General features: G+C 47.7%; 3 protein-coding genes and 1 long non-coding RNA gene across 8 annotated transcripts; 2 read left to right on the forward strand and 2 right to left on the reverse strand.

Moving 5' to 3' along the window:
* Positions 1 to 22,763: 22,763 nt before the first annotated feature.
* Positions 22,764 to 32,984, reverse strand: LOC135908322 (uncharacterized). Its single transcript, XM_065440083.1, has 4 exons — positions 32,777 to 32,984; positions 28,508 to 28,739; positions 24,360 to 24,445; positions 22,764 to 23,186 (listed from the first exon to the last, which is right to left on the reverse strand). The coding sequence occupies exons 1-4, from the start codon at positions 32,956 to 32,958 to the stop codon at positions 22,874 to 22,876; spliced, it is 813 nt and encodes a 270-aa protein (XP_065296155.1). The 5' UTR covers positions 32,959 to 32,984; the 3' UTR covers positions 22,764 to 22,873.
* A 14,075-nt stretch (positions 32,985 to 47,059) lies between these two features.
* Positions 47,060 to 176,695, reverse strand: LOC135908321 (uncharacterized). 5 transcript variants are annotated; one of them, XM_065440078.1, is made up of 13 exons: positions 176,548 to 176,694; positions 172,064 to 172,081; positions 168,958 to 169,023; positions 162,563 to 162,584; positions 161,049 to 161,146; positions 145,147 to 145,506; positions 119,888 to 120,110; positions 117,000 to 117,156; positions 96,450 to 96,562; positions 95,788 to 95,920; positions 83,251 to 83,454; positions 62,148 to 62,270; positions 47,060 to 47,346 (listed from the first exon to the last, which is right to left on the reverse strand). In XM_065440078.1, exons 1-13 carry the CDS (start codon positions 176,549 to 176,551, stop codon positions 47,110 to 47,112), a joined length of 1,758 nt encoding a protein of 585 aa, XP_065296150.1. In that variant the 5' UTR covers positions 176,552 to 176,694; the 3' UTR covers positions 47,060 to 47,109. The 5 variants fall into 5 exon arrangements, with proteins under 5 accessions (XP_065296150.1, XP_065296151.1, XP_065296153.1 ...); XM_065440079.2 differs by lacking the exon at positions 172,064 to 172,081; XM_065440081.2 differs by lacking the exon at positions 162,563 to 162,584 and having other exon boundaries at positions 176,548 to 176,692.
* Positions 123,164 to 127,403, forward strand: LOC135908306 (uncharacterized). The gene has a single exon (XM_065440059.2). It carries the CDS (start codon positions 123,862 to 123,864, stop codon positions 125,758 to 125,760), a length of 1,899 nt encoding a protein of 632 aa, XP_065296131.1. The 5' UTR covers positions 123,164 to 123,861; the 3' UTR covers positions 125,761 to 127,403.
* A 14,536-nt stretch (positions 176,696 to 191,231) lies between the features above and the next one.
* LOC135908305 (uncharacterized) lies at positions 191,232 to 192,350 on the forward strand. Its single transcript, XR_010566280.2, has 3 exons — positions 191,232 to 191,251; positions 191,756 to 191,903; positions 192,006 to 192,350. It is a non-coding gene; the product is annotated as an uncharacterized lncRNA (long non-coding RNA).
* Positions 192,351 to 216,368: the final 24,018 nt, after the last annotated feature.

The following is a 216,368-nucleotide window of genomic DNA, read 5'->3' on the forward strand; positions in this document are numbered from 1 at the left end:
GACGGACGAGACCCGGATGCAGGTAAGTGCTCGCCTGTGTGGCCAAATAGTAGTTATCATGCGCTGCTCACCATATATTTAACTATGCTTTTTACAAGGCCTGGAACTAGTGTGTACCGATGGACTTCATACAGTGGACTACGGATAAACAAAGCTCAGTTAAACAGAAATGGCGGCGAAACGGAATAATGGTGTCAACTATAGCTGGCCTGAAAAAGTTCGATAAATGCTTCAAATGGTGATGCACTCCATCGGACAGTGACACGGAAGGTAATGCGAATTAAAGATGTCAAAGTTGCAAGGTATTGACATCATGAGGAATTCACTGGGCAAGCAATGATCCCTGATGACAAGAGCGCTGTGAGGTAGGTATATAGGATTTTGCATCAACACTTAATGTGATTTCAGACACCTTGCCAAAGGCAGCGCTTGGTAGGCCAGTAGGTTTCCTTATACCTAACTTTACCTTACTGGTGGCGAAAGATTCTGAAGATAACAATTCGACTCGCAGTTATGCTAACAATTCCTCTTTCGAAAATATGAGCCCCTCCTTGCTGCACCGGGTTACGGACGTTTAGCGCTCCCGTGGAAAGTCCGGTGTTGTCCCTCTTGACAATGCGAAGTTTAAGTTTTCTATTACGATGTCGAATACCGCAATTGAATCTGTACATGAGAAGGTGTAGGTTCGTACCATCGAACCTTTGTGCGTCACGTGGGTATGCAGAATCACCTTGTCATTTCCTCCTCTATTGTTTATAATTTAAACTTTGAACAACCCCCATCACGTATGGGCCTTCCATTCTAAGTGATTATTATGTCATCTTTTGGAGCAACTACCCTTCGTCGAGCCCGAAAGGAAGTTTGTCTGATTAAGCATGAGTAATTCATTGCTACAGGGAGACTCTTTCACTGAACACCTTTTTCGTCATCACCAACGTTAGATCGCATTTTGCCGTAATCTAGCAAAATCGTCAAAAATTGGTACGATCACTTATAAATAATTTATTTTCGTTCTTATTTAAATATATATGTAGTATCGACCACTAGGTTAAGAAGAAGCTAGCATAATATCAAAGTGTTTTGTAATACTATGTTTCCATTGCGAACAACTGCCGTTCCGCTCTCGTGTGTATGTGCCAGTATTGTTGTTGGTTCCTATAATGTGTGTGGCTTATACCCAAAATGGGGGATCGATGTTGAGGGCGACAACAGCAAGAATCACGGTACCACTTATTCTTCGTTAACTCCTTCAGGAACAACCGACTTCTCATAATGCCCAAATTGTTACCTATTCTGAGGAGAAATGTGAAAATATTGAGGGTTAATTTCGTGGCGAAGGATGTGATTGTATTGACGAAGAAACCGAGAATATTGACACGTGTACTTATCTTTATCGCGCAACCACGTTTCGCCGCTTAACAACTGTAATCGCAGAGCGAGGGACGCGCCTGCATGTATCCGACGTTTCTGGAAAGTTATCGACGCTTCTATCCGCGTGTCTGTTGTCGCCGAACCTTGTGTTATCAGATTTCATCGCGTGACACGAATGGTGTAGAACTTTGTGGAAGACACGCGGGTCCCATCAGTTAATCTGGAACATTCGACGACTGATCTATAAAAGCCGACGCGCTTGACCCGCTGATCAGATTTTCGACGATCGCCGAGCGTGTTCGCCGCTTTCGTTGTGCTATAAGTGTGGCCTGTTTTGTGGGCAGAGGTTCGCCCAATAAAAGCTAGTTTTGTATTCCCCCGTACTGCTTCTTTCTTCACCGTCACTACCACGTGACATCTGGTGGAGGTGCTTGTGCGTTCATGTACCGAACCCCCCCGCAAAGCCGCGATCCAAGCCCAAAGCCCGAGGACAAAACTAACATCGCCGAAGACCAGCGTGCTAGCCGCAGACTGCAAGGACTGCCCCCAGAGCACGGACTTCTACCTGAGTCGACAAAGAAGATCGTGGTCAAAACAACCCCAATGGCTGCCCCAGCGTCCCCCGTTATCCTACAACAACCTCGGGACCCACCGACCTTCCATGGAGCAGCGACTGAAGACCCAGAATCCTGGTTGCAGACCTACGAACGAATCGCGACTTTTAACAACTGGGACTCCGACGACAAGCTGCGGCATGTATACTTTGCCTTAGAAGATGCCGCCAGAACGTGGTTTGAGAACCGGGAGTCGACCTTGACGACATGGGACCTCTTCCGTACCGGCTTTCTGCGCACCTTTACGAGCGTCGTGCGCAAGGGAAGGGCCGAAGCCATGCTGGACGCCCGAGTGCAGCTACCTAACGAGAACGTCGCCATCTTCACGGAAGAAATGAAACGTCTGTTCCGCCATGCCGACCCGGATATGCCTGAGGAGAAGAAAGTCCGCCTTCTCATGCGTGGTGTGAAGGAAGAACTTTTCGGCGCAATGATACGAAGCCCACCGAAGACCGTAGAAGAGTTCCTTCGCGAGGCCACCAGCATCGAGAATACACTCGAAATGCGGAACCGGCAATTCAACCGCCGTACAAGCTCTACCCACTACGCCGGAGTTCAGTCACTCGCCGCCGACGACCTACGCGAGACTATCCGAGCTGTCGTGCGGGAGGAGCTACAAAAGCTGTTCCCATCATCACAGCCTCAAGTGGCTTCGATTGCCGACGCCGTGCGTGAGGAGCTCCAACAACAACTTGAAGTAGCCCCTGAATCGCCGCAGCGTGAGCCGCAAGCGATGACCTACGCCGCCGTCGCACGCCGTCAAGGACCCCCTCCGCGACCGCGCCAGGGCCCTGTCACGCCACAGTTTCGTCGTCCGCCGCCGCCGCCGCCAGCACGACCACCCGTCGCCCAGCGCACCTACGCGAGGAAGACGGACATCTGGCGTGCTCCTGACCACCGCCCGCTCTGCTACCACTGCGGAGAAGCGGGTCACGTCTACCGACGATGTCCGTACCGGGAGATGGGACTGCGAGGTTTCGCCGTCAACGCGCCGCGTCCACAGCTTGGCGAGCGCCCACGTGACATCGCCGATTACCTCGCCGCTACTCAGTGGAGCCCTCGACGGCCGTCCCGTTCGCCATCACCAGGCCGCTACCTGTCGCCGCAGCGCCGACCATACACTGGCCCAGCCCGGGGCCGGTCAGCGAGCCCATACCCGGAAAAACTAAAAGCAGCAACCGATGGAGGTGCGGTTGCTGTTCGTCGAACTGACGAAGATCCTCCGCCGCCGACGAAGACGACGAAGAAACCATCTCGACGACCTAATGACGACACGCCGCCGTCCCGACGAAGTCTGGAAGCCAAAACTACACCGACGAAAGACGACTTGACGACGCGACGTTCCAACTTCATTTCAACACGACGCAGCCGTGATCCAACGCCATGGCCTAACTGCAATGCCAGACAAAGAACAACCGACCTCGACGTGCTTCTCGACGGCCACGCAGTCACTGCCTTAGTCGACACAGGGGCCGATTACTCCGTAATGAGTGGACACATCGCCGCCCAGTTGAAGAAAGTGAAGACCGCATGGGAAGGCTCTCAGATTCGCACCGCTGGAGGACACCTCATCACGCCGACTGGGATCTGCACGGCAAGAATAACCATTCATGACCGGACTTACCCTGCCACCTTCGTTATCCTCCAACAGTGTTCACGAGACGTCATTCTCGGTATGGACTTCCTGGACCAACACGGCGCAATCATCAACCTCAAGTCGAAGTCAGTAACGCTGTCGGAAGATAAAGCAATGCCGCCGGAGAGCCCTCGTAGTCACCACGCCTTGAGTGTGCTTGAAGATCAAGTGAGCATCCCGCCTCGCTGCAGCATTGTTATTTCGTTCAGCACCGAAACACCCGCTGACGTAGAAGGCGTCATCGAAGGCGACCAACGTCTACTGCTAGACCGTGAAATTTGCGTCGCAAGAGGGATCGCTCGACTGCATGGAGGGAAAACTGAAGTGTTGCTGACAAACTTCAGCCAGGAGTTCAAGCACATCAACAAGGGCACGACGATCGCGTACATCGAGGAAATTCTGGAAACAAGTAATGCGTTTGTCCTATCGGATTCCGCCGCATCTACCCCGACGACGATGGTTCCCGAACCAGACTACGACATTAATCCAAATCTCCCGATGATTAAGCAACAGCAGCTGAGAAGTCTGCTCCGACGATACAAAGGCTGCTTTTCGACGTCATCGAGGATTCGACAAACACCAGTCGCCAAGCATCGCATAATCACCGAGGAATGCGCTCGACCACTCCGTCAGAGCCCTTACCGAGTTTCGGCGCGAGAACGTGAAGCTATAAGAGAACAAGTCGACGAAATGCTGCGCGACGACATCATCCAGCCATCGAAAAGCCCGTGGGCATCCCCTGTTGTTCTGGTAAAGAAAAAGGACGGAACCCTACGTTTCTGCGTCGATTATCGGCGTCTGAACAAGATCACGAAGAAGAACGTATACCCCCTCCCACGGATAGACGACGCATTGGATCGGCTCTGCAACGCTAAATACTTCTCGTCCATGGATCTCAAGTCTGGCTATTGGCAAATAGAAGTCGACGAAATAGATCGCGAAAAGACCGCCTTCATCACCCCAGACGGCCTCTACGAGTTCAAGGTTATGCCATTCGGACTGTGCTCGGCGCCTGCAACGTTCCAGCGCGTGATGGACACGGTTTTAGCAGGATTGAAGTGGCAGACCTGTCTCGTATACTTGGATGACGTCGTCGTCTTCGCCGAAAATTTCGACGTTCACCTTAGGCGGCTGGCAACAGTACTAGAGGCCATCAGGACATCAGGACTTACTCTGAAGCCGGAAAAGTGCCGCTTCGCTTACGAGGAGCTTCTATTTTTAGGCCACGTCATCAGCAAATCTGGAGTCCGCCCAGACCCGCAGAAGACAGCTGCCATAGCAAAGTTCCCACAGCCCATCGACAAGAAGGCAGTGCGTAGATTTCTTGGCATGTGCGCCTACTACAGGCGATTTGTCAAGAACTTTTCACGCATCGCTGAGCCGCTGACGCAGCTAACTAAATGTGACGTCGAGTTCAAGTGGGAAACGCCGCAGACCGAGGCATTTCAAGAACTCAAACGACGCATGCAGTCGCCGCCCGTACTTGCGCACTTCGACGAGAACGCCGATACCGAAATCCACACTGACGCCAGTAGCCTAGGCCTCGGCGCCGTCCTGGTCCAGAGAAAAGATGGACATGAACACGTGATAGCTTACGCTAGCCGGTCGTTGTCAAAAGCGGAAGGCAATTATTCTACAACCGAAAAGGAATGCCTCGCCATCGTTTGGGCTACAGCGAAATTTCGCCCTTACCTATATGGCAGGCCATTCAAAGTCGTCAGCGACCATCACGCCTTGTGCTGGCTAGCGAATTTAAAGGATCCCTCAGGACAGCTAGCACGGTGGAGCCTCAGACTACAAGAATACGACATCACTGTAACATACAAGTCCGGACGAAAACACTCAGACGCCGATTGCCTATCATGCGCCCCCATTGACCCGCCGCCGCAAGATGACGAGGATGACGACGCCTTCCTTGGTATAATAAGCGCGGAAGACTTCGCCGAACAACAACGAGCGGACCCGGAACTTAAAGGCCTCGTCGATTATTTGGAAGGGCACACCGACGTTGTCCCCAGGGCATTTAAGCGCGGATTATCTTCCTTCACGCTTCAAGACAGTCTACTCGTGAAGAAGAACTTCTCACCAGTCCGCGCCAATTACCTTCTTGTTGTCCCGTCAGGACTTCGTCCAGAAGTATTGCACGCCCTACATGACGATCCGACCGCTGGACACCTCGGTTTTTCCCGGACACTATCGAGGATTCAAGAAAAGTATTATTGGCGGCGCCTGACCGCCGACGTCGCCCGTTATGTCAGAACATGCCGGGACTGTCAGCGACGCAAGACACCGCCGACAAGGCCAGCCGCATTACTACAGCCAATCGAGCCTCCTTGCCGACCATTCCAGCAGATCGGGATGGACTTGCTGGGACCCTTTCCGACGTCAACAACCGGAAATAAGTGGATCGTCGTGGCGACAGACTACCTCACCCGCTTCGCTGAAACTAAAGCACTGCCGAAAGGTAGCGCAGCCGAAGTGGCGAAATTCTTTGTCGAAAACATCCTGCTTCGACATGGCGCCCCAGAAGTCCTCATCACCGACAGAGGAACGGCCTTTACAGCGGAGCTTACCCAAGCCATTCTGAAATACAGTCATACAAGGCACAGGAGGACCACGGCCTACCATCCGCAGACGAATGGCCTTACGGAGTGGCTGAATAAGACCCTCGCCGACATGCTAGCGATGTACGTCGACGTCGAACACAAGACCTGGGATGCCGTCCTGCCGTACGTAACATTCGCTTACAACACGGCGGTGCAAGAAACAACACAGATCACGCCGTTTAAGCTGGTTTACGGCAGGAACCCGACGACGATGCTCGACGCCATGCTGCCCCACATCACTGACGAAGAGAATGTTGACGTCGCTAGCTATCTCCAGCGCGCCGAAGAAGCCCGACAGCTCGCCCGCCTACGGATCAAGACACAGCAGCGTACCGACAGCCGACACTACAACCTCCGAAGACGCTTCGTCGAGTACCAGCCCGGCGACCGTGTTTGGGTATGGACCCCGATACGCCGGCGAGGACTCAGTGAGAAGCTGCTGCGACGCTATTTCGGACCCTACAAGGTCATCCAACGTATTGGCGCACTAGACTATGAGGTCGTGCCAGACGGCATTTCGCACTCACAGCGGCGCCGCGCACGATCTGAAGTGGTCCACGTGGTGCGCCTTAAACCATTTTACGGACGCTGATGAACTTCCTTACTTTGTTGTTTTCTTTGCTACGAGTGCTTTTCTTCGTTACTTTCGTTTGTTTGCAGCATCGGGTCGATGCTTTTTAAGAGGGGGGTAATGACACGTGTACTTATCTTTATCGCGCAACCACGTTTCGCCGCTTAACAACTGTAATCGCAGAGCGAGGGACGCGCCTGCATGTATCCGACGTTTCTGGAAAGTTATCGACGCTTCTATCCGCGTGTCTGTTGTCGCCGAACCTTGTGTTATCAGATTTCATCGCGTGACACGAATGGTGTAGAACTTTGTGGAAGACACGCGGGTCCCATCAGTTAATCTGGAACATTCGACGACTGATCTATAAAAACCGACGCGCTTGAGCCGCTGATCAGATTTTCGACGATCGCCGAGCGTGTTCGCCGCTTTCGTTGTGCTATAAGTGTAGCCTGTTTTGTGGGCACAGGTTCGCCCAATAAAAGCTAGTTTTGTATTCCCCCGTACTGCTTTCTTCACCGTCACTACCACGTGACAATATTGTTCCAGTGCAAGTTATTGTTTCCGACCAGACCGTAAGAGATGCGGTTGAAAGCCTGCATGGAATGTTTGTGAATGCAAGAATTACGCTGAACTATTCGAAACCTTCCCGCATGAACACGAACTTCAAAAAAAATTTTGTGCCCTTCCACTTTGCGAAGAAGGATAACCAGCGAAGCTGTTTAGCGCACGACACAGAGGTGGCCGAGAATATTGAAGAAAGGTACGAACATGTTTATTGTCCTAATATGTGGTCATCGTGGCGATATAGGTAAGCACAGGGGCGTAGCCAGAGGGAGGGGGGGAGATGCTTATGGGGCTTCAGCACCCCCCCCCCCCCCCCCCGGGTTTTTTTCGTGCTCTCATGCGCCGCCGATCTAAACAATCGACTTTGTCTAGAATGTCCTTTTCATGCTCGAAAAGACATTTCAGCGCGAAGATTGCGAAATGGGATTGGATTTCGCGGCAGCCCCCATGCACAGAGAGTCCCATATTGTAACACAAGCAGCCCCATTCGAGCACAGTTGCAAAGGCGCTTTGATGGCGAGCGGGCTCATCGCGGCATCTCGCGGAGGTCGCGGATTTTATGGAGCGTATGGATTTCAATTCTGAAACTTTAGGGGTATAACGTTATCATAAACTTTTGATGCGAAAGGTACATTGACATTTCCAAAGCCGTGCTTTAAATTTTCAATATCGGAACATTGTGGGGCCTAATGTTGTTATAAACATTTGAAGCCAAAGGTGCATTGACGTTTCTAAAGTCGTACATTGGACCATACAACGAGACAAGCCAAATCAAAACACTATCAGATAAGTTGACAAAGCACGCAGCGAGGTCCGATGAGACGAAGCGTTGTGGTGGTTCGTTTGTGCCGTCATGTCACAGAAAAGAATAGCGACATTTTCTTTCACCTGCGCCAAAGCATCCATGTCAAGACACTAATGCCAGGAAAGGTAACTACCTTCTTATTATTTTTCTACTTTTACTTTTATTCGCGAGGACACATTGAACCTCTTCAGTTTTTTTGTTCTCGCTACCCGCGGGCTGTCACAGCCTCCCAGAGCGCATGCGCTTTTCTCCGGATACCCCGACCACCTCGCGGCGCACTTCGGTGCACGTTCGTTTTTCTTTGGCCGAGTGTATTTCGCACCTAGCAGAGTTTTGAACGCTTTCTCGCTAGCAGACGAAAAAAAGAACATGTTCCTATGGGTGGGCAGCGCAACCCGGACGAAGGACGAGAGGAAGTACACAACACGAGCGCAGATTAACAACTGGTTTATTATTTCAAGCAATGGAGTATAATATACAGAGAATGTAAACACGTGTAAAATGACGTTTACAAGGGTGTTAGCCTATCTTGCCATTCAAAAAATCAGCTTCTTTATCTTGTAGAGTGATAGAAGGCTGGCTGACGCATGCGCCTGAGTTCACATGCATGAAGTAGGCCTCTACAATCTCGCGGTTAATTTGATGCATATTTTTATACAGTATTTCTGTTTGTTCAAACATGGGTTTGCATGAGCAAACTCTACAATGCGCGGCCAGATTAGAACCTGTTTCATTCCTTATAGCATCTTGGTACTCCCTAAGACTGATGTTAAGGCAGCGTACCGTCTGCCCAAAGTACATTTTGCCGCACGAAAGTGGGATGACGTAGACCACTCCCGCCGAGCATGCCACAAGCTGCCCCGAGTGTTTGACGCGGCATGTGGCTTTGGACGCCTGTTTAAGTCTGTTGACAAGATTGCAAATCTTGTTTAAGGAGTTCTTTGCTGAAAAGATTACTTGAACACCATATTTCAGAAACAATGCATGGTCGCTCTTCGCCATCAATGCGGCGACTCTATATGGATTGCAACGCGTTCGCTTGAGCGCAACCTCCCCGCAAAATTTTGTCTCGCCGGTGTAGGATACTGACCAGTATGCGTATGGTTCTCTGTGGACCAAGTGTCAAGTTTTCTTCGATATTCTTTCGGTAGCCATATTTGGTGCTCAAATTAGGCATTCCATCGTGGCTTACATGCTTCCCTTGCCTTTTTTTTTCATTTCCGTGCCCCCGGCCCCACAAAAGAAAAAAAAAGACATTTTTGCGGCGCAGGAAATTGTCGCATGGTGAAAGTTCGACTTAGTTACTTCTTCTTTTGCGAAAGGTAATAGGCCGCGGGATGCGTCAGTTGCCAGATACTCTTATTATATTGTTGCAATAGCAATTATATGGACACTGCAGAGGCATTCCTGCTGTCGCCGTCGCCCTCATGTTCTGTATAAAGTCCAAGGGCTATAACACGGTGACGCGCGCCGCAAGCTGTATGTGCGAGTGGAAGCGTAACGGGAAGGGGGGGGGAGGGGGGGGAGGGTGTGGCCTGGGATTTGCCTTGTTTGACGCATAATGTTCAGTGACTTTTTCTTAGATAAGTAGATTTATTGGATAGTTATACGTATATTTAAATATATTGTTCAGAAGTTTTGTGTATAGGTGCAGTGAACTTTGTTTCCAGTGACTCTTTTTTTGCGCTTTATCAAGCCGTATCTTCACATTTATATACTTCGTTGTGTCTTCGCATTTCTAATGTACGAGGGCGAGTCAAATTAAAGTGAGCCAACCCATCCCGCGCAATGTTGGTTCGGTTCATTATCTGTGACGCATGCGCGTAGCACACAGGCATCTCTCATTCACAAAAGTGACACGCAGGGGTGAGGATAAATGTTCTTTAATGCTCTCATACACTGCGTTGAACATGGTTGTGTGACAGAATGGACCCACCAGGATTTCAACAGAGTGTTGTCGTGAGGTTTTTGACAGTTGACCGTTTTTCAAAAAAAGAAATTATTCGCCGTATGGCTACCGTGTACGTTGAACACTCTATTTTATTGACCACTGAGAAGAGTGGTGGTTTCAACAGTTTCGCTGGCCATCCATTTTCGCAAGGCCGGGATGACGACTCATGTTTTTTTGTTGCGTCTAGCGTTGTTGCTGCGCAGATTATAGACTATTTTCTTTGACTTTTTCGCCCGTTATCGCGGCCGCCGATGCAAAACCACAAGCTCTAGCGCAACAAAGTGACATGGCGCGTTCGTAGCCAAATGCCAACCATACAGCTCTTTGAGGCGCACCCGAGAGCTTTGGGGAGCAAGTCCTCCTCGTCACCCGCCTCTATCAGCCCCTGAATCGGCTGAAGGAGAGCGCTCCGGCACCGCTACAAATGTTCTTGTTGACGGTTGGATGTCGTAAGGAATGGCTCAATTGTATAACGTGAGAGCGCGACCCATGACTGACTCTTCTTCATCTCTACACATTATCATCACTTGTACAAATTCCTCATCTGTAATTATCGTCATCAGCCGCGCAGCTTGTTGTTCTACGTCGTAACTCGAGCTCGGCTGGATTAAACGGTTCCTTATAAGTGGTGGAAGGTGCTTTTCGTTCCCCGCGACCTCTCGCCCTTGTCACTGGAGCGCGGCTTGGTTGGCCGCATACGGCCTATTGCCATTCTTGCTCAAGACAATCCGAGCACGTCCGTTACCACCACCCCAGCACAGCCTTCGCCATCCGTCGTGGCCATCCACAACCGCCACCCTGACCCACCAGTCTTCGCTTGTCTGCGGGAACATGATGTCGACGAATGGCTCTAAAACTACAACCTGGCAAGCGACTTCAGTAAGGGGGATAACTCACAGAAATTGTACAATGCCCCCTTCTACCTCACCGATGTCGCGAAAACCTCGTTTTCTAACCATTGGCCTGATCTCCCAGACTGGGAAATATTCACGCAGCATCTTCGTCAGATCTTCGGCGCTTCAGCTGTCCGCACTGAGGTCGCGAAGAAGAAGCTCGGTGTGCGCGTCCAGTTCCCCGGCGAATCGTACACATCCTACATTGAGGATTTGCTAGCTTTGTGCAAATGTGTCAGCGCCACCGTGTCCCAGACCGACCGCATGCGGCATATTAATAAAGGCATAAACACCGTTGCCTTTAGCGGACTCGCCACACAAAATCCTTCCACCATCCAAGGTGTAATAGCCACTTGCTAGCGCCTAGAGGAACTTCAATCTCTACGGCTATGCACGCATAGCACAGACCTTCGTTTGGCTTCAGCTGTAGAATTGCGCACCATCATACGTGATGTCGTTTGGGAGGAACTTCACGGGCGGTGCTCTTACTGTGCGCCAGAACCTGGCGTCGCCCCTTCTCCGACCGGCTTATACGCGAGTTAATCAAGCAAGAGATAGCCTCTGCGTCGCCTCTAACATGGTCCGACGGCCCCTGCTCTCGACAGGCGCAACATACGCCGACGTCGTGGCGCTCCCTCCGGTCACCACGGCCCCTCTACAAACAGACCACTATGTCCCTGTGGCTTCATTGTCGCCACCAGCGCATGTACAGCCTCACCACTCCACTCCGCCTCCTGCTCGACCAATTTGCTATTACTGTGGCTACCGCGGGCATATCTCCCGGTTCTGTCGATGGCGTCAACATGATGAGCAAGGTGCTTATACATTCGAAGAGCGAACAGACGTCTGTTTAGCAACGGGCTACCACAGAACCTCCTACCGCTCTTCATTTCACCGATCCTCCTCTCCTCTGTATATCCTACCAACCCGCCTCTGAATTCTCGAGAATCTCCGTCGTCGTTCCGTATCACCTCTCCGATCTGCTTCTCATGTCCCGAGCGCTCACTCGGAAAACTCTCCGGTGCAGTTTTAGGAGGGGAAACTGCATCCACCGGACAGCCTACAATTCCTCCAGAGACGCCGTCGAACTTGTTGTCAGCGGTTGCGGAAGGTGTGCTCGTCGAAGCGCTCATTGACACAGGTGCCGCCATTTCGATTATTTGGGCAGACTTTTGTTCCCGCATCCAGATAAGGATGATGCCTTATTGTGGCCCGTCTCTTCGCGGAGCGACCAACGCCGTTCTTCGTCCCAACGCAGAATGTACAGTTCGAGTATTCATTGACGGAATACGTCATCACATTGTTTTTGCTGTGTTTCCCGAGTGTTCCCACGAAGTGATTTTCGGATAGGATTTCTTGTCTTTGGCGTCCACTGCCATCTCTTGTCGTGAGCGACTCGTACACCTGAATGCCCCCGGTTACTTTGTTCCTGATACTGAGGAACGCATGCGCCTCGTCACCTCCTCCGATGATGTTCGTTGGCCAACAAGAGAAGGAATTATGTGTCGATTCCAGTGACATTCGGGACGGCGACGTTCCCATTCTTCCCTACGGTCATACGCTATCTAGAGGAACTCTTATTACTCCTCGCCTTTTCGCTTCTCTCATTGCTTTGTATTCCTCACCGCATTAAACCAAACTACCTAACCTCGACTGCAACCCCGTGGATCAAATGTCATTTGCACTGTTCATCATCATCATCATCAGCCTGGTTACGCCCACTGCAGGGCAAAGGCCTCTCCCATATTTCTCCAACAACCCCGGTCATGTACTAACTGTGGCCCCGCCGTCCCTGCAAACTTCTTAATCTCATCCGCCCACCTAACTTTCTGCCGCCCCCTGCTACGCTTCCCTTCTCTTGAAATCCAGTCCGTAACCCTTAATGAACATCGGTTATCTTCCCTCCTCATTACATGCCCTGCCCATGCCCATTTCTTTTTCTTGATTTCAGCTAAGATGTCATTAACTCGCGTTTGTTCCCTCACCCAATCTGCTCTTTTCTTATCCCTTAACGTTACTACTATCATTCTTCTTTCCATAGCTCGTTACGTCGTCCTCAATTTGAGTAGAACTCTTTTCGTAAGCCTCCAGGTTTCTGCCCCGTAGGTGAGTACTGGTAAGACACAGCTATTATATACTTTTCTCTTGAATGATAATGGCAACCTGCTGTTCATGATCTGAAAATGCCTGCCAAACGCACCCCAGCCCATTCTTATTCTCCTAATTATTTCCGTCTCATGATCCGGATCCGCTGTCACTACCTGCCCCAAGTAGGTGTATTTCCCTTACGACTTCCAGTGCCTCGCTGCCTATTGTAAATTGCTGTTCTCTTCCGAGACTGTTAAACATTACTTTAGTTTTCTGCAGATTAATTTTTAGACCCACTCTTCTGCTTTGCCTCTCCAGGTCAGTGAGCATGCATTGCAATTGGTCCCCTGAGTTACTAAGCAAGGCAATATCATCAGCGAATCGCAAGTTACTACGGTACTCTCCATTAACTTTTATCCCCAATTCTTCCCAATCCAGGTCTCTGAATACCTCCTGTAAACATGCGGTGAATAGCATTGGAGAGATCGTATCTCCCTGCCTGACGCCTTTCTTTATTGGGATTTTGTTGCTTGCTTTATGGAGGACTACGGTGGCTGTGGAGCCGCTATAGATATCTTTCAGTATTTTTACATACGGGTCGTCTACACCCTGATTCCGTAATGCCTCCATGACTGCTGAGGTTTCGACAGAATCAAACGCTTTCTCGTAATCAATGAAAGCTATATGTAAGGGTTGGTTATATTCCGTACATTTCTCTATCACCTGATTGATAGTGTGAATATGATCTATTGTTGAGTAGCCTTTACGGAATCCTGCCTGGTCCTTTGCTTGACAGAAGTCTAAGGTGTTCCTGATTCTATTTGCGATTACCTTAGTAAATAGTTTGTAGGCAACGGACAGTAAGCTGATCGGTCTATAATTTTTCAAGTCTTTGGCGCCTCCTTTCTTATGAATTAGGATTATGTTAGCGTTCTTCCAAGATTCCGGTACGCTCGAGGTCATGAGGCATTGCGTATACAGGGTGGCCAGTTTCTCTAGAACAATCTGTCCACCATCCTTCAACAAATCTGCTGTTACCTGATCCTCCCCAGCTGCCTTCCCCCTTTGCATATCTCCCAAGGCTTTCTTTACTTCTTCCGGCGTTACCTTTGGGATTTCGAATTCCTCTAGACTATTTTCCTTTCCATTATCGTCGTGGGTGCCACTGGTACTGCATAAATCTCTATAGAACTGCTCAGCCACTTGAACTATCTCATCCATATTAGTAATGATATTGCCGGCTTTGTCTCTTAACGCATACATCTGATTCTTGCCGATTCCTAGTTTCTTCTTCACTGTTTTTAGGCTTCCTCCGTTCCTGAGAGCATGTTCAATTCTATCCATATTATACTTCCTTATGTCAGCTGTCTTACGCTTGTTGATTAACTTCGAAAGTTCTGCCAGTTCTATTCTAGCTGTAGGGTTAGAGGCTTTCATACATTGGCGTTTCTTGATCAGATCTTTCATCTCCTGCGATAGTTTGCTGGTATCCTGCCTAATGGAGTTACCACCGACTTCCATTGCACACTCCTTAATGATGCTCACAAGATTGTCGTTCATTGTTCAACAATGAACGACTGTTCATGCACAGCCTAATGCAGTTCTTGCCCTTTGGACTGTACTACCAGAGTCAATGTCGTCGCTACTCTCTGCCTCTTCCACGCCGCTCACGGCAACCATAAGCCCTGACTTGACCCCTGCCCAGAGTCACGATGTGCTCGCACCATTAGAAAAACACCGTTCCTTGTTCGGCATCAATTCTCCAGCCCTCGGTATGACAGCTGCTGCGACTAACCGCATGCACACTGACGGCTCCCGCATTGTTCACCGGCGACCATATCGCGTGTCTCATGAGGAGCGCGAAATCATTGAGGAAAGTGTATTGGACATGCTTCGACGGAATACAATACGACCTTCCTCGAGCCCCTGGTCCTCTCCAGTTGTTCTAGTGCAGAAGAAAGACGGTTCAGTGCGTTTTTGTGTTGATTACCGTACCCTGAACAAAATCACGCGCAAGGATATTTACCCTTTGCCACGGATCGACGACGCACAAGGTTCTTTACAGGGTACCGATTTTTTTTCTAGTCTTGATGTTAGATCCTGCTACTGGCAAATACCTGTCAGAGTGCGACAAGGAGAAAACTGTTTTTGCCACCCCATATGGGCTATACGAGTTTAATGTGATGCCCTTTGGGCGCTGCAGTGCACCTGCCACCTTCGAACGCGTGATACATAATGTCCTGCACGGTTTAAAATGGAAGACCTGTCTTTGCTATCTCGATGACATCGCAGTGTTTTGGGATCAACCGCGTTCCCAAAACGCAGCTTCTTCAACAAGTGCTAACCTACTTCGCAAACGCTGGCCTACAGCTCAACACGAAAAAATATATCTTCGCAGGAAAGACTGCCAAAGTTCTGGGGCACTTAGTCAGGAAAAGTGCCATTCGACCGGACCCTGAGAAACTTTCCACCATCTTTGAGTTTCCTCATCCTCTGCGCCCAAAAGACCCGTGCAGTTTTCTCGGACTGGCATCATGCTTGCGGCGCCTCATACGCAACTTCGATGCGCTGGCGTCTCCGCTTCATCAACTTCCCTCAAATAACGCGCCCTTCGTTTGGTCCGCCGATTGTAAAAGTGCCTTTAAAAAAAAAACTTACAGTGCGCAAAACAAACAGGGACGAAGAAAAGGAGCAAAACAAAGGACTGGGTAGCGCTGTTCCGCTGCATTCTATCACAAGTTTTATGTGCGCTATGGGCGTGTTCTGTTGACTAGATCGCGCAGATCTGTGGGTATTTAAGCAGGTGGCTCTTCAAAAATAAAACCAGTTGTTAGGAAGCGCACGTCCTTGTGTTGCTTCTGTTCTTCGTCCCTGCTTGTTTTGCTCACTATAAATTTTAAGAAAATGAATCTGTTCCAACTAGGCCGACTCGAATTTATGCCTTTTTTTGTCGCTCAAGCAGGCCCTGACGTCCGACCCGGTACTGTGCCACTTTGACCAAAGTGCAGCTACTATCATTCACACTGACGCCAGCAATCATGGTCGCCGTGCCGTTCTCCTGCAACATGACACCACCTTGCGTGAACGAGTCGTTGCTTACGCCAGTCGGACGTTGACTGCTGCTGAGAAAAATTACACCATCACCGAACAAGAGTGCCTTGCTGTTGTTTGGGCAGTGCAAAAGTTTCGGCCATACCTCCACGGCCCTCACTTTACAGTCGTCACCTACTGTAACGCACTGTGCTGGCTACGGTCACTAAAGAAGCTATCGGGTCGCCTTGGTCGCTGGTTGATCTGTTTACAGGAGTAGGATATCGATGTTAGGTACAGGTCTGGCAAGGGTCAACAAAACGCAGATACTCTATCTCGTAGCCCTTGTGGGGATGCGCGACTCTCACGCGTCCCCTGATATGTTGTTTTTCCACACGGCTCGCGTGGCTTGGCGCCCGCGGCGGTCGGAGTGGTTGAGGCGCAGTACGAGAGATGGCACGAGTGTTGCGCTGCTAACGCCGCCGACAGGCGGGGTTACTTGGGCGCCGAGACAAAGCACTTCCTCTTTGGTTCGGGACAGAAAGCAGTGCGGACGTGCCGTGCCGCGCGTGCGCCGATCCATGCTTCTGCGAGACCGTCTCGCGTGGTCGCCTTCGAACGCGCCACCGTTCGCGTGACCATACGCGCGAACGACCAGGTGTTGGGATCCAGCATGGGGCGAACATATTCGCTCGCTATCCGGTCGCGGTGAGTCGGACTTCCTAGATTTGTCGCGCGCCCATCGGTATGCTTTGTGGATAGGAACTCGGCTAGCAGGCATTGATCTATGAAAGGTGCAATAAATGCCCTTGTGATTGTTTGCGCTATTGTGTTGTCGTTCCTTTGTCCCAAGAGCATGGGTGTGGGAATCCCACACCCTTTGCGGAGCAATACTGACTCAGTATCGCCTAATCGTAAAGATGTACAGCCCGAGCCCACTTCTTCACCTCTGTCCGTCTCAACGCTCGATTGGCTGAAACGTAATCACCAATCTGTCCTTGTTTCCCACCAACGTGCCGACTCATACTGCCAAACTATTCTCGACCGCATGCAACGCTCTGCTTCACCTCCGAACGTCCGACTGCGTCGACAACCTGAACAATTCAAGCTTCACGATGGCGCTTTGCATCGCTATATTGATCACGTCGATGGCAACAAATGGGTACCCATCACATCACGTTCTCTGCAACGTGAGGTGCTTGAAGCGTTTCATGATAAACCGACGGCAGGCCACCTGGGACACCACAATACGTACGACAGAATAGGAAGTCGGTGCTCTTGGCCTGGCCTCTCTTCTGCCGTAGCCAGGTACGCCGCATCTTTCGCTATTTTTCAACGCCACAAACGACCTACGACTCCTCCCTCTGGTCGTTTGCAACCTCTTCCTTGTCCCGCTTCGCATTTCGAGGGTCGTCGGAATTGACTTGTACGGTCCTCTTCCCAAGAACCCCAATGGCAATCGCTGGATTGTTACGGCCGTATACCATACGACACGCTACACCGAGACAGCCTATCTACAGTCTGGGAGTGCCACTGAAGTCGCCGATTTCTTTCTACACAGTATCCTCTTACGTCACGGAGCTTCGCGCGTTCTCCTCAGCGACCGGGGCAAAGCCTTCCTCTCGTCTCTTCTTACCGAAGTTATGCGCGTCTCAAACACCATTCACAAGACCACTTCGAGTTACCACACGCAGGCCAACGACTTGGCAGAGCGCTATCATCGTACTCTATCGGATATGATTGCAATGTACATCAGCCCCAAACACATTGTGACATTTGCATACAATGCGGCTGTACAACACACCACCGGCTTTTCTACATTTTTCCTCGTCTATGGCCGCTCACCTGGTGGACGTCTCTTTCCTTACGGCTCCCGTGTCCTCAGCAACGCCTTTCACAGAACAATTTTGGCTCACCTCGAAGGCTGCCGTCATCGAACCGGCATTAACTGCGACATCTTTTAAGATGTGCGGAAGCATCGTACAACTCGACTCACCGTGTTCTCATATACTTCCCTGGTGGCGAAGTTTTTCTATGGACTCCTGTGTGCGTTCCCGGTTTATGCGAAAAATTCTCCAGTCGTTTTATTGGACCCTACACGGTCGTTGAGCAGACATCTCAAGTTAATTACCACATCTCACCTCATGGAATTTCTTCGTACCACCATTGCCGTGGTCCAGAAATTGTGCATGTATCTCGCTTAAAACCGTAAACTCGGCGCGTTTCATCATATGCCGCGCCACCAGACGGTCGCTTGCACTGCGGGAGGGAATTAGTACGAGCGCGATCCATGATTGACTGCTTCATCTCTACACATCATCACCACTTGTACAAATTCCTCATCTGTAATTATCATCAGCCGCACAGCTTGTTCTTTTTTTATTGAAATGAAAATAAAAGAAAGAGACGTAGTCACCTTATACTGGCTGTGCAAAGGGGGTCGGCAGGCTGAAAAGCCCCGTTGCCATCGCGTGGCTCATACCCAGTTCGTTCACTGGCTGCGCCCTAGCTGCTGTTGCCGCGTTGGCAGTCCGAAGGGACAGTCCAGAAAGCGGCGTCATCACCTTTTCTATCTTGCGGCAAATACGGGCATCTATCGCTGAAAGTGCAGCGCCGGTGCCGACAAGTGCTAGCGTCAATGTTCCTTCTATTGCGATTTCAATACCGTTTTTCGGGAAAATGTGAGGCCTTATAAATTTCGCAGACACCGCAGTTCTCGCCTCCTGAACTGCGATTTTTAGTTTTCCTGGCGCAGAGGGCTCCGCCAATGGTGCATGGGGGAAATGGAGTGGTGGCGAGGAGAAGGTGAACGGCGACCGGAGAATGCGGTGTCGACGGCAGGAGATTCAAAGGTCTCCGAATAGTTGCGTAGTTGCGGCGTTGTTGAAAACGTGCCGCATATGGACGCACATTGCTGAGGACGTTCGGTGTAAGGAGGCGACAGTGACGTGCTACGTGACCAGCACGGCCACAGTAAAAACAAATCGGACGAATGTCTTCCGTGCGCCAATGATCTTGAGGTCTTGCGTACTGCACCAGTGGCCGGACTGGAGCGGATACGGCAGGGCGCAAAGGCGGCCGAAGGGGACCGTAGGTCCGTGGTGCAGGCCTCGAAGCGACTTCGGCATCCGTCAAGGGAGCGGCAACCGGAGCCTGCTTGAGAGAAGGTGGAATGTGGTCGGCTACCTGCTCCTTGATGACAGATTGGGGAGCGGGCGCCAACGAAGAATTCGACTGGCCGCTTGTAAGGGGAATCAGAGAAAGCTGACGAGCCACCTCTTCACGAACGAACTCCTTGATTTGTAGCAGCAGCGACGTGTTGTCCGGGGAAACAGCCAAGGTCGACATTGAAGTCGCCTGAGGAGGAGATTGGCGGGTGGCTATGCGTTGTTTGCGGAGTTCGTCGAAGCAGAGACTGACGAGTTCAGAGTCTGTCGACGGATTTTTCGCCAACAGCATCTGGAAGGGGTCATCTTCAATGCCTTTTAAGATATGGCGGATCTTCTCGGCATCAGCCATTTTGACGTCAACGCGGTTGCAGAGGTCGACAACATCTTCTATATAACTGGTAAATGTCTCCCCTCACTGTTGCGCACGACTGCGCAAACGTTGCTCGGCGCGAAGCTTGCGAACGGCGGGGCGCCCGAATACCTCCGTCACGTTAGTTTTGAAGGCTGCCCACGTTGTGAGATCACGTTCGTGGTTGCGGTGCCACACGCTGGCGACACCGCTCAAATAAAACGATACGTAATTCAGTTTTTTGGTGTCGTCCCAGTGGCTGTGGATGCTCACCCGGTCGTAGTCAGCGAGCCAGTCGTCTACGTCATGGTCTTCGGTAGCGCTGAAGATGGGTGGGTCGCGTTGACGCAACAGGCCGGGGAGGACCACGGCAGTCACCGGGGCAGCGGGTTGTGGTTGCGGTGGTCTTTCTTCCGGCATAATGAAGACAGGCTGTAGTGTTCGGTTGCGAAGTTCCTGAATTCCTTTTGTACCCAGCACTTCCACCTATTGTAAATGGGTTTATTCGGGTCGTAGAGAAGCAGCGACCAACGCGGCAACAGCAGCTAGGGCGCAGCCAGTGAACGAACTGGGTATGAGCCATGCGATGGCAACGGGGCTGTTGTTGTTGTTGTTGTTGTCCCTAGTGGCCGTGGCACATACCCACAGTGGGGGATTGGCCAAGAATCGGGCGGTTTAATTAGGTGCCTAAAGATAATAATGATAACAAGGGAGTTAACAATTTGGGCGTGCGAGTTTAAAAGTAAACGTATTGTGTTTGGAGAAAAAAGGAAATAATCAGATGAAAACCGGGTATAAGATAATAATAATAATAACAATAATAATCAATAAAAGATAAGAAATAAAAAAGAAGCTATGGTTGGGAGGGAGAACGATCAACCTAACATGGAAATCGATTGGTTTCAATGAGGTAATTTTGGATCGCCAAGCAAACATTTCTGTTGCTGAACCCAAGAATGGAGGCTCCAAAAGACAGGATCACAGGCACTGATAAAGTTAGACCAATACAGCGAAGCGGGATTTTGAGTAGTCGTTTTCTTATAATAGAAAAACGTCTGCAAGACAACAAGAAATGGTCGATTGTCTCCGCTTCGCCACAGAATGAGCATAAAGGTGAGGGGACCAGACCAGACCTGTGGAGGTAGAAGTTCAATGCAGGTATACGGCAGCGCAGCTTCGTGATGGACACTTCAATTTTCCGTGTTCGGCAAAAATCTCTGTTCCAAGGGTGCAGGAGATGTCCGTAATCCGCAGAGTTAGTAATTGCGGAGCCTGATACTGATTGTATAATGATACTCCTGCGAAATCTAGCTGCAGTAACATAAGCAGTCAAAGGGCAGCAAGGAAGAATCGGGCCACTTATCGATGCCTTGGCTAGAGAGTCTGCAATTTCATTAATGATTAGTCCTTTATGGCCAGGCACCCAAATCAAACGCACGCTTCTCAAGTAACCAGGTACCAATGATTGAAATGTCCTCATCACGCGAGAATCACTAGAAGCAGTAAGAGATGAGCACAATGATAAAGAATTAGTGACTATCACGGCTGACGTAATTGATGGTCCTAATTTGCGTAATGCCAGCACCACGGCCATGAATTCGGCTAAAAAAATTGGTATGAAATCTGGCAGCCGAAAAGAAAATGTCCAATCGAGAATCGGGGAAAAAATTAGCCTGCCGATCTTCTTCGTCAAAGCTGGATTAAACGGTTCCTTATCAAAGTTATACCTAAGTGTACTTACTGAAAGAGCTACTGGTCCCCAGGCTCGTCATTTCTTGAAGAAGGTGAATAAGCGTCTACAGGCGTTCAGTCACTTAATTCCACCCCGACATTGTTTGCTTAGTGGCTATGTGTTGGGCTGCTAAGCACGAGCTCGCGGGATCGAATCCCGGCCACGGCGGCCGCATTTGGATGGGGGTGAAATGCGAAAACACCCGTGACCCAGATTTAGGTACACGTTAAAGAACCCCAGGTGGTCCAAACTTCCCGAGTCCCCCACTACGGCGTGCCTCATATTCAGAAAGGGGTTTTGGCACATAGAACACCATACTTATTTACTTGATTCCATCGATTTATTCGCATAGCTATTTGAGACGACCGTCACGTGGGTTACGTCTCACAAGACGAACGAAAGCAGACAACCTGCGCGAAAGCTTGCATTCCGCCACCGACCTAATTTCTCATTCCCGAGCACTACAAGCGGTAGCGTCGTAGTTTTCTTTACATCGAGGCTGCTCCATCTTATAGATTGGCCCAGATCCACCAGTAATTCCCTCTTAGTACTCGTGGATGACGCTACCAAGGCACTGTGTAATTTCTTAGCGCTTTCTGGATCAGACATTGTCGTAACGAAACAGGCTGAAGCGTTTTTTCGCACGAGTAAAAACTGTCACCTTGCTGTCTCCACCATGGTATCAGCATCGTCATTGTCGGCGTGTTGCTCTTGTCTACTTACAACTGTTATTTTTACACAGTTACATCAAACCATCTGACAACTCCTTGGAGAAGTCGAAGTGATGCTTGGACCTCAACCTGCAAAGCGCTTCTCATAGCATCGATTCCTATAGTGCGTATTATTTGGGATCCGTTTTAGACATTTGTTTCATTTGATATCAGGAAGCGTGTAATTAAAATATTAAATAATGGACGCGTCAAAGGCTGGCAGAGCATTAGAGGTGTAAAAATTTTGAAGACGCTTAAGCTTCGCCTTTAATAGGTGAACGCGAGAGCTTTCAAAGATCCTTGACTGCTTCACACGCTTCCCGGCAGCTGCGCCTTATGTAACCGTAATAAACGCCGGACGTGGGACGCCGACGCAGAATTTTCTGCGACAAGGGGCCCTTAACGCTTTCGTGTTAAAAGCTTGGTTACGGTGAGGTAGGCGGGTTCGATACAGCGGCGATAATTACAGGTACAGGAAAGTGCATTGCACTCCCATAACTGTTTGCGAAAAGATAGAACTACATAGTAAAGCAATGGAGCGTCTAAAGACAAGCGATGCCCATCGAACCAGAGTTTGTGCTGCATCTTGTGCTGCAGAACTGCGCTGCAGTCTTGTGCTGCATTGAATGGGCATCGTATGGGAGCAATGAATATATCCGTAACCAGGCCCAGAAAACATGTTGAAAATTAATTCTTACGAAATATTCGGGTCGTATTCACTCTTGTGCAGAACGTACCCTCAGCCTGCGAAGGAATGAGGCCGGGATACACAAAGCGGACGCTCTATGGAACTACCAAAATTGTCGCCGTGTCCCAGCTGACCGATTCAGTCTGTTCTACCACCACTCCGTGACTGTGGCTGATTGTGGTGTTCTCAGTGCCTGTCGTGCCGACCGTTATAGCACTAGGCATTGTGACACTGGTCGTTGTTGCCGATGTAGCCGTCACCTCCACGTCATCGCTGATAACTGTGGTTGGGCTGGTGGCGTTCGTGTCAGTAAACCTGGCACGCCTGCGGTTCGACACGAGCATACCGATGACGATGACCAGCATGAGACAGATGATCACCGCGCTCCCAATGATCGGAAGGATGACCCTGTGGTAGGGGCGGGCAAAGAAGAATCGATTATGTTGAGCTGAATCGCGTCGGGTGGGCTCTTAAGCTCAACTGCGGCAGAAGAGGAGCGAACAACAAGCACTACGTTATTCTAGGTGTTTTCTGCCGTCCAAGCGACTGAGAGTTTCGAATTCTGTTTAAAAGGGGGCTAGTAACACTTTTTTTACGTGGTGGGGGAAGCTTATCAGTGCTTAGGCAATCTGTTATGAACGTCTGAGCCGTGCATGTAGCAAATTTTACAACTGCACTCAATACAACAGCCACTATTTTTAATCCGACCCGCATTCTATAGGGACTTCACGTTCTTTTCGGCGCCATATTTCTTAAACCGTTTCACGCCAACTTGGGACACCTGGTATGTTCCACTGAGTACCTTCTCAAATAGACAATTTTGGAATAGGCAATTTGGGCAATTGAGAATGTGCAACAGGGCAGGCGGCGCTAGGTGTCTGACCGAATAGACTACTTTGGCCGCTGGGTATGTGCAACAGAGCATGTGACACTTCTTAAACGTGAACATTCTTCGTAATTCCTCTAGAAAGGGCTTGTGCCATTGGTTTCGCGTCTCAATAGGCAAGCAGGACGAGAGGTAAGAAGTGAGGAAGTTGGCAATATAGGAAATTACAGTATCAGCTAGAGAGCAGTTAAAAATTCGGCGTCAAATGTTGCTGAGTTTGCAGAAGAGTGAACAGGATGGGCCAAAAGATTGCATTGAGCAGTTTAACTATGAGGAGTGAGGAAGATGTGTGTAAAAGGAAAGTGAAATCAGCTGCACCGAAGTGAAGACTTTGGCAATGCGGTCCGTCGCTGCTCTGCGTCGACACTAATTGCAATAACGTGCTGGGTTCCGCCGGAGTTTTTTGAACTTCAGTAATAATTAACGATATCATGTTCGGTCACTACATCCAGGTCTCGAAGAATCAACGACCGCACCGTTACTCATGCCCTTAAGATCGGGGGCCACGTCGGAATGCCGGCGCACATAATCTAGAGACACAGATTTAAAAAAAAAAACCGGTGCCATCGTAGCCGGAGCACAACGGCAGAGCTCACGAAGCCCGCTTTGAACATAGTAACGAAAGAGGTAGTTGCAAGAACGCGACAAAGGCGCATAAGCGCCGATGTGACCCAAAAAAGGTGAGGCCGCCTTACCTCTTCGGTCCCCTCAGTTCGGTCGTGGCAAGGGTGTTGTCGAACCCAAGTGCCGAGACATCTCGTGCCGGTGGGTACGTGGCGAGCTGGCCATAGTGCGAAGAGTAACAGAGTTTATTTCACCCATTCACTCGAAACTGCTAGAAGACGTGAAATTAAATTATTAATTAAATTAAAACCAAGCCTAACTGAGATGAAAATTAATTATATGAGCTATTCCCTTCTGAAGTTCCTTCTACTTCCTTTTAAATAACAATGCTGAAGTTCCGGTTGAAAGTTTTTCAGCACTTTTGAAATTTTATGTTCATGCAACATTCATTTCATATTGAGGATGAGCTGTTTGTGCAGAATAATGGTATATGTAGAGCATCATGTGTGGCGCCTGTGTGAAGCAACACTTCCCTTGCAAGCATTGACCACCAAATGGAAACCGCTTTTTTAAAGCACAAGGTTTTACAGGTGTTTAGGTATGTCGATGACTTTTTTATTGTTTTGGAGAAGGAACAGGAGATCGCGCACACTGAGTGTGTTACGGGCGTTTTAGACACTTCTTAAAGTACATGTACAAAGACTCAAGCTTACCCATGAGCTTCCTAATATTGACAAGCGGCATTTTTAGATCTTCAACTCCCGCTTCCTGAAACCCATGTGTGTTGGATGTACAGCCTCCGCGCACAGAAAGAATTCTTCCCATTTCATTAAGTTCATTGAAACACAGTCAGCAGAGCGATTGCCAGTACAGGCTTGCAGTAGACGTACGGTCCTGTTGGAGCGCATACGGCAGACATACTCAGATCCTTCCTGGAAGCTTACCATTATAACTAAAACGACAAGTGTACAATGGATGTATTCTACCGGTGCTAACATATGGGGAAGAAACTTCGCGACTTACAATGAAGCTCGAAAAGAAGTTAAGAACCGGAGAAAGAGCGTTGGAACGAAGAATGATAGGCGTAGAGTTAAGAGACAGGAAGAGAGCGGTGTGGATCAGAGAGCAAACGGACATATCTGATATTCTGATCAACATTAAGAGAAATGGAGCTGAGCAGGTCATGTGCTGCGTTGGTTAAATAACCGGTGGACCGCTGGGGTTTCAAAATGGGTGCCAAGAGAAGGGAAACGCAGTCGAGGACGGCAAAAGACTAGGTGGGGTGATGAAATTAAGAAACTCGCAGGCGCAAGTTGGAATCGGTTGGCGAAACACAGGGGTAATTGGAGATCGCAGGGAGAGGGCTTCGTCCTGCAGTGAAATTTAAATTGTCTGATGATGATGATGATGATGATGATGATGATGACGACGACGACGACGACGACGAGGTCCTGTTCCCACGTCATTCAGGAAAGCTTCGATTTGCAAATTTCTAGGCTTCTATCGGTGGGCTTCTCAACTTGTTTGTTATCTTCAATCGGCGAAGCCTTGTTGAAGAAATTTCTGCGTGAGCAAAACAATGCTTGAGAAGAAAGCAAAAAGAAAAGGAAAACGCGCTCCTGTTGTCGTTCCGGAAGCACACAGAGTGGCTCACTCGTTAAAAGATGGCGCTTCCAGGTATGATGTCCCAGTAGTGTTTTCAGTTTCCCGAAAAGTTTCACGCATTTGTGCTCGCCTCCCATCTGTACAAAGTGCCGAGTGTGTTCAGAAGCACGCAAAGTGCTTTTTTTAATGTTCAGCCGGGGTCGTTTATGAGATTTCTTTAAGCTTCGGCAGGGCATACATCGGCAAAACTCGCCGTTGTATGAATGATCGCTTGTGAGAGCACGCATTATCAATCAGAAATGGGACAGGCTCCCATTTGCAGTATCATCGCACGGTGTGCACGTGTGAAGGTTTGCTGGTAAACACATTTGTACTACGGAAAACCAGATATACGGTGGCGCGGGAAGTAACAGAGGCCATATATTAAAGAAAGTTTGGAGACTGGTATGTCCGCGTTCCGTCGTTGTTTCTTTACGGGAATGTGTACAGTTTTCTTGCGGAGAGGATGTCATTAATTTTGGTATTATTGTCACACCAACTCATTTGCTCTTGTTCTTGTTCTTGTGCGCATGCCTGAGAGTATATGAAAGGAAGTACCGAGAAAAATGAAAATCAGTTGCAGGTGTGCGCCTGTCCATGACTGTTCTTTGTCCTTGTGTTATTTCGCGCGTAAAACCATTTCTAGCCATGTACCAACTAGCCCGCCAGGAGACGCTGCTAAGTTCTTGTAAGAACACGGGGAATATAATTTTTGATTTTCCTGTAAACAATTATAGTAGCAGTGCAATATAAGCCAAATATTTGCTAAGGTGCTCACGTATGCTTCCTGCACACCTCGAATGCGCAATGCATTCGCAATGCAGATACCAGCAGATACTGCTGGTATCTCTAGTGAACCAAACTTCTTTTTGTAATCCATGACAGTCATACAATGCGGTTGTCCGTACTTCACAGATTTCTCAATTACGTGGTGGATAACGTGGATCCGGTCCACTGTTGAATACCGCTTTCGGAAACCAGCGTGTTCGCATGGTTTATTGAAATCAAGTGTTGCCGAAATTTTACTAAAAATTACATTGGTGAATATTTTGTGCACACCGACAACAAGGCAATGTGCCTGCCATTATTCAACCTTTTCGCGTCTCCATTGTTGTGGGTGAGCATCATGTTGGACTTCTTGCAACTCTCGGGTACATTTGACGTCACGTGGCATTGCAAATAAAGGGTCGCAAGCTTTTCGAATTGTATATCTACTCTGTCTTAGTTAAATTGATTGTTATGCCCTCTTCTCGTGCCGCTCTTCTCCGCAACATGTTTTGCAAAACCCTTCTCAACTTATCGGCCGTCACACGCGGAGCTTCTCTATCCTGTTCGTCACTACTTTCATTGAAGGTTACCTGTCCTGTCTGGGGACTGAGCAGTTCACTGCAGAATTCCTCTGCTTCCTTTTCTGTTTAGTCGAAATAGCTGATGGCATTGTTTAGCTTAGCTTTCACTGCATACATCTCGCTCTTTTCTGTATTAAGTTTTATTCTTACTTCCCCAGATCTTACGGTCTCCACACTCTTTCCAGATGTTATATTTTGGAATATTATTTGTTCTTTTGTCAGCTTTAACACTTCAAGCAGTTCTATCCCTACTCTGAAGTTAGATACTTTACTGTTTCGCGTTTATTAGGTCCTTATTTACTCGCGGGGATTGCCTACTTGTTTCATTGGTGCCTTATTTCCAACTTCAATCGCGACCTCTGATATTAGATTAGTTCAAGTCTAATAATTTTTCTGTTATGTCCATCTTCGTGTACCAAGCCTCATTTGTTTTAAACCTTCCACTTCCTTATTTCACATTTGTTCCTCTTACAAAGAAAGGGGGAAGATGTTCGGATAGGAACAAAAAGCTACAAAAGTGACATAGTTAAACGCGTAAATACCACTGAACTTCAATCCATTCGTATAAACAACATATTCTCGAGCGCTAGGTTGAATTCCTCTGCTTGCACCCTGCTACGTATACATTGGGTGATTTTCTTTCTTGTCTAATTTTGCTCTTTCTTTTGTCAAACTTAGAGAAACCGCTTGCCCACTAACTTTTGTTCACTGCATCGTACTCCACGTAACACGTCGCCCTCTGGCAAAACGCTGCGGTCGGCACACGATATAATATATAATTTTTTTTCTTTTTTCCCCGTCAGGGATTTTCCAGATTCACCTCCCATTATTGCGCTTCGGAAAAAAAAGTAATAATTATATGCAAGCGATTCCTTTTCGTGAATTCTGCCAACTTGTCTGCTCTGCTATTTTTTGTCGGTTCCATAGTTGACCACTGCCTGATACCTAGCATGTCTTTCTGCATTTTTGCATTGAAATTACCCATGACTGCAGTATGCTCCGTTTCTCTTATCTCATTGGAAAATGAACGGCCTTATACAGAAGTTATAACTCTGCATTGCCATGGCAGGACTTTGGGACGTAGAGTAGTAGAATCTGTGATTGATATCTTATATTTAGCTTTATTACGATGGCTGCGACCATTACCATAATGCTGTAAAAGTTTCGCCATGAGTGGCAGGAAAATCGATTCCGTCACTGAAAACAAGCAACCTGGCGAGGCGAAAAGCACATTTTGTGCGATAGCGAAGATATCTCGCACGGTGATTTCTCAAGACGATTCTTACGTCTGCAGGTTTAGGTGCTTCAGGAGCACCAGGAGGGGGCGCAGCCGGAAGCGCATCCGGGGTAGTAGCCAACTTTCCAGCGGAAGGCACAGGCGGTTGGGAAAGCTCCAACGGGCTGTCGATGGGAGACAACGGTGGTGGCACTGAGGTTCCGCCGCCGTTCTTGGCCTTCGGCTGTCGCTTTGGTTTCTTGCTCCTGGCCGACGGCGACTCAGCACCGCCCTCAGGAGTCCTGCGCGGGTGCACCGCATTAAGCGTGGTTCATGTGGACACGCCAAAGCCGCGTTTTATAAGACTGCAATTATATGCGCCGTCCAGAAGAATTCCTGTGGTCGTCATCGCGGTTGGCGTCGGCGTCACCGTCACCGTGAGGTTCCAGATAACGTTCAAGTTCGATAAGATCGCGGTCGCGCGCCGCATGCTGCAGGTACGAGGGAAAGTCCGAAAGTGAGGCGAGAAGGACGGTGGCGTGATGCGCACCGTCTTCTCGCGCGCACAATGTAGAGGAGGGGAGGGGTGAAAACGAGTAGAATGCGAGCAGTCATCTCGTGCGAACGAAAGCGGGAGCGGACAAGTGACTGCGTGCTGAGGGGATCAGTAGGGTTAACACACGAATGAGGTTAGCACACGTCTCCGTTTCTAGTGCGCTCGCGGGTGAGAACGGCCTTACGCGCTGTATCTTTAAGGTAATAAGCGGAATGTGCAAAGTTCAGGTGAACTGAGGCGGCTCATGACTTCCTATGCGTTGTGTTCTCATGGCCTATTTCGCGTTGAAACGAGAGACTGCGCCAAGAGTAATTCGCTCGCCGCTGCTCCCGCTCTGCTTCACGCCAGCGTTGTGACAGCGACCGGGCGTGGTCCCCGAGCAAGATCGGCTCATGTCTTTCTGTGCATCCGTGACACCAGTCTTGTTAATTTAATGAGTAAACTAATGCAAGAGTAGAGAACTCAGGGCTGGGCTAGTTGGTAACACGACATGCCCCTAAAGCTCTTGTGGTGACTGGATATTCTGTGTCCCTTTGTTTGCGCTCTTTCGCAATGAAATAAGCTAAATGCCAGCTGCGATTTGTGCGGCCGATAGAACTAAGAAACCTTGCATCGTGTGTTTGTCTGTTCCCTCGTTATCGTTACAAGTGTTTCGTATTTCGGGCAATACTGCAACTTGCAGGTATATTTGTGTTGTTTTCAGTCGCCTGAGTCAATAATGAGCACAGTGGTTGTATAGAAATGCGTGATTAAGTGTTTTGATAAGTTCCTGATCAGTACATAAAATATCACAATGTCTCACTGCATAAAACAAATAAAGACGCAAGCAGCCTCCACTACGGCTGCACCTGTGTCTCTACGAAAGAAGACGAAAGCTCTGGTAATCGGTGCCGCACCTCTCTTTTGGAATGAATGAGTGCATGAATGAATGAATGCTTTATTTTCTTGGTGACGCCTAATGCCGGTGTGGGTCCCCTTTGCTCACGGGACCGCTTGGTTGCGTGCTGTGGTTTCCTGGGGGCAGCATGGGCATCAATGGCATGTGTGGGGTCCATGTAGCGGGCTTGTCCTTCCTTGCGATGGGGTACTATATGTTGCTTCATGTAACCGATCAATCTTGTCTTGTCATCCTGTGTTAAGAGTGCTGTCACGGTCTCTTATCCTCAACCTCCGTTTACATACGCCTAAGACGAAATGCTGGTTTAGCACTCCCTGGCATGTAGAGCATCGTGGAGGCGGTATTCCTTGGTAGAGGGTCATTCAAGCTGGGGTTCTAGGGGGCCAATTTGTGGCTGCCACAGTAGGACTTGTTCTTTCTTGGTAGGCTGTGCGTGTGGCTTAGCGCAAACTGCCAAGCTGTGCTAGGTCTTTTAGTCTGATGGGATTTGGCGTGGTCAAATTATTTAGAGAAGATTGACAACTTTAATGTGGCTAGTGATCTACTGATAGGTAGTGTCTATATATGTTAAATTAAATTGTAGGGTTTTACGTGCCAAAACCACTTTCTGATTACTAGGCATGCCGTAGTAGTGGACTCCGGAAATTTAGACCACCTGGGGTTGTTTAACGTGCACCTAAGTACACCGGTGTTTTCGCATTTCGCCTCCATCGAGATGCGGCCGACATGGCCGGGATTCGATCCCGCGACCTCGTGCTCAGCAGCCCGCTACATGTATGATATATAGATTTCACGTTTTATACGATGATTATCATGAAGAGAGACGTCTACCCAGTGATGAAAGTTGGCGACAAAGATGTTTATGGGAGAGTGGCACATACCGAGTGACGCTAGAATATCAGCTTGGGCTTGTTGGTTTTCCATCCTCGTGTTAGCAGCGCCAAACGTGGACGGGACACGAGACGAGGGGACGACACCACAACGCTTGTGGTGTCGTCTTGTCACCACGTGTCCCGCCAACGTTTTGCGCTGTTGACACCAGGATACCCAGTGACGCCAACCCAGTCCAACGTTTGGAGCATCGGGGCAATGCTATTTAGGAGGGGGACTTGACACGTGTACTCATCTATCCTTTTAACAGGGACCGTATTTCAGCCGCTAACTTAATGTTATCGCTCAGCGCAAGACGCGCCTGCATGATTTGGAACTTAGCGGAGTGTTCTCGTTGATTGTTTCTGTTGTGTATGTTCTTGCCGAACTTTGTCTAATCAGATTCCATGCGCGACACAAATGGTGTAGTACTTTCTGGAAGGCGCACGGGCACCAACGATTACGCTTGAACGTTCGACGATTGATGCGTAAAAACCGACGCGCTTGCACCGCCGATCCCACCGATTGCCGCCGACTGTGCTCGCCGCTATCGTTGTGCTTTCAGTGCAGCCTGTCTTTCTGGGCACAGGCTCGTCCAATAAATACTTTCGTGAGCCTAAGTTTTACAGCAAAGTTGTACGCCTCTACCTCCCAATGTATTTGGTTTGTCCAGGGACAAAAATAACTTTTTTCGCTAGCCGATCCCGGAGATAGTGCAATACCGGGCCGACCCGTAAAGGAGGTGAAGCAGACTTCAAGAAATCCGTTCCTAATGAAATAATATTCACGAACAGTAAATGCAGCACATAAATCAAGATTTCTGTGTATTTTTTATGTTTGTGCGTCAACAATAAGAACGGGGTGAGCATAGGCCGATCCTGGTCTCACTGCAATGAAGCATGCTTCAAGCACTTCACCAATAATAATAATAATAATAATAATAATAATAATAATAATAATAATAATAATAATAATAATAATAATAATAATAATAATAATAATTGAAGTAGATCAATCGAGATGCATTGTTTGAAATCGGAGGGTATACTGTAATTGTTTGTGAAGAGCCCATGGACTCACGAGCAGGAGGCATTCCCATATACGCAAAGGATAAAATGTTTGCACTGTCATAAATCCTTGACTTGCTAGAGGACCATGCCACAGACTGTGGTGATGTATCTGCCGTACAAATAAAACAGAACTGTGATATTCACTGTGTATTTATATCCAGGCACACCCAAGTGTGATATCTAGAAGTTCATGACAACTAACTTTGAATATTTAGCCGTGATGACACAACTCCTGTTATAATCGTTGGGGACTTCAATGTGGACATTTTAAAGCCAGAAAAAAAATTTTTCACTGATTTGCGCTAGAACAGCTTCGTTTGAAGTGCCACACAAATCCAAGTCACTCAACTACCCAACAAAGGTTGTGTATATAAATTTAATTTTGGCCTAGGCTCTGTCTAAGGTTGTAAACGAAGCAATCACTGTATATCGCAGCAATCGCAACGCTATCGTCACTACCATTACCAAATGATAAAAATAAATACATGTACCCTCGCATACCCCTGTGCAACGTGATACGATTTCCTTGGTCATCCACCTTCACAGAGTGGAATGGCTCCTCAGTTTTCTTGTTATTTTGTTCTTCATCATCCCTACAACGAGACAATATTGATTCAGCGCTAACGCATTACCGTCGACAGTCCTTGTGTGACAGGCTTTCCCGCGATGTTTTCTTTTTCAGTTTCGGTAACGAGGCATGTTCTTGCCAGCATTTCCCGTGTACTCTTATCTAAACTTAAAACTTACACGGAGGCAGCGTGTACTATGTCTACACAATCTTGAACTTGACTTTTTGCAGGTTCGAAATTTTGTTGCCGTTGGTATTTAAGAAGGCACTTTTCCAACTCCAACGGTTACCGCTGGACTCGAGCGCTCAATAAAACGACTACAGGAGCGAGTCCCTAACAGCTGTTGCTGTAAACAAAACCAAGGGTGGCGTCTCACTTGCTGTCTCTGCGGTTTGCGTCGAGGGACTTGGCGCGCTTCTTGGTGCGTTTCTTGTTCGCCTTCTCGTAGTCGGGTGACGCGGCTTGCCCCGCATCCGCGGGGCCACTAACCACAACCTGCGCTGATGTTTCGACGCGGCTTTGCTCCGAAGCTTGTTCCTTGCCGCCTTGATTCTGCATGGGGTTGTCTTAGGGCAGTACTCTTCTTCTTCTACTTCTTCCTTCAAAATCGTGGCACATACCCACGAGGGTGGGGGATTACCCATGGTTCTCAATGAAAACATAATATGACCTTCTTGAATCATGTTAACTGATTGATCTGTGCTATATATATTTATTAATAGTGATTTGAAATTATTCTTCAGTTGTTTTCATTTCTTGAATAGTGGTCATGCCATTTTTGACGAAGATGCTATATTATGAAAATAACGCGATTCAGCGTTAATATTGAGGAAAAGCTGTTTAACATAGGAGTCTCGATGTAGCAATGACGTAGTTATACACAATTTGACACACTTCCTTTCGGGCTCGACGACGGGTGCTTGCCCCAAAATATTGCTACGGAACAGTGTTTACAATGACGAAGAGGCGAGCAGTGAGAAGACGACGACGACGATTAGAGGCTAGCGCGGGCTATTGCCTCTTGGCCAAATGTGGCGTATTCCCTTGTAACTATACTTGTACATAGCTTTTCGTCTGCGTTTTTCTACGTAACATATCTGGTGGAGGTGGACGTTCCCTGTACTTCGTCACGGAGCTTCGCAGTGGACGGTACGCCGAGCCTTCCTTCACGGCTCCCGGCGACGACAACTCAACCCCGCCGGCTCCGACACCTGCTGCCACTTCGACGACCTGCATCACTCTCCCCGCTCCCCGTGATCCTGGCGTATTCTCGGGCAAAGATGTGGAAGACGTTGATGACTGGATCAACCTGTACGAACACGTCAGCCGCAATAACCGGTAGGACCCTACTATCATGCTCGCCAACGTAGTCTTTTACCTCGGTGGCACACCTCGAGTTTGGTTTCGGACGCACGAAGATGAGCTCACCAGTTGGGATTCACTTAAGCAAAAGCTCCGACACTTGTTGGGCAACCCATACGGTCACCAACTTGCCGCGCGGAAGGCATTATCCGGCCGCGTGCAGACGTCAACGGTCTCCTACGTCCGGCTGCCTTCGACTCCAGCCCCTCCACCGCACCTGCAGTCACGGTTTCTGTGATCCCTGCAGTTGCCCGCCAGGAATTCGCAAACATTGGCCTTCACACCATCTGCTCGGCCCATCACCCTGATAACCACCCGGCTTCATCGATTCCGCCCCTTCCCGCATCTTATTACCCACCACGTTTCCGCAACCCATCTGAGTCGCGCACTGCTGACGACAAGCCCTTTGTTTTCACTGCCGTCGAATCGGGCAGATTTCTCGGCACTGTCGCAGTCGCATTAATATCGGCGATGCCCCTCCTATTCATCGCCGCTCGTATCGAGTGTCACCGGCTGAGGGTCAAGTTATTCACGCATAAGTTCGCGAAATGCTTGCCAAGAACATTATTAAACCGTCATGTAGTCCATGGGCATCACCTGTTCTACTGGTAAAAAAGAAGGATGGCTCATGGTGCTTTTGCGGGGATTATCGGCGGTTTAACAGGGTTACCAAAAAGGACGTGTATCCTCTACCTCGGATTGATGACGCCCTTGACTGCCTCCACGGTGCTCGCTACTTCTCTATTGACCTTCGCTCCGGCTACTGGCAGATTGCCGTGGAAGATCTCGACCGTGAGAACAATAATAATAATAATAATAATAATAATAATAATAATAATAATAATAATAATAATAATAATAATAATAATAATAATAATAATAATAATAATAATAATAATAATAATAATACTTTATTCCACAAAGTCACAAAAAGCAGCTTACATAACAGGACTGCCAAAGCCACACAGGGCTTGAGCGGCGGTGCCTGGCAGGCAGCGGAACAAGCAATTATTCAATTGACATGTACTTTTCACATTTAAAGTAGTATATGAGAAAAAAATAAAAAACAAAAAAAAAAACTAATGATTCCCTGAGGCGACTAGTCAATTTGCCTGAGTGCCTTTTTTAACTTGTATTTTGTTCGAGCGCGCAAGTCGGTTTTAGACAATTTGTTAAAAAATACGGGAACATAGTAGTCTCGCATTCTCCTGCCATATCTTGTACAACGCCTGGGTACGAGGTAAAGATTCTTAGGCCGCAAACAACGTGAGGGAACGTACTTCACCCTGAAATTACTTTCCCAGAAGTGTTTTAGCACAACAGTTTCCAGCAGTAGTTGATTAAAGTCTGGCATAAATAAGGTTTTGAAAACGTCACTTTTCTCATGAAGATTTAAATCATAGCTGGTGTTCTTTAGTATAGAACGGAGAATAGAGTTGACCCTAGTTTGCCAACGAATTGCACAATGACCATAAACAGTTATGCCGTACCTTAATACACTATAACACAACGCATGTACCACAACTTTTCGAACAGAGAGGGGCATATAATATCTCAAACTGTAAAGCACACAAGATACCGCACGAAGTCGTTTGCATACATAATCTAAGTGGGAGTTCCAGGAAAGATCACTGTCAAAGTACAAACCGAGGTATTTTACAGAAGTCACATAATCTAAAGGTTTACACAGACACGGAGAACACATTGAATTGTGTAGTACAAATGGGTAATCAATGTCTATTTTTTTCAGAGGATTGTGAAAACAAATCAGTTTTGTCTTTGATGTATTAATATTGATTAAGTTAGCACAAAACCAGTCCATAGCCTTAGTATCCATTGCTTGTAAGGAAGTAATAGCATGCCTAAAGTTTGTTGATTGAGCTATAATGACAGTATCATCTGCATACTGATACAATCCTACAGGTACCATATCAGCAAGGTCATTCACATAAATATTATATAACAGTGGACTGAGTATAGACCCCTGGGGGACACCAGATTTTATTACAAGGAAATCACTTTTAGCCAGCCCTAGTGAAACCTGCTGGCGCCTGTGATGCAGATAGTTTTCCAGAAGCGTCAGGAATGTGCCACAAAATCCTAATATTGAAAGCTTGGTTAATAGAATACCGTGACTCACGCTATCGAAAGCTTTGCTGACGTCAAGGAGGACGGCACATACGACCTGATTACGTTCGAAAGACAAGTTCAACACGTCAGAGAGATCTTCAAGGAGCGATTGGGTACCTTTTCCAGGGATGAAACCATACTGGGAAGAGGATAAAATCCCGTGTTTATCCAAGAAACTTGTCATTGTTAGTAATAAATGTTTTTCCGATACTTGAGATAAGCAGGGCAACACAGAAATTGGGCGATAGTTTTCTGTTCTATTATGTGCTCCTCCCTTATAAAGTGGTATTACTACAGCAGTTTTCATATTTAATGGGACTGTACCACTGGAAATGATATTGTTAAAAAGCGACAGCAACATATCCTTGATGACACCAAAGATGGCACGCAGGTCACTTACGTGAATTCCATCTATACCTAGTGATTTATTACACTTTAGGCTAAAGATAAGTGACCTAACTTCGTCTTCGGCTAGTAAAGGCAAGTGAGTGGACTCCAACGTACTAATATGCAAAGTACACGACGGTGGAAGCGGTGATGCATTACCCGACACTCGAGAGAATGAAGTATTAAAATCATTAGCGAGAGTACGGTCATTAGTTCCAAAAGAAGCGAAATCACATTCGCGATTTCGGTGCTTATTAGCACCTCTAAGGTTATTAATTAAGGACCATGTTTTTCTGGTGTCTATCCGAGCGGATTTAAATTCATTCCGTAAATGCATTCGCTTGGCGCGACGAATCATTGCATTTGCCCTATTTCTGGCTTCTTTGAATTTTGACCGCATCGCTTCAGAGGCGGGGTAACGTTTAGTTTGCGCCCAGAGAAGGTCCTTTTCATTTAATGCAGCCAGAATTTCTAAAGTCATCCATTTATTTTCCTTGTTACGCTGTTTGACGAGTACGATGCGTGTGGCCGCCTTCTTAAGCCGGTGTAATACCTCAACGAGCCTGTCGTAGATATCGGCTGGTGCAACACTTTTTAAAAACGCGTCCCAGGCATAGTTTGATACTAGAGTAGAAGGTTTTTGAATCACAGATGGAAACTTCTTTCTTAATGGAGGCCACTGAGGAGACAGATAAGCTAGATTGCCGAGTCAACGAGCAACAAACAAAGTAATGATCGGAAAGTTTTCTTTCCACAACCGCAGATTGCAAGATCAAAGCTGGAGCACGAATGTTTATGTGGTCAATGTAGAAAGCGGTAAGCCGGCCAGATAGGTCTTCTTCACGCGTTGCTTTTTGAACGGTAGTCTGCAGTCCCCATTTCGACAACGTATCAAGATAATCTGCGACCAAGCCAACTGCAGGGCGTAATATATCGATATTGATGTCGCCTATCAGGCAAACGCAATCTTCGTGTGACTGAGTCGAGAGTGTGTGATCGAGTTCGGCTAAGAACAATCGACCGTTGAAACAAGGAGGCCGATAAATAGCGAACAGAACCAATGACAAAGTAGGCGTATTTACTCGGAGGGCAATAACTTCAGCGTGGTGAAAGCTAAAACTTAGCTTTGTTACGATCAAGGTATCTCTAACAAATACTGCAACTCCCCCAACCCGTTGTATTTGGCGCGTATAGGAATGCAACCTGTAACCAGGTAACGTGCAATGCTTCAGGCTGTCTGCTGTGACATTCATTTCTGTTATTACAAAGACATCATAGTCGGAACGAGTAGATGCCGTGACTGCACAAAATTCGTCCCAGTGTTTTCGAACGCTGCGAATGTTAACATGTGAGGCACGAAAAGCATCACCTTTGCAAGTATTGAAAAACTTTGAAACTTCTACAAAATTATTGCAAGTCAGAGTGCCAGTGTCTGCCATCTTAGCTTATCTTATCCAGGTCCGACTCCTTCTCTACACAGATGAGGGATGCGCCCTCACATTTCTTGGCGAAAATCTTGCCATTCCTTGTCCAAATGAACTTGAAGCTCTTTTCCCTCCCTTTCAGACGAGCCAGTCTGAACAGATCCTTGTTGTGGCGCGTCAAATTTTCATTGAAATAAAGCCGCGGCAAAGACCCTGCTTGAACCAAGCCCGAGAGACCCCTTCTTGCTCTAAGCCATTCGTCTTTTGTTGCAACATCGCAAGTCTGGACCAGTATGGGCGGAATGGAATCCGTTCTACTGGGCAGGCGATGTATAGTAGTGATCATATTAGGTGTAAAGTCTGTTATACTTAAATGCTGGGCCAACTCACCCATAAACGACCTCAAATTCCCATTAGGCGTGAGCGGTAGCCCATGCAATTCAAAATTGCACTTCCTACTATATTGTTCTAGATCATTTACTTCGCTTCTTAGTTTGTCCAGCAAGTCAGCCTGAGTGACAGCAGTTGGACAAAGATGCCACTTGAGATGGGTCATGTCCGCTTGGTTAGCTTCCATGGTGGAAATTACGGTATCATACTTATTAGACAAAAATTGAATTGAAGACTGAATTTCACTGACTTTTTCAGCCATCTCTTCCCCCGTAGCTTTAAACGTAAGCAGTTCTTCTACCTTAGTAGCAAGTGCCGTAACTGTTGTCGTCAGTTGATCTAGTTTAGCATTTACTGCAGAAAAATTATTGGCGAATGAAACGCCATCACGGTTTGAGCCTGTGTCTGGCTGACTGTTTTCGACACGTTTGCAAGAGGGACAGTGGGGATTTACCAATTCAGTTTGCCAAGAAAAAGCCTGGCTCACCCGTCTACCATTTGTGCTGGAAACGGTTTACCGCGAATAATAAGCAGTGTATGTTCGACCCGGTTACCGAGTGTGGGAAAGAACACGTGCCATCGCCATCATACAGCGATGCAGTAGATGGTGCAGAGTACAGGTATCTGCCACAGCACTCACTAGCCAGTTGACTAACCCAACACTAACTGCCGGCTATAAAAAAGGCAGGGTCAGCGCATGCAACCTGACGAATACGCCATTTATGTTCATCAAAAATGGAGGCATTTGCAATAAACGTGCGTCTTTAGGATCTGACATCAACACACATGAACCTCATATTGCAGCCTTGACCGCAACATGGCTTGGACCGGAAATCAAAGACCACTAATTATTTGCAACGTCGTGCGAATTTTCAGTTTAACGCCGGGACCGCGATGTACCCCGAGGTGACGGCATGCCCTAGATGACCTCTAAAGTTGTGCTTTACGAATATTTTGCCACAATTTACTGGCTACAAATAAGGATGGGTCTCTGTTATCTGCGATCTCGAGATTGTATGGGTTGTCGTAGAGCTAGCTTACCGGAAAAGAATCATGATCATTTGTAATCGCTCTCCTGAGTTCAAACCTTTGTGGACGATCTGTCCGGCAGTGTTCCATCTTGTTATAACACGTTAATGTTTTATCAGGCAATTTTTAACATGCTATCATCGTGTCGACAGATGACCCCACCCCCAACTCTGTACACTAAATCTTACTTGGCAAAAAATTTTTTATAACTATGCAGCGTCTTTTCACTGAGCCAAATGTCGACAGAACCAACCAGAGTGACCCCATTAATTTCTACTTCACTTGACTTTATTACATCGAAGCTGTTAGCCTTTAGTTGGACGGGATTTTTCATGCGCTCGTTGTGTGCTCACTCGCGTTCCTGTATATGCTCCCGCAGGGGTTAGAGTTGCGCATAGGTCCGGCATTATGTTCCAGCTATGCTGTGAAGCCACTCCTCGCGCGAGCAGGAGGCAAATGCCGTGCAATGTTCCATTTGCTTTTTTGTCTGCTGGTCTCGAGCTACATGTGGCCATTGCTCGTAAGTGCTGAGCAAGATGGCACTTTTCAATGTAGGCTATGCTGGAACCATTAGTGTATACGGAGGGGAGCAGTGTTCCAACCCCCAGAAATTTTTAAATCGTGTGTGCATATACATACACACGCACATACACAAACACACGCACGAACGTGCGTATACGGAGTAGGACCCCCCTCGATCTCCCAAGATAAAATCCTGACTACGCCCGTGGCTGAACAGCTCGAAAGTTTGCCAGCAAACACGCAGCACTTCGCAACAAAAAGTGGTGGAACGCTTTTCAGCATGCATATGAAGTTTTCTCGCCGAGGCCGGAAGGCAAGAAATGCTTTGAAGAATGTTTAAAAAAAACTTCACACCCGTAACGTGGACAATTATGTGAATTTGGCTCCCGAAACCAGTGGAATAATGATCGTCCCCAAGCGAACTATCGTAGCTGCAGTTATGTCAGTGACCATTAAGAGAGCGTCGTTTATCCCTCAGTGTCGTTCACAGCAGCTGCAGGCTTTCGATATATGCGGTGCATACACGTACATTTAAACGCATTTCAAATGGTGACATGCGCACATCTTATGCAAAGTTTATTTCTACTATTCATTCATACCGCAGAGGAAACAGCTGCTTCGTAGCAGCAAATCAGCAAGTGGAAAAAGATTCAAGGTGCAGGAGCTTCTAGGTCAAATTTATTTCGTACAAGGGAATGATTCACCAATGGATGCTGGAAGCAGGGCAAGAGTGCTGGTTCTTGGAGCCTTGGGAGGCAGAATTCAAAGCAACTGGAAAGGCAACAAGCCATTAGGAGTAACAAAAGCTTATTTATATTGCACTATATACTCACCAAAATGGTAAACTTCCAAAGTAATTATTCACACATTACAGACTGCAATATGAGAACAGATTTTCCTTGATCTCTTCATACTACTCAAATAAATTTACTGCAACACAGCGGCTATTAAACATACAGGCCGAATTTTACATTCCTCATGTCGGCTAAGGCCGATCTAACCAGCAAGATATTGTTGGTGGTAAATATTGAAGCCATCACAGCTGTCTCATAAGTGGGAGCTGGCGAGGTTCTCGCTTACTATACAAAACTGAACCCAGGCACATCAGTCAACATTACGCGAAAATTTCAACGCCGACAAAAAATAACATAAGAAAAATAGAGGAGAGAAAAACCAAGGCGCAATGGGCAAATAGTATCTGCTAGCATTTATTCTGTTTTGAACACGCTGTTCTAGACCCGCATAGTCAGAACAACCATGCAACAAACACAGCGAATTGGGCGTATTGGTAGGTTAACATTCTTGGCGTACATGTGCAGCGCGACACAGACGTGTCGTTCATTCTTTGTCCCGCGCCTGTGTCGTGCTGCCCACATATGCCAAAAATAGTGCAAGTGAACAACCTGTCATGCCACGCGTACGCATGTCGGCATGGGTGTTACTCGAGATAAATGTTGATTTATTGCAAACAAGGCGAACGCACCTCGGATATCCTTCCCTTTCGGAGCCGGCCGCCCTCGTCCCATGCGCAGTAGCCATACCAGTCGCCGGCGCACATCTATTCTTCCGCACGGCACCTCGTAGAAAGCTTTGCCACCTTTCGTGAGGTTTGTGCAGTTTGGTGCACTGCACCCCGTCATAGTCGAATACAAGTGTTAATGTGATGTGTTGCGCATTACTTCACCAAGGTCCTTGACTTAATGTCATCGAGTACTGTACCTGGCACCCACAGCCGACGAATGCAACGCACGCTCGACGATCCGCTGACTGCAATGTCGATGGCACTGACTGAAACGACGACTCGGTGTCGTGCGCGTAAAGTTGGCTTCGCACTGACGCCGGTTCAGCATTTGAAGTCATTTTGCACCAAGTGATTGCGCTCGGCGAATAGCGATGCGAGCGGCGTCGGAAAAATGAACAACTATGCTCCCTGCGGGAGCATATACAGGAACACTGCTCACTCAGAAACAGTACTGCCACCTAGAAAAATAACCCCGTGCCTTCTACAATGCTGCACGTCGTCTGTTTTTTAGCTTCATTACAAGGGACAAAACAGAGAGAGAGCAGCTCTGCATGGCTTTTGCGCTGGCTTACATGTACACGGCACATTTACTACTCGTTTTCCGAGTTTAAAATGAATCAGTTGCTATTCAGCAAGTAGTAGTAGTAGTAGTAGTAGCAAACGACTTTATTGGAGTCCTGAGGAGCTAGGCGGGTACCTGCTAGGTAGGTCCCTACCCATCCGTTGGCTAGTCCCATGTCGGAACAGAGAGGCCATGCCTCTCTGCTCGTTCACGGGCCATCTGGACAGCCAGGAGCTGGACGTCTTGTTTCGGGTCTGTGATGGCCTTCGTCCAGTCTTCTTCTCGTTTAAAATCCTGTAAAACAGGGCACTGCCAGAGCATGTGAATTAATGAGCTAAATTCAGTGCCACAATCTGGGCAGAGCGCATCAATGTCCGGGTCGAGCATGTTCAGAAAGCCCCTAGAGGAGTAGGACCCCGTCTGGAGCATGCGGAGTGTGCTAGCTTGTGGGCGGTTGAGCTTATGATGGGGGAAAGGAAAATTCTGCCTATTCCCTTTGTAACGAGGTGTGATTTCATGAAAAGTACTTCAAAAAACTATGTATTTATCGAAACCATTACAAAGCTGGCGCGATCGAGACAGGAAGACGATCGAGACAGGAAATGTACAATAAATGTTTCATTCATTGTTTTAAATAAATACTCCTGGTTTTAGGTAGCATAAGATTTGTATCTTTTAGTTTAGTGTCTTCACAAACTTATTTTCAAGAATGGGATAGGTTTTCGTTCATTCTCTTCTTTTCTTTCTTTTTGTTCAGCGACACGGTGCATGAACACACTCGCCGCTAATAGTAGGCGCCAGAGTTTGACAAACTTTCCTCGCCGTAACTTCACTTTGGAGCAAAACAAAACACCATGAAACAAAGACGCAGGATGAGTGTAGCGGTGTGTCGCCGCACGATCCTGTTTTCAGACGAAGCGTAGCGCAGCGTCAGCGATGCTCCTTGCAATCTTTCGTCGCCGGATCACGGCTGAGAATGAATGCGTGCGGTACGAATGGTGCATCATAAGCTCGCAATATATATTTCCGACCTGGTAGACCATCACAAGCAGTTCGGGAATTCATTATGGTGAGGGGCAGACGCACACGACTGACGCGACTCGGCCCGGTTTGAAGCGCGGGCGGCCATCTTCTCCATCGACGGGGTCGCCGGCTGTCCGGCTCGTGACGTCAGTCTAGAGTGCGCGCCCATTGGTGGAGGCTCGTGTGCATCCGCCTTAGAGGAGTACACGCGCCCTTTTTTCTAAAGTTGCACCCGACCATAGTTAACGCGTGCATGGGTTCCAGAGTGTTGGAGGAGCGGCGTCAGAGGACGTTGCATTGCCGATGCCTGGCGACATGCTTTCTCCAACGTAGTCAGTTTTCTTCCTCCATGACAAAACTTGATTGGTGTTAGAAATAAAGTACTGATATTTCTCAATATATTGGTGCATTTTGTTAGCCAGTTATATTGTGTGATCCCAAATGGTATCGGCTGAATGAGAGTAACACTTTATCCCCGGCCTGCTGACACTTTGGCTGCAGTGGGGCCTGAGGTTTGTACTCTTCTTCCAGCATGCATCTCAAAGCGAAGATACAAAATACAATCAAATGGTAGTTTATTGCCGAAAAATACTCCTAACATACTGACAAGAATATTTGGACCAATATTTCAGACAAGTCCTTTATGTCTCGTTTAGGCGAGCATGTAGACTGTCTCGATGAAATATTCCCCTCCCCTCTTGATATACCAGTCATTTGGACCCTTCAAGTATTTGGGGCTGATTACGGGAATAACAAGGCACCAACGTCATCTTAGCCTCCACGTGCCGCATGTTACCGCATCTGTTAAAAGCCGCATCTGTTACCCTCTTATGCGGCGTGTAATCGACGCCGATAGCGTTTCGACCGCGTGCATGGCGTAGAAGCACGTTACATGTGGGAACGCCTAGCCGCAATGCTGGAGTACCCGCACAGTGAGCAGCTCTGTCGGTGTTGTCACGTGCAAGCTATTTGAGGAGCGCTTTCCTGCCCCATCCATGCAGGCTGGGAGACGTCTTCAGGTGCGCCGCTGTAAACGTAAAGCATGTACTCATTTATGGGTCGCATATCCAAATGGCAATAAGGAGGGCATATAAAAATATATCTTGATCCTTTATGCCGACCAATCATAGCGTTAGCATGCGAAAAGTGCCAACAAGAGCCCAGCTTAGCTGTGTCGGTCTACAGCCACAGCCTCATCATGCAATCATTTAGTTGATTATGCGAATAAATACACTGATTTTAGTGTGGATAAAAGCAAAGGAAAAATCCAACCAAAATTTATTTTAAAACCCAACGTTTCGGAGCCGGCTCCTCCTTCAGTGGTGAGATGGTGTGAGACATAGCAGTGCTCATATGCGTTTTAGCGCTTTGACAGGCGCACGGACACAGGCGCCCACGTTCAAATAACGTTGGCCAAACCCCAAATTTCAAGTTGGACAAACCCAGATTTCAAGTGGGCCCACTTGCAAATTCCATGTTGGCCCACATCCAAATTTCTATTTGGCCAACTCCCAAATTTCAAGTTGGCCCACTTGCAAATTCCATGTCGGCGCAACACCCTAATGTCATGTTGGCCTATAATTTGGTGTCACGTTGGTCCTTTGCATACTTAGAGTTGGCCCACCTTGAAATTTAGGTTGGCCCACCCCCAGGTGTGAAGCTCGCCCACCGCCAAGTTTAAAGTGGCCCACCCCCATATCTAAGTTGGCCTTCCCCTAAATATAAGTTGGCCCATATCCAAATTTCCAGTTAGCCCACTTGCAAATTTCATGTTGGCTCAAATCAGTTGACCAACCCCAAAATTTCAAGTTGGCTCATCCCCCAGATTTTTATTTAGCCCACTTGCAAACTTCAAGTTGGCCTACCCCAAAATTTAAGTTGACCCACCTGCAAATTTCAAGTTGGCCCACGCATAAATTTAGGTTAGACCACATCGCAATTTCAAATTTGTCTACCTCTGAATTTAAAGTTGGCACAGCGCCAAATTTCAGGTGGACCACCCCAAAATTTCAAGTTGGCCCATCTCCAAACTTTAAGTTGGTGCACTCCCAAATTTCAATGGGCCCACCCCTGCTACAACCTTCCCCATGTATTTTCTATTGACCCCTATGTATTCCTGTGTCTGTTCTCTCTTATCAATTTGGTTTCTTTGTTGTTGATTTTTGTTTAAATTGTCCCTTATTGCTTATAAAGTTGCTAACCATCTACAATTACACTATTATAACGATTAAATGCCTTAACTTCGCAAATTACGCATTCTTGTGCAGATACAAGACACTTTTCGCGTGACAGAATCGGAGTACTCGCCCAAGGATGCTCACACCCTAAAATGCTTACGCATTGAAAGCTCACAGCATTCTGCTATACCGCTGCGTTATCTGCTTAGGTGGTGAAGGTGATTCTTGTGTTCACGAATTCTTGCCGGGAAGACTTTAATCTCTCCAATATACGGCGTGGGGGATTCGGTGAAGCTAATGTGGTACATAATGTCCTGCGCCTTTTAGAGAACGAGGCCAATATCTCCCGAATGTTTACCCTTTTTCTAGTTTGTGAAGGCAGCGCATTGGCGTTCGGCTGTCCTTGAAAAAGCACTCGTATGACGTCGTTCCCACAAATCAGGCAGTCGCGTCATCATCCGTGACAACTTGCCGTTTTCCGGAGCCCTGTGTCTGTGGCTCCATACGTTCAAACATGATCAGAAGAGTCACAAACAGACAAAGGGGATTGAAGGAGGACGATGCACTGACGCTCATCCAGGCCTTCGTGACGTCGTGCATCGTTTACGCGGAGCCGTACCTCAAGCTACTCAGCAAAGACAGGGACCAGTTGAACGTCATTATACGGAAGGCAACCAAGATGGCGCTGGGCATGCCGAAACATTCTTCGACCGACAAGCTTCTTGGCATGGCCAAGCACAACGTCGTCGAAGAGTTATAAAAAAAGAGTTAATAGAAGCTCATCTGTCTAATCGAACAGTTCGACTCAGTCAAACATCGGCAGGACGTCGCGTTCTTGCCAAGTTAGGCTGACAGGAGGCAGAGCGGAAAGAAACGGGGCCGTTACCCAGGTTGTGGGCGCATAAAATCCACAGTAAGCCACTTACTAGAAACATGAGGTCGGGTCGTAACGACGGCCACAGAGCGGCTCGTACAGCGGCCTTGACGGAGACTTTGGGTCAAATAGTAGCAGATGAAGAGGGGGTCACTCTCTTCGCAGACGCTTCGTTAGCCAAGTTTTCATCGAAAGCCACGCTGGCAGTTACGACGCGGGATGTTCTCGTAACCTGCGCCTCCATCAAGACGTCTTTTCCCAAGGTGGCAGGAGAGGCCGCGATAGCGATAGCACTCGCGCAGCCCAAGGTGGGAATAATTGTCACCGACTCGCAAAAGGCGTATAACAACTACAGAAAGGGGTGGGTGTCTGTTGCGGCACTAGATATTTTCAAAAGTAAACACGATGTATCTGAAAGGAAAGTTGAGTTAATATGGGCACCGGCTCACTCTGGGCTGGAGGGCAACGAACTTGCTCACCAGTTCGCCCGAGAGATGGAACACCGGGTTGAGGAAGGTGAGCCACAGTCCATATTTAGTTACAGAGACATTACGAACCATTATAAGACGGAGAGGCGCCGTTACCCCGATCCTCACAAATCGCTTAGCAGAGAACAGCAAGCGATCTACAGGCAAATACAGGCAGGATCCTTCCCGCACCCTTACCTTCAAAACAAGATGTACCCGGAAAGGTACGAGAAGGATTGTAATTTCTGCAAAACCCAGTTAGGCACGCCCCAACACGTCATTGGAGTCTGCGATTTCATCAAGGCAATCCGCCCACCTCTTACCTGCCCCACTACCCTACCACATTCCTCATCCACCCTTACCGAGCGATGGGAGACCTTGCTAACCAGCACTGCCCTGGAAGACCAGCTCGTCCTAATCTCCAAGGGCCAGGCGGCTAGGGAAGCATATGGGTCCCGTGAAGAGGGAACCACTTCCATCGACGGCGTCTAAGGTGATGTCGAGCTCGGCTCAATAAAGTTGCCTCTCTCTCTCTCTCTCTCTCTCTCTCTCTCCATACGTTACATTGGCTCATGGCTCTCTAGTGTTGGTGTTCGTGAGCTCCGTCATCAGTAAAGGATAGCAGTTCTCATGCGGCAATTCATTTCCCCTGTACTGTCCCGCCCGGAAACGAACACCATCATCTCGACTGACGTCAGCATATCCACAGCCGAGTAAACTTTTTAACCCAGTAGCGACGTTGTACCGGCCATACCAGACGTGATGAAACAACGATATATTCGTATGTGGCTGTGGCACTGCCTGCAGCGTTTATTGTTCGACAGTGCGGCGGCCCCGCAACTAGGTGCTCAGCAGCATGGCGCTGGTGCTAGCAACATCGTCGCTGGCCGTTTGCTCCGACGGCTGCCGGATGGCGGCGCAGTCGTCGTCGCTGAAGTTTTCGTCCACCAGCCGCCTGAGGGCGCGAAGCTCGCTGAAGTCGCCCTCACCGCACTCGCCACGGCCATCGGCGTACTCGAGATTGAAGGCGGCGAGGGCGTAGTTCACCGAGCCGACTCGCGCCTTCTGCAAGCACAGCTGTCGAAAAGAATGAGAGAGTGAAGAACTACTTCCTTAGTCCCTGCGTACCCAATCGGGTTCCTTGCTTTTATTTCCCTTCAAAAAAGAAGTCAGAAGCGATTGTGTGGCATATTCTTCGCAGATATGAAGGCAGATAAATGCGGAACTCCGTCGAAGTGGTTTAATCCCATTGTTGCCGACAATTTCTTTCGAAAATTTCCGCCTGTTTGGTTTGTACAGTTCTGTCGTCACAGAAAACGATAAGCACGCCTTAAGTGTATTTTGAATGTAGCGAGTTGACACGCATATTCAGGATACAGCAAAAAAACGCCAACATACCACACGTTGCTACACCTTCGTGTCTCTATTAGTATCATAAGAACAGTTCTTACGGTGACGATTAAGAGGTGACTGCCATTTTCAGCATCTAACCGGAATAGTCAAGCAAAATGTGGGGTCTTCTTATTCGTGACTCAACAGTTGGTAGCAAGAATCTACTTGAACATAAGTACCTATACCTGACCTGCCTTGAGGTATAGGCAGCATAGAGCGATGAACAAAAGTAAACTCTTCTGAAACGTTTTATGCGCATTTCAATATTTCTACATATTTTCCAAATAATTCTTACAAAATCTATGTGAATTCCGTATAACCTGCATTTAATTTCACTAAGAATTGTACGATAAAAAATATCGAACTGTTGGACTGCGTACGGACTGCATCAGGAGGGAAACATGGCGAAGTGGTGCGCAAAGAGTAAAAAAGAAACGAAAAACAAAGGCAGGAAGAGAGGAAAGACGAAAATGCGGGCGTGGCGGGTGTAAAAAGGTCGCTTAGTATTTACAACCTACCAGTACTCTGTACAGAAATGAAGCAAGACAAAATACATTTGGCGTGCAACGAAATACAAAATTGTGCGACTTCTCAGAATATCACGCCATTTCCCGCAAAGCTGTTACCTTAGTACAGCGTCATTTAAATATTCAATTGCCTGTAATCAAACCACCCAATTTTGAAATGTTACCAGCATATCAGGTACCCGTTTGAGACAGTGTCCACAGACAACAGTTTCGAAGTTTCGAGCCCTTCCTTAAGGTTATCTTAGGAAAGGCCGTACTTCTCGCACACGAATTTATACTCGCGTGCACATCTGCCATAATTTTATTATTTATTTATTTATTTATTTATTTATTTATTTATTTATTGATACTGCGGTCCTGTTACCAGGACCTTAGCAGGGTGGATACAAAGTGAAAAACATCCAAGTAAATATACAGCGATACATAACATAGGTCACTCGCGATGTACAAATGCAAGCAGTTACTGAATAACACAGTAAATCACTCGCTACATAAACATAGGTGCGATTCAAATAATGGCAATGAGCATTGAGTTACAACATCATTAGTAAGATTATTCCATTCAACAATAGTTCTGGGGAAAAAGGAAAATTTGAAGCAATTCTTTTTAGTAATTAACGGTGTTATTGTCTGTGAGTGTCGATGACGTGTAGCATAACCAGTAGAGAAAGTGATAAATCGTGATGTATCAATGTTGTAGTGCCCCTTTATGAGCTGAAATAAAAACTTTAAACGGCATGTTTGGTTCCTTTGTGTTACAGGTGGCAATCCACTTCTCCTGAGAAGCTCCGTAACTGAAGTGCGACCATACGAATTATATATGAATCGTACTGCCCTTTTTTGAACTTTTTCTAGTTTAGTAATGTTTCTTTTAGTAAAGGGATCCCATATGACAATTGCGTATTCCAACATTGGTCGAATGATGGCATTGTAAGAAAGAAATCGCACAGGAGGCGTAGCGAATTTTAGAGAGCGTCTTAGGAAAAATAGTTTTCGAAGGCAGTTTGCCGTGACACTGTCAACATGTTTGTTCCACGAGAGAGTGTTAGTAATCCAGAGGCCAAGGTATTTATATGCGGTTACTTCAGAAAGCATGATGTTTTCGGTATTGTAGTTGTACAATAAAGGCTTGTTTTTTAACGATATTCTCATAAAGACAGTTTTATCGAAGTTAATTTCCATTTGCCAGTCATTGCACCATGTTACTATGCTTTTAAAGGCATCATTCAGTCTAATTTGATCGTCAACAGAGGAAATTTTTTCGTACAGAACACAGTCATCAGCGTACAGCCTAATACCCACAGAAATGTGATCCACAATGTCATTTATGCAAAGTAAAAACAGAAGCGGACCAAGAACTGATCCTTGGGGGACGCCGGAATCAACGGGCACCTTATCTGAACTGGCTGAATTTAGTGTTACAAACTGACGTCGGTTAGTCAAATAACTCTTTATCCAGGCGAGTAGTTTGTTATTTTGCAGAATGTAGCTTAGCTTATGCAACAATTTGTTATGCGAGACTTTATCAAACGCCTTACGGAAATCCATGAAGATTACGTCTGTTTGTTTACCCTCGTTTATGGCTGCTGCAAAGTCATGAATGATTTCTGCAAGTTGAGTATTAGTTGAAAATCCTCGCCTAAAGCCGTGCTGCATGCAGGTAAGTAGCTTATGTTCTTCAATAAAAGCAGTTATATGTTTGTGAATAATATGCTCTAATATTTTACAAGCTGTCGAGGTTAGCGAAATTGGACGGTAATTCTGAATGAGTGTTTTGTCACCAGATTTGTGCAAAGGCACGATTCTGGCATCCCGCCAATCATCAGGTACTGCAGCTTCGTTTAAAGACCTAGTGTACAGAACATGTAAGTATTTTGCACACCACTCAGCATAACGTTTCAAGAAAGCATTTGGAATATTGTCCGGTCCAGGAGATTTTTTTACCTCAAGGTTCAACAGCAGGTTTAAAATGCCATGTTCACTTATTACAACATCAGGAATAGGAGGTACGGACACTTCAAAAGGCGGAAGACGGCCGTCATCTTGCGTAAATATGTCTCTGAAATTTTTATTGAATGCCATCGAAGCCCCTGCGTCATCCTGCACGCAGCCACCATAAACTACACGTCCGTCGTTAGAGCGAGACTTCGGGCTCACCAATCTCCAAAATTTTTCAGGTGACCTTTTGATAATGGATGGCAGTGTTATATCGAAATAGTTTTTCTTATCATGCGCAATCTTGTTCTTCACCTCCTCCGATATCTGTTCGACCATTAGTTTCAAGTCAGACCTGTTTGTCGTTCTCGCCCTCTTCTTTAGGCGTTTGAATTTTCGCTGCAGCTGCAGCGTTACTCGACTTATCCATGGATTTCGAAAGTTATGTTTTTTAGCTATCCTTGGCACGAAACGCTGAATGCATTCGTGAATTACCCCCTTGAAGAAAAGCCACAAATCATTTACCGAACAAGTGCTTTCACAAATTCACCCCTTGCCCTTTTTTTTTACGGCAAACAGATCTTTGAGGTTATTATACCCATTCTGGTAGAGCTAGCTATACCCTACGCCTTTCGTGAAAAACGCTTATAACGCTTTGGAAAGGTTCAAAAGTGGGTTACAAGAGGCGTAATTATTTCTCTGAACACTGCCTCCATATTACCCGTAACTTTCCCCTATTTGCCCCAAAATATAAGAAGGCACCGCGGTCACCTTGTATAACGCATGAAAAGGCTGATGATACGAATGTTTAGTAATTATTTGCAAAGCTCATGCTCAAGCCAGGGACGTTAGTTTTTCCACGTGTTACATTTACAGTTGACGCTATTCGCACAAAACGCGAGCTCCGTGTTACACAGAATTCTCTAGGGTCACTGTAAAACATAGCGGATAACCGTTGTATAACACATTCAAGCGCATTTTTTTTTGCACAGGAAGTAGTTCATGCACTTACATTTAACGACGCATACACATTCGGTGTAATGTTGCCCCCCCTTTCCAGCAACATTGATCTGAGTGGCTTTTATTGGTACAACAAGACACTGAGCCGTTCCTAAAACACACCACGCAACGAAGCACTCAAAGAAGTAAAATAGTACAAAGGCTGTAGTGAATGCGCAAATGGTGGACTTTTTCCGAACATCGCCAGTAACGTTTTCCATATTTTCCCCACATATAAAGAAGATATTTCGTTTAATTGGGCAATACTACTGTGCACCTTACTAAATGTCGTGTCTTTCTTTTTCGAGGACGGTTGTCTTAGCGCATAGTAAAAAAAAAAAAACTAGCACAAAATTTATAAATATGAATGCAACACTACGCCTTGCAGGATTCCACACTGCACGAACGAAAACTACGTTCATTTATTATTTCCAACCACCCTAATTAAGACACAAACGTAAAATTTTTCTGCGAATGAACAGTGCTTAAGAATGAAATACACGAGTGCTGTGTTAACTTGAGCGGGTTATAATAAATTTTTCGAAGGCTGTTCTGTCGCAAATTATGTACCGACCAGTCCAAGTTAGCAAACTGTTACCGACACTCCGACACGACAACAATGAATGCCATGTCTGCATGGTCGTGCTTGCAGAGTTTGCAGCTCGTGTCTGGGTATTGTCTGGAATTTACTCTATTTATTCAATGGATATGCGCCGCTCTTTAATGAAGCTCTCGCCAACTTGGATCAATGAGTGCGGCCACGCAAGGGAACAATTCATATGTTCAATTCCAATGGCGGAGTCGGAGCAAGTTTTTTTGCTCGTGTCGGAGCAAGTCGGAGTGTCGGAGTTAGCAAACTTTCACCTCAATTTTTTTTCTGAACACGACCTCGGTTTGCAATAAATGAGTCAAGCGCAGTTATTCTATAGCACTAGAAAGCATTGCGCATAACAGCAATATATTGCTTTCGAGCACTTCAGAAAGAATCCTTTTCGCAGTGCCCTAAATGCCCGACGCGTTTGAAGTTGGGCCCCACTCATCAGGCATAAAACGCGCCAGGTCGAAATTGAGGGAGGTTGCGTTTTTAATGAGCAGACATTATTTAGGTACTTCACGCACTTTCCGAGGACTATGTCTCTTGGTAACTGTGTTTCTATGTAACCGTTTTCCCGCCTACCTGGGTCATTGGGCAGGAATTGTGGCGCTCTGGAACGACGAAATCAAGACGTTATTTTTCTCCGATGCTAGCGAGATTTGAGCCCACGTCACAAGGACAGCAACGCGACCCACTAGCAGGCTGCGCCACAAATGAACTGGCTATGTGCCGATTCTCAATGAGCGCCTTTCACGTGAATGTTTTAGGGAGCAGCGCCACGAATTCCTAGGGACGGACGGAAAAACTTTATTGAGAGAAGCACTTGCGAGGTTGCCAGCCCGGGCTCATGCCACACGGGTATTATGTGCCGTGAGGCAGAGCCTTTCCGCCGCTGCCCGGGCCCACTGGATTGCCCATAGTTGGTCGTGTAGTTAGTCAGAGTGCTTAGCCATCGCTCCTCGAGAAGGTCCGGTTCTATGTTGTCCTCTACGTATATTGATCTGATCTCTGTGCATTTCCACAAGATGAATGCCATGTCTGCATGGTCGTGCTTGCAGAGTTTGCAGCTCGTGTCTGGGTATTGTTTGGAATTTACTCTATTTATTCAGTGGATATGCGCCGCTCTTTAATGAAGCTCTCGTCAACTTGGATCAATGAGTGCGGCCACGCAAGGGAACAATTCATATGTTAAATTCCAATGGCGGAGTCGGAGCAAGTTTTTTTGCTCGTGTCGGAGCAAGTTTGTTCCAATGACAGAGTGAGGGCGGGAGTAAGGCGTTCCAATGAGAGTCGTAGTGGATTCAGAGCGGGAGTCACTCCGCGGAGTAGAAAAAAATGCTCCGCCGAAATCGGCGGAGTGCACTGGAACTCTGCACGACGTATTTCCTTTACCACGTTTGTCTGCTGGGAGGCGCCACCGGTCACGACTCGCAAGGAAGCAAAAGCTGCTGCACGCTTGACGAGATATCCATTCTGCACTTTAAAAAGAACAACAGGTGAACGGCACTGAAGAGACAAGTGACTGGCGCGGCGGTGCTGGGAGCGAACAGCGGAAAGAAATGACAACGCGCAAGGCATCATGGGTAACTCAGCGATAGAATTTCGGCTGCCGCCACGGAGGAAGGAAACTAAGGAGAGGCCCTGACGTCACTTTTTGTCAAGCTAATGTGAAGCCGGAAGTTGGCGTTGCTCATGGCGTTGCTCCGGCTATCGGGCTAGCTCTCCTCTCTTGTGTACATTTCTCGCGAAACCACAGCGCGCTGCGCGCAACCGTGCTGCTCGGACCCGCGCGCTCCGCAGCAATACTAAGCAATCGTTAACACGTCAGCATGATTCCCCGAAAAAGGGCAAAATTTCCCGCGGATATTTCTTCGTCCGTAGCCATTGTCGTGGCGCGGTACATTGCGTACAGCGTTGCATGAGCGCTCATTTCACTAATTTTAGTTCCTCCTGGTCCCACCTGGCCACAGCAACATCCAGGAGAGCACGGTCCAGATAACGCAGCGCAACAAAACACGAAGACCAACGCAAACCTGCCCGCACGGCGCCTTTGCCACGGTACGAAACCTACAGAGCAACACGTGTGAGCGCACAGAACCAAAACAAAGCCACCATTGTGGCCCCAAAGGCGTGGCCGCTATGGCAAAGAAATGAAAAATCAGCAAAAAAGAGGAGAACGTACTACGTCACTTCCTCCACACTTTTCTCCTAGCGCGCAGAGGGGGTAGGGCCTCTCCTCACTTTCCTTTCTCCTTGGCTTCCGCCTTGCTCTGACGGCGCAGGTTGTGTTCCACTTGCGGATTTGAAGGCGTTGCTCTACGCCAGAGTCGAGTGCTCGCTGGCGGAGTCCGTTGGCTGCTCCGACTCCGCCATTGGAATTCAACGTCAGTGTACGCATGCAGCGGCCGAGACGCTTCTCGTCTCTGACGTCACGTCGGATTTTGCGGCAGTGCCAAAGATGGCGCGAGAGAGCAACCCAGCATAAAGTCCCTTGATAATTTGAAAGCAGCGACACTCTTTGAACTCTGCCGCCACCGCGCAACCTCCTCGGCTCCTCCTCACCCCTTGCGCGTTCCCTCGCGGCGACCAGTTTTGCCCCCGTTTTTCTGCACGACGATTGGTCTCCCTGCTGTTGCCCTTGGAAAGGCGCGGATCTTGGAGAGAGAGAGAGATAAAACTTTATTGTGTCCTTGATGGGGTTAAGGGGTGGCGGGGGTCGGGAGACTAACCCCCAATCCCCCCTTGGAGTTTTGGAGTTTTGCTTGTGTTTTTCTTACTCGTTCGCGCCATTTTCCTCCAGAGCACGGCTGGCTCGGTGCTTTAGCTCGGCGTAGCGAACGTTGTGCGCAGTGTTTCTGGTCTATGTGCTAGCGCTATGCCAGGCTGTTGCGCATATAACTGCAGCAAGAAGCCTGAAGATGGTTATGCCGTTTTTATGATACCACAACGAAAGCGTTACGGCTTGCGCAGGAAGCAGTGGCTGCATGACATTGGCCGAAGCAACTTTGTTCCGACAAAGAACAGCGTTTTTTGCGAGCTGAGGAGTCTTTCTTATAGCTCGTAGCAAAGCATCCCGTAATGCTGCATTTTTTGTCATTCTTCCGGCCTGCTCACCACCGTTTTTGTTGCGGTTGTCCTCATTATGCTTAATATTTTGGGATGGCTCCATCACTTCACACGTCGCTAACTGTTGCTATTCAGTCGGAAGCGCAGTATTATTGATTCTGCTTTGCGCCCTGAAAAAATTAGTGGCAAGTATCCCCGTAGTATTGTAGGTGATGAGCGTTAACTAGTCAAAATTGAGCTTTTCTCTAAGTTTTAAGGCGAAAGCCTTTAGACCTTATGTTTCAAGGTCGCGTTGTAAACTGGAAATATCATGTGACCCAAGGAAGGCCAGAGGGTACCCAAAGCATGTCCACCCCTATATAAGAGAATGACTACCCAAGTTAATTAATGAATCATTAGTGGTAGACATAAGGTGTATTAGGGAGGATTAAGGTTGATTAGAGTGTATTAAAGAAGATTAAGGTGAATTAGAGTGCATTACGAAGGATTAAGATGCATGAATAAAGATTAAGGTGCGAGGAGCAGTATTAAGGCGGATTATGGTGGATTAAGGTGAAGTGTTGATGAAAGGGCATTAAGACCGATTGGGGTGGATTAGGGTGCATGAACAAGAATCCAATCACTAATCAATCATTACTTTGGTAATCATTAATCATCTCTTATACGTGGCTGCACATGCTTTGGTTCGCTTCCCGACTTCGTTCGGTCAGGTTTCATTTTCTGTAGCTCACAACGGGACATTGAAACAGAGGTCTAAGGCTTTCGCTTAATAAGCCACACACAAAGGGATGTGTCACAAGCAATACTAGACCAGACGCACGAAGTAAAGCATCTGATCATGAGGTAGAAAAATTGTCTGGAGTATAGAACTCGCCTGAAAGCTCCCTTTAAATCAGTATACTCCGTTCATACGGCTTTAAGAAAAAACCGACCTCCTCATAAACGTTGCCTCCAGCATTATCAATGCTGTTATTAGGATTTCTCAAAATTTTCAACCCCACTGGGGCGCGCAACTGGCCCAAAATAACACACCTCCATAGAATCCTGCGGCCCGTCCGCGGGAGCCCAGGAGGAATAGCGTGCCGTGCGCAGCCGGCGGGCGAGGAGAATCGAGGAGGAAAGCGCCGTGCGGAGGAGAGTGTCACTACTTTCAAATTATCAAGGGGCTTTAACCCAGTAGCCACAAGACGCGTTTCTCTGCGTTCGCATACGCTGGCGCGCCATGCATTTCGGAGGCAACGTGCAGGCGTCGTGGCAGCGGTGCTTGATGGCGCGGAGAGTTCTTAAGAACGCGCGAAAAAGAAGTCGCGCTGCAGTATGCGCCTCATAATGAATTCGCTTCATCGGTGGCAGTACATCGCGTCGCTACATTGATTCAATGCTAACGCATTACCGTTGACAGTCAATTCATAAGAAGCCAGCAAACACTGACAGCAAGGACAACATGAAAGAAATTACTTGTGCTTAATAAATGAAATAAAGAAACGATAAATTAATGGAAATGAAAGTGGATGAAAAAACAACTTCCCGCAGGTGGGGAACGATCCCACAACCTTCGCATCTCTTAGTCATGAGTGGGTGGCTGCTGGCTAACATTCCCAGGGTTCTACTAGGAATCATAAACACCCAAGAAAGGGGATGGGGAAACGGCGCCGCGATAGCTAAATTGGTAGAGCATCGCAGGCGAAAGGCGAAGGTTGTGGGATCGTTCCCCATCTGCGGCATGTTGCTTTTTCATCCACTTTCATTTCCATTATTTATCGTTTCTTTATTTCATTTATTAAGCACAAGTAATTTCCTCTATATGTTGTCCTTGGAGTCAATGTTTGTTGGCTCTTTATGATATGAGTAATAAAAATAATACTCCTCGGTTAACCCCCTTTCTTCTCGTTCGTTAACATAGTGAGATGGGTTCTGTCACAATTTTTTTTCTTTTGCATGGCATTCACCAAACTTCCTACGTGGTCCGTAATATAGGTTACTAACGCTCTGGAACGCTTCAATAAGCCTTTCTCTGCAAAGCCTGTGATTACCTCATAAAGCCGAAACTCTGATCATATTTGACGCATTGCAAGTACGTCACGCAGACATCAACAAGATGACTCGTTTGGCTAGTTTTTTTTTTTTTTCTGGCACCGACTTGGTTGGCTCGTCGAGGTGACCGTGAGGACTAGCTACGCATCTTGTATGAAGCAAGACAGAGAAATTGAGTGCTCATAAATTAAATTTACGGTTTCTAATTACCCTCCACATCTTAAAACATTTGGTGCACAGGACCCAAAAATGACATTTACTTTCTTTATATATAAATTTACTATTGCTATGGGTTCTTCTTCGGCAGCGGGGAAACTCCGTAAGCGTTTTACATAACGCATCCAAAGAGGGAGAAAACGGCGGTTCAGCCTTTTTCATTTAGCACTTAATTAACCAAGATACTTTAAAAATTGCCTGCACATTGTCAGGCAGTAGTGACGGTGAAGAAGGCAGCAAAACTGTGATTATGGAAACTAGCGTTTTATTGGGCGAACTTGTGCCCTCAGAAGCAGGCTACACTCAAAAGAACAGCGATAGCGGCGAACACACTCGGCGATCGTCGAAAATCTGATCAGCGGGTCAAGCGCGTCGACTTTTATAGATCAGTCGTCGAATGTTCCAGAGTAACCGCTGGGACCCGCGTGCCTTCCACAAAGTTCTACGCGATTCGCGTCGCGCATGCATGCAATCAGATTACACAAGGTTCGGCGACAACAGACAACGGATAGAAGCATCGATAATATAGAAACCTCCGATACATGTAGACGCATAACATTTCTTAGACGGTAAAAGCGCTCACCCGCAAAAGATAAACGAGTTCACGTGTCAATATAACCGTCAGGATGCTCCCCATCTTTTTAAATATAGTTACGTGAAAGCACAGTAAAGAAACTATTTACATGGCGTGCTTACAAGGGTAGCAAGCACTGGCCAGTATGGAAGCTAGTCATGATCAAGCGAAATACTTCGTCATCATCATATCAGCAGTGGCAGCTTATACGTACGCACTGGTAAATGTCAACATCATCGTCTTCTAGGAGCACGTACCATGACCTCCGGCACCACTTAGGACCAACAGCAGAGGCAGGGTGGCAACCCTTGAGTCTCGAAACGTGGACGTCACTTGCCAACGGAACGGAAGATGCAATGGAACTGGCTCACCCTATCTCATACGTGACGTCAGTCACTAGTCGAAGTACGCGATATGGTCCCGTGTAACGAATACGGAGCTTTGTAGATAGGTCGACGCACCGGGAGGGAGACCAAAGTAGCACGAGGGCACCCGGAGCAAAACGTTCGTCGCGATGTCGGTGGTCGTAAAGGTGCTTAGTCTTTAGCTGGATTAAGTCTACTGCGGGCTATCTGTCACGCGTAATAAGCCCGGGCAATGGCGACGCGTGCATATTCGCTAGTGGAAGTTGCAGGGGCAGAAAGAAATCTGTCCAACGGTAAAGTTGGTTCGCGTCCGAATAACAGTAAGACCAAGGCAGACAGTGGTTGGGGTGTCGTGAAACGCACGAAGTACTGTGGCGCACAGACGTGATGGTATAACGAGGATAAGGAACGTCAAGGTACACTCTACGCCGGTCCTTCAGGGTGAACATGCGCACAGAAGTGTCGCTAGGAGAGGATTCCAGGCGCTCGGTTATTTCTCTTAAGTAGGCATCATGACGCTGTTCGCTGGCGACCTTCATCAACTGGGTCACGGAAAGGACGCAATCGAATGATTCAGGGCACGAGGAGCTACAGTCGCCTGCGGGGTAGTGGGGCAAACAAACCGCATTTTTATGTTTTGTATACGACCGCGTAGGTGTTCTAGGCGCAGTGTCCATCGAGCGAGTCTGCCTTTGGGATCTTTCAAAGAGGCGATACAGCAGAGGGCATGGCGGTCGAAAACTACCGTGAACGGTTGGCCAAATAGATAAGGGCGAAATTTTGCAACTCCCCATACGAGAGCGACGCATTCACTTTCTTTGAGTAAATTCGCTCCAATGCCTGATGGCGTGAAGCTGTTCTCTCCACGTTGACGCTTGGCCAAGACAGCACGTATGCCGTAACGCGTCAGTGTCAACTCCGGTTTTGGCTGACGGGTCGAAGTGGGCCAAAATGGGAGGCGTTGTGAGCAGCGTGGGTGTGGGCAACTCGAAGGAAGCCGCGGCTCGTGCAGGACCCCTGGTAAAAGGGACGGCTTGTTTAAGAACATCTGTGAGCGATTTCGCAATCCATGCAAAATTCTTCCCAAACGGACGAAAATAGGAGCAGAGCCCCACATAGCTGCACACGTCTTTGGCAGACTTGGGCCCATGAAAATCTGCCACGGCTCTGATTTTCTCTTGATCGAGGTGTACGCTTACGGCGCCCGTGGCATGGCCAAACACCGTGACGTGGCGACGGGCAAAACGGCACTTAGATGAATTCAGCTAAAGTTCGGCACGGCGGAACATGTCAAGGATCGCTGGGAGGTGTTCGAGATGTGTGTAGAACGTAGGCGAAAACACAATTCCATCATTTAAATAACACAAGCATGTACTTGAACCCATGAAGCACAGAGCCCCTCCATATCATCATTCAAAAAACAATAAAAAATATACTTTCTTGGATGTACTTATTTCATTTTAATACATACGCATATATACAAGTGTGCATACACGTGCCTATTCACTTATGCTCACGTTTAATGTGCACGTTGTAACAACGGTACCTTGATTTATTCTTGCTCTAATTTATTGTTAAGGTATATCTGTTTTCAATTAATATATGTTTTTTTAGGTGATCCATTTCTATCTTTTGCGTTGCTACTAGTTTCCTGTATATTTTTATCTTTATCTTACTAGCTGTTTACAATGTTATTTTGTTTTTGTTTTTCCTTTCTTCTAATGTCATTGTGCGGTGAATGTACAATTTGGTGCTAGAGGCCTAATCAGGCGACCCTTAACATCGCCTTTAGTCTCCTGGATCAAGGCAATCATCTATTGTCAAATAAATAATGAAATGAAAAATTATTCGTTCGAATGTGACTGGTGCATTACACAGACCTAAAGGCATGATCTTGAACTGGTAAAACGCATCAGCAAATACAAAACCCATTTTCTCTCGCTGCATAGGGTCACCAGCAATCTTCCAATATCCAGATCGAAGGCCAATAGAAGCAGCACCATACAGAGAATCGAGGGCATCATCAATTCGCGGTAACAGGTAAGCGTCTTTCTTCGTAATGTTATTAAGGTAGCGATAGCTGAAGCATCTTGTTGACTTCCTGCTGGATCACATAGCTGGCATGGCGTGTGCGTATGCGGTGCGCGACAATGGACACCTGGCCCAAAGGCCGATTACCGAAGTCGAAAATGTCTCGATACGAGTCGGGAACACGTCGGAGGGTGTCAGTGTGCTCAGACAGAAGGTCATTGACGATCATGCTGCGAATTTCGCGGCTGCCACTAGTTTTCGGCGTCGGAGTGCCCTTCGGAGGACATCTTGCATGTATTGCAAAAGCTTCTAGCTGAAAGTCTTGCAGGTAACAAAGGCGGGCTAAGGAAAGCCCCCTCCGAAATTCACCAGTAGAAGGCAGGTTCCGTTTGCCGCAATGCTGACGACCGTTTCGCGTGCATCGACATCGTGCGTGAGCAGGACGTCAGTAAGCGGTGTCACGTAGTAGTCGCCATCTGATACATCTGAACATGCTAATTCTACACGTCACGGTCTTGCAGCGGTATTCGGCAGATGCTCGAAGTGAGGCGGGGTGGGCCGGCATTCCGCTTGCTCTAGACGACGGTACTCTAATCGCACTGTCAACGGTGTTCGAGTTGATGAAGACATGCTGGCTGAACGCGTCGTCAGCGATACCCTTCAAAATGTGGGCGAGTTCGTCAGCCTCGGTCATCATCGGGTCAGTTTGTAGACACAAGGCCAGCAGGCCCTGTGTGTGCGACAAGGCAGACTCCGTTGACGTCTGTGTACGTACTGCTAGTTTGTTTCTTGACGGCAGGCTGTCGACCAAATGGGTCGCCGAAGAGGTCGAGGAGCTGCTGCTTGAACGTGTCCCATCTGGTGAGATTGTCCTCGTGGGTCCGAAACCAGACGCGAAGGGTGTCTTCGAAGTAAAATATGGCGTTTGCCAGTATTATATTTCGATCTGAGCCATTTTGTTTGCTGACTTGCTCGTACATGCTCAGCCATTCACCCACGTCAACGATGTTTAGCCCGGAAAAGATCCCGGGATCGAGGGGCTGTGCGAGGGCGATAAACTGGGCAACGGTCTCACCGTAGCTGGCAGCGACGTGTCATTACGTGGAGGCATGACGGTAGATTCGAGGTGGCGTCCGCTGCGAAGCTCCGTGGTCAGAAGTACCCAGCAACTCCCCCAAATAAATCTTACGTGAAAGCACAGTAGCGAAACTATTTACAGGGTGTATTTACAAGTGTAGCAAGCACTGGCCAATATGGAAGCCGCTCAACATCAAGCAAAGCACTTCGCCGTCATCAAATCAACAGTGGCAGCTAATGAGCACGTCCCACTAAACGTCAACATCATCGTTTTCAGTAGCACGCAGCAATATAAAATGGATGAGTGGCCCAGTTTTCCTTTTTCAGGACCTTGTGATAACACACACATGACGTTGTCGAGCACTTCCAGTCACACTAACACCGTCGCTGCAGAAGGCGATACTGACTAAAACACACAAAAGGCGGCCATGATAACATAACACTAGGTATCTAGCTCCCTCTGATTACATTATTATTGTAGATGACAATTAATGAAGTATGCTCAATATAGAAAGCCGGTCCTTTCTTTCGCGCTATTTTCGAACTTAATGGAAAACCTTTTGCGAAATTCAGTCGTAAGACCTGCTGCTGTGTACTTAAAACAATGTTTTCCTGGCGTCTAGCTTAAGATGGCGGAGTAGGGTACCTTTTTCATATTAAAATTCATAGTAAGCTTCTCTTGCACTAAGCCATTCCTTTCACGAAATAATTTTTGATATACAGCCACTGTGTGAGTTAACCAGAATAATGAAAGTAAATTTAGAAGTGCTTGAAAAACCCGGGTTCTGAGGAGCAAACATTGAATGGTTTGGTAGGAAAACGCATTAACCTAGCACCCATTCAAGAAATTCCAACCAGGAGTCTCAAGCATCACCCAGAGGAAAAATGAAAATGTGCCTGATGTTTGTTCACAACAAAGTTTATGGTAACTATACGAAAAAGTTGGAATAAATGAGTAACAAATGAACACTACAGTGACTTGCATATTTAATCAAAGTTATAGTCAGTGCCATCACGCCGAAAAAAACGCTACACTCTAAAATCAGCCTTCGAGACCTTCAACCCACCTTTTCGCGCAATGTCGTTGCGGTGTCGAATGTGAAGATCCTTTCCATGTTCATGTCGTAGCAGTATTCAGAATGGTGCTCCGTCGAATATACCCTGCTGGACCACATGGGCAGCCGGCACGCCTGTTGATGTTCCAAAATTTCAGAAGCAAGTATAAAAAAGTTGTAAGAGAAAGCACTAGGCGCTAGCTACCAGAAGATAGCACACGTTCCGCACGACTAAAGGCCAACGAAGTTTAATACGGTCCACTGTTAAAGGGAAACGAAAATGAAAAAAAAAACATATTAAGCTGTAATAATAAATTACCTTTCTACAACGCCAATAAAGCCAACGTTAACCAGAAGCAAGGCTTACACCGCTTGCACAGGGGCAAATGGGTGCCCCCCATTAAAGGAAATTCTCTTTCTTTACACAAAATGACCCCTTATCAAAATAACCCTTTGCGACACGCATTAGGATATAGTCATCAGAAAATTTTGAAACTGCCTGTGTGCACTCTTGATGAACAATATTTCAGTAAAAAACCATAAACAAGCCGGTACCTTAGGTACTTAATAAATTAGGTCGCGTCCTCATATGTACACACTGTGACTCAATACAACTAAGTCAGCAAAAGTCAACCGAAGGCTTTATTGCATGAAAATATTGCAGGTAGAGCGATAAAAAATTCCTGTTTGGTCATCAGCTGATCAGCCTTCTTGCTTACTTGGTGTGATATTCATAAAAACAGTCATTAGTGGCGGACAGGCACAAGAACACTTCGCACTTCCTGCACCGAACTCGTGATTTGGAATTGCATCCAGGCTTCCGGCAACGCTGTGGGAATCGTGCATCCACGTGCTGAGGCCAGTGCGCTTTACCATCCAAACGAACAGTGTTTGTAAGGAGGGGTCCACTATTATGAGGTGCTTTTGATACCCTCTGTAAGCTTTCCGCACTTGGTCGCCCTCGCTTCTTCTCCAAAGGTTTCTCGGAAACAAGCAGGCTCATGGCAGTATCGGTTTGAAACTGTAGCATGTCCATCGTGTTCTTTCGGACAAGGCCTTCAGCAGAAGCATCTCTTAAATACTGCAACCATGAGTTTGCAAGCGCAAATGAGGTGAGGTGTGAAATTACCCTTACAGGCCATTTTTTTGTCTTTGCTCTGATGTGATAGAGCGACATGATAAAATCCAACTTATCAACCCCACCCATGTGGCGATTATACTCTAGTATAGCCTGTGGGCATTCTACCTCGATGCGCTCCTTTTTCGAGGAGCTCCACCTGCTCACAGCCCTAGCTTCACCAGTGGAAACCTGTGTTGAGGTCACCGTGACCAGATTGTTGTCCTTCCATCGCACAAGGGCAACGTCTCCTTCCTCTGTCACCTTGACATCGGTGCTCCCACGCTCCTCCTTTCGCATTTCTTTTTCGCCCTTCAGCTTACAACCCAGCAGCCTGTTGCACCTGATCGTACCCGTGGCAAGGATTCCAATACCTTTTAGCTCCCTCAGAAGCAGCACGGACGTGAAGTAATTGTCAAAGAACAATTTCAGGTTGCGGTGCTGTGGGAATGACTCCACAAGTCTCATTACCACACAGCCCCCTAGACCAAGGTAGGAGAACTCCCGGTCTACTCCTGTGCCTTTGCCCTGATAGAGTTCAAAATCATGCGCCAGACCATCGGTGCTGCATCGCACAAAGATCTTCACACCAACAGGGTTTGGCTTACTTTTCACCACCTGTTTTGCTGGGACCCTTCCTGTAAATGCCACCATCTGCTCATCAATGCAGTTATGTTCAAGCTCTTCAAGCTGAAGGCACCGGGACCTAATGACATCGAGGAGCGGCCTCACCTTCCAGAACTTGTCCACACTGGATGCATCCCTTGGCTCATTCTGGTCAGTTATGTGCAATGCGCTTCGCAATTTAAAAAATCTGTTTACCGCCATTGCATCTGCAATTGCAGAAATTCGGGTACCGCTTTGCCAATACATGCGGACACGTGGGAATTTCAGGACACCCATGTAAATGAGAATTCCAAAAAACACTTTCATCTCTTGCACGGAGCACGAAAGTTCGTTTCCTGTGTTCTGCAAGGCATAAATATTTGTGTACTTCGTGAAGTCCTCGAACACTTCATCGGTGAAATACTTCATGAAATACTTTAGCGGTTCTTCTGGCGTTGATCCGCCAAGCGGGTGGTAGGTGCAGCGCGTGTCCACTGGATCGAAAGGTTTGGAGAGCCACTTGACATGCTTCACTTTTTTCGCAGGCATCTCATCACTGTCACTGAGATCACCCTCGTCGTCTGCAGGATGCATTTTAGGGTCATGCTCCTCATTCGATGCAGTTACCTGCAAACGTAAAGGCAAAATGATGCAACTGCTAACAAGAAATTTCGCTATTTGCCACTTACCGCTTGAGCTGCCTGTACATCGGCGACTTCATCGTCAGAAAGATCGGCGTCTGACACATCTCCATTCATGATGGCGTCAAAAAGCTGGTCTACTGACGAGTTCGGAGTCTTGCGTCTTGTTCTCGCATGAGTCTGGATGCCTATAAAAGGAAAAAAAGGCTCAGTAAAGCAGAAAAGCGACCTTCGCCGCAGTTACAGCAGGATGAACCGGCGGCCGCCTAAACGGTGCATTTGTGACACGTTGTGTACAAATAGACACGCCATCGTAAACATGACCACCGTTTCCTAACCAGTAGTACAATAAAAAATAATTCCGTATTATTCTTATCTATAGCACTTAGTTATCAGGTCCACAGCTTTAGTTCCAGCTTAATCAACGTTTTAAATAGGCAGAAAAGATAAAGCCAAGAGCACCTACTTGACGCGCCGTAGAACGTCGAGGCGTCCATCTTGTTTTCTTGTTTTGGTAATGCATTTGGCGCGGCAATCACGAGATGGCAGCACCGTCCGGTAGAGCGGTAAATTCGAATGCGGCTCCAATGGCCCAAGTGTTGATGACGACGATAGAAGCTCGCAAAAAAGCTCGTGAAAATCGCGTGTACAATTGTACACGCCGTGTCGCAAAGGGATAAGTTTCGCCGAAAATTACGGCCAGCTTTCTTCATACGTTTTCGGTGACCGACGCAGCAAATCACATGACGCTCTTTCTTTAAACTGGTACTTACAAAACTTTAAAAGACAGCGCACCTTGTCAATGCAAAGTAAACAGAAAACGGACGAGTTCATTTGTCCTATTTGTCATGACAACAGACAGTTTAAGGTGCGCGCCCCTCATATGTCGCTTTTTCAGGCAGGGTAACTGCCGTGGGTTTTTTGTGCGCCGGAGTACTCTCAGCCAATAATTTGCATTCCACTTGGATGCAAACATGCAACCTCACTAAAGGGAACTCTGGCGCTGGGATCTTTCGGCTGCCATGACTATGTCGGTTAGCGCATAGATTTCGTACTTGTCGCTTGTAACGATTCTTGCGGCTTTGTGTACTACGCTGTAACTTCCTTCCTTTGCCCCAAGGTTCAAAGAAATCCTACTTTTCAGAACGCAAGAGAGAATATGACAATGCGAACTCACTGGCACCTGTCGCGCTTGCAACGCACTGCTTTCTTGAAAATGATCAAGCACATTATCGCAGCCGTTCAAAGCCAGGAGGACGACGACTAGGCAGATCCACATATCGGCCATGCAGGTGGAACCCGCCAAGCTCTCAGCTCCTGTAGACACTAGCGTCACAGTTCCCTCCAGTGCTGTTTGTAGGAAACTCTTCTATGGCTGCAAAGGTTCAATCAGCTCGGCAGAGAAGCGAAGACAGCGTTCTGTCCTGATCGATCTGCCTTGCGGTACTGGAATGAGTGTCGTACTAGCGCACTAGTACAATATCGTTTCTGTTGTGCAACTGTGTGCAAGTTGGTAGGAGACGTTGGTCTGAATGGGCATTAAAGGCCGATCTAAAGAGATAAGCACTAATCCTTACAAAACTAAAGGACCACGCAAGTCACGCTGTCCGCGTAAACCGGAAGCGTACAAGGCCAGCGAGTGACGAAGCTGCCAAACGCCGATATGTCGCAAAGGCGGCAACCACGCATTGCGGCAAGGGCTAAGGCGGTTAGGGTATGCGTATCGCTGCGGTAACATTTTACAGCCAGACAAAGCGCCTCCCTCTTAGGTGCAAAATCGTTTCTGCAAGTACTCAAATTACCGCTGAGACAGCAGCATGTTTTGTCAAGTTTGCTATTCGCTAAAGAAAAGCTGCATATCTGCGTATCCGCAAGCGACACTTACAAAAGAAGCAAACGCTCCTTTGTCGGGTCACCCCGCATGATCGCCTTTCTGGCGTATTTCCCCTAATACAAAGGCCTTCGCAGTGCTCGTACGTCAGGGGTAATAACAACACGAATAAACGCAAGAAAGAAAGACGAATAGCGACACCGCCTCGAAGTTACCCGCATCATCTCAGCGTGGCGTCATGCACTTTGATGGCCCGTTCGTTCTGGTCTAACTCTCCGTTTTCGGCGCTAATGCACTTTGATCTACTGCGACACTAATGTCGGCTGCTTCGAGCCATCTAGTTCAAGTTACGATCCAGGGAACAAAAACTAGGACGCATAGGAAAACAGACGCGCACTATACCAGTCGTTCTGCCTACATGCGTCTTGGGTTTTGCGAGCTGCGGTACATAGGAACTTAAAAATCTCGCCCAAATCTCAATTTTATTCCTGTTCAAAGATTTTGATTGTGTCGTTTCCCCACAGAACAATTTTCAAGTTTTTCTTGTATAGTCTGAGAAAATTCGTTTGTGTACTCGCTTTCATTCCGCTTCTTAAAGGCCCCCTCCTGTAACAGAAGTGTTATTACATGAATACCGACATCACGCATCGCGTGACACTGCTGCTTCGTGCGGCAGTGTTCTTTACTCGTATGCAAGCGCAGTCAAGCCTGAGATTTGGTGAAGCCACATGTTTTTCTTTGCTACATATTTGCAAGACTTGTTTCATCAGCCATCGAACTACGTAATGTAATGACATTTAATTAATGATGATAATCAGTCTAGCATCAGCCTAGCATCAGCTAACTCTGTGAGCTCTCTTGCAATCACAGCATGGGTCGTCGTGGTCGTCTTCGAGCTGCTACAGAGAACGCGAGGCGCATCTGCTTCGTTACATTGGCCCAAGGTGTGAAACTGAGCCATCCTGGCGACTCAAGCCTGTTTCACATGATGCGATTTTCGTCGCACCGAAAGTGCGGTTTCCATCGTTTGCGATGAAAATCGCAGTCGCAGTGCCGACCCCCCGATTTTCAGCTGCGACCAACCGGTTGGTCGCACAGTCACACCGTCGCCACGATCACCGCCGATAGCTATTTTGCCGGTTTGTCTTGGGAGACGGCGTCAAGCTCAACAAGTGCAAGGCGCGGAGACGTGGATTGCCGAATTTGGTACGTAAGCAAAGGGAGCATAAAAAAACTGTACCGCAGATTGCAGTCTCCCATTCCTATGCATTCACTGACACGCTACGCAGCAAACGAAGTGCATTTTCGCGTTTGCTTCGTACACCTTTGCGAGTTGTCAACACTGCGAGGTGTTCGACTCCCACGAGACGACATGGCCTATTGGGGTCCTCACAATTTTGTTTTGTTGAGTACCATACAAATGTCACGCGCACGTAGCAGCTTACAAAATTTCAATCTCGGCAAGGGCAAATGACAAGACAGCAAAGTACCCAAAATTTCACCGTTGTGCTGCAAGCGGTACCGTTCAGTTGCATTTTCTTGTCGGTTTTCAAGCGTGAATTTCCCGATGCATCTTGAAAGGTTATCTTGCCTCACTTACTTATTAAATTTGGGAGAGGAAACGCGTAGGCTGAAAGGACGAGACGTCAGCACTCCTGATGCCAGCAAGGAAAAGCCAGCTTTATTGTCTTCTTAATTAAGAAGAATCGCAGTGAATTTTCTACGATAGCATTAACTCCATGGCTTGAATAAACAGGGTCGTTAATTTGTTTTCGAACACTTCATGCACATTAAGTTGCACCTCTTCCCTTAAGTATTTTTTCTTGCACAGAAACCAGAACACATTGAATATGTTGCGGACTTTGTGTCCTGACTGCACCTGTGTTAACATTTGCTTTGAACGGTAATTAACTCTACAGTTAGTAAATTAAGTAAATTATTCGCTTGCTATAGTGGCACAGTGACAGCATACCCTCTTGCACTGTCATGTACAACTCATGCAACAATGGGAAAAGCAAGCTAACAACCTGTTCTTGTGGAGATAAAATAGCAGAAGATGGCACGTTAAAGAAACGTAAATCAAAACTGTGCAGTGGAGTCAGCCAGTTTCACCCCTTCCTGTGAATCTTGGAATCTTTTAAGCACAAACGGTTCTTGCTTCTTCGCACCTGATCGAATGTGCAGAAACATCAATGCCTTACCTGTTTTTAATAACAGTTTCGAATAAGTTTGTGATTACATATATTAGGGTGTAAACCCATATAACGATATCCGCTGTGATTACTACCTTTATAAGTAATGAAATACCATGCTACTTGCAAGAACATATCACCCTGGGATTTAAAAAAAATGTCTGCATTTCTACTATACAAGTTTTGCCTACATACATGCAAGAAAAAAGAAACAATGGAAAACAAAATTGTTGTTCAATTTATTCACCTCCCACTGTGGCTATAGCAGTCTGCCGCCAACACAAGGCGAGGGGTTAAATTGCCAGCCATGGCAGTCGCATTTCGATGAGTCATAGATAAAGAAAGCTCTTGCACTTAGATTTAGTTCATCATTACTTATTGAACCCTTAGACTTCCAAATACTATTGCATAGGGGGGCATGCTTATGCAAAATGTAACACCAACCGAAAGCAAAGGGCACAATTGTAAAACAAGCGTCTTTTCTGATACTTCGTGTGTGTAAACATTCATTGCATTAATATGTATTGTTCAACAGCACTGCACAAATAAGCATAAACAGACACAGCAAGTACTCTATCAGCACGCTGGTTCTACAGATGTATAAATGTCAAGACATGAATGCTCATACCACATCATGCACGAAGCACAAAAACACGAAGAAACACAGACAGTTCTGGGTGAAGCACGTGTAGTACTGCCGGGCGAGGAGTGACCCGGTCTGTATCTGCCTTGGCATGACGGCCTCCTCCCAACTGAGTGCCGGGTGGGGAGGCTGCATTGACCGTCGAGCTGAGCGGTAACACTTAGTAACTTCGCCATAACTGGCCACTCGGTCCTTGGTTTCGAACCACCACACGGAACGGTCACTCTCGGGGGCGCGGAGGGTAAGCGCTCGCGCCGCCGAATGGGCCGTCTCATTGTGGTTTGGTGAGGATGCACACTCGCCGGCGTGCGCCGGGAACAACTTCATGCAGATGGTGCTGCCGCGGTCTTGGAGCTGGAGCTTGCCGATGATGGCGGCCACCGACGCACATACTCGCCCCTAGGAAAAGTTGCGCACGACACTTCTCGAGTCGCTGAGCACAGTGCGACACTCGGCCTCGAAGATCGCCAAAGCGATGGCAACCTCTTCGGCATCTGTGACGTCCGTGCACCGCACGTTCGCTGCCGTTGTCGTAGTGCCGGTAGCCACCGCAACGACCACTGCCGCTTGTATTCCGCTGCGTCCACGTAACGAGCGTGCCGGTCTTGGCCATGCTGTTCGGTGAGGGCCTTGGCCCGCGCCTGTCGCTGTTCTTGGTTGTACTCGGGGTGCATGTTCTTCGGGATGGCGTCCACGTGGACGTGGGCCAGCGCGTCCTCGTTGATGTCGCATGGTTGCCGGCTGGGTGCTTGGGGGTTGTAACCCAGGGACGTCAGTATACTGCGGCCTGTCTTGGTCGTAGGGAGGAGCTCCATTTGCGCGGTGAGTTGCGCTTCAGCTATTTCTTCTAGGGTGTTATGGACGCCGAGCTGCAGTAGCCGAGCCGTACTGATGGTCTGCATTAAGCCAAGCGCCATCTTGTAAGCCCGTCTGACCAGCGTGTTGATCTTGGTCCTGTCAGTGACCTGCCAGTTGAGGTAGGCCGCAACGTAGGCGATGTGACTGATCACGAATGACTGGACAAGGCGCACGAGACTGTCTTCGCGCATGCCTACCCGTCGTGTCAAGACTCGGTGTATGAGCGGGACGGCGTCCATGGCCTTGGTGGTAAGCTTGTTGATGGTCTCGTCTTTGCGGCCGCTCTTGTTTAGCAGCAAGCACAGGACCCTGATCTTGGTAACTTCGGGGATGCGTTGCCCCGATGCAGTCACGACCTTGGTGTGATCGCATTCCCGAGGGGAAGCGCGTTTCCGTACCGGTCGTAGCGGTGTGAGGACACACGGCTCGGATTTGGTGGGCGAGCACATTAGGCCTGTGCCGTCAAGGTGCTGCTCGATGGCTGTAACCGCCACTTGCACCTGTTGCTCGATGCTGGCGTAGGTCCTGCCGGCCGCCCACAGGGAAATGTCATCGGCGTAGATCGTATGCCGGACACTGGTCCCCGGTACTGCCCTCGCTACTTCGATTATGACGAGGTTGAAGTGCAAGGGCAAGATTAACGAACCCTGTGGGGTATCCATGCTGCCGAGCTTGCGTTCGGAGAGCTCGAGGTCTCCGGCTGCAGTTCCACCATGTGGTTGGTCAAGAAGTCTTGGACGTAATTGTAGCTCGTTATCACCATGTTGAGTCTTGATACTTTTGCTAATATGGCTGAGTGTCTGACTTTGTCGAATGCGCTTTGTAAATCGAGCCCCAGAATTACGTTGCTGTCTTGTCTCTTGTTGTCGATGATTTCTTGTTTGAGTTGTAGCATGGCATCTTGTGTACTGAGTTTGTGCCGGAAGCCAATCATCGTGTCGTATAGATGTGCAGGTATTCCTGCCACCGGTTGGCTACCACGTGCTCCATCGCCTTGACCACGCAGGACGTGAGCGAGATGGGACGCAGGTTGCAGATGTCCGGTGGTTTGCCCGGTTTCGGGATCAGGATCGTCCTTGCCATTTTCCACTGTCGTAGTAGCCTGCCCAAATACCAGCATTTGTTAAAGTGATGGGTTAGGGCCTCGATCGATGCACCGTCGAGGTTGCATAGCATCTTATTGATAACGAAAATCGGGGCCGGCTGCTGAGCGGGTGTTGAGCTCGTGCATCGCTACCCGTACCTCTGACATGGTAATGTCTCGGTCAAGCCACGCGTTGGGCAGCCCCCGGTACAGCGGGTGGGTTTCCGTTGGCGCGTCCGGCAGATACTTGGCATCCAGGCTCTTGATAACAGCGTCTTTTCCCTGTTGTTGCAAAGTGCTGTGCATGAGGCGGGCCAGGCGGTCGCGCTGGTGTGACTCGGTCTTACTTTCGTTTAGGTGGTGCCGAAATAGATTCGAGATTAAAGCGCGATGCAGTTCCCTGTCAGCTCGGTCGCATATTTCGTTCCACTGCTTTCGTTCAACTGCTGACGGCACAGGCCCTTGCAGCGGTGTTCAATGGCCCTGTTCAAGTCAGCAACGTTCGTTCTCAATTTGCGATTCAGCCGTTGCCGCTTCCAGCGCGCCTGTATTGAACGCTTGGCCTCGATCAGATGGGCCAGGCGGCTGTCCATGGCGACAACGTTCTCATCCGTTTCGATGGTCTTGGTGGCCGAGTGCACTGTATCACGAAGCTCTGCCGTCCAGATTTCGATGTCTGTGATGTCTTATGCTGTAGTGGGGCGTCCCTTACGGAAACCGTCCCAGTCCGTCCACTTGTATATAATGGTGTCGCCGCGAAATTGGTTGGGTATCGTAATTTAGAGGACGTAATGGTCGCTGCCCAGGTCGACGCCGGTGTTGTGTCATGTTACTTTGCCCGTGTGCTCGTTTTTCAAGAACACAAGGTCTGGTGTGGTGTCTCGTGCTACGGAATTTCCGATGCGGGTGGGATGAGCGGGGTCCCTGATCAGGGTACAGTTGTGGTCCAGGGTATTCTGTAATAGGTCTCGTCCCTAGGCCATGTCCTAATCGTAACCCCACGATCGATGGGTGGCGTTGAAGTCCCCTCAAACCAGCAATGTGTTGTTTTTGGCTTGGGTGCTGGCTGTGTGCAGTAGGGTCTTGAATTTCTGTTTTTGGTGCTTGGGGTTATTGTAGATGTTGGCGATGTGCAGACTGCATTTCCATTGTTTGCTTTGGGATGATTTCGGTCAAGATGTATTCCACCCTGCTGCGACCGTGTTGGAGTTGGTGTTCGATGAACGTGAGCCCTTTGCGGATGAACGTGCAGACGACCCGTCCCTCCGCCGGGCTAACGCGAGCGCGATACCCAGGGAGGGTGGGAGTCGCCGTCACCGTTTCTTGCAGCAGGATGATGTCGGGTTTCTTGTTTACTGTGGTGATGCGTTATTGCAGCACTGCTCTCTCGTAACAGTGGCAGTTCCACTGAGACATGGTTGTGCCGAAGTTGGGGCCTGCATCTGTTCTGGAGGTATGGGTGGTTGGCGAGTTGTGCCACAAGGATGGGGCTGCGTAGTGGCTTGAGGGTCGAAACGCACTTGTATGGTGCGGAAGGACGTGGTGATCAGCGATTGGTCGGTGACGGCATCCGTGCTGGTGAAGGTGTTGGCGATCGCTTGAATTTTGACTTCGAGCTGAGTTTCCAATTGGGTCGGGCCCTTGTAATGTCGTGATGGGGTGCGTGCTCGTTTTTTGAGGGTTGGGTCAGTGGTCTTCTACTCCTGAGGCTCTCCTTCGGTTGTGTCCATTGATTGTGTGCCTTGGTGTGATGGCGTGTCGGCGTTCTGCTCGGAGATAACGGCGGGTGTAGGCGTCTCGGTTGACTGAGCTGAGTCAGTCACAGCTTTGAAGGCTAGATGAAAATTAGTGCTTGATTGAAACAAATATAAATAAAAACGCTACAGAAAGTAAGTACAGAAAATTCCAAGTGCAGACAAATAATCATTACAGTCGCCAGTTATGCATGCCAGTACCTTTCAAGAAACACTGTTCTTCTTCCGGTAGACAGACTGACAGCTTGCTTATGCAAGCACAATCTTCCAGTTCCATGCCATTGGAAAAAAACTTGTTTATTGGAAGGTAGTCGCATGCACAGTTGGTGATCACAGAGATTTTTGTTTCCTGGGGCGCAATAACGTAAAACTATTCCAAACTTTTCTATTCCATTTCTGCTATCAGCCCTTCGCGATTGGTCAAAAACTTTTTTCGACCAGCCCCACTTCACATGTCTGTCCCGCGACGTCACGAAAACCGCAATACCTCCCCATCTGATATGATGTGTACACACTGATTATGCATGATTTGACAAAAAAAAAAGAAAAACAGTTATTTATGATTCGACCCCTTTTCGCCATTAGCCCTCGGCTATTGGTAAAAAGTTTTCGGGCTGCACCCACTTCACCTGCCTGTCACGCGACGTCACAAAACCGCACAAACTCACCGCGTCAAAGTGATGTGTACGCGATAAAGATGCATTAATATGCCGAACAAAACTGAATTTTTTCCGGAATAGCCGCAGGCTGCCCCGTTCCGAAAGGAATAAAAGATGGCTGTCGCCGATCGCTGAGACGCTGGCTACTCGCACCTGCCGGAGAGCATGGGTGTATTTGGGTATAATAAAGCTTCTTGCGTGACCGTGTAACATTTTCAAGCACTTTCGGCACGTTCACTACCTCATTCTGCCAACTCTTCCTTACTGAGGGTCAGTTTTAACATCATCCTTAAGCTTCCGTTGCATGCCGCCGCGATTTTCGGCCAGCCATCACTAGCTAAGTAAGGGAAAGCCGACCAATCGCAGACGCCGGCACCACCTTCTTCATCCGGTTATCGATTTTCAGTGCACTGGCTCTGCCCCAGTGAATCCCTCTCCACTTGAGCGTTCTCCTCGCCTCTTGTCAGCCAATTAGATACGAGAAGCAGCTCAGTGTAGGCAAAATTATTCGTTTTTAAAGCAAACAAAAGTGACCTCCTATGAACGAGGAGAGCATTTGATTGGTCTGTTGAGACAACCCTGTGGGTGACCGCCCGGTGCTTGCGTCGGTGGTTACGCAAATTTGACGTCAGGAAATTGGAATAGAAACATATCGGAATAGTTTTACGTTATAGGGCCCCTGGACTTGTATAATTATTTGTACTTTCTCTCTTTCCAATTTTTCATTATTTGGTTTCATCAGGCCTGGTTTTTATCAGGTTTTTTTGCTGTACTACTTTCTGGTAACCTTTATAAATCACTGCATTTCCACAATAAACCTTTTAATTAAAGGTATATCGTACCCTAGTCTTACTACGTCCCACTGTAGGCTCTTGCGACATTGCCCAAGTAAACAAATTTTCTAAGGTACACAGAAGCATCATAAGGGCCATTAAAGTGACTTGTTTCAGTCTCAGAAATATAGAATGGCATGGCTGCAAATACGACTAGAGAACACATAGGACGAACAAGAAAACCGAGATGATCTAACAACTGAATGTGCACGCCGAGTAAATGCTGTCCGAAAAGCAATAAACCGAACATACACACAAAGCAGAAGCAACCATTAATGTGCGTTTCCTCGCAGGAAATGCATCCATTTCTAACAGAGGCCATGCTGACGACATCTTCCAGAATTTCTCTAGGCAGTATATCTGCACAGAATGCTAGCCTGTTCCTCTACCATGCAAGCTAAGATGTCCAGAGTGCACTTTCAGAGTTTCCTGTTGGGATCTGTACGGACACACATCACTTTATCCTTCTCCTCTCTGTGTAACTTTGATTCATTGCTTGTCAACTAGCATTTACTCGCCGTATTCATTAAACTTTCATTTGTTAGTGCACCTTATGATCGTCTTGGTGTCCAACTAGAATGGTCTTCATTCTTTCTACAGCGAAGCTGTATATGCCTAGGCGAAACACTCATTGTCCGACCACAGAAACCCTGCTGCGGGGGTATGATCCATTGTTTAGGGGGGTATGAGTCATTGCACTCGTCTTACGTGGCAAAGGGAAAAATTTCTCGCTGGGTAGGCATAGAAATATCTATGCATTTAAAACATGTACATTTATCTACGTATTATTGCAAGGAAGAAACACAGAGGGGGACGGGGTTAAGACAAAATCACGATGACATAATTATCTCGCGGCAAAGTTGTGGCGGGCCATTGGCTACACCGATAGTGAGGTCGTTTCTCTATCGCAGCTGGGCGCGCGTGGAGCAGTTTCTCTGCGACTTCGCAATGTGTTCAAAAATGTCTCTGTATTTAATTAAATGAAGTTGGCAGACCCAGTGTGCCACTTGGTAATACAGTGCATAACCGAGTCATAAATACTATGATTAACGCATTACGAAACACAAATGCGCAAGGTGATTCGGGAAGACTTTGATTAACCCTCTGCATTAGCACAATCAACCACTCATTGCAGCCTCCATGGTGGTGATTATGCCAAGCGCGATAAGAGGCATTTCAAATAAATCATGTGATAAACCCAGGCCGAACGTGTGCGTAACCTCATTAGAAACACAGACGTCACCAATAATTGAGAAATACTTTAATAAGCCGTTGTCATTAACCCAGTGATAAACACCAGGGCTGCACATTTACGCTTCGTTGGTTTACCATCTGTATAGGGTGTATGGGCAGTAATTTTTTCTGTTATTGTTTAAGTATTGTATAATGTTCTGCCAGTAAAACACGTTGTTGGGCTAGTTGGTACATTGTATTGGCGCTGCTTTTTTGCCGGTTTCTTTTTTCTTAATGTTGTGCCATTCTTCCATTTGTAATTAAGTTTTTATTCCCCCTCACCTAATACTCCAACCGTGCAACCTGCGAGGTATATAAATAAATAAGTACATAAGCACATGTCGTTCATTCACCTGCATAAACCTCGCACCATCCCTTCCTGAACAAACGTCACTGTGTTGATGTCTGGCAGTGTGCATCTACATTAACGGCCGTTTGCATTTTCGTATAGTTTGTGAACAGTATAGTGCATAAACATTACATGACATTAGTTATAATGTTTCGTAATGTGCAGACCTCTTCCTTTTAAGTATTACATGACGTTCAGGTTGTGGCCTATTCGGTGCATAAACAAACCTTGCAAAACATAACATGTTGGATTGTTGAAAATAAGTCCAATTTTATATATCGCAGTTACTTTAACAGTATTTAAATGACCACTTGAGAAAAACTTCACTTCGCATAGATTCCAACACGTCCACTGAATCTGCAACTTTTGCGCTCATTAATGGGGTCGTTACTACATGGCCACATCTTGTAGATTGGAAAACAACGTTCAATAAATTAGTTTGTTGCGATATATTTTAAAAAATGCGTACATCACTGCGATTGCAACACCAGAACTTGATACAAACACGCTCACTATAGGATGCGGAAAATTCTCAGTAGAAACTGCGGAATGTTTGCATCCTGATACTAATGAAAGTGAACAGTTCCATTCCATGGCTGTTAATGAGACGGAGAAAGAAAACGTAACTGTGTTCATAGAACAAAATCGCATGGATAAGCTTAGAGATATAGTGATTGCTTAACACTTTCGAAATGAATAATTATAGCTTCCTATCGACATTGAAGCAGCCTTTCGACACCAAAAAAAGGAATAAGTTTTTCCAGTTTAAGCATTGAATCTCAGGCAATGCAAGTGGGCATAAAATTCTACAAGTATAATCTGTTTAGGAATACAAGATAGGAATAAACGTTGAGGCTTTCGTTTGTACTTTTTCTGGCTGAGCAATCTAGTTTGAAATGACTCCCATATGCGTGTCGTAACAATGTCGATCTAATACATGTTAAATGCATGACTAGCTTAAGAAATCTGGATGATTGCTATAAATTACAGTGAAATAACTATAATACCTAATCACAATAATAATATAATAATAATATTTATTTTCCCAAAACAGGCTAACCGTGAGCGGCGTGCGAGGCTGAACAGAAAGGTGAAAAACCGTATGTCAAGAGCGCCTGCCGTGGGCCTACGTTCCTGCATTATGGATAGCGCGTATTGATATGGTCTTGTTAGAAGTTCAGAGTATACTGCTGGCGCGAGACACAGGACAGCAAAGTGGACAAGAAGCTTGTCTTTTAGAATGTTATGGTACAATGTACAGGTTTCTACAAAAGTGACAGTAACTGCCTTAAAAAATTGATGCGTCGGCTTTAGCGCCTTTAGAAATATTCAGAGAGGACACACACACACACACACACACACACACACACACACACACACACACACACACACATATATATATATATATATAGATATATGCACAGCACACGCACCGCGATGGATGAACAAGGCTAGTGCTAAGGTTGAATTTCACAACACAATTTCCATTGCACGTTCAGTAACCACACAGATCATTTGCGGCTTCGTTCAGGGGCAGACGGGAACTTTCGGGCTGGTACTTGTTGCTGCGTTTGGTGCAAGAATATGGCTATGAGCAGGCATCGCATATGCGCAATCACGAGCGATATACACACACCATTTCTCCAGAAGCTGACGCTGAGCACGGGTAGCGCGACGAATTTGTTGGGCTGTCACGACGACTTCGTGGCAGCTGAATTCCAAATACTGGATATGCGGCGAGGGTAGCTATATGGACTTGTTGATAGATCATCTTGTAGATTGCTGTAGTGCAGGCAGAACTAAATGGTCATAGAAGGCAGACTAGACAACACAAAGCGCTGAACCAGCTGGGAACAGCTGTTTGCGTGCGCCGGGTCTCATCGCACTGAACTTCAGAAACTGCCGTTGCGCACTCCAAAACAAATCTTAACTTCAACACGTTTTTAAATTACAAAACACGCATATTATTTGCTCCAAATAAAGAAAAGTCAAAATACTATAATGTAAATGTTTTATTCATTACAATAAAATAATTATGCACCGTGTGCCACGAAACCTGGCAATAAGCAACCCTGGGCGTCGCACCAGTCGCATTGTTGAAATCGCAATCAAGTGAAATGGGCCCTCTAAAAATCGCATTGCGACGCGTGCTACTGCACTGATTTTCGTCATTCCCGTCGCAGCATGTGAAACAGCCTTTAGGGAGCATACAAGATGAGGGCGTCATAATATGACTTAAGGCGGCTAACGCGCACTGTCTCGCGGCCCCGACAACGAAGGTCCAGCGATGGTGTGACGGACTCAACGATATAGTTCACAGGTGATGTGGCGTCGATGATCAGATACGCACCGTGGCACCACGCAAGTAGTTTAGAAGGAAGACCAGGGGTGTGAGGCGCATCCATAGCCACACAAGGGAAGCGGTAAGGAAGGTGGGCGTGGCCTGATGACTGTCACGTCTTGTCTTCTGGCGCCCCTGCTCGTCGCTGGTCAGCGAGCGAGCCAGCTGACGGCAACCGTAAGCGTATCGGGCGACTTCTAAAATTGTAGTGCACTCGGAGACGTGAGGTCGGTAGGGCAGGAGAGTATCCAGTGGACACGAGGGTTCGCGTCCGTACAAGAGAAAAAAAAATTGAAAGTCCGATGGTCGCTTGCGTCGCGGAGCTATTGCGAACGTAACGAAAGGGAGTAAGGTGTCCCAAACGGTGTGGTTCGGCGAGAAGTGCATGCTCAATGGGTCGCCGAGTCTTCAGTTGAAGCGATCCGTTAGACCATTCGGTTGCGGGTGATACGCGGCCTATTTCCGGTGAAAGATCTTGCACTAGAGAAGGAGGGATTGTATTGCTTCTGACAAGACACGACTCCTATCACTGAGTAGTTCTCGAGGAGCACCGTGGCGAAGGACGAAGTTACGAAGAGCGAACATCGCAATGTCAAGCGCGGTCGCGGTGCGAAGGGCCTCGGTCTCGGCGTAGCACGTGAGGTGATCGACGGCAACAGTAATCTAGCGGATTCCACATCCGTTGTATGGGAACAGGCCATAGAGGTCGATGCCGACGCGGTCAAACGGTCGAGCAGGACACGGTAGCAACTGTAGTGGGCCAGGATGGCGCTGTGGAGGGGTCTTGCTTTGTTGGCCGGCGGTGCGTGATCGAACTTACTCCTGGACAAACTGGTTCATTCCACGCCGGTAATAACAGTGACGTAGCCGTGTTAAGGTTTTTAGGACGGCGGCGTTGGCGGTCGGCATGTAAGTACGCGCCGATATCGGCGCGCATGTGACGAGGGATAGGCTGACGCCCTTTCCAACCATCAAGCATATAAGTTGGAGTGGTAAGGGCGTTCTCTCACACGGAAAATTAGGCTGCTTGACGATGTAGCGTCCGCGTTGAAGGAATGACCGATAGAGTGGCCTACATGTTTGTGATTGTGTGTACCTGTATGTGTGTGTGCGTGTGTACATGTGCGTGTGTGCGGGCGCGTGTGTACCTTTGTGTGTCCACATGTTTGTAAGCGTGTGTGTGCACCTGTATGCGTGTGCATGTGCGTGTGTGCACGCGTGTATACCTGAGCGTGTCTACATATTTGTAAGTGTGTGTGCGTCTGTGTGCGTATAAGTGTGCACGTGCAAGTGCGTATGTGCGTTTGTACATGCACGTGCGTGTGTGTACGCATGTGCACCTGAGTGCGTCTACATGTTTGTGAGTGTGTGTGCCTGTTTACTTGTGCGTGTGCGTCTGTACCTGAGTGTGTCTACATGTTTGTGAGCGTGTGTGTGCCCCTCTATATGTGTGCATGTGTGCACGCGTGTGTACCAGAGCGTGTGTACATGTTTGTGAGTGTGTGTGTACTTGTGCGTGCGTACCTGAGGGTGTCTACATATATATGAGCGTGTGTGTGCACCTGTATGTGTGTGCATGTGCGTGTGTACACGCGTGTGTACCTAAGCATGTCTGCATGTTTGTGAATGCGTGTACGTGTATGTAATTGTTTGTGTGCATGTGCGTGTGCGCGCGTGTGTGCCTGACTGTGTATACATGTTTGTGCGTGTGTGTACGTGCAAGTGCGTACCTGTATGTGTATGCTTATGCACCTGTGTGTCTGCGCGTGTGCATACCACAGTGTTTCTCCATGCTTTGTGTGTGTGTACGTGAAAGTGTGTACCTGTATGTATTGACACGCGTACTTATCTTTATCGGGCGACCACGTTTCGCCACCTAACAAATGTTATCGCACAGCGCGGGACGCGCCTGCATGCATCCGAAATTTCTGGAAAGTTATCGATGCTTCTATCCGGTTGTCTGTTGTCGCCGAACCTTGTGCTATCAGATTTCATCGCGTGACGCGAATGGTGTAGAACTTTGTGGAAGGCACGCGGGTCCCAACGATTAGTCTGGAACATTCGACGACTGTTGTATAAAAGCCGACGCGCTTGACCCGCTGATGAGACTTTCGACGATCGCTGACTGTGTTCGCCGCTATCGTTGTGCTATAAGTGTAGCCTGTTTTGTGGGCACAGGTTCGCCCAATAAAATTTAGTTTTGTCGCTCACAGTGGTGCTACTGTGTTCTTCAACGTCCCCACTACGTGACAGTATGTGTATGTGCAGGTGCGTGTGCGCGCGTGCGTACCTGAATGTGTCAACATGTTCGTGCATGTGTGTACGTGCAAGTGTGTATCTGTATGTGTGCACGTGCGTGCGTGTATCAGCGCGCGTGTGTACCTGAGTGAGTCTACATGTTTGTGTGTGTGCCTGTGTGTACCTGTATGTGCGTGTGCATGTGTGTGTGTGCACGCGCGTGTGTACCTGAGTGTGTCTACATGTTTGCCAATGTTTGTACCTGTATGTATGTGTGTTTGTGCATGTGCCTACGTACATGAGTGTGTATACACGCTTGTGCGCGTGTGTACATGCAAGTGTGTACCTACCTGTATGTGTGTGTGCGCGCGTATGTTCGTCTGCGCACGTGTGTACCTGTATATATGTGTGTGCAGGCGCGTGTGCGCGCGTGCGTACCTGAGTGTGTCTACATGTTTGTCCTTGTGTGTACGTGCAAGTGTGTAGCTGTATGTGTCTGTGCATGTGCGTGCGCGTGTACCTCAGTGTGTCTACATGTTTGTAAGTGTATACCTGTATGTGCGAGTGTGTGTACGTGCAAGTGTGTACCTGTATATATGTTTGTGCGCGCGTGTGTACCTGAGTGTGTCTACATATTTGTGCAAGTGTGTACCCGTGCGTGTGTGTACGTGAAAATGTGTACCTGTATGCATGTGTGCATGTGCGCGCGTGTGTCGGCGCGTGTGTACCTGAGTGAGTCTACATTTTCATGAGTGTGTGTACCTGTATGTGCGTGTGCATGTGCGTGAGTGTACCTGAATGTGTCTACATGCTTGTGAGTGTGTGCGTGGGTGCGTACCTGTGTGTGTGTGTGTACCTGGGTCTGTCGACATGTCTGTGAGTGTGTGTGTCCGCATGTTTGTGAGTGTGTGTGCGTGTTCGCGTTTGCACACGCAAAATACACGCAAAATTACCACATGTCACGGCTTGTCGCCCGTTCGCCGTCGGCGCGAAGTCGTCGACGGGGTACACAAGCCGGTTGGTAGTTCTGTACTCAAGCGAGCACAGCGAAGGAGTCAGAGTCGGGAGACTGACAAAAAACATATTTATTGACTGACAATGACACAAAGATTAAAAGAAACACAAGAACACTAACACATATGCACTTAATGTAGATCAACGATGAATACAAAAGAAATACAACGAACAGTTAACAGTAAATACAGAAATTAACACTGCACAAAACACACTTAGCGGTGGTCAACTAAACAGAGTTCAAAAGAAAACAAATGATGGCATACGCATGGCCGGGCAGCTGTAGCAAGTCCATAAATCGTGGAGTCGACGGCAGAGCTTGCCCGAAGAACGCTGGCAAGCCGATCTCGTTGCGGTGGATGCGACTGCTTGGCTGGGTTTACCGGGGGTCTAGGTATGACGTCTTCCCTCGAGCAGGTTGAGCTAATGTGAGAGGAACTACCGCGAGCTTCGTTGCAGAGGTTGGTTTGTCGTCTCTTACGTCAACTAGTAACTCGCAGTTCAGACGCGGCTAGGCGGCCCAGGCGATACTGGACGGCGGTAGCTCCTTGACACTTCTCAGCAGACTGCAGGCTCAGCTTCTAGACTCTAGACTGCCTAGCTCGGTCTGAAACCTGCGCCTAAGTAACTTCTTCCTTCCCTAGTGCCCTGGGTTGGAGGACGGCATATATTGGTGACGATCGAATCAAGTTCACCCACTTGCATACTGACCCCTGCCAAGGTCTTGGCCGGGCCCCTTTTAATTGGGGGCGAGGGAACGGGTGCTTCCTCCCTGCTGATAGAGTTCGCGCACTCGTATTGCCCCACACACGCACACGCTTGTGTCCGTGCCGGGCCTCCATAGTCCGTTCATAAACATAGGAGAAATGACGGCAGCCGGCCGTATGGCGCTGTCAGTACACATACACTGCAGCACTGCGTGGACACAGGATCGCACAGACACCACATACTTCGGAGTATTCGCACCCCCGCCTTCTTAGCTTCTCTATGCACTCGCGGGGCAGAGAATACAGAGGCGTTCCTAGGAAAAGCTGTCGGGGCGTCACGGTCGCGCCGACGACAAAAAGACGATAATCCGTAAACCTGCGTTCAACCCTTTTCGGCCACTTGCACGAGTGGCCGGCAATAACCGTCTCGCTCGTAGGTTCCTATTGCTACGACGCTTCGGCGCCCGTCGATCGGTGCTTCGCCGAATCGAATGATGCCGCACCGTGACACCGCGCAACTGGCCGCTCGATGCACTTTGGGTGCATTGGCAGTCTTATTTCACGTTCTGCAAAACACTTGTATGTTGCACGTATTGAGCAACAGAAAGCTTCATCCGGAGTTTTTCGTGTTGCTCTACAATGTCCTCATTAACACATTTATTCTAAATTTAATATTTGACAAGTCGATTGAATAATTAACACTAATTATTAATTAGGACGAATAAAAAGAATAATCATAGTATCTCCAAGCGATGGCACACAACACCACCTTGTTTCTGTCCAGCTACGTGGAATTTGCCTATTTTAATGTTTGGCTCAAGTTACGTGAGACTTGCACGACCTCACACAATTATACATGATTATGGATGTAGGGCATAAAACGCCTACGGGGCTGTTTCCATCGAGAATGCGTGCACGTGCCGTCAATGGAAATGTTTGTATGCCGCTTCTCGTCCTGGAGCGCGTATCTCATGCGTTGCAATATTCATCGCGGACAGCGAGGCGCGCGACCAACCTGTGTGACGCTGCCAAGCTGCTCGTCGTCTCCGGTAGGCTCGCACATGCTGAACAGGCTGTAGCTGCCAGGCCCGCCCGCTGCGCCGGGCTCATTCGCGTGTCGGGGCTTGTACCAGCGACCGAACATGGCCACGGACACGGCCACGGTCAGCGCCGGAATGCCGACGCGCTGAAGCTCCTTCGCGTTGCTGTGCGCCGTTTTCTGAATGGAATAACACGGGAGGCTGGGAAATAGCGCAATGCCCCCTCCACACTGTCCAAGTCGAAACTAACCTGCCGTTATGACACCAGACATTTGTGCGTCACTAAAACATTCGAATAAGGAAAAAGACGTGAAGCACCCGGAGACATGGATTGGTGTTGCGCGCTGAACAACTGTGACAGTACGAAGCTACGCCACCCTGAAACAAGAATCGGTGTACTCAACTAGAGGTGTGGTATATTCAAGCACCAAACCTCGTCTGCTTGTCTTCGCCCGACACCGCCTCTCTAATTTAAACACAAAGGCTTTTCATACAGATATATACATATATACATATATATATATATATATATATATATATATATATATATATATATATATATATATATATATATGTCAACGCCTCAATACTTGATGGTTTCTACACAATGTAGCGTAATATACGCACGAACGTTAACGAGCGATTTGACCGACGGCGGCCGCAGCGACCGTAAAAAAAGGATCCAAATAAATCCGAGCGCTGCTACAAACCCAATATTTTTTTCTTAAACGTAGAAAGATTGGAAGGTAGAAACTGCATCACGTTTCACGATTCGGAGCTTAGCTCGACATAGGCTACCGATCGAGTTTGTTTGTTTGTTTGTTTTTGTTTGTTTGTTTGTTTTTTGTTTGTTTGTTTGTTTGTTTGTTTGTTTGTTTGTTTGTTTGTTTGTTTGTTTGTTTGTTTGTTTGTTTGTTTGTTTGTTTGTTTGTTTGTTTGTTGTGGTGGTGGTGGTGGTGGTTAATGCGAAAGCGTCAAATGATCCATTGAGAGAAAAAGCCGGCGGCGTCTGTAGCAGCGAAACGACCCCTGACTTCCCATTGGCTGCAACGCCATGCCAAGAGCACGCGAGGCGCGCCCGTGACCCTGGCTCGCGCTTGCTGGCTCGGGCAGCGCCTCTACGGTGCCTCGAGCATCGTCGGCAGCCGCAACCTCGGCAGCAGCGAATCGTGGCCGTGCGGAGCGGAGGAACGAGCGAAGAGGCGGACAGAGATGTCGTCGTCAACTCCCCCAATACACGACGGGGGGAACGAGCCTTAGCGCTAACATTACTCGCAGCACAAAATCCCAAGTGCCATTAGGCGACGTTCAATTGGACATCATTGCTTTCGCATTCACAACTCATGATATGTGCTTAGGTGTCCTCGGCTTTTTTTTATTTACTTTGCGGATATTCACGTGCGATACCAAATAACACAAAAAAATATTATTTTGTCTTATCTTACTTTTCATGCGAGAGGCGAGCAGTAAAATAATTGTGGGGTGTTGTGCCCGCCATATCCCTACAAAATGTTAATGTCGAGTCGTAAAGCAACTGTTCAAGACAATTGAAGACAACTATTGTGCGCAACTCGCTCATCCTTTGGGTGAAAACGATGTTCTGCACCTGCTAATGAAAACGGTGGTCATTGTAACACAGTGATCTCGTTTGTGCTCTCATGTAAGAGCAGGTTAATCTATGCAGATTATTCGCAGCGTACCTTGCTCATGAGATGGAAGCTCGGAGAGGAATGAAAGTCGATTGGAGTGCATACGGCAGGTATTGCCAAATCATGACTGGGAGCTTGCCGCTATCGCAGAAAAGTGTACAATCATTGCGTTCTACTGGTACTAACATATGGGGAAGAAATTTGAAGGTTAACAATGTAACTCGAAAGCAAGTTAAGGAATGCGCAAAGAGCGATGGAACGAAAGAGTATTAGGCGTAACGTTAACAGTCGGGAACAGAGCGGTTCGGATCGGAGACAAAACGGAAGTATAGGTGACGTCCTAATTAATAAGGTAAAAATATTCAGTAGGACAAGCTGTGTAATGCGCAAGCCGAATAACCGGTGGTCTATTAGAGTTGCTTAATGGCTGACAGGATCAGGGAAGCGCAGACGATGCAGGTGGAGAACGAGGTGGTCTGATAAAATTAATAAATTGGCAATTGTAATTTGAGGTCAGCTAGCGCAAGACATGAGTAATTGAAGATTGCTTGTACAGGCCTTCCGCCTGGCAATGGACATACAAATAGGCTGATTATGATATTGATGATGATTGTCTCGTTTATTTCTTTTGTGCTAAACCACTGGGTAGATGGTGGTGGTGGTAACAACTTTATTGACATTCTGCTCAGTTATGTTCTGGCAGGCCCGAGTCCTAGGATGGCCCCTCACGAGGAGCGACCCTTTCGGCCCAGGCAACGAGGGCTTTTTGTACTTTTTCATCCGGTGTTCTGAGCAGCTCTTCCCGCGTCTGTTGCGAGGGAGCTGGCAGGAGCGATCTGGGAGGGGGTAAGCCCTCGCACCCCCAAAGAATGTGATTTTGGGTAGCCAATGTTTGATTTGTGCAATTTTGACATATTGGGTTCCATTGCCCGTTGGTAATTATGGCTAGCCAATGTGGGCTGGGGAACGATTTAGTTTGGATTCGACGCAGGATCGAGGCTTGCGCTCGCGTGAGGCTTGCGTTTGGAGGCGGGTAGATTCGCTTTTTTTGCTTGTAATAGTTTGTTATTTCGTGGTATGTCGTCGGTGCCTCATCCATGGGATCCGAGTCTGAGGGGCACATCTCCCGGTTGATTAGACCTCGGGCTACCCAGTGCGCCTCCTCATTCCCTTGATTCCCCGAATGGGCAGGGACCTATACGAGTTCAACAGTGTTTTCATTATTAAAGTCCCGTAGGACTCGCGCTGCACAGACGCCTATGCTGCCTCTCGAAAAGTTTACTATTGCCCTTTTGGAGTCGCTTATAATAGTTTGCACGGAGGGATTCATGATGGCCAAAGCAATGGCAGTCTCTTCCGCTTCCACGGTGGACGCTGTTTTTTTGGTCGGGGCGTTGAGGATACTTCCCTCTCCGGTATCGACCGGCTGATGCTCGGGACTCCTCGGAGCAGTGCACCAAGCTCGGCCGCAGCTACCTGCTGCAGCTGCCACCAACACCAACCGCTTCAGTCAGTATTTGCTGCCTTAGACACAGGCTCCCCCACCCCTAAAGTTACCCCGGCAACGATGACGTCTAGCGGAAGAAAAAGTAAGCACCGGCACTTAAACTGTGGCCAGTCAACATCATCAGGTTTCAGACAACTTCTACCCTGATGCATTTGAGGACGTCGATTATTGGCTTAAACAGCAGGAGCGGGTTGCTAAGATCAGTGCAGAACCAGAGAAGGAAACCTCGTGAACATGTGTCTCGCTTTGTTGTGCCCAGCTCGCGCATGGTTCGAGAACAAAGCTGCCACTTCGCCTTCCTGCAAGGACTCCTATCAGTATCACAAACTTTTCCGACACATTCGCAAGCCTTGTTCAGTTCAGTTCAGTTCAGTTTTATTTCCTTAAAGACCCCTTTGCTAGGGGTATTACATAAGGCGTGGGTACAGTTGATAATGCAAATATAAACACAGGTATAGAGAAAAAATTGTACATGGAAGCTACATTTTCGCAAGTGCATAAAAACAGAAAGAATAACACGTGAAAAAGCAAGTTATTGATTAGCCAACAAGGACACATTTTCGAGAAACGATGTCGGGCAAGTGGTTGCAGCTACGTGGTGGGGAAGGGCGTTCCAATCTGATGCTGTGGGGGAAAGAAAGACGAGGAAAAAGTAGTTGTGTGGAAGCGTGGGCGTAAGACTTGTAATGGGTGCCCAGTTCGCAGCGATATGCGTGCGGGTGGTGTGATATATGGCTCGTGAAATAAGGTACTGTAAAAAAGCTTATGAAAGAGGCAAAGGCTAGCAGTAGCGCGGCGACGTGCAAGGGGCTGTAGATCAGAGTTTGCTCTTAAAGGGACCCTGAAACGCTTTTGACGATTTTCTACAAACGTACTGAGTCGTTAGAGTAGGTCCTTCTGATCATTAATTGACACATCTAAGTGCTCTGCGTAAAGCGTGTAATTTATTATAAGGTTTTAAAAATGCACATCGCTGCCGATCGCAGCGCACTGCTCGGCGGAATTTTAAGCCGCCCCTACCCATATGACCGAAATTACCCATATGACGTCAGTGGGGCGAGCTATCCGATTGGCTGACCAAGGCGCGTGACCGATAATTTTTCCAACTTTATGGTAAACAAATTATCTTCGTAATAGTTGGAATGTTAGTTAATTTGTTTTTATAAAAAGAAAGTAGCATAAAGAGAATGCACAAGAACAATTTTTCAGTACACTTAAGCACTTCCGGCACACAGCAAGTGTCGTCTGCTTGTGTTACAACGTACTCCATTTTGACGAGAGCTCCGCGGTCAGAGTTGGTCTCAGTCTTTTCGCGAGCACTATGATTCGACTTTGTTGCCTTGTGGACTGCAAACGTAGCGACTGGCAATATGTCAAGCTGCGACATCGTGTCCCTCTGCAGGGCAGCGTACGAGCGAACTGGCTGCTGCGCATCGGACTGCCGCTATCCGATCGGCGCCAGGATTTGCGCGTTTGTGGCCGTCACTTTACACCGGTAGATTACTAACGCACTGGCGTTTCGCGAGTCCCTTATTAGGGCAAACGTAAGCGAAAGGAGACAGGGTCTGGCCGCTTGACTGTGCCGTAACGGGATGAGCCGAGATGAGCAGAAGGGCAAATCTGAATGGTCTGCATGGTGCAGCCACCTGGTGGCATATAGCTGAACCATACACAGTAGCAGCAACGAAGCTTTATTCTTCTTTGCTGCTGGTCCGTATTTTTCGCAGGAGTGTAATCATCAACACGTTGTTTTTATAAATGTTTAAAATGTTTTACACTTGGTTAGAGCAATATTAGCGTATTGTTTGGCTGGTTAAGCGCTGCGCCAACAAGTGTCTGGACCGTGCAGACCGATCAGGCCGCTCAACGTACGTCTACGCCAAAGTTCCTGTATCAGCTTGAGTTTATGCCTCCAGTCATTTGCCGATATGACCAGCTTGCCTGTGGTTAACGGAATACCAGACACGTTCGGCGCTACGACAGAATGCTCGCAACGCACGCTGCTTCGATCGCTCTCGCTTGCGGTCGACAGCCAAGCGGCTAGCGGAGAGGTTTCGCGCGGGCGGGGGCGGGCTCGAAAACAACCGGAAGTGGACGATGTGACGTCGCATCGTGACGCAGGACCAGTGAAGGCGGAGCTTAGCCCCGCTCGCTCGGCGAACGAGTTGAGGAGGGAAAGCATGGCTGGGGAGGAGGGTAACTTCTAATCGCTTGTATTTCCATTAATACGTAACGCTTCACTTAAATTGTGGTGCGAATGTTCTACTTAAGCTGTACCCTACGCGTCTACAAAATTTGTCCGAACCGTTTCAGGGGCCCTTTAAGGATGATACGCTTACGTCGTATGAGTAGGATGAATGGATGTATCTGACGACGCGGTTTTGAAAGGACTCAAGCTCGCTAACTAGATAGACTTGATATGGATTCCAGATGGGTGATGCGTATTGCAACTTTCGGTCTATAAGGGATTTGAAAGCTAAGAGTTTTACGTTCTGCGGGGCGCCACGCAAGTGTCGTCTCATAAGCCAAATGTTCTGTTAGCTGATGAAAGTATGTTGGAAATATGCGTACCCCAACTGAGATCACGACAAAGTGTGACGCCCAAGTACTTAAATGATTCTACTGATTCTAAGGGAACGTTTACTATAGTATAAGAGGACAGGAAAGTGTTACGGCGACGGGTAAAAGATATATGTTTACATTTGTTGGGATTAAGAGTCATCAGCCAATTTTCGCTCCAAGACTGCACGTTGTTAAAGGGACACTAAAGGGAGAAATGATTTCTTTAGAATCAGTAAATCACCTTTCTACGACACCAAAAACACCCCTCTTACAACGATAAGACGTTTGGTAAGCCAGAAAAAGTGCAAGAACGAAACTCGGGTGGCGACGCCTACTTAAGTTCCCGCATCTGGGGGCTGTGACGTCTTGGATTTTGACGGAATCTTCTAGGGCCTACTCATTATATATAGCGGTACAGATTGACTACATTGTCTTCTAAAGGACCTAAATATTAAACATGGCAAGTTTCGGGAACCTTTATTCAGCCAACGCGGCCCAAATGCAAAAACATACTTTGGAATCCCTGACGTCACGCTGACGTACCGGCGCTGTGATTTCGGCGCTAAATTTAAATACCGATACTTGGACCTTCATTTTCTCATCTAATAATCAAACAATATTTTTGAAATGACTGCCTGCAGGGTTCTCAAACATTGCTTCATTAGTCTAAACTGATTGATGGTTTCGCTTTAGTGTCCCTTTAAGACTTTGTTGTAAGGTGTTTTCGTCAGTAGCATTAGAAACTGGATGTACTTGCACACAGTTGGAGGTTCCACACAGTTGCACATTGAATAGCATTTTTTTTAAACAGTCGCAGTCTCGCCCGAAAGGCGAAGTACTAATTACGATAGCAAATTAGTAAATAACTGTACGAAGTAAGGATAGTTTTGTGGGCCGCGTTCGCTGGCTCACCCCCGCAAACTTTCACTCGCACATACAGCACACGGCGCGCAGCGACGATTTTATCGTCCTGGGATTATATGCACAACCTCACGGCGATGGCAGAAATGCACCTGGAGTGTACATATAATCGCTATTCCAGTAAAACCAAAGCGTCGCCATGTTTTCGGAAAGCATGGTCCTCTTGGTTCGCGGAACGGACCCCGAGAGATCTAAAGCCTGGAAACTGCGACACTCACGTGAAGCGTCAAGGTGCAGCTGCTCGCAGGCCTTTCACGCAATCTCAGCAAGCTGTCGCAGAATTTGTCAAAGAGCTTACCGCATTTAAGCGAGCACGCCAGAAACGATGCCCGAAGTGTGATTCACCAAACTACGCTTACATACCGGCCAAGACTCATGGCGATCGTTCAACACTACGTTCGGACCTGTCACGATTGCCAGAGACAGAAAGTGCCACCCGCCGAGCCAGCGGGCCTCCTCCACTCAACTTCGACGCTCGGAACTCTGTCGCTGTAGTTGGAATGCATCTTTTAGGTCCTTATTCAATTTCTTCTGCGGGCGGGGCACACATGCAGTGTCGTTGCCGCAGTCTACTGCACTCGCTACGGTGACACCAAGGCTCCTGTATGTGTCAGAGCGGTCGATTTTTAACGATAATCGACAGGCAATCTGCATTCACAGCCGAGCTGTGGGACACTGTGCGGTGACATAGTAGCACAGAACACCGGCAAACAATGGCGTACCACTTCAAATAAAGCAGATCAGCAGAGCCCCTAAACAGGACACTCGCGGAAATGTTTTATACATACTCTTATGTGGAACCCAAGAACTGCAATTGTGCGATAAGATCTCGGCCCTATGTGCTCCGTTTGCAAGCACTAAGGAAGAGACGACACAGATGACACCATTCCGTCTTCACCGAGGTAGTTAAATCAAGACAATGGCTGGCGTACGAATGAGTTGGCACGGAGACTCACGCAGAAAACTTCAATGAGGGAGCTAAAGAATTCACACAGCTTATGAGAATCAGCCGGTGCGCATGGCAATATGACTGAAGGCGCTACTAGCTTCCTTATCGAAGCCTAGTCTCGTACTAGTCCGTACCATGGGACACTAGTCGCTGACAAGGAATTTTGAATAGGAAACCTGTCAGCTGTCGACGCCTCTCTGTGCAGTGTCGGTCTCTCGTGTAGCTGTCTTTTTTGAGCTGTGTCCTTTTTCCAATGAATCACAAACAAGCCCAAGCTTTCATGCTAAGTAACTCTCTGAGACACTGCATAAGCGCTATTTCGGGCCGTACAAAGTTTTCCGACGCCTTAGTGACGTCACCCACAACGACTTCCCGTACAGTCATCACTATTAGAGGCATGAAACTTTCAGAAAAGTTTTCACGTTGCACAAAGATGAAACACAATTTTCCCATAGACTTCACAGCACTGCAACATGTGCAAACAATCGAAACGATACGAACTTTGAAAAGAGGTTAATAGCGCTTTTTAGGAGGGCTGCTTCTTAAGTGAGTTGCAAATGCATACTGTGCTGGAACCTGGTTTGCAGACAAGGATAGAGTAAGGCACTCCCGAATGTTTATTGGTGCGCCTTACACTGTTCTTGTCTTCAAAGCGCACCCAGCCGCAGTAGGCGCTCTTTAAGACCACTGATAAGGGCAGCTGAGGACATTGAAACGAACAACGCGGGCTGTGCTCATCATATTTCGGGTGAATACGTAACTGGCACGGACGCTCCCAGATGTATCGAACCGCAGTATTGTTCGATTTTATCACGATGCGACAATACCGTAGTAAATAATGGATTTACACTCAGGGTGCATTAAGGTGGGAGACCATATTCCAAGTCAATTTTCTCGCACAAGATTGAGGTTTTGTTTTTTGCATTTTTATTTATGCCCAAAGATTCGGAAACATGTTGCAAAAAAGATACTTTCATGTTGTGATTAGTTTGTGAGCAACTCCGAGTTTCCTAACCCATGCCCTCGTATTGCGAAACCGAAATCACTCTGCATTGGTTGCAAAAATGAGTATTATTTCTTTTTATACAAATATTATTCAAAATACCTTTTTTATTTTATGTTGTCGACAAGCAGCCACACAAACTAAAAGAGACGGGTGCATATCATGGGAGCCCATGTTTCACATGGTTTGTAACATTTGTTTACGTTTTTATCAAAACAAGATTAGCTTAACCTTATGCTACGCAAACTTTGATAACTTTTTCAGAATATATATATATATATATATATATATATATATATATATATATATATATATATATATATATATATATATATATATATATATATACATTGCACAGTCATTCCAGACATAAAGATGTGTGCAACAAAGTAGGACAAAAGAAATCGATGCAATATTTTTAAACATAAATTTCATTTTGCAAATAAATTTGGTCCAAATGAGCTTTCTTCACTTTGTTTGGTTTTTCAAACATCGCTTCGTTAACACTTATCACATTATATTCATTTAAATTCACTACGTAGGTCCCACACTAAGCTACCTGAATGTCAAAGCTTCGCTCAGTTCAGCGATGCATTACTTACTTATCATAGCTGTCCCGACTAGCACATCTTAGAACAAAAATTACCTGCCAACATATACAATGAACCATTTTTCGCCCTTTAAATGCTCGGGTAAGTTAAATAATACATGCTTATTCAATAAAAAATTACATCAATCGTGGCTTCCGATTTAAACATGTGCGCGTGCGTTTTTGTGTGTGTGCGTGTGTGTGTGTACGTGTGTGCGTGTGTGCGTGCGTGTGTGCGTGCGTGCGTGTGTGTGTGTGCATGCGTGTGTGTGCGTGTGTGTGTGTGTGTGTATGTGTGTGTGCGCGCGCGCGCGCGTGTGTGTGTGTGTGTGTGTGTGTGTGCGTGTGTTTGTGTGTGTGTGTGTCTGTGTGTCCTCCCACTTTAAGTTAATGCGCATTAATAAACTGGCGGAGCAGCAACACATTACTTGCTATTTGTTTCTTGTTAACGGCACCTTCGCGCGGTTGATTCTAGAGTGCGCCGGCGCTACTGCACACTACTTCAAATGATGTGTCATCTTTATTCCCAATCAAGACTTGCTTCCTACCACATGCATCTTCTGTAGTAAGCTGGCGTACTCTTACGTGATCGATCAAACAGTATATTGGTCAATAATGGCGTGTAAAGTACTAACGCAATAGAGCGGACCTACGTCTGGTCACACCAAGAGCTCTAACATGGGCGCAAATCGTGATAGCCGAGCATTCTTGCATTCGACCCTTACAGAAATACGGAAGCCACGTCCGTGAGTCTAACCAGCGAGATTGTGCTCAGAAATAAAACACCATATTCAGTAAGCCACCATCAGTCGGGTGAAGAAGAGAGAGAGCGGGATATAAGAAAGCCAGGGATGCTAACCAGTCAAAAGTCCGGTTGGCTCGCCTACGCTGGGGGAAGGGAGACGTGGAAGAGAGAGGAAAGACAGAGAGGGGATAGGAGACGTGGACGTGTCAAGAAGATGCATAACAATGAGTGGCGTAGATAGTTATCTAGATGATGCACCAACTGTTTTGTTTATTTTCTTCACCTGTAACAGATAGCCTAAAGAATCACCTTTTGGAGATTGTGGAACTTCATCTCGTCAGATGGTATGCTTGAACATGCAGCAACTGCATAACAACAATGCGCAGTTGGCCAATTGATAGGATCAGCCTGTTTCAAGTAATCCGGCAGACGTTGAAATTACGGAACGGAAACCAATCAGTCCTAACCCACAGCCATGCGACAAAAACTGCGGCAAGAAGACCACTTTCAGAATGTCTTTATACATGTGTACATTGCGGTTCCCGCAATCCATTTTATAACAGTCTTTCTTAGGCACTGTAGAAATGCAAGCGAAGAGAGCCGCCAATGGATGTCTCAGGACTCAACGATAAATCTCATAACAGGTGCTATACTTAATAGATCGACTGAATGAAAATTTTTCAGTACACACCAGTTTGAACTGCTTTAGAAACATGGCTACTACATTACGTCATTAACGACAATCGTAATTAATCGAAATTTTCTTATCCCATTCGACGCTTTCGTCTCCTGTTTGTGCAAGCGGCGTCCACATCTCATCAAGTACTAAACACTGGCGAGACGAAATTGTGCTATCTGCCATAGACGAAATTGCTGTCCCTGCAGAGCAAGAGAAATATGTTGTGGGTGTACTAAGCCTCACACGACATTTTCAAACCGCTTCAGAAGGTTTGCTCTAATGTCAAATTATCGAATTAAACGTCCCGAAGCAACGCAGGCACTATGAGAGAGGATGTAGCGGGAAGCTCCTCATTTGCTTTGACCGTCTAGAATTCCTTGACGCCCAGGTGCAGCTGTGGACAAAAGTAAATGGAACATAAGAGCTTTCGCCAAAACGCGCACCCTCCAGTGCCTTCTAACAGCCTCGGGGCCAGTTACAAATTCAATCGTGCATGCTCCGAAGTCGGCGCTCGTAGCCAGTAGAAACTTGTCTATCTATTTTTTTTTACCCGCCGAAAGCAGCGTCGTTCGCAACTTCTGCGACTGAAAGCTCGCGAGCGCGATGGTGCTAACAGTGTTGCTGCTTCTGTAGCTCACATGTGATGGACACGCCCCCGCCAGACAGATGGCTGTAGCTATGTTGCCAGCGGCATAACGCTAGCGATTGTTCAGCCGCAGAAACTCCGAAGGACACTCCAAACCATCGGCAAGGAAAGAGATCGAGAAATGTGAGCTCGCTATGGGCGCTGGCCTACGGGCATGCGTGATCTAGTTTGCAGCTTGCCTTCGAAGCTGCTAGAGGGCCGTCGGGTGCATTTCCGCCACGGGTCCCGTGTTCTAGTTGCTTCTGTCCACACCTGTACATGGCAGTGCGCGAGTGTTTCTGCGACCGGAAATCAATCCCGCGAGCCGAAGTCTGTTGCTGAATGACGTTATATGTGTACAATATATATTTAGCTCGTGAAGTTCGTACGAATTACTGCTGTCTTCTATTGGGATGTGCATAATATGGACTATTCGGGACGAATATCCGCCGTCAACGCAGCCGGGACGTTCCGTACAAAGTGCAAGTGCGATGAGGTCGCGGCCCCGTGCCGTATGCTGCAGATGCAAGAGAGACCCTACGGGCGAGCAGAAAGATGGGGGCTTCACGCGCGGTGTAGAGGGATGGCGCATGTTTCCTCCTCCAGTCCGGCCGCATGCGTATGGCGCGGCAGCGCGCGTCCTATCTTGGAGGTGATGTGCTGTGGGTGAAAAGATCGCGAGCCGAGATGGCCAATGGATTCGCATGCCCATGCGCTCTCACGCACATAGTTCGCGTCGAAGCGAGAGGCACACAAATGAAGAGGAATGCGGTCGCCACTGCTGCCGCTGTTCACCACGCCTGTTTTTACAACAGCTAGCGTTCGCGGTCATCGACTGAGATCTCTTGGTGCTCGCCCGTGCGTGCCTGACCCCCTGCTCGTTAATTTAGTTAGTAAGCGAATCTGTAGTTTAATTTACATAACTAAGAAAACTACGAACCTAGCTTCGTGAGATTTATTATTTTGATGTCACAATCAATGCACAGCCTTTCGAAAGGAACTGTTGCACGTCTTCAGGCACGTCATACCTCTACAATGTGGTGTAGAAGTTACATAGGCCAGGATAAATAGCCTCACAGAGGTTGGCCAACGTTTCAACAGGTGGACATATCTGCCAGATGTAATGCAACTGTTAACAGTACTGTCAGAGGTAATGTAACCTGTTAATGTAACTTGGATACCACAGTGTGCTACGCCGCCTGTCGGCCCCCTTCTATATTTTGGATTTCTAGACCTTGAAAAGTTATGATTACCGGTTGAAGTGGACATGTTGATGTGCTTACCAGCGAAAAAATATACCCGCCGGATTCCGGCGGTGTGTCGAACGTGGGCGGAACGATCTGGCAGTCAGGCCATGACTGGTCTTCGGCGAAGAAATGCCCGTAAAGAATCAGGAAATCTGGTGCGAACACCGTCCTGCAGAGCCAAGCAGTGGCGCTATAACTGTCAACCGGTACCTGCAGATTGCAAGCACACTGCACGGCATGTTTTGTGCCAGGGTCTCTGCTTGGCATCCCACATGGCAGTAGCATAACCGTAATAGTATCAGTCAGGAACATCGCAACACCGGATGTTGCTCAAAACATCATGAAAAAGTTATATTCATAAGAAACAAAAGCTTATTCCAAGAAAGGCATTTTTAGCACATTAAATTGACCCTTTCTAGTCTCCATTTTCCAGCATGACGTTCGGGCAGTTATGCTTAAGCAAGGTGCTACGCGATACAAACATGGGCTGCAAGAGCACAAGGACGGGCGCAGATGACAGCTGAAACATAACAGTTCCGCGCGGGTGCTTGTCATCTTCTCGTCCATGTTTGTATAGCGTAGCACCTTGCTTAACGATGTACGACTGACTCGCCCAACAAGATGCAGTTAGGGTTAAGTTTTCGCTTCATTGACTACCTACGAAAGCGTTTTGCAACAATGCGCTTCTACGCACTTACTTGAATAGCGTGGTGAAGTTGTTAAACAACGTTTCCGTGTACATCGAGGCTGTGAATGCCGTGTATAAAGGCATGTTCTCCGTTTCTTCGTGTTCCATTAGTGAGTCGAATGCCTGCAGAGAGAAGAAAGTAAATGCTAGATAAAGCCGAATGCAAATAACTTCATGGTTTGAGCAATTGCAACAACGAGAAAGTACTCGGCCTAAAGCACAGTCTGAACCTGTCATTGAAATCTGTATATTAAAATCTAATACATCAAAACACAGCTTTTCATACATGAGCAACATTCAGAATTTCTGCATGCTGATATGGTGCGAGTGACAGAAGTCTATAAAGCCATCTGTTTCGCTGACCACTGTAGTTCTACGCAGACGACCCACGCTAACACCCTAAGGGGCAAGCTGACTTCGTTATATGAAATTTAGTTTTCAGGAAAGGCGACTCGGTATTTCCGGAATTCGGTAACTTAGTAAAGTGGTAACAATTCAAGACAATATATGGCAGCCGAGAGAAAAGTCGTACTTGGTACTATTCCCTAGTGTTATGCTATGCACATTTTAAATTAATTCCTGCGGAAGCGAGCGATATTTGTTGAGGTACTGACGAGTAGGTATTATAAAATTAGTAAGTATAGTAGTAAATATGTTTAGACTATTTTATCCCAGTGTGTATTCACCTTTAGCAGAAAGAGGTTACTCATATGTTCACAAAACTAAAGCAAACTTTTGCGTTCTTGAATCCCATAGCCAACCGCGGCGCGGATGTCATGTCCGTGTGATATATCATCAATATCATGATCCTTACGAACATTTCAGCTGGTCTTGTGGAAAAATGTTTCCGCGTGTGATTAGTTCCGAGTTTTGACGCACTGGCACCCCATTTTTATTATTAGCGAACTAGTACCGATAAAGCTATCTGAAAATCTGAGACGTCACGAGATGCTGGCACGATAATTACTAGGCAAAATCGACACATAGGCTTCCTTTCTGTTTCCTTTTTAATTTTACGAAAGTCCGGCTCAAGGTAAGATTGTCCTTTTCGCAATCGCAGACGTGAAACCTCCCAATGTAGCCAGATGTTTCGTTTCAGTGTCCCTCCAAATGACAAATTGTCAACGCACATTTTCTCTTGTTGCACTTTAAAAAAGATGTTCTGCCGAGGAGAAAAGTTCCGTGAATTTCAGGGTCCCCTGGGTGCACCAAAGCGACTGCCATCAATAATCTTTCATTGCAATGGCATTTTCGCCCTTGTAAATGTAGCAAGCCTTAATGCTTCTCACTACATCTGACTCATCGTTACGTGGAAATCTCCCCGTCATATATTTAAAGGGACAGTAAAGAGAAAAAATAGTTTTAGCTATGTTAGTAAGTTACACTTCAATATAAAAAGTACAAAAGTGCAATAAAAAGCACCCCTAGAGTGAGAAACGCACCGCAAATGTCCCACGAGTACGTGCCAGAAGCGTCCCAAGAGTACGTGTGACATCCCCACAAACGTTCCTGTTAGGTGACCTTTCAAGAACGTAAATGCAGTATCCTGGGCCGTCGTACATCTGCTATGGGCTCCAGCGTCCTAACCACATTTTCTGCTCATTATTGACAAACGACCTTATGCTGGTTTACTTTTTCCAAATTACCGTACATTGTCAAAAAGCTTCATTGAAGGTTAAATTGAATACCATGTAGTCAACTTCAATCAGATACGACTCATCGTTTCTACATGGGAACTACGAAATATTTTTATTACACTACTGCTACATGGATTTCAGTGGAAGCTGCTACATTTCAATTGAACTAAACTATTGCGGATAAGAAAGCGAACATCTGTTGAAGTGTCTAACTCATAGAACGTTGATTTAATCGTGGTTGTCTTCATGATAAGACTACTTGGTATGATAAACGTAGTGATGAATCGCAATGGTAATAGGAAACAAGACGCGATCATGCGAAAACACTAACGCCTTTCCTATTGCGGTGTTTCTCGGAAAACGCTGGCACGAAATTCAAACCTAGCAAAGGATGCCGACTTCCACGGTTTTATAAACTGCGCATTGCAGAGCATGTTATGCGCATATAATCAACGCATCAAATGCGCGCTCTATAGCACACTAGTTACCTGTAAATGAAGAGGTCTAATTCACAACCTTTAAAACCAAGTCTAAAATGCAGGCTAATATTGTGCTGCAGATTAATGTTGGAATATTTTATTTATTTGCAGACGTAATATGGGTGTTCTTTTTGTCTATATATTGGGTAGATGGGCTAGTATTGATCAAAAAATTGTTGTAGCCTACATCAAGCTTGTCCAAAAATATCTGTAAAATTCCGACTTCTTACTGCAATGTCTCAAAACTTATGTACAACAGACTCGCAACTCAGTGAAGACACAAAAAAATGTTGCTATTAATGGCTCTTCTTATTTACCAGTTATATTTTAACAACTGTTGCCTTCGCTGTAAAATAATAAATCCTTCGTCCGCTTGTTTATTATTGAATGATAGGAAGACTTTCTCGCATCAATGACTTCTCCCAAAATGAAGCAGGGTTGTTCGTTCTCACGTTTTATAGTTTTGAAATTTGAGAGTAGAAACTAGGTGCTATGTTTCTTTTTTCACATTGTTTTAGACACAAGTCTGTCTGCGATGACAAGGCTAAAGGCAGAAATATTCTACCTGGCGTGGGCCCTGCCACCTGCACATTGCTCAAAACATAGATGACATTGCAGAAAGAGAAAACATGACATAGTAATCGACACACGGCGAGTACATAAGAGGAGATATACAAAACAAAATGAGACATGGTACAATTCTGTAAACAATGCGCCTGGCGAATTCGAAGTAAAACAATTATATTAAAGCAGACATTATGCAAATTCTACAGACGCAAAGATAACGAAAAACAAAAAGATACTGCGACTTAGTTTACAAGGAATTTGATAAAATATTGAAAATTTTTGAATATTTGTCGACGAAATCTTATTCTAAACATGATGTAAGAATTAATTTCATTATGCTTTTGAAACCAAAAGGCGATTTCCATGGTTTCATAATATCAAGCGTGCTTGAATGTGGACTTTCAAAACTTGGAATTATGTACCGAAGTTGTTTAGTACCATAGCTTGCCCGGCAGCGAGAACTGACAAAATAGTGCCTAAAATCACATTGACGTTTGTAAGAGATGCATGTTTCAAAGAAACTAGACTCGTTTTTAACTATTTCTGCCCGTATATGCGTAGCGAACCTTACATATTTGATTAGCCTTTAATATTCCTTGCTTTAAGAAGCAAGGAATATGATGGCCTAGATTTTCAATGCAACGAATAGTTCGTGTGAAAAACAATTGTTCCGTCCATTTCGTATGTATGCGTGCGTGTGTATATATATTATTTCGGAAAACGTTCTCGTCGGCTCTTTCCTGTACATATTATATATATATATATATATATATATATATATATATATATATATATATATATATATATATATATATATATATATATATATATATATATATATATATATATATTGTTCCGAAGAGTTGTGACGAAATGGTGTGCTATAACATAAAACTATTCCAAACTTGTCTATTCTAATTCTGCAATCAGCCCACCGCGATTGGTCAAAAACTTTTTTGGACCACCGCCACTTCACCTGTCACGTGACGTCACGAAAACCACGATATCTCCCTATCTGATATGACGTGTACACACTGAATATGCATATTTTGACCGAACAAAAGAAAAATTTCCACCCACTTCACCTGCCTATCGCGCGACGTCACAAAACCGCAAGAACTTACCGCGTCAAAGTGACACGAACGCGTTATAAAGATGCATTAATATGCCGAACAAAATTGAATTTTTCTTCTCAATAGCCACAGGCTGCCCCGTTCCGAAAGGAATAAAATATGGCTGCCGCCGATCGCTCTGGCACTGGCTACTCGCCCCTGCCGGAGAGCATGGGTTTATTTGCGTGTAATAAAGTTTTTTGCGTGGCCGTGTAACGTTTTCGAGAACTTTCGGCACGTTTACGACCTCGTTCTGCCAACTCTTCTTTGCTGAGGATCCGTTTTAGCGTCATTCTTAAGCTTCCGTTGCATGCCGCCACGATTGTCGACGAGATACGGAAAGCTAAGTAAGAGAAAGCGGACCAATCGCAGACGCAGGCTCCACCTTCTTCATCAGGCTATCGATATTCAGTGCAGTGGCGCAGCCCCATCGAATCCCTTTCCACTTGAGCATAATTTACACCTCTTGTGAGCCAATTAGATAAGACGAGCCGCTCAGTGCAGGCAATGTTATTCGTTTTTCAAGCAAATAAAAGTGACCTCCTATGAACGAGGGGAGCCTTTGATTGGTCTGTTCAGACAACCTTGCGGGTGACCGCCCGATGCTTGCATCGGTGGTCAAAAAATGGATGATGCTCGTAGCGTGATGGTAGCGCAGTACGGCCTCTCCAACTCCTCGTTGTCTTCGTCTACTCTTCTTTCTTTTGTCCCTTCCTTTAGTATCCGTTACATTTCCCCTCAAGCAGACGAAGCCCGTGGGGTGAGTCACGATGGACAAGCAGGGTAGAAAGGCTTCAGGCGAGCGATAAGAGTCAGCTGAGTTCTGCTCGATCGCCGACCATTGCACAGGAGGCGAGCTATGACGTAAGTGAGTTCGCTCAGGCGGTCTACAACTACAAATGGGCCCGAATATTCTGAGAAGAGCTGTTGGCACAATCCACGCTTACGTTGCGGTGTCCAAAAGAAGGACCAAGTCACCTTTTCCGAAAGATACTTGTACGTGACGGTCGTCGTATCGCTCTTTCGAGCGACTTTGCGAGGGCAGAGTATGAAAACGAACTATTCGACGGGCTTCTTCGGCGAGACACAAAGTCTTCGATACAGAATCGTCATTGTGCAGAACGAAGGGTAAGAAAGTGTCCAGAGGGCTGCGCGGTAACCTTGCATACAAGGGATAAATGGGTATAGTTCGTGGTTTCGTGTTTCGCTGTGTTGTAGGCGTAAGTGATGAAAGGCAGCACGTCGTCCCAGTTCTTATGATTGGAGATCTACATGGCAAGCATGTTGGTCAGCGTTCTGTTTGTCCTTTCAGCGAGACCATTGGTCTTTGGATGTTACGGCGTAGAATGACCAAACTGTGAAGTGCACAAGCGAAGTAACTCTTCAATGGCATCAGCAGTGTACTGGCGACCACGGTCGTTGATGATGACACGTGGTGGGCCGTGACGAAGGACCACCGAACGCAGCAGGAAGACCGCCACGCAAGCAGCGGTGGAAGAGCGTATGGCTGCAGTTTCTGCATACCGTGTAAGCTGGTCTACGCAGACACTTATCTAATGGTTCTTGTTAGATAACGGGAATGGACGCAAAAGGTCAGTGCCTACTTGCTTGAACGGCGTACTGGGTGGTGTCAATGGCCGAAGGGGACCCGGGACTGCGGTGGTCAGTCGCTTGTGACGATGGTACGTTTCACAAATAGCGACATAGCGCTTCGACATTTCGTACATCTTGGGCCAGTAAAGGCGTTCCTGCGTGCGGTGCAGCGTTCGTACGAAGCCGAAATGGCCGGATGTCGCATCGTCATGCATGGCGCGTAGAACGTCAGAGCGGAGACTCTCGGGGACAACAAGCAGAAAACGCGCTCCATGCCCGGAGTAATTAGCTTTGTAGAGTAACTTATCACGGACGGCAAAGCGACCACTGCCTTGAGAAGTACGAGCGGTGACAAAAAGCGGATCGAGGGTAAGATCACTCCGTTCTCGCTGAAAGCCTGCCGCGTCAGGGAACGGAGAAGTAACAGCAGCAAGACGGTCGTCAGAATTCTCAGCATCGCAGTCGGTAGTCACAAGAGGAATCCGAGAGAGGCAGTCTGCGTCAGCGTGACGACGGCCACTTTTGTACGATACCACGAAGTCGTATTCCTGGAGCCGGAGCGCCCAACGTGCGAGGCGACCAGAAGGATCACGCAAACCGACCAGCCAGCATAAAGAATGGTGGTCGGTGGTAATCTTGAATGGCCTACCGTAAATATAACACCGAAATTTCTGTACGGCGGAAATAGCTGCCGGGCATTCCTGTTCCGTAACCGTAAAATTGCGTTCATATTTGCTCAGTCAACGGCTGGCATACGCGACAAAATGTTCTGCGCCACTGTGACGTTGCACAAGCCCCGCGCCTATTCCAATTCTACTAGAATTAGTGTGAACTTCAGTCGGGCAAGATGGATCGAAGTGACGCAAGAGCGGTGCTGACGTTAGTATAAACTTCAGTTGAGAGAATGATGCGTTACACTCCAGTGTGCAATTGAAGGCCGCATCTTGTCGCAAAATACTTTTCAACGGGTAAACGATGTCGGTAAACCAGGGAACAAAACGACGAAAATAAGAGCATAGGCCAATGAATGAACGAAGTTCTCGTGCTGACTGCGGTGGCTTGAAGGAGCTCGCTGCTTCAATGTTACGAGGATCGGGTCTGACGCCATCTTTGCTGACTAAGTGTCCCAGGACCAGTGTCTGACGTTCGCCAAACCGACATTTTTTTAGTCTAGAACCAGTCCACCTTTCTCGATGCAGTCGAGAACAAGGCTGAGGCGCTCGTTATGTTCTTCAAACTTGCAGCCAAAGATTACAACATCACCGAGGTAACACATGCATATCTCCTACTTTAGAGCACGTAGTACTGTGTCCATGAATATTTCGAAGGTGGCAGGAGCACTGCAAAGGCCCAAAGGCACAACACTACATTTAAATAGGTCATCTGGAGTCACGAAAGCGGTCTTTTCCTTGTCGGCAGGCTCTATAGGCATGTACCAATAACCCGATCGCAAATCAAGTGTTGAGTAGTAAGAAGCAGCGCGTATGCAATCAATGACGTCATCGATTCGTGGTGGCGGATAGACATCCTTCTTCGTCACTGCGTGTAGACGTCTGTTATCCACGCAGAATCTCCAAGAGTCATCTTTTTTTTTCGGACCAGGATTACTGGGGCTGCCCATGGACTAGATGACTCTTGAACGACACCTTTCTTCATCATCTCCTTGACTTGCTCTGCAATAACTTTGCGCTCGGAGAATGACACTCGGTAGGGCTTATAGCGGATAGGGTTTGCTGAGCCGGTATCGAAAATGTGACTAGCGCGGGACGACGGTAAATGAAGGGGTGCATCTTCATGCGCGAAGTCGAATGCAGCCTCATGCCTGGCAAGGACCTGTACCAGTGCTTGAGGTTCCGATGTACAGAGAGCCTTGCTAGTTATGCCAAGCATTAGCTATTCAGAATGGCAATTATCGCAAGAAGAGCAAGCTATAGAGGCGTCCGAAGTTAGTGCCGCTATTGAGCTACATGCGGCTTCATCGAAGAAAGCGATTTTCATACCGCGAGGAAGGACAACCAGCGCGGTGAAACAGTTCAGCGCCCACAATGTGGCCACTCCTTTCGTCATGCACATGGCAAAGCAGGACACAAGTATATCTTCAGCACAGTTTATGAGGAGAGACCTAACTACAAGGTGAACACAATCAGCGTTAACAGCAGTTGCAGAAACACGAACAGGCGTCAGGCACCACGATGGTGCAATCACTTCAACAAGGACACCGAGTGTATCTGTGTCCCTGTCTTCGCCACGCGAGCTTTGTTCGGAATGTGCTGATATAAATAACTTGTTCAACGATATTTCGCCACAACCACAGTGCACGGAAGCACCGCATTGTTCAAGAAAATCGATACCAAGAATAAATCGTGCGAACAACGCGAAAGAATAAGGAATTATGGCACAAACACTTTCCCAGCCAACAAAACACTCACAGCACAAACACCAAGGGGATGAAGCCACTCGCCGCCTACTCCACGAAAGGTAATACCGTCGTTCCAAGAAAAGATAACTTTGTGGCCTAGACAGTTTCTGAAAGCGAGGATCATCACAGACACAGTCGCCCCAGTATCAAATAACGCCATGGTCTATATTCCGTCAATCGACACAGTCACTTTGTTTTTGAGTATCACGACAGGCAGAGGTTTTCTTGCAAAGACCGTCCGGCGACCTCACCTCCATTGGCCGAGGATGCGTTTCCCGGCGGCGGTGACGAAGAACGGCGCCGAGGGGATGGAGCGCGACGGGGATGGTTAAACTCCGCTCAGATGCTGGCGAATTGCTGCGTCTGCACTCGTGCGAGAAGCGGTCCATTGGATGCAAATCGGTCGTCCGCAAATCATATGAAGTACGGGTTCCATGGAGCGAGAACATCGGTGGTGTCCTTCGTGATTGACGGCCTTGGCGACAACACCGAGCTATATGGCCTGTGGACCCGCAGTTGGAGAACACGGGAAGGTCGCTGTTCACAGCATCTTCCCTGCAACGAATTCCAGGCTGCTGCGGGCGGCGCGAAAGTTCGTTGTCTTGTAGATAACGTCTCTGCTGCTCGCTGAAATCCGTTATATTGGTCATAAGTCACGTCGTGGTAGTAAGGTCGGTGCTGTTCTTGTCGCGGCCTGACAGAAGTGAGAGGGCCTAGGGGATAAAAACGCGGCTCGTTGTGGCCGAGCGTCATAAGTAGGGCCTCTGTCGTAGAGACGTGGCTGCTATCGGGACGCGAGTTTATAATCCTCAGTGCTCCTCACCGCAGGATACGGGCAGAAGGATGTCACGTTTGGCTCGAAATCTGGTGGTAGGTGGAAGCTATGAGTGCCTGGACGTGTCACTTGCGCGTGCAGGCTGAGCTCTTCCCGAACTATTTCTCGGATCGTTGATGCAAGATCGAGGGGCCGGTCGCTATCTATCCGCTTGCAACTATCGTCACATTGGTTAGCCTGCCAAACCTCGGCATGATGCCCTCGTCTTCAGTTGCTCAAATCTGTGACAGTGCCGAATGATGTTGGCGACGGAAGCCAGGGTATCTTTTGCGATGAGGAAGCTGTAAACATCTTCGGCAATTCCTTTTAGGATGCGCCCGACTTTGCCTTTCTCAAAAATTCGAGAGTCCCTCATGCTACACAGTTTTATTACTGCCTCAATGTAGCTCGTGCAGGTTTCGCCTGGAACTTGCGCACGTTGCAGTTTCTTCGTGACTGTCGAACTACACCAACGCAGTATTCGTTAGAAAAAAGACGACGTTCGAAAGCTGAGAAGCGCTGTTCCACTTGTTGGTGGCATTCGCCCGGTAATAATGGATGAGCCATTCGTCGAGAGAGACCGCCAGGGGGCCGAGGAACACAGTCGTACCTCACATGGGCTCCTGCTTTTCTCGCTATTTTGTGTGGAACATTCCCTGGAAACACAGCGAATTTGGGAACCTCGGATTCCAGAAGTTGCAAGGCATCGTTTGACACCAGCCACGACGCAGTGAGTAGACCTTTACTCGAATAATCGAACCCTGAACATTCTGTGACCGTGCGCTCCAAGATAACCCTAACGCCGGGGAGACCAGCGGCTCGCGCCTGCACGCCCGCGGTGCACGGGCACGGCGCTCTCGCAGTAGGAGTGAATCACGCAGAACCAGCAACTGAGGCGAAGCGCGCCCGCTTTTCTGGAAACAGATGGCGAACGCTTTACAGGAGCCGACAACGGCGCGAATGGAGGTGACCGGGGCTAACTCCGACACCATACCACAGTGGACATACGACGCGAACAGCGGCAAAACGACGGGTAAAGCCCACATCAAGTGGCTACAAGTTTCTCGTAAAGGCAGATCAGCAAAAGAAGACAATAAATCTGCCGAGGAAAGAGCCATAGAAGTCCTGAAACCACACGCCAAACCTCAAGCACAAGCTCTGCCGCAGCGTCAACGCATTCTGAGGATGCGACCCTTCCCTACTGATGACTTCAAAATCCTCTTCCGCCCTCAAGCAGGACTTGACCTCTCGAAGCACACACTCATCGCAGTGACACATGCCATCGGAAGATCCAGCGGTTTGGTCCAGCAAGACTTTCACGATAATGCCCGTGTACAAGTGCAGAAACTAGAGAATGTGATCATCGCGAGCACGGCAAGTACGGAACGAGCTTCCAAACTGCAGCACATCAACACCATACAACTCGGCGGAACCGTCTATGAAGTAAATCCCCACATTCGACACCCAGACGATGTGTGCCGCGGAGTGATATACGGCCTCGAACCGGGTACAAGTCCCGCGGAGATAGCTGCCGGCCTTCGAGTGGACTCAAGATACACGGTTCTCGGCGCGCGCATGCTAGGATCTTCAACAGCCGCGGTTATCACCTTCGACGGACAGCACGTCAATTATTACGTAACGTACCAGAGCGGTGACTACAGATGCAAGCCCTACCGAAAATCCGTCCAATACTGCAGAACCTGCGGCGCCATCGGACACCAACAGGATATATGTCCTCAGCCGAGAGCCAACTTCTGCTACACATGCGGGCGCGATGGAGTCACGGAAGAACACGATTGTCACCCGAAGTGCAAGATTTGCGGCGGAGACCACGAAACGGCAGGCAAGGAATGTAAGAAGAAGCTCCGTAACAACCCGCCTCCCTACCAAGTAAGAAGACAGCAGCTTGACAACGCTCGCGCCCGAGAGAATCACTGGAGCTCGAGCACCGAAGACTTCCCCGCGCTGGTTACCACCTCGGACAGCTCACGGGGGCCCTCGCCTCGACAAAGACCTAGCCGGAGCCGCTCTCACTCTATCCTAAGATTGGGCTCTACATCCCGCTCTCGGTCACGGTCTCGCTCCGTTAGGCGAATCACTTACGTCGCCGCGGCGAACGGAAGCAGCGCCTCGAATTCCTCACGCAACCCGAGCAGTTCGGGCGAGACAGCGACGATACGGACTCTCGAACATAAAGTACAGAATCTACAGAGGACGATACGACAGCAACCGGTAGCCGAGTGCAACACGCCAGAACTCGAGGAAAAAGTAGCGAAGAGAGTAGAAGAAAGCGTACTAAAACAGGTAGAAGCTAGAATAATGGAGCGGGTAGACGAACGGCTGCAAGCACATGAAGCGAAGATTCTTGACCTTGTTGAACGACGCCTTCAAGTCTTCGAGCAAACCCTCACTACAAAACTTCTCGCATCAGCAGACAGAACCATACAGACAGTGGTAACTAAAATCATGGAAAAGGTAGAGCCACTCACCCGTACGGTCACCACACTCGACGCCAAACTGGATGGCTTCATGGCACAACAACACAACTTCATGACATATGCTTACAAGAATTTCGTGACTCATGAACATCTGGCGGAGCAGTTAGGAACCAAACGCAAAGGACGAAAGACAGCACGAGTGGAATCCGCAGAGGATTCTAGCTCGACAACACCGAACCACCTACTCCAGGTGGAGGACAACTACCAACATGGCGGCTCCCCAACGTAGACATACCGAGCAGCTTCCCACCCTCCGCATTTGGCACTGGAATCCTATAGACCCCGCTCAGCCAACCTGCAAGAATATCTCAAAGCAAACAATCCGGACATGATCGCGCTACAGGAAACCAACACCGGAGGCGGTCAACATCATCGAACGGTACCTCAACACCTGCGGCCTCCACTGTGCCCCAGATAAATCCGAGCTGTTAGTACTCGGGGCACGCACTCGGGGCCGGCCCCCAAGCCACGACGCACCGGACCCACAAGTACTTCTTCAGGGAGTCCCGATACCGAAAGTCGACTCACTTCGAATTCTCGGAGTCCATATACACAAGGACGGGTCCGGCTGCGCCACACTCCCTAGGCTACACAACACCGTGGCACAGCTTACTCATCTGATACGACGGGTGGCCAATCGCCGCAATGGCCTCAAAGAGCACGACACCTTGCAAATGGTACAGGCCCTCCTTTACAGCCGCATTACATACGGAACTCCTTACCTCAACCTGAAGACAGCCGAGAAACAAAAGCTAAACCTCCTAATACGAAAGGCCACGAAGCTCGCCCTAGGACTGCCGACAACCGCCTCCACTGACCGATTGCTTCGCATGGGAGTTCACAACTCCTGGGAAGAACTCGCGGAAGCGCACCTCATCAACCAGATCGAGAGACTCAAGCTAACAACCACAGGCCGAGCAGTCCTCCGACGCACAGGATACGTAACCAACCCAGAACACGATGGCGAATGTAAAGAAAAGGTCACGTCGAAGATCCGAGAATGTCTACAAGTTCTTCAAATACCTCGAAACATGCATCCAGAACACCATCGAGGCAGACGGCTCGCCAGAGTAAACGCCATCAGACGCAAGCACCATAACAACCCGCAGGCGCGCTACGTGGACGCAGCTAAGTATCCGGGCCGAAATGCCTTCGCCATCAGCGTCACAGACCACAAGGGTACGACATTGGCGTTGGCGACCATTCTCGCCAAACGAGCCGACACAGCTGAGGAGGCCGCTATAGCACTCACCACCCATACAAGCGAGCATGCCATAGTGGTCTTCACCGACTCTCAAACAGCGGCACGTAACTACATGAAGGGCAGGACCTCTACAAAAGCGATCAAGATACTGAAACGTGGCGATACTCCTCCCCCCTAAACCTGCATCATGTGGGTTCCAGGACACGAGGGACTCGAGGGGAATGAAGCGGCACACACCGCGGCCCGCGCAAGCGTCCACCGGGCCTCCCCGCACGAGATTCTAGGCTTGTCCCACCCACCCAAATCAGCGGAAGAAACGGCAACAATACCGCTAACCTATCAAGCACTACTGCAGCACTATCGCCTTGGACGCAGGGTATACCCTCCACCACATCCAAAACTAACGAGAAACGAAGGCACTGACTACAGGCGACTCCAGAGCAATAGCTTTACCCATGGAAGCTTACTGCATCATTTCCACCCGACGCTATACAGCTACACCTGTCCACACTGCAACGTGCCAGACAGCCTGGCGCACCTCCTACTGCAATGCAAGAAAACCCGAGAAACTACCACAGCGGCACAACTAGTAGCCCCAGCAGACGCAAACCCAAACCTCCTCGCTGAAAGGTGGGAGGCTGCGATCTCCAAGCCTGACCTGGTTGACCAGCGCGAACTCGTCGCCCGGGCCCGGAGGGCGATCCAAGCCAGAGGGTTCCTGGAATAAGGGACCCTCCCACCTTGAGTGACAAGTCACTGATTCAAATAAAGGTTTCGTTCTCTCTCTCCCATTCGTCGACGTCTTCGTCTGATCTTCCGGCGAAGGGACGCGCATCTCTCAGTTGTTGAAAGGAACTGGTCGAAGCAGCAGTTGGAATGGGCCATTGTTCCTCTGCATAGTGGGACATATTCAACTACGGTGGAGTCGGTGGGAGTCCAGCAAGGCGACGGCTCCGTCGAAGAACTTGGGGTTCAGCCTCCGTCTTCGGGTGTCAATTACGCCGCACTTTCCACTACAACTGTTACGAAGAGTTGCGAAGAAATTGTTTGATTTACAGAAGATGGACGATGCTCGTAGCGCGATCTTAGTGCAGTCCGGCCTTTAAAACTCTTCGTTCGCCTCGTATACTCTTCTTTCTTTTTGACGTGTCACAGACAAGCCGGTGTCGTCGGAGTCAGCGGCGTTGGCTATGTGCGATAAATCCCAGAAGGCACTTCATAAATAAAAAAACATCTTGCAAGATCGGCTGGTAGGAATCGAACCAGGGTCTTAGGAGTGGGAGACGCTACCACTCAGCCACGAGTTCGATCGTCCGAAACTGGACAAAATCGCCTCTAGTGAATGCGGTGTTGCCTTAGAAACGTGCCGTTGAAAGTTATACTGCGCTGTATATCGGTAATTATGACATGTAAATTACAGAAGTCGCTGTTTCACGAGTAGCGGAGTACGTTTCCGCAACATTTCTTCTGCGCTCTGCGCAAACGCAGAGCCATCTTCCGGCAAACACAGAAGACCCCCTCCTCGCAATGTACGGCACTGCCCCGACACGTGGCGCGCCACTCACCCCATCATCGCGTCCGCCTTCATGGCGCGTCGCGGCTCGGCCCGTCGCGTGCCGATCGCGACGTTTGGCTCGCGTAGATAGTTTGAGTAGGCGGTGCGAACGAGCTGCGAAAACGCTATCGTGTTCCACTCTTGAAGGCGAACCTTAAGCGTCCTGAAATTTTTGTACCTGTCTTTCGTATCCGTTACAAGACATATATATATATATATATATATATATATATATATATATATATATATATATATATATATATATATATATATATATATATATATATATATATATATATATATATATATATATATATATATATGTGTGTGTGTGTGTGTGTGTGTGTGTGTGTGTGTGTGTGTGTGTGTGTGTGTGTGTGTGTGTGTGTGTAAGGTGTCCCAGCTAACTTGGACCAATATTTTAAAAATACCCAAGAGCTCTAGAGAAATCGTACCGACTGCATAGTAGCCGTATGTGCTTGCGGCCAGTATTTTTTCATAACCAACTATTACTTAATTACTTTAAGTTAGTCAATTTTTTTAATTATTGCTTGAATCGCAAACATATCAATTACAAAGCTATTGGGCACCCCAAATAACCTCCGAATGAAGCATTTGTTTAGTGCTCAGTCTTGCCTCGTTGGTTTTTCTGAGAAAAAACAAAAGGGCGCGAAACATTCAAAATACGAAATAGATAGGCGCTCGCGGGTCGCTACTCAAGTGCTCACAAGCGAATAGCCACGGATACACGGCTTTACTAGCAGCGGCAGCTCGATACAGGACTTCACACTACGTGATGGTCGCGACATCAAGAGAACACGCCGCTGACGCATTGATAAGCCTTGCGGAGCCTTGTACAATGCGGCGATAAGAGAATGCAGCCGTATATCTTTCAATGGTTGCTTGTAGGCGCTCGAGTAGCGGCGTGCCGAGTGCGCATCTATTCCGTATTTCGCGTAATTCTAGGGCTTTTGTTTTTTCTTGGAAAAAACAACCAGGGCCACTTGAGCACGAAATAAATGCTTGATTCGGAGGTTATTTAGGGTGCCTTACAACTTTGTAATTGATATGTTGGCGATTCAAGCAATAACTTAACAGTTCATTAATTAAATGGTATTAAGTAATACTTCGTGCTGAAAAAAATGCTGGCCGTAAGTGCATACTACTACGGCTACTATGCAGCCAGTATGATTTCTCTAGGGCTCTTGGGTATCTTTGTAGTCTTGGGCCAAGTTAGCTGGGACACCCTTTTATATATGTATAAACATTAAGCAGTCAGCAAATTTTAATACTACTGTAAAGGAATTCTTTCTTTCCGATCTAACATGATTAGTCTTTCAAGAAATGTATAGTGATGTGAACAACTGGATCCAGCGTTGCTGTTACGCTTTTTTGTTGTTTCTATGTACGTATGTGTTTATGAATGTATAGTAACGTAAGTGTGAATGCCGGTGTACCCTTGTTTTTACTCGACACACCATGCACCAAATGTATATATAGCACATCAGTGTACATTCTTGCTGCGTTTAGTAAATAATAATTACATGTTACTGTTCTGCAAACGGCTAAAGTCACAAATGTTCAACCAATTGTTTCTGTGTAACCGTTTCATGTATTATCGCAAGCATGTATGTGTGCGGGCTGCCGTGGGAGGGAGGCCGTGGGTCTTGTCTCGGATACGTGCTGCCTCACTGGCGGTGGGTGGTGTGGGGCTCCTGTCGTGGGTGACACTTGGCAGTTTGGACAGCAACTAAGCCTTTTCGCTTCTGGGTGCCGATGGCAGTGTCGTCGACATACGGGGAATGGCGCGCGCCCGAGCCGGCGGGGGCCATGGTTGCTTCCCTCCTGCGGTGGTCTGCACCTTAGTTTATTGGTTTTTGTTTGGTTGCATTTCCTTCTTTCTTTTTCCCTTTCTTTCTGTTTTTGTTTTCTTTGTTTGATCCAAAACAAGAAATGATTGTGCTCGTGTCTGAATCGTTTAGTTTTTTTTGTATAACTGCATGGGTCCATAACAAGCCTATGGCTAAGGATCCAGACGTTGTAAAAAGAAACGTTGGGTGGCTGTTTTTGTTGCCGGGACGCCCAAGGTTCCGCAGTTTCGCGGTAACCTCAGAAAAACGTATAACGCGGGAAGTGGTCTTGTTTTCGACGCAAACGTTGTATTCACACGCGCGCAAAAAACTCACAGTAACCAGTAATTAAACATGAAACTGCTCGCCAACCATGAGATGATCTAATATATATTCTCCTTGCCTTTTAAAAGAAATGACATGCAAAAAAAAGGACAAGACAGAGAGGTGTTTGGAAATGCTTTTGGTTATTTGCACTTGTTGCAGTTGATACACGCACAGTCCGGAGGTCAGACCGTCGAATGGCATGGCTTTATTGTATGGCAAAGTAACCGGGCAGCAGTCTGGCTGCCGGTGAACTACTATAAGGTCAGGTGACAAGTGAGGGCATCAAAGCAGTGGCAGCTGCTTATGAGCACATTTTTGTGCAAGGGTGATGGCTGATCTGCCCGGCACAGGAAAACAGCATGTGGCGTTATCAAAGTTCGTCTCTGATATACCACATCTTCCTGCACTTACTTACGATTGCTGTAAGCATGCAAAACAGTGAGCCCGTAACGTTCCGCTGGCCGGCGTTGTCTAAAAGGGTATCGACGACCACTATCGGTGTCCGAGCCATTAGCGTGGACCGATGTTTGAAATGTTGCATCGTCACTGGTGGGAACACTTGGTTCTGTTGGCGGCGGCTGCTGCTGTTGCTGCAGCGTTGACTCGGCGCGTGTCCAGGTCGAGAAGCGCAATCAGCGCTGTGCTGTCACGCACAATGTGGTTATGATGTCGGACCCACTCATGAACACCACGTGGTCACATCACTAAGTCTGTACGACACTGGGCCCATGCGGACTAGCACTGTTGCATGCGACCACTTTGGCCCCGCACGGAAATTGCGTATGCGTACTTGATCGCCCTCACCAAAACACTGACGTGCGACTGCCTCGGCGCCGTGACTGCTGTACTTGGCTTTGCGCGACGTGTTCCTCAGCGGAGGGCCTGGCCAGGTCAAACCTGGTGCGGAGTAGCCTCCCCGTGAGCAGCATGGCAGGCGCTTCGCCTGTAGTCGCGTGTGCGCATTGTGATAGGCCAGAAGAAAACCCGCAAGGTCCGACGGTGACATACATAGGCTTGACTTTCGAAGCGCTGACTTCAGAGTCTGGACTAAACGCTCGGCCAATCAATTGTTGCTTGGGTGGTAGCTAGGGTGCGGTTCGTACGTGCCTCGTGCCGATTCCCTGCAGATGAGGCTGAAACTCTGCAGATATGAACTGGGTGCCATTGTCCGACACTAATGTCTCTGGGAACCCAAATCTACAAAAAAGATCGTGTAGACAAGCAATTGTGGCTTGAGCTGAAATTGTGCTCATTGAGAACCCTTCAGGCCACTTCGAATGTACATCTACAATAATCAAATACCAAAGTCCCTCCACTGGGCCGGCAAAGTCAACGTGCACACGCTGCCAAGGCCGCGTAGGCCAGGCCCAAGGATGAAGTGTTACTTTGACCGGCAGTTTTTCATTCGTCGGTTGGACACCGTCCGTCTCTGGTGATTACGTGTCCCAGATATTGCAGCTCATTTTGAAAAAAAATCGCATTTCGATAGTTTCAAACGAATTTCTCGCTACAAAAGCCTTTTTAAGACAGCTTCAAGATTACGTAGGCGCTCATCTTGACTACGACCAGTAATCAAGATATCGTCAAGGTAGCAAGTCACTCATTTGAGCCCTTTTAGCACATAGTCCATGCGCTGAAAAATCGCTGGCGCTGATGCAATACCGAATAGTAGACGGTTAACTAAAAAAGACCCTTAGGAGTATTCAACGTGAGGTATTGTCGATATTCTTCGTCCAATTCTACTTGTTGGTATGCCCGGCTTAAGTTAATCTTTGAGAATTTCTTTCCTCCAGCAAGCACTGCAAATAACTTACCATGCAAGCAGGTACCTTTCTATGTCCAGTATAAAATATACGGTGGCTTTGTAATCTTCACAAATTTGGATTGAACCATCACGCTTAATGACTTGTGCTATTGGCGCATCGTATTGTTGGCAACTGGGGAAATTATTCCTAGCTCTTCTAGCATGAACAACTCTGCTTCCACCACTGTTCTCGAAGCAAATGGAACGCTACTTGCTTTACAAAATTGTGGTTTCGTGTTATCTTCGAAAAAAAATTTTTTTTTTTGCTTTTTCCCCTTGAATGGGCTCGTCCTTGAACATGTCCGAGTGGCGGTTCAGCAGACTTTGTAGCTCGGAAGGCTCCGTGCTGGCCGTTTGTGCTCGCTGCATATTCCGAAGGCCGCATACTTGAGTCCAGTCAAGCTTTATCTGCTGCAGCCAGTTGCGCCCGAGAAGTGGCGGACCGTTCTGGCGAAGCACGTAGAGAGGCAAACGTTGGCACTGATCATTGTGCTGGACAGTGACAAAGGCGACGCCACATGGCTTGACGGGTTCGTTCGTGTACGTTCGCATTGTGAGGCTGGTTCTGCGCAGAACAACACTCGTAAATCGTGAACGAAACAGCGACTCTGATCTCACCGATACGGCGGCACCAGTATGAAGTTCCATGCTTAAGGGGTTTCCTTCGACTGTGACATCGAGCATAATTGGCTCTTTAGTTTCATTGCCTTGACGGTCTGCAATCGCTGACGCGGCGCGGCTAAGGTTTGCATTTGTAGTCTTGGTTTAGACCAAATTTTCTTTGCCATGGCGGCGGCAGCATGCGCGCTGAATGTGTCCCTTTTTTGTTACAATGAAAGCATATCGCACTCGACAAGAGCTCGTCCCTTGTTTTGTTGACCCACAGCGGACGCACGAGACAGGCGTTTCCTTAATTGGGTGTATCGTTTACACATCGGACCCTGCCGCTGAAGTTCCTTGCGTAGCCGATGCATTTGTCAGCGCGGTTTCTAAGGCTATGGCTCGATCGACTGCTTGCTGAAAGGTTAATTTCTTGTCTTCATAGAACAAGTGACGTTGAACGTCTACTCGCAGCAGAACGCAGACAAACCGGTCTCTTAGAGCCTCGTTCAGAAATGCGCCAAACTCGCAAGTTGGCGCTAGCGTCCCGAATTCAGCAGCATTCTGCGCAATTGTTTCTTGCTCTTCTTGAGAGCGGCGGTGAAACTACGCTGTTTCTCCGATAACGGAAGGCTTAGGAGATAGGTGATTTCGCAGCTGCGTAAGCAGTTCTTCGAACGGTTTATCACACGGACACTCGAGAGCAGTTAGAGATTTCGATAAGGCATCATAGGTATTCGGCCCTAACACGTTAATGAAAACGTCAACTTTAACCTTCTCTTCCACCTTGTTAGCTCGCAAGAAAGCCTGAATGCGCTCTTCATAACTTGGCCAATCACCGGAAGAGGCTTCAAAAGTTTCTACTTGTCCTAGCTGCACAGACATGAGGGGCGTTGTTCTGGCTCTGGCGCGTCGACGTCTCGAACGGGCTCTTCCTCGCTGGAGTATTCGTTAGCTCGTGGATCCTTGCCGCCGGTGAAGCCTGAAGCCGTCTACCAGGATCCCATCCTCGTCGACAGTTTATGTTGCGGTTGATACACGCAGCGTCCAGGAAATCAGGACGACGAATGGCGTGGCTTTAACGCATGGCAAAGTAACCGGGCAGCAGTCTGGCTGCCGGTCAACAACTATAAAGTCAGGTTACAAGTGAGCGTGTCAAGGCAGTGGCAGCTGCTTGTAAGCATATGTTTGGGCAAGGCTGATGGCTGATCAGCCCGGCACAAGAAAGCCGCATGGGGCGTTATCAAAGTTCGTCGCTGATATACCACATCACTTTTTTAACAAAATAGAAAAAAAACGCAAATAATGCACACGGGTATACATCGCAAGAGGCGTGATGCTTTTCCTTGTCTTGCACACCTTGTTGACGTACGTTTCCATATATATTTTTAGCATTTCTTTGTCCATGTTAGACCTGTCTGGCGTTACGTCCTTTTCAGTTGTCCTACATTACTGGTTGCGGTCATGCACTCTTGTAACCAGTTAATAGAATAGCAACTAGCAGAACCAACCACGTTTTGAAAGTAACGTAGTTGCGTAAACATCCTCTAAACATCACGACTACCATGCGACTGTAGATCGGCGTCAGCACGGCGTTAGCTTTCGAGCTAATTATCTCCCTTTGCATGTACATAGGTGCGCGGAAAACGCGATTCAATGCGCCACTCCCATACAAATGTGAAAGTGGCTCATAAATAAACAAGGAGCTTTCGGTCACTCAAGGCCGGCAGGCACCAGATATGCATACCGGTGTTTGAATGTTAAATGGAAGGAGGCATACACAGCGTTATTATATGCAGAACATTAATTAACATCATATACCTTGACCACCTGCTCACACAAGGTGGGCGGCGTTGATTAGTTTTTAACTACATTTCTTATTATATTTTACGAAAGGGCCAACTTCGGGGACAAACCGGGTTTAACCCGACTTGTACAAAACTTGATTGGGCGCGAAAATCGGAAATAATCAGACTTTACCTGAAAACAAAGTGCCCTAAATACATGGCACGCCACACCTACTCGTAAATATCTATAATAAGAGCCCTCACTACCAGTCTCTTCTTTCGGCTTCGAATGCCAACTTTGTGGGCGGTGTTACCTTGAGCATCTTCAGCACTTGCTTCACTTCTGTGGTCCACAGCGGCGTTACGGGCGTGTTGATCACTCCGTAATGGTGGATGCCGCCTCTTACCAGCTGCTGAAGAATCGGGCTTGCGTGATCGGAATTCAAAAATTTTTCGACGTCCGCGTAGCTCCTAGTTGTTTAAAGAAGGAGGAAAAGAAGACCAAGCTAATAAGAGCATCATGTGACGAAAGTACGGAAACTTTTCCAAGTCTCGCTACTGTTTCCGCAGGTACAGAAGTCCTCATTGCTGGCTATAGAGCGCTAGAGCGATGCGTTGCAGCGCAAGGAAAGCGTGATAACAAAGCCGCTGCTATATATTATTTTCATTTATTTACAGAATACTGTAGACCGAATCGGTCCAAGCAGGAGAGGGTACATACATTTGTTAGTAAGCACTGTGCCTTAGGATCAGCAACAATGGTGAAGTTACAATTTACAACCAGAAAATAAAATAACAAAACTAAAAAAGGTTAGAAAGCAAATACACTTTGTGGGAGTGCATGCCCCAAGCACAGGAACATAGACAAAGAAGCACACTATGCACAGGTAAAAAGTAATCATCATTTCTAACCATACAGTCAGATATATACGCTCTCAAAAAGTTGAAGAAAGGAGAGCTGGGTCATGCGGCAGGGAATTCGAGTCGGATATTGTTTTCGGGAAAAATGAATATTTGAAGAAATTCGTGCGGGCAAATATTGGCTTGATGCTATGACTACGTTTATGTCGTGAGGGTCTCGTTGTGTCCCTTTCGAAGTAGTCCTGTGGCTGAATGCCTAGTTCTCGAAAATTCAAGGAGTGAAAAAAGCGCAGCCGGACAGCCTTTCTTCTTCCAGCCAATGGCTCAAGGACTGCCTGATGTAACATGGCGGACGGAGAGTCCCTTCGCTTATACCGGTTATATATGAACCTCGCTGCTAATCTCTGCATTTTTTTCTAATTTATCTATGTTGATTCTGGTATATGGGTCCCATACTATGTTGGCGTATTCAAGAGAAGGTCTAACAAATGACTTGTACGCTTGAAGTAAGTACGCTTGAAGAATTGCCTAATTTATGCTTTAAGAAACCTAGCTTTTTCTTTGCAGAGGAGCAGATGTTGGAGATAGGCGATTACCAATTAAGATCAGGTGTTAAAGTCACGCCCAGGTATCTGTATTCTTCCACTAGACTAATTATGTTGTCGGGTACGACTCTTTGTTGCAAAGAAGGAAAAGCTACGGAGGCAAGGTGCGCAATAGTGAGATCATGCCACCCTCTGAACCGCGTTAGTGTGTGCATTCCGTTAAATTCTGATATAGGGAAGAAATGCACCCCCATTTTGCGCCTTTTCTATAGACTCATTCTCTAGTACATGCTCTCGTTGGCTCCGCTTTCCATTCATAATAAAACGACATCCACGAGATCGCCAGCTGCCGCAAGGGCCACGCACGACGGGGACCGAGTCCCCCACGTTTAGACTCGCTTGCCACACGTAGCTGCCTCGTGAGAAAGGAACGAGCGTATTTTTACGTCAACGTCCTGCGCCATCAGGAAACGCGTCGCAGAGTCGTTCCGTGGACTGGCACGCGCCGTGCACGTCTTTGGCTACTAAGCAAGGCCGCGCCACTGAACGCCTCGTGTTTGCATGATCTGGAGCTCTCTGCCTGCTTGACCAGCGCCCGCCTACGTTAGGTGCACCTCCTGTCTCCGGACAGATATTTATGAAGCTGCTGTGCGGCTATGCACTGATCAGCTGGCCTCAACCGCGGCGTCATAACACTTTGCGGCACAGCCTGCAATGAAATCGCCTATAGGAAGTGCAGCCAAATGTGCCCGCGGTCGCGCAGCAAGTCTTCTTGCGTCTTGTACGTATTCGTTGATAGCAATACACGGCAGATGTTCGCGCGAAGAATGCACCCAAAGCATCTCCAGCTTGCATGCCCACGCGCGAAGGACGAGCCTGTCTTCCGATTTTCATTCTGGATCAGCGGACAGGACCTGCAACTTCTACCGCGCTGTTGTGAGCTGCTGATGTAGAGTACAGGTGCTGTAAGTAAGCTCAGTTCAGTTTTATTTCCTTAAGGGCCCCCATCTCAGGGGGTGTTACATACGGGGCGCGATTACACTTCGAATAAGAAAAACAGCTAAGGTTATTTAACATTCAAGATTATCATATTTAAGGGGAAGCCTTAGCTCGGGGGCTTCTATCTAAACACATGGGAAAGAATAAACCTTTTTTCTCGGAAACCACTGCACCAAATTTGATGAGGTCTATTGCACATAAAAGAAAAAGTTAAAATGTATTGGCTGTCCGTAGCGAATTTTCGGTATAAGTCATTATGTGGAAAATCACGAATTTTCAGAAAACGAAATTATCATGTTTACAGCTCTGTTAATTGCATCTAATATTAAATCTAAAGTAGAAAAATTGCATGTTTTACATGGCTCTCAAATGTACCACTAATATGTGAATAGGAGTTTTGAAAAGCCCTTGTAGACAATGTAACAAGTTCAAATAAGATATACTATAATACACCGAATTCGTTAGCTTTGGATGATCTAATGGGTGCAGGTTACAGAACTGCAATATATATTCTTGCTGCAAAGCAACACGTTTCTAAGCGTCTTCCTTCTATTTTTCCACACTTGCCAATGTTTTAAAATTCCTATTAAAGAATTCCAGCTTTAAATCAGAATTCGCCCTCGAACAATCAATAAAGTTTACTTTTCTCGCTCAAACGCAACAAGTTTCATTATTATCAGCCAACTAATTATCTCAGAAAACTGTTTCTACGTTTTATATGTATTTGAATAGAAGGCATCGGAGTTGGGCTTAAGCTGGGGCTTCCCCTTGAAGAAATAATAACAAAAAATACCTACTCGAAGTCCAGGCCAACGCCGAAATTTGTTTCATTGTGTTCCATCGCTTTTTCCTTGAAGTATATAAAATTTGGTGAGCTGTCGCCATCCAGCTTGTTCGTGCCGTTCTTGTAGAGGGAATCGAAAAATATGTAGTTGCATAGGCCGTCAGGTGGGAAAACCGTTGCGGAGTTTAACTTCGTGCCAAACGTACATATCAGAGATCGTGAAAGATTTCTTTCGTCTGCAAGGAAGCAAGAAGAAGCGGTGCAGTAAGAAAAACAAACAGCTAAGGCTATTTAACATTGAAGATGATCGTATTTATGAGAAAGCCTAAGCTCGGGGTGTCTATCTAAACACATGGGAAAGAATAAACTGGTGGACAAGTAGGCATGGTTCTGTACCAAGGGTAAAATCATAACGCTGATAGGTGCCAAGCTTAGACGTACAAAAGCCATGTATGTCTTGAAAACTCGATGTGGTTTCCCGACTTCGTGCGTTGCAGGCAAATTGCGTAGGAGTGGAGCGGAATAGGCTATAGCATTCCAAGTGAGAAGAAAATTCTGCCCATTTTGCACTATGTAAGTAAAAGCTCTTCCGATATTATCTTGGCATATGCTCAGACGCGATGCTTCGCCTAATAATGAGAAGTGGTGGACGAGACGGTACGTTTAGTTATTAGCAGTTACCGCAGCGTTTTGATATATGTATAATTGAAAAAACGAACGTATATGTTGTTAATTGTGTGCACGTTAGAGCACTCCTGAGATGGTCAAGGCTAAAAGTTGAAACTGCATCCTGAGCTGTAAAACTGGGCGACTTGGTTGGTGTTCATTATAACGGCAGCGCAAAAGGGATGGCGACACACAGAGAAGCAGCACACGGGGCCTGTATGTACACAGGACCAGCACTTGCCCTGTGTGTCACCGTCCTTTTTACGCTGCCGTTGTAATGAACATCTCCGTCTTAAGACATGCACTCCAGCAAGTAGTGTCTTAGGCAGTGTAATATATATATATATATATATATATATATATATATATATATATATATATATATATATATATATATATATATATATCATCATCAGCCTGGTTGCGCCCACTGCAGGGCAAAGGCCTCTCCCATGCTTCTCCAACAACCCCGGTCATGTACTAATTGTGGCCATGCCGTGCCTGCAAACTTCTTAATCTCATCCGCCCACCTAACTTTCTGCCGACCCTGCTACGCTTCCCTTCCCTTGGGATCCAGTCCGTAACCCTTAATGACCATCGGTTATCTTCCCTCCTCATTGCATGTCCTGCCCATGCCCATTTCTTTTTCTTGATTTCAACTAAGATGTCATTAACTCGCGTTTGTTCCCTCACCCAATCTGCTCTTTTCTTATCCCTTAACGTTACACCTATCATTCTTCTTTCCATAGCTCGTTGTGTCGTCCTCAATTTGAGTAGAACCCTTTTCGTAAGCCTCCAGGTTTCTGCCCCGTAGGTGAGTACTGGTAAGACACAGCTATTATATACTTTTCTCTTGAGGGATAATGGCAACCTGCTGTTCATGATTTGGGAATGCCTGCCAAACGCACCCCAGCCCATTCTTATTCTTCTCATTATTTCTGTCTCATGATCCGGATCCGCCGTCACTACCTGCCCTAAGTAGATGTATTCCCTTACGACTTCCAGTGCCTCGCTGCCTATCGTAAATTGCTGTTCTCTCCCGAGACTGTTAAGCATTACTTTAGTTTTCTGCAGATTAATTTTCAGACCCACCCTTCTGCTTTGCCTCTCCAGGTCAGTGAGCATGCATTGCAATTGGTCCCCTGAGTTACTAAGCAAGGCAATATCATCAGCGAATCGCAAGTTACTAAGGTATTCTCCATTAACTTTTATCCCCAATTAACTTTTATCCCCATTTTTGAGCAAGGTATGCACCTTAGACACGAAAGACGTCCTTACGAGGATTTGAGTTCCGTATGGCAGTCTTTGTTTCTTTTTCCTTCCTATTTCTTAATATGTTTTTTGTTTGTTGGTTTGCTTCTGTAGTGCAACAAACGTGAGCGAAAGTTCTCAATTACAACACCTGATGCCTGGTTGCGTTAGGTACTTCGTACTTAGCCAGCCAAAGGACTTTCACCTTCTACGCGTCCCGTGCACCTAAGGCGCATTTAACTTTTCCCAATAGCGCTTGTGTCAACGAGATGTTTTAAAGTAGTCTCTACCAAGCTTGTTAGTACGTGTGTTCTGTGTATGTTGTTGGTCTGCGATGCGCACTTTTCGTATCATTACGTTCCTCATCATTTCCATCTGTAGTACCATGCTAGTAGTATCATGCCAAGCTCTTCAGAATTTAGTAAAGACGTCCCTCGCCATCTACTGTTAATCTTTCAGTTTATTTATCTGACTTCTCGTACCGCACGCATTCGTTCATTCATTCATTCATTCATTGCTATTATATACACAGCAAAAATTTTCAACGCAGGCCTCACCATAACTACGCCCTTGTGTCACCAAGTGCTCTAGTGTTGCCAGGTCTAATGTAACGAGCTGCAGACCCCACCCTTCTATGATCAGCCAGGCTAGTTCCTTATGCAGTACGCAACACTCCTCATCACAGGGCTCTTTGCAGAGGCTGCCTGTGGTTTTTTCCGTGTTGATGGCTACACTAATGCGCACTGGGGTAGTGCATTGCACTGAGTTTATATGGATACTTTATTCTCCAAAAATTCAGTCCCTTACAGCAACCGTCGCGCTTTTTCAACCCCTTCCTCGATTTCTACTTTCCTCTTGCAAGCGCGCACTTCCGCCTAAAGAGTGTACAAGAGGAGAAGCCAACCTCCCAGTGGGAAATTATCGCATATTATGCGCACACTACAAGAATGAACGGGCAAGAACAGCCGCAGCGTTCATAGAATCACCTCTTCGTCCATATCGATGCTTTGATTTTCGGCGGTATTGTTGTGAGCTACTTTGCAGAAATAGAATGCCGACATGGCCAAGCTTCCATTATTGGAACTAAGAATTGGTTAATCACGAGTGTGCATTAAAACTTGACTACGCAGGCCTCGGGCCCACTGAGCACGACACTCCGGTCCTTTCAATGAGAAGACGCGCTACTGCTGATAATATTGCAGAGTGGCCTATGTAAGCTATTCCAGAGGAAGGAGAAATTAAAATTGTCAGATAAGGCCTAAGTTAGAACACTCTAGACACACACACACACACAAATATATATATATATATATATATATATATATATATATATATATATATATATATATATATATATTGCGATGAAGTTTATTCTCGTTCACGACGTTGTGGAACGCTAGGCAAAACAAGGCACTGCAAGGGCTGTCCGAAGCACGGGGTCGCTCGAGATCACGGCACGGCCCTTCGTCTTCTTCTTCAGACGGCACATACACAGGGGCGCGTCTGCTTCATTACAATGCCCCGGGAGCTAAGCGTAGCCATCCTGGCGACTCAGGGCGCGGAGAAGATGAGCGGGTCGTAGTACGGTTTCAGGCGGTTGACATGTACTGTCTCTCGCCCACGACGACGCAGGTCTGGTGACACGGTGAGCGGCTCGACGATGTAGTTGACCGGTGAAGTGGCCTCGATTATACGGTATGGACCGTGATAACGCGCCAGGAGTTTGGAAGAAAGGGACGGAGTGCACGCGCCTCGTATGGGCTCCGTATATTTCAAACTCTTGTGGCCAAACAATCACCGCTGGACCCAAACTAACGTCGGAACCAGCTTCCGGAAGTGGTCCGCTACCGATCAAGACCAGTCCCGACGCCAGGGACCCAGGACGAGGGTTTCTACGACCACAAGATTGCTAACCCTAACAAGACCTTCAGCTGCTCCGTCTGGCCGAGAGACAGGTGCGCCGCAGCTACGAAGGTGCGCGGCGTCGCTGTCGCAGTCCTGGCTCCCGAGGACTTCGCCCAACGACTCGCACCCTCGTGAGATCAAGTAAGTGCAGCCCCTCCCCTCGTCATGGAGGTAGTAGAGGTTGAAGGCACGAAAATAGCCCCCGAAGAAGTTTCCGTTGAAGCAGGGTGGCTTGTCAGCCACCGTAAGCAACGACAGACTACGCAGGCATCATCCCTACTCATACACGGATCCCTCCATGCAACAGCAAGCGCACGTACCGAGAGTACCGAGCAGCCCGCACTACGCCGACGCGCACCACGGCAACCACGACTTCCGAAGAATGATATCAAGATCGTCATACGCCCAAGAGACGGTTTCAACGTGTCCAAACTAGGAGACGCCCAGATACGCGACTCAATACTAAAGATCACGGGCATTACAACCAAAGAAGCAGAGGACGACATTTACCGCTCATGCACGGATAATAATGTCATTGTAGTTAGCACGCCAATGATGTCTAACGCCGAAAAATACTGTCGCATCCGCAGTCTCCCCATCGGAGCAGTCCGCTACGCTGCCACAGCATACGTCACACCGCCGGAGGACACAGTCAAAGGAGTCATACATAACATCCCTTCATATGACACGGACGAAGACATTACCAACAGTCTCATTTACAAGAAGAACCCTACGATTCTGCAGGCCCGACGCATGGGCAAGACTAATTCAGTGCTCATCGTATTCGACGGAAAGCAAGTACCGTACCATGTCTACTACCGCGGAGCAGAATACAAATGCTATCTACATAAGAAGCGCATCGAGGTCTGCGACATTTGCGGGACCGTCGGCCACAGGGCCGATGTATGCCCCACTCCAACCCAGAAGAAATGCAAGAGCTGTGACACAGTAAATCCACCGGATGATCACCCCTGTCACCCTTGCTGCGCGCTCTGCGGCAAAGACCACCCGACTGGTGATAAGTCCTGCCATCGCCGCTTCCAGACACCACACCTCCTACTCCAACGACGATGGGAACGCCTACGACTGGGACAACAAGGAGCTGACCAGGAGATGGGGCCATCGACTTCTGCAAATGGAGACTCAGCTCTGCCAACACCGAAGTCAACACTACAACCGCAGGCTCCCGAACGCAGCAATCCACGAGGACGCAGTCGGTCTCGTGGACGCAGCTGCTCCCGAGGTCGCAGTCAGTCACAAGGACGCAGTCACTCTGGGAGCGGACCGGATTCAACACCGCCGCAGCAGCAAGGAAACACAAGCCTTAGAACGACCACAGTCAAAGTGCAAGACGCACCCCCCAAGGTAAGCTGGACCAGCATTGTCTCCCACACAGGTCACACCACACAACCTATAGCAACCCCAGTGAACACAGTTAGTGACGCTACCATGCACAGCTTCATGCAGGAGCTCCGATCCTTACGTGCTGAGATACAAGAACTCAAGACAGAAAATGCTAATCTCAAATCACAACTTGCAGACACACAACCCAAACATTTACCATCAAATGCAGACATCCTTGCTGTTCCTGCAATAGATTGCCGGCAAACCACCCAACAACCAACCTCGCACAAACGCAAAGCTCTCGAACCAATCTCAAATGCGGCAACACCAGCATACCCTTCAGAAGGAAATGTCAACTGTGAGGCCATCACTGAGCTGCAACAGCGGATAGAACGCAACCTGAACGAAGCAATAGATTGTAAGCTTGCCACATTGCTCGACGCCTCCATTGCAAAAGCTCTCGAACGCGCAATGGACAACCTCCTTACGGCGAAACTAGAAACGCTACTACTGCCCAGAATTGAGCAAGCCTTTGCGGCAAGAGAACAACAGCGACAGGAAAACATGGACGACACGCGCAAAGTGCTTCAAGACATGGTCGCAACTTTGGCTCAAAATCACAACACCCGTTTGACAGAATTGGAAAACACCCTACTCCGTCCCAGAGCAGGTCCCCTGAAGAAGCCGTACTCGCGTCCCGACAAAGATGGCTGCGAGTAATCCAGAACGTGTTACCTACTGCATTTGGCAGTGGAACTGCCGGGGCTTCCGGCGAAAGCGAGCACATTTGGAGCAATACATTACGTATCTCGCACCACATACTTCCCCTGATGTTATCGCATTACAAGAGACCGGAGAAGCGGCTAAGCTGTCGGGATACGCGGCATACACCGCAGTTTGCAATGATAACCGCAGGCCCCAAGTAACCACACTAGTTAAGCGAAACATTCCGGTTATACAGCATCACACAGGCATTGATACAGCAGCCCACATTTTTCTGGAGATCATCCCGTCTGCAAGGCGCAAGCAACAGAGCCTCTTCATCCTAAATGTGTACAGCAGCCCCAGAGAACAACATAGGTTTCTACGACTTTTCACCAAAGCAGATCAAGTAGCTAGGGGAGCCCCCCTGCTCATCGTAGGGGACCTAAACGCCCCTGCGGTGGCATGGGGATACCCAATGGACCGCCGCAAGGGAAGACAACTATGGCTTGACGGGCAGAATCTAGGTCTTACTCTTGTCACGGATCCAACTTCTCCCACTCGTATGGGAAACAGCGTTAGCAGAGATACTACTCCGGACTTGACATTCGCAAAACGAATTCCACAAGCAGACTGGATCAACACACAAGACAACTTGGGCAGTGACCACTATTTAATCCAAACAACAGTTCGAGCGGGCCCGCGAAAGCCTAAGGGTCGTGAACTCCACATAACGAACTGGGACGCTTTCCGGCAGGCCAGAGCCCTCACCTCTTTCTCGGGTACCCAACCCCCTTTCGAAGATTGGGTCGCATCCTTGCTGCAAGACGCGAGCAAAGCCACTAAATTGGTGCCTGAGGAAGCCAATCTGCAGGAGGCAGATAGCAAGTTACTGCATATGTGGGAAGCCCTCGCCAGTCTGCAACGCAGATACAAACGCAACAAGCTCAACCGAACGCTCAGGAAACGTATTAGCACTCTCACCCTTGAAATCGAAGACTACGCACAACAACTTACTCGTCAAAATTGGCACAGCACATGCGACAGCATGGAGCGGCAACCAAACCTGCCCAAAACGTGGAATATCCTCCGTTGCCTCCTCGATCCGGCTAACAGCAAGAATACACAACAGCACAACTTGCAAAAAATTATTCACACCCATTCTGGCACGGACGCACAAGTTCTTCAAGAATTGATAGACCGATACATAGGACCTCAACCTACTACACCCGCTCCACCATACACAGGCACCGATAACGACCACCTGGACGTGCCCATAGAAGCAGCAGAAGTACGTGAAGCCATCCTCGCACTCCGCCCTAACTCAGCCCCGGGACCTGATGGCATTACTAATAAAATGCTTCGCAACCTAGATGAGGATTCTATACTAGCCCTCACAGCTTATTTTAACGAATACTGGGAAACTGGAAACCTCCCCTCACAATGGAAAGAAGCCAAAATTATTATGATTCCCAAACCCGGGAAGCGCCTCCTACTCGAAAACCTCCGCCCTATCTCCCTGACTTCATGTGTCGGAAAAGTCCTCGAGCACGTCATCCTCACACGCTTACACAGACATATGAACGACAACGACCTCTTCCCCAATACCATGATTGGCTTCCGCCCGAAACTTTCTGCTCAAGATATCATGATTCAGCTCAAGCACCAAACTATCGATGGCGACAAAACCTCCAGGCTGGACACCAGAGCCATCTTGGGGCTAGACCTAACCAAGGCCTTCGATAACGTCACGCATGAGGCCATACTGAACCAACTGGCACAACTCCAGGTTGGCCATCGAACCTATAACTACGTAAAAAATTTTCTTACAGGTCGCACGGCCACCATTACCATTGGAGGGTTGCAGTCGCCAATTATTCACTTCGGCAGTAAAGGCACGCCGCAAGGTTCGGTTCTATCCCCTTTTCTGTTTAACGTGGCCTTGCTCGGACTACCGCCTGCATTAGCTAGCATCCCCAACCTCAAGCATAGCCTCTACGCAGACGATATCACCCTGTGGGTCACCGGGGGCAGCGACGGGGACATCCAAGACACGCTGCAGCAAGCCATCAACCAGGTCGTTGCATACGTAGAACCGCGCGGCCTGGCGTGTTCCCCACAGAAATCGGAGCTCCTTCTGTACAAGCCTAATTGGGGAGGTCGACGTCCAGACCCTCACCCACCCGAGATAGAACTCCACGTGCACCAGCAACGCATACCTACAGTACCTAGCATTCGTATCCTTGGCTTACGCATCCAACAAAACGGCAGAAACACGGAGATACTCAAGCAATTAGATAATCATGTACACCAAACCACTCGCCTCATTGCACGCATCGGAAATCGACATCATGGCATGAAGGAAAGCAACCTTATACGCCTGGTAACCGCCTACGCCTTGAGCAGGATCACCTATGTCGCCCCGTACCTTAGCCTCAATGCAACTGACAAGTCCAAACTCAATACGATGATCAAGAGGGCCTATAAACAAGCCCTACATCTTCCCATCACCACCTCTAACGAGAAACTGGACGCCCTAGGCATTCATAACACCATAGACGAGCTTATTGAAGCGCACCGTATTAGCCAATACGAACGACTTGCCAATTCCACCACGGGCTGGCACATTCTAGGCACCCTAGGCATAACCTACACCACCCAATTCGGACCAAAAGTACCCATCCCTCCAAACATTCGTGATCAGCTAGTTATCCCACCCATACCTCGCAATATGCACCCTGAACACAATCCGGAGCGACGTGCAGAAAGAGCTAAACAACTACAAAAGCGCTACGACCAAGCCGCTGACGTAACCTACGTGGACGCAGCAGACTACCCCAACCAAAACGCCATGGCGGTAGTCGCAGTCGCGGGTTCGCAGTACCACCTCTCCGCGGCCGCATCAATCTTCGCCACGCAACCCGAAGTAGGCGAAGAAACGGCCATCGCTTTAGCCTACGCGGCTACCAATGCACACTGCATCATCAGCGACTCAAAAACGGCCATTCGTAACTACGCAAGAGGACTTATAGCACCCCAAGCGCAAAAGATTCTCTCTGGCACTCCTCTCCCAAGGCAACGCCGCGTGCAGATCATCTGGGCCCCTGGTCACTCGGGTCTGGCTGGAAACGAAGCCGCCCACGATGCCGCCCGAGCTCTCGCACACCGGGCGCATCATCCTTCTCCTGCGTCTTCCGATCCCGACCAGCCCTCTGTTCTGCATCGCGGTCACGCGCGGGACCGAATGGTCACGTTCAGAGAAATTCTACTGCATTACCGCAGAGAGCGGTTACGCTACCCCCCAGCACACAAAACACTGACTAAGTCTCAATCCACCACTTCGCGACTCCTTCAGACACGAACTTTTCCGAACCCCGTGCTTTACAGCCGCATGTACCCCGATGCATACTCACCACTCTGCAAAGCGTGCAAAGCCCGCGCCGACCTCAATCATATTATTTGGCAATGCCCCAAAGCCTCACCCACCAACACCTCCCGCACTAACACACGCATCATTAGTACGGCCGAGCAGTGGGAGACATTGCTGCTCAGCTTGGACCCAGAGGAGCAGCTCTGGGCCGTCCGGATGGCCGAAGACGCCGCCAGGAAGCAAGAACTGGCCGCCGTCTGAGGAAGGGGGGGATTGGGGGTTAGCCTCCCGACCCCCGCCACCCCTTAACCCCATCAAGGACACAATAAAGTTTTATCTCTCTCTCTCTTGGAAGAAAGGCCAGGAATGTTGGCTGGTATCCAAAGCCACACAAGTGAACCAGGAACAAAGTTGGGCGTTGGTTGATGAGCACGGTCATGTCTTGTCTTTTGACGTTCTTGAGTCTCACTAGTCAGGGCACGTGCCAGCTGACGGCAATCTTCAGCATATTTGGCGACTTCGGAAAGCGGAGTATACTCTGTAGCGTCAGGTTGGTACGGCAGTATGGTGTCCAAAGGGCATGATGGCTCACGGCCATACACAAGGAAAAAGGGGGAAAAGCCGGTGGTCGCTTGCGTCGCGGTGTTGTATGCGAACGTAACAAAGGGGAGTACGGTGTCCCAGTTGGAGTGGTCGGATGAAATATACATCCGCAACATGTCGCCAAGTGTGCGATTGAAGCGCTCGGTAAGACCGTTGGTTTGGGGATGGTACGCGGTCGATTTGCGATGAATTATCCTGCACTCAGCGAGGAGCGCTTGGATGCCCTCCGACAGGAAGACACGGCCCCTATCACTCAGTAATTCTCGGGGAGCACCGTGGCGAAGGACAAAATTGCGAAGGATGAAAAAACCAACGTCACGGGCGGTCGCTGCTGGCAGTGCTGCAGTCTCAGCGTAGCGAGTAAGGTGATCTACGCCGACAATAATCCACCGATTTCCACGCCCGCTGCATGGAAACGGGCCGTAGAGGTCGATGCCGACGCGGTCGAACGGACGAGACGGGCATGGCAGCGGCTGCAACGGTCCTGTGAAACGCTGTGTAGGTGTTTTGCTTTGTTGGCATGTAGTGCAAGACTGAATGTACTTTTGCACAAAGTTGTACATGCCTCTCCAATAATAGCGCTGACGCAACCTTGTGTAAGTTTTGAGGACGCCGGCATGAGCGCTTAGGGGGTCAGCGTGAAAAGACGCGCAGACGTCAGAGCGCATATGACGAGGTATAGCGAGGAGCCATTTGCGTCCGTCGGGCATGTAGTTTCGGCGATATAGAATGTTGTCCCGCACTGAGAAGTGGGTTGCTTGGCGACGCAATGCTCGTGTCGAAGGGACATCAGACGGAGCAGCAAGGTAGTCGAGTAACATTGCAAGGGATGGGTCCTTGCGCTGCTCTGTGAGCATGTCAGGGATGGTGAACGGTGACAGGGTGGACGAGGAAGCTGACAACGACGCCAAATCAGGCGTCAGTGGGGAGCGAGAGAGCGCATCAGCGTCGGAGTGCTTGCGACCAGAGCGGTACATGACGCGGATGTCGTACTCTTGCAAGCGAAGCGCCCAACGTCCCAAGCGTCCAGACGGGTCTTTCAAGGAAGAAAGCCAACAAAGGGCATGGTGGTCAGTAACAACGGCGAAAGAACGGCCGTAAAGGTATGGGCGAAACTTGCTTAATGCCCAGATGATCGCTAGACACTCCTTTTCTGTGACGGAGTAATTTAATTCTGCTTTCTTTAGAGTACGGCTCGCATAAGCGACGACGTATTCATCATAGCCAGCTTTCCGTTGCGCTAAGACCGCGCCAAGGCCAACTCCGCTGGCGTCAGTATGGACTTCCGTGGGAGCATCAGGGTCGTAGTGGCGAAGAATCGGTGGTGAGGTCAACAAGTGGCGCACTTGCTGAAATGCTGCATCACATTCAGGTGACCATGCTGCTATGCCGTTACTGGCGGAAAGTAAACTTGTCAAAGGCGCCATGATGGATGCGAAATTGCGTACGAAGCGACGAAAATAAGAACATAAGCCAATAAAACTTCGGAGGGTTTTGATAGACGTGGGCCTTGGGAACTCTGCAACAGCGCGGAGCTTGTCTGGATCCGGGAGGACGCCGTCTTTTGAGATAACGTGACCCAATATGGTTAGCTTGCTTGCAGCAAAGCGGCACTTTTTGAGGTTAAGCTGTAGACCGGCAGAGGCGAGACAGGTCAGAATGTCATGCAGTCGAGCGAGGTGCGTCGGAAAATCGGTTGAGAAGACGACGATGTCGTCGAGGTAACATAAACAGGTCTTCCATTTGTGGCCACGAAGGATGGTGTCGATCATACGCTCAAAAGTAGCAGGCGCGTTGCACAACCCGAAGGGCATGACGTTAAATTCGTAGAGGCCATCGGGTGTAACGAATGCGGTTTTCGGACGGTCAGGCTTGGCCATGGGAACTTGCCAGTACCCGGAGCGCAGATCCAAGGAACTGAAGTATTCTGCGCCTTGTAAACAGTCGAGAGCGTCATCGATTCGAGGCAGAGGATAAACGTCTTTCCTCGTTATCTTGTTTAGGCGTCTGTAGTCGACACAAAAGCGAATGGAGCCATCTTTTTTCCTCACCAATACGACAGGTGAAGACCAAGGACTTTGAGAGGGACGGATGACTTTACGTTGGAGCATGTCGTCCACGTGCTCCGTGATGATTCGGCGCTCTTCGGCAGAGACACGATACGGGCGCTGTCGCAAGGGGGAGTGGGAACCAGTGTCGATGATGTGAGAAACACCGGTGGCACGGCCCAGTGACGTCTGATGACAGTCGAAAGAAGAGACAAACTTGTGAAGGAGAGCGAGAAGTTGGCGGCGATGAGATGGGGAAAGTGCAGGGTCGATGGCTTTGTCAAAACCCACTGAAGGTGATGAGCCGGAGACCGAAGCGATGGCGTCAAGGTGACGGAGGGAGGCGGCAGGAACATCGAAGTCGTCGACGTAGTCGACCGCTTGAAAGTATCCTACCGTCTCTCCACGCAGTAGGCTGATCGGGTACTGGTAGTAGTTGGTGACCAGCATCACAGTTGAGCCAGAGGTTACAGTAAGCACGGCAAACGGAAGAACAATGCCCTTGCGTTGAGCAAACACATCGGACGGCGTGAACACTACGGTGGCGTCAGATGCGGAATCAGACGACAAGACAACAGCCATCGACGACTCAGGAGGTACGGTTGTGTCGGCATCAACAGTGAGTTTGTCGGCAAAGTGAGGAGAGCTGGTCGGCAGTGATTCACATAGTGGTAAAAGCGACACTTCTGCACGTGAACAGTCAATGACAGCATGATGACGTGACAGGAAATCCCAACCAATGATGAGGTCGTGAGAGCACGATGGTAGCACGAAACACTCGATTATGTACAGAACGTCGTTGATGACGACACGGGCCGTGCATACAGCTGAAGGGTGGATTCGCTGCGCGCTGGCAGTGGCGAGCACTAGGCCAGAGCGAGCTGTAGTCACTTTTCGTAGCTTGCGGCAAAGGCCCTCGTGAATGACGGAAACGGCTGCTCCGGTATCGACTAGTGCCACTGCTGGTACTCCCTCTACAAAAACGGTAATTACATTTTGCGGCGAAGATTGAGGTCTTGAGAAAATCGACGTATTTGCAGTTCTTGCCTCAGGAACTGCAGCAGTCAGTTTCCCTCTTCAGTGGGAACTCGACGACGCAGGGGCGAAATCGAACGCCGACGAGGGGAAGGGGAACGCCGAGTTTCCAACCGGCGATCAGTGTCGAGACGTCGCGGTGATAATGGAGGCGTGGCGGCGTATTGTGGTGCGTAGCGGGGCCTGTCAAAGCTGGTACACGCAGTTGAGGCGCGGCGGCGACAGAAGCGTGCCACATGGCCAGCAATGCCGCAGGCGAAGCAGATAGGCCGGTTGTCTTGAGTGCGCCACGTCTCGGTGGGACGAAAAAAGTGTGGTGACGGTCGGGCAACTTGAAATGAAGCCGGATTCATGGGCGATGGAAAGGAAGCGGTCTGCGCAGGTGGCCGTGCAACCACGGCTGCATAACTGAGCGGCAGCGACGTAGGGTGGTTGGCAAAGTTGGTATGGGCCAGCGGCACACTCATAGGGTTGGGTGGGGGGGTTGTAGGAGCTGCAGGAAGCGCTTCAGATATGTGATTTCGGATGGCTTCCTGCAGCGTTGGAGGCAAAGCTGCCGTAGGTGCGTCACTGTGAGGCAGCAGCGAGAGCTGCCTGGCCACCTCTTCACGGATAAAATCTTTGATATGCTGCGAGAGGGTCGAGTTGGTGAATTCGGTAGAAACCGCGATGCTGGAGACGGAATCGGCGTGCTGGATGTTCTGGCGGGCGATGGAACGTTGGCGGCGCAGCTCGTCAAAGCTCTGGCAGAGGTTAATGAGGACGGATACGCTAGTTGGGCTTTTGGCCAGCAACATCTGGAATGCGCTGTCCTCGATGCCCTTGAGGATGTGTTTGATCTTGTCATCCTCTGACATGCTGGGATTGACCCGCTTGCACAAATCGAGAACATCCTCGATGTAGCTGGGGAATGTTTCTCCAGGCTGCTGTGCGCGCTGGCGTAGACGCTGTTCAGCGCGTAGCGTACGCACAGCTGGGCGATCAAACACTTCGGCAAACAGAGTCTTAAAGGCGGACCAGCTTGTAAAGTCTGATTCGTGGTTGAAGAACCAAAGTTTGGCTACGTCGGCGAGGTAGAATGGCACGTTGGTCAGCTTAGACTGGTCATCCCATCGGTTATGGGCACTTACACGTTCGTACGATGAGAGCCAGTCTTCCACGTCGTGTGCGGCGGTCCCACTGAAAATGGGTGGGTCGCGCTGACGAGGGACGCCGGCGCAGATGACAGTGGCAGCCGGTGGGGCGGGCAACGAGGTGGCGGGATCAGGCATAGTGGAAGGCGATCTTGTGGGCAGGGTTCGAGTGCGGAGCTCCAGGACGAGGCGAAGGATCTCAGCAACCTCCACCAAATGCGATGAAGTTTATTCTCGTTCACGACGTTGTGGAACGCTAGGCAAAACAAGGCACTGCAAGGGCTGTCCGAAGCACGGGGTCGCTCGAGATCACGGCACGGCCCTTCGTCTTCCTCTTCAGACGGCACATACACAGGGGCGCGTCTGCTTCATTACAATATATATATATATATATATATTATATATATATCATCATCATCATCATCAGCCTGGTTGCGCCCACTGCAGGGCAAAGGCCTCTCCCATGCTTCTCCAACAACCCCGGTCATGTACTAATTGTGGCCATGCCGTGCCTGCAAACTTCTTAATCTCATCCGCCCACCTAACTTTCTGCCGCCCCCTGCTACGCTTCCCTTCACTTGGGATCCAGTCCGTAACCCTTAATGACCATCGGTTATCTTCCCTCCTCACTACATGTCCTGCCCATGCCCATTTCTTTTTCTTGATTTCAACTAAGATGTCATTAACTCGCGTTTGTTCCCTCACCCAATCTGCTCTTTTCTTATCCCTTAACGTTACACCTATCATTCTTCTTTCCATAGCTCGTTGTGTCGTCCTCAATTTGAGTAGAACCCTTTTCGTAAGCCTCCAGGTTTCTGCCCCGTAGGTGAGTACTGGTAAGACACAGCTATTATATACTTTTCTCTTGAGGGATAATGGCAACCTGCTGTTCATGATTTGGGAATGCCTGCCAAACGCACCCCAGCCCATTCTTATTCTTCTCATTATTTCTGTCTCATGATCCGGATCCGCCGTCACTACCTGCCCTAAGTAGATGTATTCCCTTACGACTTCCAGTGCCTCGCTGCCTATCGTAAATTGCTGTTCTCTCCCGAGACTGTTAAGCATTACTTTAGTTTTCTGCAGATTAATTTTCAGACCCTCCCTTCTGCTTTGCCTCTCCAGGTCAGTGAGCATGCATTGCAATTGGTCGCCTGAGTTACTAAGCAAGGCAATATCATCAGCGAATCGCAAGTTACTAAGGTATTCTCCATTAACTTTTATCCCCAATTCTTCCCAATCCAAGTCTCTGAATACCTCCTGTAAACACGCTGTGAATAGCATTGGAGATATCGTATCTCCCTGTCTGACGCCTTTCTTTATTGGGATTTTTTTGCTTGCTTTATGGAGGACTACGGTGGCTGTGGAGCCGCTATAGATATCTTCCAGTATTTTTGCATAGGGCTCATCTACACCCTGATTCCGTAATGCCTCCATGACTGCTGAGGTTTCGACTGAATCAAACGCTTTCTCGTAATCAATGAAAGCTATATATAAGGGTTGGTTATATTCTGCACATTTCTCTATCACTTGATTGATAGTGTGAATATGGTCTATTGTTGAGTAGCCTTTACGGAATCCTGCCTGGTCCTTTGGTTGACAGAAGTCTAAGGCGTTCCTGATTCTATTTGCAATTACCTTAGTAAATACTTTGTAGGCAACCGACAGTAAGCTGATCGGTCTATAATTTTTCAAGTCTTTGGCGTCCCCTTTCTTATGGATTAGGATTATGTTAGCGTTCTGCCATGATTCCGGTACGCTCGAGCTCATGAGGCATTGCGTATACAGGGTGGCCAGTTTCTCTAGAACAATCTGTCCACCATCCTTCAACAAATCTGCTGTTACCTGATCCTCCCCAGCTGCCTTCCCCCTTTGCATATCTCCTAAGGCTTTCTTTACTTCTTCCGGCGTTACCTTCGGGATTTCGAATTCCTCTAGACTATTTTCTCTTCCATTATCGTCGTGGGTGGCACTGGTACTGTATAAATCTCTATAGAACTCCTCAGCCACTTGAACTATCTCATCCATATTAGTAATGATATTGCCGGCTTTGTCTCTTAACGCATACATCTGATTCTTGCCAATTCCTAGTTTCTTCTCCACTGTTTTTAGGCTTCCTCCGTTCCTGGGAGCATGTTCAATTCTATCCATACTATACTTCCTTATGTCAGCTGTCTTGCGCTTGTTGATTAACTTCGAAAGTTCTACCAGTTCTATTCTAGCTGTAGGGTTAGATGCTTTCATACATTGGCGTTTCTTGATCAAATCTTTCGTCTCCTGCGATAGTTTGCTGGTATCCTGCCTAACGGAGTTACCACCGACTTCCGTTGCACACTCCTTAGTGATGCCCACAAGATTGTCGTTCATTGCTTCAACACTAAGGTCCTCTTCCTGAGTTAAAGCTGAATACCTGTTCTGTAGCTTAATCTGGAATTCCTCTATTTTCCCTCTTACCGCTAACTCATTAATCGGCTTCTTATGTACCAGTTTCTTCCGTTCCCTCCTCAGGTCTAGGCTAATTCGAGTTCTTACCATCCTGTGGTCACTGCAGCGCACCTTGCCGAGCACGTCCACATCTTGTATGATGCCAGAGTTAGCGCAGAGTATGAAGTCTATTTCATTTCTAGTCTCGCCGTTCGGGCTCCTCCACGTCCACTTTCGGCTATCCCGCTTGCGGAAGAAGGTATTCATTATCCTCATATTATTCTGTTCCGCAAACTCTACTAATAACTCTCCCCTGCTATTCCTAGTGCCTATGCCATATTCGCCCACTGCCTTGTCTCCAGCCTGCTTCTTGCCTACCTTGGCATTAAAGTCGCCCATCAGTGTAGTGTATTTAGTTTTCACTCTACCCATCGCCGATTCCACGTCTTCATAGAAGCTTTCGACTTCCTGGTCATCATGATTGGATGTAGGGGCGTAGACCTGTACAATCTTCATTTTGTACCTCTTATTAAGTTTCACAACAAGGCCTGCCACCCTCTCGTTAATGCTATAGAATTCCTGTATGTTACCAGCTATATTCTTATTAACCAGGAATCCGACTCCCAGTTCTCTTCTCTCCGCTAAGCCCCGGTAGCACAGGACGTGCCCGCTATTTAGCACTGTATATGCTTCCTTTGGCCTCCTAACTTCACTGAGCCCTATTATATCCCATTTACTGCCCTCTAATTCCTCCAATAGCACTGCTAGACTCGCCTCACTAGATAACGTTCTAGCGTTAAACGTTGCCAGGTTCATATTCCAATGGCGGCCTGTATATATATATATATATATATATATATATATATATATATATATATATATATATATATATATATATATATATATATATATATATATATATATATATACACACACACACACACACCTTCAGGTAGCATATGTGGTTTTATTGACCAGTTGCCTTCACCCAAAGAGATCACGTTCTCGTGGCGCCTGCGGCAAAAAGGACGTTCCACGTCCGCCACCAAGGTCTGTGAGTGGTGGCGCTGGTTAACACTCCCAGGGTTCTACTAGGACGCATAAATGCCCAAGAAAGTGTACGGGGAAACGGTGCCGCGGTGGCTCAGTTGGCAGAGCATCGCACGCGAAATGCGAAGGTTGTGGGTTCGGTTCCTACCTGCGGCAAGTCATTTTTTCATCCACTTTAATTTCCATTAATTTATCGTTTCTTTATTTCATTTATTAAGCCCAAGTAATTTTCCCCTATGTTGTCCTTGGTGTCAATGTTTGTTGGCTTCTCATGATATGACTAATAAAAATCGGGCCCATCTGCTAACCACCTTTCTTCTCGTTTATATATATATATATATATATATATATATATATATATATATATATTACACGAGAAGAAAAGGGGGTTAACCGAGGGTCCCGATGTTTATTTATATAACCAGAAGCCAACAAACACTGACATCAAGGACAACATACGGGAAATTACTTGAGCTCAATAAATGAAATAAAGAAACGACAACTTCATGGAAATGAAAGTGGATGAAAAACAACTTGCCGCAGGTGGCGAACGAACCCACCTGCGAAAGTTGTGGGATGTTTATTTACAGATTTTTAGTTACAGGGTGAAACGAGGTCCAAAAGGAAGCCACAGGCAAGGCCCAGCCAGCGCAGAGCACCTCGAGATCACGCGCGCGCACTCTCCTTCTTCTTTCTCTTCCTCACTCACGCAGTGCTGCGACATTTCCCCCGGGGGCCGACGAAGCTCGCTGAGCGAGTTAAAGGGACTTGTGATGGTACTGCTCGAGTCTGGCTACGTGAACAAATTGCGTCGCACGTGAAAGCCGATTAATGGCCGTCACTTTGGCGACGACACAGTTCACATCACTCAAGCGAGTAAGTATAACGAATGGTCCAGTTTAAGTGGCGAGAAATTTGCAGTGCAATCCGTTTTTCTTTTTTTGCGAACAGGTGTCCGCAACCAAACACAGAGAGTCACTGATAGTAACACAGAGTCACTGATAGTAAACCTGACAGGGATATGCCGCGCATCGTAGCGAATCTTGCTGTTGCCTTGTGAGGACAACGTCCTAAGATGCGCCAGTCGGCGTGCCTCTTCAGCACGACACAGAGTTTAGGCAATTGAAGGATCTTCTTCACGTGACAAAGGTAAAATAGTGTCCAGAAAGCTCTGGGGAGCGCGTGCGTACAGCAAAAAGAACGGCGCATATCCAGCAACTTCGTGCTTGGTACTATCGTACGCGTACGTTACAAAAGGTAAGACGGCGTCCCAATTTTTGAGGTCAGCAGCGACATACATTGATAATATGTGTGTAAGGGTTCGATTCGTCCGCTCCGTGAGGCCATTGGTTTGTGGTTGTTAAGCAGTGGAATGACGATATGCAGATCCAGCAAGCCGTAAAGGTTCTTCAACAACGTCGGCGGTGAATTACCGTCCATGGTCACCGATCACAACCCGTGGACCACTGTGACGGAGTATGACGTCATGCAACAAAAATGAAGAGACAGTTGTTGCAGCGGAAGATGGAAGTGCCGCCGTTTCCGTGTAGCGAGTGCGGTAATCTACGCATACCAGCGCATCACGCATCTACGCATCCAGCGGTAGCCACCTGACGTTTTGGGAGCGGGCCGAGCAAGTCGCTGCCGACTTTTTCAAAAGGTAATGGCGGTGGCCTAACTGGTTGCGGATAGCCTGCTGGAGCCGTAGTCGTTTGCTTGTGCCGCTGGCAAACAGTACAGCTGGCGACATACTGCTTCGTTGTCTTCCAGGGCTTATGCCACAAGAATCCCTGGCGCAGTCGGCGTAGTGTGCGTGCGAAGCCAAGGTGCCCGGACGTGATATCGTCATGCATGAAACGAAGGACGGCAGGGCGAAGGTTTTCGGGCACAACTAGAAGCAAATGAGGACCATCAACCGTGTTTTTTTTTTTGTATAGCAAACCATTACGATAAGTAAATGGTGTTGTTCCTGCTGGCTCACGTGCAGCTGCCCGTAGAGATTTCAAGGTAGGGTCGTAACGTTGCTCACTGTCGAAGGTACGCAGATCTGGAAAGTCGGGAGAGATGGAAACTATAGGTAGTCATCGAAGTCATCATCGTCAGCTCTAGAGTGCGGCGAAGGGAGACGGGATAGGTAATCAGCATATATGTGACATCGTCCGCTCTTGTAGTTGACGGAAAAGTTGTACTCTTGAAGGTGGAAAGCCCAACGGGCCAACCGGCCAGACGGGTCACGCAGCCCAACGAGCCAACAGAGTGAATGATGGTCAGTCACTATCGTGAATGTGCGGTCGTGTAGATACGGACGGAACTTCTTAACGGTGAAGACGACTGCTAGACACTTGAGTTCAGTAACGGTGCAGTTTTCCTCCGATTTTACAAGTGTCTGACTAGCATATGCAATGACTTCCAGACAGCCACCGCAGATCTGAACAAGCACAGCGCCAACACCACTGGCGTCAGTATGCAGTTCAGTTGACACCTCCGCATCAAAATGCCGCAGAACCGGTCCAGAAGTCAACAAATATTTCAGCTGTTGAAACGCCGCTTCGCTATCAGCAGTTCACAAGTATGTCTTTGTCGACCAGAAAGCCAAGTATGAGGGCTTGACGGTCATCAAAATGACATTTCTTCGAGTTTATAATAACACCAGCTTGCTGGATACAGTCAAGAAGGACCGACAGGCGCTGAATGTGCTCGTGAAATGCCCGGCCGTAGATAATGACATCGTCTGAATAGCACATGCAAATTTCCCATTTGAGTCCGCAGAGCACGGTATCTAAGAATCGTTCGAATGTCGCTGGAGCGTTGAATAAGTCAAAAAGCATAACGTTGAACTCAAAAGACCGTCAGGTGTCACGAAGGCTGTCTTTTCCTTGTCTGAGGGGTGCGCGGTAATTTGCCAATATCTTGACCGTAAATCAATAGAAGAGAAATACAACGCGGAGTGGAGGCAGTCGAAGGCGTCGTGTATTCGTGGTAGGGGGTACACGTCTTTCTTTGTTACTTTGTTTAGGAGGCGATAGTGCACAAAAAATCTCCATGAGTTGTCTTTTTTCTTGACTAGGATCAGAGGAGCAGTGCAGGGGCTACATGATTCCTGGATCACTCCTTTCCGTAACATTTCTTCGACCTGCTCGGCGATGACTTTTCTCTCTGAATGTGAAACGGGATTAGGCTTCTGACTAATTGGCGTCGCTTGCCCTGCATGGACGCGGTGTCGCATACGAGACGACGGTGGTGCATGGGATGCTCGTTGCTCTTGAGCAAAATCAAACATTGTGGCGTAGCGAGCGAGCACTCCTTGAAGCGGACGCTGCTCACTAGAAGACAGCGACTTGTTAATCACGCGCTTGAAGTCAGCAGAGTTGTCATGGCTGCAATAGGGGTTGGACTTTTTTCTTCGGCAGTTGGCATTTCGACCGTTCCGACGCTGACAGTGGCTCGTTCGTCAAAACTTGCCAGCTTAAGTCCTAGCGGCAATGTTATGGATTGCCTTGAAAGGTTCATTGTCCACAAGCGAGTACAACCATCAGTGGCGACAGCGAGGGGGCGATCGACTATCACATTTTTCTCGAGTGCGTTGTTATATTAAGGCTCGGCTAAACCACAACAAGAAGCCGTACGAGGGCGAGAAGTGTTGACAGGTGCAAAGATTGCAGTCTCAGGGGGCAAACACACAACTTGCGACCCGGAGAGAACGGCCGCGGCATCACTGGTGTTATCAGCCATTGAAGTTCGCGCGTTGCGGCGAAGAGAAATCGCTCCAGCACGGCAATCCAATGTTGACCTCCACTACCGCAAGAAATCAATCCCTAAAATAAGGTCATGCGTTGTACGTGCAAGCACAGTAAATTCACTTCGGAATGCCTGGTCCCCTATCATAACTGAAACAGAACAGACCCCAAGTGGGCGTAACATCTTTCCGCCAACTCCATGAAAGGTAGCGTTCCGATCCCAAGAAAACAAAACTTTTGGTCCAAGACAATTTTTGAAGGACTTGCTCACAACAAACTGCAGCCCCTGTATCAACTAAAGCAAAATCATTCACAATTCTAACTGAAACACACACGTTGTTTTTAAACAAACGCCGTGTGGCGTTTCCTAAGCTTGTGAGCGTATTATCGCCTTTTCATGGAAAACCTCTCAGTTAGCGAACCCCTGACTCGCCTTACAAGAGCTGACACACCATTTGCGTGGACGAGTGAGCAATAAACGGCCTTCGCTGAACTACGTCAACGCATGCAGTCAGCACCCGTCCTGGCACATTTTGACAACGACACTGACACCGAGGTGCATACTGACGCCAGTAACATCTGTCTTGGCGCAGTACTCGTCCAACGTGAAGACGGCATTGAAAGAGTAATAGCTTATGCTAGCCACTCGCTGCCTCGTGCTGAGGTGAACTATTCTACCACAGAAAAAGAGAGCATGCGGTTGTGTGGGCGATCACGAAGTTTCGCCTTACGTCTACGGCCGTCCTTTCAAAATGGTGATAGGCCACCATGCCCTGTGTTGGTTGGAAAAATACATGATCCTTCAGAACGACTGGCAAGGTGGAGCTTGAGGCTACAGGAATTTGACGTCACTATCGTTTATAAGTTTGGCCGCAAGCACGAAGGCGCTGACGTACTGTCCCGTGCACCCGCCGAATCTCTCAATCGAGAGTCAGAGGACGATGACGGCTTCCTGGGCGCCATTACTGCATCAGACTTGATAAGATGGCAGCGTGACGACGATGAAATTCGACCTATCATCGACCACTTAGAGGGCAGGCCAACAACCATTCCACGCCATCTATGTCGCATATTGACGTTTTTCTGTATACGCGACAACGTGCTTTACAAGAAAAACGCCCGTTCGAATGACCGAGTCTACCTCCTGGTGGCCCAAAAGACTTGCGGGATGGCATCCTTCTCGCTTGCCATGACGAGCCGACATCCGGCCACTTAGGCTCTTCACGAACGCTTGCCAGAGTGCGCGAGATGTATTACTGGCCCGGGCTTTCGGCCAGCGTCAAACAGTATGTTAGAGGCTGTCGTGAATGTCAGCGGTGAAAGTCACCACCCATGAAGCCCGCCGGGTTGTTGCAACCTATAGAACCACCTCATAAGCCATTCGACCAAGTCGGCTTGGACATTCTTGGGCCTTTTCTACTCTCGACCGACGGCAACAAGTGGGTGATTGTCGCGACTGACTATTTCACCCGCTATGCCGAGAGGGAGGCGCGCCCACGAGCCCAGGTTTCTGAGGTCGCGCAGTTCTTCATGTGCCACACTGTACTGCGCCATGGTGCCCCGTCCACTGTAATCACAGACAGAGGGAGGGCGCTCACAGCATAACTCATGCACGACATTTTTCAGTTGAGCAACACTAGGAATCGAAAGACAACTGCTTACCATCCGCAGTCCAACGGACTTACGGAGCGACTAAACAAGACCATCACGGACGTGATCTCTGTCTATATTGACGTTCAGCACAAAACATGGGATCATATTTTACCGTACGTGACCTTCGCGTACAATACCGCCGTACAAGAAACCATGCGCTTTACACTGCTTCATCGTCTTGGCACTGCCGTGCCAAGACGACGAGCGCCTAACTACTTACGCCGAAGAATTTGCTCAGCGCGCTGAGGAAGCTCGCCAGCCTGCGCGGCAGCACATCGGTCAGCAGCAGCACGCAGATGCACAGCGTTATAACATCCGCCACAGACAAGTATGCTACAACCTCGGCGACCAAGTGTGGGTGTGGACTCCCGTTCGCCACCGTGGCCTTAGTGAAAAGTTGCTCAGCCGATATTTTGGCCCATACAAAGTGCTGCGCCGCATTAGCGACCTGAACTACGAAGTCATTCCGGACAGTGCTGCTCAAACAAAGCGTAGACAACAACCTAGCCCTGACATCGGTCACGTCGTACGCATGAAGCCATACGTTGCGCGTTCGTGATAATTACTTTTTGGTCATTTATTTATTTCCTATATTTGTGTTCATATTTGCAGCTAATGCGGTTACCTCTCCGGTTTTTGAGAATCTGCATGTCACGCGTCACCGCTGCTGTACTTGTGGCTTTCCTGTCGCTGTGACTGTGTTCTTTGCGCAAGCATCTGCCTTTACCATGTTCCTTTGGCCCCTCTTTTTCTTACGCCACTTCTTCACCATCGAGCCGATTCTCTTTTCGAGGGAGGGAGAAAATGCCACCTGCAGTAGTGGGCACAGTGCAAGAGAAGAGACAAGAACAAGAAGGAAGAAGCGCGCGTGCTACCCCCGCCTGCTCGATAGCCAGGTCCCACGCACTGCCGTTTTTCGGGAGCCAGCTGGCTGCACTAACTCCTCTTGAAGACACATAAATATCTATCTATCTATCTATCTATATATATATATATATATATATATATATATATATATATATATATATATATATATATATATATATATATATATATATATATATATATATATATACCGAAACAAGTGAAGGCGCATGTAGGAAAACCAAAACAAACATAATTTCAACGTTTCAAACGGGGTCAGATCTTCATCAAGAAGAGGGCGACTGCCGGAGCGACAACACTGCCTTGCATTTATACGTGTGTGTGTGTGTGTGTGTGTGTGTGTGCGTGTGTGTGTGTGCGTGTGTGTGTGTGTGTGTGTGTGTGTGTGTGTGTGTGTGTGTGTGTGTGTGTGTGTGTGTGTGTGTGTGTGTGTGTGTGTGTGTGTGTGTGTGTGTGTGTGTGTGTGTGTGTGTGTAAAGCGAGAGCCTATCCTTATAAACGCCTCGCGTGCTCTTCCAGTATTCCTTCTCGTTTCCCCGCTCTTCTACCCCACGCGGTTCACAGGCCTGTGTCTTTCGTTTTTGCACTCGGCCACCCTGCAAGTTCGATTACATTTTTAAAGCGCCTAACTTTCTTCTGCTTTTTCGCGCGTTTACGCGGTCGGACCGTCGATGCCAAGGATTCTGATGCAACCGAGTTGCGCGCCGTGTTCATCGCCGAGCTATTGTAGCACTATGAGGGCGTTTGACATTTGAGATGCTACGATGGCGCGCTCAAGAAGGACAGCCCTCCTATCGCCACCTTGTCTGTCTGCGGTGGCTGCGGCAAAGGAGGATGGCAGTCGTCTTCCACGCCGGAGCTCGCACCATTGGAGGCTACACACACACGACTAATCGGCAGATATGTAGGAGCACTTATACTACTGCTACAGGTGTGCTAGTTAGCGGCTGTGTTCTCTACGGAACTACACAATGAAACAACAAAACCTTTTAAATATTCTCGCCTCAAGAAACACACGTCTTTACGCTGATCATTCCTTTATTAAAGAGAATAACTTTTTAGAGCTGTTCGGCTATTCGTTTACAATAACAATATTCGCCCAAGCTTTCTGCAGAATTTTTTTGCATAAATTTTTACCAAATGTTTACAACTCCTGGAATCAGGTCAGTGGCATGTGTCCAATGAAAGACGGCAGCTGTATGCGGAGGAATCGGCTCAAATGGCGAACAACAAAACAACAGTTCCGAAAATGCGAGCGACGGCGCTTCTGGGACTGATGACCTTAGTGAATGTCTACTGTTTGTTTCTCTCCTTAATCGCTTGGCGTTGGGTATAAACAACGGCGTGCGCATGGGTCAACTGAAAGACTAACTCATAATTTATAGAAATCTCTTCTCGGATGTTGCGCTAAATGCTTCAACGCCGATCCATGCCCTTGGAGGCTGATCATGGTGGTACGGACTTACCAGGTGGCGACGTGACCATGTCAGAGTGGCCATGCCAAGTCCCTTCACTAGCAGGCTCCGAGATGGTAGATGAGTCACCCTCGGATGTGCTCGATGAGTCACCCTCGGATTCGGTCGACGAGTCACCCTCGGATGTGCTCGATGAGTCACCCTCGGATTCGGTCGATGAGTCACCCTTGGATTCGGTCGATGAGTCGCCCTTGGATATGGTCCATGAATCACCCTCGGGTGTGTCTTTTGGCGTAGCCTCGGTCGTGCGCCAGTGCCTGAGGATTACGGGATCCCAATCTCGGTCCTCCAGACTTTCCAAGTTAGCTGTGGCCAACAGCTCGGTTGATTCGGACCCTTGAATGTTCAGCACTGCAAAGCAGAGTCGTAATCGTTTCATAAATTTAAAGGTTCAAGCACGGGAAGTGTTATTACGCATCCACGTTATTTTTCATGTCTCTAACACGTACATGTCTGCATGCCTCCCCTTCCTTGTTATATCGCTTTTACGATAGTACACAATACTCAACGTATTGCTCTGTTGTTTCATGCTTTCATATTCAAATAAAAGCGTACTTAGAAGGAAAATGAAAAAAGGAGGAGTCCATGTCGTCTTCGTTTTTATTCTTGTCCAAAGTTCGCTCTTTTTAAACCTTTTCTTTCGTACTGTTTAACCGAACAGAATTAGCTGATGTCAGCAGCGAGCAACAACGTAACTGTTGAATGTCACGCAGATATGCGCATAGTGTTTTTGGCTTTGTTGTCGAGTGGCTTATTGGTAAAACAGTGAACGTAATAAGCGTTCTACCTCTAAAGCGCCGTGCAGGGCCACTATATATTGCCCTGGAGCTCGCACAGTGTCAACACTGAAAGAAACATTCTCGGAGCATTCACAATTTGTAACGTGCCTTTTCTCCATGATATGGAACCGTGTCATTGCTGAAGAACGACGAAGAGAGCCTTCGCTGATTACTCTTGAATACCACACATCAAGTTCCGCAATAACGTGTAGTTCACTGGCTGACGTACACAGAGGAGGTGTTTCTTTCTTTTTTTTTTTCTCGTTGCATGGCTGATCGATGATCACCCCAATGCTAGACTGATGGCACGCAAGTCACTGTTCGTGTCATCCCAACATTCTGAAAATATCGGGATTCTTGGCACGTCATCGTGAAGGCCTTCCGGTGTGGCGGAACTACAGCATGAACTCGGAGGGAGAGCAATAGCGGCCCGCATGTCGGTCTTGTCCCTCTGTTGCGCGAATTTACCAGCGCGCTCAATACGAGTGGCAACAACCGACCCTAAAACCGTGCCGTGTCTGTAGCGATGCTCTCGAGAAAAAAGTGGAGAGGTTGTCGCCGTATGAGTGAAGCGCACTGCTTTCCGTCGTCTGCTTTCTTCGCAGAGGGATAATGCACTATAGCCCTCCGAGCAGCTTTCAGCCCTTTGCGGATATAAAAAGAAACAAGAATAGTTACGAAACTATGTCAACGTGCGCCATGGCGACGTCACCATCATCAGCACCAGCAGCAGCCTATTTTACGTCCACTACAGGACGAAGGCCTCTCCCTGCGATCTCCAATTACCCCTGTCCCGCGCCAACTGATTCCAACTAGCACCCGCGAATTCCCTCATTTCATCGCCCCATCTAGTCTTCTGTCGTCCTCGACTGCGCTTCCTTTCTCTTGGCACTCATTCTATACTGTTAATGGTCCACCGGTTATCTAACCAACGCACTACATGACCGGCCCAGCTCCATTTTTTTCTCTTAAGTCAACTATAATATCGGGTACACCCGTTTGAAACCGCTCTTTTTCTGTCTCTTAACGTTATGCCTAACATTCTTCATTCCATCCCTCTTTGCGAGGTCCTTAACTTGTTGTCAAGCTGCTTTGCGAGTCTCCAAGTTTCTGTCCCATATGTCAGCACCGGTAAAATGCACTGGTTGTACACCTTCCTTTTCAATTATAATGGTAAGCTTCCGGTCAGGAGCTGACAATATCTGCCGTATACGCTTCAACCCATTTTTATTCTTCTGTGAATTTCCTTCTCATGATCAGCGTTCCCTGTGAGTAATTGACCTAGGTAAACGTACTCTTTCACCCATAGCAAAGCATGCTCTGCGGTAAGGGCTAAGAATTTGCGCGCTGCTTTGTGGGCCACTGTACTATCGCTCCGCGAAGAAAGCAGGCAGCGTAAAGCCCGGGGGTATGTACACTTCTGGAATGGCGAAACCCTCTTCCCTTTTTTCTATACTCCATTTCACAAGCTGGTTGCAGCAGGGTGCAAGCTACGATGCACGCGGTGGCGGTGTCCCGGCCCAGCGCCAAATAGAACGCTCATTGCACGATTGGTCTATCACTGCAGTTGGTATTGTTGTGCGTATTAATTTAGGACTCCCTAGGAGGCCTTCATATTAATTATCTTAAGCTGTTAGCTTTATTATTGCAGTTTCTTTTCTTTCCATCAAGACTATTCAAGAAATAGAACCTTCCACATTTGAATAGTATGCTGCAAATATGCCGGAATCAATCCATAGCTTCACCACTGATTCGAGCCTATTGTTCGCAAGGTACTGAGACCCTTTATGCACGCAGTTAAACGAACGTAGCATGTAAACTCAAAAAAGACGAAGGCTTCCTGCGAAGTAGTGCGCCGTCATTGGCGAACATATATCGACCCCCGGAGCGGTCGCGTCTTGTGCACGCCGTTCTTCCAAAGTGCAATGTTTCCCGAAAGAAGCGAAGACGTTCGCTTTAAATGTCTTAGAATCACTTCGAAATAAGTGTGGGGAAGAAGAAGACAATTTTCTGGTGAAGAGGGCAGCACAACTCACGGAGGTAAGTCAGCGGACGCTCTACGAATGGTCGTCGGAGAAGGGAAAAGGGGGACAGAGTGTTGGCACCGAAGAAGCGTTCTGGCGGAAGAGATCGTGAGTGCAAAAGAAAGCTAGAAGACTTTGACCTGGGGGTGTTGCGAACGGTCATGCACAGCTTTTTTCCGGAAACGAGATCCCTACTCTCGTCAAGCTGATGCGCCACTTTGAAGGGGACAGCGATGCTGCCATCCCTATCGACGGTAACTATGCACAAGAGGCTGAAGCTTGGCTTCCACTACCAGAAGTGGCCTCGGAATGCACTGCTCATCGAAGCGACGCACGTCGTGCAGTCTCACCATGCCGTTACCTGCATCAAATTGCGGAGTTGCGACGCCAAGGTAGGCACATTTTTTACGCGGACGAAATGTCGGTGAACCCCCGCCACACGAGTAGTCAAGAGTGGGTTGAGGAAACGGTAGATACACTGCATCCGGACTGTCCACGGGCCTCCAAAACCCCAGTGGCAAAGGTATTATTATTGCCTGGCTAGAAGTGCAGGATAAGTGTTTCGCGCAAAAAAAAGCTCACGCGATTATCACGTGAAGATCACTACGAAAAGTGCTTCACTGAGAAATTGCTGCCGCTTCTGCCAACTGAAAGTCTTATAGTTATGGACAATTCACCTTATCACTCCGTGAAACACGAAGAGTTGCAGGGAATGAGCAGCCTCAAAAAGAAAATACAGGACTGGCTTTCTGCAAGGGTGTTGCGTATGGGTAGGACATGGTAAAGGCTGAGCTCATGAAGCTCGCCGAAAACACTATCACGGGTGGAGGCCGATACCGAGTGGACTGTATCACTGCAGCATCAGGTCACTTCGTTGTACGCTTGCCACGCTATCACTGCCAATTGAAGCCGATAGAGCTGGCATAGGGTGACGTCAAAGGTTTCGCGGCCAGGGGAAAACAAGACATTCATTATGCATGACGTAGATCCGCCAGTATGGCAGGGGATGCAGCGAGTGCTGAGAAGTGGAATGACTACGCGTACAGCACGTCCTAGACGACGACTCGATGAAGAAAGTGGATCACATATCACATCATTCACAATGCTGTTGGCAGCCTGGACCCAGAGGTGGCAATCCTCGGAGAGGGCACAATGAGTAGTGATGGCACAATCTCCGCTGATGAAGACGACTTCGCGTGCGAGGAGGATGGCAGTCGCCTTCCACGCCCGCGCTCGCACCATTGGAGGCAACACACACACCGAATACACACACAATTGTGTGTGTATTCGGTGCATGTTACGCGTGTCTATTTAAGTGTGCATAACGTTCAAAACTATACCTGTCTTGTGAGGCCTTCCGCTCTGAAGGGCTTTGCAATAGGTTAGACAGCTGTAGCGCTTTTTTTTCCGCGGCGTGGTAGTTGTCGAACATACTTGTTTGTTAACTCAAATAGGGGTGATGATAGGTTGCATGAGTACGGCATGAGGTGTGAGCCGATCTTATGAATGAACTTCGTCAAAAGTTTACGTAAATAACTGGTTATGTTCAGGACCGTCCTGTTAAGCAGCAAAATGTTTTGAACCCTCAGTTCTACTTAAGGGGGTTGTTTTCTCCTTTTACATGTTTTGAGTTGGCTGTTTCTGTGCAGACAGAATTCATGTTTATTACCAAAGGAACTGCAAATATTTTAGTGTTAATCAGCATCGACCGAAGTAGACGGTTCTTAAACAGCTTTCTGTGCAATAAGTAGGCCACCCTACAGACCACATTTACGTAATGCAGATAACTTTCTCAAAAGAGTCTGTGTATTTTATGTGCATCTTTCTGAAGTGCACAAATGAAAACCTGTCCCGTTGGGCGTTCTTCATCTCTGCATATGTTAGACAACTGTCTCATTGTTCTTCGTCTCCTTTCTTTTTCAATGACATGGTGATAATTGCTAAATAAACCTGCATGTGCAATGAAGAGGTATCCCGAATATATTAGGATGTGCGTTTCGCAGTGGCTTTGTAATGCTGCTGGAATAGCGTAGCGGCTGCTTCATGGGTTACGTTAAAGCGGCCCATGCAATTTGTATCAAAACTGCGACTGACAATTATCCATGGCACCAGCGGAGATACACATCCCCACAGTTATGTATTCATCGCAGCAGAGCCACATTACGCACACTACTGCAAAACCGACATCAACGACAGTGCAAACAGACACAACCGACAATAGCAAATCCACCACCAAAGTTTTCACACAGACGCCCACACGCCTGCCTGCAGACGGACAAAGTCAAACACAAACCGAGCTCGAATTAAGCCAAACATGCGGTACTAAACCTGCCAAACAAAAACACACCCCACGTCAATATACCCGCAAAAAGACAAGTAAATGACAGCCATCGCAAATCAGGAACTCTTCTCTGCCACAAAGCACCGAATTCCTACAGGCGGGAAAACTTACCAAAAAACATCCGAGCTACACTTCCCATCTGAAAACCTACACAATCTGCACAAGGAAAAATATAATCCTAAAGACCTCACACTGAAGGCTGTACCAGCACTAGGAACACTCCCACCACACAATCGTGCAAACTGGCAAACAACATTCAACAATGCCTCACTTTCACTTTTGAATATCCTCAAGGAACACTGCGAGGAACAAATCAAAAGTTTTAGACACAAACTTCTGAACATAGCCCTGACACAGGATGAGAAGAAACATTTAGACCATTACGACGAAAAACACTCTAGAAAATTGGTTAAAAAGCAAAGGAAACAAGCAAACTTTAATCAAAAGACAACCTTCCAGGCAAACAGCCACCTCACGTCAACAAGAGGGACCTCGAGTCTAGAAATACCAGATGTGATGGAAACTTCCACAAAACTAAATCAGCCCAATGTTGTAGACATTTCAAAAACATTAGGTAAATAAGAAATAGGCGCGCTCAGCAAAGGCCTAAACTTTTGTCCCACTAACAACGCAATAAATGAATTCGAGCTTCACAAGGATCTCTCATAATTTTCCCGACGAATGCGGATCAGACACTTTTTCGCAGACACACCAGACACCGGGACGACACCACTTAGAGCCCAATCCACTTGGACTCCCGAACCAGAACAAGCCATAGAACTTGACATATACCTTAAAACTGGCAGTAAAGAAATTATAAGCCAATCCAAAACATCTAAGCGACCTAAAAACGTTACTGCGTCGCAGAGTCATATCATTTCAAATCTTAGTTGCCGGAATCACATTGTTATTAAGGAGGCAGATAAGGGTGGAAGTATAGTTATTTAGCCAGCAGCAAAATACAAGCGCGAGGCTTACAGACAACTAAACAACCCAGACCATTACCGTAAGCTAGATAACGATCCGACATTATCCTACACAGGGACAATTACCAACAGGCTGAAATCACTTTTGGCTGATGAATTGATAACACCGTCAGAATACAAATTTCTTAAACAGAGCAACAAAACTGCCGGGCGTTTCTACCTCCTTCCAAAAGTTCATAAAATTCCATCCTCTGAACTACACACCACTATTATCCTAGGTCGCCCGATAGTATCAAACAACAACACCCCGACAGAGAGCATCACCACATTCCTTAACCACTTCCTTGGTGACTTTCCAAAAGCACTTCCGTCATTTGTACAAGATACGTCCCACCTGCTTAGATTTAAAGAGGACATTAATACTAAAGGCACACTACCCCACAACATAATTCTCGCAACACTAGACGTCAAGGCCCTGTACACCAACATTCCAATACCTGATGGCCTATTTTCGATAAAACAAACGCTGTCTAAACACAATGCACAACACTCTACTGAAGTCTACTTGTCTCTCCATGAATTAGTTCTAACACATAACTACTTCGAATTTGAGGAGAAAAGCTACGTACAGATACATATGGTACAAGCATGTGTTCTCCTTTTGCACAAACCTAAGCGAATATATTTGTGGGAATTATAGAAACAGATTTCCTATCGTGCTGCACTGACAAGCCCCACACATACCTACGATACATAGACGACATATTCATAATATGGGGACATGGTCAGGACAGTCTAGATAAATATGTAGCACTTCTAAACTCTTTTCACCCAACAATAAAATTCACATCAGAATCTTCAACTGAGCGCATAAACTTCCTAGACTCAACAATATACATCGACAATGTGGCACTAAAGACAACGCTGTATAGAAAACCTTTCGACAAGCAACAGTACCTCTATAGAATATACGAGCCACCATCCCAGAAATTGCAAACAAGGCATCTTTAAAGGCCAAGCCACACGACTACGTCCCGTTTGCGTTGAAAACCAAGACTACATAGATGGACTCGATCACATTAAAGAAACCCTATCAAACAGGAACCACCCAAACAGTGACCATCAAAAAGCCTACACCGCTCCAACCAAGCATGATCGAGCCGAGGTCCTCAAGCCCCGCCCGAGAATCACAAGAACAACCACGCCTCTTCTTAGTACTAAATTCTCAAACGCACCCCCAAACGTGAACAACATCCTCAGTAAATACTACTCAATTGTCCCCAGCAACCAGAAACAACAAGATTCTTCCGACATGCCCAGAATAGCCTACAGACGCAACACTAATTTTAAAGATATTCTTGTACATGCCAAACTAAGGACAAAGACGAAGTTGGGAACCGGTCCCTGTGGCCGCCCCAGATGCTCTGCATGCAAATATATTCAATCTACTACTACAGCAAAACGTACAGTGTCGAATTATTCACGCAAGGTGACTTCGGGTTTCACCTGCACATCAAGCAACGTAGCCTAGTGTCTAGAATGTGCCGCTTGTAGCAAACCATGCATAGGTGAGACTGGACAACAAATTCATGCAAGACTCAACGGTCACCACGCGGATACAAAACACATTTTACCTAAAGCAGTAGCCAGCCACTTCAATGAACATGGTGATATATTCGACAAAGCAAGGCTCTTTATACCACAAACAAATTTCCGTTCACTTCGCGAAAGGAAATATAGGGAATCATACCTCATACACAAGTTTAATTGCCTACACCCGACGGGAATTAATTTGGCACGTGGCAACTTAGGCTCTTTAAAAGCGGTAACTTAAATCTGAAACTCTTATATCATCAACCAAGGCACAAAAGACATTATGCCACCAGCTAACATTAATACCTTAAACTTACCTATTCCTCCATTTCGAACACTTTTTCCTGCCTACTACTCACTTCAACATACACTTTCATGTTTTCACGTTTATATCAACTGTTTTGCATTTATATCGACTCCCTTTTACCAAGTACACCTGCCCTGCCGCTTCTGCGCACCTCTACCTCCTATTTGTTTTTCCGGTTTCGGTTCCCCCCCCCACCTTTTTTGGTCTGTTTTAATTATATATATTTTTGAAACACCCTCACCAACACATTCCAAAGTCCCAGATGCCAGCATACCTTTTTCGTTGCCTCAGCCACACAGGGTATCGCCATTTATGTATACCGCCGTAAGGACGCCTACGTTGAGCTACTGGAGCTAAAGTATCTTGAAAGACCATGCCGCTGCCTTCCAGTTACCACATGCATTGCACTCCAGACTCCTTGTCGACATGTTAACTCCTTCAAAATTATTCGACGCATTTGCTGCTACGCTACTAAAGTCAATCTTTCAACTGATGTATTTTTGCGTCTTTTTTGTTACTCGCGTACTGACCGCCTGACCGGCTCTTCTAAAGCCACAAAAGCATGCCGCCAACGACACCCCTGAATGCTCCCTAACCTCTCGCTTCCCCAACATCCTCCCGTGCCCCCTTTTTTTTCTTTTTTCCCTCTTTTTTTTACTCTTGTTGTCCCCTCTTCGTTCTTTTTTTTTCTCTCCTTTGCTTTCTTTCCTTTCCTCCCCGCCTTCCCACTTTCCCGCGGTTCTTGTCTCCTTGTCTTGGGAACCACCTTCACAGACGTCAGGCGACGGCACTCATTCTCTTTGAAGTCTCTCCCTTTACAACCATCCGCCACCGACAACAACTGCACGTGACGTCACTGTACACCTTTAAAGCTAACACGTCGAGGTTGACGAGGCCGCCTTCCAGAATGATAGGTCCTCCTATCGAAACGTTGGCCAGCTATTCCATCTGTCGGCCCCTTTCTTGGTTTTGGATTGAAAGCTACAAGGCATTCGTGAGAAAGTTGGCTTTTCTGCATAGCATATTCTGCTGATGGACCACGCCTCGAAGAAATCCCGCGGTGTAAGCCATATACAGCTTCGCTGTAAAGCGACACAATACCCATAAAAACACAACCAACTTTACAACACAGGGGCTACTTTTAGATGTTTTAACGGCTTCCGCGAGTAGCAATCGTAGATCGCGGACACCCGCTAAGCACGCTAAGGGCGCAAACGAACAAATGTACTACGTAAACAGTGCGGTGCAGTGTATTTGGTGTTATGCAGCGACAAAAGACTAGCGTAAAAACAGAAAAAGTTCATAAAAAATTTTGAGCCAGACCCATTCGGATTCGAACTTCTCGCAGTACGGGCGTTCAACCGATTAGGCCACGGCTGAAAGCGAGCGCGGACTAACACGATGCGGAAGAGCTCGCCTTCCTGATTGGTTGAAATACGGCCTGCTTTCCCAGTGCTGCGACGAACTTGTGAGGTGGACGTATGAGAGCGTAGCGGCGGCCACGGCTCGCTTGTTGCAGCTCATGTTGAGCGCGAGTTGCGCCGCACCTAAAGGCCATGCGAACTCCCTACTTTCAAAGCACCATGCACTCATCTCTGTGGCCCAGTGACTATGACGCTGCACTGCTGAGATTGCGGTTCGATCCCAAACACGACGGTGGCACTTCAATGAAGTCAAAATGCAAAAACTCTCGCGTAGTTGGATAAAGGTGCATGTTAAACAACTCTGGGTGGTCGTTATAATTCCGGACTCGCCTCAGCGCACGGCCTGCCTCGTAATCAGGTACTGTACTGCCACGTGCAGCCCCAGAATTCTTTTTAATTCAATCGGACAGAGCTAGGGTAAACTTAAGGAATACCCACGATTCCAAACATCTTCTTCTAAATGCTTTCTGCAATCCATGTGCGAACCGGAACGATCGATGTGCCTTTACATGCATTTAGAAACAGTGCCTATGGTAATACGCGAAAGCCTGCGTCTAATAAACGCGTAATCTGCATACTGAAGGCAATACTTATCCTGTCCACGCACGACTTAGCAAGGGTGTACTTAAGGCACGAAGTGGCTCATCAGGTTTTTTTTTTTCTTGCAAGTTTAAAATGCTTGACGAGAAGCCCAAATCGCTCACTTTACAATTGCTTTCTTTTTTTCGGCTAAAAGTCATAATCAGCGGATCCTTATCAATTTAGTTGTTTCAGAGAAATGCGAGAAAGAAATCTCAGTGCCCTTCCACTCTATGAAAAAGGATGACCAGCGAAGCTCTGTATGTGGGCCCCTTAATATCGAATTGCACCTCCGCCGCGAGTCGGCCCGGCATTTCACTATCTTCGGAATCGGCCCACGTGTGGCCAGTGCTTAACGTCAACTTCCTCTGCCACAGGTTGGCCGGCGATTGCACTATCTTCGGGATCAGCCCACGATCAGGGAGTGCTTAACACCTGCTTCACTTCTGCCACTGGTCGGCCGGCATTGCACTATCTTCGGGATCAGCCCACTATCCGGGAGTGCCTAATACCTGCTTCACCTCCGCCGCAGGTCCGCCTGCATTGCACTATCTTCGGTATCGGCCCACGATCGAGGAGTGCTTAACACCTGCTTCACCTCTGCCGTGGGTCGGCCGGCATTGCATTATCTTCGGGATCAGCCCACTATCGGGGAGTGCCTAATACCTGCTTCACCTCCGCCGCAGGTTCGCCTGCATTGCACTATCTTCGGGATCGGCCCACGATCGGGGAGTGCTTAATACCTGCTTCACCTCTGCCGCGGGTCCGCCTGCATTGCACTAGCTTTGGGATCAGCCCACTATCGGGGCGTGCTTAACACCTGCTTCACCTCTGCCGCGGATCGGCCGGCATTGCACTATCTTCGGGATCAGCCCACTATCGGGGAGTGCTTAACGTCAACTTCCTCTGCCGCGGGTCCGCCTGCATTGCACTATCTTCGGTATCGGCCCACGATCGGGGAGTGCTTAGTACCTGCTTCACCTCCGCCGCAAGTCCGCCTGCATTGCAGTATCTTCGGAATCAGCCCACTATCGGGGAGTGCTTAATACCTGCTTCACCTCCGCCGCAGGTCCGCCTGCATTGCACTATCTTCGGGATCAGCCCACTATCGGGGAGTGCTTAATACCTGCTTCACCTCCGCCGCAGGTCCTCCTGCATTGCACTATCTTCGGGATCGGCCCACGATCGGGGAGTGCTTAATACCTGCTTCACCTCTGCCGCGGGTCCGCCTGCATTGCACTATCTTCGGAATCAGCCCACCAGCAGGGAGTGCTTAATACCTGCTTCACCTCTGCCGTGGGTCCGCCTGCATTGCACTATCTTCGGGATCGGCCCACGATCGGGGAGTGCTTAATACCTGCTTCACCTCTGCGGCGGGTCCGCCTGCATTGCACTATCTTCGGGATCAGCCCACTATCGGGGAGTGCTTAATACCTGCTTCACCTCTGTGGCGGGTCCGCCTGCATTGCACTATCTTCGGGATCGGCCCAGGATCAGGAGTGCTTAATACCTGCTTCACCTCTGCCGCGGGTCCACCTGCATTGCACTATCTTCGGGATCCGCCCACTATCGGGGAGTGCTTAATACCTGCTTCACCTCCGCCGCGGGTCGGCCGGCATCGCACTATCTCCGGCATCGCCCACGTACGGGGAGTTTTTTGCTTACGACACGAAACTTTTCTTTGAAGGTAGACGTATACAGCTTCTCTGTAAAATAAATTATGGAGTTTCACGTGCCAAAACCACGATCCGAATCTGAGGCACACCGTAGTGGGGGGACTCCGGAAATTCAGACCAGCTGGGGTTCTTTAACGTGCACCTAAATCAAAGTACACAGGCGTTTTCGATATTTCGTCCCCATCGAAATGCGGCCACCGTGGCCCGAATTCGATCGCGCGATCTCATGCTTAGCAGCCCAACAGCATAGCCACTAAGCAACCAAGGCGGGTTTTCTGTAAAATAGCAGCTTGGGCTTGTTGGTTTGCCATCCTGGTGTTAACAGCGCAAAACGTATACTGGATACTAGACAAGAAGACTACACCACAAATGCTGCTGCACAGTTTTGCAGCGCTTGTGGTGTCGTCTTCTCGTCTCGTGTCCTGTCTGCGCTGTACGTTCTGCGCTGTTACCACCAGGGTTTTCTGTGAAATGCACGTGGCAGTATATTTTGTTACTGGTTAGCTGCAGAACTGTTTAGCTCCAGGAGGCTTTACAGATCTATTCCACAGATCTAGTTCAATTGCCCTGTATCAGTATTTGAGGAAAGAGAATCCTGGCAATTGCTCGGCCTTCAGAATGAATACTCTCTCTGCGACATGACGGGTTGTTGAAGTCTGTATAAAATATATATTAATAAACCAAATCACTAATCCGTCTTCCTGACAAATGCGATGGGTCTACGAGGGCGTTCCTGGAAAAATCGTCCATGTGTTATAATGTCGACGCTAGCCGGATGAGAGGAGGTGGTGCTTCTGCGCAAGTCTGGGATCTGCATCGATTGAAAGGTTGACTCTTTCTACCGTGGTATATATTTAAGCAAACGTCGACAGTGAGTTAAACAGGTCCTTCCGTGACCGTGTCCTCACAGTGTTTCGTTGCGCGCCCCGCTGCACTCAGCCATCGAACGGACGCGCAGCCACAGCGAGTGAAACGAACGAAAACAGGAAACGGCCGCCGCTATTGCCGAGGGTCGGCTGTGCCTTGTTACGAACGGCCTGCAAGTGTACCGACCTACAAAATTTTCCCAGCCAGCCGCAGCTGCAGGAGTGGCGATATTCTGAGAACCAGACCTTGGAACACGCCCGGCCCACTGCGATGACTCGCTCTGGGAAAACAACAATATGCCACGTTGCCAAGCGAGCGCCGCTAGGATGGCTAGACGCATTCGGCGGGCTAAGTATATGTTAGTAGATTCACCGTCACCGACACGGCTTGTTTGAAGCGGTGGAACTCCTGGGAGAAGGTGTCCTGTGGCCGTCTCACGGGGCTTAAAAGTCATGGACAGACGCGGCGGCCATTGTCTGCGGAGTCAACACTGGGATGAAGAGGCGCCTGCTCGGGGCAAGACCCGTGTCTGCAAAAACCGTCTCACCTTGGTGTGGTCAGTGAAACCTGTGCGGAAGTGAGTGTGTAAACCCTCCCCCTCAAAGGCGGGTCGGCTACGATGACTTTGAGTGCTCCGAATCGGTAGCACGTTGAACGGCCGTTTTTCAATCCCCTAGGGATCTAGGAAGGACAGGGTGTTTATAAGCAGCCGTGGCGCGGCTGCTGGGTGTGCATTCCTCTTTGAGTCATGCTAGACTGATGAAATGTAACGTTCTCATGTATATTGACACGATTTCATCGCGTGACATGAATGGTGTAGAACTTTGTGGAAGACACGCGGGTCCCATCAATTAATCTGGAACATTCGACGACTGATCTATAAAAGGCGACGCGCTTGACCCGCTGATCAGATTTTCGACGATCGCCGAGCGTGTTCGCCGCTTTCGTTGTGCTATAAATGTAGCCTGTTTTGTGGGCACAGGTTCGCCCAATAAAAGCTAGTTTTGTATTCCACCGTACTGCTTCTTTCTTCACCGTCACTACCACGTGACAATATACTGTAAATAAATCAGACATTCCTCGTTCTAGATAAGAACAAGTCTCTCCCTTAAACAACGTCCTCAGCATGGTTAAGTTGGACGACGGCATGGGCCAGCTACCATCTATTTCATGTTCGAACCCAACCATTACAGCCTGACGAAAAGAGGTGAGGGTAAAAAAGCTCAGCGCCAGGTTAGTGAATGCCACGATTTGTTGACGAGTACGTAAGCGCCACGTCAGGCACCTCCGACTCGGCGCAGCCTTGCAGCCTTCGTGTGACAATGCACCCACCCACGTAAAAACAAAAGAACAAGTACGTCATCAATCTAAAAAATTATCGCTATAAAGAAATAGCCCTGCAAGGCACTCATCAACATGAATATGCTATGTATTTTTTGCTGTTGTTTCATCTTCTACCACCAGGTGGCACAGTAAGCGGCTGCACTCCCGCCGAGAGCGTGAACGCTCAGCCTGGCTCAGCCAGCTCAGCTAAAACACATTCTCTTTTTTTTTTTCGCTCAGCAGCTGGGGCGGAGTGGATGCGCGCGAGCGGAGCGGGCAGCAGAAAGCGTTCTGCTAAAACTGTCTAGCGTAATTTATTCTGCGACTGATGAATTCAAAGTAAAAACTGGGAGGTGAGGTTTACTGAAGGTTTGACTCTGGAAAACAGCTTCAAACTCTTAGACATGACCTTGGCTTTTCTCGACGATCGTTAATGTTGGCAATACCCTCCTAAATCATGAAAACATTAGCTGAACGCTTCCTTCACATTTTAAAGTTGCAAAAGAACGAAATGGCCACGTCGTGCCTTAAATCCGCCTTCGCTAAATTGTGCGCGCGCAAGGTACGCATGAGCTTCGTTTGAAGGATACGCGTTCGTGAGATGCAGGTTTTTCTCGTGTTTCTGATTGCTTCGGAAGGCTCCTAAAGGTACACTCCTAAAATAAATTCTCTTCCAGTTGGCACGTGCTAGAGAATCGTGGTCATTCCTTACATTGACTCGGTCACAAGAAAGCCGGGAGTCGATACGGGGCCCTCGTTATGCTTACGCCTGATAAAACGCGTGGGAAAATATGCCGTCGTCGAGCAAAAAAAAAAAATACCGGTTCAGAAATACATAAAAAAACTGTCAAGGGTCCCGTAAGGCAAATGTGGTTCGCAGAATGTCCAATAGACGTAGTTTATACAGTTCCTTTCCTTTTTTTTTCTTTTTGCTTTTTTTGCGATAGCTCCTATGTCGAGGGTTATTTCATTAATGAGAGACTACTGGAGCGTGAATGTTGGTTGACCGGTGGAACACAGGCTACAATTAGTTGCACTGTCGCGATAACCACTGTACTAAAAAATTTGCAGGCAGTGCAGTTTTCTCGAAACCTAATAGCGAAGAAATTCGCTTTGTGGTCGAGGCCTGGCATATTATCGATAGGGGTAGTACGCGCGTAAGTCAGCCTTCATTTATCGGACACAAAAGAGCCACGCCTTATCTTTTGCCAGTGCCCACACACGTCCACGATCAACACGTTGGCACTGTTTTTTCTTCAGCATGCGCAGATAAGTTTTTGTCTTATTTTCCATCATTGTGCGACCTTTCCGTTTTTCTTTTTAATTTTCTTTATTTCATCCATGCCGTGGACTCAAGGTCCACGCAGGGTGGGCCCTACAAAGAAAAATAAAACAGGAACAAACAACAAAACGAACACCCACAATGTAGCCACATTACCGTTACCTCGCAGGCTGACCATCTGATTTACTGAGGAAATTCCAGTCATATCTGTGATCCTTGGGAATAAAAGGAAACAGGTCAGTGCGTGAGAAATATGGCGTGAGTGCGTTTCATTGATGGTGTCGGGTGGCTGTTAAAGGTTCTAAATATGTTGATGAATTCAAAGCTAGTTTTCTATTGTGAAGTTCGGAGAAAAATTTTTGCGTAGACGTTTGCCTTCGTACTTGTAATAGTCGCGTGTCATTAGGTTCCATTAATTTAGAGAGATAGTCTAATGCAGCAAATATGTTAAATACAGAACCTCACAACCTTCCTCTAAATACGCTCAAGGCAGCCCATTTAGTATAAAGGTTCCCGACATTCATGGACATTCTAGTTTCCGTTTGTGTTCGGTCCTTCTCATTTTTCGTTTTGTCTTGTGTCCGTGTTTACGCTGTCTCCCTTACACTAACACGAGCCAGCTGACTCTACTTTCTATTCTAAGGAAGTTTCTTATGCGCATTCACTGCCTGAATGTCCTTGTCGACCTCTCCTCGAGGGCGGCCAACTGGTGCGCTCCACGGCTCGCAACAAGTTTGTGACCCCTGCTTGAAGGCAGGAATGCTTCACGTACCTCCGTGCACGACGAAGAGGCCGGCCACGACAAGCACTCCGAGGACCATGAGGGCCAGCGCGATTGCGAAGACCAGCTTGAACATCCGCGCTTCAGAGCTGTCGAAAGAAACGATCGAGCAGGGACCATTGAAAGAAAGAGCGGACGAAATAATTAATGAATTAATAGGGTTGAGCTTATGCATCAAGAAAACTTATACATTGAAGTGCGCAGAGAGGCATTTGGCTGAAGAGCCAAAATCAAAGAGGCCTAGCTCATAGTTTCTTTGGAAAAGAAAAACACGCGCTCACTTTCCCTCATCATCATCAGCATCAGCATTATCATCAGCCTATTTATGTCCACTGCAGAAAGAGGGCCTCTCCCTGCGATCTCCGATTACCCCTGTCCTGCGCCAACCTATTCCAACTAGCACCCGCAAATTTCCTAATTTTGTCCCACCACCTAGTCTTCTGCCATCCTCTACTGCGCTTCCCTTCTCCTGGTACCCATTCTGTCACCCTAATGGTCCAACGGTTATCTAATCTGCGCATTACATGACCTGCCCAGCGCCATTTTTTTCTCTTAATGTCTATTAGACTATCGTCTATATCCGTTTTCTCTCTTTCTGTCTCTTAAACTTATGCCTAGCATTCTTCGTTCCATCGCTGTTTGTGCTATCCGTCCATACACCTGTGAAAATGGCGAAGCTGAAATTATGTCGTGAAACTTTTTTTAACAGTAAGCACAAGCTTCATCGCTACGCACGATTGATTGATTGATTGATTGATTGATTGATTGATTGATTGATTGATTGATTGATTGATTGATTGATTTTATGTGCAAAACAGCAACGAATATGAGAGGCCCATCTTACCCCGCACTACGTCACCGTGTCGAGCGGGCTCAATTTCAACAGCGTCGCGCGTCACCGCTGAGACACTTGTCGAGAGTCCTTGTAAAATTTAATGAATAAAGGAACCCGGCATTGATTAACATAAATATTCTTGTCGATGTCTTCGATGCGGACTCGGGCGTTTTCTTTTTTCCTTCTTCTGGAATATTTTACATTCGCTCACAGTTACTCGCGATGCTCCAAGAGGTTCTGTGTTATCCGTTCTAGACCACAGCACCCGAAATCGTACAAAATACGAAGACCGAGAGAAGGCAGAGGATTTCTTGAAAGTCAGTGCCTTGGCGTGCCTCGCCTCCTCCGTCTGAGTCTTGGTTTTGCTCTACTGTTCTTAATTAATAGCCCAGATTCTTTAGGGCTGCGTGCATAGCTTGGAGCGCAGAGGCGCAAGCGATAATTCGTTTGAAAAGTGTAAAAGAGTTACAATGTGGACCTGCTGGTAGTACATCATGACGCACTCCAGTAGCGCAAGCAAACAGACACAAGACACTAATACACACACGAGGCGCCATTGTGTGTGTGTCTGCGTCTTCTTGGATGCGTGAGCTTGCGCTACATTTCATTTTTTTTTTTTAGCTTATCGTTTCCAATCTTTTGTAAGTTCTTGTAAGCGCATCTTACTTACTGGTCGTTGTCACCTTTGGAAGCTGAAACGAGATAAGCAAGTAGCAGCTTTTTTTTTTTCAGCCAGCATCGTTGTCCTTCGTCTTAGCACTCAGTGACTCGTCATTATTTTCTCCAAAAAAAACTCGGCGAGACCTAACGAATGCTCTGTTTCATATTGGCCATAGTTAACCCGTCAAATAAACAGGCACGCTATAAATAGGCACATAAAGTACGGAGATGTACAGTCTTAACGAAGTCACGAGGTTCGGTAATTGTGTAAGCTGTAAGGAGCATGGGTTGGAAAGAAAAGAAAGTGAACGGTGCTTCTTCGTTTCGGGCTCGGAAAGCTGGCTTTGACGTCAGCCTTCGTGACGTGCTCCACAATCAGGCATTTATAATAAGGGCACGACGGACGCAGGAGCACAGTACGTACAACACATACATAACCGCACATACGTATATACACACACACGTATGTGCACATACCTAAAGCTCTGTGTCAATTCCGCAGACATGTGCAACGCACAGGAAACCACCGGAGCGAAGGCTCCCGCGGAATCCCGAATCTGCTTCGCCCTTTTTAGCTCATGGAAACATTTCCACGTGAACTACTCTGCTTACATCTTAATGCGGTGTCACACGGTCTACTTTTCATTGCGAGCAAGGCCGAGTGAGATCGAATTTCTCGATCGCGAATGGCTTGTTTGCGCCAGCTGCGAGAGGAAGCCAATCGCGATAGAAAATTCTTATCTGGAGCGGGCTCGACCACGATGGACAGTGGCCGTTAAAGTATTAAGTAACCCAGATGCCACGGACAAGAACGAAAGAAGCTACGTGTTTACGCTTCTTTTGTTTTTGTTCGTCCAATATTTTTAAGTTATACGAACTCGCACAATATCAATTTTCAATATCAAGTCGCTGTAGGACAATTTTCCCCTTAATATAAGCGCTTAGCTTAGACTTTAGATACGTTCTTCAAGTCACACTAAGCCTTGTTTTGTTCTTCAACGACACGATACGGAAACCTTCAAATGTCACCAACGATTCAGATATGCATTAGTGTATTCTGCGCTTTCACGAGGTGAAACAGAAGTAAGTTTTGCTGACACAAGCCGCGAAAACATAAATTACCCCCTACCTACACAGCCAGGCCGCAGGCAGTCTTGTTTGTAATCGAGACAATTTAATTTCATATGGTAATTTCTTTGCTAAAAATCTTTGGCGCTCTGGTTTTATTCTCAACAGAATATATCAAGAAGACTTCCTGTTGGAAAGACCAGGATCCAACTCCCTATGCCAAATTTCTCAGAGTCGGGCATCGATTGTTCAAGGAAACGAAACGAATAATTGAATAATTAAGAATTTTATCAGTGAACATCTAACTGAATAATACGCGGTTGGGTACTCAAGGCGCATCTACTAATGCCAACGACGAACCACTTGCACTGGCAGTAGTGATGGTGCGGAATCATCAGAGTGTGCAGGTAGCACTGAGCGATCAGGCGTTTCGTGGCTCGTATTCCGGGATGTCAGATGTTCACGAAACAAAACATGAAGTGTCAGTGAGCTTAGAACGACAGAAAGCTGAGCTAGTTGGTAAGGATTCATTATGCAAAATAGAAGTGAGGCGTGCAGACAGGGCACAAGAGTAGAGAAGTGGACAACACGAAGTAGACAACACGAGCGACAAGAACGTGTGTGTGACGTATGGGTGCCAAAAACACCGCATCACAGGCAGCCGAGCATGCAAGAGCAAAGCACACGCTGCTAACTGTTCCGCAGCGTTTTGAGCACGAGAACATCAAGGTGGTACACCTTGATGTTTTACACCTTCGGCGGTGTAAAAAGAAGAGCGGATGACGCTTCTGCGAAAAAATAGAGCCACGTGCTGTTGTGCAACAGGTTGTACGCGCTTCTTTCAAGCTCGGCACACCAGTGCACCACGCATTTGCCGCTGTACGTCCACAAAGACTCCTCAGATTCCCGAAATACGTGTTGCTTCCTTTCTGTGCGTTCATTGCTATGCTGCCATGAAAGGTCTTCTGGAACTTCCGATCTTCCTGCAATGGCTTCTCGCCTGAGAGGCCGCAAACAAATTGCTGGAAGCAACGTTCTGAAGTCTGAAATGTGCGTGCCTCTCGACATGGCCGTGATTCGTCACAAACAGATTCTCTAGGCAGTGCGTTTTAGGAAAAATGCTAGAGGTTTTATAAGTAAGAAATATCACAGGGCAAAAGGACGACAAAAACAACCCACAGCCCAAGACGATTTCAATGGCGTTAGCATGCAGGGTTTCAAAGGGTCCCTTCACCATGTGTATCCCGTTTCTTGGGAACAAATACTGATGTTGGCAAGTGACAGATCGTCACCAACTGCTTCCCTATTGAATTAATGTTTCAAAACTGCACAAAAACGTCTGTCCTGCCACTTAACGAAATAGCGCTACCTACTGAGAATTATTTTATGGCTGAGCGAAGGCACGAGGCTTCTATTTTGTGACGTAGTACTGCAGAGCCCGCGCCCACCTTCGCTGCGATTCAGTAGTTTTGTGTACCAGACTAGCACCATGACACGTGGAACCGCGTCATTTAGAAGATCGTTTTACTGTAGAAGAGTTAACTGCTGGGCTAGTTGGCGATCTTGCATACTAAAAAAATTTTGTGCCAAAAAACAAAACACACAAGAAAGACGACGACGCCACGAGCTTGTCAGTTCTCTGGGTTACGGGTAAAACTTCTTTTTTTTACAGCGAAGTTGAGATGCGATTGGAGATCGTTGTTCACCGCGTTCCTTCCGTTAAGGCCGATCCACACGATTGACCAAATTGCTCTTTTGGACCGCGGTCCGCGCATCACATGATAGGACGTCCCCAGTTCGTGCGGACCGCCGTTGGCCAGCGCAACACCGCGGCCCTCGCAGTGCAACATATCGCCACGCCTTTCCCGCTTCAGTTTTGGCGGCGGACTGCATGCAAACCGCAGCGATTTTGGCGTATCCAACGCATGTTGTCCGGCAACAGAGTGTCTTCAGCCAAATCCAATCTAGCTTTCGGCTCAGCAAAAGCCAGCCGTTTCATGTCCACTTGCCCGTGCGGGCAGCAGATATATCTTTTAAACACCATGTCCTCTTGGAGTAACGAGGAGGTTTTTTTTATTTTGCGTTTCTCGTTGAGCAGTTCCCGGCTTTGTGGGACTCGAGTCGGAATGATAATGATAACACTCTGGCTGAGAGTGTAGCTGGTCGGTCTGCTCTGCCGTCGGCTATGGCAGTCCGCCGCGTGGATGTGCTCTGCGCCGGACCGGACCGCGGCGGGCCGTGACGTCGCATCAGGACCGATCGGCCCGCAGACTTGGTCCTTCGTGTGGATCGGCCTTTACCGGCGCGCACGATTGGCCTAAGCCGCGCCGACGTGCGCAGCCGCGGGGCCCGGCTGCGTTTTTGATGACGTCAAAATTACGACACGCTCCTGCCAATCATCTTGCAACCGAGTACGTCGTCTGGTAGCCGAACGCGACGAGCGGTGTGAAGTGGGAGCGATCGTACGCTCGTTACGAGACCGGCTTCGCGGGGCAGGTCTGATGGACTAGACTGGATCCAAACGGCGGCTGCGGCCACGGAACGGCACGCTCGCATCCAATTCTCTACTTCGAGAAAATGGCGATTGCGATGGGAGCTTCGGTCGTTGCGTTGGCATTGCGTAAGGAGTAAGAAAAGCGGTTGGAGGTGCGAAAAGCGTTCGAAGAGATGACAGAAAGCGAATTCCGGCGTCGCCTTCGTTTCTCGAGACAAACAGCGCGTTGGTTGTACGGTAAACTCGACCCCATCAGCGGGTGCCAGCGAGCCAGTGTAATGTTGTTGTTGCCTCTTGAAAAGTGCGCGACTGCTCCCGTCGGTTACATATTTTATTTTCCTCGCTGTGCGCAACACCACCTAGGGACCACGCAGCGAAACTAATAGTTATAAATTGTCATAGTCATACGTATTACTATTTGAGAACGTCTTTAAGCTTGAGAAGAAAAAATGCATTTTTTAATATAAAGATTTTATTAATTGTGAGACGAGAAATATTTCATTTTGAAGTACATTTTCTGCAAGCAGACGACAAACCAGGGAAGTAAACTTACGGGGAGTTCGCCGCTTTCCACTTGGCTGCTCTCTCCCTCCCGTTCTCACAAATTTTGCATACTGCCCAATTTGTGACGCTGCAGCAAGTGAACAAAACGCGTATCGAACAAAGATCTCGGATCGCGCTCCCGTTAACAGCATTTCCGCAACGGTTTTCGTGTAGAAAACGCCGGCGTGTGACGTCGTGGTCGATATTAAGTGTAAATGGAACTCAGCGTGCGTCGGAGCCCTGAATTTACTAGGAAACGTAATTTTCAATGAATATACACTAATAGTTATTTTGCGCATACTCAAACAGACAACTAACATCGGTGGTTTCCTTATGGCCTGCAATCCGCAGTTGTTGTTTCTCAGGTCGCATTTTACGGGGGCTCCGTTGGAGATAAGCTCTTGGAGTTTGTATACGCCTGGGTGGAGATGTAAACTGAAGACGTTGTCCAGCGACGCCGCCTGCATAGGAGCAGTGGGAGCCCCGGAGCAGGCGTAGAACCAGGGTGCCGATGAGGACACGTAGTCGAAGCCGGTAATTAATCATCACTAAGAACCGCCAATAAGCAGGCGTCTATATTCCGTCTAACAAGTCGTTCGCAGCACTGTGGAAGCTGCAGGACTCCTTAGCCAATAGAAAACTCGAATGCCCTTCGAGGTGCGTCCATCCGCGCCGCATTGTCTGCTCAGCGGCTGTCGAATTCGCGCTATACGACGTGCATCCGCGCAAAGGCCCTATAGCATGTGATGTGTCTCCGTAATGTGTCGTGAGCTAAGCAAAAAAGAAAAAAAACATGCTCGCTCATCCTGCCACGAATCGCACAGTTACGCCCGGAACCGTATTGCGTTGCGCAAATGTATTATTGCGCCTGCGTACGCCTGCGTACGTATTGCGCCTCGTACCTTCGGCAGCGCTGCGAACGACTTGCGAGATGGAATGTAGCTGTTCTGTGAGACGGGGCTAATACAGCTTAGCTGTCTTTGTTGCGTCATTCGCTCAGATTAGCACGCATCAGCGAAGAATTTTGGGCGCGTCTGTCCGCGCCCGTCCTCCCTGAGACGCCATCGGTGCACCTACAGAACACGAGAAATAAACCAAGCCGACGTATAGTCTGCTGCTCCACTAAGTCGGCTCTGTCAGTTAGCGAGGGTAGCGTTCCTGACTTCCGGCATCTGCACTTACGTTCCCGCCGAGCGGATGCGTGCAAATACATCGGTCTGAGCGGAGCAGACGGCGACCGCGCAGCGGCAACGCGCACACAACGCTCACGGCTGGCTGCCCGCTCCATCGGCTGTGTAGCGGAGCGTGGAAAGCGCTGCGAGTCCTGTGGACTCGCTCTGCTACGATCATTTTCGGCGATAGTATCGCCTCGCCCAACAAGCGCGCGCTGATTGGCTCGTAGAGCAAAATGGGATGAGACGATTCGCTAGCGGAGCACTACGTCACGCAAAGGCGATAGTATCGCCCAAGGGATCACCCCACAATACGTCACCAGCGTGCGTCCACTTGGCTTCTTTCTCGTTTTGCAGACAAGCTGAATGCGCGGCCGCTCGTGTCCTTGCAAGACGCACGCATCAAAGATGCGAAATTCATGTACTTCTGTGCAATTCCTCAAAGCGTCGAATATGACCGTAGCGAATTATAAGTCAGAGTTAAAACTATCTATTACGACAGCCGCCATACAAGACCCGAGCTGAAGTTAGTTGCAAGGACTACTGCGTTAGAACGCACACAGTGGCGAGCAGGGATAAAACTCGTGCAGCTTCCTCAACTGAGGCTGCCGACAACGAGGGTTGAACGCAGGTGACCTGTACGCTGGCGATACTTTCGCGAGCGTTGTGGCCGAGCTTCTTGATTGTAGCATTGAGGAAACAGGTCCGTTGTCGGTATTTGCAATTTCCTTAGTGTCAAAAGTCGTCTCGTGGGACATACTCTTAAAACGGTTGCACCTTCGGGGTGTATATTTGGCCCACAACAATAATTGTCACCTGCCTTGCTTACGTTTCCTTTCTTGAAAACTCGGCGCTCGCTGCTTTCCTGTCGAGAATGCTGTGTCACAGTGATAACGCGCAAGCCGTTCGTGACTGGGAAGTACCGGACTCGCAGCGTTAAACAAAGGAAACACGGGCAAGACAGATGACGATTATTGTTGCGGGACAAGGTAAGCCCCAAAGGGTGTAATTTTTTTAAGTGTGTAAGACACGATGGTATTTGAATCGTAATTGTAGCTAAATTTCGTAGTTGCTTTTCGTAGACAAGGCTTGAAAGAAAGCGTCTGATAAACGGTCTTGTGCACTCACCTGGACTGCGGTCACCTGAGCTTCGTTCGTAAGAAACAGAGCTGTCTCCCGACGGAGTCGTGTAGTCTGTCACATGCACAGATTAAAGAAAGTGAAGCGTCCGATTTAGAATAGCCACTAAAATGAATTCTGGGGTATTGCGTGTCAAAACCACAATCTGATTATGAAGCACACAGTAGTGAGGCGGATCTCCAAATCCACTTCTCACCACCTGGGGTTCTCTAATGCGAACACAATGCACCTTACGCAAAAGCCTTAGTAATCCGCCCCAGCACAACACCATAGCCACTCAGCTACACCGTAAAATCAGTTTACGGCCCTTGGAGCGTATCTTGTCGCCGAGCAATAATCGTCAGCTGTGTTGCTTCCACTTCCTCTCTCGAAAACTCTGTGCTTGCTACTTTCCTGCCAAGAACGCTACGTCACGCTGAAAACGCGCGTGCCATTAGCGACACGGAAGTACCGGACAGCATCATTAATGACACGAAAAGCACGCGAGATAGATTACGATCATTTTGGGGGGACAATATATGCACCAAATGACACAAAGTTTTTTTTAACGCACTGTCCGTGGTGGGTGAGTAGCTACCAGTAACAGACAGCAGGCGTGCAAAAAACATTTGTGTGTAGGCTGCCTACGCCTAAGTACCAGTGTCATACCGTGAGGTCGCATGAGGCCGCGTTGCGAAAACGTGCACACCAAAGAAGTAAATGCTAATTAAATACTAATTCAGCCGAGAACGAGAAAGGGAAACGAAGCGCCCGATTTTTTTTATTATCAAGCCCATCAAGCCAACCGATAATGAAGCTAAGAAAAGCTTATATAAGGTTATTTATAGCCTTAATTGAAATGTAGAAATAAAGCCAAAGCGAAGTGAAAATAAACGATAAAACAAACTTGCCATGGGTGGAAGCCGAACCCACATTACGCATGCGTTGCCCCAAAAATTGTGCTACGTCGGCGGCTGTTCCCACGTCCATATCCCTGGGTATTTATGCATGTGTACAAGATGTAACTCTGGGAGTGTTGGCCGGCTCCATTCATGGCCCTGGTGGCAGTTGTGGAAGATCCGTTTCACCGATGACGTCACGTAGCTTATGCTGGCAATGAGAACAGCGCGAACAATCCTTTGTTCCTTTCTTCGCTCCGTTGGTGGCGCTGCTTCAAGTCCAGATAACGATCATTTTACCGCACAAGCGCCTCTTGCCTGAATCTCCCGCATGTTTCCGGTAACAGAATGTAAAGAAAACTAGATCATCGTTCGAAAGGGCTCATGGGTGTCACTGAAAGAAACACTTAAAGGAAACCTTAAAGGAAACCTTAAAGAAAACTATGGTTTAAGATGTACTCGTAAATTACGCTGCTATAATATCTGGTGTTTCTTTCTTCTTTTTTTTTTTAGACAATACACAATTTTTTTTAAAATTGCATGTGCCAGATAACATAATTGTAGTCCTCGAGCTGCAGGTATACCGAAAGAGGCGGACAATCTTTGCACGAAGAAATCGAAATGCATGATTGACTTATCAACCAAAATGCATTATTTAAATGTTTAGTTCATTACTTTGCTGCACATAATGCAAATTACGAATAGCAGCCGATAAGTTCACGAGCCGTATCGACTAGGAATTAATTTTGAGAATGACACCAGTTTCGAAATATTCGGTCCCAATGGTACTTTTGTGCTTCAGTGCATAAAACGGCAGCGTGCGCAGAAATTGAGAGGAACAATAGCGTATTGTTAGCGCAAGTTTCACGCCGCCCGTCTCGAAACCTGCGCGATCCTCCAAATCCATTCCAACCGAATGTGCCTTGGAAGTTCACCAGCTAGAATTCGAGAACTGCAATCTGTACCGTCAAGTAATTAACTGAAATAAGTCAATTGGTGATGTTTCCTTATTCGTCGATTATGCATTTCAATTTCTCGTCCGAGTAGTGTCCGCCGCTACGAGCCGTCAAGCACAAAGACTACAATTGCGCTGTTCTGGCTAAGGGGATTTTTAAAAGTTCTCGACGGTCTGAGGAAAAAGTTACGCCGTATTAAAAAGAAAACGCTCTCACCGCGAGAGTCGTCTCGGTACGCCAGGAAAGCCGCAATATCGAAAGACGAGTGGCGACACCTCCTTGGAGAACCGACATCAGCTGACCGTGACGTAAGATAAATTGACGTCGCGTGCTTGGCCCATAGCTCTTATCGGGAGAATTCGACTACATTGTATGCTGCAAATTTATTTATTTAAATTCATTCGTCTCTTGTGTAGCGTCATTCTAACTTGAGAGTGTACTCATCACACCTTTTAAAACTCGTGCAGGTTGACGCCAACGCTTCCCCGCGTAACATTTCACATTGCACGTCCAATTGAGAGCAGCGGTGGATTAAAATAGCTGTCTGTCATACAAGGTGCGCCAACTAACGTTAGCCAAGCAATTAAAAGGTAAAAAAAAAGTAAAGACATGGTGCAAGATACGATTTTAAGGCCTATATATGGTGATCGGTCGTACGACCTACGACAACGGAACGCTGCAGGTTTTATAATCGTTCCTTCCTCCCTGATTTATTTCATATTTTTTCTTCTTAGAAGAGCTTGCCTAACGTTAGCTGGGACACGTGGCACAAAAGTCGTTCTCATCGACTCAATCCGTTCATTACGACACCCCATGAGCCAGCGGCCGCATAGAAAAACGGCGCTACCTTCATATCCTCAATAAAGAGAAACACCCGCCGTGGTTGCTCAGTGGCTATGGTGTTGGGCTGCTGAGCACGAGGTCACGGGATCGAATCCCGGCCACGGCGGCCGCATTTCGATGGGGGCGAAAACACCCGTGTACTTAGATTTAGATGCACGTTAAAGAACCCCAGGTGGTCGAAATTTCCGGAGTCCTCTACTACGGCGTGCCCCATAATCAGAAAGTGGTTTTGACACGTAAAACCCCATAATTTAATTTTAATTAAAAAGAAACACTTTCTTAAACAGCGACAACCATGCGCCTTGTCTTTGGCTGCGGCTGCAGTCCGCACTACGAGGCGAGCGTGCGGGCTCACGTAGAAAATCACATGGGAGGCGTACGTGGCTGTTGCGAAAGACGGGTTTGCATGTGACTTACCATGAGCTTCGGAGTGATCTGCGAAGACAGATAAAACGAAGACATCTTGTAAGAGGGCTCATTCTGGCCAATCTATACTTCAACTTTGACTGGGCACTGACTTATCATGCGTTTTTCATAGACGTGACGCTCTTATCAATAGACACACTGGTATGGCAGCGTCTTGTCGAATAACTATCAAATCAAATAGGTGGCCCACGCACTGAACGCCTTCCAGAATAACAACTGCGTTTAGAAGTAAAACAAAGTATTCCAAAAAAAAAAGAAACGACAGGACCAATCGAGGGTCGTCACTTGAAAAGACAAAGTCGACGCACGTGGTGGGTTAAATGAATATATGACTAAATGTTAGTTATATCTCTCTATTCTCTCTCTTACGTTCATCATCCACTCGTTTCGTATCTTATTCATATCGTATTTCACGCGCAGTTACGTCGACCTCATCTTGTTTAGCGTCGACACTTAATTGACCTTTTCCGTTTTTCTTTTCTTTTTACCAAGAGACCAGGGGAGGTATTCTGTAAGAGTCCACCTAGTGAACGACTTCTGGTGAAGTGCTGAATTGCTGTGGCGTCTGGTTGCTGCGGATGCGCGGCCCAGCCCAGCCAATGAGATCTTCAACAGCAGAATAAATGGACATGTCCACTAGGTGAACTCTTACAGAATAACCCCCGTGTAGGCTGACCTCGGAGGTAATGCAGTCTATGGTGACTAATTCTCGGCTATATTGGCAACTAATTTTCGCTTCTTGTGGACGCCGCGGCGAAGCCACTTTCCAGGCACCATTGCCTCGCGCGAGCGCTGCTTTGTACACGTGAACTCGTACCGTTACCTAAATGTATGCCGAACTTTGCCTCAACGTGCTTATATCTGCGGCGGTGCACTCTTTACAGTTGTATAGTGCAGTGTGTAATTGTTTACTGTGGTTACGCCCGTACGGCTAATTCTACCCACTATTCGACTAATTTTCGTTTTTTGTCTCACTAAGACCTACATTTCGATACATACAGACTCGCTACGACGCTTTGGTGACGCACACATACCGTTCTCTCACTTTTTTGGGGGGGGGGGGGCGAAGTGATTATAAGGTAACCATATCTCGCATATGCCAACGCCATGTGCCGAAGTTGCTGCTGCTGTTCTGCCTTATACATGTGAAAGAGTTCCGTAACGCGGACCCACCTTAAGCAGGCCGGTGTTTACATTACGTGGAAGAAAAACACTAAGGAGAGGCCATTAATAGTACAACAAGCTCGTGCTTGGTAGTTTAACGTCCCCACTTAACCACTAGGGCAGATAGGCGTCACATAAGATGTCAGTTCCAACCAGTTTGCTCAGTCGAAAGATGCAGTTGTTTGGTTGCTGACTAAAAACCTCAGCGACAGGAGCACGTCAAGGCGCATCAATGCCTTATGCAGAAGGCCCTGCCAACGCACCGAACATCTTCCCCCCAAAAATTTCGCTTTTTTACCACATGTCAGCTTTTCATTAGCTCCAACGTTAGGTCTTCCTTATTCAACTGCAAAATGATTGGAACAGGTGTTAAAAAGGGACAATTACGTCTGCAAGAGTGCACGGATGAGCTAGTTTCCTTGGCAAAATGCCATTTTTAAATTATGGGGCTTTACGCGCGAAAACCACGAGATGATCATAGCGCACGCCGTAGTGAGCGACTCCGGAAATTTGGACCGCCTCTGTCTCTTTAACGTGTACCTAAATATAAGTACACGGGTGTTTTCGCATTTCGCCTCCATCGAAACGCGGCCGCTGTGGTCGCGCTACCTCCCGCTCAGCATCCCAACATCATAGCCACTAAGCAACCACGGTGAGTTCATGCTATTTTTCAACTCATGGACGAGCCAACAGACGAGACAGGGAAGAGCGTAACAAGACAGAACAGAGCAAGACAAGACAGAGAAGTTGATAGCCAGTGCCAGCACTCACAAAATATCGTACGCTAGAATTCTTGGTACTAAGAAATTCCAGCGAATCCTGACACTAGAGTTGTTAGGGAAGGTTGGCCGGCCAACAGCAAAGAGCACTTAAGAACAAAAATTTCTGTGAATACGAGCGCAGATCGCTACACTGTCTCGTCTGCCCTGCTGTTTTGTCTCTGCATCGAAGAATAGAGCTAGGGATAAGGCTGACCGGCGTTCGTAGCAAAGTCTTGCCTCCGAGTGTGCGGCCAGCTGCCGCCGCGGTAAGGTCATTCCTAAGGTCCGTAGATAAAGCAAGTTTAGAAAGTAGCGACGCTCATTGTTCATTGCGCCGTCCTTCTCGCTTTCGCACTTACTCTCTTCTACTTAATTCGAGTCTGTTACTGGAGCATTGCTTACCCGTTATGTGTCTGCGAGGCTTGTGTTGGCTGGTGCTGTAAGAGGCTTCGTCTAAAACGTGGATATGGCTACACAAATAACGCGTTCTTAAAGCAAAATATTCAAGAAAGGTGCTCATTCACCCATATTGCATCTTCCAATGAAGGTTACTCACCTACAATACATAACCAAGCAAAGAAAAGCAAGAAAACGACAAACTGTTCCAAAGCACGCACGAATCTTGTCGTCTGTCTTCCTACTTTAGCGGCCCGCGGATACTTCTTAGGTTTTATATAATTGTACATGCAATAACAAGTTCTCATACTTAGACAAAATATGTTATTGTGTAATAATAATGATAAAACAGCTTTTTACGTGCTATTTTCGTAGAAAATGAATCATTGGGACACACGGAACGGTGCTTGACAGGCGCTTCTTCAAGGTGTCCTGGCTCTCCGAGAACGATGCCAATCCGAAGTCACAATATATTGCCATTCCCATGCATACCGCAGCGCAGAAGCGCCAGATTTCCCTCGAGTGAACGAGAGGAAAGGAGGTTAACCGAGGCGCCCGATTTTTATTAATCACATTCTTACTGAAGGATGAAAGAAGAGAAAGGAAGAAGACCGCGAGACGCTGGCTGCTGCGTGTTGTTGGTGGTCAGCCATCTTAACTACTCTGAGTCGTCTTGTATAAATATTGTAAATACAGTCTTCCTATACTCCCAATATCCCCGTAACAGTATCATGAGAAGCCAGCAAACAAAGACGGCAAGGACAACATAGGGGAAATTGCTTGCACTTACTAATTGAATTAAATAAGTGATAAATTAAGAGCCATGAAAGTGGAAGGAAAAACAACTTGCCGTATAGGTGGGGAACGCTCCCACGTCTTCGCATTACGCGTGCGATGCTCTAACCAATTCTCAATAGAAGAAGGGGAATGTTTGGTGTGAGTGATCACGCCGAATAGAAACATGCATGCTTTGGTAGAAATAAATCACATATAGAATTACCAATTGCTTAGTTCAAAGTATAAGATACACTACAGGAGGAAGAATAATGCGTGGTGTCCAACTGTAGCAACGTTGATATCTCGCCGCTTACTTGGTGTCGAAAAGAGGCGCGCGGGCCCATGTCTCGAAAGCGATCTGCGAAAGTGGCTCAGTGCGACGTGTGCTGAAGCTCTGTGAACGTTGTGTTCTCGCCGCTTCGTAGGCGCTGAGGCGAGAGGCATCATGGAATTCGCTCGCTGCTGCGGGCGCCATCTTGAAAGCGCTCGTCTCACGGGACGGACGGACGGAAAGATGTTTATCTCGTTTGGTAAGCACAGAAATGCTTACGCATTTTAAAGCATGCAGATCGCTCGCAAATGTGACAGTCGGTTTATGCGAAGCCGCTGGTAAACAGGCGAGACAAAATGGCGCCTCTCGACAAGAGAGGGGCAGCGCACTTCGCCGAAGAAATCACCCGCAACCTTCAGCCGAGATGGAGGAGAAACGCGACACAGTGCCGCAAATCACCACAGCATCTAAACCCGATGCCCGTGGCCTCCGCCGTGGCGATCTCGGAGGTAACCTGTCGCGCGAAAGCACGTTCGTCTCAAAGGGCCAGATGGCGCTAGCAGAAGTATGCTACCGATTGCGGCCGCACATTCCTCCGAACACGAAAGTAAGTTCCGAAGAAATCTAATCGCCTTAACGAAAAAAAAAACCGTGCGCTTGATTGCGCGTGTCTGCTGCCAAGAGGATATCCAGATTACGTTTCTCGTTTATAGTTGCGCAATCACGCAGAGAACAGAGCCGACCACCGACACATATGTAGGGGTAGCACGGATATCTACTCACATAAGGCGACCCCTTACAGGCGTGTTGTCCCATTTTGTGCTAATGGGCAAGACAGCAGCTGCAGCCACGGAAAGCATCAAAGAGGGCTCGCTAAAAAAGCAAGAAACTATCTGGGGCGCCCTTGAAATCTCGACACACTTGCATACCACGACTAAGAAATGACAGCCTTTATCTCCTTCATCGTTAGAAAAGATCGCGGGAAAACAGTTGTGAGAGGGTGAAGCTAAGTGATCCCCCTAAATGAATTGCCTTTCGCAGTGCGAATCGCGCGTACTTCACGCTGCAGTTTAATGCGAACAATCTGCAGCTACAAAGGCACTCACCCATGGTTTTCGGTCTCGGTTCGCAGGGACGATAGGTACGAAGCAGGCTGTGTGATAATCTGGCCTGGTATCAAGAACCCAAGGGGCCTATTCACGTGGTAGACTTGATTATGACAGTTGACGCCACGCAGATATTCAAGAAGAAGAAGGCGATGTTCGTGAACCTTGACACGTACCCACTACCGAGGAGAGATCATTGGCTCTATTATTGACATACATGGCGGCTCCGCGGCCGCCATTATCCACTATGTTGACTCTCTGATTGGCTGTCGAGAGCTCATGTGCCTTGAAGTTTGTGTCCAGAAACGAAACTTTTGCAGGCAATTTTGCGTTTTCATCAAGAGGACGAAACGTGACGTGGAGCTGCTAATTTTATCGACTGACTGTTTTTCTGGTCCTTGGCAGCGGTATTGCGAGTTTAGCGCTTTAAACAGAAAACAAGCGCTAGCGTGCAGAAGCACGTGCAATTCACCTGCAACTTCGCGAATATGCGGTGGTGCAGCCGCCATGCCAGACTGCTGATTCGCTGAAGGAATATCCCGTGAGGAGAGCCATTTCGTAAACCTCAATTTGACGTTCCATTGCGTTGAGCTGGGTTGCCGTTGCAGACATGTTCCGCCATAATTTGTAGTGAAACGAGCCACGCGAATTATGCTAATGGGCGGCCATATGCAATGGCGTTCGAGAGGCATGCGTATTTTCCCCGTCGTTCGGGGGCGATGAAAATTTTTTGTTCATAACGCGTCCTCATAGCATTTGTATCCCTCTCGAGTGCTGGTGGCATTTGTGTTTTGGCCATCGTTTCTGTTAGAAAGAGGCGTTTGTTTGAAATAACATTGGTTGAAGATTACAACCCTCCTGCGAGTCTTTGCACCTTTTTCTGCTGCGCTCACATAGTAATCAAGAATAAGGAATTGTTTGATTATCGGAGGTTATGACAACGGCACTTTTTCAATTATAAAAATACATGTACCCAAGGCGGCGCCTTGAAGTTTCCTGACGCGGTGCGGTTAAGCAGCGAAGTGAACGATAGATGGCAGCGCCAGAGCTTGCGTCGGGTTACCAGATACTTCCGGCGCGCGCAACGCTATCGGTGACATTCGGCCACTTCTCAGCCAGCCGAGTGGGGCTGAGTCACTTGCGTTTCACGAGAAAACCATAGCGCGGCCCTGAACGTGCGCTCATCACCACTGCTAGGTCACGTGTGGTGCCTCAAAGTAGAAAACGAGCGCGTTCGCGTCATTAAACAATGACTCATTCCATGTCCCGGAGACAGGCATCGTAGCTAATGAAGCAGAAGACGGCTTGTACGCAGCAGACGACGGAAGCGAGAAGCGCTTTCGACGGAACAATCGTACGCTTTGAGCTAGCCGCTTTATTTTCAATAAGCAGGAAAACTATTGTGCTTTATCATGCAGGTTGGGTTCACTGCCTTCATTTTATTTTCTTATAGGCACAACATCAAGTTTGTGTCACGTTACGAAAGCAAAACGGACCCATCAGCGTCATTTTGTACGCATCGCGGCTACGTCACGGCTCGAATAAAATGGCGTAATGTCCAGCGTAGCGGCTCATGAATCAGGTGACAGGCGGATATAACAAGTTGCAGTTTCGCCCGAAAGGCGAAGCATCGATTGCGATAGCAAATTAGTAGACAGCCATAATAAGTAAAGATATATAGTTTCATCGGTACTATAAACTTGTGAACACTCTGTTACTAACCAAATTAAGAAGCATGGTGTCATCGCGCACGGGCAAACATGCATACATCAGACTCGATGACCGCGGACACTCGCTGTCAGAGTGCTGGCATGAGGAAGCGCGGCAGCAGCAGGAGCGACCGAAGCAACCTTCGTGCTGTCTATCGCTTCAAGGCAAACTGAGCGGTGACGACATAGCACACGCAAAGGTACGAGCTGTCGGCCTATCTATACTGTGCTCCCAAAGTAGAAATCGCTTACAAGATAAAGCTCGCGCGACCGCGCGCGGCTGCTGAAGTAGTGCATTGCGTCCCCTGCTTCCCCTCCCCCCGGTGCCTTGCGCGCGACGGAAGACGGCGCGCTTCCTTCCCGCTTTCCTCCCTTGCGCACGCGACGTTGAGCCGCTATCGTCGGTTCAACCTCGCCCGCTCTCACTCGCACACAAAGCGTACGGCTCGCGGAGACGGTGTTATCGCCCTTGGACTTCTACGGAACATCACGGCGACCGCAAAGTGCGCTTGGGGTGTCGATGTAGATGCTGTCGAAATAATAATAATTTATCAAATCCATAATTGGTGCAAAGAAAGCAATAACGATGCGTAATTCTCGAGTCGCCCTGAACTGAATCTAAACTATCACAATAATAAAAAATCGAAGGATATCTCCTACTTTAGAGATTTGAGAGTACAAACAATTTCCAATAGGGGAGAGAGAAATTCCTTTATAACAAAAAGAGTGCAGATCCAACGCACACCTTGGAAGCTTCCGAGAAGCGGTTCATCAAATACTATTATTTCATGCACTCTCGCGCACCCTTACTACGGTATCTGAAAGGGGCGGCCACCATCTGAAAGAGTTAATTGGATTTGGCAGCGAGAGAAGTATACGTGCAATGGTAACGTGATGATTAGAGCATCGCGCGGCTGTGCTGGGATACCAAAATTACACACCACCATCGGGCATGTAATTGAATTTTCATGCGAAAGCACTGTATGCCCCATTAGGCGAAAATCCGTCGTAGTCGGCGCGACCGAAATATGGTAGCAACAATGCCCGCAGGCGCAATGAGCCCAAACCACACGTCAAAGAAAAGTATCAGACAGATGTCAAATTCCTCAGGGAGGTTGCTTTATCCAAGGTAAATTAATGGCTTTGCAAAGAGAACTTGTAAAATTTCTGTTGGGTAGGAATAAAACCTGGGCCTCCGGGGTGTGAGAGCAGCACGCTTCCCCGAAGCCGTAGAGGCATTTTTTAGTAGCACGAGCATCGAGTGATACTCTTGTTTCTTGCGCACCACTAGCGATTCACCTCCTGAGATGACTGGGCACGAAATTCAACATAAATCAGGAAAAAAAATTTAAAAAAATAGTACAGTAGAAAATGCATGGGTTTCATTGTAGATAAATCAGAGCATAAGTTTAGTTATCAGTTGAGTTACTGAAATGTCTGGAATAATTAGAATTAAATAGAAATCACTGATGCATCATCATCATCAGCCTGGTTACGCCCGCTGCAGGGCAAAGGTCTCTCCCATACTTCTCCAACTACCCCGGTCATGTACTAATCGTCCCTGCAAACATCTTAATGTCATCCGCCTACCTACCTTTCTGCCACCTTCTACGCTTTGGAATCCAGTCCGTAACCCTTAATGACCATCGGTTATCTTCCCTCCTCATTACATCTCCTGCCCATGCCCATTTCTTTTTCTTGATTTCAACTAAGATGTCATTAACTCTCGTTTGTTCCTTCACCCGATCTTCTCTTTTCCTATCCCTTAACGTTACACCCAACATTCTTCTTTCCATTGTTCCTTGCGTCGTCCTCAATTTAAGTAGAACCCTTTTCGTAAGCCTCCAGGTTTCTGCCCCGTACATGAGTACTGGTAAAACACAGCTGTTATACACTTTTCTCTTCAGGGATAATGGCAACCTGCTGTTCATGATCTGAGAATTCCTGCCAAACGCACCCCAGCCCATTCTTATCCTCCTGATTATTTCCGTCTCATGATCCGGATCCGCCGTCACTACCTGCCCCAAGTAGGTGTATTCCCTTACGACTTCCAGTACCTCGCTGCCTATTGTAAATTGCTGTTCTCTTCCGAGACTGTTAAACATTACTTTAGTTTCCTGCAGATTAATTTTTAGACCCACTCTTCTGCTTTGCCTCTCCAGGTCAGTGAGCATGCATTGCATTTGGTCCCCTGAGTTACTAAGCAAGGCAATATCATCAGCGAATCGCAAGTTACTAAGGTACTCTCCATTAACTTTTATCCCCAATTCTTCCCAATCCAGGTCTCTGAATACATCCTGTAAACATGCTGTGAATAGCATTGGAGAGATCGTATCTCCCTGCCTAACGCCTTTCTTTATTGGGATTTCTCATTCTCATTCTCATTCTTCTGATTATTTCAGTCTCATGATCCGGATCCGCGGTCACTACCTGTCCTCAGTAGATGTATTCCCTTACTACTTCCAGTGCCTTGCTGCCTATCGTAAACTGCTGTTCTCTTCCGAGACTGTTAAACATTAGTTTTCTGAAGATTAATTTTTAGACCCACCCTTCTATTTTGCCTCTCCATGGTTAAAAGGGTAAACAAAAACCCGGGGCACTTCGCCGACCAAATAAAGATTTAAAAGAAAAGAAGACATTTCGGCTCCCACACAGGAGCCTTGTTCACAGGTAAAATAATGCTCACAGGTCAGTGAGCATGCATTGCAATTCGTCCCCTGAGTTACTAAGCAAGGCAATATCATCAGCCAATAGAAAGTTCCTAAGGTATTCTCCATTAACTCTTATCCCCAATTCTTCCCAATCCAGGTCTCTGAATACCTCTTGTAAACACGCTGTGAATAGCATTGGCGAGATCGTATCTCCCTGCCTGACGCCTCTCTTTATTGGGATTTTATTGCTTTCTTTGTGGAGGACTACGGTGACTGTCGAGCCGCTATAGATATATTCCAGTATTTTTACACACGGCTCGTCTACACCCTGATTCCGTAATGCCTCTATGACTTCTGAGGTTTCAACTGAATCAAACGCTTTCTCGTAATCAATGAAAGCTATATATAAGGGTTGGTTATATTCCGTACATTTCTCTATCAACTGATTGATAGTGTGAATATAGTCTATTGTTGAGTAGCCTTTACGGAATCCTGCCTGGTCCTTTGGTTGACAGAAGTCTAAGGTGTTCCTGATTCTATTTGCGATTACCTTAGTCAATACTTTGTAGGCAACTGACAGTAAGCTGACTGGCCTATAATTTTTCAAGTTTTTGGCGTCCTCTTTCTTATGCATTAGGATTATGTTAGCGTTCTCCCAAGGTTCCGGTACGCTCGCAGTCATGAGGCATTGCGTATACAGGGTGGCCAGTTTTCCTAGAACAATCTGCCCGCCATCCTTCAACAAATTTGCAGTGATCTGATCCTCCCCAGCTGCCTTCCCCCTTTGCATAGTTCCCAAAGCTTTCTTTACTTCTTCCGGCGTTACTTGTAGGATTTCAAATTCCTCTAGACTATTCTCTCTTCCATTACCATCCTGGGTGCCATTGGTACTGTATAAATCTCTATAGAACTCCTCAGCCACTTGAACTATCTCAACCATATTAGTAATGATATTGCCGGCTATGTCTCTTAACGCATACATCTGATTCTTGCCAATTCCTAGTTTCTTCTTCACTGTTTTTAGGCTTCCTCCGTTCCTGAGAGCATGTTCAATTCTATGCATATTATACTTCCTTATGTCAGCTGTCTTACGCTTGTTGATTAACTTCGAAAGTTCTGCCAGTTCTATTCTGGCTGTAAGGTTAGAGGCTTTCATATATTGGCGTTTCTTGATCAGATCTTTCGTCTCCTGCGACAGCTTACTGGTATCCTGTCTAACGGAGTTACCGCCGACTTCTATTGCACACTCCTTAACGATGCCCACAAGATTGTCGTTCATTGCTTCAACACTAAGGTCCTCTTCCCGAGTTAAAGCCGAATACCTGTTCTGCAGCTTGATCTGGAATTCCTCTATTTTCCCTCTTACCGCTAACTCATTGATCGGCTTCTTATGTGCCAGTTTCTTCCGTTCCCTCCTCAAGCCTAGGCTAATTCGAATTCTTACCATCCTATGGTCACTGCAGCGCACCTTGCCGAGCACGTCCACATCTTGTATGATGCCAGGATTAGCGCAGAGTATAAAGTCTGTTTCATTTCTAGTCTCGCCATTCGGGCTCCTCCAAGTCCACTTTCGGCTATCCCGCTTGCGGAGGAAGGTATTCATTATCCGCATATTATTCTGTTCTGCAAACTGTAGTAATAACTCTCCCCTGCTATCCCTAGAGCCTATGTCATATTCCACCCTCTGACTTGTCTCCAGCCGGCTTCTTGCCTACCCTGGCATTGAAGTCGCCCATCAGTATAGTGTATTTTGTTTTCACTTTACCCATCGCCGATTCCACGTCTTCATAGAAGCTTTCGACTTCGTGGTCATTATGACTGGAGGTAGGGGCGTAGACCTGTACGACCTTGAATTTGTACCCCTTATTAAGTTTCACAACAAGACCTGCCACTCTCTCGTATAATACTGTAGAATTGATGTATGTTACCAGCTATATCCTTATTAATCAGGAATCCGACTCCTAGTTCTCGTCTCTCCGCTAAGCCCCGGTAGCACAGGACATGCCCGCTTTTTAGCACTGTATATGCTTCTTTCGTCCTTCTAATTTCACTGAGCCCTATTATATCCCATTTACTGCACTCTAATTCCTCCAATAGCACTGCTTGACTCGCCTCATTAGATAACGTTCTAGCGTTAAACGTTGCCAGGTTCAGATTCCAATGGTTCAGATTCCAAATCACTGATTACCGGACACCAAAGCACGGAATCGTAGACTTTAGAGACTGGCCACGTGAGCGCGACCTTGCTGAAATTCCTGGAAACTCGGATGTAGAAAGCGGAAGTAATGACGTCGCAAGAAGGTGGCATCACAATGACGCAAGAAGGTGACATGATATTTAACCGGCTAATTGACAAAAAATAGTTGCCTGGCTCAGACTGAACATCTGCCTAGCGTAGCGGATGTGACGTCACTCCCTCCTTTCTCGCTTCTCCTTTCCCGGCGCTCAACTGCTCGCTTGCTCCCAACAGCTGCGCGTGCGCATTGCATGCTCTGATGTTAGCACCGGAGAGGGCGCGTAAGGTGCGCTTCGTGCGCCGCTCGCTAGAGGGCCACGTCCCGCCACCTGGCGGGCGCTGCCTCCTTCGCTCCTTGCCCGCATAGCGTGCCAGGGGAAAGGCGTTCGCTCGCTTAACGTAAAGAACACCAATACCGAGGTGCGAGTGACACTAAGACACACCTAAATCAAAGATTAGGTTCATGTACCATTTTTTCTTTTATTGACATGGTATTTAGTACAATGAATAAAATTATGTATGCACAGAAACTATTTAGAACAATATAGGCACCAGGTGGTCATAAGCGATCACAGGTATACGGACAGTACGTACAAAAGAAAAACGTCGCACAAGGGAACATCTCCTATAAAAACAAGAACTTGTAAGAAGTTAAGCACCATATCAAAAGTTGATACCAATCCGGCTCGCATTCTTCGCGATTGTAAATGTCCTTTAAGTGCGTAATCATTTGAACGAAATGCGATATTGAGGAACTTGTTCTTTCTGCATTTTGGTCTTGCATACGAGTTTTCCATAGACTATAGATGCAGGCATGCAGGTATGCATGGTACATCATCACAGGGATCAACAAGATATCATATACTGCGGCAATTTAGACCAAAATGTTTTTGCAAATTTCTGTGGAAGACATCCCAGGATAAAATCTTGACACTTTTAGTCAAGTCCTGCATAACGTCCTTCGCGTAAGCGGTGTGTTATCGGCTCAGCCCACACCGCTTACAAGAGTACTTTCGAGCTATAATCATGCATGGCAAAAAGCGGCCGACCCGCTGCTCACGGCTGTATGCGGCCGATGAGCAAACGCGACGTTTATGTCCAGCCCTGCAAATTTGGCGCCCAAAGAGTTGAGAGAGCGTTTACAAAGGAAAAGCTGAAGCGGTGAGCGAGATGCTGTGAGAGAGAAAGAAAAGCGAAAGGAAGAAAGTAGAGAACAAGAAAGTAGAGAACAAGAAGACTGAAAAAATAAGGCGCCTTTATTTTAACCTGTATGCGTTGCTTTGATGGCGGAGGAGGAGGTAAGACTGCGCCGGTGGTCGAGGCGTTATCTGTCGGCGACAACTATCGTCATATATATTTGTACCCGCGACGTTATGCGACTGTGTTCGTGTTGGGCAGTCATCTGCCCGCGACGATGAACGCTCTCGGTGATCTCAGTGATGTTCAATTCCACCGATGTTACCTGAAATTGCAAGAAGTCGGCGCAACTTCGACAACTCGTGGGAGTGCGACCACAGTGTGACAATCAGCAGCGCTGAGCCTCCATGTGCGCTCGATTGTCGGGCCCTAGAGCGTGTGCCGTATAGCTGCGAACCAGTGGTCGATTCGGTAGGCTGATTTTTGCTTCCCACACTACTAATTGCTTAATTTCTGCCACTACATTATTATGAGCCGCCAGATAACGAATCCCGGCGATTTAAACATATGAACGTGCTGTACTTTGCTGTAGTTTTGGCTTGTGAAGTAGCTATACCTGCAGGCGTATAGTTCCATTTCGGTTTCCTCAAATTGCATTTTCGCTAGCCACATTTTTTCCTGCGTAGCCGGGCGTCCTTTGGTTGAAATTTCACGAGAGCTTGCATTTTATGGCACCGCTAGTCATCGGGCGTAGCATTTCTAACCATGAAATCTTCAGCTTTTTTTTTTATCCCTTCGTGGACTTTGTGAAATGAATTCATTGCATTTCGTAGTTTAGGTTTCTCGAACGACGGTATTATTTTGAACCATCTTCTGGTTTAAGCACTTTTCTTTGTGCAATGTGTAGATATGCGAGGGTCTCTGGCTTTCCTGTTCAATGCGTCGAGTTCACTAGAATTCAAAGCCCAATTTAGCGCGAAGCTTGCTCGACGCGAAAATAATGATTTAACTCCGACGCCGCAGCAGCACCGAAGTGTCGAATTGCGGTAGAACCAGAATTTGCCACAATATATCTTGCAGAGGAGCAGTAAGCTTGTTACTTGTAGAAGGGGCGAAGTTCTAGGCCACTGGCAAAATTTCAACGGCGCGATATCTCAAGTCGAGCTTGCAGTTTTGAAGTTTTATTGCAGACTGAAAATTTTGTGTACTTCAGTACTTGCATCGTTTTATACCACAGCATCGGTAAGCGAAAATCAGGCCCACAATGGCTGTTCATTGCAGTGAGCAAAGATCATATGCTTTTGATGAAACACGAAGAAAAAGCTGATATTTTGCCAGCACAAAAATGAGGTGGGGTGCAGAAAGAGAAAAGTATTGACAATATTGCTCGCATTCGGATAATATTGAAGCACTTGCACATGCTGTACTGTTACTACAGATAGACACACACTCAACGGACATCTCACACATTTCTGCTGATTTCACAAGAGCGGAAAGTCACTGGGTTTAGGCGAGTGTAAATGAATGGAAGTGCAGATTAATGCCAGTAAGTGTAAGGGACATTAAAGAGTACCCCCCATTGCCAGCTGACAATGTGGAAGAATTAGTTATTACCTGCAAGTGTGGAGAGATATGACTGCGAAATAAGCCATAAGCCCAAGCACATTGAGTTGATTTCGAAGAGGACAAGAATATGCGGAATGTGTTTCTGCAGAACGTGGAGAACACAAGTGAGCATATTTTTCTCGCTTTAGTTACTTTCTCAGAGCATTACGTGTGTTCTATTGTCATGACTTCGATCATTTGTTTACACTAGGTATGCGCTCACTGTATTCAGATTAAGTAGGTACGGATTTATATGCTAATAATTGCAGTTAAATTTCAAATACAGAGCTGTAACTTGAAAGGTCCAACACCCCATTGGCATATCGTTCACAATCTCTTGTGAGTTATGCACATGTGAAGTGTGATATAGAATGCTCTGCTTTCTGTAGTAAATTATCGACACCTACTTTTATAACGTTACAATGAATAGGCGGGCGTGTTGGTTGAGCATGAACTGATGTGAAAGGAGCGAAGGCCACGACGGACAAAGAGAAGCACATACACAGGGTGCCTTTTTTACTTCCAACAATGTTTATTCAAGTAAAAGTGCCACAATTTTATCCAAGGAGCGCTATCACAGTTCATCTGGGCACATTCGCGTTCAGGTAAAGCAGTTATTTTTGCGATAATGAGATTGATGCAACACTCACGCACCTATCACTTGCCTCATTGATCCTTTTGGCGTCAATTATTAAGCGAACGTATGTGTCACGGCTTCCGACCACCGCAGCACAGGCGTGAAAATTTGGCTTACATTTGCAATATTTACAATGAATTGCTAGGTGGCCCTCTCTCTCTCCTTTCTAACATTGTTTTGGTGTTGGCTCGGCCAGTTACTCAGGCGCTGCTCGGTTTGGCCCGCGTACTTTCTACCACATGACAAAGGAAGTTCATAAAAGAATCCTGCCTCACAATCGACGTATTTGTTTTCCTCATTTGTGACACAGGCCAGTGGCTTGTGAAAAAGGATTGGCCATTCGGCAGAGCCTTGAAATCTTGCACGGGGCAGAAAACTCTGCCTTGCCTCAGCTCGCTTGTCAATCTTCAAATTATCCGGCATGCAGTGTATGTCGGGTATAACGGCTACCTTTCTTTTTCGCAAGGTCGCTCCCCGGCCAGTTGGCGAGTTCGCGACTTTAGGATTTTTTCTTATATAAAAACTAGCGCAAGTTGTGGGTAGCCTGCCTCTTCTAGTCGTTCAATCTGCTTAAGAAAACTCTTCGCAGCTCGCTGCGGACAGGACTTCTTGACAGCATTCAGCAGGTACATGTTAGAAATATTGCAGTTCGCTAGCTTGACTATAGATTGACTAGACTAGCTTGACTGAATTGTCCGTCGTCGTCTCCGCGCCTTCAGAACAGATCAGTATTATAATGCTGACATGTGCTCTTGGAGGAAGGAGGGACAAAGATAGGAAGACAGGCAGGTTAGCCAGTGTAAATACCTCTGCTGGGAAAAGGGTATAAGGGGAATGAATGGAGTGGAAAACTTTATTGGCTCTTTTAAGGTTTTAGCGGGTCGAGGCCGAAGTGTTCATTCTTGAAGCTTGGGTCCTCTTCAGCCATGGATGGGCCCCTAGTCCAGGGCTCCACTGAGCCGGGCCGCCTCGCACGCGTGCGCTATTAGAGCTCTTTGAGCCTCTAGCTCGCGGCTGGTGAGCCAGCTCTCCCATTGCTCAGCACTTGGTGTTTTGTGTTTGTGGAATGCCTGGTTTCTTTTACACTCCCATGTAATGTGGTATAATGTTGGTTTAGCTCCACACCACGGACAGGTTGCGCTATACTGCGTAGGGAACATCCTACTTAGTATGTGTAAGTTTGGGAAGGAGCCCGTTTGCAGTCTCCGCCATCCTGCGGCCTCCTCCTTTGTTAATGCTTTATGTGGTGGGGGATATTGATATCTTAGCCCCTTATAGAGGTTTAAGAGCTCTGAATAGCTGTTCCCGCAGTTGATCTGTGGCTCCCCTGGGGCCACAGGGGAATGAGCCATTTTCCGAAACTATAGCGCGGAATGGTGGAAAATAAGTTTAACGACACTAAGTTTCTTATTAAGGGGAAAAAAGGACCGAGCGAGAAATCGCGGAAGCTTTTTTTATCAAAAGATTGGCGGCCAACTGCGTCAGCAAGCCATGTATATTTCTGAGTGACGATGAGATTTGGTTTCTCGGAGGTTTTCTTTGGGTCTATAAAGTTTCAGAGGGACGAAGAAGAAGAGAACACAAAATGCTTTGTCCGCATCGGCTCCCGTTTTTTGGGAAATTTCTGACCGGATGTTTTGCTTGTGGGTGCCTAATTTCATCGTCGACGGATTCGTGAAGTTGTGAGCTCCAACTGGATACCAGACTGTTGCCAGTGAGTGGACTTTTTCAAATTTTACGGCTCTTTTCACTTCGACCGCGTCGCCGGTGGACCATAAGTGTTCGTGGCAGGAAACAGCTCTCGGCCTTTTGGCCGCTCAGCGAGACCTCTTATGGAATATACAGTGCAAGGGGAGGAGCTACCACCCGACAATTTCCTCGAGGATTCCGGCTGGCAATTAGCTGGCCGAAGACACCATTTGACGAAATCGTCGAAAGACAGGCCGGGCAATGGTGCCAGGCCTAACGCGGTGGCCGGGCACAACGATCATGGCAGGACCGGAGCTGGTGTCAAGAGCCGCATTATTCGTCGTGGAAGAATGCCGCCGCTTCCCAGGGAGGACATCAAAATTGTGATCAGAGTGAGGGGTGGCCTGAATATATCCAAGATAGGCCCGACTGTGGTGGCTGATGCTATCAACACCGCTGCTTGCATCGAAGGTTCGAAGCGTGAAGCCGACACGATCTGTCCTAACTATCAACAGAATATAGTCGTGGTCAGTACTCCCGAGGAGGAGAACGCAACCAAATATGTTAGAATCAAGAATATTTTGGTGGCGGGTCGCCTGCACGAGGTAGCGGCATACCGCACCACACCACATGCTACGTGCAAAGGTGTAATACGAGACGTTGCCCGTTGTGACGGGCCAGAGGTGTTGCAGCGCAAGATTGTTAATGCAAGAAACCCCCTGGCGCTGGCAGCCAAGAGGATTAAGGACACCGGCACCGTCATAGTTGCCTTTGACGGATACCGGGTACCTAACTACGTCAGATATGACAATGCATTGGTCAGATGTACTTTATATCGTAAGCAGATCGACATCTGCTACGTTTGCGGACGGCTTGGCCATCGTGCCGACGTCTGTCCGACACCCAGCGAAGCCGTATGCAGAGGATGTGGAGCCTTGAACCCAGACGAGCAGCATCAGTGCACGCCTAAATGCAAGTTGTGCGGTGAGGGCCATCTCACGGCAGGAAAGGAATGCAGACAACGCTTTAAGATCCCATACGTCGTTCGACGTCGCCGAAAAGAACGAGCCAGAGCCGAAAGGAGCCGGATGAGAAGCCCTACCCCGGATTACCGCGGTGCTGAGCTCCAGTTCCCGGAGCTCGACCAGCATCGGTCCCAGCATACAGCCCCCGAGGGAGGTCGCCGTCACTCGAGATCGCGGTCTAGGGATCGTGACCATTCCTGGAGTTTATCCCGGAGCCATTCCCGTGGTCGCTCCAGGGGACGATCTGCTTCCATGGTTCGCTTCGAGCCCAGAAGCCGGTCCAGGTCAAGATCCAGAGCCCGGGGACATGATCATCAGCATCAGGTGGTCCACAAGGAGGGCCGCCCCACTTGGGCAGATCGGGTCCGTGGAGGACCATCAGAGTTGATGTCGAGGTCGCTGCCAGAGCATGATGATAGTTTGGAAAAAATCACGAGATTAGAGCGCGAGAACGCGGCCATGAGAGAGAACATTAGTAGGCTAATGGCTGAGATAGCAGAGATTAAGGGCGCTAGGAACTCGCAACCCACCGCTACCGTCAACGCGGAAATTCTGGAAGTCCCGATGGCCGAGGGTAGCGACGGGTCACGACCACCGAAGAAGAGGGCAATAGCTTGTGATCAGGAGAACGTGTCGCGTAAAGCTAAATCAGAGGTGCGCGAGATGCTAACCGCTCTCAGCGAAAGTCTGAAACAGTTAGGTGATAGGATCGCTGAGATGCAAAGCAAGATGACGACCTTAGAAGCAAACACCAACCAACGGTTGGCCAAAATGGAATCCTTTCTCGAGTTTGTGGTGGGCCCGGTAACGCCACTGAACCTGCCGATACGTCTTTCTGAACCAACAGCTAGCAACGTAGCCCCGATTCTAGCCCCACCTAGGGTCGGCGTTCAGCTCGTAAGAGATGGCTCCGCCCCTTGAGACATTCCGAATTTGGCAATGGAACTGTAGGGGCTTCTCTAGGAAGAAGGCTCCCCTACAGCAATATCTACGCAATTGTGAAAAGATGCCCCAGGTTATCTTATTACAGGAAACCCTCTCGCCTGGCATCTCGATGGCTGGGTTTTGCTCGGTCGCCGTGCAATCGGGAGGGAGGGGGTTATGTACTCTTGTTAGTAAGAAACTCACTCATGTGACACATGATCTCAAATTGGCTGGTAGTAATATTGAGTATACTATGGTAGAGGTCATACCTGGTAGGGTCAACCGAGGCAGCATATATGTTCTTAGCATATATAGTAGTCCCAACGAAAAAAGGCAAAGATTTAAGACTCTGCTCCGCAAGGCCATAGACATGGCAGGCTCAAGCCCTCTTATTGTCGCAGGGGACTTTAATGCCCCGTTTCATGTCTGGGGTTATAAATATGATACTAATAAGGGTAAGCATCTCTGGCAGAATGCCATGGATCTGGACCTGACGCTGATCACTAACCCTAACTTTCCTACCCGAATCGGGACATCCACGTGTAGAGACTCTACCCCTGATCTCATCTTCGTCAAGAACGTGACTGAGGCCAAATGGAACAACTTGGCTGAGAACCTTGGTGGTGACCACTATATTTGTGAGGCCCAGCTTCCTATTGTGGGTAAAAAACAGCGCGAATTCTCGTACACGGACTGGGATAAATTCCGCAAACTTCGGGAGGAGAGGCCTCCCTCAGATTCCCGACCTACTATTCGCAACTCCAGCAATTCATGCGACACCCAGCGGCAGTAGGGAGAAACGAAATACGGAGGTCCAGTCGCCGTGTGTGCCGTAGAGGCTGCTGTCGCGGACGGAAGAATGAAGCTGCTAGCAAAGAAAAAGCGAACGGCCAAGCAGTTCTGCTGTGTTCCTCGGTGCGTGCCAGCGAGATGGAAGGACAGCGATATTTCCGTTCACGCACTTCCCTCCGAGTGGAAAGGCTGAAGCCGCAGAACCAGGTGGATCGCTAACCTCCACATCGGCAAGGCTGTGACGCTTACAGTGACTGTTTGCTCACGGCATTTTGCACCGGATAATTTCTCCTTACCAGGTGAGACACTATTGTGAACTTGTGAACTCGATCCTAATGCATGACCATTGTGCGTGGCCATTATACATGTCGCTGTGTCACCTTATGTAAACACGTATCGCATTGCGGGCACTGGCGATTGGGCTATGCATTATTTGCTGCATATGTTAGCCGCAACGCGAAATTCGAGCACAGGTTCGAGACCTGTCACAGCGGTTTCTCCGAGGAACGTCTCTTCTGCACTCGTTAACCACATTGGCTGTAATTAGAGCTCATGTTCGACGCTTCACAGCGGTTTCTGCGAGCAACGTCACCTCTGCGCTCGTTGGCTACACCCGGCTTTTGATGCCCAGCACGTCTCGCGCAACGTTGCATAGCCTTGCACACTCAAACCGTGCTTCATTTCCTTGCAAATGTTTTTTTTATAAATATTGTGGCCTTGTTTCTGAGGTAAAAAGAAAAAAATTCTGGGTGCAGCCCATATTGAGGCACAATAAAGCATAAACAATTAATTTATTTTTTCAGATGTAGCATGTCAAAGACAGCGGCTGAAAAAAATGCAGTACCAACTGAAAACCTGCCAAGGACGTCATGTTATGATGAGAACAAGGATGCTCATATGAAAGAGCTTTCACTGGCAAGACTTCGCCGACGTGTGTATCGGTCAGCCAGAGTAAGTTAATTTGACTACATGGTGCAACACTTATATGCTTATGGTACATACACCATGTCTACAAGCATGCAATAGATGTCAACACCTTTTAATGCATTACAGAATGAATCAAGCAAAGAAACTGTTGCCTCCCCATTAGAAGCAAAGGTGTTGCCCCATGCACCTGTCAGCACGACCACCATGGTAAATTGGCTGCCTGCAACTTGTGCACACATTGCTTCACCACTAATTCCTTGGGATTAAACTCTGACATTGCAGGACGATCTCCCATCCCCTGACCGCAACAGCATGGACCAAATAAGTGACAAAGGAAATATGGTAATTTCTTTTTGTATATGTATGTGTTGTGGTAGCTGTCTTTACCTAGACGGTGGCATGCTTTCTGGATTTACATCGTAAAAGCATTGTAGCACGTGGTGTGTGATGGGTGCACATTAATTGCAACTTGTGCACGCATTGCTTAACCACTGGTTTCTTGAACTGAACTCTATCTGACATTGCAGCACGATTTCCCATCCCCTAACAGCATGGACCAAAGCCTTGCAAACACCATAAGGGACAAGGGCATAGCAAATATGGCAATTTATTTTTTCTATATATTTGTGATGTGGTAGCTGTCCTTACCTAGCCGGCAGCATGTTTTCTGGATTAACTTCGTGAAAGGATTGTGGTGTGTGATGGGTGCAAATTAACTGATGCAAAAAGCCTGGCTTTCCTACTTCCAACATTGAATTTAATACATTGACGTGCATTATACAAAAAGAAGCTGCATTTCGCGTCAGAATTGTCAGACATTACAACTCTTGCTTTTGTTTTGTGACAGGAATGTGCTTGCCAACCTGGCCTCCGGACATTAATGGCAGAGTACTCAAGAGAAGAAAAAGACGTGGCAAATTTCCTACTAGAAATGGCTTCACGGACAAGGCTTACAGAAAGCAAGGCTGCCCAAGTGACATCGGGTACTTTTCCACAGAAGTTTGTGAACATGATAAATAGTAGCAACGTAAATACATTCACAGGCCTGCCATCATTCGATGTTTTGAATGCTCGTGCGACGTGCTACACAAAAATTCATCCACTTTCAGGACGGCACCAGTTATGTGTAAAAACAATTGCATTGACATTGGTGAAATTGAAGCATATTTCCACTGCATTCTTGAGTCACCTTTTTAACTGTTCTCTAACTACATGTAGCAACATAATTGCAGAGACTGCTCAGTTGATGTGTGAAATTTTAAAAGTAACTGTGGCTGTGCCACCAAAAGATGAATTCGAGTGGCACGTTTGCATATTCGGCATTAGGTGATTCACCTGAAGTCGTGCCATGGCTGGCGATATTGCAAGTAGCCTGTATTGCATAGAGGCATTTGTGCGTGTGACCTTGGCTCCATCAAAGTGTGGCGGCCTTGAGAGTAAGTGCGGTCTTCTGTTTGGAAATCCAGCATTTTTTATGTCACTCAGCCACTTCATACTTTTCAGACACGGTCGTTGCCATGTGATCTACATGCTGCACTTGTTTGCATTGGCCAAACCTGCAGACTTCAACTTCAACACACTTTTTGTAAATTAGCAATGCACATTCTTTTGCAACTTGTATTCTTCATTGAAGTGCTGATTTACACTACGCATTCTGATGCAAGTTTTCATCTTATGGTATTCCGAGATATTTGCAGTTCACTTATGATCTGTGTGCATAGAGTTGTGGTTATTCTTCAATGGCTGTTTGTTGTCCCTTTCCTTACTTGTATTTTTTCACAAAATAAACCACATGCACTCAATATTTTGTTCACTGTACTTGCCTCATACGTTTTACTCAAGCCCATTTTTGTTGCACTTTTTAGCATATGAGGGTATATCTGGCCAAACAGAACATGAGAAGTAACATGGAACAGTGTCAAACCTGCATACGATGAGTATTTAAAAAGTTTGGTCACCAGAGTTGAGTACTCTGAAAGAATGGTTTGATTCAAATGACCCCAGCTGGTATATGTACCATAATTTATGCTTCTTCCCAGTTTGTTGAATACAGTGCAAATGGCTGTCCTGGGAAGCATAACTAAACCACTGGTAATACAACATGGGGAGACACTTGTGCAGACTTAACATCAGTCAATGATAATTATTGACCTCCAGAGAGCATATAGAGCTGTCCTTACTATCAACATATCAATAAATGGAAAGTAAGTGACATAAAAGTTTAACATGCACTTAAAGCACTTAACAAACACTTAAAGGGGCACTGAAACACTTCCGACTGATCATAGTTACCTCACTACAAAAGGACACCGCCTGCTGCAAAAATTTTTCGAATCATTGAACTGTAAGCGGAATTAGTAGTTATTGCACTGATGCATTGCTTTCTCCTTTCGCCTCAGCTAGTGTGCTGGAAGCTACACGGTGCACGGCAAGGTAGCAATGTCCTGGTCAAGTTTTTTTTTTTTTTTACACATTGCTACTTGTGGTTCAGGCATGTGTGGCACTCTCTAAACGCGAGATGGACGCCTGGAGCTACATCACTTACAGAGACCTATAAATACACACGGCTGTCTGATCGTCCTGCGAACAGAGCTTGTGGTGGTCGTGGTATCTATATTATGCGGCATGCCAGTTTCAGGGCCCCTTTAAGAAGGGCACTAACAAAGACAACAAAAGTTGGTTTCATGAGTTCTGCCTGAGTCGCCACTGATATCACGCAGTTGCTCGAGCACAAATTGTGAAACAATAACGTATGAGCCATAGGAAACGAACAGTCATGTCGGCAAAAAAAAAAGCAGGATATGTATCGTGATAGGTAACTTCAAGCGCCACAGCACAAGGTGAAGCTAAGTTGCAGTTCGGCACATAATAGGATCTCTTCTGCTTACAACGATGCACGCACATGAACATTTCACTTTACTACGATCTTTGCAATATGAACAGCATTGAAACGCAATGTAGAGATGAAACATTAAAGGGACAGACAACTACACCAAATGTTCCAGGATAAGGTGCCAGGAGAAACAGCCGAGATGTGCTTGCACTTTTGCGACAATCCAGCAGTGCACGAACACTTTGCCTCCACGATCGATGGGTCCCGGAATGCGTCGGCGATTCTCACCACAATCTCGTGCGGGTCCGCTGTCACGCCGGAGGTTTGCACACACGCGCGACCACTTCTACTTAATTACTCTTTGTACCACTGGTACCGACTAAAATGAGGTGCTCGGCGTCCACTACCCGTTCTCCCCCAACAAAACAGCGCGAATTAACATCGCAGTGCAACAAACTTAAAGTTTTCACCAAGGAAAGCGTACGCGGGGACCTCCGTAAAGCCACCATACTGCACAGTGTAGCCAGACCGGGCCAGGCTTCGCAGCGCCCCCTAATGTTGATTTGAGTTGCGAATAGAGCAATGGATGGTTCATGTTCAAGATGACGTTCGGCGTGCAACCTCTAAGGTCTGCACCAACCTTCCTGTTGAGAAAATGGACAGCAGGCTAGCCCATCTGTTAGAGGCCAAACAGTCCATTCTCAACAGATGGAAGTGTCAACGACTTAATCGTAGGCTACGCAAAAAGATATCTGAGTTAAACAAACACATTGAGGAGCATTGTGCAACCCTCTCTAAACAGCAGTGGGACGAGTTTTGCAATTCGATAGACGGCCAAATGCGCAATGGTAAAACATGGAACTTGCTTAAGCATCTGCTTAACGAGACCAATACTAAGTCTAATGAGAGGCATGTCATTGCTTGAACCATACATGAGGCTGCACGAATGACCTCTGAGGACGAACTAATCCGCACGCTTGCCAACAAATATCTCCCAGTCGGCTCAGGGCGGTCTCCTGTACATCTCGATTACCAGGGCCAGGCCAATTCCTACCTGGATGCAGAGTTTGGCGTTGAGGAGATTCGTAGGGTTCTACATGGACTCAATGGTAGATCCGCACCAGGGCCGGATGGCATCTCCAACAAGGCGTTGAGAAATCTGGATGAAAAATCAATCGCATACCTCACAGAGGACATTAACAAAATTTGGAGGAGTGGAACCGTCCCATTACCTTGGAAGACTGCCCTCGCAGTACTCATCCCCAAACCTGGAAAAACACCTAGCGTTGACAACTTGAGGCCCATCTCGCTTACATCCTGTGTGGGTAAGGTAGCGGAGCACGCGGTCCTGAATCGACTCTCCCGGTTCCTGGAGAATAACGACGTTTACCCCCATAGTATGATAGGATTCAGACCAGGCCTATCCACACAAGATACCATGAAACTGATTAAGAATCAAATCCTAGACAACGACTCTAGCGACACTCGAGCCATTTTGGGACTTGATCTTGAAAAGGCCTTCGACAGCGTTCTACATTCGCATATCCTAGCCTCGATATCTCGGCTCAATCTGGGTGAGAGATTTTATAACTACGTTAGATCGTTCCTCTCGGATAGGAAGGCTACCATCCGGGTGGCCGATCTCGAATCCCAATTGCTGGAACTTGGCGAGAGGGGCACCCCACAGGGGTCCGTCATTTCCCCCTGTTTATTCAATATAGCCATGGTTGACCTAAGCAGAAAGCTTCTCGAGATTGAAGGCATCAAACACACTATGTATGCTGACGATATAACTATATGGTGCACAGGAGGCAATGACGGTCAGGTTGAGGGAGCCTTACAGGAGGCAATAGACACTATTGAAACCTATCTCGAACCCACCGGTCTCAGATGCTCCCCCTTGAAGTCCGAACTTTTGTTGTATAGTCCCAAGAAACGCGGTCCAAGGCCCAAGGGATGGACATCGTTAGAAGACAAAGATATTAACTTATGTACAAAAACCGGTTGTCGTATACCCAAAGTCGATTCAATCAAGGTCTTGGGCATGATCGTTGAGTCAGGGGGTACAAATGGCAAGACTATACGCAAGCTAATTGCTAAAACTGAAAGTGCTGTTCGTTTAGTTCGGAGAGTATCAAATCGGCATCATGGACTCAAGGAGGATAACCTCATTCGACTAATGCATGCCTTCGTTCTGTGCCACTTTAGATACGTGGCAGCCATGCATCGATGGAAACGGGCAGAGAGGGATAAACTGAATGCACAGCTTAGGAAGATTACCAAACGGGTTCTCGGGTTACCCGTATACACTTGTACAGAGCGATTACTGCAGCTTGGCATTCATAACACTCTTGAAGAGATCGCAGAGGCCCAGGAGCGTGCACAGCTATCTCGCCTCACAACAACGAAGGCAGGGAGATCTATCTTGCAGGAACTCGGATATCACCCCGATAGAGTAGCAGAGGAGTTCTCTGACGTTCCTCCGTCGATTCGTGAGAACATTACGGTCGCGCCAATACCTAGGAACATGCACCCCGATCATAATCGCGGTAGAAGGAGGGCAAGGGCGGCCAACCTCCTTAGGCAAATACACAGTGATCAGCGACAGGTCAGCTTTGTGGATGCCGCTTCTTGCAAGGGACGTCAGGCGTTCACCATCGTCACTGTTGATGGTCGCCAAGGAATCACCAATGCTGCCTCGGTTCGGACGAGGGACTCCAAAATAGCTGAACAAATGGCTATTGCACTAGCCCTGCTGGATAGCTCACGGGATGCCATCTATAGTGATTCACGATCTGCAGTCAGAGCATTTGAAAAAGCCACCATTTCAAAACAGGCCCTCAGACTTATTGGGGGCAAGGCAATCACGCACCACTTCATTTATTGGTTTTCGGCACATCAGGGCCAGATAAAGGGTGCTCCTCCCAACCTCAACGAGTCGGCTCACGGGGCTGCGCGTGAACTTGCCCACCGCGCTACCCTCGACCAATCGGAAGCCGACTCACTAGAGAACAGGGACACGCCCTCCACCTACAACGAGATAACTAAACACTACTATCTCAGCCGCAGAACCTACTTTGTTCCTCATCCGCGCCTCAATAGAGCTCAAGCATTAACGCTCTGTCTACTACAAACGAATACGTATCCGAATCCATCGCTCTTAAATAAAATCTATCCGGATACTTACACCAACGCTACCTGCCACGATTGTGGAGATATAGCCACGTTAGACCATATGCTCTGGCGGTGTGCTCGGTCACGCTCTATCATCGCTAACAGCTCGGCCAGATGGGAGGCGGTTCTCCGCAGCCCTCTTCTGGCTGACCAACTCTTGGCTGTCCAGCAGGCCCACGATGCGGCCGAGAGGCTCGGCCTTCCGGTTCCCACGTGGGAGCGGCCCGCTTCGTGAAGACTCACGATCTGCAGGACTTTAATTAATAAAGTTTTACCATACCATACCATACCATACCATACCATATAAAGTTTCACCCCCTTTCAAAGGTTTTCTTTTTTCGTTACAGAAGCCTGCTCAAGCCGATTGTGTGGATGCCTTGTTCTGTGGGCATGTTCCTTGTTTCCATTATCATGTATTCTTATGCATAGTGACTTCCCCTGAGGCCGAAGCATTGAGATACGTGGCGATAGTAGACAATGTTCCATGACCACATCTTCTTCTTACTGTTTTTATGGATTTAGTAATGTGTTCTTAAACGTTTGCGGTAATCTCGTATTAGATTGATCATGTGTAACCATATCTGTGCTAACTGCGATGCTACATGGCAAGCCTTTTTGCGCATAAATAGGCCGGTTTCGGTGCAAATAAAACCAGTTGTTAGCGCATCTGTTGTGGTTTGTGTTTCTTTGTCTCCGTCCCACTCGCGCTGCGCCTTTTGAATAGCCATGAACCAATTCGCCCAAATCAAAGTTTTACTGTCACCCTTTCCCCGAGCTCATACTAAGGACGGCCGAAGGGAAGGACAGGTCACAAGGTCAAGACGACGCCACACCGTTCTCCACGAGCTGACACAAAGGACGGACGACGAAAGCACTAATACTTCCACAGGCTTCGGAAGAAGATGGCGACGACCACAGGGCCACCAGAGGTTATTTAAGGCCGTGTTAATAAGAACCGCTCGAGACTCAGATGAGAGTCACATCCACGCACCAATGAAGAGAGTACAATCTTTCCCACTTTTTTTTATCATCACGATGCCCGGGCTTTGCCATCGTCTCCTGATTCTTGCTGTGAAGACCCATCTCAACCGGTCGAGATTGTAACAACTAGTTGGCAGCGACGGGATATTCCACCCTTCGTCCTGGCTTCAGCAGAATGGTGAGCGCTTGACTTTCCTAGAGAATTTGCCTAGTTTTAGTTCGTGTGTTTTCTAAAACTGCAAATTGGGTTCTGTACGTGCAGGCTCTTGTTTAAAGTTTCCTCACCTCACAGCAGAGTAAGAAATTCCTTGTTCGGGATTAACCATGGATTTAAGCAAACGGAAAAAGCCAGAGTTGTGAAGAGCTATGAGAGCTATGTGAAGAGCTTACAGTCGAGGTGGGGAAAAGTCAGAGAAAGCCGCAGCTTATTGAGAAGTGCGGGGCTCTTGAGGACGAAATTTCAGAAGCACGGAAAGAGATAAACAACGCATTTGTTTCCGTCTTCAATACAGCTGCTCCTGCTTTATTACCCCGTTTACATGACCAAAACTTTCCCCCTATGGACCCCTCTGTCATAGATTGGGTTGGCGTTACCAAGCTCATCGACAATCTGAAGATCTCCTCTTCCGCTGGTGCTGACCTACTCAACTCAAAGATGCCAAAAATAGCCGCAGTGTACTCAGCAGTCATACTCTCAAAACGTTTTGAACAATCGTTACGGTGTTCCACATTACCCAGCGACTGGAAGGTGGGGAAGGTGGTCGCTATCTTGAAATCGGGTAATGCTCATTCAGCAGATAACTATCGTCCGATCTCACTGACTAGCATACCATGCAAAATGATAGAACACATCATACATTCGCAGCTAACTGAATTTTCGGAGAACAATTCTTTTTTGAATAATTCTCAACATGGATTTAGGAAAATGCTTTCGTATGAGACCCAACTACTAACGTTTACTAATGACCTATTTATAGCTACTGACCTCACTTTCGATATAGACTGCATTTTTCTCGATTTCGCAAGGGCATTTGACTCAGTACCTCATGACTTACTCCTTTTCAAGCTTAGTAAACTTAATATCGACACTAGCGTATCTAACTGGATTAAAGACTTTCTTTCAAACCGTACTCAATATGTAACTGCTACCGATTATTCTTCTGCTCTTTCTTCTGTTACGTCCGGCGTACCACAGGGGTCTGTACTGGGCCGTTTGTTGTTTCTTGTATATATAAATGGCCTTCCTGGCAGTAATGTTTTTTCATCAATAAAGCTTTTTGCAGGTGACTGCGTAAATTACAACAATATAACAAATTTATCTGATTCACTGAATATCCGAAAAGATCTCGATCAATTATCTCTATGGTGTGACAAATGGCTTATGCAATTAAACGTTAATAAATGTAAAACCATGAGAATAACCCGGCGCCCTCACAGTACAAACCACAGTTATTACTTTAAAGGAGCCCCCTTGAATCCCGTTAACTCCTACAAATACCTTGGCATTAATATTACTAAAGACCTGTCCTGGAACATGCACGTTGTTACGTAACCCGCAATGCTAACCGCACTCTTGGCTACCTGCGCCGTAACTTTTCCAAAGCGCCGTATTCCTTAAAATTAATTCTTTATAAAAGTTTAGTCCGTCCAAAACTAGAATATGCATCCAGCATCTGGGACCCCAGTCAATGCATACTAATCGCTTCCCTTGAATCTGTTCAGAATCACGCACCCCGGTTTATTCTATCAAATTATTCCCGCTACGCTTCTGTATTCACAACGAAGAACACACTAAACCTGCCAGATCTGTCTTTACGTCGCAAATTTCTTCGTCTCTACCTCTTTCACAAAATCTATCATAAAAATGAAGTGTTAAAAAGCTATCTTTTTCTTCAACCGACGCACATTTCATCGCGTGTGGACCACAAGTTCAAGGTTGATGTGCCATTTTGCCGAACCAACTTACATAATTATTCTTTCATTCCCAAGACCAGCGCAGAATGGAACCATCTTCCTGCATCCATCGTTGCCATTATTGACACTACGTTCAGAAGCGTCATTGAAGATTACTTCTTTTATTAACTTGTGTTTTCATAAATTGTATTATTGCACACTTGTATATGTATTAACCACTCCTTTCTGTAATGCCCTCGGGCTCTGAAAGTATTTGTAACAAATAAATAAATAAATAAATAAATAAACAGAGAAACGAGCTGAGAAAGCTGAACAAAGAGCTGCAGAGGAAAGGCAAATCGCTGCAGAAGAAAGACAGAGAGCTCACGAAATAAGGCTAAAGAAACTAGACAAGCAGCGGCACCTGGCGATGCAATCAGCAAATACCGTCACAATAAATGAAAGACGTTCAGGTGAAGCAGCAGTAAAAATAAGGGATCTCTTGCAGTCGTACAAGGTAAACCATGGCATGGGATTGCTTCTCGTTACTTTTGAACGAATACGAGTAAAACGGGTTGGCGCTAGAGGGTTGGCCATAACAGATTCTGACTGTTCTTCCTGGCGAAGCAACCTAAATCATTGCAAGGCTAACGGGAGACGACGCAAATGACTATCCGGAAGTAAAAGCCGCGTTGCCAAGGGAATATCGGCTCTGAGCGGAGGCTTTCCGTAGTCGCTTTCGGGAGACACTTCGAACGTCGGGCGAGTCTTTTCAAGGTTTCACTTATACGCTGAAAGCCAATTTAACTGAATGGCTAAAAGGGGAAGATGCGTTCGGTTGTCACGACAAGGTTGTTGAGTTAACCTGCTCACAGTACAAACCACAGTTATTACCTTAAAGAGCCCCCTTGAATCCCGTTAACTCCTACAAATACCTTGGCATTAATATTACTAACGACCTATCCTGGAACATGCACGTTGATTACGTAACCCGCAATGCTAACCGCACTCTTGGCTAGAGATGTGCCTGTGGATTCAAGATAGGTCGGGCGAAAAGGGCTAGGGACGTGCTGCAGTGCTACGAGATCAATTCGTCGCACGTCACGAATCCGAAAAAACGCGAGTCAGACCATTCACTAAATTCAGCCAAGAGGAAAATTCGCGCCCCATTCACCAAGAAAAGGCAGGAGGAGGGACAAAAGACGTGAAGCCCGACAATTCAGGAGAGAATAACACCGCAGTAAAATACAAATTAAAAGCAGAAAAGGCATCTGAGGCTAGAAAACGGGTAGTCTGCTTCAGTTGCCAGAAGCCTGGACACCTGGTGATCGGCTGTCGGAAGTCTAAAATTGTTTTTTTTTTTCTTTCACGAAGGACGGCAATGACAATTTGGCCCTCTTAGAACCCTACCTTCGCGACCTAGTAGTGAATGGAATGCCGTGTAAAGTAATTAGGGACTCAGCTGCCACAACGGACATTGCCCAGCATGCGTTTGTGAAAGCTGAGGATTTCACCGGGAAATATGCGTGGATCCAGCAGGTAGTGGAGAGGAATGGTGTTTGCTTGCCAATAGCCAGCGTAACGATTAAAGGGCCGTTTGGACTACTGCTGATTGAAGCAGCAGTATCACCGAATCTGTCGAAACATTATCCCTACTTATTTTCAAATCACCCGTAAATGATGTTGAAGAAAAAGGGCCTGAGTTTTGGCGAACATACGGTCCAAAAACCTCTCATGCGTTCAAAAGCTCAAGAGACTGCGGCAGCGATAAATTACGGCAACGAAGCAAAAAATATACCTCGTGACAGCGACATTCAGGAAGCACAGCACATAGCTAATGAAATCAGTGAAAAGGGCGCTAGCGAGAAGGCATCCGCGTCAGTGAGAATTCCGCATCAAGGGCTAGCAGTGGAATTAGAGATTACTTTGATATTATCACATTCGGAAAGCTCTTCAGACTTTCTGAACTTTGTTGAAGGAATCGCGACTGAAGAATGGAGCAATAACGTCGCGAAAGTACAAACAAGGACTATCGCGGAGGACGTTCCTTGCGGAGGCGAGACCAGCTTTAACAGTCTCAAAAGGTTCAAGGAACCGCTGAAAAACTCCCTTGTACCTCCGCACCTGGGCGACTTTCCAGAATCGTAAAAAGGAGAGGAGAAAGCCAGAGCGGTCCAGCAAGGCAGGAACCCCACGCTCGGGAGCTTTAGAGGCGCATGGCACAGATTGGTTAAACAGCGCAAGATCAAGCGAGCCAAGTATTCGTCTCAGCAAAGAATAGAGAAAGTCGCCACACCGCAGCCTGTAAGACAAGCGAACAGCCCATCACGCAGAACTTCAAAGGGCTCGTTGTGGCGCGTGATAAAACAAATTAGAACGCGTCTCTGCGCGTAGGGGTGAGGCTGAAAGGTTCAACCTGGTGGAGATATGCGTGTACGAAAAGGACTAGTCAGACTGTCAGCGCTGTAGAATGCGCCGCAAGAGTGAGGGAAAAGGGAGGCTGGCAATTCTCCACTCGTTTGTGGCCTCCTTTTCAGGGACGAAAAAGCAAGTCGCGGGCACACAAAGTGGCACACGACGATAGAGAGCAGCGCATGCCTGGCGCCCTTTGGGGCCTTCGGCGAGGCCCGAAGGCCTTCAGACAGCGATCCAATGGAGTGCGCATTAAGAGGTAATAATTGTCGAGCTAGGCGCATCGATAAGTTTCTTGTTTGTTGTAAAGGGCCCCTTTTCGTTGTTTGCTTTTCTTCAAAGGCATTTTGTCTGTCCATCTTGAATTTAAGATTAACGCTATTGCCGGGTCTCAACGCGTTCTTAGTCTCTCAACGAGCGTGGCTTTCTCGAAAAAAGGACACACAAGAACGTTAGGCATTAGGATGGTTAAAATACGCACTGAAATCTGCTTTTCTCCGTTGTTAGTTTTCAGAAATCTCGAGCGAGGCTGTGTGTACAATTCTGATAGTGTTTTACGTGAAGAACGTGTGAACGCGGCAGTTCTCGTCGATGGTTAGGTGCTCGCTGTTGGTTGTACCTTGGGCTGGGCGTGGTTTATTTCCAGAAAGTGTCACCAGCCGGGCCATGGAACGATCAGTGAAACACAGCAAAAGGCACCAGGTGTACCAGTCTCTTCGAGGTACTTGGATACTGCGGCCCCTTCGAGACCTCCTGTGGCGGCGGACGGGCTGTTATGATTGACCTGTCAGGTGTGAGAAACATTCAAACGGGCTTCCCCGTGTCAACATAATTGTCCTCTTCTCCGAAACGGCGTCACCCTTTTCCCCGAGGCGACACAAAAGGATGGACGAAGGGAAAGACAGGCCACACGGTCAAGACGACACCACCCTGTTCTCCACAAGCTGACACAAAAGAATAGAAGAATAAAGACAAACCGAAGGTCAAGACGGCGTCATCCCATTCTCCACGAGCTGACGACACAGCTTCCACAGGCTCCGAAGAAGACGGCGACGACCACAGGACCGGTAGAGGTGATTTAAGGCCTTGCTGGGCCCCGTGTTAATACCAACCGCTCGAGACTCAGATGAGAGTCACATTCATGTACCAATGCAGTGAATACAATCTTATCTACTTTTTTTTCGTCATCGCGATGCCCGGATTCGTTATCGTTTCCTGATTCTTGCGGTGAAGATCCACCTCATCCGGTCGAGATTGTAAACCGGGGAGGAAGCGATTAGCTCGCTTAAACAAAGGCGGCGGCTGCGTTAGCCAGCCTCGCGCCTAACAAAAGGTAGGTGAGGGTTGCTTTGCTCACCGCGGAGGAAGGTGTCTGGGTAAAGTGGAAGGCGGTGTGGATTAGTTAGTAGCTCGGGGGCGGGGGGGGGGGGGGCGTGATCACCCAACCGCCGCCCCTCCTGTATCCACCACTCGCTTGTTGTACCAGAGAAAGTCGGCTCCGATGATTGTCTGGCGCACGGCCGCGATGACAAAGGTCCAACACAAGGTACGTCTGAGGGCGATTTCAAGTTGCCGCGGAGGACGCGATTAGCTCGCTTAAAGAAAGGCGGCGGCTGCGTCAGATAGCTTCGTGCCTAAGAAAATGTAGACGTGAGAGTTGTCTTGCTCGCCGCAGCGGCGATCATCGCTGTGCGCGGTGGAAGGTTAAAGGGGAAGATGGAAGGGGGGGTGGATTAGTCCGTGGGTAGGGGGGGGGGATGGTCACTCAACCGCACCCCTCCACCCTGTATCCACCACTCGATTGTGGTACCAAAACATCTTGAAGGGGCAGCGCGAAAAGACGATGACAGAAGGCAGGAACACACAGGACAGCGTTGTCCTGTGTGTTGCTGCCTTCTGTCATCGTCTTTTCGCGCTGCACCTACAAGATGTTCAACCAGTACCAACTCGCCCAAAGGTCGATTCTTCTACATGTGGTACCCAGAAAGTCGGCTCCGATGATTGTCTGGCGCACGGCCGCGATGACAAAAGATCCAACAAAAGCTACGTTTTAGGGCGATATCAAAAATTACCGACTTTTGGCCGTAGGTCCGGATGGTCGATCCGTTGACCGCGGTGAGAGGAGGCCAGTAGGGAGGATGGCGTCGCTTAGCCAGCGTAGGAGGAAGGACGCAAATCTTGGCGCCAGTGTCGACGAGATAGCGGATTTTGGCAACAAGGTCGGTGACGTGGAAAAGGCGACTCGATCCGGGGCTGGTAACAGCGGTCGCCGTCAGTGTGCGGCCCGACCGTTTCCCGCGCAGTAGCAGGCTTGGCGACAGTGGTTTGCGCGAAGGCCGTAGCGACGGCGGTATCAGCAAATGGGGAAGTGGAGAACGGTCTCCAGAGTGGGACTGGGGCGGCGAGGTCGTGACGCAGAACGCGGGCGTCGTGTTCGGACAGCAGCGATCTCAGCTTCCAGTGCGCTACTTGCCGTGTGAGCTCTTCGTTAGCTTCGAGGAAACATGCATAGCTATCGCCAGTGGCTGCACCGTGGGACGGAGGGTCAGGAGGGCGATGAACTGTGGCCACGGACTGAAAACCAACATCCACAATCTAATCGGCCAACTGAGCCAGACATTCGAATGTCTAGGATGAAGACCCGGTGAGGATCGTGCGTACGTGCGGTAGAATGCGCTGCAGGAAAAGTTCCCGTAGAAGTGCGCTATCGGTTGAAGGAGCCAGGTCTCCAGTCAAGGCTTGCATGCGACGCAATAAGTCGATAGGTTTGCGGTTTCCGAGCTCCTCCAATGTAAGCTGTTTTAATCAACGCTGCTCCGTTTCAGTGGTGCGCTGGATGAGCTCCGCCTAAGGTGGTCATAGGGGCGGTCAACGGGCGGAAGCGCTCCAACGACGTGGCCAAACATGGTCAACTGCGAACTGACGCGCTAATGACAGAACAAGGATTCAGTGCTAATGAACCAAAGTTCATTAGCAGTGAATCCTTGAATCAAGCACACTGAATCAAGCACCTCGAACAGAGCTCGAGGTGCTTGACATAGGAGACCTCGGGCACGCGGGTTGGTGGCGCTGATGACGGTACTTGACCAGAGAAATCCGAGGTCGTGGCTTCCTGGACAGATGGCGGTCTCTAAAGACAGGCTCGAACTCCTGGCGGCGGTAGGCCCAGCGAAGCGGCTGAGGCTAGCGTATAGGGCAGGCGCTGAGAGCGACGACGCGAGAGTCATCAATTTGCGTGTGAGGAAAACCTAAACAGACGTTGGTGTCCGGTGTCAACAAATTATATTTTAAAGGGCCCCTCACCAGGTCTGGCCATTTTGAGCCGACAATCGCAGAGCATACAATGCGCGCTAATGATCGTGTTTGCGAAGAATTACATCGCTATGTGCCGCGGAAAGGTAGGAAATTTCAATCCGAACGCCGCTCTCCCGTTCCCTCGTGGCGACCGCGCTACAAGCTGGACGGTGACGTACTCATGTCTCTGCACCTACGTAGTCGTGTGCGCAGTATGACGTTGCTCGTGGTGACACGTGACTCCGATAATTATTCAATGCAACATCTGTTATTTGTGTGACCTGTTGCTTGAATTGACGAATCGAAGTTTAGATAAATAATAAAACACACAAACGGAATGTCAGCGTGTTCTTTTTTGTTTTGTTTTGTTTTACTTCGTACCATAGCAAGAGAGATGCACTTTCACTTCGTCTTCTTGTTCTCATGCTCGTGCAGTCACATGCGCAGGTACCCAAGCCATGCCATTTTCTACCGTGTTCAAGCGTGTGATCGTGCTCTGCGACCTGCTTGTTCTGCCTCAGTATTCGCGTAGCACTGAATTATACCGCAAGTCATGTGTCCTTGTGCACAGCGCGCAAAATCGTGCGCTGCGCGGAACGAGACAATAGAGAGTTTTAGATTAGGGGACGCAAGCGGCTTGCATACGCAAGAACTTGGGGCGACGGTACTGCGAATGCGCAGACCCCTAGGCGGGGCCCGTGACGTATGCGTGCCGCGATCCTCGAAGTGTGGTGTGGGAGAACGCAGAAAAGGAATTTCGCTTGCGGAGGCTAGACGGGGCGAGTGGAGAGAATGTCTCGCTTTGCATAGGAGCCCCCCCTGCTGAAATCATGTGTTCGAGGCACTGAAATATTTATATCTCGACTATTATTGAGCCGATCTGAAATTTGTTTGATGTAGAACGCTCCCTAGAGGACACGTAACAACTTCCAGCGTATAATAAAAGTTTTCTCTGGGGCCTGGTGAGGGGCCTTTTAAAAGCGCCCGCTCAATCAGGCAAGAGCGGAATCAAGCGCCGCTGGACAGAGAGGACTCGCGTTCCTCTCTTCCCCGTTCTTCTCTCTCTGTGTCCCGTTTCTCTCTTTTCCTAAGAAGTTCTAGACCCATTTCAATGTCCCCCTCACTCGCCTTTTCAGAAATCAGCTTCAATAATTCCCATTTTAGCATTTTCTTGCGTACCTCTAGCCCAGTTCCTAACCAACAATCAACAATTCGTTTCTCAGCAGTGTCCTTAACTCCATGATTGCTGCTTTACTGACTTGATCCTGCTCGCTGAACCTACCTAGGTAAACACAACCTAGCTAACAATCAACAATCCGCTTGCCTATTCTTCTAAACAGAACAACCACAAAATGAAGCCTAGAGTGTCAAAGCAAGAACCAAGCACTCACCGCAGACAAAGCACCACGTCGCAAAGTCCGTCTCACCGCTGTCAGCCAGTTGTAATGGTTGGGGTCGGGCATGAAATAGATGGTAGTTGGCCCATGCCGTCGTCCAACTTATCCACGCTGAGGACGTTGTTGAAGGGAGAGACTTGTTCTCATCGAGAACGAGGAATATGGGATTTATGTACACTATCTACATGAGAACGTTACAGTTCATCAGTCTAGCATGACTGAAAGAGAATGCACACTCAGCAGCAGCGCCACGGCTGCTTATAAACACTCTGTCCTCCCTAGATCCCTAGGTGAGGGAAAACGGCTGTTCAACCGTTGACCAATTCGGAGCGTCCAAAGTCATGGTAACCGACCCGCCTTTGAGGGGGAGAGTTTACACACTCACTTCCGCACAGGTTTAACTGAACAGGGTGTCTACCAAGTTGACATTTCCAAATTCCCTGAGTTTTCCAGGTTTTCCCTGAGTGCCTTTGCAAAATTCCCTGAGTGATGCAGAACTATGTTTTATGTCAAGACGCGCTGAAACCATATCGCCCTATGCTGTCACTCTCTAGTAAGCATATGAAAAAAATTTGAAAAAAAAACGACTTAATCCAATTTAAATACTAAGGAGTAGTGTTTATGTTATTCAAAAAAATATAAGGGAGGGGTTATTAAAATGCACAGCAAATAAAATGTCTTCGAAAAAATTTTCAAATCGAGTTGTACATTCTCTAGCACAAATAAAAAGGAGATGCATACAGAAGCAAGCATTTTCGAATATGAGCTATTTCTATGAACTGATAGCATGCTCAGTGTCATGCAACTGTCCTGACATACTCTCAGCTCGCACAAGACGCCTCAGTATTGTGTTTCACTGCTTTAAAGAGTTTATATTGGTTTGGATGAGGGACACCTGCATCTCAGCATCAGCCAACAATTTGTTTTTTGAGCGCAGGCTCCTCCAAAGAAGCGGTCGTTCATTCCTCAGTGCGTCGAACCTTTCTGTTCTCGTCCTCCTTTCGCCGCGCGTTCGCCCCACGGACCATTTGAAGAATACTCTTGGTCAATTTACAGTCAACGTCCAATTTTTCAGACCCCCTAGGGGCCGCGAAAACTTCCGAAAAATCAGGCAGTCCGAAAAAATAAATTCATGTCTTTTACTGCCCTTAAGGGCTAAAATCGACACATGTGCGTCTGAAAAAGCTCTGAATGCCTGTCAGTGCACTTATTAGGTATATCGGTGCTCCTACTGTGACAGGTGAGGGCGAGTGCACACGTGTAAAATTAAGAAATACATACAGTGTCCCGCCACAATTGCCCCTTCCTACGCTTGTACGCTTCGCCGCGTGACACGACTGTAATAAGGCGAAGCAGACTTTCGGGAAAGAGCATTATGCAATGCGCCGTGCTTTCCGAGCTTCGAAGACAAAATTATTGCTGTCAGCGGAGAAATGAAGAAACATGGCACCGAACGACAAGAAGCTTAACAGCGAACGTCGAAGCAGCTAGGCCTACCGTTGCCGCAGTGGTGGCCACGGCTGCCAGCGCATCTGCGTGCGAGAGCACCGGTTCAAGGCGGCGAGGTAATCAAAATAGCAGCGGTGGTGGTTTTCATTAATGCCGTCTCGGACCTGCGATCACGCAAAACGTTTAGAAAATCGGACGGCGAAGAGTTCTTGCGTCTGAATTTTCAGACGTTATGATACATTGACTCTTTGCGGTACGTGGTGGTTCCGCGAAGCCGTCCGAGTTATCGGGAATCCGTAAAGTCGGTCGTTGACTGTACACTGGCAACTCCTCCAGCCGACGACGATTCGTTACGAGTCCTGTCTGTTTCTCGAGCCAGGATTACCGCGACTTTTGACCCTCTAAAAAATTACAGCTAATTTTCCCTGATAGAAGCACAAATTCCCTGAGTTTTCCCTGAGTTTTTCCAGACTACTCAAAATCCCTGAGAATTCCCGGTTTTCCCGGTTTTCCCGGTTGGTAGACACCCTGCTGAACACACCGAAGTGAGAGGGTTTCTTGCAGACAGAGGTCTTGACCCGAGCAGGCGCCTCTTGATCCAAGAACTGAACCCGTAGTCAGTGGCCGCCGCGTCTGTCCATTGATCGACGACTTCTGGCAGCCGTGAGACCGCAGCTGCAAAATATCTCTTTCCAGGAATTACCCCGCTCCAAGCAACCCGTGGCGGCCACGGCGACACACTAAGAATACTTCGTCCGCCGACCGCGTTTATCATAGCGGTGCCGAGGGGGTGTTGATGCAGCACATCGTCGTCCCTACAAAACGAGTCGCCGTAGCAGGTGGGGAAGGGTCCCAAGGTCGCTTCTGGGAAGCTCGCCACCCTCGCAGCTGCGGCTGGCTGAGAAAATTTTGTAGGTCGGTACCCTTGCAGGCCGTTCCTAACAGCGGCAAGAGCCAGAGCTCGAAACTGAATTTTTCCTTTAGTGTTTCACAAGCTGTCTGATATGTCCACATTAGATGTGATCCGTTTCTTTTTATTTATCCCAGTGTGGAAAGGGCATCATTAATTTTTTTTTTATTTTTGCGTGGCTTGTTTTTGGTTTGTTTCTAAATTTATCAAGCATCAGTGTCATGATGCTAGAGTGACTCATGTAGTGACAATCAACAGCTTTTGTTTTGCAGAAAAAGAATGCAGTTCCTGACCCATTGTTTGCTATCCCATTACTCGCATAATTTTGCAGAGTATTCTATCTATATTGCTTGACTTCCACTAAAGAATCTTGCATTTTTGAATGCCATTCCTTCCTTATAATCATACGACATTTCTCATCATTTCTGTACCTTGGGCTTCTGATACTATGCATTCACCATTTTTGCTTGTTGTTTCTGACTAGAAATGTCTTACTTAACTCAGAGCTTAAATTTTACCTTTGGAACACACAGAAGGGTTTGCCATTACATATCTGCATAACAGGGAAACATGTTTCATTAAACATTTGCAAAATCCAATAGAGCATATATGAATGCAGCTTTCAGTGTGATTTGATTGAATGAGCCACGTAACTCATCTCCCTTGGTAAATTAAAGCACATATTAGTGTGATGTACAACATTTGTTACTCTAACGTGGTGGCTTCTCTTGCTTATACAGCAAAATAGTCGGTGCGCGAGAAAAAAAATATTTTTTGTATACCCCTTGCACGCACTGGTTTACGGAAAATGAGCTGTAGCTGTCCACATGATCTACTTATTTTACCTGCGAGCATACTGAACAAAAATGTGTCCCAGCTACTTAGTGGTATTTGAGATTATGTCAGTATTGCATATGAGCGTGTTGTCTAAAATAACTGAATTTTGAAAATGCTCGTAGGGATCTGATGTGTATGTCTGCAGTGAATGGATACATGTAAAAGACTCAGCAGGAAGTGCAAGTGAACGGTCCCACAGGCCGAGTCGAGCATGTAAATAGATTCGCTGCACACATTTTTGACCAGAAAAGATATGTCACATGAAATGGCATGCAAGGAAGTGTTGAAAATATTGCCCAGTTAATGCGCCTACGCTAATAATGTGCGGGTTCATGCACTCGATTTCGCCTTTATTAGGCACTCGCCTCTTGATTGCTTCGTGGCACAGAAATAGTCGGCATCAAGCTGTTTTTCTGCTGTGGCCTTTGTAGAAGCATGATTGTTCAAAGTGCAACAATTAAACAGATTCTATGGCTTGCTTGTGGATTCGCCAGTACAATTCCGGGGCGCTGGTCCACATGTCCAGCAATTTCCTACTGAAAGGAAACCTGCAAATAAAAACACCGCCCCCTATGTAAAAAAATGCTCTACTGTGACGGTTCTCAAACGATCGTGATGCATCACAAGAGCTGTGTACTCGCGTGATGTTCTGAACAAGAAGATACATTCGCTTACTTACATATGAAAGTGCATGCCAGAGCACTTCGGAGCTTGGATGGTACAAAAGGCACGAATGTGCCATAGCGTCCGATGTTGACGTGCGATCGCATGTCAAACGAACTGTAAGAAACAACTACACATCCAAAAAACAGATTCGAAACTGAAATCAGCGTCATCCTTTATTGCAGGAATGCGTACATCGTGATTTACATAAGTCACAAACTTAGCAAGTGATTTCTGTAAACTTAACATTAACACATCACCTTCATAAAGCCATCAGGTATGCGTTTTTAAATGACAAAGCATTAGGTGACCTGTACTGGTTTTCAGCTCCTTCAATAGTATTAGGTGACCTGTACTCGTTCTCAGCTCTTTAAATAGTGACTGCGCTAGCCACATTGCCCAGTAGCAACAGGGCAGCGCCCATAGCGGTTCCCATTTTTTCGGGCCAGGTTTTCCTCTAGAGTTCGTTATAGTACCTCTATGAGAGCACCCATCGGCGCCATGACGCTAGAATGACGTAGGCCAGAACTACTAGATGGGGCTGTTTATTTTCCGCTTTTGCTAAAAACGCCAACCAGCGCGAACCATTGGCGGAGGCGTGGCCAAGGCGATAGTTTCGTGGAAGGCGAACATTTCAGAATACGGGCAGAGGGAGCTTTTTGCGGGAAGAAGTGTTCCGTGGCAGCTTGATCGGCGCAGCTTAGCAGAGTTTGTATGGCGCTGAGCTTCTTTTTCGCGATAAATGGATATCTCCAGCCTGCGGATTTTCATCTCCTACGGACCTTCACAGTTACACCTAAGTAGCACGTATTATTTACGCTATTAGAGCCTCTCCTTTCCAGCGTTGTGGAAGGAGAGCGCGTAAGGCCACGTTTATTTGTTTCGAGAGCTCGTCTGCGCTTTTCGATATGTCGACATCGACATGTTAATGTTAATAGTACGGCCTAAATGCGATGCATTGTGGTCTTTGTAGCTGCACTTAATGTGCAAGAGTTCGCATGGCAAAGCCTTGTGCAAGCGAATTAAGAGACTGTGGGTGCATCGCGATATGCCTGAAACACCGATGTGTGCATGCAGTGTCCGTATAGCGTACTATACAGAGTGTCCTAGCTAACTTTAGCTAGAGTTTTAAAATATGCAAATGCCACGTAGGTAGACAGAACAAAGGTAATGTTTGCCGTCGTAAAGTGCCGCGAGCGGCCAGTCGCGCTGTAATCTTGCGTGCATTTGCGGGCTTCTTTCGTGCTCGGAAAAACATTTGTATGTAGCATGTATTGAGCAACAGAAAGCTGCACCGGAAGTTTTTCATGTCGCTCTACAATTTCCTCACTGACACTTTTCATCTAATTGTAATACTCGAGAAGTTGATCAATTAACTAAGACTAATTATCAAATCAGGCGGAGTGAAAAGAAATTTTTATCTTCAAGCGACGGCAAACAATATTGCCTCTGTTCTATCCAGCTACGTGGCATTTGCATACTTTTAAACTGGCTAAAGTTATCTGGACACCCTGCATATGCCGTGCGCATGATGTGCGTACCTGCGGTCGTGGTGACACGCGAAAGATAATTTGAAGGCAAATTTCGCCCCACTGGCCTAAGATTTTTGCGACGCTTGAGGTTAAATAACGTGAGACTGCGTTTCGATGTACGCTGCGTATTTAGTGTTTGTCATGAAAAATTGTGGATTTGTCAAAACCTGTTCATAAGTACAACGTTTAAGAGTTATTGAGAGGCCACAAAGCGTCTGATCTAATATTTACCACCCAATTAATAGTTATACATGCCCAATTTCTGGAACTTGCATAGTATATGCATTTCCTTATTTCAGATACTAGAGCGGGACCATAGCACAATCAGTCAACTGAGACCTGGCTGCACAGTTCTCTGGTGAATAGACCTATGCAATTCAAGGAAAGACATATTCAGGTGCCCATACAAGACTGTCATCAATCCACATGCACAACAACTAATCTACTTTTACAGCATTTGACAACAAAGTATTCCAATTTCTGTTATGCTTGCAATAAATAGTTCAATAAAATTCAACAAGAAAATGAACTGTAGTGCTAATTTGTCTACAAACCCTTCTGTAGCACGCTTTAAGACACAAACGTGTGCATTAATTAAACAGCGAATTATGCAGGGTTGTTTCTTATGTCAATTTTTTAAAATTTCTGTTGTAGATACCACCACTCCGCTACTTCATCTGGGTTACCTAGGTACACATTAGAGAGCTTTAAAATAGGGGCCCCAATAGTTTGGGGCCCCAAAGAGCTTTGCGGGTGTTATCGTTGGGGCACGCAGGAGTGAAGAGTTTTAGAATAGGGTTTTGCGTTTGCGGATAGCGTCTTGCGCTGACAGCGCCACTACGGCGTCAAAGTACAAATAATTAAATCAACTATACCATTTTAAGATAGGAATAGTAATTTTGACTTCCGTGTATGCACGTTTAATTACAATTTAGAGGTTATTCTGTAAGCAGCAAACAATTAGTTGCGCTTAGTTTTGAGCAAACCAACTTTACATGCCTTCACCAGCCAAACTTAGCCGTGTTAGGCCTACGAGCCGTAAAATCCACAATGGAATTCGGAATCAGCGGCGTCTAATGAATCAATCTTCATAACACACGCTAGTTGAGAGAAAGCGATAACCGCAGTCACTTCTCCTAGCTTGCGAACTTCACGCGTTACCACGAATCGAACCCAGTTTAGTGCTAGGTTAGAGCCGTCGCTTCGATGGGTGCCGCCATGTTTGCTAACGCAAAGCTTTTGGGGCCGCTATTTGGGCTCCCGCTAAATAGGTGAAAGAGCGTTCCCAACGCAAAACCCAAACGCAGTTTGCATCTCGCGCAAGCGCAGTGGCTTCGACGCTATTTCTTTGAAAAACTCTCCACGGTGGCGCAAAATACATTTCTTGAAAAAGGACAGAAGAAAGGAAGACAGTGAAGCGCCAAACTACCAACTGTTTAATAATAGCCTGAGCAAACGTATAGAAGAAAAGACAACTTCCGCTCTTGCGCAGGGAGCCAAGGTGTCACAGAACAACATGGTCGTGATAACATACTTTGGATAAAGCACATTTCTGCGGAATATAATGCGATAGATGTATCGCTGACACAATCAGACCCTTTCTTTTTAATATAAAACGCTTCCAACAACTCCCTTGCAGTTTGGTCCCTACTTCTGCCAAGAATTAATACCTGTTCAAAGCATGGCGTACAACGACAGGCTTTACAGAGCGCAGGAAGATGCGCCTTGTCACACTTGCCGATGCTACTAGCGTGCTCCCTCAGTCTGTCATTAATACAACGTCCCGTTTGCCCGACGTATGACTTGCCGCAATCTAGGGGTATCTCGTAGACCACGCATTCAACACAGTCCCTGAAACGTTTGGCGTGCTGCTTCTGGCAGCCCCGCGGCCCCTCGCGTGTGATCCGGAGGCACAATTGAGCTAACTTGTTGGGAGCCGAAAAGACAACCGGAATGCCATATCTGGTAGCTACCTTCTTGAGGTTATGGCTCACACGGTGCACATAAGATACTACTTCTGGTTTTACTCGCTCCCTTTCCTTCGAGTGCGTTTTCCCACTCGCAGCGGTAGTTTTTAGCTTCTGTAGGAAGGACTCGACCACGGCATTTAAGGCAGACTGAGGGTAGCCTGCTTTTAGAAGTCTCTCAAGTTGATGGCAAAAACTCGCCTGCATCACATGCACACATGACTTGCGCAGAGCCGATTCCAGGCAAAGTAAGGCGATTCCACGCTTCACAGTCTTAGAGTGCGCTGAGTCATATGGTAGCAATTCTTTTTTACCTCGAGGGAGGTACGCACAGCAAACGTGATCACTCTGAAGTGTTAGGTTAAGGTCTAAAAACTGCAACGAACTGTCCTTCGGAAGCTCGTTAGTAAAAGTAAGTCCTTTTGCGTTTGCTCTAAAAACATCTAAAAGCTGCTCAACCATTTCATGGCATGGCAAGGGGCATCTATTGTCAATAACAACAAAACAATCGTCAACGTATCTAAAAACTTTAAGAACATTAGGATGAGATGAAGTAAAAACACATTGTAGTGCGTGGTCAAAGTAGGATAAAAAGATGTCACATAAAATGGGTGCTACACATGAACCAATGCAGACGCCCTTTTTCTGCAAAAAATATGCCATGTTCAAAAGTTACAAAGGTGCGGTTGAGATAAGCTTCCAAGAGGGAAACTTGGAAACTGTCGGAAAGCCGACATCTCCATTTTGGACACAAAATTCGCTTTGCCACTTTCATCAAAGCACTGTTTAACGGCTTTTAGAAGCTCGGGATGCGGAACCGAGTAGAAAAGGTCATTTACATCAACGGAGAACACGTAGCCTATTTTTATGCGACGCATATTACGAGAGCTCAACCCAGCTCCTCAGGCGCGGCGGTGTCGCCTTCAATGACCTTTGACCCCATGCCATACCACGTGACACCATGACGTCACGACAGAGGAGAAACGGGGCTCCAACTCGCGCCGTCGCTCGCGGCGGTATATAAGCAGCTGCGCTTGTTTCTAGGTGGCTTTGGCTCAACTCTTGCAAGATGGGCTGGGTGGGAATCGAACCAGGGTCTCCGGAGTGTGAGACGGAGACGCTACCACTGAGCCACGAGCACGATGCT

This window comes from Dermacentor albipictus, chromosome 6 (genome assembly GCF_038994185.2).
Source record: "Dermacentor albipictus isolate Rhodes 1998 colony chromosome 6, USDA_Dalb.pri_finalv2, whole genome shotgun sequence".
Classification (NCBI taxonomy): Eukaryota; Metazoa; Arthropoda; class Arachnida; order Ixodida; family Ixodidae; genus Dermacentor; species Dermacentor albipictus.

What these genes read in the sequence shown, in the direction of transcription:
- LOC135908321 (XM_065440078.1), bottom strand. An exon ending in AAGTGCTGAAGATGCTCAAG is followed by an intron (nt 96,563 to 116,999) that starts GTAACACCGCCC and finishes TTCTCTCTGCAG; the next exon opens with GCATTCGACTCACTAATGGA. An exon ending in AGCTTGGCAGCGTCACACAG is followed by an intron (nt 62,271 to 83,250) that starts GTTGGTCGCGCG and finishes GAACATCAACAG; the next exon opens with GCGTGCCGGCTGCCCATGTG.
- LOC135908306 (XM_065440059.2), top strand. Translation starts at nt 123,862, where the DNA reads ATGGAGGTAGTAGAGGTTGAAGGCACGAAAATAGCCCCCGAAGAAGTT.
- LOC135908322 (XM_065440083.1), bottom strand. Translation starts at nt 32,958, where the DNA reads ATGCAGAATCAAGGCGGCAAGGAACAAGCTTCGGAGCAAAGCCGCGTC. An exon ending in GCAAACCGCAGAGACAGCAA is followed by an intron (nt 28,740 to 32,776) that starts GTGAGACGCCAC and finishes GCACCCGCGCAG; the next exon opens with GACTCCTGAGGGCGGTGCTG. An exon ending in GAACTGAGGGGACCGAAGAG is followed by an intron (nt 23,187 to 24,359) that starts GTAAGGCGGCCT and finishes CCCCTACCACAG; the next exon opens with GGTCATCCTTCCGATCATTG.